This window comes from Hesperophylax consimilis, chromosome 3 (assembly GCF_061612785.1).
Source record: "Hesperophylax consimilis isolate HC1 chromosome 3, BYU_Hcon_1.0, whole genome shotgun sequence".
Lineage (NCBI taxonomy): Eukaryota > Metazoa > Arthropoda > Insecta > Trichoptera > Limnephilidae > Hesperophylax > Hesperophylax consimilis.
The window spans coordinates 33,332,366-33,620,723 of NC_142838.1; the positions used below are offsets into that span (position 1 = coordinate 33,332,366).

A 288,358-nucleotide genomic window follows, 5' to 3' on the forward strand; every position below is an offset into this window, starting at 1 on the left:
AATCTATGGTGAGGGAAATTGCCTGGCAGCCATCTTGTATGACAAACTTTTGAAATGATTTGTATGAAAAGTGATGCATATTGAACTATTGTAATTTAATTTTTGTGTTATTAATGCAGTTATAAAGTCTTATGATTTTTTGGGTATTTGAAGAGACAATGAATGTATGTCATTAAAAAAATTAAGCAGCTACGTGTACCCCACAGCTTCAAATTGTTCTCGAATAGCTTCGTCCAGGTCTTTTTAGGTTCATGGTTTAGTACCTATAACTGGTTTGGGCATGTAGAGCGAATGAGCGAAGAAAGGAGTGTAAGGAGAATATATAACGCAAATGTGATTGGTAGCAGAAGTCGGGGACGCCCGAGGAAGAGAGCGAGGAATCAGATACTTGGGGGGGCTTATCAAGAGTCAGAATAATAGAAGAGTATTTATGAGACGATGTATGAATGTGAATGAGGGAAGGAGTGTGTGGTGTGACCGAGTTGTTTTCGAATGTTCTGGACTGTTCTAGAAATTTCTAGTGGGTGAAATTTCCATCCCTTTGTATCTTCAGGTAAAAACGGGAACCTTCTTCATGAATGGGGGATAGGGGGCTACCACACCATGGAACTTCCTTGATCGTACCGGGACTCGTTTCTGAGTTTTAGCGGCATGCACATTGTACTCTTACTTTTATAATATATACATATATTGATTATTATTGATCATGATGATTACGAATTTATTTTAGACCTATGTACTTTTATATTATGTTTTGAAGTATTGAGTTTCACTATTGGAAAAATCCAATTAAAATAAAATTTAAAATCCTGTTTGATTTTAAGTGAATGCTGGATAGTAAAAACATATTCGATGATTTTATGATATAGGTACATACATATATTATTTATGATAAAGGTAGGTAATTACTTACTTTTTTTAAGTGTGAAAACCACATAAGAGGCCAACTGCTCGGTTCCAGTGGAACTATAACACTGGGGCAGCCCTAAAATAGGGAATATTTTGAGTTGAAGAACGTTAATTTTCAGATCTAGGCACAAAACGAAGTGATGGTTATTTACGACTTTTTCTTTGTGACTCCCAAATTGGACAAGTGATCAATTGTAACGTTTTTTAATGTGAAACCGCAACAAGAATCCTAACCGTCTAGATCCAGTGAGAATATGGCATCCCTAATTGGGATATGTTGTAGGGTGAAGGTAGTGGGGAAGGGGAGGATTTTATTGCAAGTAAATATAAATAATATTCTTTCATCAGATCCAAAGATATTAGAAGAACGAGATATGCTATGTTAGCCGCCGGACCGTAGGCGGAGTACTACCTAATTAGGGTACTTTGAATACTATCGGGACGTGTACGCACAGAAATCTGTTCTATGTATTAGTGCGGATATCTTAGCGTAAGCGAAGGTGTGCAGTAGTATTGGTGAACAAAACCCGCGACACTGGGCAAAACAATTCTGCACAGTATGAACTGCTCATAGCACATTTCGTTCTTCTAATATCTTTGATCAGATCTGTCAAAAATGCATTGGGGCGAGGGTGTTGGAAAATACATTAGAAAGTTTTTTGGGATCCATACTTATTTGATTTTAACACTTGGAAAACCTAATAGGAGAGTTCCACTATATACAATTTTTGTTTTTTGTGAATACATCAAAAGAGTCCCACAAGTCAGAAAACATTGGGACTATGCTATCCCCAATTGGGTATTTTGTGAGGCTGAGGGGGTGGTGAAGGGGAAGGAGAAAGGAAAAGAGAAGTTTGGGAAGTACCTGGCTATTCACATCTGGTCTCCAAACACGGCCAAAGTCTTCCACTATCTTCCACTTATAAATCCAATTTATGGGGACTAAAATAAATAATTCACAAATTAATCAGTGTAGGATGTGGATGCCAGGGATCTGGCAAGGCCAAATTGATGACTTACAAAAAATATCGGATCCAAAGGCTTCTGTGGTACATTTTATATCGATTTCCTGAACACGGTTGAGCTTGTTAGATGTGTCGATAGCCAAGCCGATATTTATTTATTAACGCCGATTATAGCGGCTTTTACAGAATATACATAGATAAAAAAAATATAAATACAAAATACATAAAAGAGAACAATAGACATGGTTATTATAAATACAATGCAACAATGTGTATATATAAATATATAAACAATTAATTTACAATAAATCCCGGATAAACTAATACTTTAAAACTGTATTTGGTTATATTCAATCAGAGAAGCGCTGACATACAGTTTTAATTAAGTGGTGTTTGTATGAGGATAAACTAGCAATGTTTATAGATTCATCCAAAACATATTTATTACCAAGTACATGTAGGCGATTCATTATGGAATTGAGTTCAGCGTTAGATCCTGTATTGTTGCAGTGATAGGGTAATTTTAAACGAACTGATCGACTAGGTACACGGAAACATATTAGCGAAAGAAGTTCAGGGGAGTTCAACAGGTTGGTAACGATTTTAAATAAATAAAATAGGTCAAAACAAATTCTTCTTTCTTTTAATGTATCGAGTCCCAATAAATGTAACAGAGAGGGGTAATTAATGTTTTCGATGAGTATTCCCAATTTAAAATTAATATAACATAAGAATTTATGTTGGACGTGCTCAAGGGAATTCTCATGTACACTGTAGTAAGGACTCCAAATGGTGGTGTTAAATTCTAGTTGGCTTCTAACAAGTGAAGTGTAAAGTAATTTGACAGTTTTTAAATTTTTAAAATCCTTTGAAATCCGTAAGACAAATCCTAACATTTGCATTGCTTTACTGGTTATATTATTAATATGTTTAATGAATGTTAATTTAGTGTCAAAGGTTATACCAAGGTCTCTTATTTCATCAACAGATAATAAGGTGTGATTATTGAGAAAGTAGGTGAACAACAATGGGTTTTTTTTTCTGTGGAATCTCATAAGTTGACATTTTTTTACATTAAGTGTTAATTTGTTTTTAAGACACCAATCGTTAAAGCTATTAATATTAGATTGAAGTGTTAGACAGTCCTCTATATTGTCAATAATTCTATATATCTTCATATCATCAGCGAACATTAGAATGATATTGACAATGAAATAAATATGAAGTCGCCCTGCGATAGCAACACTGGCAAGTATTGTCAAGGGATCACCATTCCTAATAGTCAAATGAAATACACTCATTTTAATGCAGCCTAATACCCATAGTTGACGGATTTAGTCAAAAGTGCATCGTATTGGTAGAGGGTTTTATCGATCGACCATGCTTGACCCTTAGGCGCCTTGTTGAGATCCTCAAATCGGTTAGGAAAAGGGAAAAAAATGAACAAACAAACAAGCACATATTTTTAACTATTTATTTTCAACAGAGGGAATTCTTATTTTACAAAATATACAATTATTTAACAAACAGCGGTGGAGGTTGATAGTTGCAGATGAGGTATGAGTATTACAGCTTCTCAGTGAGTTCGGGAACAGCCTTGAACAGATCTGCTACCAGTCCAAAGTCAGCCACCTACAAAAGAATAATACCAAAAAACGGTTAAATTTTGATATATGACATAAAGGCAGAGAGAGTGGCTTGGCAATTTGGAATCCTCACGAGGCGGGGAACTCCCAAGTTAGAGAGTATTCAAAGTTAAGATTTCTTGTACCCACTACCCGTGGCTCCATCCATCCAACTTACTAATGGAATCCACTTCTTCAGACTGCTGTGGAGTTATTTTCTTGAGAACTCTGCTGTTTTGCAGAGCACAAGCGTCTATATTTCGGATATTTACCAAGGACAGCATCAACATAGCCTGCTTTATCTTCTTGCAGATAGGACCAACCTGCCAGTGGTTGTCAGTAGGGAGGGAATATTTTTGTTGAATAAAATTGTCTCTGATTATGTCAGTGGGAGATTCAAAATAAAATCTATTAATTCTTGAAAGAATCTGCCTGCAAAATTCTGTTACTTTTTAGCTAGTATCTGATTTGTAAAAAATAAAATGTAACTACTGTATTTATAAAAGTCACAAATCCACTAAGTTTCGCTTCACTAAACATGGCCGAAGCCAATTCAAACTAGGTTTGGGTTCTGAGTTCCAACCAAGGCGATATTAAAAATATCTTCATAAACCATTTAACCCATTGGCCTCCGAATTGTTTTGTACCGAAGTTTTAAATCTGCAGTGGTGTACTAAATCTTACATAACTTTTAAACTAAACATGCAAACGAAATAATTTTTTTAAATTTACTCGTTCATTGAATTAAGGTTTGCAAAAAACATATGCAGTTTTTTAAAAAATAATAATAATATGATTAAACGAGGATATAAAAATATTTTTTTTATAAAAACCATTTTTTTTTTCTTTTTTTTATAATAGGATTAAGAAAAGTTTTACATTAATCATACTTATGACCATAATATATTTTATTTCAATTTGGGCTGATGTTAGCCGCCCACCACGCATTTTACGAACAAGCTTGTCAATTCCCGAACCACACGCTATTTTAAAAAAAATTCAATGACGCTGAAATATAACAAAATTTGAATCGTAAATATCAGGAAAAAACTGTACCAACGGAGTCCTGCCAATTACTACGAAATGAATGCTTACTTATCTACAGAGCGATTGGCATTTAAAATTTTAAACACAGATGTCAATAATGTATCCCTTTTTCGTTTTTAAGCCGACGACACCAGACCCGCCGGGACGGCGTCGTTTGAGGCCAATGGGTTAAAATCAGTATGTGAAAAACATAGAAATATATTAATTTGCCTTGTTTTGAACCCACAGCTTTGAGCCCAAAGTCTTAGCACTTTACAGGTCTTCATAAATAAAAGTTAGCTCAATCAGTTTAAATAAATATAATTAGAACGAGCCTGGAAGATGGGAGCCTCGGGGTCCTTGTTGATGGCCACAATAGTCTTGGAGTCCTTCATACCCGCCAAGTGCTGGATGGCTCCGCTGATCCCCACAGCGATGTACAGGTCCTGGAAAAAATTACTCAATGTTTACTCACTAAACTTTTTGTGCTTACCACCCAGAAATTCCAAGAGATTTCTCTTCAGAGTGCGACTCCAGGAAAACTGAATAAAAACAACATGAAAATGTTACACAACCGTTTCTAACTGAAACATAACTAACCAACTAACCATCATGCTGTTTCTACAGGGGTAGGCAGAGAGAATGGACCGCCAAACAACTCGGTCTTGGCACACACTCCATGCTTCATTCACATTCACACGTCGTCTGATACATGCCCTTCTCTTATTTTGACTCTTGACATGGCCCGATTCAAAACAAAGTTTCTAATTTTTTCTTATTTAATAAATGAAAACCAAAATTCCCTATGAAATAGGTACTTAACCTCTCAGACAAAGACATTTATTTACTATGTGTTCCTTTGAGAACTGTCAAAACGTGATAATTTTTGTGTTATTTACGAGTTTTGCTAAAAGCTTCATAACTCACGTTTTGGGAAACGTAGCCTCATTCTAAAAAATGTTTTGGAAAGATTATGAAATCCACTATCGCATTGTTTTGTTATACGTAAATATTTGTGTTTCTAAATATACATTTTATGAAAACGTCAAAAATATGTAAGAATCGTTTACCATTATTTCAAAGCCGTGAAAAATGTACTTTTTTCTGAGTTTCATAAAGAAATAACACTTTATATATTGAAGAAATATAATTAAAAACTATTAGTCACCTCAAAATATTAACCGTCCAAACTAAAATATTTTTAATAAATTATTTAGAAACGCAATAAATTATGAACGAACAAGATGACAGATTCAATCGGCTTAGATAATGCACTTCTACGTTCCATAGATATTCTTGAATACAGACCGCGTAGCGTTATTCATTATCGATACTCTGTTTTTTAAATCATGGCAATCCGTATACTAGTGATGGAAATAAATCGATTTTTGTAAAATCTCGCGTGTTTACGTGAAAAGACGTTCTAATGTCTTGACCGCTATTATCATATTTACGTCTTTTGACGTTCTAATGTTCTGAGTGGTTATATGCCTACTCACTTAACATTAACCTGTTGAAGGCCGGAGCATAAAACAGAAAAATATTAGTGGAACCTAAAGTTTTATTAGCCCAAACAACGCTGATTGTGTATTTCATACATTTTTCGAAGCATGAAAGTCAAAATTGCATTGCAAATTATTGTAAAAAGGACAATATTAGAATGCTCGCCTGTTTTCCAAAGACCCATCGGCTTTTCACTGGTTAAACCATATATTTTATGTAACATTGTTTTACTTCAAATGGAATTATACAATTTATCTAATGAAATGTCACTATCTTAATGACAATTCTTTTTTACTTGAAAAATTCGAATAAGAAAGTCCAAATAAACACGATGATTTCACATTCGGAAAAAAGATCTTTACTGAACTATTAAAACAGCCACCATCTAGAAACGGAAAGTACAAACAAATTTAAAGACAGAAGAATGTAAAACGATGAGTTAAAACAGAAGTTCGCTACACTCAGTCAACAAACATATTGCAAGAAATTCATTTTTTGTACCATCTTGAAATCCGCCGTAACACAGTGACATCCCTAGAATTGCAGTCTAAAAACAAAGAAAAAAATTCCAATAATAATTTCTTCAAAAAGTTTCTTTAAAAGTAAAACTTGAAACTATTGGTTCATAGGTATGATTTTTACAACAAAGTATGAAATTATTTCTGTCCACCAAATTTTTCAAAACCTTCTTATTGCCATCGCTGCCTCCTTAAAGTCGACATTGCTCTTTTAGGGAATCACCACAATATATCTATGGTATAATAAAGCAAAACACTATCCATATTATTTAATAGATTCTTATGTGTCGGTTAGTGGTTAAGCCGGCCGTAAGTCAAGGCCGTTTTACGCGTGGTAATAATGCAATTATAAAATACTTACAGGAGCGACAATCTTTCCTGTTTGTCCGATCTGCATGTCGTTGGGGCAGAAACCGGCATCCACAGCAGCGCGGGAAGCTCCCACGGCGGCGTTCAGCTTATCGGCTAGGTCAAACAACAGCTTGAAGTTATCTGCTGACTTGATGCCACGACCTACAACACAAATAAAATGTTTCAAAGAGATGTACGAGAGGGAACCCAAAAGTAACTAGAAATCCCTTCTGGAGGGCAAGCCCTTTATGAGAGTTCTATGAACCCTTCTGCTTCAGCATGCCAGTAGACATTGTGAGAGGTCGCATCTGGAGTATAGCATCAGTAATTTAAAAAAATTATTTTTTAGTTTTTAGCGATTTTTTAATGGCTGATTCTCACTAGAATTTTTCAATGCAGTATAAAGGGATTGTTATGATGGTGACCAGATAACTCATTACAATGACAATCAACACACATTTAATCAGTGGAATGCCGATAGGTCTCTGGAGAACACGCAAGCATTGTAATATTTTCCTTTTAGAATAATTTGCGATGTTATTTTGACTTCAATGCGTCGAAAAATGAAAGAAAAAGAAAATCGGCTAATAAAACTTTAGATTCCAATTATGAGTTTTTATAGATTTTTCTCTCTGAAGGGTTAAAAAATATTTTTTTTGTTTTATGCTCTGGCCTTCAACATGTTAAAAAGTGATATAAGTATAAGTCATGAATAGTGAAATAAAAAAAGATAGATTATGAAGGTTAGTTTGGTTTTCATCGCTTTCAACAACTTTATATCACTTTTTAAAGGTGTGTTGAATTGTCATTGTGTTGAGTTAACATGGAACCTGTAATGATGTAGACAACTTACAAAAGGCTTGAAAAGGCCGAGTAAAACCCGAGTTTTTAGTTTGAATGAGGCGGAATGTTGATTAACAATCAACCTCATTCTGGATGTTTTTGAACCCGTCTAAGTTAACCGCGCGAGTGAAAAAAAAACGATTCATAAAAATCACCTACCTACATTATAAATTTGGATAGCTATCGCTAATGGGCATGAGCGGTGAAATCTAAATCTAGGTAGCTATCGCTCGGGTGGTTAAAAATCTGGGGCAAAAATACATCAACAAAAAGGCACAATAGAAATTAGACAAGTTATTAATTAGCTTGTAAGAAACCCACCTCCAGAAACAATGTTCTTTGCGCTGGTTAGCTCCGGCCTGTCGGACTTGCTAAGCTCCTGGGACACCCACTGTGTGAGGTCAGACTTGTAGTCCCCAGGGGCTGCGGCCTCCACCACCGTGGTGCCTCCCTCCAGCGGAGCAGGCTCAAAGGAGGTGCCCCGCACGGTCACTACCTTCACGGCATCCAGGGACTGAACTGTCTGGATTGCGTTACCTGGTGAGAAGAAGTAAGACTATTAACCTTTTGAACGCGTTAATTTGCTGTTTTATCTATACCCATACGCGGTACATATTTTCAAATACCTATGCACGCAATTAAATGTCAAATTATAGCATTCTGGCATGATTTATTGGACTATATAGACAGAACAGATTATTCTCCACAATATGAAAACAAATCCTCGTGTGTCAACACTCTTAGATATTTATAAAAACAAAAACATAAAATCTCATACAAAGACGTACCGTATCTTTTGAATGTGGTCCCGCCATTCACTCGGCATGTGTGTACTTAGGCCACTGCGTTGATAGACACAAGTGGGACACCATGATCACTTATCATTTTTAGTTATGAAAAGTTATGAATGACATACAATGTAGTACTAACGCCATCCGTTGACAAAAATGTAAACTAAAGGACTAAAAGGCGCGAAGAGGCGCACTTGATTATCGATCTTTTTTTATGAAATACAATTTTATTTTTGAGAAATTCTTGTAGATGTCAGCATCGTGATAGTTCTACGAATGTCCAAGTGAGCAAGAAATACATTTATGACGAAAGAGCGCTGGAATATCGGCCGTCAAAGTTTCCGTATCAACTGTTGATACAGCCGCGTGAGTATAGACTTTTTGCCGTAACAACAGTTGATGAATAATTTAATAATTTGTTAGTTCTGTTTCCACTAACATCACAATGTGGACTATGAAAATTTTATAATATGAATGAATTCCATTATTTTTTCTTCATGGCGAGTACCATACAAGAGTCACACTATTACCAACCGTCTGGAGCCAGTGGAACTATGGCGTACCCAAGGTAGTGGAGAAGGTAAGGAGCTGTGAAACAGGAATGTGGGAAAGTATCTGGCGCGCCCAACATATCATCACTTTAGTTTGACAAGGTTGTAATTGAACATTACCTTATTCTGAGTTATGGAGTTCCAAACATTATAATGTCAATTTCTCGTAACGTCTATGGCAATTGCTAAATTTATGGTTTTATCTTATATATTATAGTATTTTAGTTCTTCATTATAAAAGAAAATTTTTAATCGGATGTATATTTTTGATTCTAGAATATACCTACTTGTGAAGTTATAACCTTGTTCGACCAGCAAGGACACAATATTTCATTCTAACGTTCCTTTGAATCTTGTTCAACTTAAGTTCGTTCCTAACTGACAGTTAGAAACAAAATTTGTTTGGATTCAAACAGTCTGTGAAGAGTTTTAAAAAATATAACATAATTTTGTTAATTATCATTAAAAACTATATCCTAATCACAGCACCTGCATAAATGGCTCTGACGAAAGTATTGGCATCTTGAACACCGATGATATCCGACACGGGAGACACGTCCAGCTTGGCGGCCACGCGGGGCAGCAGGGCCTTGCCGAAAGCAGAAGCCCCAGCCACGATGTGCGTGAAGCTAAACTGTTTCTGTGTAGCCAGTACCAACGGAGTCAGAGACTCTGCGGTGAAGCCCTTGAAGGCCGCATCCTCGGCCACCAGCACGCGTGACAGACCCGACGCCTTCGCCACCTGCTCGGCTACCTGAAATATGCATTAGCAACTCTTATTTATGTATTTAACTTAAAATAGTACATGCAATATGTACAGTGGTTATATATATGAGAATATAAAAAATCACATAATATTTTATAGCATATAAGTTACAAACTAAGTACAGTAGGTATTTGCATAGTGTCTAACATGATTGCCCGCAGATTTTTCAAATGCAGCAATACCGTTAAAAAAATACTGTTCAACGCATTCTGTACTGGCCTGTATACGTGTGAGACATGGTGTCACTACCGAACTTGCTCGATGGAACGACTCCGAATTCAATATAATGACGCCTGTAGAATCATATTTGGATACCGAAGATACAGCAGCGCATCGACAATGTTCACGGAACTAGGACTGAATGGATTTGCCGGCCTGATGAGACACCGGGTCACTGGAGCCAGGATGCGGCTAATGGGCTCCGCCAATACGTGGGTGACCGCAGCCTACCAGCACCAAGCGCCACTCCTGAGTGAGCGCTGGGCCCAAGCTCACTCAAGACCACACCCTGCATAGTTGTTAATTAATTTGTTATTAATTTATTCTGTCATATATTTTTTCAATTTCACATACCTACTGTACAAAAAATATGTATACATATATGGGACGTGTGGGATTGCACTAACCTCCCCACATCCTGGAATAAAAATTATTATTATTATTATTATTTGAAATAACAAATTACAAAAATTAAAAATTACACTTCTTTTTAAAATTTTAACCTCTGTATGAATGTGAATGAGGCAAGGAGTGTGTGCCAAGACCGAGTTGTTTGATGGTCCGTCCTCTCTGCCTACCCCTGCGGAGAAACGGCGTGATGGTTAGTTAGTTAGTTAGTTAACATTTAACTTTTCTTTTATTTTGATCGGTATTTCTTGGAACGCTCTATATTTATTTATTTACTAACGGGCATGTTCAATTTCAACACATTACATATTACACAAACTTAATACAAGGAGAAATGTTACAATACAGGATAATTAAAAAATTATTGCTATGACAAAAATAGGGCAATGGGTATGTGGTAATGGGTTCTGTGATTTAGGCCCGGTATCTCAGTCAATCCGTATCCTCGCTATGTACAACATTCCTCGCTCAAATTTAAGCAGGCTAAATCGGCCTTTTAAGTCTTGGTAAGCCGCAGCATAGTTTTTTTTCTAGACGCCGAGGCGCTAGCAGTCAAAACGTTGACGTTTACTTAAATGATAATATTGCATATTTCCATCTCACTAAAATTTATAATTATCATTTATTTCAGCAAACAATGAGGAATTTCGATGTTATTAATTATTGATAATCAATTTAAAATAATCTGGTAAGGAATTTGAAAAGTTACAACGTCAGGAAAGTTTGTGTTCAGCGGTTTTTTTGTCACAATTTCATGAATAGTGCACGACTCTTGCAAAACAAAAACTATTTTCAAATTATTATTCTGGCATATAGCACAATGCTGATTGAGGTGGGGAACTTTGGCAAAAATGGACATTTTAATGGACTTAGAATTCAACACTAGCAACAAATTATGAGTGATCGTAAAAAAACAATTAGTAATTTTCAGTGTTAGTTAAAATTGGATTAATTTAAATGAGTTTCTTAACTCTTGGGAATGTAATGCATGCAGCTTTGTTTTATATACGAGGCGTATCCAGAAAGTAAGTGTACTGAATTTTTGTAGGTTACAAATCTTTTTATTGAAACAAAAAAATTACATGGTTACCGTAGTACATATGTAAGCTATTTTTAGACATAGTCGCCATTCCTCTCAATGCAGGTGGTGAAGCGGGGTATCAATTTTTGATGGCTTCTTCGAAGAAGTTTCCCGCCAACCCCTTCGTCCACTTCTCCGCCTCCTCCTTTACCTCCTCGTCGGTAAAAAAACCTTTTTCCACCCATGTACAGCTTCAGGGAGGTAAAGAGATAATAATCTGAAGGTGCTAGGTTAAGGGAATGCGCGGGGTGGTTCAGGATATCCCATTTAAACGAAGCAAGCAGTTCCTTCGTGGCGTTGGCCGTGTGTGGTCTGGCATTGTCGTGCAGCAGACTCCCTTTGTCAGCATGCCTCTCCTCTTGTTATGAATCGCCTTCCGCAATTTTTTTAGGGTCTCACAGTATCTTGCAGAGTTGATGGTCTCCACTTGAGGCAGATATTCAATCAAAATTATGCCTTGACAGTCCCAAAACACGGATGCCACGATTTTCTTGGCTGAAATTGTGGTTTTGAACTTTTTGGTGGAGGGTGAAGAGGTGAGAACCGTTTTTAAACTCGCGATACCACTTGTACACACTCGTACAATTCATAGCTTTATCACCATATGCAGTTTTAACCTCATTATAAACCTCAAATGGAGGTTTTTCCTTCCAAACGAGATAACGGATGACGCCGCGTATTTCGCATTTGGCGGGAGATTGGATTGACATTTTTCACGAAACGTGTTGTCGCGTTGACACTTCTCAACGTACTGACCTTGAACAGGTCTCGTTGCGGAGGGGAAGAGTCAGGCTACACGTAAGTGTAGCCAACATATCGAAAATAAAATTCATTCGGTCGTGAGAGCCTCAGTACACTTACTTTCTGGATATGCCTCGTACTTTTAAAAATAAAATTTTAAATTAAAAAAAAATTAGGTGAACAGGTCCGAGTCCTGGTATGGGTTCTGGTCTGAGTCTGGAACTGAGTTCGAGGCCGGAACGGTGCGTCCCAGCACCTGCCACAACACCTGGTACCCGGTTCGTACCCAAAAACTCGGAACCCACTCCTAGAACTCGAGTTCTTTTGAAAGGAAGTAATCCTCGGAGGCCTCCAGCAATACGCAGAACTTACTCATTTCTAGTAGAGAGCGTAGATATATCACTCACGTAAACAGTGTTGACCGGATAAATCATCACATCTTTAAAAAGTAATATAAAGTCATGGAAAGTGATGAAACAAAAACTTTATTAACTGGGTTAAGTAGGTTAGGTTAGGTAAAAAAAAAAATTCATCATTTCTAATGACTTTATACCACTTTTTAAAAGTGTGTTGAATTGTCACTGTGTTGTGGAACCGTAAACAGTAGTTTGGTTTTACAAAGAAAAAATAAACACATTCCTCTATTAAAATCACAGACAATACATTTAATATTGGTAATATCTAGGCTTACAACATATATAAAGATTATGTTCCAAGCCGCGCTAAGCTCGACATTCCAACCAAGCCGTTAAATCAGGCTTTATTTTGCAAAACTGTTAGTCTTCTAAACTCCTCCTCTTTTTGCAAGAACAAAATATTGCAACAATTAATAATTAATATCAGGAACAATGTTGGCAATACAGTTTTGAAAAATTAACCTAAAAACTTTTGCATCAATAACAATGGCCTATTGATTTTAATTTTAATGAAAAAACTATTAAAATGTATTATTTTCCATTTCCAGAAACTGAAATACTTACTTCTCATTATTATCTAACTGATATAAAGTGTTTTAAGCATAGAGCTATACAATTAGAGGCGCTACTGCATACTAATATTTCTTCAAAACGTGTTCCGCTATTAGAACGCGATAAGCGGTGCACGTAGACCGGTTTCGGTAGTTTTAGTCATATCCCCTCTAAATACAACACATCAATGGTATTAAGTGTGTCCCTATGCTCTGTACATTTACTTTGATTTCGTATGAACATGTAGTTCTTTTTTTAATATTGAAACTTACCGATCCACATTTGGTTCCAGCTACAAGCACAGTAATGTCTCCACCAATTTTCTTAGCTGCCGAAATGGCATTTTGAGTTATGGGAAGGAGTTTCTCATTGTTGTGCTCTGCTATGATAAGAGTACTCTGGAATCGCTTGAGCTAAAATTAATGCAAACATTTACGTAATTAAACTGTTATCAGCGATGTTATCGTAAAATTATTTTGATATTCATATTTTAACGTGATATTTACAAGGTGAGCAAAGTTACTGAAAATTTTAAAAAATTACATAAGTGTAGTAGTAAAACTTTGATCGCTAAAATTAAACTTTGAGGAATATTAATTAATTGTTTTGACAGATTCAACATGATTAGATGTATTTTAATAATATTGTTTCATTATATTATATTATTTACCTGCGCTTTCGAACAAAGGCGGCGTTGAACTGTTGAAAACATAATAAAAAATAATTAGTCCTTTTTAGCCGTAATAATAGTGTATGTTCAAACCAGCAAAATGAATACTTTTTGCCCAAAGAAATCGGCAAGCCAAGTACGAGAAAAGTTGAAAGGTCCAAAAGTCAATCTGATCAAAATCTGATTGTGTACGTCAGATGCAGAAACCATAGACAATTAGAGAATCGAATCAAGCAGCAAAATTCGTACATAAGTATTACACACACGGTTGCGGAGAACGCGAAGTCATCCAGAAACTGACAAACTCCAAATGAAATTATGCATTTTATGTATTGTAATTCTTTCTAAAATCTAACCTAAACTCTTATTTTTTTTTCCTTATTTGTGCGCTTGAACTTTGTCGTCTTATATTTTCTTTAGTCATTTACTTTGTCATACAAGTTTAGTATCGTCGTGAGTGGTATGGTTTAGTTAAAACTTTACCATAGAGAATCAATGTTGTGATAATAATTTGTCAATTCTTTTGATTTGACTTTGACGTGTGCAGGCAGTAAATTGAGTAAATAAAGTGAGGTTATATCGCATTAGGTGAGAACTACTTGAATTTTCTTTCCGTGTTTTGATTTTGAATGTTTTGTTAGTGTTTCGGGTTTAATAATATTTTTGAAAGATGGATTTCTCTAAAAGAAAAATCGATAGTGGTGATTCAAATGATATAGAAAGAGAGCTCACTAATAAATTCTTAAACGGGGAATTATCGTTCGCCGAGTATTCCGAACAGTGGGGCGAAAGTAACTACGCGGAAGATGAGGAGAACAACGAAAGTGAGGAGGAAGAAGACGAAAGCGATATTAGCAGAGTTGTTTCCGAACAGAATAAAGCAAGTAGCTCAAGAGGCAGAAAGAAAGCGCGTATAGAGGGGGAAGGTGGAAGGAACCGCAACCGCAGGTTCCGGCGCCAGCTGCCGCCCGCCCTGATGGGGCTCATGGGGGAAGCGAATCTGCGCTACGCTCGGGGTGAAAAGGACCTCGCCGAAAAGATGTGCTACGAGATCATCCGCCAAGTTCCCACTGCCTCTGAACCGTTCCACACCTTGGCACAAATTAATGAAAAGGATGCGGAGAAATCATTGCAGTTTTCATTGATAGCTGCACACTTGAGCCCTACGGATTCAGAGCAGTGGATGAGGCTCGCAGCCATTTCTAAAGAAAGAGGAGATCCCAAGCAAGAAGTCATCTGCTACACCCGAGCCATTAATGGAAACCCTAAACACTTGCCATACCACATGAAGAGGATCGAAGCCATGAAGGAGTTGGAAGCCAAGGGCCATGTTTCCTCCTCCTTCAATTTATCTTCTCAGCAATGTTACATGAGGCTCTTGGGAATACTTCCCTTGAGCGATGGCCCCACCATCCTAAGCATTGCCAAAACGGTGGCGCGTCAATATCACAGTGAAAATAAAATATTCAAAGCTCTGCAGGCCATGAATATTGCTTATGATAAGTGTCCCAATTTATTTTCTTTCGAAGATTTGAATTTGTATTTGGAGCTGCTGATTGCGTTTAAAAAATATGACAAATGCTTAGAAATTTTTGTGGAAAAAGGGGGAGTAGATATTGAAGCTGACGTGCAAACGGTGTGTGAAGAAGGAGTCTTAGAAGATATCACAAATGTACTGTCTTGCGACATCCCCCCCTCCCTGCCAATCGACTTACGCAGTAAACTGACTATTTGTCTCATACACATGAAAGCATACCAAGTGATTGACTCTCTAATTGATGCTTTGTTGGAAAATGAAGATGTTGAAACATCGGGGGACATATATCTGGATGTAGAGGAAGCCCTGACAAGTGAAGGGAGACACGAGGGGGCCCTGCGACTGCTGAGACCACTGGTAGCCAGTTCTCGCTTCAGTTTACCCGCCGTGTGGCTCAAGTACGCACAGAGCCTCACAGCGTTGGGACGCAACCAAGAAGCCATCGAGCCATTCAAGACCGTTATTAGACTCGCTCCTCAACATTTGGAAGCTCGCATGAAGTTGTCCAATATTTTGAAGGATATGAACCGACTGGATGAAGCCACTCTCGCTTTGGAACAGAATCCTCAGACTGATGTGCTGGACACTGCTTTATTATATGAAAGATGTCAAATATATAAATCTATTGGTGATCTCGATTCTTACTTAAAAGTAGGTCAAATCTTGCTCAGTCGTCACTTTTTTAAGATAAGAAATAGAGATGAAGTATCAACATTTAGATCCAGAGATTGCCCCGATCTCTTGAAAGCCATGCGCGAAGCCAAAGGAGAGGAAATGGAAGAAGCTGATGATTACACATTTGATGAAAGCTCTAACCAACTGTCCCTCCAGACAGAATGGGAGCTTCTCAAAGAGCTGCTAAAGATAGCCCAAGACTTTGGTTATTACAGCGTCATGGAGCGCCTCGCATTTTCAGCCGTATCAAGTAAAAAGTTTGCCCAGTATAGAAGCACATTAGAGTTTATCTGTCTAATCGCTTGTATCTGTAATGAAGATTATTATTTTGCCTACAATGTGGTGAGAGACTTTGTTCAGAAGGCACCCGAGAAGCCTAAGGTCTGGAACATGCTGAACCTGGTAATCCAGAGGGTGGACGATACTCGTCACAATCGATTCCTAATGAGACTTCTGGTGCGACTGGGGAATTCTGACAAGTTCCTCCACGTGCTGCATGGCAACAACTGTCTGATGGCGGGATCCTACAAGTATGCGCTTAAAGAATTCATGACCATTTACGAGGAACATAAATCACCGCTGGTTGCACTCCTCGCTGGAATCACAATGACCCACATGGCTTGCCAGAAGTTTTCAACCAACAAACACAAGCTGGTCATCCAAAGTATAGCATTTCTCAGCTATTACGAAAAGCTGCGTGGACCTGACGGCCGCCAAGAAGTCTACTATAACATCGGCCGGGCCTACCACCAAATTGGCATTATTCAAAAAGCAGCAGAATACTACAAAAAGGCATTAGAAGTCAATATAGATTTAATTAATGAAAATCCCGACATTCTTGATTTGACTAAGGAGATAGCGTTCAACCTGCACTTAATTTATAAAAATGATTCTCCTGAAGTCGCTCAAATGTATCTTGAAAAATATATTATTATATAAATATTTGCTTGTTTTCTTTTCTTGAATTGTATTTTTGTTTTCAGGTATTATTTGACACATTTTCTAAAAGGAAACCTTCACTATGAGTCTTCAAGAAACTTCACCACCTGCGGAGAAGCACATTGCCAGCCAAATATTGTTTCAAGAGTTCTGTGATTTATGTGAGAAAATTAAAAATGCCAAAATTAAAAAAGATGATATACTTCACAGATATATCGATGATTTTCGCAAAAGAGATTCAAAGGGAATGGTAAGGACATTCACTAATTTAACACAAGCATAAAAGATGGTACTTATTAATAACTGATGATGATTAAAATGATGCAGCGACCTCCTTGGAGGGAGATCCTTTAGTAAAAAAAATGTATATAGTTATAATTATTATTTTTTTTTTTTTTATAATATAATTTTTCTCTTTAAATGTAATAATTGTTTACATCTTATACATAAATAAGGCAAACTGGGATTGCACTATTCTCCCAGTCCTGCTGGATTAAAAATTTAAATAATTAAAAATAACAAGTCGCAATTACATATTTCATAAATATTATTTATTATTCATTATCGCCCTATCGGGCTTTTACAGGGTAAATTTACAGTTTATGTATGTAAGTGTAACATGGATAATAGCATAACTAATTATAAAAATCAAATGCTAATACTATCGTAAAATCCAAATAAAATAACATTGTAAATAAAGAAAACATTCAAGTATAAAGTAATTGTATACATTGTACATTCATGTATTGTAAAGAACAGGCACAGCTACCCAACTTATCAAAGAATAAAATACCTACCCATAGACATGCCGATAAGGGCGAGGTGGCGAAGGTGTAGCATATGCAATAAATGAATCCGACAATTTACAGGCAACTCGCATTGTTCTATCACTTTTAAGACTTCGAAAATAAAATCTGCTTACGAATTACTAGTGCTTTTTACACTTGTGCGCGAATTTCTAGTTTCTTTATGTTAATTATTTCACACATAAATAATTAATTTAAAATATTACATAGCAGGTGCATTATTATTTGCGCCTGGTTGTAGTAGATACTCGCAGTATTGCCCTGGTTGAAATGGCTTTAATTGTGTTTAGTGACCAGATATGCTTAACCTTATCCCCACCACCTCCAGTCACACAACATTGCTGTGAGAAGGGGTGACGTAGATAATATAATTATTTCACGCATAATTTAAATAATACATAAAAATCCAAGTGCTTAGCTATAATATTATACAAGACTAAATTGTTATGTATTTTTTATTGGACTTGAAGAAAGTTGTATTTCTTTAAGAGTACAATATTTTTACTGTGAATAAATAAATAAATATTGAAATTAAGCAACATAAAGTTCACATGTCACATCGCTGATTGTCTGGGAATATTTTTGTATCGCTATGCAACCCAATTTGATAGTATTAGTAGGATTGGTTAAAAACTTACATCCATATTCTACGCAGAAAAGTCCCACAATGGACTGCGCTGCAAACCCAACCACCCATTCAAGTATTCAGAAATTGTGTTGATAAAATTATTTGCATGGTATATCAGTGAATCGAGCTCGTTATAACAGCCATCAATTATATGAAGATAAGCCTGAACTAAAGTATTCTTTTGTAATTGCTCATTATAGCTGTGAACTCGCTATTGTCGTGATCGTTATAACCAAGTTCGACTGTATCTATCATCTAAGCATAAATATTACAAGTCAGAAACAACAACTTTTCGGGAGAATGATTTCAAATTTATAAACTGTGATTACTTTCATTGAGTGGGTTTTATTACAAACCATTCTTTTTATGGTGAATTGCTTTATTAAAAAAAAGTGACAGTTAAATATTTTTTATTTGAAATATACCTATTTATAATTTTTGTTTTGGTAACATGTGAATATATTGTCCCAGAGATTGAAAAAATTATATAATCCAAAATTTCATGTTATGTATTGGTTTATTCTTTATACCTAGTATGAATGGATATTATACAAATTTCAATCTCTGACCCTGTTTTGACTGCAATATAATATTTATGTATTATCGAAATAAATCGATGTTTACTTGAAAAAAACCCATTGCTTTTATAGAATAAGGATTTTTTTCCTATATTGAGAATGCTTTTGCCACAAAATGAGCGTGAAAGGGGTGCTTATGGGATAAAGGAGAATACATTAGCCAGAATGTATATTCGAGTCCTCAACCTCCCAAGCAAAGGACATGAAGCCTCCAAGCTTACTAACTACAAGGCCCCTTCTTCCTCTCAAGCCACGGCGGCTGACTTTGCAGATGTGGCCTACTACGTGCTAAAATCAAGATGCAACAATTCCGGAGAACTTACCATTCAAGATGTCAATGACAGTCTTGATAAAATCGCCTCGCTTCATGCAGACAGGACTCGAAGTATGTATTGTGTGGATAAACACAATATTGTTACAATCAATCATTAAAAAAAATTGTGCTATTGGGAGCACTGGTACATAATAATATTCTATCAACACATTGTCTAGTAAGATTAGTTACATATCGAGGGCACATGAAAACGCCTTGTTGGATACTGAGTTGTTAGCCCTGCAAACTGCTATCAATTTCTTGCACAGGAAGGCTGTTTACCTATCAACAATTATTCATTACCTATCTTGTTTTCATAGTTTTTTTCTGTATGTTTTACTGAATATTTATTATGTCAGTAAAACTAAAGTATTCGTTAATCTGCTTTGTCTAAATGAGATTTATTTCGCTAGCTGGGAGTGTGGATGAAGAACTTACCAAATTTGTATCTAACATGACCGCCTTGCAACAAAAATGGCTTATTAGAATAATTTTAAAAGACATAAGACTTGGCATAGGACATCAGAAAATCCTTAACTGCTTCCATGTCGATGCTTCGGATTTATATGACTCCTGCAATAGTTTATCTAAAGTAAGTACATACATAATATAACTTACGCATTCTACTTTCAAATAAGAGCATTTATGTTTTCCTACATTCTTATATATACATATAAATCCGTCCATCTTCAATTTTACTCGCAGGGCGAAAGCGAGTGGCGAGTTATATACCTGATTCACTAACCAAGTTTACAAATCAGGGAGTAGCATATAAACTATGTTTGACCCTTATAAATTATTATAAAACTAGCGCAGACCTATCAAAATTCACGGGACATTGTGTTAATTAATCTAGGTAGTAAATAAAGCTTTCTTGAAAATGATTGACCCTTGAAAAATCACAAAATTTTACTTAACTTGTCAAGATAAACCCTAAGAAATTTAAACGAAACAAGTACGGTCATTTCAAATTTAGAATTAAAATATTTTTTTGGTAAAAGATACCATATAGGTAGGTACTTTATCGCTTGTCTGAAATTGTGACACATAAATTCCAATTTTGAAAAGTAACAAATAAAATAATTTTAACATAGGTTGGTACTTTATCGCTTGTCTGAATTCTTGACACAATCAATTCCAATTTTGAAAATGGCACAAAAATAAATTCATCATTCAACTAGAGGTAATCATAGACCCACAACTGTAATTAGTACTTTTAATAATGGTTATTAAACTATTTTCAGGTTTGCTCAGTTCTTCACAGTCCTACCATAAGACTGCACGAAATAGAAATTGAACTGTTTGCACCTTTTCGTCCCATGTTATCGGAACGTTTGGACATTACCAAAATTAAATCTTCCATGAAAAGAGACGAGGAATACTTCATTGAGATGAAATTTGACGGAGAAAGATTTCAAATTCACATGAAAGATAATAAGTTCAAATACTTCTCCAGAAATGGTTTTGACTTTACCCCAAACTTTGGCGAGTCGTACAAAAGTGAAGGTTTGCTTACCAAATATCTGGAGGATGCACTGGATCCCAAGGTTCACAGCTTTATTGTTGATGGTGAAATGATGGGTTGGCACAAAACCAACAAAGTCTTCGGCTCAAAAGGTGACACTAGTTTTTATTCTGCTTTTGTGCATTTATTTTGTTCGGCTAGTGAGCTGGCTGTCATGCTAGCTGCCAATCTTGGTTTATTCCTATCCAAAGACAAAAATTTAATAAAAATAATTGTAATTAAAATGCTTCAATGTTGTATTGTTCCTCAAGAATGTCTGGACATAGGTTTCCAAGTAATGAAAAGTTAAAAAAGGTGGATTTTGCATTAAAACACACAAATATAACGTTGCTTCCACCGCAAAATTACCTAACTGCAAAAATGTACTTTTACAGGAAAGCGAAAAAACCTTCCCATTTTAAAATTAGAATGATTTTTTTATTTTAATAAAAGACGTATCTAATGAATATTTTTTTCATTATAAATATTTTATTTGGACAAAATATATTTTTTTTAAACAGTGTAGTGGCAGTGTTAGATAAGTAATTTTGCTTTGAAAAATTTTTTCACTTATGGAATTTTGCACGTAAAATTTACTACCTAGTAGTACTTCCAGAACAGAATATTTACATAATATTAGTTTTATAACACTAAAGTGACGAAAATAAAATAAATCAACAACAAGATGAACAAAAAATTAAGAAATTAGACGTCTTCGGTCTATCAAATAATAATGCTTTTTCATAAAATAATATAAAAAATAACACTGTTCTATGACACTTAAAATAATAATTAATGAAAAAGTTTATCATAAAACTCCCAACAGAATTTCGGAAGGACACTTTTCAAGTCCTGGAGGTGGTCGAATTTTTCAATTTTGTTTAATTTTTATCTGTCTCTTATATAGCTGTGCTGGTTGAGCGTAGTCGTTTAAGGTTGAAACTGGTGGCTTTAATAATGGCTTCCACGAATCAAAATAATTAAGTTTAAAGTTAAGTCTACCAGCCAAATATTGCAAGCATCTTAAATCTGCTACTGTTGGGTCACCTCTTCTATGTCCTGGACGAATTGAACTATAGACATTAACATCGTCATAATTCAAAAAATATTCGTAACTTAAATACTGAAGTGGGTTGAGAAATTCTAGCTTCTCTGCATACTCCCAGATAATTGGTTGGGAAGTAGATATAGTTATTTTTAAGTTTTCGTTCAATTAAACTATGGCAGCTATGTACTTCCATTTGGGTATGACCCTTTTCTAAATAGTTATGCTCTATTTCTATATTAATGTGAGTTAAACTTAATCTAAGTAGTGCGTTTGAAAGAGTTGTGTTTTTGTTTTGATAACCACAACCATCTGTGTACAAAACTATATTTTTGTTTGGGTGTTTGCTGCTATGTATGATTCTAAAACTTTCACAAGTACAGTGGTGCCTCACACAACGAACTTAATTCGTTCCAGGAGCAAGTTCGTTATGCGAAAAGTTCGTTATGTGAAACGCGTTTTCCCATAACAATACATGTTAAAAAAAATAATTCGTTCTGTAGCATAAAATATGGTAAGATGACATAAAAAAAAGATAAATTTTTTGTTATTATTTTTATTTAGATACATCTAAAAACACAATGAAAAAAACACACATTTTTTAATTTTAAGAAATAATCGAATCTTGCACATCTTCATCCATTTTCCGCCGATGGTGCAGTGAAAAACCTGTCCAAAGTCGTTTGTTTCTCTCTTTTCTTCAACATCTGCCGGAAATAACGGACAAGAGTATCGGAGTACAGGTCGTTGATCCTGTTTGCTTCAGCGGAATCCGGATAGTGGGCATTGGTAAACTCCTGAACTGCTTTCCATTTGACCAGGATGTTCTTGATGTTGATGATGATGAAGATCTATGTTTTTCATTAAATAGTTTTGATACTCCTTTGGCTACTTTGGCTGATTTTATTGCATCCTTGTTTTTCAAAATGGTGAAAATGGTGGTCTTGTTGAGGCCAAACTCTTTGACGAGGTCACACTGTTTTACCCCACATTCACTCCTTCTAATTATTTCCTGTTTCATTTCAAGAGAAATCACCTTCCTGCTCTTGTTAGAACCCATCATATAAAAAAAATGTTGAGTTTATCTTAAAAGGACGACTGCCGTGATACGTGTGCGATTTAATTCGTAATGAAGAACGATTGCTGCGATACGTGCGTAAGTTAAGCGTACTACGCAGTGACTAACGAGTCTAACGACTGCCTGCGCGGGAGGATGCAATTAATCGGCAGTGATCGTAGAAGATCGGGCGACTTCGTTGTGTGAAGCGAAGTTCGTTGTATGAATCGTGAAATGAACGAAAAGGAAGTTCGTTGTGTGCAGCATTCGCTGTGCGAGGCGTTCGTTGTGTGAGGCACCACTGTATTGTAGAAAATATATTGGCAATCAAACCCCCTTCACACTCATCCCATAGGTAGCAATAGGAATCCTTTGTTACCATGTTGTAAATCGTATAATTGTGGACACAAAGTTTTGTTTTATAATATAGTGCACTTGCTTTCAAAACAGGGGGCAAGTTTAACAGCTTGCATATCAATAGTGAACGTATGCCGTGCAATAATGTGACGGAAGCTTCGGTAGATTCTTTTTAAAAAATTATCATTACATTTCGCCCTTCTTCCGTAATTGTATTATTATTGCGTCTGCGTAGTGGGACTTTCGAATTGGATTTGTGTGTGTGCATACCACCTTTGAAGGCTGTAATCCAATTTGTGACAGTAGCTGGATCTAAATCAAAAATACTGTCAAATGTTTTCTTACAAACTTGCTTTTTTTCTTCACCATTTTTCAAGTAGTAAACGTGAGAATATTGCCTTCTTGACTCAGAAGGCCGCTTTGTAGGAATACTATCTGTTAAAGAGCTGATATATATTTTTTTCATATCCCGGCTCATATTTTACCAAAAATAAGTAAACATTTATTGCCTCTGAATATCATTAAATTCATGACAATGTTTGTTTTTAGAAGTCAGGCATTTCTTTGAAGAACAAATAGGTGCCTGGGATTCACTCAACAAGTATTTTCCATCATTTTGTTTTTTAAACCCATATAATCCTTTCCCTGCATTCTCCTTCTTTTGTTAGTTTCTCTTGTAGATATTGTTACTATGTTAGTATAATTTTCCAAACTAACATCTTTAATATTGTCGACACTCGCACTCGGAAGAAATTGTTTTCCTTGGGACATCGCCATCAGAATTTGAATCATCTGAGCTACTGCATTCTAATGCAGCCTTGTAATCAGAATTTAGGTTAACAGATACATCTTTCTCATTATTTTCAGAATTACATGAAATGTTGCATTCTGGTACAGCTTCGTTATCCGGATCTAGATTTTCAGACACTTTTTCCTCAGTGATAATCATTTCATTTGTATTTAATTCATTCCCAGGATCATCGTAAGGAAATGTATTAATATCTAATAAAATAAAGTACTTTTTTGTTTTAAAACCACGATATTTATTAATTTAAGAACCGACCGGTTTCAAATTTGTACCCTGATGATGCTTAAGTAAAGCGAAACCGGTCGGTTCTTAAATTAATAAATATCGTGGTTTTAAAACAAAAAAGTATTTTATTTTATTAAATATGTCAAACCACAAAGTGATTGCTTTCTACAATAATATTAAATGTAATAATATCATCCATCAGCAGAAGTTGCTCAATATCAACGGCAGACAAGTTATTCTCATTCATTATGTATGATGCAAAATTTGATACTGCTAAAAAAAATGGCGGTAACAAAAATATTCTATCTTGCAAAAATCTATAACAGACAAGTTCAATAAATTGTTATATTTAAACATAACGACTTGTTATAAGTGTATTTCATGTATAAAATGGATTTATAAATACCTTATATATTTGTCACAGTTCACTTTGCATGGTAAATTCTATTTAAAATTACAATTTCGGAGTTTGAATGCAGCGCAACACAATGCGTGAAATCTCTCAAGTTAAAATGGCAGTTAGATAATTTTGCAGGCACAAATGAGAAGCTGTCAGATAGGTAATTTAGTATTTGAATTTTGTTTTAAAAACCATATTTTTTTTAATTGTATAATTTTGTATGGACGTAAGGGTCATAATTGCAGACAAATTTGCATCATTAGTCCAAATAGTGAAAATTGTCAGTTAGGTAATTTTGCGGTGGAAGCAACGATAAATGAAAAAAATATATATACATTATTTATTTTTATATGAAACGAAAAAAAAGTGAGGTAGCAGTAATGCTTATAATAGATTTTTCTAATAAAATGTTAATGATATCTTGTTTTTTAGGCATGACATTTGATGTTAAAAAGATGACCGACGGTAGCAAATACCGCCCATGCTTCTGTGCCTTTGATATATTGCTATTAAATGATGACATATTAACTGGGGTACCACTGAACAAGAGACTTAGCATGCTTGATGGGATGTTTATCGAGAAGGAAGGTGTCATTATACACAGTAAAAGAGTTCAAACACAATCGTGGTTAGTCGATCAATCACAGATATTTTACAATTTATTCATTTTTTTTTAATGTATATTTTATGTATGTAGTTATAAAATTTTACGTCTTATACCTAATATACAGACATTCATACTAAAGATAGGTCTTTATCGGTTTTAAAAAAAGAAACACATCACAAGAGCCCCCATTCTGTACAGTGTAAAGACAGGAGAACTTATTTTATTTCTTACCTGTTTCCCAAATATATGTATTACATACATATTTGTTTTAATAACAAGGTAAGTTCATCTCAAAAGTCTTTTCTAGGTTTGTTTAGGTTTAATTTAAAATTTGTGAATATATTCCAGCGATGAAGTCCTCGCTGCACTGAACAAAGCAATCGATGATCAGGATGAAGGAATAGTTCTGAAAAACATTGCATCCCTCTACAAACCGAACAGTAGGAAAAAGGGATGGTTTAAAATAAAACCAGAGGTAAGTTTAACAATTCCCATTGTCCTGATTAATTTCTAATGTGGTTCGAGCGACTCGCGGCGAGGCCCGTATAACCGCATTCACGTACACACTAGTGCCTACTTACTGTGTTTTTTTTTTTTTTTTTTTTATAGTCGGAGGCGGTTTGCTTACGTTCCCCGCGAGCACTTAGGCCATAGGCCCATTGTACTATCTCCCATTTTACCTCATTCCCTTGCCAGTAACCCGGTCCCTTTTATGAAGTTCACCAGGGCTGTCATTGGATATGTGGCGATGTCTTCTGGTTCCACACTGTGTCTTCCCAGGTATCTGAGCCTTATTCCCAGCAGAGCGGGACATTGGCACCATAGGTGAATTGGAGTCTCTTCCTCCTCTTCACATTTCCTACAGATGTTGGTGTTTTCCACTCCCAACAGTTGCATGTGTCTCCTGAGATGGCAGTGTCCCGTTAATAGTCCTACCAGTTCCCTCAGTGAGTTTCTGTCCATATCGATTAGTTGCCTGGTTCGGTTAGGGTCCGGTCCGTTTATGACTACTTTAGATTGCCTCATTCCGGGTGCCTTCTTCCATTCCTTCCAGTGTTGGGATTTGACCCACCTCTTGATATGTAGTTTGGTGTGGCAAGCTGCTACTCCTACAGCCGGCTCAGATCCCACAAGTGGTGCTTTCGCCCCTTTCCTTGCTAGTTCGTCAGCCCGCTCGTTGCCCTCAATACCTTTATGTCCTGGTACCCAGAGCAGGGTTACTTTATTGATGGTCGCCAGTTCTATTAGGATAGTCCTGCATTCCATCACCAGTCTGGAGTCGCATCGGTTACTTTCCAGTGCCATTAAGGCCGCCTGGCTATCCGAACATATGTTTATGTTCTTATTTCTGTACCCGATACTCATATTCTCCTGTGCGCAGGCTAAGATGGCTTTCATCTCAGCTTGAAACACAGTGCAGTGCATTCCTAGAGGTATACTGAGTTCCCTCTTAGATCCCTGTAGACAGACCCCGGCCCCTGTTCCTTCCTCCATCTTGGACCCGTCTGTGAACCAGATTAGTTCCTGTTTGGAGTTTGGACCTGGGACCGTGTCCCATTCCTCCCTTGTGGGGTACGTCACTTTAAACAGCTGTCCGAAGAAGTATTCGGCTTGTTTGCCGTCCTGCTTCATCCCAGCCGTCGGACTAATTGCCCTCAGTCTTATTCCTATCTCCGTGTGACTGTTTCTGGGCAACTCTCCTCTCCATTGGCCATTGCAATGTAACCTGTAGGCTGCCGCCATCGCCGCCCCCTCTATTTCTATGTTTAGTGGGGGTAGGTTCAGCAGCACTCCCATGGCTAGTATTGGAGTGGTTCTCATGGCTCCTGTGATGCTTCTGCATGCAAGTCCCTGTATGTGATTGAGTGTGACCATCACTGTTTTCAGTGTTGTTCTCCTCCACCAGACCAGGGCTGCGTGCATGATCCTTGGTTTTACAACGGCTGTGTAAAGCCATTGCATCATTTTAGGTTTGAGACCCCACGTTCTGCCGCAGATTCGCCTAGTTGCCCACATCAGAGCACAGGCCTTTCTGCCTACAGTTTCCACCTGGTTTTTCCAGCTCAGTTTGGCATCTATGATGACTCCGAGGTACTTAACCGTGTCAGAGGGTTCTAATTCCTTTCCATAGAAGGTTGGATTGCTCCATCCTTCTAGTTTCCTTTTACGCGTAAAGATTACTAGTTCTGTCTTGTCTGGGTTGACTGACAGTCCTGTTTCTTCACACCATTCTTCCACTGTTGCCAGTGTTGACTGTATAAGGCCTCGGGTTGTGTCTGCATCCCAACACCTTATTATGGTTGCAATGTCATCCGCATACCCTTGCGTATATAGGCCCCTGTTGTTGAGTTTCCGGATGAGGTTGTCCACCACCAGGCTCCACAGCAAGGGTGATAAGACCCCTCCCTGTGGACACCCTCGTGTCACCAGCACTTTGATGCTTACCTCACCCCTTGTCACCGTAAGTATCCGGCCTGAGAGCATGTTCCTCAGCCACCTTCTGGTGGTTTTGTCGAGTCCATGTCTTTCTGCCGCTTCATCAATGGATTTAATAGTGGTGCAGTTAAATGCTCCCTCTATATCCAGGAATAGCCCTACCGCCAGTTCCCCAGTCACTTGTGCCTGCTCCAGTTTGTACACCAACCTGTGCAGTGCCGCGTCGACTGACTTACCTGCTTGGTAAGCAAACTGTAACTCGTGGAGGGGCTTCTCTTTCAGTGCCCCGTCCCTTATGTGCCTGTCCATTAGCCTCTCCATTGTCTTCAAAAGAAATGAGGTCAGGCTAATTGGGCGGAATGCACCTGGTTGGTCGTAGTCAGCTCTCCCCGGTTTGGGTATGAACACTACCCTTGTCTTCCGCCATGGTATGGGGATGTATCCGAGGGCACAGCATGCCCTCAGGATCTTCGTCACCGGAAGTAGGATTGTATCTAGGCCCCTCTGTAGAAGTGCCGGAAAGATTCCATCCTCTCCTGCGCTTTTAAAAGGGTCAAACCCTCTGATTGCCCATTTAACTCTGGAGGGAGTAACTATTTTAGCCGCAGTGTCCCAGTCCTTACCTTCCCGTGTAACTCGGGCTGGTGGTGGACCGGTATCATCTGCTTCTAACTTTTTGTAGCCGGGAAAATGTTTCCCCAGCAGTACCTCCAACTCCTCCTCCCAACTGTTGGTATATCCTCCATCAGCTTTTTTGAATGGGCCTTTTGCTGCCCCTGGGTCTTTTGCAAGAATTTGGGATGGTTTCCACCTCCCCACAGTATTTCTCCCAGGAGCATGTTTTGGCTTTCTGGATTGCCACCTTGTACTCTTTCTGGTATTGCTTGTGGGCATCCCAGTTTCCTGACTTTTTGGCCTTGTTGAAAGCTTGCCTTACTATTTTCCGTAGCTCCTGCAGTCTTCTGCTCCACCACGGTGTTTTGTCCCTGGTACTTGTCTTCAGAGGGCAGCTATTTTCGTATGCCCTTATCATTGAGTCCCTCAGTACTTCTACTGCGTCCTCAATTTCTTCGGGGCAGCCGTATTTAGCTGGGAATCTTGTCATTCCTATATTTAGTTCCTCCGAGTATCTAGTCCAGTCAGTTGCTTTTGGGTTCCTATATGTATCGGTCCCCGTTTTGCTTGTTTCTCCCTCTAGTTTAAATTCTATGTGTCGGTGGTCCGACAGGGATGGTTCGTCCGATACTCTCCATCCTGAGACTCTTAATGTTCCTAGGGTGAGGTCTATCACCTCCTGTCTGTTACTTATAACGAAGGTGGGTTCCCTACCTCTATTAAGAATCTCAAGGTTCACTGTCATCAGGTATTCCAGGAGGTCCTGTCCTCGTTTGTTGATGTCCGTACTCCCCCACACAGTGTGGTGCGAGTTAGCATCTGCTCCGAGTATCAGTTCCCTACCCTTCTCCCTGCAGTCCTGGACGAGTCTCGTTATTTCCCTTGAGGGTGGTGGTTCCACAGAGTCATAGGGCATGTATGCTGATGCCACAACTACTTCCCTGCTTCTTTGGTCCAGCGTGACCTGTAGCTTCACAGCCACTAAGTCCCTACTGCAGTGTTCGGGTAGCAGTGTGCCAGGTATCCCTCTGATGAGAATACAGGCCCTGGGTCTGTCCCCCGACTCGTTATAATAGATTAGACCTTGGTTCATGTTTAGTCCTCTGACCTTCCCCCTATAAGTCCAGGGTTCTTGGATCAGCGCGACGTCCACACTGTCCCGAGTGACTCTACTGCTAAGCACTGCAGTCGCTGCCGGACTACGGTGCAAGTTTATTTGAATGAACTGTAAGTTTTTAGCCATTACTGCCTAATCCTTAAGTCATTCCTCCTATTTACGCTCCTCGGTGTTAGGAGAGCGCACCGTGAAAGTGGCCTTCCTTATCCCGACATGCGCCGTCATCCCCATCTCCCTCAGCACCTTCACACTTTCCTCGTCCACACTCATGATCAGGCGATACATGTTCTTATCCCTGATCGAGTCGTGGACGATCCATTTTTTTGTGTGTAGCCGGGGAGTCTGGTTCTCCAGCAGTTGTAGCAACCTCTCGGTGCTTACTGCTCCATTTTCGGGGATTACTGCCATAACCTTTACGTACTTTGGCAGTTCCTGCAACCCCACCACCTCCAGGTCGCAGCCCTGCCATTTCCGTATGGTCGGCACCATCTCCCTCAGCCATGTCTCTGACTCCTTGTCGGAGCAGGTCATTTTCAGGACGCCCCTCTGAGTGAAGCATTCGTCGAATCTGGGTTTGAACTGTCCCTTTGGGATGCTCAAAATCAGATCCGCGGCCGCCTCACTCACGAGGGCCTCCTGCTCTTTTGTAAATTCTTCCTCTCTGTTTCTATGTACAACAGCCACTCGAATTTTATTTCCAGCGGCTTCCGCATAGGTAGCAGAGGTGAGAATTCCTCGGGGCTTTTTCCTGGCATTTCCCGGTGAAAGCCCCAAGGGTTTAGGTTCTGGTGAGGTTCTTCTCCTCTTCCCAGCCTTCTTTTCCCCGGACGTTCCAGGTTGCTCCCGGTTACCTTGTGCGGTCCCCGTTAGCTTCCGGTCTGTCCCTGGTTTGCCTTGCCTGGTTCCGGCCTTCGAGGTCCCTGGTTGTCCCCAGCGGACTTTTACAGTCCCTGGTTGTTCCTGGTTTCCTTCCTGCCGCCCCTGCTTCTCTCTTTTGAGTTTTCTCCACGCAGCCCCACTGAGTTTCTTACTGATGTGAATTTTTTCCACATCGTCTGACAGGGACTTTACCTTGTCTTCCTCAGCGGTGGTTGTTGGAGTAAGTCTCTTCTTTAAGTCCCCCCCTCTCCGCTGGTTCCCCGAGGGCCCCAGTTGGAGTCGGGGGTTCTTAAAGAAGTTATTTTCCAGGTCCCCTGATGGTCCCTGCATTTCCACGTCTGGATCCCCTGGGGGATCCCGCCGTGTTGCGTCCGTCGGAGGTCCTTCTTTATGGTTCCCAGAGGGCCCCTCAAGGGAAGAGTCCACCAGGGTGGTCCCATCTCTCCTCTCCACTTCCTCTTGGTTCCTCAAAGGCCCCAAGAGGGATGAGTCCACCGAGGCGGCCTCAACTCCTCCTTCCACTCCCTCTAGGTTCCTTAAAGGTCCCTCGTCAGTGTTGTTTTGGTTTTTGTTTTTACAGTCCATATTTGGTCCCACGAGTATCTAGGGAAATAAAAGGTCCACCCCAGCAGAGCCCCGAATGCTGGGGTAAGGTCTGTATACTCCGAGATGCGACCTTGTGTCTCGGAGGAACCGTTCGTGACACTGTTCCCCAGTGTCATTCAGCCCTGAGCACGGTATCTCACACCTTAGCTTGGGATGGCTATTGCAGGTCGTTTTTCCACTCCCTGAGCGATGGGTTCGCCACACTCCCTACGCTTCTTACTGTGTTTAAACGGTTACAGTTTGCTGATGAATACACGCCTTGAATGATGATTTACCGTTGACGATAATATATTACCATCATTCTTACATTCCATTCTTACAACACAATATCATTATTATTTGTTATTTTATAACTAGTTGAAACCGGGAAAATTCACGGGACGTAATGTTATGATTTGAAAATAACAAAGATATACAGTGTGGCGCAAAACTACCGATATGGTTTGAATGTGTAATAACTTTTTTTATTTAATGGTTAATTATTATTTTTTTTTTACAGAATATTAATGGGGAATATTTTTGGCTTAAGTGTGAAAAATTATATCCTGCAAGTGGTGGCCATTTTCGGGTTCGCACATTCGTGCTCTTTCCAGTACATTTTGCATAACTTTTCGATAAATTTCCAGTGTTATGGCTTGAATTTCATTGCGAATATTTTGTTTTAGCTGTGATATTGTCGCTGTCTTATTTACGTATACCCTTTCTTTCAAATAACCCCAAAGAAAACAGTCTGGCGCTGTTAAATCCGGTGAATGTGGGGGTGAACATATTCAGCACCAATATATGGACCAATAATCCTTTCAGACGATACACCGCACCAAATAGTACATTTAAGTGGGTGTAATTGTTGCTGATGAACTGTTCTTGGATTCTCCGTAGCCCATATCCTGCAATTTTGCTTGTTTATGAAACCAATCAATTAGAAATGGGCTTCATCGCTCATTATCGAATTGTTAATGAAACTGCGATTTTCTTCTGCTTTTTGTCAGAATGAAATGGCATAATCAAGGCGTTGTTGGTAGTATATCGGCTTCAATTCTTGCACAAGCTGAACCTTATGCGGGAACATGTGCAATGTGGCCAAAATCCTCTGAACGGACCTCCACAATAGCCCCAGTTGTGCCGAACGTCTTCTTGTTGATGTTTCTGGACTGTCCTGCACACTATCCACAACACGTTGGATATTTTCTTCTGTGTGGACCGTACGTGGTCTTCCGGTACATGGAAGGTGTCTTACTGTACCATGTTGTCGAAAATTTGCAACCAGGCGGTTTATTGTTGGTGCTGAAGGTCCAGTACGCACATTGAAAAAACGGCGATAAGCACGCTGCGTCCAAACAATTGACCGTTGATCTTCAAAGTAAAATTCAACAATTGTTTATCGCTGTTCTGTTGTGTTCCATTTCAAATTCCCCAAGTTTTCTTCACAAAATTCTGAAATTAAAATAAAAAATATAAATAAATTAAAAAAGTTAAATTTCATTCCAACTTACATTCAAACCATAACGGTAGTTTTGCGCCACCCTGTACAAGCATGGATCTCTTTTTACCCTTTTACCTAAACATTAGTTCCACTTTTAAAAATAGCCTGCAAAAGTAAGTAGTGTAAAATATATTGTAGGTAGGTACTATATTATTATTTTTACTATCTTGGTAGGTATTGACTTAGTTTAATTCTGTAGCTTGTCTAAATTTGAAAAGATTCTTTTTTAGTTTGATAATAATTTCCTCGAGACATCCATAGATTCCTATTTTTAAAAATTCACCCTCATATGTAAGAATGGATGTACTCACAAGAGAAATTATGTTGAACTTGCACAGATCCGGGAAAAATCATGCATAATCTGAATCGACAAATCAGTTCAATATTTGAAAATGGCAACTAACTACTTGAGCAATGTAACAATTATACTACATCAGTGAAGTCGTGTTTTCAAACGCTCTAAACAAATAAAATTAATATGGCTACGCGATCAAACCAAGCGTGGGAATCTATAAATCAAAACGTCGTGGAGCTGATCAGGAAAATCGACGTGCTCACAACAACGGTGTCCGATCTAAAGGCAATAATTGGTGAGCAAAAATCCGAATTATCCTACCAAAATAACACTATTGCCAAGTTGTGCGCTAAGGTAGCTTCACTCGAAGCAGCCGGGCGTAGTACGCCGCTACCGGGGCCCACAACCGTGGAGCCACGAACCGCGCCCACAGAAGGCCCGCGCATAACAAAAGACAAAAACAAGAAAAATAAGAAAACGGAGGCTAATTCTACAACTAAGCCTTCAAAATTAGATCCGCAGACATCGTCACAAGACGACGTCGAGGATATTGATAGTGGCTGGGTGTTTCAAACCCGGAAACCGCGTGTCCGTAAACCTGTTCCTATCGTCAAAGGGACAAAGGCCGACACGACCCTACGCGCAGTAGAGCGCAAGTTCTACATTCACGCTTGGCCATTCTGTCCCAACACAGAAGTTAACAACATTAAAGAATTCCTGGAAGGTGTCGCACAAGACACCGTCGAAGTCGTAAAGCTTCAAGCCCGCGGGAACTACAGCTCTTTTAAAATCGGGATTGCCGAACAAGATAAGGAAAAGTTTCTAAACCCCGAAGTCTGGCCCGCAGGTATTTCGGTAAACAAATTCAAATTCCCATTTTTGAAATCAAATCAGACAAAGACCCCTCAGCTTAATGGCGCGTCTAAAACTCCTTTATCAGAATGTTAGGGGTGTAAACTCCAAAATAAACGAATTTACAACAAATTTGCTATCTCAAAACAATGAAATAATTGGGTTGACAGAGACATGGTTGAGCACCTCTGTCTATGACAACGAACTGTTTGATAATAGATACGAAGTACATCGCCGTGATAGATGCGATAGTAATATTACTACTACAAGTACACTCGCTGCCAGCCGTAGCGGCAGTAGGAACGCCTCGCGCGGCGGTGGGGTATGCATTGCTGTACGCAAACCGATTATGTCACAAAGATTAACTGAACTTGAAACAGAGGGCGAAAACATCTGGATCAAAATTACAAAAACGAATTTCACTGCGCTGGTATGTGTGGCATATTTCTACTGTACAGACGACAGAGATATCCGCACGAAGTTTTATGAACATCTCAATAATAAGGCCAACCTATTATCCAACAAAAATGTTATTATTATGGGAGATTTCAATTTGCATAACAAACCTGAAGATGTCATACTTGATCACATATGTTTTATAAACTCCAATGGACTAACGCAACATAGTACAGTTGTAAACAAGTACAATAACATGCTTGATTTAGTGCTAAGTAATTTAAATATATGTGAGGTGACGTACAGCGATGAAGCATTGGTTAGAGAAGATCACCACCATCCTACACTGGCCATCTCGGCCACTCTGGCGAGGACACAATACAGTAGGCGTGGAATGCGTGCAAACCATCATCAAACGGGACGAAACTTATATTCGAACTTTAACAAATTTAATTTTAAACACGTTAATATTAATCTATGTCTAAAAATATTCTCACACTTCAACTGGATATATTTATACAACATGAAATCTGTCAACGAAGCTGTGGAATATTTTTACTCTGTATTATTTAGTATATTTGAATTATGTGTACCTTAATTATGTGTAAAAAATTATCGAAAGCAAATGTTAGCTACCCAGTTTGGTTCGATAAAAATATTATAGAAAAAATCAAATGTAAGGAATCTCTTCGCAGGAAGTACAAAGCTACTAATAATAAATCAGACTATTTATTATTTTCTGCAAAGAGATCCGATCTCAAAAAAGAGATGTCTCTAAAAAAGAACAAATATTTATCCGATATTGAAAATGGGATCAAAGAAGACCCCAAAAATTTCTGGCAATATATTAGATCACAAAAAGCAGGTAGGGGTACTCCTATTGGACTTATGAATGTCGATAAAATAATCCAATGTCCCCAACAAGTTTCAGAGAGATTCGCGGACTATTTCCAGTCGGTATACAACCATATGAGCCCTCACCTAGATGTAGAAAGTCTCCGGGCTGAGGTGCCTAGAAACACAGGTTCAATATCTCTGGAACAAATTAAGCCAGAGGAAGTCAAAGCGTGTATTCGGGAACAAAAGCCCAACAAGGCCACGGGGCCAGATGGAATCCCACCTCATATCATTATCATGTTGGAAGAACATTTGTTTAACCCGATATGCTTTATCTTCAACCTCAGCATTTCAACTTCCACTTTTCCTCAATCCTGGAAACTTACCAAGGTTAGCCCGATACATAAATCTGGAACAAAAACGGAAGTCCAGAACTATAGACCAGTAGCGGTTCTGTCAATACTCCCAAAAATATTTGAAACAATAATTTGCGAAAAGCTAAACAAACAAATTAAACCGTTTCTTTGGGGAAACCAACATGGATTTCTATCAAATAAGTCCACCGTCTCTAATTTTCTAGAACTCTCACAGAGAGTAGCAAGAGGATTAGATGCTCAACATCAAACTGATGTGATCTACACGGATTTTGCCAAGGCGTTCGACCGAGTAGATCATGACGTACTGCTACGAAAAATACATAGAATTGGTTTCGACAAACCCCTCCTAAATTTTTTTGTCACGTATTTAAGGAATAGGAAACAATATGTTTGCATCGACGGATACAGGTCTAGAGAATTTTCTGCATTCTCTGGAGTGCCACAGGGGTCAAACCTAGGGCCTCTACTATTTATAATCTTAATTGATGACATTCAAGAATGCATCAAACATTCCACTTGCCTGCTTTTTGATGACGATCTAAAATTACTTAAGAGAATTTGTGATGGTCAAGATTGTGTCAAATTGCAAACTGATTTAGATTCAATTTCATCATGGGCTGATGAAAATTACAAAAAAATGTGTCGCTATGTCGTATACACGTTCGAGAAACCCTATCAAATTCGATTATTGCATCAAAAATGATATATTGTCAAAAGTAAAATCCATCAAGGACCTTGGGGTAGTCTTTGATCCCAAACTTACGTTTTCGGACCATATATTGCAGTTGACGACATCATGCTACAAGCTTCTCGGATTTGTCATAAGACTCTGCAAACAATTTTCCAATCTCGAGGCAATGATGACTTTGTACAACTGCATTATAAGATCTAAAATTGAATACGCCTCCGCTGTATGGGCCCCATACCAACAAAAATACATTGAAAAATTAGAACAGATTCAAAAAAAGTTTTTGAGATACATGTATTTGAGAATGCACGGAGAGTACCCGCGATTCATGCATCACGAAAAATTGCTTGCCGAAACGCGCTACCAAAGTCTCCACTCGAGGAGGAGTGGGGCCCTTGCAGTAACGGCGTACAAAATTCTTAATAATTTAATAGATAGCCCATACCTTCTGGAATGCTATAAGTTATACGTACCGAACAACTACAGCCAGGGACGGCACCATGATCTGCTATGTATCCCACGTGGCATAACGGACGTACTGGCTCGGCATAGCATGACACGAGGTATGGCGCTGTTAAACAACGCCTCCAAGACTATCGATATTTTTAATAGTAGCCTTGAAGAATTCAAGAGGCATATGAATGTAAAAAATCACTATTTATAACTTGTTATTCCTATTCTTTTTCTTTTATTGTTTCGTATCATTTACTTATTATTCTTTACATTGTGTAGTTAATGTTACATGTGTATTGTAAATGGACACAAGTCTGTAATACACAAATTAAAAAAAAAAAAAAAAAAAAAAAAAAAATGGAGATTCGGGTTTTTGGTTTTCGATTCAGCCATTCGTTTTAATTAAATAGGAAATCCTCCAAACCAACATTCACTCAAATTTTTTCGCTGTGTTCGCGTCCCATTAAGAGTGGGTTATAGGGCAGAATGGTGATTTGCTGGAAAACGGCTCTCTAAAACGGCTTAATACTACCTTTCGTATGTCATTCTCAGACTTCATATTCTTTGTTACCAATTAATGGACTATTATTTTTCAGTCTGCCTATTTTTTTTTGTAGTTGCTGTAGGCATTCGACCGTAAAAAATAAAAACATTGATACACCATACAACCCACTTTTAAAACTTGGATGTATGATTATCGCGTTAATAACGGCTTCACACTATATTTTTAATTTAAAATATGTATATAATACACACATCTGTAGAAGTACGGCCTCTAATTATCGTTATGCTATCTGTGGATATTAACAATTAAATAAATACTTCATCTTGCACCAAATTTTCAACGCATTTCACAGTTTTTTTACTTATTCCGGGATGGAAGCCCCCGGTGATGGCGGTGAAGCTATAGGCTCCCTGTTTTACGGCGTATATATTTCGAAAATGCCATCAAGATGTTTCATTAATGGGTCTAAAAGTAGAATACCGACTCACTTAAAGAATTGCAATAATCTTATGAAGCTACAAAAACAGTAAATACTCACAAATTCTCTTTTTTCATGTAAATTTGACGTATTGTATTTTTTCAAGTGTCATATTTTTTAAAAGTTGTAAAATTCAACATTTAACATGCGTTCCTTTTCCTAACGGTTAGCACTAACGTCATGTTGTTTACTGGCGGCATCTTTATGCAAGTGTGTGTGAGAGAATTCATTGTCTTTACGCGCTCTGACTAAGTGGGAGAGTGAACGTTTTTTCATAGGGCACGTTTGGTAATTGAACCAAAAATTACCAATATTATTTTTCTCTTTGTAGATCAATATTATGATTTATCCATGGCAGCCGGAAAAAATACTCCAAACAAGGTATGCTTCAAGTAACGAATAAATGAAAAAAGATTATTGTTTAGTTGTACTAAATGACACAGAATAATTTAACAAATATATAAATAAAAAAATAAAATTTCTTTTATTTCTCGAGGTCAATTTATTAATGATGTTATTAATATGTATAGATATTCTATCAAATATAAAATTAAGAAATTTACCAAATAAATCCACCTTCGATTTTCTCGAAAACGAAAGCTCAAATAAAAAAAGTCATAACCCAAAATTGACAATAAATGAATAACTGCTTTGATAATTTTATAGAGAAACTGACCAGGACGCGATTTTCGTAAATTTACTCAACATGTGAGAACTTTGGGCGGTTGGTTCGATTCAAGACCTCTGTGCGTTACCTCAGAATGATTACAACCCAAGGGCTTATAACTTGTAAACATAAAGAAATATAAACCTTAATGTTGCAGGTTTCAAAACTATCCGTTTTTAGCTTATGACCTATAAAGGGTTTTACCGTTTATACCACGAGTTTCCGAACACCGTGTAAAACAAACTTTATGTATCGGAAATGTTCCTCAACACTAATGACAACAGCAAGTGAATGATGAAACATTTATAAAAAATGTCAAATTAAATGCTTTACCAAAATAGTAGGTTCTGCAAATAAGTCATACTTTTTTACTAAGTTGTTTGTTTTACTTAATATTTCACATTCATATTATACGTTCATTGCTTTGCGACAAACGCACATGTGATGTTATATTTTAACAAGTTCATTAATGTACAACTACCGCCCTCTAGTGACATAAAAATGAAGACATTTTGACAGTTTGCGAAATTTCGCTATCATATAACAAGCGCTTAACTTATCTGTACAAGACATTAAACACGCGAATGCGCAAATATGGACATTCATGGTTGGATAAAATTAAGTAATCAAGAATGTATCACAAAATAATAAATTACGTTTTTTAAATATGTAGGTTATGAATATTATAAAAGTGTGGTGACACCTTTCTTTTCTTCGAGGTGTGTGCGGAAGATGTAAACATGTGTGCGGCCAAATATAACTAATGTTTTGCCACACACGCTACACCCTAACATTGCTGTGAACTGCTTACTGTGGTTTAAAGCCAGTGAATCCACCTAGATTTATTGCCTATCCCATATTTTTAGGATTTATAAAAAAAATAATAATTGTAATTCATAAAACCACCTACCTAAAATTGAGTAGCCATCGAGTGGTTATTTTTTTTTTTTTTTTTTACAGTAATACCGCACAAGAGTCCCAACTGCTCCCGTCTGGAGCCAGTGAGACTATGGCATCCCCAATTGGGGTATGTTGTGAGGCTAAAGGTATTGGAGAGGGGAAGGAGATGGGAAAGAGGAAGATGGGGAAGTACCTGGCTATTCAGATCTGGTCACCAAACACGGCTAAAGCCATTTCAAGCAACGTTTCAATTCTGAATGGTGGTCTTACACCAGGGCGATACTGAGAGTATCTTCCACTCTGGAACGTGCCGCAAATATACTATATATTATTTTAAATTAATTAATTGTGAAATAACACAAATTAATTAAATAAAATTTATTTGCGCACGCCGGGTTCGAACCCGCGACCTTCGGATCTGTAGTCAAAAGCGTATACCACTAGACCACGCCGGCCGTCAAGTTATAAAATTTAACCCGAGTGTTATAAAATTTTCTGTTAAAAATATTATATTATAGGTAGGTACTTTATCGCTTGTCTGAATTCTCCAAACAATTTCAATTTTGAAAATGATACAAATTCAAATCAAATTAGAGTTTATTGAACCAATTTCACGTAGGATTAACGCACACACAACAGAAATTAGTATTTTTGATGAAATTATGTTTTATGAGTTTTCCTTTTTGTAATTTAGTATTTGTTTTTGGCAATATGTAGTACACAGTAGGTGCGATGAATGAACTGGACCTGCTGATAATTGGTGGATACTACACGGAGAATAAGAGACATGGCTTGGTGAAGAGTGTCCTCCTCGGAGTAGCAGTTCCTCCTGAAGTTGAAGGTTTGTGTTTGCTAATTCATCTTGCACCATTTCAAGCAAATAGTGAATAGTAGAACTTACGTCCAAATAAGTATGTTTCTAATTTTCTCTTATTTAATTTTAAATCAAAATCAAAATTTCTTCTGAAATCATAAGCTTTATAAGTAAGTACTTAATTATAAACCATAATATTTCTTGTGAATTTTTACTTATTTTATTTGAAATAAGAAATTATGTATACAATTTGTCCAAAGAAACGCGACTATCTCAGTGTCATTTTTTTTTTTTTAATTTTCTTCAACCAGGTAAGTACCATAATATTGATTGTTCCGATTTGACAGGGCGTAGTTAAATCCACACTCATGCAAACTCTGGCGGGATGAAAAGGTACTATCCAACACAGACACAGACGGTCACAAAAAGCATAAGACAGATAATTAATTCATCTGAATAATAATTCGTCTGAATGACGTTTAACATTCCCTAAGACGTTTTCTAACCAACAAACTCAAATAAATTTATTGTTGTAAAATTATTATTTATATTACAGGTGATCTTCCAACGCTGATTCACTCAGTCGGCCGTGTGATGCTCTCTCTCCGTGCTGAAGAGACAGAAGAGCTTTGCAGCAAACTGCAGCCGCACTGGAGGGTGCTGGAGAAGGGTGGCTCCCCTCCAGACTCCATCTGCTGGACCAAGGAAAAGCCTGATCTCTGGATTGAGCCCCGAAATTCAGTTATTCTGCAGGTCAGCGTCTTTTGTACACCTGTAGAAATGGTATCAATATCCTGGTAAATGGTTTGATTTCTAGACCTTCCACCACCTAACCTTTCTTCTTATACTACTTTCCACTTCAACCTATCCTAACTTACCTTTCTACTTGCACTACTTCCCACTTTAACTTAACCTTACAACATTATTTATTTTACTACTTCACACTTAACCTCCAATTAATTCCTAGACACTAATTCATTCTATATGTTTTTATTACTAAACTTTTTTGAACAAAGAGTTCTTCCGAAACCCGTCAATCTTCAAAACAACGTTGATATGTTTTCTCTGATATTGATATTATTGAGGAATATATTTTTCCCCTTATAATACCGCACTGAAGAACTTTTTCACCTCATTCCTTATGTACGGTAAAACCTGCCCACACATTCCTTTATAAAATATTTTCATGCAACAGGTTATTCTTTTTGGTCCCTTAAAAAACCTTATGAGGCATTCGTGGAATTCTTGCCGACAGCGAATCAGTTCATTTTGTCATCAAACGTACTAATTTCGGTTGTGGTTTAATGAACTCGGATTTAAAAAAAATATGAAGTGTCATTTTAAAAGTTTGAACTGATTGTTTCAAGAATTCAGACAAATGTAAATGTAAGACAAAGTACCTACCAATAATATAATATTTTAACTGAAAATTATTTTAATTGTCGTTTTCAAAATTGGTACTGATGTGGGGCTGTTCAAGTATTATGTAAGCACTATAGGGGGGCAGGGGGGTCTTTGCTTTGCTTATTTTTGATGACATGGGGGGGTGGGGGGGTGGGGGGGGGGTCGAGATAGTGATAACGCCAACACTGCTCAGCAGTAGTTATTTTTTTTTTACACATTGGCAACCCACACATTGTCTATGTTTGAAAACCGAATACATATTCGGGGATTCCCACAAATAATTAATACGTTTAGGTACTCGCTTAAAAAACAGAATACATTAACAGAAAAATGCATATAGGTACCAATTTTTACGTAAGCATGGGAGGGGGGGGGGGGGTAAGAGCTTTGCTTACTTTTGGTGACAAGGGGGAAGAGGGGGTAAATAATTGTAATAAATCTGCTTACGTAATACTTGAACGGCCCCTGTGTCAAAAAATTCAGATAAGCGATAAAGTACCTTCAAATAATAAAATATTTTTTTGACTAGAAACTTTTTAATTCCATATTTGAAATATGTATTTCTTTTGTTTAAATTTCTTAGGGTTAATCTTGATATGTAAAGTCAGATTTCGGATTTTTCAAGGGTTCATCTCGAGAAATGGGAAAAATCCCAGACTTTGGTTGGCACCGTAATCCCTGTGCTGCATTTGTCTTAATCCTGCATTTTTGCTGGTTGCACTACTTTGATTCAATCGTAGGAATATCTTTTTTTTATTGGCAGCATGTCGTTTATTGCACTATATTCTTGAGCTATATATATGACATACAGAAACAAGTAAATAAAACATGAATATACTTGATATTGCAATGTGAAATAAAGAAACAAGTAAATAAAACATGAATATACTTGATATTGTGATGTGACATACAGAAACAAGTAAATAAAACATGAATATACTTGATATTGCAATGTGACATACAGAAACAAGTAAATAAAACATGAATATACTTGATATTGCAATGTGAAATACAGAAACAAGTAAATAAAACATGAATATACTTGATATTGCGATGTGACATACAGAAACAAGTAAATAAAACATGAATATACTTGATATTGCGATGTGACATACAGAAACAAGTAAATAAAACATGAATATACTTGATATTGCGATGTGACATACAGAAACAAGTAAATAAAACATGAATATACTTGATATTGCAATGTGAAATACAGAAACAAGTAAATAAAACATGAATATACTTGATATTGTGATGTGACATACAGAAACAAGTAAATAAAACATGAATATACTTGATATTCCAATGTGAAATACAGAAACAAGTAAATAAAACATGAATATACTTGATATTGTGATGTGACATACAGAAACAAGTAAATAAAACATGAATATACTTGATATTGCAATGTGAAATACAGAAACAAGTAAATAAAACATGAATATACTTGATATTGCGATGTGACATACAGAAACAAGTAAATAAAACATGAATATACTTGATATTGCGATGTGACATACAGAAACAAGTAAATAAAACATGAATATACTTGATATTGCAATATGAAATACAGAAACAAGTAAATAAAACATGAATATTCTTGATATTGTGATGTGACATACAGAAACAAGTAAATAAAACATGAATATACTTGATATTGTGATGTGACATACAGAAACAAGTAAATAAAACATGAATATACTTGATATTGCAATGTGACATACAGAAACAAGTAAATAAAACATGAATATACTTGATATTGCAATGTGAAATACAGAAACAAGTAAATAAAACATGAATATACTTGATATTGTGATGTGACATACAGAAACAAGTAAATAAAACATGAATATACTTGATATTGTGATGTGACATACAGAAACAAGTAAATAAAACATGAATATACTTGATATTGCAATGTGACATACAGAAACAAGTAAATAAAACATAAATATACTTGATATTCCAATGTGACATACAGAAGCAAGTAAATAAAACATGAATATACTTGATATTGCGATTCGCATAGTATTAATTATAAAGGAGAAAAAATCTAAAGGTATATACAGTAGCTTGTAATTTGGATGCTAGATGGCACTGGAACTCGGTATTAATTACCTTACGGATATGCATGAATATCAAAAATGAATTAACAATCAGGTACTTTGTTAAATCCTTTTTTATATTAATACTATTACAGTATATTTTGGGAGGTCATTGACCAAGAAACGATCCGCCACTAGTCGCAATTTATGTTTCAAAATATGGAATGAGTTTTCTAATGTATTATGTATTATATTTTTGATTTTTGTTCATTTATGGAACTACTTTAATATTATTGGAATTTAGTTAGTAATCAATGTTACCTAATCTACGTATGATATCGGTAAAATAAAAATAAAACATTTCGTTACAACTCTTATTTTTTAAATAATTTGAGCATTTTATTTCCCGGTGCCATCCCGGGATTGAAAAATTCTAGCACCGTGATACCGGTTCTGAAAAAAATAAGAGCCCTAGTCTGCACATTTTAGCTAACATGCAACTATCAATCCCACAATTATAATATCCCGTGAGTCTGTGCCAGTTTTTACATACATAATTTGTTAAATAAAATGCTGTCTAAATTGTCTCTTTCCACTAACAACTTGATTCAAAAAATATAATAGACTACTTAAATATAATTATGGTAAATTTTTTATTTCCAGATTAAAGCATCGGAGTTGACTCGCACTAGCGCTTTCAAAACTGATTTTACTTTGAGGTTTCCAAGAATTGAAAAGGTCCGCTTCGACAAACCTTGGCACGGATGTATGACCACCATGGAGTTTGCTGAATTGACTAAGGTAGATCATCACCTTTTTTTAATTAATCTATATTTGACTGAAGTCCTGTTTTAATTCGATCGTTTGGCATTTCATCTGTCAGTAAATTTATTTGTACGTTCCGTTTCCGATTTCGAAAATCTGCTGCATCCACTTTATTATTCAAGTAAGCCTAAACCCATCGTCTCACTGTCTTGGTAAAGGTAAGGAATTGATAAAAAAAGTAAAGTTCACTACGGTTTCCAGCGCAGCAATTGTGGGAATTCTCTATGCAGGGTTTGTAAATCTGCTGCATCCACTATCCACTTTATTATTCAAGCAAGCCTTACTTTGCCTAGATAGCTAATTTTGACTTGAGTTTTTTAATATTATGGTCAGCCTGAAAAAAGTTTGAAAAAATAATTATTGTCTTTGAGATGGTGATGTTTCTTTGGACAAATTGTATAATTCCTATTACTTGGTTTATAATTAAGTAGGTCGGTACCTACTGACAAATCCTATGATTTCAGAGAAAATTTTGTTTTTTTAAATTTATTTAATTAGAAAAAAAAAAAAAAAAATTATATTAACTCCACACAGGAGGCCCTGAAGAAAATAATTTCCCTCAGGGCCTATGTCATCTTTGGGGATGCTGTGTGGAGGGTCTTTTTGTGGAGAGGAAGGAGTGAACATGGGTATTGAAGAGTCCCATGTTGAAAGAGGGAGGAAACACAGAGGCCGGCAGTTCGTTCCACAGCCGAGCTGTTGAACTTAAGAACGAATCGTAGAAGCGACCCGTTCTCATGTGACAAATGTCAACCGTGTACAAATGTTGGGCGCGCGTTTGGCGTGTATCCCGACTACGCACCGGTGCCGAAGGGATCAATGACGCTAGTTCCTCAGAGCATCTTCCATTGTAATACCGATAGAACAAGGACAGCATACCTACCTGACGCCTGTGCTCTAAAGATTGCAGTCCGTTTGTTAAGATTGGGGAATCTATCAAACGGACCGCCCGTTTTTGCACAGAGTCAAGGGTTTTTTTCAGGTATTTAGGGGCTCCGGACCAGAGATGGCTGCCAAATTCGACAGTAGGGCGCACTTGCGATTTGTACAGGGTCAGCAGTTGTGTAATAATATACTTTTTGGATGGGAGGTCTACTGTTCACAGAACTACTAGTATTTTATTATTGAAACCTCTTGTGCATATTTTTACAATAGCATTATGGATATACATTGAAACACACAAATTTTGTTACTAATTTCATATTTTTTCAATTGTCATTTTGTGGGTAAGTAGATCACTTCTTTGTCTTATGTATCTGTAATGTATTTCTACGATATATAATATGTTATTCTAATTTACAGGATTCATACATTGTGGAGAAGCTAACAGCCCGCCACATCGGAGAGAATGAGTTAGCGGAAGGTGCTGAAGTTTCCCCCAGAAAGCAAGCTAAGATGTTGGAAGTGGGATCCCAGTTTAAGGCAGCCGATGTAACGGGAGCTCAGGAGTGCTCCAGTCTGTACAGTGGGAAGGAGGTGTGTGTTATGACGGGAAACGACCAAGCATCCAAGGCAGATTTGGAAATCAAAGTTGTAGAGAATGGAGGAAAAATTGTTCAAAATCCAGGTACAAAATAGATTTTTTTATTGATGGAACTTCTATGTTATTATGTGATTTTAGATCAAAATATTATAAGATCAGAATTAAACTAAATAAATAGAAAAATAATTATTTTCACTGAATGTTGGTTGGACGAAACGAGAACGGGGCGGACGGCATTATTCAGTCCAAAAATTCATGACGATAACGGCATGAATGTCAAACACGATGCGGTAAATATTTCAAGTTAGCGTGAGCAGGATGAATTCCGAACAAAGGATTTATACACTGTAAGACAAATTTTTAACTGAACTCTTTATGTGAATCGAAGCCAGTGTTGGCAATCATATAGATGACGACCTGGGATAATTCGACAGTATTTGGTGGCACTACATATTAGACAAGCTGCTGTGTTGGACATCCCTTGCAGTTTGTTATATATATGGGGACTTGGTAGTGAGACAATGAAATATGATGTTGTGTGGTGTCACAGCGTTTATTGCGAGTCAGTATAATTGTGCGGTTGGAAGATGACTGAAACCGATGAGGATGACACCAGGTGTAGACGGCGGTAGGATGGTCGAGGCGCGGGTCAGTGGGTCGACACCTCGTTGATGGAGACCGGACTCGTGGGCGTGTTCAGCACAGGTGAAGGCGAGGAGTCTTCCAGGTACTTCAGCGTAAACGAGGTAGCCGAAGGTGAGATGGACCTGGTCGGCAGATGAGCGAGAGATGCAGGCCGGTATGGCCAGGAATAATGATGTACTTAGGTCCTCCACCGCTTATATAGCTGCTGATTCCTTTGTTATTGTCTGCCACGGGTTGGAGTAGCGTCTGGACGTCGAACTCGCAGAATCACTGACTCGGTTCATTGTATGAACATTTGCATCACCTGTATGCAAACATTCTCTTATCAGCAGTTTACGTATCGCGGTCCCGATATTTCAATTGAAGTTTCGTAAGTCTGATTGTTGACTCAGCTTTTTTACTCGTGCGGTCTAGTTATGATATGATGACCTTAGGAGCGGTGACGTAACCACTACATACATTAGACAAACCAGCTTACAGAATACAAACTATTGCAGTAGTCCATTCTGAAGACTACAAGCACTGGGATGATAAAAGTCAATAAAACTAGTCAATATTGGCTTCCTACAATTCAGTCTGAGTTCATTCAACAAATTGAAGCTAGGATTTCCATTTTGCAATACATGCTTCCTATATTTTGTTTACAATAAATTACTTTTAACCCGTGGAATCTTTTTGTGAGATATTTCTCCCAGCCTGATATGGACTCACAAAATTCGTGCTGTCCCATTTTGAATAGTGTTAGAAAGAAAGAACACCATGCTTTCAGTTTGCATACAAAAGTTTACCATAGACTCTCCCGAAAATTTTTAAATAATTCTATGAAGCTACATTTTGAAAAATATTTGTCAAGGTTTGCAAATTTTTTAATAATTTTTTTTTATATAAAACAAAAAAAGTGACAGTAAATTTTATATTACCTTTGTCTAATTAAATATGATGATAAAAACCACCAATAAGCGACTAAAATTTATGTATGTTTGCATTCAAATTTTTAATTGCATTTGTGAATTTGTAATAAAAAAATCTGAAAGTCTTTTTTCATCTGTCTTAAAAAACAATATTTTATTTTGAAATACGTTGGAAACTAAATTAATTCGAAAAAATATTTCTGTGCATTCAGCATTTTGACTGTTCGCTTGTGAGAAATAAATACATTGCAAAATATCAGAGGCTCTAGTATGGATGAAGGCCAACCTCCTAAATGAATCTTAAAATTGCCTTCGTAGTGAACATTAAATTAATAAAAACTAGCTTTTTGCCCATTGCAGGCAACTAATGGGTAAAAATTATTCGAATAAGTGGATGTAAAAAATAAAAAATTACATCTATTTTGGTGTTGAATGTGGATGAAGCAAAGAGTGTGTTTCGACACTTTTGCTTTTTGCCTGAAACTAATGGGTAAATATTTGGTTTAATGTTTGAATGTGAATAAAGCCAGGAGTGTGGGACTACAAAATTTACAAAAAGAAATGTATATTTGGAGAAAAAATGGTGCCAAGAAGCTGACTGATCATTTTTTCACCGAGCCGTTCGGGTTGTGTAGGTCGAGACGCGTAATTTGATACCCATATCGTATGTACGGTTTTTGTCACCGACATTCTTCAAAAGTCCCAGCGAGTTTTATTTTGGAAAAAAACATTGCTCTATAAACCCCCAAAATGTAAAAACTTTTATTGGAAAATATTTTATTAAAAAAAAAAACTTCAAACTTAATATATTAACCTTCCAGCGGGCGCGCTGTCGTAAAATTTACGACAAACGCGCCTTATCGCTTCCCCCACTCTTGCGACTTAGTTGTAAGCATCGAGCTTCGAGCTATGCTAGAGTCAAATCAAATGTCAAACATTTACCGCAAGATATAAATGCTTTTCTCAAAGTGAATTACGGTAGGGCAGTTGAACCGATAACAGAAGAATAAAACAGAAGCTTTCCAAAATGCGGTGTTTGTCGGTTATGTGCACTGGATAAGAAAAGATCCTCCGCATCAATGAAGTGTTGCCGTTGCCAGTCCTTTACATGCAAGAACCATTCTTCAGTTGAGGTGGTTTGTAACAATTGTAAGGATGAGAATATTGATTCTGACTAAATAGGTCGATAAAATATTTTGTTTTGAAATATTTAGAGTGTTGCTTCGTTTTTTTTAAGAAAGTCAAATATATTTTTTTAAAGTACTGCCTATTATGATTTTTCATATCCTTAAAGAAATTCCCTAACGTTTGTATAAAGAAAACACCACTTACATGGAAAAAACTTGATGACGTAAAATTTACGACAAGCGCCCGCTCAAGGGAAATTTCTCAACGCGCCCGGAAGGTTAAAAAAAAAAAAAATTACCAAAAAAATATTTTCATAACACAATCAGGTACCTACTCGTTAAAAAATAAAGAAATAAAAACTTTAAATATGAATGGCTCCCGGGGCGACGGTACCCATGCCCGCCTCTCAAATTTATTACAAACACTCAAACTGGAAAAACTTTTGATTAAAAAAATGTTTATTTTACAAAACAATTAACATCGCTTCACCCTATTAAGTTCTGCGCTCCTGGTACAAATTATAAATTTGTGTGACGCTATTGATGTTGTTTTTCACTACGGGGCGACGGCACCCGTGCCAAATTATTTTTACCAAACTAAATTTTATTTCGTTCAAAAGCATTATCGATTTTTCAAAAGATGAACTACCAAAGTAGGTACCTGCACAGATTTTATCGTTTTATTTTTATTTTAAATCTATACGTTATATTACAACACAACGGACCTAACCTAGAAAACGGGCTTAAACACGCTCTCAGTACCTGCCTACCTAGGACCTCTACCCGGTACCATCTGTGTAGGTACCTGCACCTACTTTTAAAAAAAATACCGAAAAAATATATACATAACGCAATTAGGTACCTACTCGTTAAAAAATAAAGAGATGAAAACTTTAAATATGAATGGCTCCCAGGCTAACCTTATCCAACTTCTGCGCTCCTGGTACAAATTATAAATTTGCGAGACGCTATTGATGTAGTTTTTCACTACGGGGCGACGGTACCCGTGCCAAATTATTTTTACCAAATTTTATTTTATTTCGTTCCAAAGCATTATCAATTTTCAAAAAATAAACTGCCAAAGTAAGTACCTACGCAGATTTTATCGTTTCTTTGAAGTAACATCCCTAAAATAAAAGCACATCACTTCGGTGCTAGTCTATGATTGGCTATTATTTCTGATTGGCCAAAAGCCTGACTAATTAAAAATGGCTTTTTTTGGTTCAAATTGCAAATGTCAAACTTTAGCCGGTTATCGTGAGACATTTTGAACCGAGCGCCATATGTAGGACGGCCGATTAACGTTCCTAAACCTTCGGACGATGATTTATTTCGAAAACTTTAACCGTAGCCTCCATTTTTTCGACGGAATTCAATCATCAGGATGACCGTGTAGATTTGATAAAAAAATCGTACCACGTGGTTTTTGCGTGACCACGTGACTATTTTTTTCCTATGATACCATTATGCAAAGAAAAACATTTCCACTTAAATTAAATCAATTAGCCTAAAAGTGAGGAAATTTCATAAAATTTTGGGTGAAATTAAAAAAAAAAAACAACGATACCTGATTAAATCAGACCCGACGCTCGATCAAAATCAATTGTGATTTTAATTTACGTTAGAGTTATGCGAAAAACGAAACATTTTCGAGCAAAAAGGCGCACGAAATTTTTTTTTAATGATTTCGCGTTCGGGGTGCGTTTGAAATTGAATAAAAATATAAACGGTGAAGGAAAAAAAGTTTTACAGATCGATGGTGATCGATGAAAACGAAACATTGAGAAAATGCACCAAAATTTGGCCGTTTCGAAACCGTGCGTTTGGCAACACTCGCGGGAAATCGTCGATTTGAAGCTGTGCCAATTCAACGCCCGCAAATCAACTTTTTGTGTGTTAGGCAATCCCAGCGGCCGGAGAGAGTACTGCTGCACTTTCGTATGGCGCGCCGCGAGCGCTTCAAGTTTCCGCTGCCAGAGGCTCCTCAAATTTTTGTCGACATCTTGGCCCGAACGAATATAATAGTAAACATTTCCATACAAACTTTTACTGACTCGTATTTTCGGTTTTTACAGACCGAATTGAACCTCGGCTTCTATACGGACGGGAAGGCATCTCGGTCGCTTTTCCCCTGAAGCCCGAAACAAATGAAAGGCAACTTTTTTCTCGCACGCCAAAACGAACCTCCAAAACGTATCGACTTGAGGGGGAGAGCGGTCGCTTTTCGCCTAAATGCCCCACGAAAAAAAAACAAAGAAACTGAGTATTAATATATGTATTTCTTTTCCTCACAGGTCGATCTACATTCTGCATAGTTGCTGGTAACATAAATGTGCGAGTCAACAATATTATCAAGTGTTCCTCTCATAACGTGGCAACAGTGGAATGGTTCCTAAGGTCTGTGGGTCCCGACATAGTCTCCCAGGGATCCCTACCTCCGTGGACTCCTCGGGATCTGATTGGAACCTCCAGCCAGATGGCCGAGGAGTTTGCTCTGAAGTACGATCAGTTCGGAGACAGCTACTCACAGCCTGCCACGTTAGAATCCCTCAAATATTCAATGAAGAGGGTCAGTGAAGTTGTAAGTATTTATCATTCTATTTACGATTTAGTCCATTTTTGGGCACTGCTGTGATGGTGTATATGTATATATTTTTGTTTTTGTTTTTTTTTCCGTACAAAAAGACACACATATTAAAAATCCTTAGTATGGGGTACAAACTTACCCGATAAATTTGCTGAGAACTTGCCCAAAGCGAGTGTGGCAACATTGCGTATTTGTGATTGGCCCATATCCATGGAAACCGCATGTAAACAATAATATGAGACTGATAGTTTGACATTTAAAATGTACAAAATCGAATGTTTTGAATCAAATTCAAAAAGAGAACTGCACTAAAATAACAAATTGTAGTTACACTTTTTATTTCCGGCAAGCAGCGCGTGCATTTCCATCATATAGCCCATAAACATAGTGAATGTCTGCCCGTTCTTCGTGGGTAAAGCCAGGCATTGTCACAGTAATTAAATAATAAAATTACTCACAAAAAAACAATTTTAACAGTTATGTAGAGCTACAACTTAAGGCGATGCACTACGTCGTGTAATATTTTAAATTGAGCCGCTATCAATAACAACCCTTACGTAGATGGCGATAAGGGTTAAATTCCCGCTTAACACCATCCGCCTGTTTTGATTTATGCAAGAAAAAAACATGGCCAAAAAGTGCCTTTTATTTTATTTTGTGGATGTTCAGGCATAAATATTTAATTTTTTTTTCGATCATTTTATAAATAACTTAATTTTCCACATTATACAATAAAATCATAACCAAAAATGGGTTCGTAAGTAAGAGATTTTGAACTTCAATGCAGTTTTCATAGGCCTTATACATTATTTTTTTCTGGGCTTATAAAAAGACTTATCTAAAAAATACTCGATTATTTCAAAGGCTAAGATGTATTCTACTCGCAGTATTTAATTAAAGCATCTGAAACATTTCTAGGCGACCAAATTTTCAAACCAAAAACACATGATTTTGAAATACTACGTATGGCATCGCCTTAATAAACAAAATGTTAAAAGTAAGTCTTAGGAGAAAATCACGCTGCATAAAGATGTTCTTTTAAGTAAGTCTTAGTAAATACACACTAGATAAAGGCACACTATATTAACAAAATTTGATTACAACAATAAATTCAATCACCGCTTAAATCGACTTCATTAAATTATCAGATATAACTTTGCAAATAAAATAAAAATTATTGAAACGACGCACTTCAAGTAAAGTCACATTCAAATTCAACACTGACTGACGCGGCACAGTAGATTTGGCAACAAAGCAAAATAATAATGCCGGCCGCACACGGCAGACCAATTTTACCTAAAAAGTACCCCCAAAGGTTGGAATTTCGACAAAAGTTATCAAACTTTTTTTACTTGAACGGACACCCTTTATATTTGTAAAAGATATTTTTTGTGAGTGGAAAAGTGAAAGCAAGTGGATATTTTAGGATATGTTTTGTTAATATTGTTTTTACATATTTTTTTAAATTCCAGATTGGAAGAGTTCATCTATTACCATTTGAGCTTTTGGAGCTGGATAAAGAACTCTTTGCCGGAGCTGTCAGTCCACACTCCTTCCTGAGGTGTTGCCACGTCCACATCATCACCGATCATACCGCCCTATTGCCAGCCGAAGCAGCAAAGTTCCAAAGAAATGTGCGTATTATGAAGTTTGAATTAGATTTCTTTGGGGGCTCATATTCTGAGGAACTCACCGCCGATGGTATTACTCACATCTTGGTGCCACACTCTTGTGGGATTAAAAAGATACAAGATGTGCAAGAGCAGGTGAAGAACACCTTTGATGTTAAACCTCTCTTTTTAAGTCTGGAGTGGCTAAAAGCTTCTCTTAAAAACATGAGACGTGTGAAAGAAGATAATTATCTTATGTGAGAGAAGATAATTATTATCTTATGAAAGGGAAGATAGGTAATTATTAACTTATGTGAGGGAAGATAGGTCATTATTATTGTGTGAGAGAAAATAGATAATCATTATCCTATGTAAAGGAAGATAGGTAATTATTGTCTTATGTAAAGGAAGATAGGTAATTATCATTTCCTTATCTGTGGTGTGTAATTACTACACATTGCTTCTAATAACTTTAATAATTCTATAAATATAATAAATTCTAGGTTCAGATTTTAGGTATTCCTCCGTTATACATTAATGTACTGAATTAAAAAATAATATTTTACATAGTTTTCAAATTCAATTAAAAATCAGAGATTTTTGTTAAAAAACGGGAACAAATACACTAATAAAATCAACCGTGTGATGCTGCTACGCGAAGAGTGTGCGAGGAAAGACACGCTATTGATGTCCTGCTTTAGTTCGCTATGCGGGAACATGAGAAATCCACCTGTCCGCAGTTATATTTTTATTTAGACCATCGATACCTACGACCGCATAGCTGTGTGTGTGTCAGCCGCCAGCCGAGTGGTTTATTTATGCGCCAGCCAGTCGGTCGCAGACCGTCATTAGATGTGTACTCCTCGCACGGTTTTTTAGCATCTGCCGATGGTTTTTTCATGTTTTCAGCAATTAAATTACAATTATTATCACTTTTGATATTATATATATATATATTAAACATAAGCGATTAGCTCTGAAGATTCATATTTTTCCGATATTAAATCGCTTATTTTGAGATGTGTATTGACTACACAGCACCGGAACGCGTGGATTTTTTTTAGCACAGTAAGGGAAAGGTTATTATCTTGTGTGAGGGAATATAGGTAGGTAGTTATTATCTTATGTGAATGAAGATAATTATTATGTTATGCAACATATTTTTGTTTTTGTTCATATGTAACTATAGTAAACAGAAGCATTTGTTATAAGTAATTAAAATATAAATACATTATATTTATATTTTTCTAATATTGTGTAAACGGCTATACATAAAGAACCAATAAAAGAACCTCTTTGAGGCCTTACATACTGGTAGGATATTTTAGAAAATTGATTGATTTATTGAATGAATTTTAATTTGTTCATTATTATTGGAGCCATTTTGTTTTTTGTGATTTACCTATAGCATGATGAATTATTTTAGATATTAGATGCAAATTGAATGTATTGTTCCTTTTTGTATTATAGTAGAGTGCAATAACTGATTGAAACCAAAAAGCCTTTGAACTTTGAATGTACAAACATTACTTTTGTAACACCAACTTATATTATAATATTTTTTGTTTTTGTTTATTTTATTGATAAACTTTTATTATGTTTAAAATATTATTTTGTAATACCAAATAAGCCTTTGATTATTAAACATTTTTCCTTAATTTGAGAAATCAGCTGATATATTATTTTAAGTATGTATATGCAAATTCAAAACTTTCTGTGAGATGTAAACATTTTTATCCATATACATGTATGTAGTCACATTAGTCACACCATTCATTTTAATATGAACCCAAATGGTCATTGCGTGTACATGGCTACAAATTATTATGTTTTCACAGTGCGTTTTAACATTTTGTATACGCATACCTTCATTCAGTAACAAAAAAATTATAACAGTTTTTGTGTGTGTTTTTTTTTTCTCAATATAATATTATGTACTACACTTAATGCTAACACCTTCACTTTAATGTTCTACATTATTTGGATAGTTGAATCTTGAGGATATACAACTCCCAGTTGCTGGCGGAGTGTGTCTTCTATTTTAGCCAGGATAAGACTTTCAGCATGGGTCATCTTGGGGCTTTCTAGTAAACCTGGAAAATAAATTTTAATTGAGAATGTTTAGTCAGTTCACTGCGGGTATTTACAGTAATGTCTGTGCCTTTTGTTTGAGGGACATTGAAGATTTTACTGTGATATTGGGATGGCAAAATAATAGTCAATAGACTGTCGTATATGTGATCCATCGGTTGCTATCCCCGTACGTGTGTAGCATATTTATGTGATTCGTGAAGTTTCATTGCAACGAATGCATTGTGTCAAAATGTGCTATACGGGGGACAGATTCATTGGAAAGGTTAACACAATATATTATCTCGAATGACAGACGATGACGAGGAGAGGCAGGATAACCTTGCACGCTCTTATATACCTGCATTGTTCCCCCTCTTTCAAGCTGTCACGAGAGACACTCGAGAGAGACACACTTGAGAGAGACTAATGAGAATACAAAATGTAAGTCGCAAATTCGTTTTATGTATTTACGTAATTTCGAACCACTATTTTATTAATTTACGTACCAGCATTTATGCATCTCCGGCACTCCTCAGCCTCGTAGTTCAGTCCAGCAGAGTTGTGGAAGTTGAAACGGTGCGCTCCTTGAGGGAGGTCCCACTCGGTTATGTCTGCTGCAGATGTTTGGAATACTGTCGGAGCCCAGAACTCCTTAAGCTAAATTAATAATAAAGATATCTGTTACGTATAAATAAGAATAACTCGTGATAATGATATTGATTAAGCTGGTTATTGTATTTCCATTGTAGGTTTACAAGTAGAAGTAACAGGAAGCGGTAAATATTACAAAGACCATAGTAACATAGACAATGTAGAGTAATAAACCCATAGACACTCTTTAACGAAAGTAACTTTTTTGGAAATTAGCAGTCTTTTTGAATGCTGAAGAAATTTTGAACATACGCTTGAAAATTGATTGTGCATAATTAAAATTAATCATGAACACGAGAATCTAATTGAATATGAAACCATTGTAAGATTCTAAAGGTCCCAAAAATGAAATGGGCAGGTCATTTAAATAAAATACCAGATTACTGGACACAGAAAATCTTGACTCCATTCACTTGACAACGATCCAAGAAGAAACTTTTTCCACATGAACGAACAATTTATCTACTACTAGCTGATGTGTAACCGGCTTTGCTTGGAGACTTTTCTCTACTATCTATAAATATAATATACATTTATTATTGTAATATACATTTATAATATACATTTATTATTATCTATCTATAAATATAATATACATTTATTATTTACAGTTGCGACAATACTGTTGTTGAGTGAAGACGTCTGCTCTGTGATATTCCACTATTTACTACTTTTAGTATTCACAACAATAAATTTGTACCTGCCATATTACACTTTGTTTACCAGTGAGCATTAAGTCTGTGGGGTGACCATCTTTAATTTGCCATTTGTGAGTCATATTATTATAATTATATACAATGCCTAGCAATCAGAATCTAGTGCAAACTAGATCAAAAGCATTGGATTCTCCATCTAATGAGGATCAATTTGGAAAAATTGTTAAATACATGGATAAAAAAATGGACGATTTTAAGCAACAAGTTTTTGCCAAAATTGAACTCGAATCGAGTACTTTGAAAAAAAATCTTGAATCGGAGATATCCGATATGAGAAAAAGTATTGAATTTATCAGTAAACAATATGATGAAATCACTATGAATATTGGAAACATGATGCAATTAAAAAAAATGTTGATTACTTAGAAAATGCAAATTCTATCAAAGATTTAAAAATTAAAAATTTAGAAATTCGTGTAGCTGAAATGGAGCAACAAAACATAAGCTATAATTGTGCTGAATTGTCTGGTGTAGAAACTTTGATGGGAGAAAATTCTGTGGAAACCGTTGTAAGATTTATAAAACAACTTGACATTCCGATTGAACCAGGTAGAATCAATAAAATTACTCAATATCCTGATAAATCTATCAATAAACCTGGAGCTCAGAGGATGATCATTCATTTCAAAGATGACAAGTCCCAATCTGAATTTCTTAACGCACGCAAAAAAATTAAGCAATTGAAGGACTGTAAAGTATTCATTGGTGAAGTTTTATCCTCTTATTCAAAAAACCTTCTTTGGAAAACGAAACAAAAAGCTAAAGAAGCTAAGTTTCAATTTGTATGGTTTCGTAACAATAAAATTTGTGTGAAAAAGAACCCGGAACAATCCTCAAGAGTTCTAATCATTAAACACGCGGATGACTTGAATCAATTGTCTTAATCATCACTCAGAGACTGTCATTTTTATCTAAAAAAATAAATTAAATGGATGATATTTACAACATAATTGATTTGGCTGACAATAATGAACCTAACATAACATTAGAAGATTCACATTCTTGCAAAAATTTTTTGAGGGATTCAAAATTTTCTTTATTGTGCATGAATATTAGAAGTTTAAGCAAAAATTTTGATGAAACTGTTACTATGCTTGATTGCATTAATCATCGTCTAGAAGTACTAGTCTTCACAGAAGCTTGGCTGGGCAGTTTGATAAATATGCCTATCATTCCTGAGTATGTAGTCTACAAAACAAAGATGAACAATTTGCAAAATGATGGAGTAGCTATCTATATAAAGCAAAACATTCAGGTAACTGTTGAGGAAATTTCTCTCCCCAACGCCAACTGCTTAAAAATGCAATTTTCCAATACAATATGTTTAATAGCTATATATCGGTCTCCATCTCAGACTAATATAGATAACTTTCTCGATTCATTGGATGAATTGCTTGACTCTGTATCATTGCAATATAAAGAGATTATATTATGTGGGGACTTAAATATTGATACTCTAGATTTGAAGAACATAAAAACACAAAAATATCTATCACTTCTAGCATTTCATGGTATTAAGCCCATAATAAACTCACCAACAAGAGTAACTCCTAACAAATCAAGTTGCATTGATCATATTATGGCGAAATCAAAATTAAAACCACAGGGAGCAGCTTTTACTACTGGCATAACGGACCATTTTGCAATTTTGATGAAGTTTATGAGCTTAACTCTTAAAAATATTTCAAATAGTAATGGAAAACCGAAACTTATTGTTGACAACAACCTTTTGAAGACCAAATTAAAGGAGGAATCCTGGGATACAGTACTATCAACGAAAGACGTCAATCTGGCAACAGATAATTTCATTAAATGTTTGAAAACTCATGTGCAAAGTTGTACGTCAGTACAAATTGAGAAACATTACAGAAAATATCTAAAACCATGGATAAATGTTGGAATAATCAAATGCCTCAGAACACGTGATAAATTGCACAATAAATGTAGAAGAGAAATCTATAACAAAGAACTGTTGGAATACTATAAAAGATATCGGAATTGGTGTACAAAGATAATACGAACAACAAAACAAGCATACTACAGAAGAAAATTGGATGAAGTCAATGGTAACATTAAACAACAGTGGAAGATTATAAAGGAGGCTATCAACCTACAAAAGGAACAAACTACCATAAAAAAATTGAAAATTAATAATATTATTACTTCAATGGAAGAGAGTCCAAATACAATTACTAATCATATAAATAACTTCTTCAGTGACATTGGTCCAAGCTTCGCTAATAATCTGTGCAGTGCTAATAAAACTAGTGAGATGTGTCTTGTGAATGATTTTAAATCTGAACATCACGTTACAGGGGACAATTTTTATTTTAAACCAACTAGCATTTCTGAAGTCACTAATGTGATAAATGATTTAAAAATGTCTTTCTCGTGCGGTATTGATTCTTTAAGTGTTATGGTGTATAAAATGCATGTATCCGAATTAGCTGGTCCCATATCTCACCTTGTAAATATTAGCTTCGAGAGTGGGTTGTTCCCTTCTCATTGTAAGAAAGCTAAAGTAATTCCCCTTTTTAAAGGTGGAGATCGTCTAGATGTCAATAATTACAGACCTATATCCTTACTCAATACTCTTTCAAAAGTAATAGAGAGATTGGCTAAGTCGAGATTGGTATCATTCTTAGAAACATATAATATACTCTCTAGCAATCAGTTTGGTTTCAGAGAGAATATAGGAACAAGTGATGCAGTGTTGAGGGTATTGTCCAAAGTCATTAGTGCGTTAGACTATGGAAACAAAGCTTTGGCTGTGTTCTTAGATCTATCAAAGGCATTTGATACGGTGTCCCATGGATTACTCCTCAAAAAATTATCTTCTCTTGGCATTCATAGTACAGCACTAGGCTGGTTCACTTCCTATCTAAGTGATAGAACGCAACAAGTAGAGATAAATAATCATTTAAGCAATAGCAAACCAATCTCTTTTGGGGTTCCGCAAGGTAGTGTGCTTGGACCAATATTGTTTTTAATCTACATTAATGATTTGTGTAATTTAGATATTCCAGGTAACATTGTTAGTTTTGCAGACGATACTGCTTTAATATTTGAGGGTAAAACCTGGAGAGATGCTTTTAACAAATGTGACTTAGGATTAAGAGCAGTAAAGAGTTGGCTGAATAATAACATCTTAACTTTGAATACAATAAAAACTAAATATGTGACATTTAGTATATCATCAAAGAGTCAGCCTTCTGGCACTCATAATCTAATTATACATAATTGTCTGCTAAATTGTAATTGCCAACCCTTGGAAAGTGTAGATTGTATCATGTATCTAGGTGTAAAGATTGATAAATTTTTAAGATGGAATCACCATATCGATATGTTAACAAAAAATATCAGGAGACTTACATTTATTTTTAAAGAACTGCGACACATATTGGACAAAGAGAAATTAAAAACTGTCTATTTTGCCTTAGTCCAATCTCGACTTTCTTATAACATAGTATGCTGGGGATCATGTCTCAAGTCCAATGTTGAACCACTAAATATTACTCAAAAATTGATCCTTAAAGTAATGTACAAAAAAAAATTCTGTTATCCATCCAACCTACTTTATAAGGAATGTAATGTTATGTGTATAAAACAGCTATATATCACTCAAATACTTTGTCGATTTTTTATCAATATTAAATTTGCTGAAAGAACACAACAAATGCGGACAACTAGAATTAGCTCTACATTGAACTTTGTGGCTGTGCATACTAAAACTTCTTTTGGTCAAAGAAATTATTTACATCAGGCACCAATTATGTTTAATATTCTTCCAAATCATATTAAGTCTACCAATTCCTTAGTTAAATTTAAAAAATTAATTAAGATTTTTGTATTGACAGACAATTGTCTTAATATTTTTTCATCCTTGTCCTTTCTTAAATAATAAGATTTTATATAAGTCCCATTTACTAAAAACTGAATGTCACCCTATCTGTCTTTATTATCTACTTTGCTTCTTCTTTTGAATAATGATTAGTTATGGTTCAAATATTGTTACAATATACTGTCAAATTACCCATCTGGTAACACATCTAATACTTATTTTTTTCTTTAATTTTGAAATATTTTGTGTTTGTATGTAGAATTAATTTATGTTTGTGATTACTCTTTTGTTTGCTTCACTATAATGTAAATTATGAACCTCGATACAGGCCCAGTCCTAGTGAGGTTGATTTTTATGCGAAAAAAAAAAGTGTTTTATGGATAGTGAGATGCAATAAATAAATAAATAAATAAATTATATATATAAACCTTCCGGGAGAAATTCTCTAGATGATAATGAAAAACCTATCAAAATCCATTGTGTAATAAGAAGAACTATGCGCACAAACTGACAAATACAGATAGTGACTTTGTTTTATAATATTTAGAGAATACAATCCAAAAAAAAATATTTTGGAAAATCTGAAGAAAAATGGCAGCACACCGCTTCTTTATCTATAATTTTTTTAATTAATTAATTAGAAAATTTCCCACCTTGATGGTCCCCTTGGTGCCGACGACGGTGGCCTCGTTGGGCAGCAGGACCCGCGAGTGCGTGATGAGTGAGGCCGTGCGCCCCCCACTGTAAGTGAGCACGCACGACATGGCCTCATCGGCCCCGTTGGCATTCACGTGGCCCCCGCACACCACCTTGATGGGCTCCGACTTGAACACGAGTTGTGCAAGCTGGAGCACGTACACTCCCAGGTCGAGGATTGTACCACCGCCAAGTTCCATAAAGCTGAAATGTATTAATATATTTTTAGTCTTACCCTCCCCTACTACTTTACCGCTCTTTCACAAATTATGTAAAATAGGTACCGTGGTTTCAGAACACCTGACCGGACATCAGAAGATACGGGTTCAATTCCTGTTGGCGGCATTTATTTTTACTCAAGAGATATTTTCAATTTGTATTGATATTTCGGGTGATTAATTATTGCTTATACATAATTATCAATTCATCAAAACACAAGAGAGGCTTTTGGTACCGAAACGTATGACACAACCTTTGCTCAAAGACTCCATGTATATATAGTGCCTCACTCATACAACAAACTGCCACTACAGACCATAGCAACAACTAAAATGTATTTCTTCAACAAAAACGTCATTGAATGGCTAATGAGAAAAGATCACAAGGAAATTTAAAACCTCATGAAAGAGAACTTGTTATTTTTATACATTGCTAATAGTACTAACCTACATTTTCACTTTATTTAATGTCTTTTTAACCGTACATCTAAAAAAGTACTAGTTTTCTTCTTTTACACACTACCTACTTTATTAAATCTTCTCCTTGACATATTTAAATTGAACACTACCTAATCTGTCAATAATTTTGTATTAAAATATTTTTAATTATTGAAGACAATATTAAATATTACAATTTGAGATTTTACTCATTATTTTATTAAAAAAAAAATATATATTTTTATTATACATTCCTGTCACCTCTCACTGTCTCAGAACAGGTTAACACAATATTTATTTTTAAATAATTTTATATGGTATACTTACGAATTTCTTTCGTCCTGGCTCATGGGCACCCCAAACTGTGCATTCACCTGTAACACATCTCCCATAGAGCCTGATTGCACGTGTTTGTCTAAAGACTCGTAGGCGGGGAAGAACCGCGACCAAACTCCTTCCATGAAGAATAGCTTCTTTAGTTTTGCTATTTCTGTCAATTCCTTGGCCTCTTGGTAGTTCATACACATCGGCTTCTCACACAAAACATGTTTGTCGTGTTCCAACATCAGTTTGGCCACCTCAAAGTGCTGAGGAGTGATGACTCCAATATAAACAATATCTGTCAATAGAAATAAATTAATAAATTTTGTTCGATGCTACTTATTTTTATCACTTTTTACGAGTAATTAAATAGCCAATCATTTTCTTCTACCCTTAGAAGCAGGAAAACATAATGTTTTTCGATTGTTTACCAAAATAATTGACAATTGTTTTCTCACCTTGAACCTGGTTAGATTACTGAAGGTGGCAACACTCTGAAGTGTCGAATAAGTGAAATTCTACTGAACATGTAAATCTAATTAAGGATAAGACCACCGTAAGTTTCTGTAGGTCCCAAAGATTGCAATGGGCTGAGCATGTAGAAATAATACTAGATGATAGGACATTAAAAATAAAGACCAAGACTCTGACCCGGTGAAGTGACCCAGGCGATGAAGAGGTGGATTAACTGCGTGGAAGAGGATTGGAATAGGACGGAAAGGTCTGAGGACTGGAGATTAACGGTGAGGGACCAGAGTCTGTGGAAAGCATTATTTTTGAAAGCCATGGATATAACGATGTGATGATAACATCTTTACATGAAAAAAAGTCATTATAATTCAGAAGATAAAATTCTTATTCCTACCAACATCTGGATCTTTGGCTAGGCTTTCGTACCCCTCATAAGCATTCCTTATGTTGTGGAGAGAGATGAAATCCTTAGCCTTGTCCAGGTTCCTGGCTCCGACGGAAACCACCCGGTGCTCGGACGCTGGCAAAGTTGCCACCGCGGTCACAAAGTCATGGCTCATCATGCCCACACCCGCAATCCCCCACCTTATTAGCCCCATCTGAAAACCAAAACAAATTACAGATATTCAAAGGCTAAAATAATGTTGGCTGCTGATATTGAAACTTGTCTGTAGAGAATCACTATTGCAGATATTATGATTATGAAAAAGTTTAATAATTTTCAATTGGTTCCACTTTTGGCCACATGCACAGATGTTCTTAAAGACGTAGGTACCTACTTTCGACATCCAGAAGATAATATATATTTATGTATTTTTTTTATCACTGGTAACTCTAATGTACCTATCGTCCTAACCTAAAATATATTTGTAGGTAGAAACATAAATCAACTTGGTAGAAAATAGAAAACACTGAATGGAAAACAATGTATTTTATATATAAACAATGTATTTTGCACACACACATAAATTGTTGTGACACTTGAAAAAGGTGCTGTTATCATTGACTAAAAATACATCAATGGCTGTTATACAATAATATTATGTTATTACAATGGTGACAATACATCATAACTTGTGTGATATTAATTACAATGAATTGTGATATTGTTTATTACTTTTTTAAACCAAAATTAAAGCACAACAAATCCCTTGGCAACGTTTTTTTCTCGAGTTTCTGAACATATAATATTATATTAAAAACAAGTTGAATCACTTGCGGTAGGTAGTTTCAATATTTTGGTAATTGCCTAACAGTGTTTTTTTTTTTGGCTTTTTGCCAAAAAAAAATGACTTACTAGCTTCGAAAAACTCTCACACAATCCTAAAAATGTGTTGTTTTAAAATAATATTGCACTCTTTCACATTTCACATTCTCTGATTTTAAATGAATTCATTTTTAGAAATAGTGACAGCTAACAAACCTTCCTCATCGCAAAGATTTCAAACTGATTGCTTTAATCCATTTTTTTTATGCTCTTAGCTTATTATATAGGCGTAGGTACGTCTTATAATGCGTTCATAATTTTTACAACTGATAAAAAACAATGACTTATGATAAGAAACAAATATTGATAAGAGTAGTAACTACTTTATTTAAAATATTTATAAATTCTTTAATGCATCTTGCAACCAGATATAGTTGTTTTACTAGGTTAATGAAAAAACTCTATTTTTTAGTTAAATCTATTCATAAGATTATAAAATCAATATGTAATTAAATCTGTTAACGCTTAATGTATATTTTATTTAAATACTGAACATAGAATCCTTAAAGTGTCATGTATTTTTGATGACCTCCGTGGTTGAGGGATCATGTCGATTACAAATCCATAGGTTACGGGTTCGAATCCCAGCGTGTGCAAATAATCTAATTTTAATAGTATGTGATATTTCACATTAAATAAACATAAAATACTTCATAGAACCTATATCTTCTGCGCCAGATATGTAGATAGTCTCATTATTGCTGTGGTGAAGACCATCGTTCAGAATCGAAATGTTTCTTGAAATAAGTTTTATACGTGTTTGGTGATCAGATCTGAATAGCCAGGTACTTCCCAACCTTCACTCCATTTGGAGATGCCATAGTTACACTACTTCCGGACAATTCAGAGCAGTTGGAACTCTTGCCTGTTCAATGCTGGTTACTAGACATAGCTAAAGCTATTTCATACTAAATTCCGCTTTAAATGCTGGTCTCATGCATAGGCAAAACACACCAAAAACATTTATTTGATCTTCACATGATTTTGAACCCGCAACCTCTAAGCCCAAAATTATAATCTCTCTTATCACTCTACCATTAATCTCAACAAAATTCTTTGTTACTGAATATTTGCTGATAAAACCGCCTGGATATTAGTCATTGAAGAAATGGAAAGTACAGATTTTTTTTATCTTAACTTTTACAATATAAAAGTCCATCTTATATACACCAGTAGCAAAACAATCCCAATATGGGCTATGCATTACCAAAAGAAAAATAGTCTTTCAATTTTATTTACCTTTCTTATTAGTTAGTACCACACCTTGATAGTGACACAATTTTTCTTACATATTCTTAAAACATCAATAGTTTATAAAGTAATAATTCAATTAAATTTATTCTTCACTTCAATAATTTTATCCACTTTTAATCCTAGATATTTATCTTTACACACTTGAGAAGTTATCAGTAAAAACAGAGAATCACCCCGCAAACTCGAGTGGCTGAATGTAAAAATACTGTGAACCAAAGCAACACACTTATCACATTATTTAATTGTTTACCTTGTCCGTTATCACCCTATCACACATTCAGAGTATATGTACATGTAATTGGTGATGAGACAACTCCATACCAGTAGGTAGGTACTGCTTACTGTACTCAGTAATTGCAGATTTGTGAATTATACATGCTGTAACCTTACACAATAAATAATAATGCTTTTGACATATTATTTTGTTTATAATATTGAATTAACATGGTTATGTACCTAGATATCAATCGAAAAGCACAAAATTACAGGATTTATACTAATACTTAGACTCTATTGTACCTAGATTACATGCAGTTGCAGTTTGATGTCTTCCGTGGTTCACGTGTAAGGCTCTCGACTAGCAAGCTGGAGGTCGCGGAATTTCACAAATTGCTCATTTAAAATAATATGTAGTATATTTGCGGCACATTCCAGAGTGGATAATATTCTCAGTATCGCCCTGGTGTAAGACTACCATTCAGAATTGAAACATTGCTTGAAATGGTTTTGGCTGTATTTGGTGACCAGATCTGAATAGCCAGGTCCTTCCACATCTTCCTTTTCCCTATCGTCTTCCCCTCCTCACTATCTTCATCCTCACAACATACCCCAATTGGGGATGCCGTAGTCTCACTGTTCTTAGTCTGGGCAGTTGGGACTCCTGTGCAGGGAATTAAGTTATAGGATGGCTAAAATAAACATACATCATGTTTTATTTCATAATTTCTTTAACAAATTATAGAAGTATCTTTAGTAATGTTCCGCTAAATTATTATGCACATATCATATGTTTGTAAAAGCCCATATGATAAATAAATTTATATTGACCGAAGAACAAAGATATGATATGATTTTTATAGCACTACACCCTGTATAATCTGTAAAATAATATTGAAATGCGGGAACCCAACAATAGCAGATAGTGACAGTGCAATGAACATTATAACTTACACTTAGTAGTTGCAGTTTTATTGCTTCTGACGTCAGTAATTTTATGGAATTGTTCTGTGTTGTGTCTTTTTTATTTAAAGATAATTAAATATCTTTGTCTACTGCCTGTTGATATTAGTCTACTTGAGATGATGTGCAATCAACAAAAATATTTAAATATCTTTGTCTACTGCCCGTTGATATTAGTCTACTTGAGATGATGTGCAATCAACATAAAAAGTATTTTTATATGGCTTCTCCTCATATTTTTTGACACATATAACACAAAGATCCATGATGGAAATGATGCTAGTGGTAAACAGTTGTGTTGACCTAGAAATTTAATTTTGAAAAAGCTATATAAATTTTGTGATGACTTACCTCAGGATTTAGGATTAATTAAATTCACCTGCACAACAAGTTTTACGTTGTAACCATATTATTTACAGACTTGATAATAAGCATTGTCCAATCGATGTTACGACACTCGGTCCAAACTAAAAATCTGTTTATTTGAAAGTTTGAAACAGATTTATAAAATAACTAACTGACCTTTACCCAGCGTTGCTGGTAGTTAACCTTATAATATTTTTATGTAGGCATTTTAAGATATACAATTCCGTAGTACATTATGTTGATTTATCTCATAAGGTTTAGACAGCGTTTTCAATGTAAGCGCCATAAAGTAATTTTTTTACGACTTGTTTACAAAACATCGTCTTTTCTCTACTTTCTGTAAATATAATATGCGTGTATTATATATATAAACCTTACGGAAGAAATCCTCTAAATGATAGTGTAAACCCTATCAAAATCTGGTGCGTAGTTTAGAAGAACCAAGTGCACAAACAGACAGACGCGGAAAGGGACTTTATTTTATACTGTTTAGAGATTTTGTATACACCTTTGTATTAACTTGTATTGTAACTGTTCTGTAAAACACCCAATCGGGCGTAATAAAAGCTTGATCTATTACAAACATTATCAATTTGCAATAAACCTCTGCCATAGGACACCCCAAGTGGTTCACTATGTTGGTGATTTAGCAGGTGTGCCCGGTTCATCAGGGGAGATGTGTTCAGGATGCACCTGCCGACCACCTGTGTAACGTGCCAGATCGGGAGAGGCTGGTTTGGGGAGACTTCTCCAACTGGTTTCTCGACCCATCGCCGCAGTGGAGGGATATATGTATACAACACTCCTGGACACACTGATCCCGAGATTCCTACCCTCCCCTCATAACTTTTTACTTCCTAGAACTTCCTCTCCTTAAGAACACCCTCGAAGCAGCATCCCAAAGCGGGGTTAATGTAAAAAAAATAAGCATTTTCAACTACAACTTCAATAATGTCATACTTTTCAATCTCACCACTCTAGTTGACTAAAAAGTCGAGAACCGTCACTATTTACAACGCTGTAACAACTTACATAGTAACCTACTTACTTCTTTATTACTTACTCTTGATTTATACTTATTGAACTCCTTTGTAGAACTTTCTGTGATAGCGTATATATACTACATGCTTAAATTTTACCTACTTTTCTTTCTTTTTTTCTTGTTTTATTGTGTTATGTACTATGCTTCTTTATTTGTACAACTTACCTATAATAATTTATCTAGGGGAAAGTGGTCACCCTTCGTACACTTTTTAGATTTTATTTTTTTACTTTGTGATTAATTGTCGAATTTATCTAATTTATGTACCCAAGTGTAACAAATATATTATAGTTTGTTACAAAAAAGTCCGAAACTATTATGTCAAAAGGTTAAAGGGTTATAGCCATTTTTCTACGATAAGATATTTGTACAAACGTACCCCACGTACGGGGTACATTCGTACAGTAGGTGGGGTACTATCGTACGCCATGGGGTAGATTCATACAGGGTAATTAAAAAGCCAATTAAAGTCGTTAAATTTTTATTAATTATTATATAAATATTTATTTATCAAAGAACTAATTTAATAATATGTGACTTGACTCGTAGACGATAAATCTTTCTTTAGAAAAATAAAAAAATTCGTTCATCCTTAGTTTACTTTATTTTTATTTTATTTTATTTTTTTTAAATAAATTTTAAATAAATCAAATTTAATAATGTTATAATAATTATTAAGTTCTGCAAGTATTTCTGTTATTTTTACAGTAGTTTACTTATTGATAATTCTAAGCTTTACAATCAGTCTAAATGAAATAAATCAGCCCGTTCGTGGTTGAGGATCAGGGAGGATCATGGCGACATCGCTGATATACAGAGTGTGTATGTCTTCTATATCAGGGAAAACAAATGACCATGATAATCCCGGTTGCTTCCGAAGATAAGATATTTTCATCTCTGTACCCGAATAATGACAGAACTTTTTCGACGTAATAAACAACAGAGGTCTTTTTTTTAAACTTTACCAAAACATTACAATTATCTTTGATTTTCGCTGGTGTTACATTTAAATTATTATTGATACCACGATCATCAGTCTCTTCGTCCATTTCTAAATCAACTGGAGATGTTGAACTCTCCCGCAAGCTAAATTGTGATCCTTCAGATTTCTCTGAATCTTCATCGCTTTCTATTTTCTTTTGTCTTGAATTAAGTTCCTTCAAACTACGTTTCACTGCTTTGGCTCTGGCTTTCCTTTCCTGTTCTATTTTTCAATTCTTTCCGTCTATGTCTCTCTTTTAGTTCAGTTTTTTAAGGTGTGTCTGAATATATACGGAATTTACCTGGTTTTCTTCCTTTATTGGTTTTTCTATTTCTAACGGCTGTAGGATAAGGTCTTATGACTGCTGGTGTTATGGGAAGATAAGAACTCGGTTCAGATTGTGCCTCAGCCGCAGAGGTGGAAGGTTCGCCAGTTCCGGTAACAATGTCTTGAGGATTTTGGAGCAAAGAAGGCTGAAGAAGGCACGAATATCTGCATCATTCATATCAGTCGATGACACGCTGGTGGAAGGTTGTAGTTCTAGAGCGACAGTAATTGTTTCTAGATTATGTGACACATTTACCGAATTATTTGAAGCGTACACGTCAATGGGAGCGAAATCTTCATTGCTGAAGGCCATTTCATTGAACGGCTATATACCTGGCTTTTCAAATACACTTGTAATATTTTTTGCAGTAAAAGGTTCGAAATATGGAAGTTTTGTTTAACGCGGCTTTCCTATACGACAACCGTCCTTGTATTACATCATTAATTGCTAAATTCATGGACTCTTCATCCACTTCTTGAGTACGCGTACCATTTTTTATATTTTCGCACCATAATTCTGCAATAAAATATTAATTATAAAGTTGACTTAATAAAAATATTTCATTTTGTTAGAAGTAAAATACGTCATAAGAGGAAAAATATGTTATTGTGCTGTCTGCACAATAATTTTAAAAGGTAATACTATATTTTTTTATTTCATAAAAATTGAATTTCGATATACTGGTGGTTAATAAAATGTAAAGGGGAGCATTCGTACGCGTACGAATGTGCCCCCTTTCTGGGTGTCCGAATGCACCCCATGCCTTTGCACTAAATTAAAATACAACTTAATACAAATTCTAATTTAGTTTGAGAAATTTAACAATTAAAGCTCAAAATAAACAATGTTAACATTAATCAATCATCACCATTTTGTCAAAAACATAACAATCCTACTTACAATTACGAACTAAACTTAGGTAAAAAAAGTACTCGCGGCGGGCAAAAACACATTACGTCTTGTCAGCTGATACACCGTAGTACGACTGACGCGACACTCCGCTAGCAACATGGCGGCCGGTATGTCTATGTACACAAGCAAAGGCGTGTTTGTGTGCCGTTTAGTTTTTCTGTTATACTAACTGTACGAATGTGCCCCGCGTACGAATGGTGACCACTTTCCCCTAAATTCAAAAGTCAAGGCGTGAATAAATAAATAAATTTATGGTCATGAGTAAATTACGATGCAGTGGTAGATACTGTAGTTTTTACCAGACCCATTGATAAATAGTATTTTTCAGTGCAGCATAATATAAGCATCTTTTATAATTTATTTTTAATGAATTGTTACATTGTGTTGTCTTTCAACAATTTATACAGGAAATTAGGTAGGTAGGTATTTAAAATATTAAAAAAACTTTATGGAGGAAGTAATAAAAAAAAGTTAATTTGAAAGTAGTCACCCTGTAGTATTTTATACCAGGGCCGAATTAAGACTTATAGAGGGCATTATGAAGAATAATAAATTCTTCCTTATTCTATGGGCTTAACCCTTCAGTACATTTATCACATTTGTTCAGTTTGCAATGTTTTCTGTGTATTTCAAATGCTCTAAATATATCTTATTTTTTTTATTTTTCGTTAAAACAAATACTGTTTTAGAAACTAAATAAAATTATCTTTCCGGTGTATGCATTTAAAATAAACATTACTATTTTTAAATAATAAAATTTTATTATCAAACATGAAAAATGTTGCCAAAAACGCTAACCACATTTTTTACTCAAATCATAGAAAAAATGAGTGAACACTTTATTTTGAAAACTCATTCGTTTTTTGGGGAATCTGTAATAAAACTGTTACTTCACTTTCATATAATCAAAAATAATTAAATAATAATAATAATTTTTAAAGTTAAACCGATTGTTATGATAGAGGCGCGAAATATGAATTATTCATTTTTGCTATTTTTAGGATTTTATAATTGGATTCCAGTATTTTGAGGCAAACTGGAAAGAATTATTATTTCTCTTTCTAACGTCAAAAAATATGTATTTTCGCATGATAGAAAAAATGATTCAAATATTTTTATAAGATATGGATGTGACACAGGGCATGGGCTTGAGTGAGCTTGGGCCCAGGGCTAACTCAGGAATGGCGCTTGGTCCTGGTAGGCTGCGGTCACCACCGTGTTAGCGGAGGCCATTAGCTGCATCCTGGCTCCAGTGACCCGGTGTCTCATCAGGCCGGCGAATCCATTTAGTCCTCGTTCCGATGGGATGGTCCGATGCTTTGTAGGGAACCCGCTTGCACAGCGCGGGTGTAAACTGTGCACCCTAAATTTTAAGTTTAGACTTACGGAATTCAATACTTCATTCCTAGTTCCGTAAACATTGTCGATGCGCTGCTGTATCTTCTGTATCCAAATATGATTCTACAGGCGTCATTTTATTGCAGTTGGAGTCGTTCCATTGAGCAAGTTCGGTAGTGACAATATAGTGTTAATATTCTTGTAGCGATGCTACGAGAATTTTCTAGAACTTTCCACCTACAGTTTTGAAAGTTATAAGTATAGATGGCAAAATTTCGTTTTAACTAAAAACGCGAAAAAATATTTATGTTTCGAAAATAGGGCATTTATAAGTTTTCTTTGCGTTTCAAGGCATTTGAAAGTGTTTCCAGTGATTTCTATTTCGCGAATTAACGCGAAAAACGTGATTTTGGCCGTATTTCAGCTAAATTATTCTATTTAGCGAAATAGGCGCGACCGAAAATACCGGGTATTAAAATAATATGTGAGAATTTAAAAAAATCGATATTTACATTACGATTTTTTATAATTTTGTGACTATTTTATGTGTAAATATTTAATATTTTTGTACTGTAGGCTAAAATTGCTTTTTGACATTACACAAATTGTGCGAAATAAATTACGCCTTTTTGATGTTAATCGCAATCTGCATTTGTTGTGTTTGTGTTCGACCCGTACTTAGAGTTTCCTTCCTTATTAATTTATTATTAAAATTAATGATTTATAATTTTTCACATGGAAATACTTGCAAATGAAGGTTAAACATATATTTTACCAAAAATACTTAAAATATGCACTAAAAAAATTCAGGAAATACATTTTTTTTCTATTTTGCTACAAAACGCTAAATTATGCCTCAAAATGCTATAAAACGCCAAATTTCCAATTGTTAATGCTAAAAAATCTGAAAATTAATGCTAAATTTTGCCATCTCTAGTTATAGGGCACCCGGTTGCCTATATAATGAGGCGCGCCGCGATATACTAAGCCAGTCATTAATTAGCATTTTACGAGTGACCAACTAGTGAGCGCTGCGACTGCTTGCTGCGTACTGAAGCGGCCGACCACCGACCGCCGGTTCCCCCGCGTCGCGTCCCGCTCTTTCTTCACCTCGCCTCTGCAGGACCTGCTCACCTATACCCGGCTCTGCACGGACTACAATTAATTATGTGGGATATCCCTCTTTGGGATCACCTCAACGCCCTGGCCCCGGTCATCGTTCCTGGTCAGCGCTGACCTCACGCGCTTAGACCCTGCGACCACTTCGCCGGTCTGCGCCTCGGCCCCGCGGCATAGTCGTCGGCCTGCATTTTCCGCTCATCTGCCGACACCTTCGGCTACCACGTTTACACTGGAGTACCCAAAAGACTCCACGTCTTCACCACTTATGAACACATCCACGAGTCCGGTCTCCACCAACGCGGCATCGACTCACTGACCCGCGCCTCGACCACGTCATCGCCGTCTACACCTGGTGTCATCCGCATCGGTTCAGCGTCATCTCCCAACTGCGCAATTCACAAACGCTTGACAAACTGACTCTAACAAACGCTTTGACACAACACAACATGCATCTTTCATTGTCTCGTTACCAGTTCCCAAACACTTTTGTTCTATTTTAAAATATTTCCATTACTAGAGTGAGTTTTCTATTTAATTCTAACACATTTAATATACTGTATACAAATGCTTCTGCAAACATTATAAACCGTAAGTAAATGAACAAATAAAAAAATTATTTGGGTCTCCTGATGCCCTAAGCACTTGCTTATTTTTCTTACTGCTTAATCCAGTCCTGTCTTTTACCTATGTAATTACTGTAATAATAGTTGAAAACAATAATCATAATAATTAGAGACAAGTCATAATAATGACACTAGGTACATGGAATAATTATTACTCTACCATAACATTTTTTTCTCATTAAAAGTTTGATTGAAGCTTGTAGCTTGAAGTATGGATCATAAAAGTCGCACATGGCTACCGGCTACCTACAATAGATGTTATCAACACGTATTATTGTTTTATCTAAGACTGTAAAATCTTATTCAGCCGGTGAAGATTATTGCAATGTTTACCAACGTCTGGTTTTTTTCTCTACCAACTGCCATATTAGATAGATAGATAAAGCAAATGAAACCTGTGCCAGAGCAATATGTTCCTTGATTATGAAAACACAGAATCAAATCTCGTCAAGGGAAGGGAAAATACATATTTCTTTTAACCTTTCCTCATCTGTGATGTGTATTTACTACACATTGCTTCTAATAACTTTAATAACTCTATAAATATAATTAATTCTGGGTTCAGATTTTAGGTATTCCTCCGCTATACATTTATGCACTGAATCAAAAAATAATAAATTACATAGTTTTCAAATTCAATTAAAAATCAGAGTTTTTTTGTTAAAAATCGGGAACAAATACACCAATACAATCAACCGTATGATACTAAATACGTGAAGAGTGTGCGAGGAAATGACACGCTATTGATGTCCCGCTTTAATTCGCTATGCGGGAACATGAGACATCCACACTTCTGCAGTTGTAGTTTATGATTAAGACCATCGATACCTACGACCGCACAGCTGTGTTGGTGCCAGGCGCGCCGCTAGCCAGTTGGCCGCGAACCGTCGTTAGATATGGACCCCTCGCACGTTTCTTTAGCATCTGCCGATGGTTTTTTCATGTTTTCAGCAATTAAATTACAATTATTATCACTTTTGATATAAAATATAATAAACATAATCGATCAGCTATGAATATTCATATTTTTCCGATATTAAATCGCTTATTTTGAGATGTGTATTGACTACACAGCACCGTAACGCGTGTATTTTTTTAGCACAGTAAGGGAAAGGTTAAATAAATTCAAATGGAAATACTTAAAAATACATAAAAATTCCAAGCTGGAGGTTGCAGATTAAAATCGTGGTGTGCGCAAGTAAATTTTATTTGATTAATTTGTGTTATTTCACTAATTACTCTATTAAAATAATATATACTATGTACCGGACGGTGTATAGGGTACCGCTCTCTGCAGCCCTCATTTCGGAATGGTCGGATATGCGAGCGGGATGTAGGTTTTGAAACTTACGTAAAGCTTCGATACCTCGAGTCCCGCTCGCCCCCGACCCGCTCCCCCGCACCATGGGTACCCGGGCCGGCCAAGGGATCGACCGGGACCAATCAGCGCGCCCCTAAGCAACGCCGTACTGTACAATATTTTGAATTTACGATGTATGGAAATGTTTAGATTAAGTTTGAGAGTTCGGCCGTGGATATTACAAATTAAAAACATAGATAACTGCCAGACTCTCCAAAGCATAATTAATGAAATAAGAAAATTAATTAAGATTTCCCCCCAAATATGCTGGGCCGGACACTGAATGAATACATGTAAAATTGGGTGACTGGATAAATCATCAAAATGATAATTCATCACATCTTTAAAAAGTTATATAAATTCATGGAAAGTGATGAAACAAAAACTTTATTAACTGGGTTAAGTAGGTTAGGTTAGGTTAGGTTAAAAACAAAAAATATTTTCATAGTTTTCAATAACTTTATATCACTTTTTAAAAGTGTGTTGAATAGTCACTGTGTTGAGTTAGCATGGAACCGTAAAATTGCTTGATAAATAAAAGTGCCAGAGAGGAGTGGTTAGGATCGATTAAAAGAGCATAAAGAGTAGAGTAGTTCTAAAGGTTGTGACCTCCGCTAAATAAATCATAGCGGACGTCACAGCCCGCGGATCACCAACGGCACGCGAATGAAGGCAGCGCGTTGACCCCGCCCTCCCCAAAGTCGGGAGAGGGGGATTGCGCAATAAATACGGCGCTCCAGCCTTCAGCAGGCACTCTCCACCTTGAACCGCCACCAGTTACTCTACTCTGGCTCTTCCCGATTGCTTCTCTCCGGATCTCAACCTGGATCTTCTTTGACTTGGCTCCCCCTGAATTCCTGCCTCTGCCTGCCTCTTCCCGCACCGAGGATAAAGCAGATTCTTGCACCGACCTGAGCAAGGATAAAGCAGATTCCTGTACCAACCTGAGCAAGGATAAAGAAGATTCCTGTACCGACCTGAGCAAGGATAAAGCAGATTCCTGCCCCGACCTAAAGCAGATTTCTACCCCGGACCTAGCGGCTACCTACGGACTGACTGTCCCCCTATAATACAGTCTATGTAAAATACCTAGCTGGTCGATTACATACTATATTTGCGGCACGTTCCAGAGTGGAAGATACTCACAGTATCGCCCTGGTGTAAGACCACCATTCAGAATTGAAACATTGCTTGAAATGGCATTGGCTGTGTTTGGTGACCAGTTCTGAATATCCAGGTACTTCCTCACCTTCCTCTTTCCCATCTCCTTTCCCTCCCCACAACCTTCAGCCCCCACATCATACCCCAATTTGGGATGCCCTAGTCTAACTGGCTCCAGACGGTTGGGAGCAGTTGACTCTTATACAGTTTCACATATAAAAAAAGTAGAGTTTACACTTTCTATCAATACTCCGATTTACGGCCTGATTAGAAACATTATTTATAATCGAAGCATTGCTTAACTATTTTCAGGACCAGTCAGGTTCTTATCTCGTGATCCTCCCCTCTTCCTTCTTTTTCCCCTCCATCGCTTCGCTCAGCCTCTCGACATTTCCCAATTTAGCGATGTTGTCATTGCACTAGTTTGAGACTTGTTGAGAGATTTGTACAGTATAACATAAAAATAATTACCTATTTTAAAAGCTTAATTTGGTGTTTAAATCAATATGAATTGCTACAATATATAAATATTATACTTAAATATTTTTTTTATTGACACAGATTTGGGTCACATGTTTTTTTCTAAACACTACAAAATTTTACTGATATAAATATTTCAGTCATCCTCTGCAAACCTTACTCCAACTTGTGCTCTAATTGTGTCTTCCAGTTTAGCAATAGCGAGACTGTCATTCCAAGACATCACTGAAGACTCCAGAAGTCCTGAAAAAATAATATCATTTAGTGATGTATTCTCCAAGAATATCAATATCCATATATATATATATTTATTTTATGTAAATACTACACAAGCGTCCCAACTGCTATCAACCGTCTGGAGCAAGTGAGACTATGGCTTCCCCAATTGGGATATGTTGTGAGGCTAAATTAGTGAGAGGGGAAGGAGATGGGGTAGTACCTGCATATTCAGATCTGGTCAGCAAACATGGCCAAAGCTATTTTAAGAATTCTGATTGTGGTCCTACAACAGGGCAATATTGAAAGTATCTTCCACTTTTGAATGTCCCGCAAATTTTCTATATTGTACCTTATCAGGTCGAAATTATTGGTTCCTAACTAGGCAAATTGCCCGTTCCAAGAAACCAAAAAATATGTGAATGTAAGTGTGTGATTTGTCTATGTCTATAATATATCTCATTAATGTTTTAATTTGTGATGTTTAATCGTTACAATCTTATGATAGAGTCGAACTTGAGCTGTTGTGTATGCTTCAATTGTGTATGAGCAATAATTAGAATAATGGAAGATATATATAGTGTGTGATTAGTCTATGTCTATTTATTACGTGACGTTTTTAAACATTTTTTAAGATTCTCCTCTGCCCAGTCCAATCAACCATTTAGTTATTATTGGGCCAATGTATGAAATATTACAAGTTTTTATGTTTAATTCAGGGGGGATTTTACTGTACAATTTAGGTCCCAAGTATGTGTGTGTCATAATATATTATTTAATGAGTAAATTGTGAAATAACACAAATCAATCATATAAAATTTACTTGCGCACGCCGGGATTTGAACCCGCGACCTCAGGATTGCTATCCAAGATCCTTAGCCCTCGACCACAGAGACCCTACAACTGTCATTATTTGAAATTTTAGAATTTCTTCATCACTATTGAAGGGGAAAAAGATGGAGAGGAGAGAATCCCAGGTGTTAACAAAACGGATATTAATTTTACTTAGTTCTGCTTGTTGCATGTAATATCCTGAAAAATCTCACTAAAGCTTACTTCTTATTGAGTATGTACGAAAAACATCTACATACCTTCTTTAATGCATCTTCTGCACTCTTCAGCTTCGTAACGAAGACCACAGCTGTTGTCAAAGTTAAACTCATGAGCTGCGGGTGGCAGCGGCCATTCTTTCCAGGTGCCATCGGGCATCTCAATCTTGTCCGGACACCAGAACAAAGGCAACTAAGGAAAACCACAAGATATTATATTTTCAACATGGTTAGGTAACACAGTAATAATTTAACAAGGGCCAACTTTATGTTTGCTGATTTTTTGCTTGGAATTTCAGTTCAATACATCAAAATTTTTCCTGATTTTTAGTTGATTTTTGTTTGCTGCATAATATTAAAAACAATATTATGTATACATATACTCAGCTTTGCAAAAATTACACATCTTCGAAAATAAGTTTCAAGCTTAAGTTTCCCCGAGCCAATACATCTAACCCAAACAATATTAATATCAATTGAAAGTACATTTAACGACCTCTCATCAGACAATAGTTTCATTTCATAAACAATACAAATATTCCGAGTACGCGATATTAAAAAAATATTTCCCATATACTCTTTGCAGGTGCCACAACTTGTGTCATCTTCCTGCTCAAGTGGTGGCACTACTGCAATCAGGGATGCGACAGTGTCGTGTTGCTCGGCAACTAAACAAAAGCCGTTCAACAGGTTTTCCAACAGTTTCAAGAGGCTATGGCTTCATCCAGAGGCGTGGATCAGGGCGACGACGGTGCACACCGAAAGAGACGATCGCTTTTATTATCTCATAAGATTTTGCAACAGGTGCGATTTTTGTGGTGCCGAGTGTATATACAAGAAATTAATTAGTTAGGACATGCATTTTTTCAAACAAGATTCTAGGCAATCTCGTCAAGATAATAAGCGTAATTAACGTACGTATTCATTTGAAACAAAGAGGAGCACATTCACAACATTCAAAATTCAAATGCTTTTTTGAGGTAAATGTGTAATTTCTATAAATGTTCTCTCATTCATTTGACGTAATTGTGAAAAATCTTTCTTATACAAAAATGGTTCACCAAACCCAATAAACTGGTGAAACTAATTCATTTTCAGTATTTCAGTTAAAAAAACTAAAAATGGTTCTGGGAAATGTAATTTTTGCGCATCATATTTTGGCATGAGACCCCAGATATGTTATTTAATTACTAACCCTAGCCTTTCCTTTGGTTCCGACCACCACAGCCTCATTAGAAAGTCGGACTTTGGAGTGTGTTGAAAAAGCGGTGGTTCCTCCGTTGGGGTAGGTTAGCACAACGGACACGGAGGTGTCCACTCCATTCTCGTTCAGGTGTCCGGCCGCCACCACCTTGGTTGGGGCGCAGCCGAATATCATCTGAGAGAACTGCAGGGGGTAAATTCCCAGGTCCAATACAGTGCCACCACCCAACTCCTTGTTCCTAAGAAAAAAATAATTTATTAAATTAATTATATCAAATCCTCTTTTGAAGATATATCATATGTTTTCAGCAATGATAAATTAACATTGAATATAACACTGTAGTTTGACAAGGGTATGATTAGACATAAGAAAGCTTTATGGCTCATTGATAACATGAAAACTACATACATTAAGTTATCGACTGACGAAAACTGCAACAGCACTTTTTGAATTTTAGGAAAATAGCAAATAGTACCGAAGATATAAACCGTCAAAAATGTTTATATTTGCGGCTAATTGAAAAACTTGTGACATCCCAACAAATGCTCAGCGATACTGCAGCGTATACATTCGAATTATGAATTGTGTCTCGTGTGATGACACGAGACACAATTGCATACGTTTTACCCAAGTTCACTTTGAAGGCTCATGACTTAGACATTTTTGGAAATATCGAAAAACTAATTTTACATTCGTAATTTCTGGTTGTCTCCTAATTTACAAAAAAATTAGGAGACCTGCAGCAGCTGGTACAGTTCCTTCGCTACCTAGGACTCTTGCAGCAGAGTCTCCATCTTCTGTCTTCGTTGAGCGTCACAGCGGTGCTGCCAAGGTTTGTTGTCTATGTGAGGATGTTGTGTCAGCGCTCTTTATTGGCAGCAGATACATGTCAGCGCTATATTGGCGGCAGACACATGCCTGAACGGATGACGAACCTCATGCTGGCACAGTTGGTCTAAATAACAAATGTAGATCCTAGGAAATAAATTGTACAGCGCCCTTGAGGTGATTTTTCACAAAAACGGCGCTATACAAATTATCCAATTATTATTATTATTATTATTAACCATAGACATATGAATATTAGTAGACCTGCCCTAAGTGATTAAAAGCGTATTATTCCCCACTCCCCATACCGGTTCCATTGGAGCCGGCTGGGCTCGCGTATGGCTTCCCGTGAATCTTGAGAATGTGACGTCATAATTCTTGTTCGAACTAGCGTCGAGCTATGGTCGAGGCATTTTATGAAATAACACGGCAAAATAGTGGCTTGTGATATGAAAACTAGTAAAAATAGATGTGAAAAAGAGAATAAACCCAATTGTCGTATTACATTCCATATGTAAGCATCATTTTAAGCTTATTCACATCGTATAATATGAATCAGTTGTAGAAACATATACTACTCGTATCACATCGAGATACATCTGGTCGAATGTAGCGATTCTCAAGTGTGCGCATCGTTGTTACTGGGAAGTAAATTATGAACACTTATAAAAGTGTCTTAACTAAATACGTAAACAAAATATTCGACTCTGAAAATAGAAGAAATTTTTTTTGCCGAATTTGGACTTCGCAAATTTGTTCATAACGTGGCGAGTAATTTGCGCTCCCGTGTAAAAATGTCTATTCATTCAAAGGCAGATTTTACTTTTAAGAACTAAATGGTGATATTAAAATGCGAGATGCCTATATACTGTCAGATTGATTTATTGACGAATCACAGTCGGCTTTACCCCCTTCGTTCTTCAACAGTTGATTTTACCCCTCACCTTTAATTTCTAGTCTATATATTCTTATATCTGTGGAGACAACCTAATTTTATTTAACCTTATCTGGGTAGCTACTAAGGACTATTCAATATCTCAAATATGTATAACAGTAAATATTAATTTAATGATTTCGTTTGACAGTTGATAGAAGACATTAAAATACATACTTGATGCGTTCAACTTCGCCGATAAGTACTCCAAACTGAATGTTGACTTGGACGATCTCTCCTAAGGCTCCTGACTTGACGAGGTGTCTCATTTCCACATATGCCGGGAAAAAGCGAGCCCAAACAGCTTCCATCAGGAACAGTTTCTTGTCCCTGGCCATGTCCACCAAACTCTGCACTTGCTTCTCATTAATGCAGAGTGGTTTCTCACACAGGACATGCTTACCGTGATCCAACATTAGCTTTGTTACGTCGCAATGTTGGGTGATGAGATTTCCAATATAGACAATGTCTGTGAAATAAATAACAAAAGTTTAATATGTACTCTCATAAAAACCAACCAGGTAACCAACAATTCTAAAGTACATAATAACCATGGGTGTGCAGTTAGTATGTAGAGGCTGGAAAAGTGTACACGCCCAAAAAAAAGAAAAATAAATTTATGAAAACAAAGTGAACAACTTTTACTTCCTCTAAATGTTAAAATTCGGTCAAACTTTCCGACGCGTCGGATGCCCGTGAGAGATTCCACACACCAACTAGTAGTTCTGTGGAACAGTTGACCTTGTGTCCAAAATGAGTGCCCTGAGGAAAATAATTTCCCTCAGGGCCTAAGACATCTTTGGGGATGATGTGTGAAGGGTATTTTTGAGGAGTACATATTTGAATATTAAGCAAAGAATGGTCAGACTTTTGGATCACAAAACATGCCCACATTGCATTTCTTGTTTTCTTCGTTATGATAGGTAGGAATCTAATATAAATTTTAAGTAATATTTCAAGTACGTATTGCTCTTTCACGGTATGAGTAAAACACGGGATAATGGATGCTTACCAACATCAGGATGGGCGGCTAGGGCAGCATAGCCCAGGAGCGCCTCAGGGATCTTGTGGAGTTTGGCAAAGTCTTTGGACCTTTCCAAGTTCTGGGCAGCCACAGCTACAATCACATGCTCACTCTCCGGCAGGGTTCCCAAAGCCGTTGCGAAGTCATGGGAGATTTTCCCTGCACTCGCGATTCCCCAACGAAGAGCCATCTTTCCTTATTCTGGAAATATAATAAAATTAATTTCATGATTTTGGAGATTCCTCGGGGCATCAGGTCAAAGTCCCATTGCGCTAGTTCACATTGATCAACTTGTCAAAAACTCAGTCAATAAAGTTCGGTATTCTCAAATAACCATAAAAAAATTATCTTGAAACCGAACTTACAAAATCTTTTTTCATTTAAATAATAGGTACATTTTTTTATTCGTTAGTACAATACAAAAGAAAAAACGTTTTTGCTACAACTTGATTTTAATACCTGAGATCTTCCAGCTCCCACTACTGAGCTAACGCTGCCACCTTCGTACCTGCCGTGTTCCTCTAATATATAATAGGATTTTTTAATATCTATTATTTGTAATGTCTTGTGAGTTTTTCCAATAAGGAAGTTGAGTGAAAAATATTTTGACTTATAAAAAATATGTTCATGTAGATCAAAAAATATCGATTCTAAATATATAAATATATTTCTATATTATTATTCTTAGAATTAGTTAAACGTTCTTGAAAAAGCATTCAATAGCAATAGACTGTATACGCTCCACGATTGGTCGAAAGAATTCTGACGTCACATGTGTCGTGACTTGTACGTACAACGGATCACCTATGGTGCATCTCTTTCTATTATATAAGAGATGGTCGGTTTAGATGAGAGATGTGTATAGGCCAAACGTTAATTTGGGTTTGTCAAATATATGTACGTATTTGTTGTTATTATTATATGAAATGGATTTCTAAAGATACATATTCGTATAGTGCTTTATAATAATATGTTGTTTATTGCATAACTTAGAAGTTTTTATTATTATACATGTCACATAACATGTGATACACTTCAGGCCGCCGGCCGCCCAGAAAAGTCTCACAGTGAACTGGGCTGTAAACCGTTATTTTACTTTTGGTCTTTACTTTTCTGCGCGGTGGTCCTGAATTCGCGCAGGGCACGTCAACAAATAGCGAAAGCAATACCGTACCGGGCGGGAAAAGCAAATATTCTAACTTAAAATATTAATTTAAATATGAAATCTTAATCAATTTTCTTTTTTTTAATAACATCAATTCTAATAGACCGTTAACATTGGTAAAAAAATTACTGGAATTCTTTATTGAATTCTTTATTTTTTAAGCGACGTGGTTCTTACAGTTTGAATGACGTCACACCCACACCCCGCCTCTTACCGCTCGGATTCCGCTCGTTTTGGCGAGCTTAATAAAATTCAAACTTTGAGAATTAATTTAACTATGAAAACAAACTTTAAAAAAAAAAAAATACTCGTATTTAAGTTTGAATGCGAACATTGATAAAAAAAAATAAAAAAATGGACTCAACTTCCTTATTCAGCTTTAGTTTTTCAACAATTTTTTTTAAATGTATTTTTCAAGCAATTAAGTATAAATTATTCCTCAGACAATATTATTAGTTTTTTTAAATACCTATAAGTAGGTACATATTTTGTCCATTAAGGCCATGTTAGCAATTATATTGTGAAAAATGTGACATAGTACATTTTAATGTTCAAATAAATAAATTTATAAAGGTAGGTACTCAATGAAGTTAATTATGAATATTAGTACCTAGTTAAAAACATGTTTTCATCTTGATCAACGCTGATTATGAATATATAAATTTTGTTTGTAAATTATTATGTGTAGATTTAATAAATTGTCATTGAAAAATGATTAAAACTGTGAGAGACTTAAACGCCTTGTGATTGGTTGGGAGGTTCTGACAGATCTTACACCGTTACCTCATGGGTAAGCCGGCCACGTGCATTAGAATGCGGACAATTTTGTACAAAGTTGCGCTGTGTAAACCACCACTGTGGTTTACAAATTATTTCAATAGAATTCATGTTTTTTGGAAATCTTTAAATTGAGATTTGTTGATTTTATGTGTACTGATTTTGACCTTATTGTCGAACAATAAAACTGAGGTACATATTATGACATAACGCTTACCCCTCCAGATTTCGATCGTTTTGGCGGGCTTTGAAACATACAAAAAATGCATTATTTTATCCATGAAATCGACATTTATAAAAAAATATTAAAAATGCAGGTATTCAAATTGGAAGGTGAAAAACTCATTAAAATTAAAATTGACCAGAAATCCTTGTTATTGATAAGTATAGGTAAATATTATAAATAAAAATAAATTTGTAATTTTTTAAGCTCATTAATATTATGTAACATTTTATATATATAAAAAAAAATAGCAGTAACACCTTACTTACTCTATTCGGCAGTGAAGATAGAAAAAGACTAAGTTAATTTTTTTAGTCCGTTTACTCATATCACAAGATAAAAAGTATTATAGTGGCCTGATAAAATCATTAGTCATTGATTATTAGTAGTTATCAGACATATGTGATATACATTATCACGAAAAAGATCGAAATGATAAGGTATGTATTCAGACAGTGTATATTAGTCCCAGAAAGGGGTCGTACGTGATTTTGTCATTCTAGTATCTTCTGTCTTTTTTGTTTTCATAAAAGACATGTGAGAAGGAAGAGGATGATCGTCAATGACATACGTACAACCTCTCTTTGGGACTGCTATAGTATTTTGTTCATGCGGAAATCATTTTATCTATTGAAAGAATTATCTGATCGTATTTATGTGGTCTTATTAATATTATTGAGGTTTATTACATAAAACTTTGACCTTAGGTACTGTCAATTCTTTACTGTACAGTTTTTTTTTAACAATAACAATACATCGTTAATACTTGATACTACTTGTAATTATTACAACTTCCAACCTGGTTTTGCAAAATTGCGTTTGTTTACCTAAGTTTTAAAACTATTTTTTGTTTATTGAACAAATTTTAAAGAAACAATAGACACCTTGTCTTATTTTGTGACAGGTAAATGAGTATTTCAAAGCTCCATAGATCATATTCAACTACCTACATGTTAAAATTAAGTATTACAAAACTGCGCTGTATTGTCAACCAATCAGAACAAATAAATGAAATAAAAAAATTTCAAGAAAAACTTAAATTAAACATTACATCGAAAAAGCAATATTCTGCACAAAAATATTATTATAACATAAAACTTATGTAAGAATCGTGGCTCCCTTATCAGGCACAAGAACTCCTCTTTTCTGATAAGGTGTACATGACCAACCATGATCTAAAATGTAATATTGTTAAATATTATGCATCTATATTCCTTATATTACAACAATAATTTATTTTTTTAAAAGTACTTAGCTAACTTGAAATAGGCGTGAAATTGAATTTTCAGACAAAAAAATTGTGCAAAATTAATTCATTTTCAACTGTACCTTGAAAACATGAAATCAAAGTCGAGTATTGATGTAATTTCTCGAAATATATTTTTATTGTTTTCACTATTCTTATTGTTTATTTTTTCTTTTGTTTTGTTTACATTGTACTATGCACATCGACTAAATATCGATGAGTTACTGTGTATATATAAATATAGATAATTTAATGGAACTTAATTGGTTTATCATATATTCATTATTTGTATCATTCTTCCCAACGGAACGTAATATGTTCCCTTAACTCTTGGATCTACCAAAAGATTCCAATGAGTACTTTCTCTCTCTGGGTTAGCAGATCTCCGAAGCCGATGATTTACGAAGCATCGCTGGAGTAACTGAAGTTAGGTAACCTAACTTTCTAGATCAAAACATGACCTTCCATTCGTCATCACAGCTGTGACATCCATTCCGGGATCACATCTGTAATCCAGAGCGGCGTGGTGAAAAACTAACCAATAGCATTTCTCGCCCTAATGAGTAAGGGGTGTAGCGATGCAAGAATGAGAAAGTATTCGATATAAGAACAGATCAATGTACGCTCGCTCAATGTAACTAGATGGTATGATGTATGTACAATATTTTACTTTACAGTAATATAATATTCTTTTTACCTCACATCTGTGTTAGGTAAGAAAATTTACAAAATCCTGTAAATAAACGCTGATACCTATCGGCACTCAATTTGTAAAGAGAAAAAAGTGTCAACAAATCTATTATTTAACAGGAGTAAACTTTGAAATGTTCAGAGTAGCAATAATCCAACACCTCTGTCATAGGCCATCCCAAGTGGTTCGCTACGGTTTGGTGACTTATCAGGGGTGCCAGGGATCGTGGAGTGAGGTTTATCTAGGTCTTGGCGGCGGATGCATCTGCCCACCTTCTGCGTGGCGGGCCGGTTTCGGAGAAACTGGTTGTGAAAGACTTTTTTACCCCTCCAGCAGGACTTTCTCGACCCACTGCCTTGCAACGAAGAGGGAAGGATAGATTCATACATCCATTACTCCTGAATTCACTGAACCCCAGATTCCTACCCAGTATTCATACATATCGTATCCTTAAAAAAACCTTCACACTGCATCCCAAATGATGACATAGGCCCTCATGTCTCAGGTTATCCTGTGTGGAGCTAAAAATTTTATAATGTTTATAATACAGTTATTTTAAGTGATACAACAAAATATTCTCTCTCACTGTGTATAGTAGTGCCAGGAGAGTAGGTTTTAGTAAAGGTACTATTTTTACTATACAAACCTAGCTTAACTACACTTAACCCCCCAGGCTAATTTGTTCAGTTTTGCAAACAAACATCTATTACCCGTAGAGTCAATTTGTTTTGTTTTGGGAACAACTCAAATGGTCTCATAGTAATTGTTGCATCTCCTTAATTTCATGATGAGAAATATGAACTAAGCGGTGTTAGAAAGAGAAAATACTTTAAATTCAAATCCAGAAGAATTAAAATGTATACCTCTACTAAGGCAAAGGTTGCGACCGCAATTTGAGAAAAAAATATGAAATTATGTGAATTTTTTATTAATTATTTTTGTATAGAACAACAAAAAGTGAGGTGGCAATAATGTTTCTATTACATTTATCTAGTAAAATATGTGTTTTTTTTTCCTTATCAGTAATTTTAATTGTGTTTAGGCGAAAAAACTTAAGGTAAGCCATTTTTCAAAACATGTTTGTTTGATTTTGAAATTTTTAATTATAAAAAACTTAAGGTGTACCATTTTTAAAACTTTTTTTTGATTTCACAATTTTTACATTTAAAAAATTATAGGTTTATTTCTAATAATAAAATTTGAATTGCATATTTCATCACCTTTCAAAAACAATTTTTAGTTTTTGCATGTGTTCAGAAATATTCCATTCATTTGGATTTTATTACAAAGCAGAAATATATACAAATTGGCCAACTTTCTGACAGCCTCTTTAAGAAATGTAACGGTCAATATGCCTAAAGCCTGACAGGTTAACACTTCAAAAGCCTATCTAAATCATTTTTTTTATCATTATGTAAACAGGCAAACACAAATTTCATAAAATAATATTGACTTCTGTTATGGTAAAAAATTATTAATCATTTTTAACCAAATGACCCCAAACAGCTAAAATTGATAAGTTTGGTAAAACATTTATTAAGTTTTATTATTTTTTACACACCTACTTACCAACAATAAAATTATCTCCTAAACATATTTTCTAAGAATAGAACAAACAATAATAGTCGTTTATTATTCAGTATTTACAAATAATCGTCCTTCCAATTTTACGAGGATTCAATAAAAAAAACAATGTTTTAAAATGTTAAATCTTTATTGCCAATACATAATTATAATATCATAATAATTAGTAACTTTGGTGTGAGACATTATTCAAAATAAAATGCAACTTTGTAAGCACATCTTTTATAAGTAAAGCAAACTGGTTTCAGATACAAATGTGTATTTTTCAAGGAAAATATATAGAAATATCAAATATATTTTAGTTGCAGTTGTATCTGGTTCTGGAGGGCATTGACTAAAAACAGCTACTTTTAAAAGTATTTTTTAAATTTATTAAAGCTAAAAACATGAGTATCGGCAATAGATAATATTTTTATAAAAATATGATAAAATTAACAAACATTCAATTAAAAATATGTAATTACTTTATTTTTGTTTGATAAAACTTAAAGAGTAAAACCTCAAATTGAAATATTTAATCATTGAAGACAATATAAGCGACTCTCAAATGAAAATATGAATCTATCTAGGAATTGAATCCAGGACCTCAAATCTGCCGAGGCTTTCCTCCCGCAAAGGGTCCTGGGTTCAATTGCTGGAAGAGACTGAATCATTTTCTGATTTTCTCTTTCAAATTTTCATTTGAGAATCGCTAATATTATCTTCAATGATTAATAATAAATTTATTAATGACCGGTTTTAAAATGTTGTTATACATAATATTCATCATCCGGTAATGATTCTTCATCAAATTAAAATATTAAAAATTAAATGGTACATCATCCTGTGGGTACTTGACACCAAGTTGCCCCCTGATTGTGTCTTCCAATTTTGCCAAATCTAAACTATCATTTAGTGACATGATTGGCGATTCCTTGAGTCCTGGAAAACACCAAAATGAATTTAAATAAACTTAACTACATAGGTACATATTAGTGATGGGTCATAAGTAGAGATGGCAAAATTTCGTTTTAACTAAAAACGCGAAAAAATATTTGTTTCGAAAATAGGGCATTTATAAGTTTTCTTTGCGTTTCAAGGCATTTGAAAGTGTTTCCAGTGATTTCTATATCGCAAATTAACGCGAAAAACGTGATTTTGGCCGTATTTCAGCTAAATTATTCTATTTAGCGAAATAGGCGCGAATTTCCCGAAAATACCGGGTATTAAAATAATATGTGAGAATTTCAAAAAATCGATATTTACATTACGATTTTTTATAATTTTGTTACCATTTTATGTGTAATTATTTAATATTTTTGTACTGTAGGCTAAAATTGCTTTTTGACATTACACAAATTGTGCGAAATAAATTACGCCTATTGATGTTAATCGCAATCTGTATTTGTTGTGTTTGTGTTCGACCCGTACTTTTCGAGTTTCTTTCCTTATTAATTTAATATTAAAATTAATTATTTATAATCTTTCACGTGGAAATACTTGCAAATGAAGGTTTTTTTATTTTTTTTTATTGTTGATACATTTTTTTTTTACAATATTTCATATTTCAATTCAGTAATGTTGGCCTCACTGGGTTGTTTACCCGTGCTGAGGCCCCCATTTTATAATTTAAGAATTTATACATTTAAAAAAAAAAAAGAAAAACAACATCAAAATAAAGATAAATTTAAAATAAAAATAAAGATTAAAAATTAAAATATAATTAATAACACTAAAAGAAAAAAATTGGTTAAACATATATTTTACCAAAAATACTTAAAATATGCGCTAAAAACATTCAGAAAATACATTTTTTTCTATTTTGCTACAAAACGCTAAATTATGCCTCAAAATGCTATAAAACGCTAAATTTCCAATTGTTAATGCTAAAAAATCTGAAAATTAATGCAAAATTTTGCCATCTCTAGTCATAACTCATTTTATTAAGAGCGGGAGCGACGGTACCAACTCAATATTTTCGTACGGCTCAAAGAGTCGTTTCTGTTGAATGACGGCTCAATTGAACACGAGCCGTGAGCTGAGAGTGTATGAGCAATGACAATACCCAAGAGAAAAAAAATGGCAGCAATTTCACATGGGTATATTTTCTAAGGTTATGATATTTAAAGCTTCTGTCAAAATTTGATTGAAGATCAGCGCCATCATGAATTTTCGACATTTGAATATTCCCTTTTAAATGTATCATACATATAATTCAAATATATCAGATTATATTATAATTCAAGTACATCAGATATACATATATACTTAAGTCACTGTATTAATACGTATGCAATAATGACCTTTTTGAATGCATCTCCTACACTCCTCGGCTTCGTAACGCAGCCCGCAGCTGTTGGTGAAGTTGAACTGGTGGGCCGCTGCCGGCAGGGGCCATTCCTTCCAGGAGCCATCGGGCAGTTGCAGCTTATCCGGGCACCAGAACATTGGCAACTGGTGAACAAGAACAAATGGTTTCATGACAAACAGAATAAGAATAGTGACAAAATAGAACATTGAAGAAAAGTGAAGAAAAAGAATAAACAAACAACAAACCTAACCTGACCTAAGTTCTGTTTTGTCACTGTTCTATATTATCAGGTTACCGGAGCAAAATAATGAACTGTGACGGAAGGAATTACCATCACGTTTTGTGAAAATAACACTTCTCTGTGACAGAATAATATATTTGACCAAGTGTAGCAAAGTCCTGTTTTTAATTTGGACTACTCAACCAATTGTCATTTCGTCTATCTGATAATTTGTCAGTTGGGAGTAGTTGGGACTCTTGTGCGGTATTCAGATAATTAAATTTTTTTTAAATACTTTTTGGATCTCAGGTCTACAGTTCACAGAACTACTAGTCATACATACATACATTCAGTGGCGGATTAACCCTAAGGCAAAGTAGGCACGTGCCTAGGGGCGCCAGTTACAAAGGGGCGCCGGCGGGCGCCCCTAGAATTAAAAAAAAATATATATATAAACTTAATTTTGTAAGTAAGTATGCACCTGCTTACACAATATAAAAGATTATTTACTTCTGTAGAGATGCAGAGCTTCCAAAGCATACTCGCCTTCTTGATTATTCCTCCATGCCTCCATCGCATGATTTTTTAATAGAAGACCGCTCGCTCGTGGATTCGTTCGCGGGCGTTGCTAGATTGCAGGGCAAAGGGCGCAGCGGGGGCAGGGGCTAAGCGGCCGGCACCGGACTTCCGAACGGATGACGGGGTGACAGTCACACTCATCACTTTCAGCTTGGATGTCGCCGGTTACGCGCGCTTCTATTGATTACGTACTCGCAGCGGTATTTGTGTGAATTAATTAGTACATTGCGTTTTAGTTCATTACCCAAATAATGAGTGAATTGAAGAAGAAACCTAGTGGTGCAGCTTATAAAAGGAAGGCTAAGGAAAAAGAAGAAAAAAATCAAAATATTATAAAGCATACGAAACATATTGTGATGTTCTATCCTTCAGGATATACAGCCGTGGACTTCTTGCCACAGACTCCCAACACTCCTTGGATGGAAGATACCTCTTTCAGTAATAAATAGGTTACTTGTTATTAACTGGTTTATTTAGAATATCGCGTGTACAATATAACCGCGTTGGTCAACCTTTATCGGTACTAGCTAGATTCGGTCTGCCCTGGGATTCCAATGAAACCCTACCTCAAGCTGAGACGCCCTCTGTCGTCGGAGGCTAAAACTAAGAGCACTGCCATCTGTGTCTGAAAGCCCGAAGCTTTATACACAACACATATTGAGACATTTTTTTCTAAATTAAAAAGTGATGATTCGGAATTTTCTAACGCAATTCACAGTGCGTCTTCTACCGAGTCTATTCAATGTGAAATTCCTACTAGTTCTAAACAACACGATTTGTCCATGCTGCCTACTCCGTCAGCCGTAGAAGTTGTGAGGCAGTCGCAAAATAGACTGTTTATCGTGGGATGTGACCCAGTCAAGTGGGATATCAATAACGAAACACAAGAATACATTGCAATTAATGGATTTAATCAAAATCAAAATGCAGATTTTTCATTGAGTAAGAGAATAGATGAAGATAAAATCTCACGTTTTTTAACAAAAACAATGTTTGAAAGAAAGTTGTTAAATAGAGAAAAACTTCCATGGAAATGGCTTATTTACTCTCCAAGCACAGGTAAAGTTTATTGTGAACCTTGTTTATTATTCGGTGGTGGAACTAGTTTTGGAAAACAAGATGTTGGTTTTAATGATTGGAAGAACGCATCGAATAGATTAGAAAGCCACGAAAACTCATGTGAACATAAAACATGTCTTTTGAGCTTGCAACGTAGATCTAACATTGACGGTCGTGTCGATCATGAGCTCGCCGCTCAATTTCTAGAAGAGATGACTTATTGGCGTGAAGTTTTAAAACGAGTGGTTGCCACTGTAAAATCTTTAGCATCGCGTGGTTTACCTTTTAGAGGACATGACGAAAAACTTGGCTCTCTTCATAACGGAAATTACTTAATGACGCTGGAACTCATAGCGGAGTTTGATCCGTTTTTAAGTAAACATATTGCTCAATATGGCGGCAAGGGAAAGGGATATACCAATTACTTAAGTTCTACAACGTGTGACGAATTTATTGAATTGATGGCAAACAAAATATTAACACAAATAAAACATGAAATCAAGATATCAAAATATTATTCAATAATAGTGGATTCAACACCAGATATTTCCCACATTGACCAATTAACTTTCGTGATCCGATACATTCAAACCGACGGTACGCCCGTTGAACGTTTTCTTAAGTTTATCGCAAATGTCGGTCACAAATCACAAGACATAGCAAATGCTATTATTAAAACATTGGACATGATTGAAATTAATATATTAGACTGTAGAGGCCAGTCGTATGATAATGCCGCAAATATGTCATCGGGTGACTCGATTGAAGTTATGCAGTTCACACCGGTTTTTCCACCCAATGCTGCTAACACTGTAAATGTGAATCGTAACTTTTCCATTTTTCTTCACTAAAAATATCGTTTTATAAGACAAATAAAACAATGCGTTGCTCTGAAGTACAAAGAAACGACATTTAAAGTTTATTTGTCGTCCTTTTTTATATTAAAAAATTACATTATTTTTATTAGTCACTCAGTCAGCCACATAGCGAGTACACAATGCTGTTCATAAATAAATGCTGTTTAAGTGTAACCAAGACAACACATAAGTGACATTTGAAAAGTGCATAAAATAAAATTCGTAATTTAAACACAAAGGGATCCTAGGCATTTCTAGGTAGGTACTTATTAGTGAGTACTTATTCCTTTACATAAATAATTGATCATTTAAATTTTTTATGTTTTATTAATTATCCCTATTAATATTATAACTGCGAAAGTGTATATGTGTGTGTTTGTATAGGTATATGTTACTTCTTCATGCAAAAAACTACTGAACCGATTGTGATGAAACTTGGTATGTAAAAAAAAGATAGCTGGCAGTGTTGCCAACGAGGGCGATATATCGCCATTTATGCTACTCAGAACGAGAATCGGCGCTGAAAAAAAAAAAGGCGACTGGTCGGGCTACTTCAGAGTCAAGTTAAAAACATAATTTTCACGTAAAAACATCAATTTTAAACAATTCTCTAGCCACCCCCCCCCCCCCCCCCTCCCACGAAATTTTAAATTTATTAATTTTTATTTTCACGTAAAACCCACCTAACTACAAATTCGGCTACTTTAGATACTTGTTAAAATTTATAATATGTGGTCGCTAGAGGGGCGCCGATGAGGTGCTTGCCTAGGGCGCTCTCAACAGTTAATCCGCCTCTGCATACATTCACGTTTTATATATTATATTAGAAAATTATAACAACACATATTATTATCGACAACCAAAAATTAAAAAATATATATATAAACGGAAAGTTATGGTGTGATCACTTTTGAATACATGTCGAGAGTAATCTTAACCATCACTCTACTATTGTTAACTCATAATTTAATTTCTTTCATGATCTAGTCATTTACTGAGAAATATTAATTTACTGTTAACAGACAAGATGACACAACAAATTGTTAAGTTTTCAAGAGTGTCTAAACACTTGCAGAAAGTATATAGCAACAAAATGTAAAAATTAAGTATGTGCTGAGTAATAAACAAACCATAACAGTCCCTTTGGTGCCAGTGACTCTAGCTTCGCAGGAGAGAGTGACCTTGGAGTGGGTGGAGAGGGTGGCAGTGCCCCCGTGGGGGTAGGTCAGCACACAGGACATGGACATGTCCACTCCATCCTCGTTCAGGTGTCCGGCGGCCACCACCTTCAAGGGCTCGCAGCCATATATCATCTGGGAGAACTGCAGGCAGTAGATTCCTAAGTCCAAAACGGTGCCACCACCTAATTCCTTCGTGCTTTAAAAAATAAATTTCAACATTGAAAAACAATACCTAGATTGTAAATTCAGAAGCATAGACTGGGCCGGCCCTGAACCAAATGACCCATGGCGCTAGTAAAAACCTCAAGGGCACTTATTAAATGTTAAGTATTATCAGCGCCTGGCTCCTTGCCCCCCTTGGCAAGTCGGTTGTAATGTAATAATTACAATTTTTTTACCGACTTTATGTCCGGGTTAAATCTTCCACACAGGAAAAACTAAACCCTTCCACACAAATGATCATCTAGTCAATCCACATTATGCAAGTGCATTATACAGGGTGTATCGGCACGTACCCGACAAACTTTAACCAGCTATTCCTTAGCACATTTGGAGTAAAAAAAGGCACTTTGCTGTCCGGTAACATTTTTTTTTCAATTAAAAACAAAAAAATTTAAAAATTTCCACACTGTTCATCAGCTGTTATCAGCAAGTATGTCGAAAAGCGTCTTCGCTCTTTCGTACACACTAAATAATAATAGTTAAAAATGAGACGAATGGTGCCGTGCCATTTCGTTGTGATTGTAAAAGCGAGCCAATGTAGGTACATACGTACATCATTCAACGAAACAAGAATAAAATATTGCCAGATGGGTTTTCAAACTTTGACAAAGGATAAAACAGTGGTGACATGTGGTGAAAATATGAATAATAATTTTTTTATTAAAAAAAAACGTTACCAAACAGCAAAGTGGCCATAACATTTTTTACTCCATATATGCTCAGGAATCTCTGGTTAAAATTTGTCGGGTACGTGCCGATACACCCTGTATAAGCATAATAAATACAAAACAATAAAAGAACAACACGTCGACGTACCAGAGATCGAATGGGAAAATAATTCACCGACCCCAGATATTTTCATATCAGAGGGTTCGGCTCGGTAGAACTCCTAACTGGACCTAACCTAATCCTACTGATCCCTCAATAAAAATATTTAAAAAATCTTTCGTAATCCTACATAAATAATATTATTATTGATTATGATGGAGTGGAGAAAGTTTTGAAAAATTGTGTTAATCTGCACTCAGTAGTGTGGAGCAGATTGATGCATTTTTAAATATCAGAATGAAATAACTAAGAACATACTTAAGTCGTTTCACATCACTGATGGGCTGTCCAAAGAGCACATCAACTGAGAATATCTCCCCCAGAGCTCCAGTGGTTACAAGGTTCCTCAGATGCACGTAGGACGGGAAGAACCGGGACCAGACAGCTTCCATGAGGAACAGGTTCTTGCTGCGTGCTAGGTCTACCAGGCTCTTGGCCTGCTTGTAGTTCAGACACAGCGGCTTCTCGCAAAGCACATTCTTGCCATTCTTCAACATAAGTGTGGCAATCTCTAAATGTTGTGGGTTTAGACTTCCAATGTAGACGATGTCTAGAAAAGAGTAAATATATATTTATCTGATAGTATTATTGTCCTAGCGTCTGGACGATGTAGGCCCTCTGATTGGTCAAATTAAAATTGTCTGTTTCGGGTAAATTCAGCTAACTTGAAAATTAAGACACGATTTCATACTAAAATAGGATCGCCTCATAATAATACGAGATTTCTTCAAAAGCATCGTTTCTGCTCATATAATTTTTGGATAATATCGAAGAAAATATGTTTTAGAAAGTTCATAATCCATAGGATTAATTACATTACAGTGAAAATTATCCATAGTTACGTGATTATGTTTGACGTTTATAAAAAAATCACGCGTTCTTTCAATATGGCCGATACGCACGACTATAGATGGCCGACAGAGCGCACCTCTGGCGGTATAAAAACGAACCAAATGCCTGGCGCGAATATTTAAATATGCGGATCACAATACTTGACTACCTGACCATTAACAAGCGTTTAATAATAAGATTTCTTCTGGAAGCTTATCACTTTGTAATGGCATTTTTCATTATTATTTATATATTTTTTTGCTTATTAATTATATCTGATTTTATATTGACAAGTTTTCTAATTTCTAAAATTTCAAAATTATTTATTTGCGATGCTTTATATCCTGAGTGAAGTATTTAAAGACCTGAATTTTTATCGAAAGTGTGATCATTATTCAAAAGATGATTTGCAAACTCAGATTCACCATTAATTTCCATTTAGAGCGCTGAGATGTTGTTTAGTTTTGACTTCAAAGTTTCTATTGGTTCTATCTTTGTAAAAAAAATTACAATAATCCCAATTGAGTTTTTAAACTACTGATTTTTTGTTTGATTTTTGGTATCTTTATTATTAAGAATATGTTTCTTCATTGTTATTAGTGTAAAACGCCAGTTGAATAGTACCAGGATTGTTTTTATATATAATTTTAGAAGTATCGTTAGCCACAAACAGAATTCTACGCCATTGTTTATTTATATCTTTAGAAATACCGTTTGAAGAGAATATTTTTAATTTTTTTATTTAGTATTTCAACTATCAATTTATTAGAATAACCGTTATTAAATGCTATTTGTCTTATGAATATATTGTTTTATGGTTATATGCTATTTGTTTTTTTCAGGTCTTAAAATACTTTTAGAAATTAGGAAACATGTTAATATAAAAGCAGATATAATTAACAAGATTTTTTTTTTTAAACTCTCTTTTAAATATTTTCCCACTGGTCTTTCAAGTCTAACGATATTGTAATTCCTAATTCTTATAAACCCAGCCTACTCTTACCCCTCCCCCCTCCTTCCACTTCTTCTTTCCAATTGCAATCTATATTTAATTTTTGACTTCGGTTTATACACAATAAAATGTAAACATTATATTTATTTATTTATTGGACAATTTGCATAGCGCCGCTTTTGTGAGATATCACCTTAGGGGCGCTATGTTGTAATAATCTAACTTTATATATAGATTTTTAATCTCCTGATGAAGGTGTATATATAATCTAACTTTAAACTTTATTAGATGCAGTAACAGTTGTAGGTAAAGAATTACCACCAGTTGGAGTAAAATTAACACCTTTTAATTAAACCGACTGCTAATCTCATCGCACAATTACCCTCCTTTTATTCATAAACACGGATACAATTAATCACTATGTAATAATCTATTATTTCAGTCAACTTTGTTATAACTATCTTTAATTGTTATGACAAACTATACGATATTGATTCAACTTATAGACCGGTTGTAACACATATTTAAGCTCTGCAAGTCTCCTATGAGCAAATTATATTAGGTACGATAACAGTTAATATCAGTTGTAGACATGTAGTCAATAATAGTGTTTCATTTGAAATAATCCATCACAAATACGTAAAATTTAATTTATTCAAACAACCGTTATTCTTATTATGCGTAAATTTAGCATTTTATTATTCATTAACTCTTTCCTGTTCCGTGTTTTAACAATTTATACTCACCCTCTCTCTGTGAATGACCTAATATCTATCTATTAAATGTAACTGTTGTTAATATCACTTAAAATGGGCGAAGCCCAATTAAGTGCCGCCCGCAGGGCCGAGCAGAAAAAAACCCGCGGAGCGGGTTTTTAACAGCTAGTTTTATATTATTATTATAGGAAAAAATTTTTACATATATAATTATACAAAACAAAAGACAGTAACAAAAAAATCCCACAAAGGCGAAGCCTGTGTGTGGGCATTATAAGTTATTTATTCAAAACAGTGGTGGTTACATTATCTATGGTAAATGAAAAAAGAAATATGAATATAGAAAAAAATATATTTAGTACCTATAGTTAGATTAATATGATTTTACTGGAATTTTTGCGTATTTAATGAAAAAACAGTTGAAATTGAAGTTAAATAGAAGTTAATTTTTTTTAATGTAGACAGTAATGGCATATTTTAGGTATCATATTCGCAGTATAAATTATAGAAAAAAATTCACTCACTTCCAGATTTTTTCTTACCCAGCTTTTAACATTTATTTTATACGAGTTTAGGTTTTGGCACATCTTAATGGAACTCGGCACGGAATTAAACAATTTGGGCAAATATAGTTAATGTGTATTGCATGAATGTTTCTTATGCTAACTGTAAAGACATTTTAGTAAAGAAAATCAAACATAACAATCAACTTCACACCATTTAGACCTGGAAATGTGTAATATATTTTGTATACATTACACATATATACATTGCCGGGAAACTAACGCACAACCATCTGACTTAAAGTCATTTGCATAAACCTGATTTATCGATGCTATAGTAGATAATTGTATTCTTTAAAAAAAAATTATCTATGTATGTGATGGGTGTTTAAATAAATAAAATATAATAATTACAGTTTTTTTACATTAACTTCACACAACTCGCCCTGAGGAAAATAATAGAATAAATTCCCTTAGGACCTACATCATCTTTGGGGACGCTGTGTAATATACGCTGGGTCTCTTTGAGGAGAGGAAGGAGAAACTTAAGAACGAGTCGTAGAACATCCCATTCTCATGTGACACAAATTTCAACCGTGTACAAATGTTTGGCGTAAAAATAAATGTTATTTAATTGTGCAACAAAATTAACAATGAGGGGTTCTTGCTTCTTGTTTCGTAAAAAGCAGCCATTTAAAAATAATAACAAAGTTACTACTTCGTCATTCTTCAATTTAACGAGCAGTTTATGCATGTTTGCTCTGTGTTTTCTTTATTTTTATTCTAACAAATACTTATTTTTCTTTATGGAAAATTTTATAAAACTTCAAGAATATTTATGTATTAATTTCTTTAAAACTTTTTTTTATATAATATAAGAGAAAAAAAACACTTCTCTGAAAATCAGTAGCTATTCTGGGGAAACTACTTATCGTAAGATGATACAATTTACAAGAACATCAGTTTGAAAAAAAAAAACTTAAAAGTTATTACGAAAATAGGATCTGCTGGTGCAATGCAAGCCCCGCGATAATTTAACATCGGCAAACGACTTAGATATTAGGTCGCGGGAGCTTGGCTTTCCAAAGGTTATGACTCGTATGAAAAATCTTTAAATGTATGTACATAGTGAAATGAAAACACTTACCAACTTTGGGGTGCTTAGCGAGGGCTTCATATCCCAGGAGAGCATCGGGGATCTTATGGAGGGCTGCAAACTCCTTGGCCCTGGTCAGGTCCATGGCTGCCACGGCCATCACCTTGTGGTCCGAGGCCGGCAGTGTTGCCACTGCCGTCACAAAGTCATGGGAAATCTTCCCCGCGCTCGCAATACCCCAGTGGAGAGTCATTTTTTGTCAAAAATATTCTGAAGGTACCGATGTAAGAACTGGAACAATTTTTAATAGTAATGATCAATGAAACTAATCTAGTTCATCAAGGGATTGCTGGTTATATTATCGAATGAAAAAAAAAAAGTATTTTATGAGTAGTTAACATTTTCTCAGTGAAAATACTTGATAGTTTTGAAATTAATATGTATTTACCTGAAAAAAAATTGCGCCTATACTGCAGAGCGGTCTTAATGCTGTGAACAAATACTGTTATTGAATGCAACTCAACAATATTTATAGCATTTGCAGCATAATAAAAAACATTTAATATCTCTTTCCACGGTAAACAAGTCTCTTCAAATGATACAGTTTAAATAAACATGCATAGAATGCATTATTAATCTCTTAAGTACTTACTCCTCACAATAATATCAATTTTGCTTATCACTATTTTGACCTTCAGTTGTAATTTATTTTACTGGTTCATAGTTACTAGCCGGGTTTGACAGAGTTTCAAATTTTTACGTTTATTTTTCTGTATTAAACAAAAATTATTGAAAAATGTTGAATAAACGATACAAAATCGTATCATTTTACCTGGCATTTAAAAATTTCTCAGGTTGTGATAGAAATGATATTGCACGCCGGAAATAGTTGCATGGGTTAGAAATTCAAAATGGAAAAACACAGAGCTTGTTTTATGAATCTTAGCTAACCTGTGCAGAGCAAGCGTTCTAACAGATTTTCTAAATTTTATAAAATTGTATTTTTTAAATAAAATTAAGACCCTATAACGCTGTTATTATGCAGATCCATTCAAATTACATCCCATATATCCTACTACGTTTACAGCAAAAATTGTTTTAAAATCTCAATCACAGACGACAGTGCAAGGTACAAGGCCCGTGTATACGTAATACATAAAACGTGTTGTCTATTAATTGAAATATCCTATCCTACCTACCCTGCCTCTCAGGTGTGCGGGTTTTTGAAAACATGTGCGTGGCAAATTAAATTGTCCACAAACATGTTTTTATCTTCTGCATACATTTCAAATAAAGGAGAGTATTACAAGATTTTTATTTTGCGCAAGTAAATACACAAAAATTATAAATATTTTATGATAGGTTATCAGGGTTTGCACCATATGTTATGTATTTTGAACTAACGCTTTATGAATTATCCCTTGTTTGAAGGTCTTTTGTATTATTTTATGTATGTTTTAATTGTTTTTCTTATATAGAAGTACTAGCTGCTGTACCCCTACACGAGTTGCTGTGGCTTAGTTTGTTGGTGCATATAGAGAAACAATAGCGCGTGTTGATATTACGTCCAACAGATAACGGTGTTTTTCAAAAAAGCTTGTTTTTACCTTTAACAGGTGATATCTATATAATACTAGTGGTCACGGGTAGACATTGTTCTGCTACAGACCGCTTTCTATTTAGGGAAGTTAAAATTTGTGGTTGTATGTATTTTGAGTGGATGCCCGAAGGAGCGCTTTGACCAGCAGTCTAACCTGAGTCAAAAGGAAGGCCACAATCATAAACACAAGCCAAAATGTTTGACTTAAATAAATACAATTTATCATTAGTAAAATGAAGACATTTATAATAAATGAAATAATACTATAAAAATTGATTTAATGGATTAAACACAATAAAAAATTAAACATAAAACAATCTGCCTTTCTGAAAGGCAGATTCTTTACATAACTCGCAGAAGAGTTCTTCTTTATTCTATGTTATAACTGCTCACAGTTGAGCTAGATATGAACTAAAGACGACTGAGATAATGCAGGCATGAACCTAGTGTGGTAGTTGAGAAACTCACCAAAATTGTAATTTTTTAATATTTAAAAATAAAAAAAGTGGGTTTAGAGTATACAGGGGCAGGCAGAGAGGATGGACCGCCAAACAACTGGGTCTTGGCACACACTCCTTGCTTCATTCACATTCATACATCGTCTCAAAAATACCCTTCTGCTATTCTGACTCTTGAAATGTATTTGGTTCACTTGAACGTGCCGTATCTTCCTCAGGAGTCCCCGACTTATTCTACCATTTACATTTCTGTCGTAATATAATCTTCTTACACTCAATTCTTTGTTCTTTCACACTACATGTCCAAACCATCTAAGTGTCCCTATTTTAATATTACACATTACAATCATCGCACTTACATCCCTGAGAGTGGAAGATACTCTCAGTATCGCCCTGGTGTAAGGCCACCATTCAGAATTCAAATGTTGCTTGAAATGGCTTTGGCCATGTTTAGTGACCAGATCTAAATAGCCAGATACTTTCCCACCTTCATCTTACCCATCTCCTTCCCCTCCCACCTACCTTCAGCCTCACAACATACCCCAATTGGGAATGCACTCACTCCAGACGGTTGGGAGCAGTTGGGACTCTTGTGCGATTTTATATAAAAAGGGAGACAATTTAGAAAACTTCTAGGTAGCATTCAGCCTACTTTCATCCTTCCTCTGCCAGTTCCATACCTCACTGTCATGCACTAGATATTTATAATATTATTATCATAGTACCCACTCTACCTTTAGTGATCATATATTTTTTTAAATCTATTTATCTATATACCTATATAAGGGAGTGTCTGTGTTAATCTGAGATTGGAGAAATTTTGCATACTTGACCTTCAAAACAATAGGAAGGTCACTGTCAAGATTAGATTTTTTTTAAATGACCCCATCCCCTTTTCACACCCCTTGGATCAGAATAAAGACCGTGCACCGCCGGGGACTTCAAATAATATTTAAAAAAATTAACTTTTAGATCGTGCATAACTGAATGTTATAAGGAATTTGACAATGAGTGAGATTCTGCAATAATACTTTACATTATTCAACAACACTTAATTTACTTCTTCGATGGTAAAGAGCTTTAGAAACAAAAAATTACAATAGAAAAAAACAGCTGTCTTTATATGATAATATTAGAAAACGTGAAAACAAGCATTAAAATCAATAAATTTTAAAAAAAACCTACATCTAAGTTTGATAACGGTCTGGAACAACTTGAACTTGTGTTATTGTTATGTGTAGCAATTTTACACATTTATCAAGTTTTCGAAAATAGCACTAATTAAAAAAAGTTGTGGCTACAAGCTCACCAAGATTATACATGTCAAATCTTTATTTTGGCTACAAGCTAACCAAAAGATTTATTCAAAAGTGGGTTTTAGACGTTTTAATTTTAGTCGATCAACTTTTATAAAAGTAAAGATTTCTAACTAAAAACCTTCTCAACTTTATTGAAAGAAAGTTCAGACTTGTCGATATTTGTCCAAATGCTGTCAAGTGTTGAGTTGATTAACTAAAATTAAAATGTCCCAACCCGCTATAAACCAAATAATTTTGAACCGTCTACTAGTTACCAGTAATTAATGTTGCCAACTATTTTGTTTTTAATAGAGCGAGACCTTGCGGGACCTAAGTTGGGGGGAGGGTCCATGCAGAGGTTATTATTAAAAATATCTTTAAAAAAATCATACTATGTCCTTCAAATTAACTGTCAAAAACATAGTACTTTTGTAAAAACAGCAATAGACCACAAAAATTATTTAAAAACTGCAATGACATAACGTATGTATTGTAACGTCATTGGAAAATTGAAAATTATGGAAAACATTCCGCATTGTTTATTAGTTAGTTTTTTTACCGCTGCGTGGCGCTTTAATCATTTATCGTTTGACACCTGTGAATTGCTACTTTTCGTTCTAAATTCTCCATATTTTGAAAAAAACAACAAATGTCCACATCTTTTGTTAAAACAGCAAACGTCACGATGAATTTTTTATGAATATTTAATAATACATACTTAATTAATAGTATTTGCAAAACCTATTCAGTGCTTAAAAGCGGAACATATGATTTATTATTTTTTAAATAAATGAAAACACGTTAGTTCAATTCCATTCAATTTAAATACTTTTCTTAGAAATAATCCTGTGACCTTTGAGGTTTTTATCCCAAGGTTTTCCATTATTACCTACTGAACGTGGATATAGCTGCAAACAAATTTATTTGCGACAATATAGCTTACATTATTATAAAAGCAAAAGTCGTTTTGATTTGACCGGGCCGTGGTAAAAATCTTCATCTCAATTTGTACAACTTTCTTTTATCATTAAAATGGGAATTGTGATTAATTCCAAATTATTGTTATTATTTTTGTAAATAAGTTAAAATACGAAGTTTTGGCTGTATTTAAATTCTTGGCCTAAAATGGCTGGTTGTAGCTTTTAGCTTAATTCAATGTTTTTGTTAAAACGTTATATTTTGAACTACGTTATAAGATTTAAAACAATTATTTTGAACTGTTTATGAATATATTTTCTTTAAAATAAGATTCATTTTAAACTTAGATTTGTGTTGTATTTTTGTTTTATAAAAACAGAATCCTACTTTAAAAGTTATTCTAGATATTAAGTATTTCATAACTTTCCGTTCAGTCTTCGATGTGAAGTTTTAATTTTTAATGTTTTATGAATACCAATGAATACTACGATCTCACAAGCGAGCGCTAGGTGTGATGTAGCCGTTCGTGGTTAAAAATATTTTTAGTTAATATTTTTACAACCACGTGGCGCTAGTGTTTCTTCTTAATATGGAGTGTTTTGTGTTTGTCAGTGAGTTTGTGGTATAAAAAATTTGGAAAGCTGTCAATGTTAAATGGTAAGGACATAATAAAGTCATATGTCGGGACAAATCGAGTGCTTTAGTTCATTATTATGTTGGTTTCATGAATTTCTATTGCAATTTCATCGTTTTCGCGAACTTTACATTGATTTAGTTTCCGTTATGTTGACCGCCATCGCCCAGTCACAGATACGCCTTTTTATGCTTAATCTTATCAAACCCTATTCAAAATTACAAGTGTAGTGCGAGTTACCGTAATATGCCTTGTAGAGATATGTATTAGTTAAATCCCTCATTTATTTATATTTACAGTTTAGAGCTGGGTTTCAGCCTGAAAATAACCTCAAATTTCGGTAATTTGTAACCGCTTTCACGACTGAGATTGACAGACCGATTTACGTACATAAATTGACTTTTATTTTCCGTGCTATTGAATTGTATGCTGAAGTTTACTTATAATTATTGTGCAGTGACTACTAGTCTAACCACCGTCAGTGTCGATGAGTACGATTTTTAGTATTGCTTGTATTTGACATTTGCAATCAGCGTCTCGTATGAATCAAATATAAAATATGTGACATTATCATTTTAGTTTACCGGTATCGGTGTGAGGCGTCCAGTTTTTCAGAAAAAAGTGTTTTAATCATTTCAGAACAAAGCTGATTCCTAAGTTTTTTTCGTATTGCAGAATCGGCTCATTATTTATAATCATAATAATTTGTTTTTTTTAATACACAAATAGAATTCGCAAAAATTTTAACTTGTTCCGTCACCGTAATTATTGTGTATAAGTGTTCATTATTTGAGAATTTACCGTTTTTTTATGTTTCAAGTGTTTTTAGGGATACTCGATGAAATACAAAAAGTGAAAAAAGTGTCAGAAATTATCTAAAACGCGTAGGTACTTGTTTCCGCTTCTGTTTATGCCTAAACGATAAAGTAATCTTCTCGGTTTTATAAATTAACACTGTGCTCTAATCTTGCATTAGCAATTGCCTGTTAAGTTCCAAACCAAACTTCTCGATATTATTGGATTTCTCACAAATTTTGTAAGTATACTACACCTACCAATCTTTACATTGCATCACATGACCTAATTTTATTTTGTGCAATTCCTTAGGATTAGCAAACACCTGATACACCTACCAAGAAAATCTCATAAGATTTGGCCCATTATCTAATTGGATATCACAAGCAATCAATTAAAATATTGTTTGGGATAATATCATTGTTGCTAATTTAGTTTGAAACTCGCGTAAAAAGGCTTTTGAGTTGAAAAAATTTCGAAATATCTTCAACAAAGTATGTTATTTGTTATTAGATTTAAATGTAAGTATGTCGTGCACACGCGACTTTCACTGTAACCGGTCTTCGCGGTTATTCACCAAAAAGGAGTGAATTCGTGGAATGCTGTTAATTACTTAATTTGTCACGTCATGCCAAAAGATTATCGTGTTAAATTATTTAAGTTTCTAAACCCCCGAGCGAATTATTAGGATTTTCTGACAGGTTCTCATTCGAAGATATGAAAAGAGATTATCGCATACCTAATACCAACATCGAGAACGACTCGGTTCACCGAAAATAACATTCTTGTGATAAAAATGTCGCAGTTCTCCGTGGCTACATGTCAACGTTCTCCATCTTTATTTTTTGCCGCCAGTTTTTTATATACGAATTTCACCCTCACCTTTTTTGATAAAAAATACGCTTGGAGATACGTCGCCCAACTACTTATTCATTATTCATTGAATTTTTGAATTGCATAGTAGTACCTGCCTATGTTGGGAGTTTTAGGTGAAAACCAGAATAGTCCCATGTTCCTGTTCTCTGGTCCAAATTACATTCACTGTCCCGGAACTATTGTAGGTACTATATTCCCGGAACAAGTGGAAATTAGGAAACGAAATTAACAGTGGAAAGAGAGAAGGTCGGGAGAAATATGCTCTTCCGATCTGGTCACAAGGTAGCCAATGACCATTTCATGTATCGATTCGGATCTCAATGTTACTTTTCACCAGCGGCCCTGTCCTATCGGAAGTTGACTTTTATCAGGATAATCTTCACTCTGCAGGTTATAGCCCGACAATTCATTCTTTCATATCACGTCTTCCCCAATATTATCTTTCATCAATCTTCCCCTGGATTATCTGTTAAATAACCTTGTATTTGTTGCTCCCCATAACGTGAACAAGATTTTAGTTCAGGACAGTCTCAGTTTTCTTAATAATTTATTTGCAATTTGATGCTCGCACATTTTGGTTTTCATGAATCCCATGATGGAAATTTTAGTGTTTCATTGAATTCTTGCCGTGTCCCAGAATGGAGTTATATTAAGACTACCTTGTACCTGTCTAGTTGGTTTGCATGTGACTCAGTCCACTCACTACAAGATTGGCACGCTGCATAATATTATACAATATAGATAGGTACCCAATGTTTGTTTGGCCCGCGGTGATCGCCGACCTTTCACCAGATCTTCGTGCTACAGGGTGCCCCAATGCACACTACGCATATTATGTACTTTACCCACATGCTGAACGAAAAAAGCGTCACCGGTGCTGTTATACACACACGGCCAGTGTCCACTCCGTGATGTTGAATTCTCGTCTCGGTCAAATGTGATTTCCAGTTCTAAGAACCGATCCACACATTCCTGCGAGTCCGACTGCGTTCCGAATAGCGACATGCTCAGACGAATCTTTCGTACGATATTCACGTCGCGTTTCTGCTGGTGGTTAACTTGACACACCGAGTTGATGTCGACATAACACTATGAAGACTATTCCCAAAGCCCTTTTATATTTTACACTTGCTGGCTTCTATATTACCACCCAATTCTCATACCAATAGTCAATGTCATATATCATTCTGTTGGGACAGTTTCTGTGCTGATATTCAACACTTTCGGTACAGGTTTAAGCCGCATACCCAATTTCTACCGATTTATAATTAGTTTCTCGTTAACTCTTTAAATTTTTAAGTTCATAAAAAATATATGTTAATTTTGAACATAATATTTATACATTTGTTATGCCGAAACGTTAATTATATTAAATTCCCTTGCTAGAAAAAAATCGCAAAGTAAGCTCCGAAAATTATTAAAAACACGTATTTTTGTTGTTATTTCATATGTTATAGGCATGAAAAAATTCACAGTGTATCTTTAAATGCAACTAAAGCATTCGTGGAGAGATTTTTGCTTTATTTCAAACGAGTCGTGTTTTATTAAATATTTTCACAATTTTTGCTTAGTTATTGTCGTTTTATTAATATTAGCGCGCTCCCTCTAACATTCGTATTTACATACATCCCTTTCAAACCATCTTTGAACGCTTACTACGGGGTCTTAAAAAGTACAGTATCAACAGTGCGTCCCATGCTTAACTTTAATTTTTTGTTTTTTCAAACTTTTTTTAATCTCATGACTCCTTTTATTGCGTATAACTCACCTGCTTAGGCAAATATATTTCTACCACCCGGATTGCTCAGGCGGTTGGTGACAACTATGTTGTCACCCTCAATAAATGGTTGTAAATCGTGGTATGTTCCAAAAACAACCTATTCGAATAACTTTCAAAGTTAAAAAAAATGATTAATTGCCCGGGGATTTTGTCGGATAAAGGGTTATCTGTAAGGACCTAATGTAATGATAATATGTATAAATAAACGCCAATCGATCCATCAACCTATTTACGCTTTAAATTCCCGTATCATCCATTTATGTAGATTAAAATTAAATAATTGTTCATATTTAGTTCCACAGATGTTTGTGTTTATACAGTTGTTCCTCCGTCGCATATCATTCCCTCCTGTGAAGTCATATGTCGTGCCGACCGACACGCGATCGCCTTAAACATGTACTAATCACGCAATACAAATTTCCGCGAGTAAAAGTATTCTGATACAAGAGAATGTCCGATGAAACCGATTACGATTCAGTCACCCGGGTCTTAGTCTTTTATCTGTCTTCGTTAACCGCCGATAATCCCTTCAGCGTTTGTCCAAATGCTGGTGATCGTTATGCCTGAAGACTGACCAAACAACCCAACAGCAAGTGTAAGTTTCCGAGTCTATCTTGAACATCTTGCGTGAAAATATCCGCCAAGGTTTTATAGCCCTTCCAGTAGGCATTATCGCTCGAGATTCAACGCTTTGAAAAGAACAATATGACGTTTTGTCTTATTTTTTGGCCGTTAAATAAGTATTTCAAAGGTTCGTGGCTCACTGTGCTCATTTTGTTCCAGTTACAAAAAATCTGCAAATTTCAGAACGTATTTCTTAACGAACGTATTAACGTATTCTACGATACAGGAAAGATCACACCACAGATGCAATAGGAGGTTCATGTAAAATTGAAGACATCAAGGAGGAACGTATGGAGATAGAACCAATTAAGATCGAGATAGTAGATGACAGTGAAGAAGAACTAGATGACCCTTGCTCGTTTTTGATAGAACTTTTCAAACCGGAGCATCTTGTTTTTCTTCCACATTCCCATCATAGCCAGCAACAGTCATGACAATTTGCAGCCAATATTGAATGTTCAGAAAGTTTCATCTACCACTACTCCAAAGCAGTATAAAAGAAGAGTAGAATAATCTCCCACTAAAATGATTAAACAAGAGTTTCCGGAAATACACGATTTCCATTCATTTAATTCTGAACCCATAATAATTCTTCACCTAAAAAACAACATTATTGCAAGACCTTCAATATGTAATGTCATAACTATCAGAATTATAAAACAGAACTTCTGAAGAAAGAAAAACGGAAACAGGTCGAAACTTACAACTTATCAGACTTACAACCATTCTGAATAAAAATACAAGAATCACAAACTTTGCAATACGCACATGAAAACAATTCAAAATTTTCAGAAAACCGTTTGGTAATATCGTGAATCTAGTTCGATATTAATATGAGGAGACGCATGAACACGGCCCTTGCATGAATGCGACGACTGCCAGTACATCTGCCCGGACTACGAGAGCCTGGCGCGGCATCAGTTGAAGCACAAGAACCACAAGTTCCAGTGCGACAAGTGCATGTTCACATCGCTATTTCATCAATACTTCTGGAACGTGCACACTAGTTAGTGCACATGCTTACCCATCGCACCGACAGTATCAACAAATGCGACAAGTGCGACTACGTCTTAAATGCATCAGTAGGGTCCGGATTTTATTTTATTTTTTATTTTTTTTTAAATTTTTTTTTTTAAATTTTTTATTTTTTTTTATTGAAACATATAAACAAGGTTACAATTTTTTTTACAATATAAACACCAATATTTCAATCACTCTCCTAATAAAGCAGCTGCTTGTGTTTAGGAGAGGACAACAAAAATATTTTAACATTTGTTTAAATTAAACAAAAAATATTAGTAATAAAACAAAAAATAACAATAAAAGTAATAAAAATATAGGTTAGTTAATAAATGATTCAAAGAATTTAAAAGGCAAAAACATATTTCTAAACAATAAGTAAAGTTATGAGGTGGTACAAGTGTGAGTATTTTAATTTAATTTTTTTTTTATATTTTTCATAGTTTTCTTCCGATCGTATATCAAGGGGTAATTTATTAAATAATTTTACACCCTTGAATATATAGTGATGCTGTGCTATTGTGGTTCGTGCTAGTGGCACGGTTAGTCCTCCAACAGATATTATTCTTTTGCTAATATTCAATTGTGGTAAATTATTTTTACTAAAGAAATCTTTATGTATTTGTAGGACTGCAATTTTGTCATAAATTTTTGTAAGTGGGGGAACCGGGAAATCTTGAAAAACATTTATAGTTGGGTAGTAATATGGCTTTTTTAAGATGATTTTTAGTAAATGAACACAGAACTAGCGATAATCCATGTTGTAATAGTGTAAATCTTCGATTTTTTTGTTAGCTCCGATATACAAATCACTTCCCTGGAAAAATGTATTTTGCTACGCAGATCCTAACTCTATGTTTTACTCACATAATAAGTTATGTTACGAATGAATAATATCGGATTAGATCATTTCCACAATGAAGTTATGTTAGCAATGAGCGGAAAAACGCGGTGTTAACCCTTTCCATATTCATATTTAAAAAAAACAAACACCAAGGTTTTTGTCTTTTTTTCAATCGTATTGTATTTTGGTATTGTTGAGTATTTTGTATAAATTTAGCTACGAGCTTACCCAATAAGCTGAGCAATTTCATGTATAATGCAGGGAATCTCTCTCATATGGTTTTTTAAGGGGCCAAAAAAGACAACTTTCTAAGTGGGAAAGCGTCCTTGAGGTGATTTAAAAAAAAACGGTCCTGTTTAAATGAACCAATGATTATTATTATTGTCGGAATGAGATCATTTTATCGGTCAATATGACTACTAATTACTTACTCACTGGCCACGGTTGTCCTTTCTGGAATGTATCCATTGTAACGGAAAGTGGAGAACTTACTTACTGCCGGATGTGTGCCCACTGCTGTGCATTAGTCAGAGTTCAGAGTATGCACAGATTGCACGGCCAATAATTTGGTTCGCGAACCCGAGCAGTCGTTATTCTAGTACGAGTCGGCGGATTACGTCATTAAGTGTGTAGATAGTCATCAGTCATCCGTTATTAGACCAGTTTTGTGAACATACAGACGTAACGCTGACAATTCCGTTGTAATCTCGTCACCTTTATCATAAATGAGGGATCTAATGCTGCCTATACACAATCATGAGAAAGGAACGAACCATCCGCAAGCTGCGGTTCACGCCGTTTGCGATTGATTCGTTCCTTTCCCACGATTCGTGGTTCGGCTCGCAAATGTATACGCAGTATTGCAGACGTTGCAACGTAGCTTTCAGTGGCAGACCATAATTTTTCAAGTGAGTCCAAATGCTATGTCCAATTCCTAATTAAATCTTGGCGTATAGGATGTAATTTAATAATACACTGGGCGCAAGATACCCAAGAAAGAAGACCAAATTACCTTACCTCTAGTAAGACCAAATTTCGATGCGATATAATAAATTGTAAGTCAAGTCGGCGCTTGCTCTTGCATCCTGCTTACGTTATAGCAAATTAGACCGGTTGGACAGAAATTAACCCAATGACTAAATAAATCTCTATTCAATGGATTAACCGCACTCATTAGCAGAAAACTAAAGTTCGCGGTGCTCGGCCCACGAATAGAACAATGAAAATCTAGATATTTTTTATACAATATTCGAACTTTGCCGGTATGTCGTTGGTTCGCCATCCGTGTGTTATTTGCGAGCCGAGCCTCGAATTATAGGAAAGGAACGCAGCTACCGCAAGCGGCGTTACGCGCCATTTGTGTTTGCTTCGTTTCTTTCCTATAAGTTGAGGTTCAGCTCGGCAGTTTGACTTCGTATATATACGTAGCATTAGACCAACAGAGGGGCAATCGGTGTTGCAATCAGATCAGCTAGAAGCTGGCTGGACAAATATTACTTGCGCGTAGGTGAATGGTATCATTATCTTATTACTGCGCCACAGTCTTGTCAAGGATTTCCGAACCTTTTGATTTAGCGAAAATCATGTTTCCTCCTTTTTTTATTCTATTACGGTCGAAGTACGATATTAATGGCCATTGACCTCCAGCAGGTATTCTTTTCTTACTAACTTGTAAGCCGAGTCCACCGAAGCTCCAGCCTTTCTTATCACAGTTAGCTCGTACTCGCGTCCTCTTACCTTCTGCAAGAAGTCAAGCCATATACCCATATGTCCCACGTTAACACCTTTCCTCTGACAGTAGCCCAGTCTGTTTGATGAAGTTACCATGATTATCATTGGGTCTCCTGATTCCATAATGTGGCTCCCTAGATCTGAGTCTTCTTCCCGCCAATAAGGGACACTGGCACCATTGATGAATCGGTGTTTGTTCACCCTCTTCACATTTCTTTTACAGCTTCTGATATTTTCCACCCCACACAGCTGCACTTGTCTCCTGAGGTGACATCTTCCTAATAGCCCCTAATAATAATAATTTAGTATTTGGTTCGCTCGTTTGGGGTTTGGCCATTTTGACCACTTTTGCATTATATTCCCTTTTCTTTCTCCCAGTATATCGTGCCATACTATGTTATTTACAGCTTTCAATAAACAAGTAAAAGCGAATCATTTTTTAACCAAATTCATATAAAACTTCCCCGAAATGCCCCTGTCACAGATTTTAAATCCCAGCTTGTACAAAATTATAATGTAGGTCACCTTGCTCATGACTCATGATAATGATACATGTCACGGTATCCAGCTGATAATGCATTCGAGAGACAATCGTGTGTATGTTTTGCAGCCTCCCGACTTCCTGAAGCAAATCACTTTCCATCATGTTTTCATTGTTTTTATCAACAACAACTCTTGCATGATAATGTTATTAGTTTGCATCGTGTTATCAATATAAAATATTATCTGTTTTTTGTAATATTAAAGGTTTGAATTATAAAGTAAGAAATAATTATTTGCCTTAGGACATCGGCAATGATAAGTATCATCCTTCAATAATGCTCTAGGTCATTCGTGATTATTATAAAATCATCGTGTTTCCTGTTTTCTGTCTTGCACACAGTCACCTGAATGCAAAACTTATTATCTTGACTGCACTTGAGCAAATCTTAAAGGCCCAAGTTTATTTTTTATAGTGTAATAAGTATCATCATCAGGAAAACCTCAAATTGTAATATTTAATCATTGAAGACAATAACGACTCTGAAATAGAAAAGACCCACAGACATATGATCATATGTCTATGAAAAGACCGAAAAAGATTCAGTCGCATCTAGGAACTCTTCCTTCCTCTATACAACCCAGGAACTCTTCCTTGCCGGGGAAGTTTTCTGACCACTGAGCAATTCGACCATTTTAATCAAGTTTATTTTATTTGTAATGTACGTAACAAAAGATTAAAATATAAATAAATAAATACCAACCGCCCAGTGACAGTGTATAACAATATGTAAGAATGAAACAATAAGTAGGTATTTAAAACAAAAACAACATAAAAAAAGACACAATAAGGTTTGGGTCAAGCGAAAACAAGTGATTCGAGAAATTTAGTTCTGGGTGCGATCGGTAAGTATGTATGTCCGGAATCATCTCACTACCAGTGGCTGTTATATAATATAGTCGACACTTTCGCACAAGAGGTTGGGAGCTGTGGTTCTCTGGAAAGGAATATGGAAAGTTTTGGGGTTTCTGAGTAGACGGTGATTGATAACAATTTTGTTTATGGCCGAGAGGGAAGAATCTACATGGTTATGTATAGTGCAGATAGAAAACGCTGTTTAAATAAAAACATGTTTTTACCGCTCACATTTCATTTATGTACTACCTACAATTTGTTTTTTAAAATAGAATTTTTATTTGTCGGATATCAAGTGATTCTAAGGACGGGTTGTTTCGGAGAATTTGAACAATTCATCAAATTTCAACGTTCATTTTCGGGTTCTGTGAAAGACTTATTCAAGTTCTGTTTTTATATCATTGTAGGCTAGTTGCTTGACAAAACTGAAATAAAAACAGAACTTAAAAAATCTTTCACAGAACTTGAAAATGAACGTTGAAATTTGAACAATTCATCAAATTTCAACGTTCATTTTCGGGTTCTGTGAAAGTCCTATTCAAAGTTCTGTTATTATATCATTATAGGCTAGTTGCTTGACCGAACTAAAATAAAAACAGATCTTGAAATTTTTTTTCATAGAACTTTAAAATGAACGTTTAAATTTGATGAGTTGTTCAAATTCTCCGACACAACCCGTCCTAAGAACTGGTTGTTTCATAGAATTTGAACATTTCATCAAATTTCGACGTTAATTGGCGAGTTCTGTGAATGTCCTATTCAATTTCTGTTCTTATATCTGTATAGGCCAGTTACTTGACAGAACTGAAATAATCACAGAACTTAAAAACTAATTTTTAAATTTGAAGAATTGTTCAAATTCTCCAAAATTATCCGATTTGTATAGAACCTATCAGTTTGACAGATAGAAATTGGAATAATGTGGAAAAAAGTATAGTTAGTCGATCGGTTGAAAGGTGAATCGGGCGAACTTTTTCGTAACACGATAATTTCAAATACAACTAATTTATTTATTTATTTATTTATTTTTCATGTTCTCCGTAAAACGGTTATTCACCAATACATTATGGAGAAGATTACAAATTAGACAAAAAGTATAGCAAAACACATAAAAAGGTCAGTTTCACTACTTTGTGACATACGTCAAAAGATAATTGTTAAACTGCCTGTAGGTTACGTTAAAAATGTCGATGGTCAATGCAGACTCGTTGAGCAGTTCAGTCGCTCTGTTGACTGGGGCGTTCTGATAGGCAGAAGTCCTCGCTTTTGGAGCATAAAAAAGGGTATGGGACCTTCCACGAGTATACTTGTCTGGGGCATTTATAAATCTACAAGTCTCGTATTCCTTTTTTACAGTTAACTATAGTTCTGGTATATATAGTAATGGAAATTATGGTTCAAGCCGAAAAGGGTTCGTTTTCCAGTAAGTAGTAAGTTGTATAAAATTCATGATTCATGAGACATGTTCCAGACAGATTTTGAGCTTTCGAGTTCATGGTAGAAATATACTTATGAATTTAATATAATATTATGTATTGTCAGGAGAACCAACGTATGATCCGCTTTCACAAGACCGGAGTCTTTTTTACGAATGACAGATATTAACTTATTGACTGTCATAGATAAATATATTTTTTTAACCTCTTAGAAGACGACTATTTCTGACGTTGATGGATAACTTAGCAAAAGAAAAGACGACCTCCTTGGTTGAGTGGTTACGATCCTCGGTTACGCACCAGGAGATCGCGGGTTCAAATCCAGGCGTGCAAAAGTAAATTTTATTTGATTTTTATGTTTCTTCACAATTTATTAATTCAAATTAATATACATATACTATATTTGCGGCACTCAGTATCGCTTTGGTGAAGTACCACGATTCGGAATCAAAACGTTGCTTGAAATGGCTTTAGCCGCGTTTTGCGACCCGATCTGAATAGCCAGGTACTTCCCCTCCTTCCTCGCCCCATCTCCCTTCCCTCCCATTACTTCAGCCTCACAAGATACCCCAATTATTGGGGATACTATAGTGAGAACTGGGTCCAGATGATTGGGAGCAGTTGGAACTCCTGTGTGTTACTAAAAACACAATTATTGCTGACTTATTGAAAAGATTAACATCACGTTTAAACTTTTCGAGTGAGTAATAGAAATTGTCGAGTCTTTAATCATTTAAATTTATAGATTTAAAAAAAAAGTAAGACAAACATTCCCAGGTTACGAAAAACCTGACTATATTGACTATACCTGAAAATCTCCTACTACTATCACAGTAAGCGAAAAATATTGCGTATTATGTCGTAATGCAGGAATTGAACACACTACGCTTGGGTGGGACCCAGCGATGCCAACTCAGCCATTGACCGGTCGATTGATTGAATCTTTGATAGGTCTTCGCCTCCGATCCATTTTTATTTACAAGTCCAATGTTTTTCAAATCGATACTTATTTGGGTCGCAGATCGTATCAAATCAAGGCCTCATGTAATACGCATCCGTCTACTATTATTGATTTAACCTTTCTACGAATTATTTCTAATTTGTACACGCGTTCGACACGATGTACTAAATATTAGAACATCTTCTATCATTGGAAGATAGACACGATAGACTTTTGAGACTTAATAATATTTTGTATTGTTTCAATTTTTTAACCGTCAAAACTTATCATGGAAATGTCGTGGCGAGTGAAAATCATTACGTAGAACTAGAAATGCCACAATAAAGATATTAAGAACTAGTTTGGGATACTTGTCCGCAGTCCCCCCCATCCCGCAGTAGCCCCACGATACAGCTCATTACTATACAAGTAAGCATCTCTTTAAGGCGATGCCATACGTAGTAATGCAAAATCATGTGTTTTTGGTTTGAAAATTTGGTCGCCTAGAAATGTTTCAGATGCTTTAATTAAATACTGTGAGTAGAATACATATCCTGACCTTTGAAATAATCGAGTATTTTTTATATAAGTCATTTTATAAGCCCAGAAATAAATAATGTATAGGCCTATGAAAACTTCTTTAAAGTTAAAAATCTCCTACTTACGAACCCATTTTCAGTTATGATTTTATTGTATAATGTGGCAAATTAAGTTGTTTATAAAATTCTCGGAAAAAATTAAATTTTTATGCCTGAACATCCACAAAATAAAATAAAAGGCACTTTTTGGCCATGTTTTTTTATTGCATAAATCAAAACAGGCGGATGGTGTTAAGCGGGAATTTAAACCTTATCGCCATCTACGTAGGGGTTTTTATTGATAGCGGCTCAATTTAAAATATTACACGACTTAGTGCATCGCCTTAATCTCGTTTACCTGTACCCCATACTATTCTTTATCGATGGCCAAAGGTTTTCATACTGTACCACTATAAAAAACTCTAACACTATAAGCTTTGTTTATTTTATTTTATTTATGTGCGTTATAAAACAGTCTTTATACATACATACATGCTTGGCGGTTTTAAGAAGATTATGTTATTAAACAATAAAATACCGATTTTTAAAATTTGAAGAAAACTAAAATGATAATTACAATTTACAAAATGGTATTAATGTTTCTTCTCACTTCGTTACGAGCATTTATTATTAGGTGAACATTATCAAAGTGTACCCTTTATCAACGCTCAAAAGGTTATTTGAGTGTTCCCAGCATGTTCGGCGTTTAAGTTTTTTCCAATAAAAGATCCCCTACCCCGAAATGGCTGGGTCGCTACCCTCCGGTAGTATTAAACCAGTATATGCCCTGGTCTTCGATTTCTAGCAAACTCACCATAATTTTCCTCAGTCTAGCTACGTCTCACCACTTCTTACTTCACCCACCACCCCGTTAACTCCCCCTCCCTCAAGGGGGGTTCAGTCTGCCACTTTTTATTGGCTGCTAACAATTTAACATTTAAAAAGTCAGCCGATTGTAAAATATTTCCTCACATATTGATGAATTTTAAAGCAAAACTTTGTGGTGTTCTAAACATTTTTCTTGTAATCTATCATTTCGTGTTTTTTTTCGTGTGGTTTTGGGTGTGAAACATCTTACGGTGCGCTTAGGGGGGTAAAACCGATTTTTGCGTAGCAAGCATGGCAAGACGGGATGATGCTCTTGCACGGAACGACGCTTCATTCGGCCAGCAAAACTCTGTGCGACATATTGGTTCTACTCACTAAAATTGGCAACGGATCATACTAAATTATGATATTTTTTATTTCTAATGTTTGTGTCTACATATTTTGATAATTATTTTCAGAAATATAAAGATTTGTTTACTTCAATTTTGACTTCCTTTAATAAAAATCAATTTCAATATTTTATATCAGCCAGGTGTCCCTCGACGGCTATAATTTTTTTTTTGCATCGTTTCCGTAACCTGGGGTACTAAGATTTGCTCATCTGTTTTTTGTCTGAATCAACGCAAATATTTTAAACATTCAACGCCATTTCCATCGAAAGATATGGAGCTTTGAAATAAATATTTAGAATTTTCTATAAGACGATTCAGATAAGACGAGTATAATATGATTTAAGATTTTCACGGCCAAAAGTATTTTTGTTATTTGTTTTTGGGGTGTTATGCCGTGTTGCGCTAACTCCTTCTTTAGCCAACGTTTCGGACAGCATTGCAGTGTCCATCATCAGGGCAGATGTGTTATTTGGCATAACACCCCAAAAACAAATAACAAAAAAAAAAGACGAGTATAGTTTTTATTTTACTTTACTATTTACATTTATTTGATTGAATAAACCAGTGAAGTTTCAGCGTAAAATAGTTATATCAATAAGAAAATTGAATGTTAAATTCGAGCGACATCGAGTAGTATTAGGTAGATATCATAGACATATGAATATTAGTAGACCTGCCCTAAGTGATTAAAAGCGTATTATCCCCACTCCCCATACCGGTTCCATTGGAGCCGGCTGGGCTCGCGTATGGCCTCAAGTGAAATTTGAAAACGTGACGTCATCATTCTTGTGCGAACTATGGTCGAGGCATCATCGGTTCATTTTACGAAATAACACGGCAAAATGTTGACTTGTGATATGAAAACTTGTAAAAATAGATGTGAAAAAGAGAATAAACCCAATTGTCGTATTACATTCCATAAGTAAGCATTATTTTACTTTATTTTAAGCTTATTCACACCGTATTATATGGATCAGTTTTAGAAACATATACTATCACATCACAATGTAGCGATTCTCAAGTGTGCTCATCGTTGTTTACTGGGGTAAGTAAATTATGAAACATTTGTAAAAGTGTCTTAACTAAATACTCTGAAACTAACTACGACTCTGCAAACAGAAGAAATTTACTTTGCCGAATTTGGACTTCACAAATTAGTTCATAACGTGGCGAGTAATTTGCGCTCCCATGTAAAAATGTCTATTCATTCAAAAGCAGATTTTACTTTTAAGAACTAAATGGTGATATTATAATGCGAGATGCCTATTTACTGTCAGATTGATTTATTGACGAATCACAGTCAGCTTAACCCCCTTCGTTCTTCAACAGTTGATTTTACCCCTCGCCATTATCTTCTAGTCTATTAATTCCTATGTCTGTGGTAGATATATATTTTTTAAACATTTTGAATTGAAATTCAACAGTTATATTATCTCCTCTAACTAGCCAGACGGAAATGGTTTGAATGAGACTTAAATATGTGCACAAAGGTAAAACCAGAAACAGGTAAGACTGTAGAATGTTGGCAATACTATAAGTTGGGAAATGGGATATGCGATTGAAATCCTTGGCTTGAAAATGTTTGGGAGCTACTGGATAATCTAATCGATATGCCAGTCTTTGCTTCTTTGCTGTAATCTGTAGAATTTAGTCTTAAACTTTTATTTGATGGATGTCTTCACGAATAATCTTACAACACGACTTAATAAGCCAGATAATAGATGCATTTAATAATAAAACTAATGATTAGTAACATGGCGTGGATAACTAATCAATCATTTATTATTATGAAGACCCGGATATTAATGTGTTGTTGCATTGATTGAATGGATATTGTTTTATTACATAATATCAATTAAGTTAACCCTTTCAGACCCGACCTTTGAAACTGGCAGTGGTAGAACATATTTGACGATTGATAATAATAGGTAAACTTATTTAAAAAAATGTTGGTTTTTTGTTTTAAATTAACATTTATCTCGAACTTTATTTGAAAGAACGTCAATTCTCGGAGGGCGTTCGCGTAAAATGTCAAATAGTTACACTGTGTACAAAAATATCACATTTTATTCAAATAAAAAAAACGTTGAAAAATATCTTCACTTTTTCAAAATATAATAATTGCTACCGTCTAAACGGATAAATAACTCCATTAAAAATGGCTAGTTACACCAGGAATTAGAAATCGAAAACGGCTTATTTATATTCTCTCTAGAGAGGGAGGAAAAAATCTTAAATTAATGGTTTTTCAAAGGGTTAAAAACCACTTACAATAATTTATTATAATGGTGTTTATTCATGAACTTCGCAAGGAATAATATGCGGCGGAACTTGAACCCGGAACCTTTTTAATACCTTTTTACCCGGCTATGTACGTGTTTTGCACGTGCAACCTAATTATTTATTTAAGTTTTTAATCCAACAGGACTGGAAGGATTGTGCAATCCTACACTGTTTGCCATATATTACATGCGATATATACAATTACTACATTTATAGAGAAAATAACATTAATATAAAATAAATAATAATGAAATAACATAATAAGTAGGTACCCAATGATAACATAAAATATAAAAAAAAACATCATGTAAATAAGCAAAATTTATCTAACTGAATTTATAACCATGTTTATAGTGTATCTAATATAATAAAATATTATTTTTTGCAATTAAGAAGAAAATTAGTAACATCAAAAACCATATTGTTTTCTTATTGAATTGTGTTCAGTGTACATGTGACTGAAATTAAGTAATGTTTTTGTCAATTTTATGGATATTTTAAAGCCAAAAAAGCTCACGGTGGAAATGAATTGGCGTCCTGAAAATGGTTGCTGTGTCGTAGAAAAGTTGTGCAAATTTCATTACGGCATGCCATACTTTTTCCAAAGATTTTGATGCTTCGTACAAGAAAATTTCTACTTTGTAGTTAGGTATTTTTCACATGTTATGCCTAATCTGCTAATGCCTAGTTAATTAATTCCCTGTCTTTGTTTCTCATAATTGGTGAATTAATATTAATTCGTTTCACCTTCCACGGGAGATTTGGTGAACGAATGGTGTGATCAATACACCTGCCCCCCAAATAACGCGTGATTTTTTTGAGGTTAGGATTTTCATGCATTAGTATTTGACAGATCACGTGGGATTTCAGACATGGTGTCAAAGAGAAAGATGCTCAGTATGCTTTGACATTTCATCATGAATAGACTTACTAACGAGCAACGCTTGCAAATCATTGAATTTTATTACCAAAATCAGTGTTCGGTTCGAAATGTGTTTCGCGCTTTACGTCCGATTTATGGTCTACATAATCGACCAAGTGAGCAAACAATTAATGCGATTGTGACCAAGTTTCGCACTCAGTTTACTTTATTGGACATTAAACCAACCACACGAATGCGTACAGTGCGTACAGAAGAGAATATTGCGTCTGTTTCTGAGAGTGTTGCTGAAGACCGTGAAATGTCGATTCGTCGCCGTTCGCAGCAATTGGGTTTGTGTTATTCGACCACATGGAAGATTTTACGCAAAGATCTTGGTGTAAAACCGTATAAAATACAGCTCGTGCAAGAACTGAAGCCGAACGATCTGCCACAACGTCGAATTTTCAGTGAATGGGCCCTAGAAAAGTTGGCAGAAAATCCGCTTTTTTATCGACAAATTTTGTTCAGCGATGAGGCTCATTTCTGGTTGAATGGCTACGTAAATAAGCAAAATTGCCGCATTTGGAGTGAAGAGCAACCAGAAGCCGTTCAAGAACTGCCCATGCATCCCGAAAAATGCACTGTTTGGTGTGGTTTGTACGCTGGTGGAATCATTGGACCGTATTTTTTCAAAGATGCTGTTGGACGCAACGTTACGGTGAATGGCGATCGCTATCGTTCGATGCTAACAAACTTTTTGTTGCCAAAAATGGAAGAACTGAACTTGGTTGACATGTGGTTTCAACAAGATGGCGCTACATGCCACACAGCTCGCGATTCTATGGCCATTTTGAGGGAAAACTTCGGAGAACAATTCATCTCAAGAAATGGACCGGTAAGTTGGCCACCAAGATCATGCGATTTGACGCCTTTAGACTATTTTTTGTGGGGCTACGTCAAGTCTAAAGTCTACAGAAATAAGCCAGCAACTATTCCAGCTTTGGAAGACAACATTTCCGAAGAAATTCGGGCTATTCCGGCCGAAATGCTCGAAAAAGTTGCCCAAAATTGGACTTTCCGAATGGACCACCTAAGACGCAGCCGCGGTCAACATTTAAATGAAATTATCTTCAAAAAGTAAATGTCATGGACCAATCTAACGTTTCAAATAAAGAACCGATGAGATTTTGCAAATTTTATGCGTTTTTTAAAAAAAAAAAGTTATCAAGCTCTTAAAAAATCACCCTTTAATAAAACAACTTTGGAGTTTTTTAAGAAGATTTTAATCAGTTTTCACTTTAAAGGCCCCCTAAACTTTTTACGATGGTCCTATGATAATTTAATGGCTCTGCAAACAGTTTGCATTATCGATAAAATGACGACTATTAAGTGCAATTGTGTATCTATACGGCGATGTAATGCCATCTTGGTTATGCCGTCTTAATTTAATTTTTCTCTTGTATACGTATAACACTCCATCATATTATATTGTTTGTCTTGAGACTGTTGGATTCACTGAAGAGGCAAATCGATATATGTGTGTTGAAGGCGTTCCTGGTGCTCTCGAAGTAATTCATTGGTTGTTTTTTTGGACTAGTAGTCGAAATTTTGTACGTTAATTGGAAATCAGTTTTCTTTCAAATCGCTAGGTACAGGTCGCACTTCTAGGGATTTTCTGCTTAGTGGTTGGATGCTATTGTGTTCACATTTATTAGTACTTCGGTAGGAAAACAAACTTTAATGTTATTGATGTTATAAGAAACAAATAAGTGTGATTCGCGGTGGAGTGGGACAAAACGAAAGGCACGTGGGTTTGACATCACGGTAGATGTTAGATCCAAATATTTGCCGGGTAGGCAGGGGAACATCTGTACTATAAAAATAATAATAGTAAAAATATAACATCCTGCATGGAAGTTTTTTTTTACAATTTTACCAGAATTATTAGGTTTACTTTTTCCTTAACGGATGTAGCAAAAATAATTACCTGTTTGAAACGAAGGAAATAGCATTATGCAGGGTGTTAAAGGAAGTATCCGGCTAACATAACCACCATAAAATGAAAAATGTAAGAGAATTTTTGGTTTCGGATTACTTTTTAAATACACCCTCATGCGGTCGAGCTAAACTCGACAGATAGACTCGTTGTCGATGACAATGCATTCTATTCAACTTTTGGTGGCAATCACGTACACACACTCGGACATATACGCATTTCTCTGAAATCGGACAGTAGATAACATACGAAATAAATTCTTACCCGATCGGCCAATGGCGAGGTTGGTAGAGTTGTCGACTCCAGTGTAGAAAAATTCAATACTCAGTCAAACCAATTTATATATATATATATATATATATAAAACAAATTAATAGACATTTAAAATAGTTGGTAAAAAAAAATTGTTTTTAATGGTTGGTTTTTTGTCGATTTATAAAAAAGACATTATTTTGAATAGTAATTTTGATGTAACTAATATTTATGCGGTAATATGTTTCTAAAGTTTTTTTGATGCTGTGGCGATTGGATACCTGGGTGTCCTCACTAATTATTTCAAACTGAATATATATGTATATAGGGTTTCTCTGAATGATAGAGAAACCCCTATAAAAATCTTTTCCGTAGTTCAGAAGAACTAAGCGCACAAATAGACGTACAATTTACTTTATACTATTTAGAGACTACCTGAATTGTACCTGGCGTTGCTAGGAGTTAATCCTTAGGTTTGATAGACATGTACCGTCGCGGCCTTTTTTGTAGGCATTTTCAAGATATACAATTCCGTTGTACACATAGACATATGAATATTAGTAGACCTGCCCTAAGTGATTAAAAGCGTATTATCCCCACTCCCCATACCGGTTCCATTGGAGCCGGCTGTGCTCGCGTATGGCCTCAAGTGAAATTTGAAAACGTGACGTCATCATTCTTGTGCGAACTATGGTCGAGGCATCATCGGTTCATTTTACGAAATAACACGGCAAAATGTTGACTTGTGATATGAAAACTTGTAAAAATAGATGTGAAAAAGAGAATAAACCCAATTGTCGTATTACATTCCATAAGTAAGCATTATTTTTACTCTATTTTAAGCTTATTCACACCGTATTATATGGATCAGTTTTAGAAACATATACTATCACATCACAATGTAGCGATTCTCAAGTGTGCTCATCGTTGTTTACTGGGGTAAGTAAATTATGAAACATTTGTAAAAGTGTCTTAACTAAATACTCTGAAACTAACTACGACTCTGCAAACAGAAGAAATTTACTTTGCCGAATTTGGACTTCGCAAATTAGTTCATAACGTGGCGAGTAATTTGCGCTCCCATGTAAAAATGTCTATTCATTCAAAAGCAGATTTTACTTTTAAGAAGTAAATGGTGATATTATAATGCTAGATGCCTATTTACTGTCAGATCGATTTATTGACGAATCACAGTCAGCTTCACCCCCTTCGTTCTTCAACAGTTGATTTTACCCCTCGCCATTATCTTCTCGTCTATTAATTCCTATGTCTGTGGTTGTACATTATTTTGATGTATCTCATAAGGTTTAGCCAGCGTTAGCAATGTAAGCGCCCAAAAATATTTTTTACACGACCTGATTAAAAAAAATCAACTTTTCTTTACTTTGCATAAATGTAATATGCGTGTATTATATGTATAAACCTTCCGGAAGAAATTCTCTTAATGATAGTGAAACCCCTATCAAAATCCGAACTAAGTGCACAGTAGACGCGGAAAGCGACTTTATTTTATACTATTTAGAGATTACACTTCTCGTTCGTACCAATTCGAAGTAATCTTGGCCTTATGAAATGTTACCAGTTCTCATTCCCGTCCTTGAAAAATAGGGTAAAAAGTCAATCATAAACTTTAACCGCAAGTGTTATCATTGTGTAGGTACTCGTATATTCAGTAATATTCGGTTTTTGCGGCGTTCTGTGAATAGATTAGCAGCTATGAGCATTATGCCTGTTTTCTACAGAATGCTGTGACGTCATGGCGATCGAGAGAAATGATTGTGAACACTCATTCGTCACACCTCTTGAGGTTTACATTCATTGCGTCCATCTACAAGAGTTCTTTGTTGACCGTGACGGGGCGTTATTAAATTAGTATTGGTAATTATATTTTTAATATCCATTCTCTCAGGGTCTGTGAATGGAAACTGTCTAGCTAACATCAGGAACGGATTTACGGAAAAGGAGGGCATCTTACTAGACATTTTTTGAACTCGAAACAGTCCCTTCCTCACGATGAGTCAGTTTAATACTATAATAGCGCAGACACGTGGCAAATTCTCGACAATTCAATTAAATTATTTTTTTGATAAAAATATTATATTGTAGATTGGTCCTTAATCGTTTGTCTGAATTCTTCAAATAAACTCTTCTAATTTAGGAAATGACACTTAAATTCAAAGCATAAGTTATATTGTTCATTGAACCAGTTATAGAGTTTCAGGCAGTCGCAATGTAACGATTTGCCCGCCTTTGTGTTTCCTACCTCCTTCAACACGGGTCTCTTCAAGACTCCTTCCTCTCCTCAAAATGACCCTCCACACAGCATTTCCAAAGATGACATAGGCGATAAGTGGAATTTTTATTTTTAATTTCGTTCGTATTTTGCTTGTTTTATCTGCACCAATTTTCCTGTATCCCCTTTGGGTTAAAACAGTGTTTCTTGGAATTATTTAGATTTTGTTTTCTTTGTTAATTTTGGTTTTATAGAGAGAAGTCTCCGAAAAGAGGGGTTTCTAGCAATTGCAATTATATGAATCCACCACTGGCCTTAATATTATATTAATATTAATCTTAATATGACATAAAAATACAAGGTCTATACGGTATACAAGGTGTCCGGGGGAAAAGTGCACAAACTTCGGAAGGTGATTGATTGTTGAAGTAAAAAAGATAAATAAGTTTTTTGGAAATTCCATCAATACAAACATATTTTTCCATAGACAAGAATATTGTATGAATTTCGAAGACAATATTAGCGAATCTTAAACGAAAACTGGAACTGAAAAATGAGAAAAAGGTACGGTCGCATCTAGGAACTCAACCCAGGGGTTCCGATCTCAGATTTTTCAAATTTCCGTCGATTTTACTGTTTCAAATTTTCGTTTAATAATCGCTAATATTGTCTTCAATAATTAAATATTACAATTTGAGGTTTTACTCGTTGAATTAGTTATTACAAAAGTAAATAAAGAATATTATTTTCTCCTGCCAAAAAATCAAATTTTCAACCTGAAAACTACGTTGAAACGTTGAAATTTCGAAAAAAGTCACTTATCTTTTTTTACTTCTACCTTCATATAGAATCACCTCCTGAAGTTTTTGCACTTTACCCACGAACACCCTGTATTTATACTCGTCGAACAAAAAAACCGCTTATGAAAGGGATATTCATGCAGAAAATATTTATGTACGAATGAAGTAGCTATAAGAATTACATAGTTATGCAGAATGATTCCCTTGATATATATGTGGTTCTAAACTTTTATTATGGAAATTAATTTGAACCGACTAAATTGACATTGAATAATGCACGGAGCACTGTGCATTATCCAACATCAATGTTCTGATCATTTATCCTAATCTGTTATCTAATGCCTTCTCAAAATACATTAGTTAAATGCTTATATTCGTTAAAGTTAATTCACAGCTTACTCGATAACCCAATATTATCCTAATTTTTTTCCGTAAAAAGTAATTTGTTGCTAAGTAAATAGAATTGATGTGCTCATTCGTCGGCATACTCATAATCTTGTGATCTATTTTCGTAATAGTAAAGTATGTTGTCATTAGTGCTAAATCCATTAATTTGTTGAATCATGAAATAATAAATGTCACACGAGAAAGTCGACTTTTTATCTGCGGTTAGATCACTTTAATTGTAATATCATAAATAATGCTCATTTTTAAATTTTTTTTTTATTATTATAATTTTTTTTTTTAAGTACATGTGGTTTTTTGTGAAATTTCACACTCCATGCTAGGGATGACCCTGTGTTAGGGCGGGTGAATTTTACAGTTTGCGGGAATAGAATCTATACATTACTATAATATAAAAAAGAAAAATGATGTATGGCTAGTTGCAAGAAGAGGATGGAGAAGTTGAAAATTTTGAGAAATTTTTAGTGTACAGTAATTGATTTTTATTTATTTATTTCTATTTATTTATTTCTATACATACATTACAGTGTCTACCAAATATTTACATTTGTACATAATACATAAATTTAGAACTGTTCTTAATATGGTGTTTTTTTTTATGCTGGGTGTGAGGTAGGTTTGAGTAGGCGACACTGTGGTGGGTAATGTTATATGTTTCGTAAACACCTCATTGGGAGAACCTGTGCTGAGGTGTTTACGTGGTTATGATTAAATGGTACATGTATTTATGTGTATTGGTTAAATTTTGTTATAAAGTGTAAGTTGGGATTTTAATTTTTTTTAATGGTTTTTGTACATTGTTATTTAAAGAAAAAGGAAAAAAAATATTTATTTACATGTACATACAGTGGGTTGCCATATTAATAGGGACACCTATGGAAAATGTGATTTTTACACTTTGTGTTCATACAACACAGATGTTTATGATTTTAGGTGCGATTATTATTATTTATTTTCAAAGACATTGAATTTTGAAAAATTAAACACCATATTTGTCCTTAATCTACGATTATTTTATTTTTTTTTATTATTTTTAAACATTATCGAACAAAAAGTCAATATTTCGTAATTTCGCCTCTAGCCGCAATAACAGCTTGTACACGCCGTGGTATACTCTCAATGCACAATTTTGCAGTAATCTTTAGTTCAGGAGAATGATGCCACACCTGGATGAGGGTTTCGATGAGCTGCTGCTTTGTTGTGATCACCTCCTTGGCAATCTCCCTCGTGGTGAGCTACTACAGGTTTTTAATAGGGTTCATGTTAGGGGAAGTCCCCGGCCAAGGTAAAACCTGCACATTTTTTTCAGCCAGGAATGCAGTGACAGTCCTGCCTTCATGACAGGGTGCGGAGTTGTGCATAAAGACGTATTTCTGGCCACCAGGGAACCATTCTCCGACTTGAGGCAGTAATCGATTTTCCAGTATTTGTCTGTACTGATCCTGCCTCATAGTCCCTTGCACGATGTGGAGGCGCCCCATCCCTTTGGAAGAGATGAATGACCTCACCATGATACTGGTAGGGTGTTTGATCGTCTCTACAAGGCAGTCCGGATGAAATTTCTCTCCTGGGCGTCGTCGGACGAACGATGATTTGTCCAACAAAATTTGGAATATGGACTCGTCAGAGAAGCACACCTAAAAAAAGGCCATAATCAGACTAATGGAATTTTTTTAAAGCTTAAAAAGCACAAAAATGTTAATTACCATATTCCAGGTCTCTATAGTCATGTTTTGGTGTGCGTAGGCCCAATCCAGTAGTTTTTTCCTCATATCTACTGTGAGGCGAGGCTTTTTAGCTAGCCGACGACCAATGAAGTTCTCCTCAACCAATCTCCTCTGGACTCTCCTTTGGGAGACTTCGATATCTTCTTTGTTGATCATCAAGGTCCGACGAGCCACACTCTTTTTGCGGTTTTGGAGACAGAAGTCTTTGATTTTGCGGTCAGTATGAGGTGTAGTGATTCGTTTTCTGCCACATTTCCCATTGTGATCCAATTCAAGGGGCAGGTTTTGATTGATTTTCTAATTTATCCTGTTAACCACAGACTTTAAAATACCTGTATTGGCTGCTATTTCCCTTTGGGAATGTTGATTGTTTAACAATAGTGTCTTCACTTCCGGAAATTTTCTTGGGGACGTGTCTGAAGACCTAGCCGTACTGAAAAAACAGAACATTGGACTCAATATGGAAAAACTATTCACTGAAATAAGATATGAAAAAAAAAATACAGAAATTAATAGATAATTAATAGTTACTTACATATTTGTATAGCTAAACTGTTAAAACTCGTAAATATAATTATAATGTATATTTATTTACCAGAACTTCAATCACGCATTTTCACAAAAATGCTGGCCACGTGCAAAAAACCTTAAATTTTCGAGAGATGTGGCACTTTGCGAGTGTTGCCACTTCTTAAAAGTGTCAGTGGTGATACCAGCAACAAAAATAACGAAGGAATGGCCATCATATCCAAGTTATTTAGAAGTATAGATAACGTAAACATAAAAATCAGGAAATATTGGAACTGTCCCTATTAATATGGCAACCCACTGTATATACATATTCCCATGTATACACATACATACATAAATACACATATATGCATGCATACACACATATAAATTGCCTATAAATAGATTTTGTACATACTATACCGCTAAGTTAGGGAATAAGAATATAATATGTTTTGTCTGAAAGGTGATTAAATTGATATAGTGTAGAATGAATGGGTATTGTAGTTGTAATGTATTCCGTGTGTAAGGATCCATTTCGTCATTTGTTTTTTAAAGGAATGGGGTTGACTCACGGTTTTTAGGTTTTCAGGAATAAGGTTAAAGATTTTAGGAGCTAGGAAGAAAAATTGTCTTTGAGCTGACGTGGTATGTAGTGAAGGTACTTTGTAGTGACCGTTGGTTATTGTTCTGGTGGTGTAGTTGTGTTGTAAGAGAGTTTTGTTTTATATTTGAACAGGAAATGTATTAGCGAAAATTTTAGGTGGAGTTGTCGTATGTTTTAGACCTTATACTCTATGAGGAGTCGAGTGGAATTATGAAGTATGTTATCCTATCTCTCTGCAATGGAAGAAAATAATTTCGTTTACTAATATCTATCTTAATTTGTTCTGTCTGAAGGCAATATGGTGTTTATAATATAAAGTAGACTGATCGTGGACTAAATTTGAAAAAAGCCTCTATTTTCATTCGATTCACAAAATAACAATAATTTCATACCTTGTGAAAATGGATTCAGATTCGGTTTATTCGTAGAGCTGTTAAATGTTTGGTTACACTCTTCAGTTGAGAATTATGCTAACAAACGCTGGACTGTTGTTTATCTCATTGTTTTGGTTTTATCGTATAAATGTATTCCTTCTAGTGCTGGGTGCGGCAGCTTCAAGTCTTTTCGGTCATGGTTCACGTTTCGCGAGAGACTCTGGATACCTACTTGCTTGTGGATTCCGTTCCGCTTTATCGTTTTAACAGTTGAACCAAAATGCCACGAATGACTGATTGAAATTTTATTTTAGAGTGGTTTTACCTATATTCATTTGTCATGATAATTATTATTAAATCAGAAATCAATAGCTCTTTGTAACTACATCCCCTTTTCTGTTTGAGAAATTTGAGTTATTTTATTTTTAAACTGGCATATAATAGAACTTCCTCCGTTTTCTGGCGCTTGTAAAATTAGATTGTTAATGTCAATTTTAGTTATAAGTTTCTACATATGTAAATATGTATTTTATTAAGATAGTAGTTATAGGACTTAGGGGCCGTTCAAGTATTATGTAAGCACTATAGGGGGGCAGGGGGGTCTTTGCTTTGCTTATTTTTGATGACATGGGGGGTGGGGGGGGGGGGGGGGGGGGGGGGTCGAGATAGTGATTACGTCAACACTGCTCAGCAGTAGTTGTTTTTTTTTACACATTGTCAACCCACACATTGTCTATGTTTGAAAACCGAATACATATTCGGGGATTCCCAGAAATAATTAATACGTTTAGGTACTCGCTTAAAAAACAGAATACATTAACAGAAAAATGCGTATAGGTACCAATTTTTACGTAAGCATGTGAGGGGCGGGTAAAAGCTTTGCTTACCTTTGGTGACAAGGGGGAAGAGGGGGTAAATAATTGTAATAAATCTGCTTACGTAATACTTCAACAGCCCCTTAGTCGTAAGTCTCTAGATATAAGTCTCAGACGTAAGTCACTGGTTTTAAGTCTGTAGTTCTAGTGTTAACTATTTAATAAATATATTTGTACTGTGCTATATAAATTAGCCAAATATTATTATTATTTATATCACTTGGTCACCGATAAGATATGCAAACACACTAAACAGAAAATCGCTATATGTGTGATCTACACCGATTTGAAAGAAAACGCCTAGACTCCAGGCAAGTCTGTGTCCTTACTTTACTGGTATTTAAATGAAAGATGCTCTGAGGAACTAACGTCATTGATCCCTTCGGCACCTTTGCACGGTCGGGAAGCATGTCAAACGCGCGCTAAACATTTTAACACTGTTGACATTTGTCACATGAAACGGGTAGTTTCTACGACTCGTTCTTGAGTTAAATAATTGAACAGCTCGGCGGTGGAATGATTTACCGGCCTCTGTGTTCTCCCTTCTACAAATCTCAGGTTCAATCCTTCCTTTATTCAAAAGGACCACCAAAAAATTACGTAGGCCCAGACGAAAATTATTTTCCCCAGCGCCTCCTGTGTGTAGTTGTAGTGTTCAAGAAATGTTTTTGATATCTGTAAATGTATAATAAAATTATGCTTTATTCAAAGGCACACAGACACGTCCAGAACACTATATGTATCTATTCTGTGGGCAAATATAATATGATTGAGCTCTAGACATAACTGTCTGGCACCCAGTCAACTATGCTTTTATACATTTATATACCAATCGATAAATCTGCAAATGGCCGCCGATTCCTACTGTAAACTCATTTCTTCCAAACCCGGGTTCACGATTTTTGCATTGCAAATTGTAATCACTATTCTCTCTCTACACCCTTTCATAAGTGCCTAATCTGTTATTGTCTATATCTTTATTATTATGAGCAAACTACTTAGTCTTTTTTTACTTGGCAGTGAATTACTAGGCAGTGAATATAATCGAAATTATTATTATTCGGTAAAAGTCTGCTGCTATTACCTATTTCACTTACCGAGCAATTCAAACTGATGAATTTTCATTTCCTATCTACAAAGATAACCCTTGGAACAATAATTATTTCCTCATATTTTATTTGCACGCGCCAAGTAGTTACTTGGTGAAGCCAATTACTTTTTATTATATTTACTCACACAGTGCCTGCTTGCATCAATGGGTCCGAGTATTGACTTACGGAAACCAAAATAAATCCGGTCTTCTCCAGTGATGGGTGTTACGAAGCTATCGACATTTAGAAATTATCGATTGTTTTACATTATGTTTAAATATATTTCAACTCTTTTAAGGCACCATTCCGAATTTCTACCGATTTATGACATATTTCTCTTGAACACTTCCTAAATTTCCTAAAAAAATATATGTTGTTTTTGAAGATAATATCTACACATTTGTATAGCCGAAACTGTAATTTTGTTAAATTCCCTCGAAAACAAATCGCGAAGTGTTCTCCGAAAATTATTAAAAACACAGTTTAAAGGCATTTGTCGAGAGATTTTTTTTACTCTTATTTAAACGAGTCTTGTTTTATTGAATATTTTCACAATTTTCGATAAATTATTATCGCCTTTTTTAAATATTAGCCCGCACTCATTAACATTCGTGTTTACAAAATCCCTTTCAAACCAGCTTCTTCTTTTGAACGCTTACTACCAGAGCCTTATAGACCCTATCTTGAGCCTGTGACGGACCACGCTATATTTGCGTAACTTGGCCTATTTCAGCATATCGCTCACCATACATCCCCATAAGTAGTGTATGGCAAGCGATATGCTAAAATAGACCAAGCCATGATGCATATAGCGTAATGTGTCGCTTACCTTACTATTAGATTATACTATTTCATTCCTTTTTTAATGGTAGGTAGTCGAAATGTTTGTCGGTGACGATTTTCATTTTGAAAGCTTGAGTTAAATAATCATTAATTTATTTCATTGTGCCCAACAGTGTCTTCACAATTTTTATGTTATTGCATACTGTTGAGACGCGATTAATTTAATTTTAGTGATAGGTACCTACTCCGAGATAGAGAGCAATTTCCCAGTTTCGTTAACAGTTTTTTAACTGTCCTAATTAAAATTTGTACTGTTCGAACATTCTGATTTTCTTTCCTAAATTTTAGATCCTAACCGTGCTCTGACGAAAGGAAAAAATTACCCGATTTATTTCTGTAGCCAATGACAGCCATCATTTTAGTGGATGTTTGCGCTAAGTGGGCCATTTTTTGTCACGACAGTGTGCGCTCTCCTCCCCAGTTTACAATTTTTTTCCGTTCCTCCGGTCCCGATCCGCGGTGTCACTTTGTAAAATGGTGTGACATTTTGCCTGTTTGCTCATATTGACTATCACAATGTTAAGTTTGAATTTTTTGTCAATTTGATTGGAAAAATGCCAAACATGTTTTCTCTCTAATCTGAGTCTACTACTTAACGCCTCGTTTTTAGGATCAATAGTTTTTCTAGTCTTAATTCTTGACAAATAAATTTTGAAAACGACGCAATTAAAATAATTATAGGTAGGAATCTATCGCCTGTATGATTTCTTGACACAGTCACTTCCAATTTCAAAATGACATTTAAATTCAAAGTACATTTGAGTACATTGAACCTGAGTTACGCATGACGCATAGACAACCGAAATTGATTTTGGAGCGATCAATATGGTGATTTGTTTTGTTTTACACTGTTAAATGAATATAACTTGAGGTGTTTTTGCACAAAAGCGGCGCTATACAAGTCATCCAAGTATTATTATTATTATTATTATAACTGTATAAAAATGAATTTTTGTTTCCTCCCTATAGACTCTAAAACTACTGGACTGATTTCGCTGAAAAATTGAATGTTTGTTCTTATTAGTGTGTCGATTGTTTAGAGAGTGATTTGAATTGTTAAAAAGTCGGGGACGTCCGAGGAAAACTTAACGCATTATTTCTTGCAATGAAATGAGATACGGAGTAGAATAAAAGTCGATATGATGTAGTTTTTATTATTATTTTGGCACGCCCGAGGAAGACGTGGCAAGTTCAAGTGAATCAAAAATTTATAAAAAGTATACTATTCAATTCTTTAGTATAATATTATTTCCATTATATTTAGTATTTATATAAAATAAGCTCGTTGATTTATAAATACCATACAAACCAAGCTGCAGAAATTTTATGATGCCAGAGCTCACCGTTCAAGAGTTGTATACTTTAAAGTTGATAATTGTGTTGTGAGGGTTATGCGACTTTAGATAACCTCTATAAATCGAAATCCACACTTGGGGCAATGTTTAATCCCAAAAATTTTATTTTTGTAAAGCTGTAACTACTGTTAGCATGAAAGTAATTCGCCACTACGTTTATTCAGATGTTTGACTGAATGCAATGTAACAGATAAACAGCTGTTCAAGCGTTGGTAGTGGTGGGTGGTTAAAGTTGGTAAATATGTATACACCCGACACATTAAATAATACGGTATGTCGTTACTCGGGTGCCTGGTTCAATGCCAGGTGGGATCAGCGACCTGCCACCTTCCACCCGACCAACCTGTCCCTTCACTTGCCCTTCTCCGGTGACAAATCACTCCGCTGTCTGCTCCATCGTGACTGAAAATTCTCCCACCGTGCCTCGTTAATCTACTCCGTCCGTACGGCTATAAATATCGCGGCGATATAGCGTGGAAAATGTGCTCATTTTGTTAGATAACCTTGAAATAATAATAATCTGCTCTGTCTTACTTCCTTTTGTCAGGATATGCTGTTTTGTGGTAAATACGGTCGTGTCCACATTATTTAAACCTTGTAATTGTTCGTTCTGAAATTAAACGAGTTAAATTGGAATTAAGTTACCATTTATTTTATTCATATATCAGCAGTATTTTTTTCTTAAACCTTATTTGATGTTGTGAGCCTCACTTGGTGTTTTTACCCGTACTGATTCCCTCATTTCACAATTTTTTAAAGTGTATAAAACTTTATAATATGTGTAAAAATTAAATTAAATTAAGTTAAACATGTTTAAATTAAATAATAAGATCTAAATAAAGTAATAATAATAAATGCAGTACAAAAATTGGCAATATATATGCATTGGTAGGCTTGTGTATAATATATTTACACTGTTATCCCTTTCAAACTGAGTGTATGTTTGAAAATACATAGATTTCAGAACTTTTTCCCCGCTATCTAGAGCGAATAAAAAATAGCGGTTTTCGTTTTCCAATTGCTGGTATAACTGGCTATGCACGCTATTTTTTTCGTTGAATTTTGGCTACTTTTTCAGGCGGTGGCCATTTTTATATTTTAAAAGACGATTTTTGTGTTTAATCTTTACCGATTTTTTTGTGATGTAAGTTTTGATGGTAATATTTCAAAGTAAATATCTTATCTATTTTTTTATTGAACACATTGTTATATTTTTGATATACAGAGTAAAATTTGTCATTTTATGTGAAACACACCCTCTGAGACCTAATGTTCTTTCGAATGAATGTAGCAATAACTTGTATAATACAGGGTGTCCGGAAACTCGTAGTACAAGCGGGAAACTGGTGAATCTACATCACATTTGGAGTCGATTTTGTAGTATATTTTTTTTTTATTTGAGCTTTCGTTATCGAGTAAATCGAGTTTGAAGTTGTTTTTTTTTTTTTTTTTTTTTAATCAAATTCTTATAAATTATTACTGAAGATCAAAGTACCCAACTAATTAAAACTATTTGAAAGTAAAACAAATGAAGAAACTCGGATTTGAAGCATTATTTTGAAATCACCCTTCATTTAACCCGGTGTAATCATAAAATATTTCTGCAGGGTTAAAACATCTGTTATTCAACCCTAAACACCAGAAAAAATTTAAACCCTAAAATAGCCGAAAAATATTTTTTTTGGTTGTTTTTTTTTTTTTGAAAATGCTCAAATCAAAAAACTTTATGTTTTTTTGGGTTCCCCATGTGGTGTAGATTCTCCAGTTCCCCGCTTGTACTACGAGTTTCCGGACACCGTGTATAATAACACCAATTATCATCAAGCATCAAATAATGTCGGTTTTAATTCAGGTCTGAAAGGGTTATGAATGTTTTATACTTTTAAGATAATATTTTTTTATAATATTGCCTTTTTTGTTTTTTAATTCATAAATTAATTTTGTTTCTGAAACATTTACAAATTACAATGTTGAGTTTGTTATTTATTTTAGACCTGATTTTGACAAGTTAAATTCTTAGCTGTATTAAATAAGTTTTTTTGACTGCACGGTTATCGATTTTCATACTGTAACAAGTCATCTCTATACCTCATTAGATGATAATGAGAATAATAGTAAGATCTCAAAGAATTTTTGCTACTAGCAACATTTTTTATCATTGAAAGGTAGTTAGTTACTCCGTGACTTTAGAATGCACTTGTGTCCACAATATAATTGTGACTTTGTCATAATCATCGTTGATACGCCTATCTTTCCAGTCGATAGGGTAGATCTTATGGATGCAAAATTACTTAGTTCGTTCGTTGGTTGCTCCTTTGTGGCCACCTGGAAAGTTAACCATGTTAAGCCATAGGTACTCACGTTTGTGTGATTAGTGTGCAATCTAACTGAGCTTCTCAACCAGAGATACGTTTTTAACCAAATTAAAGTTCGCGGTAGAAAGCTAATACTATCTATCTAAATATACATGGGTAACATCTGGATAAACGTATCCGACAGGCTTTAAGAGGAAGCTACAAGCCAAAAATGTGTATATTCTTGGTATACCTTATATTGTAATAAGCATTAAAATCGCTTGACAATCGGAGTCTAGAAACGTTCGATTTCAAGCACAAAACTGGTTTTTATTTATTTTGTAAATAATTTCATAAGAAAGCAAAGAAGTTAGTTATTCAAGTGAAACTGTCACAGATAATCTTAGCTATAATACTGTATTTTTTAAAAGTTGTTTCCTTTATGCCTTCATACATTTCTATTGAAAAAATATTTTTTTAGTAGTTTACATTTTTTTTGAGTAATTCATTTTTTTATTTGTATTCTACTCAAGCGAAACGAAAGGAAAACCTTCAATTTATCTAAAGCATATTTTTTGGTATTCATAATGTAGGTACACCAATATGCTATAAAGATTAATCAAAATAGTGATTTAGCATTAAGCTTCGTCTTAACCAGCGGTTACACCCCGTATAAATTCTTATTAATACGAATAACTTGGTGAAGCAACAAGGTGAAGTACTACAACTGTCAAATAATGAAACATCTTCGTAAATCTGCCAAGGCAGCTGCTGGATGTATATATTTTTTTTTGTTAATTGTAGGTCGTGGGAAAATAATCTGTCTAAAGTAAGCTTGATGTCATAACTGTCAGTCTTTCTGTCACTGTCAGTTTAGTCTGTCGTAGTAGCAAGCAAGGAGCACCCTTCTCCCGGTCACCGCACCGTCGCGCAAGGGTCTGTCTACCAATCTCTTTGGATCAGTTAGAACCATTCACAATGTACACTAACCGTTTTTATACAAGCATTAAAAGTACTCGTTTTCCCATGGACCGAAACGGTTGTTCGGTGTATCTGGATACAACTGATACAGTATTTTGCGAGTGTGTGTAATAGAGCTTAAACATTTCCGTACCCTCCTCTGGGCATAGCGTGACAGGTGTCTTACTCCTGCTTCGTTCTGCTACCCGTGCGCCTCCCGACCAGGCATTCACCCGAATAATGGATACCTGAACCCTGATAGTAAAGTTATGAATTATGAAACTCCGGATGAATATAAATAAAGTGAGATTGACGTCACTGTGAATTGGTTTTATAGTAAAAGTTTGCTTAGAAGGTTAACTTATTACCAAGAATACTTGCTTTTACCGTTTTAATGTGACCATTTTAGAGTAGGTACGTCGACAGTTTTATGTTGTTTTTTAAAACTTAAAAAAATATTGAAATAATAATTTTCTTAGGACGGGTTGTTTCGGAGAATCTGAACAATTCATCAAATTTCAACGTTCATTTTCAAGTTCTGTGAAAGACTTTTTCAAGTTCTGTTTTTATTTCAGTTTTGTCAAGCAACTAGCCTACAATGATATAAAAACAGAACTTGAATAAATCTTTCACAGAACCCGAAAATGAACGTTGAAATTTGATGAATTGTTCAAATTTTCCGAAACAACCCGTCCTTAGTCATCGTCACTAGAGGGTCCTCTGTTAATAATAATAATAATAATATTGGACAATTTTTATAGCGCCGCTTTTGTGAGTTATCACCTCAGGGGCGTGTTGAGGCGGACAACAATATTTTTTATGCACCGTGTGATGTTTTTTTGTTATTTTCTCTTCTATGAGGTCATTATGCCAGACTTTAACGTGATTCTTGTGCTCATTCTCCTTTTTTGTTTAACACATTTAAAAAAATACTTTTTATTAAAAAAGTACTATTTGCAGATTGTTAGTAATGCCCAAATGTATGAGTCATATCGTCGAAGTACACCCATTTTTAATCCAATATATTTAATGCTGCCTGTTTTTGTTATACCAATGCAGAGGTTCTCAATCTTTTTGGGCCCATTGCCCGAATTTTAAGATAAAAATCGCACAATACAAACTAATAAATGCTGTTGAATCTTATAGTTCAGCAATTCAGATTCAAAGTAAATTTTTGATAAATAAAAAATTAAGTGCACAAAGTATGCTTATCACCCACCAAATCATATAAAGTTCTTGATTACTCCACAAGCTACGTAAATCGCCCACTAGTGGGCGATATTGCCCACGTCAGGAATCAGCAACCGTATAGTAAATATATGATTTTATTGCAATTTCTGGGCATTCTATGTAGCTGCACTATTATGGTATGTCCAATCTGCAGTCCGCATTATCACGTACTCACGATAATAACGACATACGTGCTTCTCTTGAAACATCAACGCCCTTTATGAACACACGACCAATGATTATTAGAGAATTGGATCACCTACGAAGGCGTAGGCTTAAATGCCAAGGTTTCCATTTCAATATTCAGTACATCCGATACGGTCATCGACAAAATACCAGAACCTACTTAAAAGCAACTCGAAAGTATAATTATTATTACAGACTTTCCATGTTTTTTTTGTTTGTTTAAATATCAAACTCATTGTAATGTAAACACATTGTTTCATTAATTTAAATAACTAGCTGATATGTACCCGGCGTAGCTCGGGGTTATGAATTGTTTGGATTAAAGTTTTGAGATTGTGAATTCTATTGTTCCTGAAAACTGTGTCTATAAAAAACTACATTATATCAACTTTTTTCGACTTCGTATTTCATTCCAGTGAAGAGATCGTCGAGCGTCCCCGACTCCTTCTACCATTCAAACCTCTCTCTAAACACGCCCGACACTAATAAGAACAAACTTTGAAATTTTGAGCTAAATCGGTCTAGTAGTTTTTGAATGCATAGGCAACAAACAAAGAAAAATTCATTAATACTATATTAAATAGATTTTGAAAGTAATTCGAAAAAAATAAACAAGTATAAATTATTTACTGATATAAAATAGCGTTCACTTTTTGAAAAATCTTGTGAAATCATTAATTTTCCTGTTAAAAACGGGACTGCACGTCTTAAACGAATTACTTGACAGGGTTCATAAGAAAGTATCGGAACACGTTTTCGTACAAATACTGATATTGATATTTACGTACTGATATTGTAGCATACCGTCAGGATATTTACTATGAAAATAACACGTGTTCTCGATATATTCTGAATGACTAAAATTTTATCAGGAAATTGGCATGTTATAATTTTTTTCAGTGTTTCTATCAATAGCTATTTTGAGTCTTTGAAGGTAAAATTTATAGGGAAGGTTGAGAATGGTTCTTCGTTGCGGACGTGTTTTAACCGCTCCGGTTTGTTTGATCCTTTCAGAAGGTTTCCCTTGCTAAGAGATCGCTGAAAATTGTTCAGCATCCGTTTTTTATATAGTGCTTACCTTCTTATTTCACGAAATGTGCGTAACTTCTACCGTTTAGCCGGAATTTGCAATTATTATAGCATTTTAAACCGATTAATTTTTAAAAGTGAAGCTAGAACGAAGATTTCTCAATGCAGTCGAAGATTTTATACCTGACTCAAGTGTCAAGTGGTGTTGGGATTTACGGGACCTTTTCAACCGAGGATGTCTGCATGGAGGACAGATAAGCCATATTTTGTTTAAAGTTTTTGTCTTTGTTTTTATTTTCTGTTTTTGTTTATGTATTTTGTTACAGATGACACTCATAAACTTCACTTTGACTTTGGTTCAAGATTTTGCTTATGATAGCCTGCGATAAGCGAGCCCTAAGGGTCTGAGACAGAGGTGTGAAATCGTCGGATCACGACAATAGAAAGAATGTATTGGAGCCAGGAAGGAGTCTGAAAGGGTCGAGAGGATGCACTAGGTGGCATGAAAGGCTGGGAGGTGACTGGAGAGACTAAGGTAAACTAGGATGAGGTGATTTTGCACAGCGGTGCTGCCAAGGTCTGTTATCTATGTGAGGATATTGTGTCGGCGCTCTTTATTGGCAGCAGACACATGTCAGCGCTATATTAGCGGCGGACACATGCCTGAACGGATGACGAGCCTCGTGCTGGCACAGTTGGTGGACGGGGTAGTCTCTCTCCCTGCAGCAGCTGGTACAGTTCCTTCGCTACCTAGGACTCTTGCAGCAGAGTCTCCATCTTCTGTCTTCGTCGAGCGTCACAGCGGTGCTGCCAAGGTTTGTTGTCTATGTGAGGATGTTGTGTCAGCGCTCTTTATTGGCAGCAGATACATGTCAGCGCTATATTGGCGGCAGACACATGCCTGAACGGATGACGAACCTCGTGCTGGCACAGTTGGTCTAAATAACAAATGTAGATCCTAGGAAATAAATTGTACAGCGCCCTTGAGGTGATTTTTCACAAAAACGGCGCTATACAAATTATCCAATTATTATTATTATTATTATTACTGTTGTAGGTGTGGCCCCGAAGGAATTTGTATGCTCGCACGTGTTGTTTGGCGTCAGTAGCGGTCGATGAGGATTCCCGCAATGTCCTTGACCATAGCGATTTCCATTGGCATCGTATCAACACGTGTTTTACTTCCTTATTTTTATTATTATCACCAAGCATAATTAATGACTTATTTTATATGCATATAATAATTTACGGTATGTCGAGGAATAATGCTGGTTCTCTTCTGCCCGTTTTTTTTTTAATTCATCCATAAATTATGTATCTTCTCTTCTGAAATAGGAGGGAAAACCTCGCGACCTCAAGCAATTTTGCTCTGATAAGTTTCGAAAAATAGTATTATAATCCATTAATTCTAATTTAAATTCAAAACGGACAAAGTCAACAAAGTGGTTTGTGGAAACACAGGCTGATTGCCGAGCTCTCATTACAGTGGAGCTTTTAGTCGCTCCTCGCAAAGGGTGGCGGAAAAAGGCCTTTGTGTTTGACCTCATTTTCAAACTTGAATACGTTTTTCTTTTCAGTGGGCAAGGTTCACACATTAGTTTTTAGTGAGGGCATGTTATAAATTATCCACACATAAGTACGTTCTTCACTGACCCCAAAAGTTCTCGACATGTATTTATGTAGGGAAGTGAATAACTCGAAAGTTCCGAGGATTTGCACACCGTATGTGAGGTCAGATTAAATATGAATTATGTTAGGGGTACTAAGTACCGTGTTGTCCTTCAATAACCCCCGGAAATTGCCTGCTTTCAGTTCCTGTGTGGGCGACATTCTATCTGTGGTTGTGAGGCGTCCCTTTTTGACTGCCTGATTATATTTATAAGCTCTCCCACGTATGGTACAGCATCGTATGTGTGTTGGATAGACTGGATCTAGTTACAGTCCCGAGGACAGGGTGGTTGGTTGCAGTAATTAGGCCGCCGAGGTTCTGTCCGCTTCACGCTCATTGGGCATCCCCGCCGCTTTTGCCGGCTAAAAATACCAACCTTGCACGGGCTTATGTTAAATGTTCCGAGGCGCTTGCCGAAACGGCCTTTTGCCTGCCATAACAAAGCCCAATAAGGAAATCAAAATGCCAACGAGGCCAAAGAGTATCTTATATATATCTTTCCATATAAATAAAAATGTAAATGTTCGTTTATTCAAAATGTTATATCTCCGAAAATTTTTCACCGATTGCTTTGAAATTTCGACACACCATTGCATTCGAATACGCGTATGTTTTTATACCTATGTTATGTATATTTTTATAACATGTTTTTAAAAAAAAGGGCCATCTGTTTGACGTAAAAGCAACACGCGCTATGGTTTCTGAAAGACTGAGCCACATCAACGCGTGGTGGGGTACGGCTAGTACTTTTAATAAAATCGCAGACCAATGAAAGGACGAGAAACTTAGAAATTCTGAGCTATCATATGTACCAAACGAAAAGCAAATTAACTGAAAGTAAAAAAAAGAGAAAGATATTTTTCTTTTTTCCGGGGTAATTACGAGAATAATACATAATGCAGAGCACGGTGCACTATGTATCCCTACAATGTATATACAATAGAGTGAGATGATATTGAGTTCTTTTTGGCTATTACCGAACGCCTTTGTAACATTGAAATATCACCTCTGCTCTATGAAAAGACTTGGCAACTTGTCATAATTTATGGGCATTACAGACGACTCAATTTGAATGAGCGGTAGTTATCAATCTGGCTAGGTTGAGCGTAAAGTTGAACCGTGTGGAGGTGCGTTTTATGCGATAAGGTTGAACTAACCAAATTGAGTGGTCTGTAAGGCCCATTATGGACGTTCATTTGTCTACGTCCCCTTACCACCCTTCTCCATCTCCGGTGATTATTAATGACCTCACAAATCCGGCGAATTCGCGTCTAATCTCGGATAAAAACATTGCCATCATAAAAAATTATATACGTGCTTATGGTATATTTATAAAAAAATAACTCTCTGAAGCTTTGCCATTATGGCAATAATGATATAAATGATTGAGATAATAGTAAAAAATGTATGTATGTATGGAATAGCTTCGAAAAAAGAAAAAGCTTTGGAAGCGACCGAGATTTGAATTCAAAACCTCTACCGATTTAGTGATCATTTCCATACTGTCGTTCGATTGATCTTTATAAAGAATTGGTTTACATTATGAATACCAAAAAATATGCTTTAGATAAATTGAAGCTTTTCCTTTCCTTTATCTTGAGTAATATATGTACAAATAAAATGTTTAATTATTCAATAAAAAAAATTTAACAACAATTTTTTTTTTTAAATAGAAATTTATGAAAGCATAGAAGAAACTACTTAAAAAATACAATACTAAAGCTTATCTTTGACAGTTTCCCTTGATTATTTTTTTTGCTTACTTATAAAATTGTTTACAAAATAGCGTTTCTAGACTTCGTTTGCCAAGCGATTTTGATGCCTATTACCTATATTCGTGACGATAAAAGGCATACCAAGAATATACACATTTTTGGCCTGTACCTTTCTCAATCATTTATTTATTGAAAATCAATTGAGGCGTGCATCTTTGTTAGCGCATATTCCAACCCAAACTTAAATCCAATCTTAGATGATCTCAATGTAAATCACTTTGTTTTGTTCATTTATAATCATTGTTTTTTTTTGTTTGTCCACAGATTGTTCCCTACGGATGCTGGGCGATTATTGATGCTAAGATAGACTGAATGCCGTGTTCGGCGGGAGAGATAGATCTTTGGGTAAGCTTATTTTATGTGCCTACTTTATTAGTTCTAGTATTTCTGCGATGTGCGGTAACTATCACGATCTCAACATTGAGATTCTCGGCTCGTCAGCGTTTGATCAAATATATAGTTCGGTAGTTATATAGCCGTCAGGCATATTCATTTAGGTAGACATCGATGAATTGAGTGATTGGATATAAATTATGCTGATTTGTTTTTTCTCATTTCATTAAGGCGTATGAAAAACAATTCAATTTATTTTTTACCATCACAACTGTCAACATGCGCGTGTCTCTGTCAAATAAAACCATTCAATGGCACATATAAAGAAGTTGATAGCGAATGATGTAATTTAATATTAAATGATTTACACAATGGTCGCGGGAATTTTCTCAATTTACGTGTTTTGAATAATAGTAATTCATTTATTCAATTACCTAGTATTCTTCAATGGAAATTTTTTCAAACTTTACACAGGAGCACATACAGGGTGCGGTAAAACAGACGTGCAGTTGTGAAGGGAATAATAAATAACGGCGCAACTTACAGAAATGAGAATTATCTTATTTTATTTGGTACATCATGCCGTTTTGTGCATCAAGTCTTAAAAATGACATTAAAAAGGCGATGGCCCCAGCAGCGAAACATCGATGTAGGAGGTTTCTGAAGTTTTCGGCCGCATTTTGTCACATCTCGACGGGTACAGTTGCGATTTCCCCCGAATTCGATCCTAGAGTTATTCCAAAGTGTGAGGCTGATGTTTGAAAACATTAAGTAACGACTGAAAACGGCACGATCCCCCCCCCGACACAGTGTGACCCCTCCCAGATTCCTACCCCACCAACTGTAATGTCTTTTGCTGCACCCTGTACAAGCCTGCTCGGAAATCAATATACTCCATTTACTCATTTAAAAAAATAAATCCGTTACTCTACTATCGGGCCTGTGTTATGATATTTTAATTTGGTTATCTCCATCAATTTCCATCGACTTTTGGTTGTAAGTACGATCTTACACTTCTCAGTCGTCCAAAATGATTAATTTTATTTGTTTTTTTACCACCTATCAAAGTTACCTTAAATTTTATTAAAAACTATTTGTTTGCCTTAAAAAAAACCTTTTGTACTGCTCCTACCTTAACCCGCATCTCAACGCTGCCCAACAGGGTGGCAATATAGTTTACCTACCTTTACATCGTTTAGGTGCTCTCGTGCGATGTGTCACATAAAAATAAAAATAAATCGTATCGCTTATACTGCGCAAAAATTACAGTTGCCTTAAAAATACTCCAGCTTCCATCCATTGCATTAAGATACTTAAGTTCACTGACACGAATCCGCGAAGTCGTACGTTGCACTGAAAGCGAAGACTAGAGATTTGTGTTCGCTGTGTTGGACAGTCAGCATAATGCACCTCTCTCAGAGCACTTGACCCGCGAGAGGCTGTAACTTGATCTGCCCGCCTCGCGGTGCACAGTGTTTGCTCTTCGGATATCGGGTTGCGACTCCTGCCATGCGAACTTGAACCTCTTCCTGTCCACTGGTCGCAGCTAACTAAATTGATGACATGCTTTGCTTTTTGATTTATGACGAGCTTAAATGTCTCGCCTTAATTCTTCATCTGAGTTGGAGATATACTCGTACCTGTCAGTCAACGTTGGTTAATCTTATAACGTCATTTTCACACAGGTTCATGGTTCAAATGCAATCATTTTCAGTCCCTTTGTTACCATTAAATTACATTTGATGGGTCCGCCCATGGGAGTGATTATCTTTTTCATTTCTTGAATCAAATCCAGTTTTGCATTTTATTGTTGTGCTTTTACCACATTCACTGCCAGCAGCTTTTGTTACCATTAAATTACATGTCATTGGTCCGCCTATGGGAGTGATTGGCACTGAACCGGTTAAGACCAGATCATCTATTTTTTACACTTAAAATAACAATGAAGCATTATGCAAAACAATTTTATTAATTACCACATTATATTGTAATTGAGTTATTTAGGAATATTCTCACAAAGATACATATTATCTACCCAAGTATGTGTGTCAGAGAATTATATTAATTTTGCAGATTTTTATAAATAACATTGTTTTAGGTAATTTATTTGTCTATGATAATATTCATGAATAAGTTTTAACATAAAATAATACATTCTTTTGTAATTGAGTCATTTAGGAATATTCTCACAAAGATTCATGTCTGTATAGTATGTAAGACAATTATATTATTTTTGCAGATTTGATAAATCACTTTGTAATAGGTAATTTATCTGTCTATGAAATGGCATTTTAGATATTCATATTTATAAATAAGTTATATCAAAAAATAAATAAATATTCTTTAAAATATCAACTATAAAGCGAAATAATTACTGAATCTCTTTCAAAATTATCAATTTTATTTTATTTTTTTATAACAGTCATTTCACAAAATTTAATAACGTTTATAAATTTAGTTGAATTTCACTGAAACGAAGAAAAACATTTACAGAGAACTCTTTAGAGTTTGTTTACTGATACTAAGAATCTCCTAAAAAAGGCTGGCATCCTCGCCATTTTGGTTTGTGAAAAATCGGTTCTCATTTCGTCGTAGGTAGCTACTTAAGTAATACTTCTAACATAATAGGCCTCCAATGTGGATGATACATTAAAATATTTTACGATATGAAATAAGTCATAAAAAAGTAGCTAAACATCGTTAAACGACCAAACTTCTTAACAACATTTACTTACTCGGTGTTTGTCTTGAATCACGAGAGATTGCGGAGTTTGTTATTGAGTTCATAGTTCAAAGGTCGAGCTCGTAATATTTATTAAAAGCGTGTAGGTTAAATTTGTGTGGCCCATATAAGAGTCTACAAGAGAGAATAATAACACCACGCGAAAGGAAATATAAAAATAGATACACTTTCCAGCAGCGCGTGTCAAGAAGGTCAAGTGGCCATAAATGCCACTGGAGAAATTAGAAAACAAAACTTGCCACCTATACTTTACGAGAAAAACGTGTTCATTTATTTTGAATGGAGATAGCGTCGATGACTTGGCGGTTTTGACAGATATTGGTTTCAGTTACAGAAGCTGTGCGTAATATAATTAAAAATGGCACTTTTATTTTGGAGAACCAACATTTACAATATGTTATAATGTATAGTAAAATATAAAAAATAAAGGGTTTTCACTGGTGTATCGTAATTTAGTGAATATGTGAATATATGAGAAAATAGTTATATGGGGTAGTTATATGAAAGCCTGTGTGGACGAGATGGTGGGAGGGAGGGGAAGGGGATGGCTCTTGTCTGTGTTGTGTAATATGTACTATTTGTTTGTATGTTTTTATTTAGTTATAAAAAAAACATTTTTATATCTAGTATTAACCTTTGAACAACTTATTTCTTTTACATTAAGGACACTTTACAATACTTCTTAAAATTATTATTTATAGTATTTAGACATAACCCACGAAAAGCAGCAAGGCTTTTAGCTTCTTTAACATCTGTCGGTAATTCATTAAAAATCTTAAATCCTTTAAAATAGAGATTATTTTGGGTTCCCGACAAAAATTTTTTTGGAAGTCTAAAATCTCCACAGTTTCTCGTGGAGTAGCCATGTATTCCGAAATTAAAATATACATTCTTAAACATGTATTTCGAGAATGTATTGTATTGTGCGAATGTTGTGTGAGGTGCTGTGCACAATAAGTCGAATTCACTGTAAAGTATTAAAAATGTACGAAGCGCGGCGAACGAATGTGTTTTGAGTTAGTATTGCATTTAGGGATGTTTAATGTGTGGTTTTGTCTGGTTTGTCTGACAGGCACTCTTGAATTCTTTGAAGTATTTCCGGGCATTCTATCATAGAGGTTTTGTAAAAATATTACATCTGTGGAAATTCTACGACTTTCCAGAGACGAAATCCTGAAAAACAGCTGACTCCTCGTAATCGTAAAAAACGATTTAGCGCTTTATCAATCTTTTCCATGTGTGATTTTTTGTTGTGACTTTCTATGTAATACCTGCGATTCCAGACTTGATAGGCGTACCTACTCCAAAGAACTTATCATTGTTAATGTGGTTATTTCATCATACGAACAGTTTTTTTGATAACAATGATATCAAGAGGCGTCTAGGAAGGCCTTTTAAAGTATTTCTTTTAGATATGCCGTAGATAGGCAATACACAAATTTGCTCTTAATTACAACATGTGTGAATAATGTTAATTCCGATGTATGAATAGTCTTGCTCTGGCTGTTGTGTTATTGTGTCAATATTCACATAATGGTGGTGTAATTGGGTTCTGGCAACATATTGAGTAATGCATTATATTTGGTTATAGGTACTAACGAAAATTTAATACAGAATACTGGTCAGAATTTTGTGTTTATGTTTTCGTCCCTGGTAAGACACGTTTATTTAATTGTTTTTTCTTCATATTCTCGGGTATCGTCAACCAATACTATGAAAATCAGCCTTTTCTAAACTGCTGACACATACAAAACTGTCAAAACGCAACAATCGCTTGCCGTCGATTTCAGAGTTCCGACGACTTTTTTCGCGCTATTTATCAAATTAAATGTATTTATGCCAATACCATATGAAAACCGTCTATTTTCATCCTAAGCGTCAACAAATAAATGATTTTGAAATGTTTTGTTTGTTTCTGTATTATTGGGGATGACATCTAGTGTACAATACATCATTCGATGTACCTACGGGTCATTACGATTTGTTTGCCAATTATTTTTACAAGCGACTCGATGTAAGATAATGGCACGACACTAAGCGGTTCTTAATTGACGCGAACACTGTTACCTCATTGTCGTGGGCATGTAATATTGTTATGTTGGCACTATTGGCGCATGTAAATTATTTATATCTCCCCGGTCCTCACTGAAAGAATCCGGGCCGTAAGTTAACGAAACCAATCAGCGACGCGCCGATCAGCTGAGACATTTTCCTCAGCATCAAAAGGAATAAATTATTGGTGCACGTGCCATTGATTTTCAGTAGAATTACTCATCATCTCTTGGTTGCATAACTCACAAGGAAGTCTTAATGAAATTAATATGGATTGTAAAAAAATACATTTGAAATGTGAAGAAACAATAAATATACATTTATTCGCGTAACTTTAATTTAAATGAGAAATTCTCGTACACGATTCTACCTACAGATGATCAGACGAGACATCTTCCTTAGCATTGATTTATTGATACATGTGTCATGAATTGTAGACAGAAATGCTCATCTCATTCTACCTGACCTGTTCTATGAGGTCAGTTGAGAATATCTTCATCAGCATAAAAAGTTCTATTATTGGTGCACGTGCCATTAAATTGTTATTAAATATTTTAAAGATGTTATAATCTTCTAACATCGATTCGCACAAGGCCGCTCGCTTCCGAGAGTTTGTTACAGTTGGATACAGAAATACATAGACATAACGATGTAGGCTGAATTGATGTTACCAATAGCTGAGCCAGTTTTCAGTTTACTGAAAGTCACAAATATGTTTACATTTCGAAGTCGATTTTAGACGTATTTCATCGTGGACCTAAAAAGCCCTGGACGGAGCATTGGTGCGATGTTGTATTAATGGCGTTAAAGCCAAATCTATGGTGAGGGGAAATTGTCTGGCAGCCATCTTGTATGACTAACTTTTGAACTGATTTGTATGCAAAGTGGTGCATAATGAACTATTATTATTTTATTTTTGTGTTGTTACTGAAGTTATAAAGCCTTATGATTTATTTATTTATTTGGGGTATTTAATGAGATAAGGAATGGGATAAGTCATTACAAAATTTAAGTTTGGCCTTTTTCACGCATCTTCCCCCTCACCCCGCAGCTTCAAATTAGTCTCGCTTTTAGGAATTTTTAGGTCCATGCATTTTATTAATATAGTTTATGTCATTATTACACATGAGATAAAACACTAAATGAATCGAGTTTATTCAGCTCTATGAAGCGATATATCGATTATATTAATTTGCAGAATCGTTTCATACCAACATTCTGTAAAAATACGAAGCTAAACTATCCAAATAGTGATAAGATGTACCTACTAACTTTGTACACAGACTAAAATAACATTTAATTCGTAGATCTTTCTGAAGCATTTTTTGAAAGATTTTTGATGTGGTATTTTTCTCTAAAAAAATCCAATATTTTAAAACGAAAAAAACGCAGTTCTCCATTGAAATGATCAGAATTATAAAAGCTGCATTATTATACATTAGCGAGTCAAAGAATTGAACAATCAATTCAAGCCTTGTTAATAGGATAATTTGTTTCACTATGCTGTAGGCAGACAGATGGAACCTAAGCGCAAACCAAATACATACTAAGATTGTTGATCGCGCTTTCAGAGTATCTGGGTCGAAGTCTTGGAATAAACTCCCTCCGGAACTAAGATCCTTAACAAGTCCAACAGAATTCAGGTCTAAACTAAAAACTTACCTTTTTAAGCTGTCATACCCTTAAATTATATATACCATTCCTGAGAGAAAGTCCAGTTATATCTGAATGATGTCCTAAATCCTGTATCAAAATTTCGCTAATAAAAAATTAGTTAATGTTAATTAAGTGTTAATCTCAAGTGACCTACCAGGTAGTATTGTACTGTATATTATCTCCATATATAGTTAGTAATAACATAGATCATTGTAGAAATGTATTATATATTTGTACAGCGCCCTTGAGGTGATTTTGCACAAAAAGCCATACAAATCATCCAAATATTATTAATATTGTTATAAGGTATGAATACAGGTATTTTCCAATAATGTTCAATTTAGAATTAACAGTTGACGTATCATAATTATGTCGTTACATATTTTCTTTTCCTATCATCATTATCTTCCCCAGTGATGACTTTTGATCCCTCGTTGATAGCGTCCGATACGAATCTGTCTTTTGCCGCATCATTTATCTTTGACACACATTTACCAACCAACACTATCATAACCCTTTCGTTCGCGGTGCTTTGGTGTATGGGTGTGTAGTGTTACGTTCGCAGTGAAGTGAAGGTTTTTCATTCATACAACAACCACAGAATGAAACGTAAGAAATTGTGTCAGAAATGTGGTACAGTCGTTGACCATTGAACTTTATCAGCTTATCTCATTTTTATGTACTTAGCTCCGATCTTTTTTTCTACACCGTTATTTACTGAATTTTCTACCTAGCGATCACACGAGGACAGTACAATACTGTTTTGTTCCAGCTCCGGACCCACTGTCCTAATGTGAACAGTAGTTGGGAAGACAGAACAATGAAACAAGACATTGTCCTAGAGATAGACGAGCAGCTATCTCCGCAGGATAATGTCTTATCCTCGCCTGGCCGCGTTCGCGTGTAAACGCGTTTTGACAAGACAATAGTACAATATCCAGTATCTCCGCACGTACGTATTTCGGCTTAAACATGTCGCGTAAATGAAACATTACAATACATCTCGGTACAAACGACCGATAGAAAGATAATATTTTTCGTGTACCATCCATTTTGACAGCGTTCCGCGTTTGAACTACGTAGAATTGTTGTATTGCCTCATTCTCCTGCCCTGTGCTGTCGAGGCTGTTCACGGAGAAGGACACTATTGTACTGTCTTCTGTATTGTCCTCGTGTGATCCCGGCATATATGTTTATTTAATTCTTATAACAAATTGAATATTGAAACATTTTTAACGAATTTAATACAATTGACTGAAAGTAGCTGTTTAAGTTAAAGTCCTGTTTTAACTCTTTTGATTTTGTCTGTCTGTAAATTTGTTTCGTGTGTTCCGTGTCCGGTCAATCCTGTCCGCTGCAGTTCCCACAAGCGTAACGAGCTGTCAAATTAAGTAATAAACATTAAGGCGATGCACTACGTCGTGTAATATTTTAAATTGAGCCGCTATCAATAACAACCCTTACGTAGATGGCGATAAGGTTTAAATTCCCGCTTAACACCATCCGCCTGTTTTGATTTATGCAAGAAAAAAAACATGGCCAAAAAGTGCCTTTTATTTTAATTTGTGGATGTTCAGGCATAAATATGTAATTTTTTCCGATCATTTTATAAATAACTTAATTTGCCACATTATACAATAAAATCATATCCGAAAATGGGTTCGTAAGTAGGAGATTTTGTACTTTAAAGCAGTTTTCATAGGACTTATACATTATTTTTTTCTGGGCTTATGAAAAGACTTATCTAAAAAATACTCGGTTATTTCAAAGGCCAAGGTGTATTCTACTCGCAGTATTTAATTAAAGCACCTGAAACATTTCTAGGCGACCAAATTTTCAAACCAAAAACACATGATTTTGCATTACTACGTATGGCATCGCCTTAATCGAAGTCTATTGTTCTCTAAGATCTCTAAATATCTGCAACATTTTTACGGGTAATATACAGTAAAAGATTTTAATATGGGTAATGTTAAAATAAATTCAATTAAAATACTTGGTTTTAGGTCACTTTATTGATAAATTTTACTGTGTACAGGTTTCGGTACCTCCGTACCACCATCAGGACAGTTATAAAAAATTATGCTATTCAATACAGAAGTACACATACATATATATTATCAAAAAAGAAAGAGTATACTAGAGTGCAGAGATGTGCTTTATTTCAAATAAATCCATTTTAAATGCTTTTCTAAAAACCATTTTGCATTTTAAATGCTTTTCTTAATGCATTTTCCATTTTAAATGCTTTTTTGCAACATTCTTCCTACTATCTCCACTCATCTTTTTTTCATAAGCCCCAAATATCAGTCGGTCCTCAATCTCGCTATGAGAGATAATTTACATTTGTCAAGTTGCTCCCTGGTAGGAGCCCTGGCAATTGAGTGATACCATTACAAAAAATACTGATTCAAATACTGAACATGGGGCCATGACGCTGTAATATTAAATGTTAGATAGCAGTTTCTATGTTTTTACGTTGGCAACATTAGTCCCGCGCAAATTTTTTGTTGTTTCATAATCTCTAGTCGTGGTGTTTTTGGATTTACCATCATGTAATATGTTTGTTCTACATTGATGTCCATTATTAAATGACAAAATTGTTTAAAATTTCTATAATTATTTTGATTGTTTGACCTGAGAAACCATTTTGCATTTTCAATGCATTTTGAAAATAGGTATTTTGCATTTTGCATTTGAAATGCTTTTCTAAAAACCATTTTGCATTTTGCATTTTCAAATGGAAAAGTTTTGACCCATTTCCATTTTGCATTTCAAATGGTTTTGGGTACCCATTTTGTACATCTCTGCTAGAGTGGAACAGTGCGTCAGTTGTAGGAGAGAGGTGGGAGAGGGGAACTTGGGATAACTTGGGATTTTTATTACTTTTATTGTTATTTTTTGTTAAATTACAAATATTTTTAGTTTAATTTAAACAAATGTAAAAATATTTTGTTGTCCTCTCCTAAACACAAGCAGCTGCTTTATTAGGAGAGTGATTGAAATATTGGTGTTTATATTGTCAAAAATTGTAACCTTGTTTATATGTTTCAATAAAAAAAAAAGTAAAGTAATGGGGAACATACTAAGAATTGGGCTGACAGTTAAATTTAATTGGTTAACAGTTAATTTAAATGAAAATAAATTCATTATATATCATTTTATCGAGAAATAGCCAGTTCTTCTAGTTGATATGCAGTTTTAAGTAAATGTACATAATTTTTTTTTACTTCTTAAGTCATGTAGAATCACCCCCCCCCCGACATTAGCGCACTTTACCCCCGGACACCGTGTATGTCATGACGAAATACGAAAATATTCGGAATTTCGTGAAAACTGGTTTCAACATTGTGATTAAATAATCGTAATTTACTAAAAGCTTTTTAGGAAATCGTTTAATTCATTCGTAATTCATGCAATCTCGTTTTTTCATGATTACCAATAATTTGAAGATATTCTCACTAAATTAGATATACTCATTTTTCTCCGTGCATTGACAACTGCTTTTATGAACATTTTTAAATTCTTAATCTTTTTTTCAAACTAATTCCAAGTTGAGTGTGATAAAGATAACGCTATTTTTTATTGTGCGAGTTTAAAGAAATAATATAAAAGTAAATTCCACACAACTGCTACCTGCTAACCGGAGCCAGTAAGACTATGGCATCCATAATTGGGGCATGTTGCAAGGCTTAAGGTCATGGTAATGGTGGGGGAGTGCCTGGCTATTCAGATCTGGTCACCAAACATGGGCATAAACACAAGGTCAGCTTAATTATGGGGTACATCTTATATATAATATTATGTAAAATGATTATACAGAACCCATACAGAAGAATAGTATTACGTTAAACTTAATTGTTATTACAGCCTTCTTGTAACTATATTCTGTGCAGTTGCACACATCTACAATTTCTGAGAAAACATTGCCAACTGCATGCAATATAGGTACAACGAGTATCTAAATGACTCAGTCCTGATATTTTTATTGCAAAGAGTTCTGGATCGACTAGTACTTATAGGTATATGGAAGGGAATTAGAATATATCAGGGCTGTCTATAATACCATTAACAATTTTATAAATAAAAATCGGAAACAAGTATTCTATCTGAGAGTTTAATAAGTTTAGTTCTTTCATCAAGTGATTGTAGTTTATTGTTTCAATGGTAGACCGAGTTTATATGCAATCTTCTATTTTTATTTAATAATTTGATCTTTTCAACGCTCCCCAGCTCATGATGAAAATGACTTTCCGAGCTGAAAAGTTGCATTTATCTAGAAATTCAAGCAAAAAAACTGCAAATTTCTTGACATCACACCTCAGCACTGGCAAGTTTGGGCTGCTGTCGTCGGGTCGTCATTCTCGAAGCATCAAAGAAAGCGTCATTGACCAGCAAGAGTATTACCCTTCTACAACACTGAGGTAGGCTGTCTTCGAATCGGTCGTTGGCCTCCGGATGATGTTGATCGTTGAAGTGAAACCGCTGATGACTATATGTATATTGAAGTCGCCGGCAGCGCTACTGAAGTTATTCTGCTACAGGGTGGCCAGCTAATTGGAAAACCCGGAAACATGAGATGATTTAATTGACCCGGAAATAATCATAGTGAATAAAAAATAAAATTCCGCCTTGATTCTCTTTAAAGAAATTCAAATATGTATTTAAGGCTCAATAGCTCTTGATAGTACTGACTTAAAATAGAACGCTGTTCAAATTGCTAGATATTACCAAACCTTCGAGAATTTTAACAATCTGCTTTCGAGTTTATAATACAGGGTTTTCCAATAAGAGGTGTTATTTTGAATAGCCCGCTATTTCGGTAGATGTTACTTTTGAAGCTGTCATTTTTTTAACATTTGGCAAGTAGAAACTACGCCATTAATAAAAATGGAACGATACACGCTTCAACAACGCATCGAAATTATTAAAATTCACTTGAGTGAATCAAATGCAAATCATCTTGAGTGATGAGGCCCATTGCCAATTTGTCGCATCTGGGGCTCGGAAAACCCAAGAGTTATTGTTGAAAAGCCTCTCTATTCTCAACGTGTGACTGTTTGGTGCGGTTTATGGTCCGGCGGAGTCATTGGACCTTACTTTTTAGAAAATGAGACTGGAGCAACAGTTACGGTGAATGGATCGCTATCGAGAGATGATTAATGATTTTTTATGGCCGGAATGGATGGTATTGATCTGGACAACGTTTACTTTCAACAAGACGGCGCTACGTGCCACACAACCAACGAAACCATTGATCTTTTACGATTGAATATCAAAATAACACCTCTTTTTGGAAAACCCTGTATTATCGAAATTGTTTTAATTATTTTTTATTCTTACTATTTTTTAAATCGAGAAACTCACGTTTATTGGAATCAATCAAAAATTATAATCAGTAGGAAAGGTTAAAGGTGTCCTTATTCGATGATGGTCAGTTTAAAAAAACTGGATTTTTCAAAACTGTACTATGGCCATCCTGCTTTAATAGTTAGTAGGTACCTATATAAGCCATTTGTTGATCCAACTTCAATGCAGTCGGCAATATAACGTTTAATTAATAGGTCGAGCCAACCAAATGGACATTTATGACGCTCAATCAAGGAATACACGACCCGTTTCGTATTATTGTACTAGTCATGAAAATATTCGCTTTTATTTTTACTTTTTCAATCTGACCACGAACTTGTACTTACAAAAACGTCCATTCAACATTACATCATCACTTTTTTTTCCTTAATGTTATTCAATGTTCCGTTTTTCTTTTCCATTGAAATTGTGTACAAAATTCAAAAGATTTTTTTTGTTTCACCATATGCAAGTGGCAACCTTTTGAGACTCCAAAGTTTATTTCGGTTTTACTTAAGGCGAAGCTTAATGCTAAATCACTATTTTGATTAATATTTACAACGAATTGGTGTACATTATGAATACCAAAATATATGATTTAGATAAATTGAAGGTTTTCCTATCGTTTCGCTTGAGTAGAATACAAATAAAAAATAAACTAATAAAAAAAAAAAAATTAACTACTAAAAATATTTTTTCAATAGAAATGTATGAACGCATAAAGGAAACAACTTAAAAAATACAGTATTATAGCCAAGATTATCTGTGACAGTTTCACTTGTTTAACTTTTTTGCTTTCTTATAAAATTATTTACAAAATAATTAAAAAAAAACAGTTTTGTGCTTGAAATCGAACGCTTCTAGACTCCGTTTGTCAAGCAATTTTGGTTTGTAGCTTTCTCTTAAGGATAAGGAATTGTCCCTAACCTTAAAATTAACGAATTCAGGGTCAATTCTGGTTCTGCCTAAGAATAAGTAATTATCATCATTACTCTGTAGTTTACTTCAGTTTCTAGATTTTGACACATCCTTTTCAAATTGGGAGTTGGAAAGTTTTCGTCATATTTGCTAACTTTAAGGTCTAAATTAGTCTGACGACGTACTGAATTATTCAAATGGAGTAACGCTTATCGGTAATCTGTGTAATATTGACTTCAAATAATGCAGTAATATTTTTTTTATATATTGTGATGATCAGAAAATATACAATGAAATACCGCCCGTCACGATTTGGGAGTCTTCCCATTAGTCATTCAAGCTCCTAATTATCTTGAACTCCACGTTGTCTCCTCCCAACGCACTCTCCATTCATCTATAGGTACCACTACGATCTCCCGTCCCACGTGACACTCCACGTGCGTACAATAATTACTCTCCCCAGCCGCAACCTGTGACTAATGATTCGGCCCCGGCCTCTCCAGGGTCCACTAATGCGTGAGTGTGCACGGTATTATATTGCTACGTACAGGGTGTAACCGGCAATTCCTGAGCTTATTAGAGGTAACAAATCGACCCCGTGGAATACCAAGGTCCCAGGTAACAAGGCAATGTTAAACGATAATGATCTCTGAGGTAGCTTTCTCTAGAGCCCATTTTCGCATGACATTTCTGTCAGATGGAACCTTGTTCCATAAATAAAAAAATAAAAAAAACTTTATCACAGCCCACTAAACGGGACGGTGCGTACCCACGTAGTACAAGTGGGCTAGCTTCGATTTGCAAAACCTTGTAACGTCATTTCTATGTGAACTATGCAGTATATTTAATTTATTTTTTAACTATGCAGTCCGTGTATTTCCATCCTAAAAGATCTTGCCACTGTGAAAGAAATATATGTTTTTTTTTACTTTCCCGTATTTTACTAGGAAATCAATAATGGCATAGTTAATGAAAATAAAATCAATTGATTTTTTTTTATTTTAGTGTATGGAAATAATATTTATAAATATATCGTCTGTAGGAGGCTTCACCACAATTTGAAAATATCTTAAGAAAGGGAAACAGCGGTCACGCGTCTCCACAATTAATAATAGGTACACAACATAACTTGTTTATAAATAAACTGTGTTTTGTAAATTGAATAATAATATTATTGAATATATACAAAAAACACCAAATTTAAATGGAGTTCTACAAATAATTAAACTTTATAACAATTAATTTTTATTTGTTTTTAATACACCCTGTATACCCAGACTACCCACAACCCACAGGACGCCGGACGTAGCGGTGAACGAAATAACTGCAATCTCCTCCGTACTTACTTTGGAATGTTTGGTGGGAATTAAACTAATGGACACGGATGATAATGGATATACGCTTGCTTGGCTTGCACAGAAATAGTGGATTACGTTTTGAGAATGGAGCAGTGACGTAACCTGATGTAGGACGTGCCTGATGGTCTTGCCACTATTATACGAGGTTATACTTGCCACTGATAGCTCCGTTGTTCAGTTTCCCTATTTCTCTTGAACGATGCATGTTATGCTACGTATACATACGCGAGCCGAACGGCCGAACTGAACCTCAACTTATGGGAAAGGAACGAAGCAGCTGCAAATGGCGCCAAACGCCGTTTGCAGTTGCTATGTTCCTCTCCCGCTATTCGTGGCTCGGTTTGCGCTCCGGTTCGCAAATGTATACGTACCATAACAGAAATAGGGATTGCAACAATGAGGTTAGGATAACTAAAAGCTCTGTTGTAACCTCTCTTCCTGTTGTTTATGATAAAAAGGGAGATGCTATCAAACATTGGTACTTTGCATTTATAATCAAGGTTAGCCAATGGCCATTACTGTTGAACCAGTCTATCCGTGGCGGTAAGCGGGTAAGCCAAGCTAGTCTGGTACTACTGCAGAGAGCTTTGTCGTAAAGCGTATTTCTGATCACGTTGATTAATTTAGTATTTAATAAACGCTCGGATTATTATTGCTTAGAGTAAGGTTGATTGAAATGGCAAATGTTTTGGCGTTATTAGTACGAATTAAACGTTCATTATTAATAACAGCTGTAGTCGCAATTAATTTGGAGTAATTGGTAATTAACAAACCACGAAGGTTTTCTTATAACTTACTCACTAACTAATCAACACGCAGGTTTAGGTGGAGAGGATATACCCTTACACAACTCTGTCTCATACATACTTTTATTTTGACTCTTGATATAACCAGTATTTGATTCACGTAATCGTCCTATGTCTTCTTCGGGCATCCCCAACTTCTTCTATCATACAAAAGCTTGACATAAGAATTATTCGGTTCGCAGGAAACTAACGATCACGCTTTTGATTTGATTTCTCCTTCCGACATATTCGCATGGAGTTTTTCAAAAACTTAGCTACTTTGTAATCAAAACCCGCGCAGAGGAAACTAAAAATCAAGATAAAAATAACTTCTTTATCATCCACCTTTCTATGCTTCTTGTAACTTCTGAAATTAACTAAAGTAATACTAAAGATATACGAAGCAAATTAAAAGTTTCAAAGTTCGGCCGGACTGGTCTTAAAATTGTAGGGAGCGGGAGAGAGAAATGACCCCTCACCTTTAATTATTATAAAACTTGAGTGACTAGTCTCACGTATCTCCTCCCAACTCCCCCTGAATCTGGACAACAGTGCCGAGAGGTAGAGGGAATTAACTAATGAAACAGGTGTATTAATACCCCAGCGCGTCGACTCAATAATTTCTTCCACATAGCAAAATAATCTGCGAAGTAGTAATTAATTAAGATTTTAATTATTCCACATTTCCGCATAGCGCTATCCTCCCGTCTTGAAATCTGCAAGGCATGTTGTCGAACAGGTTATGTTCCAATAATTTCCATAGATAGAACCTTTTAATGTCACTTAAAAAATGTGAAATACACAAGTATTACTAATTTATTTAGTTGGACATGAATGTTTGAATATATGAGATGGTATATCTTAGTCATCAGTGATCTATCAACCTTAAGATTAATTACGCAAACCAACTATCGGAAGTTTCCTTTACCTTATTTTTTCGTTATTCATTGGTTTCTACGGTAAAACACCCTTACTTGCTATCATCGATCACTTTTTTGTTGGTAAAGTTTCGCTTGACGTCGATTATATTCAACACGCCAAATACTTTGGAAACTGTTGACGATTTAAAAAGGGTAATTAATGTTTTTACATTCATCACAATAAGCAAACATATTAAGTAATTTTTTATTTTACTGCCAAGAGAAAACTATGCCGGAGAAATGATGAACTATAAGATATACTAGCTGACATGTACCCGGGATTAGCTACGACTCCTCCTAAACTACCCAAAAAAAAATTTGGTAGTGTTTTCTCTATCGTTTAGAGAATGTCTTTATATTTTATACTATTTAGGGATTTGTTATTTTTTTAGAAGGTCCGCCAATTTTTAAAACGAAATTTATTTCTGATGGGACCAGAACCCTCTCATTGTTTTGTTTCTAGTTTGTGCATTCAAGAGTTATTCGTCTGTTCTTGATTTCGCTTAATCGGAGAATCAAGCATGTGGTAGCCAATTACATTGAGCGGTATAATGAATTGCGACAGTGGTATGCGGTAATGGCCCCATCGCACAGGGAAGACGCTAGATGTCTTGGTCCACGTTTCTCCGGAAGCTGTCGTGCTCTCTGCTTATCAAAACACTTCCGCGTGCTTGGCCCCGAGCGGGAAACCGTCCGTTGAATGTCCCATTCATATTACTCGACAGTGGTAATAAAACAAATAACCGTTACTCTAGTATTCATTACTCACACATGCGCGAAAGATAATTTTTTTAAATTGGATTCTGAGCAATTACAACATTTAAAAACTGTAATATCATTGATTATCCTACGTGGGATTGCCCCATGCGTAAAGGCAATTATCCGAATGTGCAGTTGAGTGAGTGTAGGTACACTAAACTTCTGACTCATATCGCTTGTCACTTACTAGGTAATTCTGATAACGACGTTTAGAATAATGCCTCGGTGTGTTGTACAAAGTTGACATTTGCCACATGAGAACGGGTCTTTTCTATGATTCGTTCTTGCGTTCAACAGCTCGGCTGTGAAACTATTATCCGGCCTCTGTTTCATCTCTTCTACAACATGGGACTCTTCCAAGACCCATGTTTACTCCCCAAAAAGTCCCACCACACAGCATCCTCAAAGATGCCGCAGGCCTTAAGAGATACCCTTTTCTTAGGGCCTCCTGTGTGGAGTTGATGCAAAGAATATATTGTTCATCAAAATCGGAATTCGACAACGAGCCGATTATAAAAAAAAATGTAGGTTATATGGAAAGAGAAACTAGGAAACCTTAAGAGTCATGTACCATGCGTGCCGTATGCCCTGGCACGACTTCCGGAGGTCGTGCACAGATGAGATGAAGACATGAAGAGAACTGCTGGCTAACGTGTAAGAAAGAATCCAAGAATCGGCAAGAGTAGAGAAACTGAACACCAGAAAGCTCTTAAAGCAGATGAAAATTATTGGAAAGTAATTTATTTGTCTCATCTCATTAATTATTTATATAATAAATAAATTAAGTACTACAGAAAATCTGTAACACCTAATGATTTCTTTGATTTGATTATTCAATTGGTTTCGTTTGTCGCCGTTGCTCATCTCATTAAAATTACCAAAGTTTTAATTTTTAATTTCCAAAGTAAACTGGTGATTTCCGGCCATCGATATTCGTCCACGGTTGGACGCCTATTTTCGTCTTCCGGCTCTATCACCCACCCTTCTTTTTTCTTCCCCTCCTTCGTTAAGAAACTTTAAAGAGAGATGGTTCCTTCATGAACTGTTGACGTGAAAAGTGACACTCAACGATTACACGTCATTCGCGGATTCCTATTACTCGACAACTGACTGTGTTTTGGTGTTTGTAGTGATAAGATAGTACACAGACAGTCATTTTGACGATATTTTGGTAGTTTCGCACGTTCTACTGGTCTAATCATTTGATTTGAGTCGAAAAGTCGCGGGTTCGATTCCCGTAAGTACTTGCAAACGCTGCGTAATTTTACTATAGCTAGCTTTACTACCCGGCTTAACCGGAGTTTACAACACTTTTTCTTATTGAATAGTTGAGAAATTTGGATTTAACAATCTGGCTTCTTGTCATAGTTTTTGTCATGTAAATGTATATTTCAACGTTCACACTTCATACTTTAAGATTGAAGTTGTTATATGAAAATAGTTGGTCTAAAACATAAAATGCAACGCTCGGTTATCGTTGACTATTATGTTTTATTTCTTGTAGTTAAATCAGTACAACCATTTACATCAATATAGTAACCTTAACCCCTTTCGCATTTCTTCTGTTTCCATTTACCTTGATAGCTTTAACGATAAGGCCTGCTTTCTGTACCACAGTGGAAGCTGACATCATGTTTACAATAGCAGCTTATTATTGATATTCCATAACGTGTGTTGTAAACACGGCGCGGATTGATTCCGGATCTCCTGTTCCATGTGCTCGGGTATAAATAGCAATGACCGACTCGCCGGTCTACCGGAATTCCGTGAAGGTAGATCGGGAAATTGAGAAATCTCACTATTTGTGGACTCTGATGGATTCATATTATTTTTCTTTTAAGGCCGGCTCCACACGAGGGGGGTACGAATTGCTATTACCAAGCGGTAGCTGTATTTTTTTGTCCGATTCTTAAGATACTTAGTTTTTAAGACTTCGCAGTCAAAAATATACATTTTCAAATTATACCATAATCAGCACAGACCCGTGAAAAATCACGGTTTATCAACTGAAAACAGTAAAACATAAATAAAAAAAGTATAAAATACAATTGTAACTACTAAATTAAACTATCTGAATAACCCTTGTACCACAGTGGAAGCTGACATCATGTTTACAATAGCAGCTTATTATTGATATTCCATAACGTGTGTTGTAAACACGGCGCGGATTGATTCCGGATCTCCTGTTCCATGTGCTCGGGTATAAATAGCAATGACCGACTCGCCGGTCTACCGGAATTCCGTGAAGGTAGATCGGGAAATTGAGAAATCTCACTATTTGTGGACTCTGATGGATTCATATTATTTTTCTTTTAAGGCCGGCTCCACACGAGGGGGGTACGAATTGCTATTACCAAGCGGTAGCTGTATTTTTTTGTCCGATTCTTAAGATACTTAGTTTTTAAGACTTCGCAGTCAAAAATATACATTTTCAAATTATACCATAATCAGCACAGACCCGTGAAAAATCACGGTTTATCAACTGAAAACAGTAAAACATAAATAAAAAAAGTATAAAATACAATTGTAACTACTAAATTAAACTATCTGAATAACCCTTGTACCACAGTGGAAGCTGACATCATGTTTACAATAGCAGCTTATTATTGATATTCCATAACGTGTGTTGTAAACACGGCGCGGATTGATTCCGGATCTCCTGTTCCATGTGCTCGGGTATAAATAGCAATGACCGACTCGCCGGTCTACCGGAATTCCGTGAAGGTAGATCGGGAAATTGAGAAATCTCACTATTTGTGGACTCTGATGGATTCATATTATTTTTCTTTTAAGGCCGGCTCCACACGAGGGGGGTACGAATTGCTATTACCAAGCGGTAGCTGTATTTTTTTGTCCGATTCTTAAGATACTTAGTTTTTAAGACTTCGCAGTCAAAAATATACATTTTCAAATTATACCATAATCAGCACAGACCCGTGAAAAATCACGGTTTATCAACTGAAAACAGTAAAACATAAATAAAAAAAGTATAAAATACAATTGTAACTACTAAATTAAACTATCTGAATAACCCTTGAAATCAGTTCCCGACACCACCAATCAGTTCCAATTATAAAAATGGAAATAAAAATTATTTTCTGTTCAAAATATTATATTATATGTAGGTAGGTATTTTATACCGCTTCTCTGAATTCTCCAAACAAACACTTCCAATGAAACGAAGTCAAAGACAGAAGGAATCACAACCGAAATGGTACTTTTAATTAGTGGAATTATTTATTCCCCATCGAATTATAATACGATACAAAACAACGTGTAAATCAATAATTTCAATAAAGCGGAATAATTTATCAACATAATATGAATTTCCCATTCAAGTTTTGTAAGAAGTCAATAATTACATTGCTTTTGTATATTCGTTTTCACAGGAAATGCTCAAGTTTTCAATATTTCTAGTCATCCAATTAATACACTCATAATAATAAGAACCAACGCTGAGCAGAGTTTATCCCGATCTTATACAGTCACCCAATTAATCCACACATAATAATAAGAACCAACGCTGAGCAGAGTTTATCCCGATCTTATACAGTCACCCAATTAATCCATACATAATAATGAGAACCAACGCTGAGGAGAGTTTATTCTGATCTTATTCAGTCACCCAATTAATCCACACATAATAATAAGAACCAACGCTGAGCGGAGTTTATCCCGATCTTAAACAGTCACCCAATTAATCCACACATAATAATGAGAACCAACGCTGAGGAGAGTTTATCCTGATCTTATTCAGTCACCCAATTAATCCACACATAATAATGAGAACCAACGCTGAGGAGAGTTTATCCCAATCTTATTCAGTCACCCAATTAATCCACACATAATAATAAGAACCAACGCTGAGCAGAGTTTATCCCGATCCTGGATGAAAAGTTATCTCCTATTGAGCCATTCACATATCTTTTATTGATTTTCCATAATGTTTACCGTCGTCTTCGAATCGCGGTTACTAGTGATAAGGGCAGGATATTTGGCATACCTATTTATAATTATTTCAGTCTTCACTACATATATAAAGGAAAAAACGGCCTCTCCCGCGTGTAACCAACCATCCGCGAACTCGTGAACTTAGTCGGCTTGTGCTGAGCGCGGGTGCGCGTTGTATCATTTCGTTTGTCAACCAAGGAATGAGTGAAAAAAAACTGTTGTGTCCAATGAAAAAATTATATGCACACCCATTGGTAGGAAAGTTAGTGCAATCTTGATCAATATTTAAATATGAGTCAACGTAACCATGTATGTTCATGTACCATCAACACCATTATTGATTCAATCAGTCACGCCATATAGATAATTTTTTACACTATCTATTGCTTCATGTTAGCCACATATTGCAATGAGGAAGGAAATGCTTGATTTTCATGTTTACCACAGCTGTAAGGCTATTTTTTAATATGCATTGTTAACTTATTCGAGCCTCACAATATTCAACATATCGCTCATATAGTGAAATATGTTCCTGAATATTTATTTGCATCGTGGAACTCATTGACCAGAACACTGCCCTGTGGAGATGTCAGATGAGGCCGAATTCAAATAAGGAATCTTTTATCGCTAAAAATATTCGCCATCCTTCTTTTTGTATCGAATCTGCTACTAATAATGAACATTACTACGTACTACGTTGACACTCAAAAACTCACAAGACACTCAAAGACGTCGAATTCATGCGAGGGCAGTGTTCATGCGTTTCCTCATGTTAATATCGAACTACAGGATTTTCCAATAAAAGGTGTTATTTTGAATATTATTTAAGGAATTAATGATTTTTTATGGCCGGAATTGGATGATATTGATCTGGACAATGTTTACTTTAAACAAGACGGCGCTACGTGCCACACAAGCAACGAAACCATTAATCTTTTACGATTGAATATCAAAATAACACCTCTTATTGGAAAACCCTGTACTATATGTATGTACGAGTATATGAAGACTGGCATCTGTGGGTTTATTTTTTATACAAATGTATAGTTTTATTTTGAGATTGATGTAATTGTGGACACTTGACCTTAACCAAACTAGAGAAAGGTCACTATCGACACAATATTTGGAAAAACCGCCCCCGTTCCCGTTTCAATTACAATAATAATGTTCCTGCCCCTTAGAGCCCGGGCAATGCTGTGTACCTCAGCTAGTCTATATTTATATTATATCCACAGTCCTTTATTTGAGCCAATTCAGTTGATTTCGTTTCTAATTAGGCACCAAGTTCGCTCTTGTACAGTTTCACATTTACTTTAGATATTCGATCAGTTTATGATAAATGAGAAGAGTTCAATAATTGTGATCGTGATTTATTGTTTCAACGCTTCACGGTGACTATTCCTCCGGCCCAAGAATCGAATAAAGTCACTTTTTATTATTTTAAGTCCCGTTCTTTGCAAACAGAAATAAAACAGTTAGTTTCGTTTGTTTTCACACGGCTAACAAAAATACACAGCGTTTGTCAATTTTCAAGACCAAACATCCGTTAGGAACAATAATAAAAACGTTGTTAAATGTGCAGGTAAGAGTATTTAACAATTGCAATGCAATTGAACATGAATGAATTTATTATAATAGTATTCAGGCAGTATATTGCAAATTCATAGTAACGATTTAAATCCAAATCGAATTAATAACGAGGGATGATTATTAACTGTCTGGAATCAAAGTTGGTAGGCTACCTACCTCGTCTATATTTATAGGTAGTCAGTTTCACAGGGTTCATGGAAGTTCCCAACGATACAAATTCTGGTTATAATTATTTCTCCTTTTAGAAATGTACATAAATGTTTGAATCATAATAAATTGTGATTCATCGATTTATTGTGGTTCCACAACAGGAAAATCGAGTGTTAGAATGTAATCAATATTTTTTACTACCGATGATATTATCCCTATAATATTAAACACATTCATTTTCACATTCATTTTAACCTTCCAGCGGGCGCGCTGTCGTAAAATTTACGACAAACGCGCCTTATCGCTTCCCCCACTCTTTCGACTTAGTTGTAAGCATCGAGCTTCGAGCTATGCTAGAGTCAAATCAAATGTCAAACATTTACCGCAAGATATAAATGCTTTTCTCAAAGTGAATTACGGTAGGGCAGTTGAACCGATAACAGAAGAAGAAAACAGAAGCTTTCCAAAATGCGGTGTTTGTCGGTTATGTGCACTGGATAAGAAAAGATCCTCAGCATCAATGAAGTGTTGCCGTTGCCAGTCCTTTACATGCAAGAACCATTCTTCAGTTGAGGTGGTTTGTAAAAATTGTAAGGATGAGAATATTGATTCTGACTAAATAGGTGGATACAATATTTTGTTTTGAAATATTAACATGTTTAGAGTGTTGCTTCGTTTTTTTTAAGAAAGTCAAATATTTTTTTTTTAAGTACTGCCTATTATGATTTTTCATATCCTTAAAGAAATTCCCTAACGTTTGTATAAAGAAAACACCACTTACATGGAGAAAACTTGATGGCGTAAAATTTACGACAAGCGCCCGCTCAAGGGAAATTTCTCAACGCGCCCGCTGGAAGGTTAATATTAGGCACGTATCACGGCTAATTAAATTGTAAGCTTGCCTTATTTCTCCTTATATCAATTTGGGAGGCGGGTTTGGGTACCGCCGCCCCGGTAACATTTGTTGGATAACCAACACCTTTGTCATAGGTTCACCAGCTGCGTGGCGTGCCAGAACAGGAGGGGCTGGTTTGGGAAGACTTAACCTCTCCAACTGATCTCTCGACCCATTGCCTTGCGCCGCAGTGGGAGGGATATATTCATATATCTGTCACTCTTGGACACACTAATTTCAAGTTTTCTACCCAACCCTCATACCTTTTACCTTCCCATTATAGTTTTTTTTATATTAGCTCCACACAGGAGGTCCTAAGGAAAATAATGGCCCATGTCATCTTTGGAGATGCTGTGTAGAGGTTTTTACAAAGGATGTAAAGGAGAGGAAGTTCTGGAAGGAAACATGTAAAAGGGGTGGTAGGAATCTGGCGGTTAGTGTGGCCAGGACTGTCGGACGTATGAATCCATTTCTCCCACTGCGATGCAGGTCAAAGGGCCTCCCTCAACCTGTGTCTTCCAATCCGGCCCGCCACGCAGTAGGTGGCCAGACGCATCCGCCGCTAAGACATATACAAACCTCACCCTCATGAATCCGGGCCCCTGCTTAGTTACCAAACGTAGCGAATTGCGTCAAATACCCTTAATATATATACAGGGTGTCCGGAAACTCGTAGTACAAGCGGGAAACTGGTGAATCTACATCACATTTGGAGTCGATTTTGTAGTATATATATTTTTTTTTGAGCTTTCGTTATCGAGTAAATCGAGTTAGAAGTTGATTTTTTTTTTTTTTAATCATATTCTTATAAATTATTACTGAGATCAAAGTACCCAACTAATTAAAACTATTTGAAAGTAAAACAAATGAAGAAACTCGGATTTGAAGCATTATTTTGAAATCACCCTTCATTTAATCCGGTGTAATCATAAAATATTTCTGCTCTGCAAGGTTAAAACATCTGTTGTTCAACCCTAAACACCAGAAAAAACTTTAACCCTAAAATAGACGAAAAATATTTTTTTTTGGTTTTTTTTTTTGTGAAAATGCTTAAATCAAAAAACTTTATGTTTATTTGGGTTCCCCATGTGGTGTAGATTCTCCAGTTTCGCGCTTGTACTACGAGTTTCCGGACACCGTGTATATATACAATATCTAATACTAGTTTTTCTACCCGGCTTCGCACGATATACTCTGTTTTTTAGATTTTTTTTCTTAATCCACTAGGCACACCTCATAACATGTCAATGCCCTCTTCACTGCATCACTAATTAAAAAAGATATATATGAGGAATTAGCAAAAATATTACATACATTTTCGGTAAGAAGTCCATTGTTTCTTTCGGCTTTCGTGGGAAAACCACAAGAAGAACTAACTATGGGAGTAACGGACATTCCATCCCGAAATAATGAGCACGCGATGATACTTTGAGCATTAGACTGTACCTTTCCTTCTCGGTAGAAACGAGACTAGTTTTTACGTGCTTTACTACCCGGCTTCGCTCGAGCCTTGAAAATATATATTTTTTCTTATTGGACAAATGACAAATATCGATCCAACTATATTGGTCGGTGGTCCAACGACCAACGATTCGCTGCCTTCTTTATGTTTTATGGTTTAAATAATTTTCACGGCTTCCTAACTCATGGTGAAAATACAAATGATCAGAAGTGGAAGTGATGGATTCATACGAGCGTCACTCCTGGACACTCCGAACCCTAGATTCCTACCCATTCGTGCATTCCATGCTAATTTGTTTGGAAACAATTTTATTTAGCCCAATAGCCCATTGCTCTGTCTCTTATATACACTCGCCTGACATAGTAGTTCTCCATCCCATTTGAATTTCGTAAACACAGGTTTTTATTGGAAATTTAAGCCTTGATTGGGCAAATATTTGGATCAAAAAATATGCACACCTGGCATTTCTTGTCTTCTTCTTTGTTCTGTGGTTACAAACTACGATATCTACTCTTAACAAATTAAAACCTCACATATTTCGTGTCTTACTTTTAAAATTTTCCTCTTTTTTTATGTTGGTCGGTATTTCTTGCAATTGTATTTGTATTTCTTTATATACATGTGGTAAGCAATTGTATTTTCAGCACAGTCGCATTTTCTCCAATCTGCTTCAGTTTAAGAAATTAATTTCTCTCCAAAGGTTTGCTCATTCTAGCCTTCTCAGGAATATAATTTTGGAATAAACGGGCGGAATTTCTATTTCGGTTTTAATTCAAAGTTCGGGGTGGAAGATTCCATTTCTGGCTTTGCAGTTGTATTATATCTCCAATTCCGGAAACCCACCCCGTGAACTTAAGCGAGATTCCTACCCCACCCATACCCAGAGATTGTTATAAAATGCACAAGGTGGGCCTTCGCTGTTCTAAAGATAGCCCCTTTTCGATTATAATGGAATGCATGTCATCCAGATTACATCACTATCACTCGAGTATTGTTGACGACTGACCAGAAACTACCATCGATTATAATATAATGTAGATGTGTTAAAGCCATAATGGATATAAGTAGGTGCACACCGATAAAGTTATTACTGGAAATTCACATTATGTGATATAAGTAGGTACAAACTGATAAAGTTATTACTGGACACTCACCTTATGTAATAACACTGGTGTACTTATTTAAGGGACAACTGTAAAAACTATGAGGTGAAACGTGGAAAAATGGGCCTCACCAGAGGACGTACTTTGGTATGTGCATTTGTACACTGCTTGTCTTCTGTTTTCACGTAACTTACAATGTTATCTGTGCCCCCCAATCATCAATATACGAAAATCTTCTAGTACAAGACTCAAACGAGCAATCGCAAATGAGCCCATCGTGCATATTTTGATTTGCACGAAACCGTGACATGAGCGAGACAGATTTGCAGTGAAAATATATAAATAACCCATCTCGTACACTATCGACGCATGCGCGAAGCGCCCTGACGGCATGTGTATTTTGAAAATGCATCTTGAATTGATTTAGGAAAACAAATTTACAATGTTAGCGGTACAACATTCATTCATCGTGGTTAATTTTGACGGTTTCGCGAGATTATCAACGATTTTAAAATACGCTTTACTCTGACGAGATGGTTTTGCGAATGTTGACGGAGAAGTGTGATTTTACAATTATTTTACAAATATAACTTGGTGGAGTGAATGAATTGCAGTACCCCCCAACATGATACACATATTTACATACTAGCTATTTTTTTAAAGTGAAGTGCACTGCTGACAATTTCATTCACGGCCGCCTCTGGGATTCGTACAGGTACTATATTAGATTCAACATTATTCAGTCTTCCTTTACTTAGACCTCCGTTAGTTAGTTCAGCTGCTTTCATATTTTTATGCGTTTTTTCACCAACATCAGCCCTTCTGCCATAGAAGCATTGTTACCGTTGTTTTCACGAACATGTTTCGAACATATCACATTGCCTACCGGCGGAGGCTCATATCGTGCAATGTGCCTCAATGGCCACAGGTTACAGTTGGCCGACAGGGTAGAATAGGGCACAGGGCATAACAGCCCACAGCCGAGTGCAGCGACGTTGCTCCTGAACACTGGGACTGAATGAATTATAACTTCCCTTTCCGCATAGCTTTCAACCGCTTTTAGCCATTTCCACTTTTATTATTTTGTATACATTAAAGGCGAGACATAAACCTACACCTCTTTGTACTCGTATAATGCACATATATATTGTATAATACTCTACAAAAAACTTTCAATATACTGAATATCCTTTTTTTAGTTGTCGGTGCATTAGTGCGCGATTGGAAATTGTGTTCCTGTGTAATGTGTAAAATTAGTCAGGTTCAGTGAACTTTTAATTTTCAAAATTGGAACTTAACTTATAAATCTTATCTAACAAGCGATAAAGTAGGTTCCAACATTATTTGAAATTTGTATTTCTTTTGTTTAAATGATGCTTAGATGAATTAATAGAGTTAAGATGTGTGATACTGAAACGCGCATGATATTATTTAACTAGGTCCAGTGGATGTACTTTAGCGGGCCGTTCATATAACTATTTCAATCATACATACAATTTATTCTTTTAATGGCTATCCTTTTCTTCAGCGGTGCTACATTTTGTTGTTCGATTAGTATAAGTAGGTATAAGGTCTTGTATTTTTATAATGCCATTAGATAGAATTCGTAATTTTTCAAGTTTACTAACATTCGAAAGGTAAATTTCTTCTTTTGAATGGCAATAATCCCTAGCTATTATTTTTTTAATAAATACTTTCAGCATCACAGATTCTACGTTTATAACATCCAGTGTTTTAAGGGTCTGCGCTAGTTTTAAATTAACTACCGTGGATTTTGTGAGAATCTGTTGTTCGTGATTAAATTGAATTAAAATATTTCGCATGATTGAATATAATATATGTATCCTTCTACCTACCTACATTCGGCTTCGTCAATTGATTGAACAACTATCAAAGTATCTTGAAGCATCCGAACAAAGATCGTTTTGTTTGTCTATGAAACTTTGCCAATTTATGCTTGGGTAGTTTTGTAGAGTTGTTAGCATTTTGCTATCGATTTACTAACCCTTCTCATCAGAATTCCTCTCTGTGGGTGTAAATGTAGAACATTGTTTGATTTTGATGTAAACTGGATACTATGTTTGAATATGTTGTTGATATTTTATGTTTGTTTGATGAATGTTGAAATCAAATGGGTTGCTGTTGACTGAACGTAGTCAAGTCCTGATATAATTCGAGCGCTTTGCATTTTATCTGTCCGTAAATTTGTTTGTGTGTTCTTCTCCGGTCCATCTTGTCAAAATAGTTGCCGTGTTGGGTAGTACCTTTTTAATCCGCGTGAAACCTGTCCCAGACGACGCTGTACGCATCAAGCGTTTTTTGGACGTGGCCTATACAGATAATACCTTGGTAGTTTCACACGAAGCTATAATCTTCCTCTTTATCTTAGCATGTGCTAGAGGGGGAGTGGGAGAGCACGGAATGTCATTTATTTTTACGGGATCTTTTACCTTGACAGCCGAGTGACCACGGCAGCTCCCTAATTGATCTGAAGTCGCATCATTTTCAAATATCTCAGAGCTAGGAGATCACGGCACATCATCTAAGCCACGTCCACACTGATAACGTATCACCTGTCTCATGTGACATTTTTGTTTGGGATTGTATGGCGAATGATATCGTGAAATAGGCCACACCCAAACATATAGCCTCGTCTGACACAGGCATGATATATCAAATCGGAATAATCAACATTTCGCGAGGGGTTTATTGTTCACAAAACTACTAGTCATATAAACACAATATATCGGGATAAGTTTTTTTGTATATAATATTCAATTCACCCGCCATAACACAGGATAACCGCCATAACATGGAGGGTGAAATATCACAAAAAACCACATGTACTCTCTAAATCATGTATTAATAAAATAAATAAATATTGTAACCAATAAAATATACTTACAAAAAAAAATTCGTTGTACATTATTATGTAATAATAATATATAATATTTTAAACAGACCGTATTTTTTATTGTTATTTGGCATTTATAACTTTCGAACGGTTGTGCCAACACAAGGGAAAAGTTCTGTGACTGGATCTTTTGATAAACCACATCTCAGTAGATAATAATAACATACCCTAAAAACCTGCTAGCTCTGAAAAACGTATATGTGATTAGGTTTAAGAAGGGCGTATTATACGCATTATTATACGTTATTCCAAAATGCCAACCCCTTCCAATACCAGTGGACGGAATTTTACAAATAACATTATTAAAATACTTTTTTAACATCAATAACTCTTTACGGCTTTTAAGCTCTTTGACGGCCGGCGTGGTCTAGTGGTATACGCTTTCGACTACAGATCCGAAGGTCGCGGGTTCGAACCCGGCGTGCGCAAATAAATTTTATTTGATTAATTTGTGTTATTTCACAATTAATTCATTTAAAATAAAATAATATATAGTATATTTGCGGCACGTTCCAGAGTGGAAGATACTCTCAGTATCGCCCTGGTGTAAGACCACCATTCAGAATTGAAACGTTGCTTGAAATGGCTTTAGCCGTGTTTGGTGACCAGATCTGAATAGCCAGGTACTTCCCCACCTTCCTCTTCCCCATCTCCCTCCCCTCCCCAATACCCTCAGCCTCACAACATACCCCAATTGGGGATGCCATAGTCTCACTGGCTCCAGACGGGAGCAGTTGGGACTCTTGTGCGGTAATACTGTAAAAAAAAAAAAAAAAAAACCGAGACTTTTGGTCTAATTTGACATGAATTTTTTACACTTTATTGTCAGAAGTGTGGGCTACATCTCGGGGGCGTTTATTAGAATTACAGGGCCGTTGGAAGAAGGGTAGTGCGGAGGTAGGGATGATTCAACCTTTCAAAATCTATTTTTAAATTTTTCCACGAATTTTTGTTACCATTTGAATATAAATTTTATTTTATCATTTTTTTTTAATCTCAGACTTGCTGGGGTGGTGCTGGGGACAGTGCTGGGGTAATTATTCGTAAACATTTTGTTAGAATATTTATTTTCAATAATTATATTTCATAATTGACACGTATCGGGTATTCAAATTTTTCTGTCTTAAATTAACTTACTATTTATGCATTATTTTTTGTTCCGTGATTCCAATGTCCACGTTTCGCGATGGTTTTTTTTTTAATGATTCGTGATTCCAATGTCCACGTTTTGCGATGGTTTTTTTTAATGATTCGTGATTCCAATGTCCACGTTTCGCGATGGTTTTTTTTAATGATTCGTGATTCCAATGTCCACGTTTCGCGATGGTTTTTTTTAATGATTCGTGATTCCAATGTCCACGTTTCGCGATGGTTTTTTTTTTTAAATGTTCCGTGATTCCAATGTCCACGTTTCGCGATGGTTTTTTTTTTAATGTTCCGTGATTTCAATGTCCACGTTTCGCGATGGTCATTTTCATTCATTACAAGATGTTCACAACAGTTTCTTACGCCTATTAATTAAAATGTTTTTTGATAATGCCCAAACTGCTCGTGATACTAGAAGCAAAGGACATAATCTCTCAATAATCCCTTTCGCTAAAATAACTTTTGGCCAAAGAAATTTTAGATAATCATGCACTTTCACTAGCCGTTTTAGACAACCCAATTTATTTGAAATATAAATCCACGGCAAGTATTGGATCATCAGCTTTATTAAAATCGACTTTATTAAAACCCAATTTTAAGTGTGTCTTTCTATGACAAGATGCCGATTGTCGTATTATTTTAAATGTTATATTGTGTTTTTATTTTTGTTGCAAAATGCTTATGTTATAAACTGAGCCTGCTCTCAACTCACGAGTTCCTCCTACCGAGACAGGCACAGCACATCACCAATGGAAAGATGAATTTAATAAAAAATATTTTTTTTTTCTTTTTAAATCTTCTTATTTTTTATCGCTTAAAACTTAACCTGTTTCCTTACTAGGAATGGCCCAAACAGTTAAAATACATTTAATGAGCCAGCTAAGTGTTTGTTTAGTTTAATCTAAGGCATGCTGTTATAACTGCTGTTTATGAACATATAATCTTGTTGTCACACGCCACTGCGTAATGCAATAAAATGATGTCATAATTTTCCAGCCGAGTATAAGTATCAACTCTTGACGGTAATGACATCACTAATGTGCTTGATCGTCGTGGCTTTCAATTTGAAGTGGGCAATTCAGCAATGAGCATGTTTATATCTTGTATTATAATATGATACGACGACAGCTTGAGGTTCATCAGAGCTCTGAGCCAGGAAGAGTAGCGTGAAGTGCCCAGCCGCGCCGCCCAGTCTGGGGAGCTTGCCAATGCCAACATTGCCAACTACCGTTCTCTACCCTCGACTCCCACATTACCAATAGCTGAAATCGCTCTGTGGTCGTTGTCTATCTGCGAATAAGACACCACAAACTACAATTGTTCCAGCTTACAAAAAAACAGGGTTAATATCACTAGTAGTTCTGTGAACAGTAGACCTTTCGTCCAAAAAGTATGTTTCTAAATTTCTCTTATTTAATAAATCAAAAATTTCATCTGAAATCATAAGATTTATTAGGTACATAAATAACTACCTGCTTTATTAAAAACCATTTATATTTTATGCAACATTTTTTTAAATTTTCAAATAAGGCATTATATGATTTGTCCAAAAAACGTCATTACTCAGTGACAATTCTTTTTGCAAACATTCTTCCGGCAGGCAGGTACCATAATTTTGAAAAAAAATGCGAATAAATAAAGTCCAAATAAACACGACAATTTCACATTTGAAAAATATTCTTTACTGATCCATTAAAACGGCCACCACGTTGAAAAGGAAACAGAACGTTCAAACAAATTTACAGACCTACGGTCACTATGGGTAAAAGTTAAAAACATTGTTTATGTTTGACCGGTCTGCTTTCAGATTTTATGAGTATCATTAGACTGTGTTTCTTAAATACATTTATCATTTTTCTTATCCTACTATTAACCAACTGTTATATAAAGAAAAAAAAATAAGTAGGTACTTACAAATGTTTTTAAATACAAGTTCTTGGAATATTTAAATATTGAAGACAATATTAGTGATTTTTAAAACGAAAATCTGAAACAGAAAAATCAGAAAAGGAAACGGTCACATCTGGGACTCGAACCCAGGACCCTTGTCTTTCCGGGACAATGCTCTACCAACTGCGCTAATGGAACCCTATCCTCCTCGGTCACTTTTAACTGTATCATACTTCGAATAAGAACTACCAACATTGTCTTCATTTTTTCGCCGCACATTTTTATTGGCAACTATTTAAAGACAAGGGTCCTGGGTTCGAGTCCCAGATGTGACCGTTTCCTTTTCTGATTTTTCTGTTTCAGATTTTCGTTTTAAAAATCACTAATATTGTCTTCAATATTTAAATATTACAATTTGAGGTTTTACTCAATAAAAGTTATTCCGAAAAATAATAATTAATTTCTAGACTTGCAGAAAAGTCAATAGATGTCGCACATTAAAAATAAAAACAATAAGATAGGTTTATCTAAAAGACGCTGTCTAGGATTGCATTTAGTTCGGGTTGAATCTTGCGATCATACATAAAGATAGTTGCCAATAAAAATGTGCGGCGAAAAAATGAAGACAATGTTGGTAGTTCTTATTCGAAGTATGATACAGTTAAAAGTGACCGAGGAGGATAGGGTCCCATTAGCGCAGTTGGTAGAGCATTGTCCCGGAAAGACAAGGGTCCTGGGTTCGAGTCCCAGATGTGACCGTTGCCTTTTCTGATTTTTTCTGTTTCAGATTTTCGTTTTAAAAATCACTAATATTGTCTTCAATATTTAAATATTACAATTTGAGGTTTTACTCAATAAAAGTTATTCCGAAAAATAATAACAAGTTCTTGGATTTTTAAATTAATATTTATCATATACTAGTGTACCCTGCAATGCTGCGCTACTGCTAATGTCTTTCTTGGGTGTCTCCGACTTCTTCCATCATTCTCTAGTGTATACCACAATGTTACTGTTACAATTACATCTACAACTGCATTACATCGTCTTTAATTCGACTCCGTATGTCACTCTGGTGCAGAGATATTGCGTTAAGTATAACTCGGGCGTCCCCGACTTTTTCAACCATTCAAACTACTCTCTAAACACTCCTGGCACTAATAAGAACAAACTTTTGAATTTTCATCGAAATCTGTCGTTTACTTTTTAAGTTTTGCGAGCACAAACATACTCAGGCTGATCGATTTTCATATATGGATATATAGATTAGTCAGGCTTCTAGCTCACATATATGTATGTAGATGTGCTGTCATTTTAGCTTCATCCATTTTTAAACTTTTTTTCATAATACGTTTTATTAAAATTTGCAATGGGTAGTCCTTAAGGCGATGCACTACGTCGTGTAATATTTTAAATCGAGCCGCTATCGATAACACCCCTTAGGTAGATGGCGATAAGGTTGAAATTCCCGCTTAACACCATCCACCTGTTTTGATTTATGCAAGAAAAAAACATGGTCAAAAAGTTCCTTTTATTTTCTTTTGTGGATGTTGAGGCATAAATATTTTTTTTTCCGATCATTTTATAAATAACTTAATTTGTCACATTATACAATAAAATCATAACCGAAAATGGGTTCGTAAGTAGGAGATTTTGAAATTTAAAGCAGTTTTCATAGGCCTATACATTATTTTTTTCTGGGCTTATAAAAAGACTTATCTTAAAAATATTGGATTATTTCAAAGGCCAAGATGTATTCTACTCGCAGTATTTAATTAAAGCATCTGAAACATTTCTAGGCGACCAAATTTTCAAACCAAAAATACATGATTTTGCATTACTACGTAGTGCATCGCCTTAAAGTATTTGTAAGTATATTCACTTTCAATCATTTTCTGATTTAAATGATTAATTTAACGTTAATATAATTTTTTTGCCACTATGATGGATGCTAAACCAATGCTTGAAAAGTAGGCCACCATGAGAAGTTTTCGTTGTAAACGACCGAATTACAGTGTGGCGAAGCTATCAGTACCCGTGCACTGAATATATATGATATATAATAATAGCAGTTATATCTAATTGCCACTAAACGACACTGTGTCACTGTGCCCTTTTCGCATGACCCTGTTAGGGATGATTGTTGGTTGGCTAGATGGGTGTTTAATTGGGGTGACAAGCGATACATTCCTCCCCCTGTAACACAAGTGTCGGGAATACCCTCAAGTGCGGGGCTCGCGGTTCACTTCGTTGATGTATTTTTTCTACTCGGCTGATTATCGGGTCCGTATCGTACTTAACTGATATATCATTACATAGTTACACTTAACATAGAAGAGTTCGTTGTACTCATTAATATATTACGTACTGTATTAATAATTCTGGAATTAATTTCAGAAAATGTTTCTCGCTAGCCAGCCTACACATTACGTGGCGTATTGTTAATCTTAAATTTGACTTTTGAGGTACGTAGTAATGCAAAATCATGTGTTTTAGGTTTGTAAATTTGGTCGCCTAGAAATGTTTCAGATGCTTTAATTAAATACTGCGAGTAGAATATATCTTAGCCTTTGAAATAATCGAGTATTTTTTAGATAAATCTTTTTATAAGCCCAGAAAAAATAATTTATATGGCCCATGAAAACTGCTTTAAAGTTCAAAATCTCCTACTTACGAACCCATTTTCGGTTATGATTTTATTGTATAGTGTGGAAAATTATGTTATTTATAAAATGATCGAAAAAAAAAAATTATGTCTGAACATCCACAAAATAAAATAAAAGGCACTTTTTGGCCATGTTGTTTTCTTGCATAAATCAAAACAGGCGGATGGTGTTAAGCGGAAATTTAAACCTTATCGCCATCTACGTAAGGGTTGTTATTGATAGCGGCTCAATTTAAAATATTACTCGACGTAGTGCATCGAAGAAACTCACGACCGAGCCGAGTCACGCCGAGCCACTACGAGCCTCGAGCCTTCGAGTTAACAATACATAAAATAGGTTATTTTTTCACAAATGTTTAGGTTTTGTTAGGGTTTATTTAAAATTAAGTAGTAAGACATTATTTAGGTACATACATAAAATATGCATATCTTTTTCTATCATCCAGAACAAAATCACGTCTGAAGAGGCCGTACTTACGACTCGAGGTCTGAATTTCTACCGAACAGATTTTGGCTCAGCGATCGCACACACGGTAGAGCCGGTGTGGTCCCTGCGGCGCGAGGACACATACAGCCGAGCCACGGCTGGTTGGCTCGTTTTGGACTGAATCTTGGAATATCAAGCGGAGAGTGCCACGCAGAGCCACCTGAGTTTCTGATGATTTTTGGCTCGTCTCGGGACCATTTAGCTCGTCGGCTTTGCCGTGTATGTCCAGCTTTACCCTTTAATGTTAGATATACATAGCTCGTGCTTGTGAAAGATCATAAGAAATCTTATTCCATATAATTATTCAATCTGCGTATGTTTGTGTTCGCAAACTCGAAAAGTAGTCAACCGATATCGCTGAAAATTTTGTTCTTATTAGTGTCAAAAGTATTTAGAGAGTAGTTTGAATGGTCGAAGTGGTCTGGGACGCCTCAACGCAATATCTCTACAACGGAATGAGATACGGTCTCGAATTAAAGTCGATGTAATGTAGTTCTTTAACAGTAACATTGTGGTATACATTAGTAAATGGTGGAAGAGGTCGGAGACGCCCGAGAAAGACATTAGCAATAGCGAAGCGTTGGGGGTCCACTCGTTTAAAATATCATTATTCGGAATTTATTCTAATTTTTTTTTCTATTATTTTAAAAAGAAAGACAAACATTCCCGTGTTACGAATAACCTGAAAATATTTGAAAATCTCCTACTACCACCACCACAGTAAGCTGAAAATGTTGCTTGCGTTGTGTTGGAGGACTTAGCCAGCCGAGTAATTGAACACACTATGCCTGGGTGGGACCCAAACGCGATGTCAACTCGGCCACCGACCGGTCAAATAGATTTAAATTCATAATACATTTAAACCTAATTTGATAGGTTTATTTAATAGTTTTTGGCTTATCGGGTAGCTTTTATCCAACTCCCGCGGTAGATAGGTTAGCGGTAGTAGGTTCTACCTACTGACCGGCTTCATCCTAAAAAAGATAAATCAACTAAATATTTGGAGGAATAAATTAGTGATTCGCCATTTCACATTTCTGCGAATTATATCCATGGTTCGTTCTTGCACATGAATTAATTACGCATAAGATTACACAGTTAAAGAAAAATAATCAAACACACAAAAACACTTATATATCAGGTTATGCAACTTTATAATGATATTCCGTGTTGAAATTAGTCACATAAACGTCACTTTTACAGTTTATAAACATAAATAAGAAGATTTGTTAGCAATAAATATTATATTAGAGCACAAGATCTATTGATTTAAATAATGCTGAATGATTTCATGATTCTTTATTTTACGTTTTTTCTTCTAATTTACGTTACTTATATCCAAAGCGGATTACGGTGTAATGGAGAAAATGCGATTGATGAAATTACCTTTATTTTTTGGACTTCTTACACGGAGTAAAATGAGTAAATCCAATTAAGCCCCCGCATTCCCCATTTCTACCGATATAATTTCTAATTTTTTAAAAGAAAGTCAAACATTCCCGTGTTACGGATAACCTGATAATATTTGAAAATCTCCTACTACCACCATACTGAGCGGAAAATGTTGCTTGTGTTGTATTGTTGTATTAATTATAAAATATTTTTTTCAAGTTTTATGTTCCAAAAATATATGTATATGTTATTTTTGAAGATATTATCCATACATTTGTTATGCCAAAACGGTAATTATATGAAATTCTTCGATAGAAAGTAATTATTAAAAACAAGTTTTGTTCTGTTATTTAATATGTTATAGGTATAAAAAATTACAGTGTATCTTTAAAAGAAACTAAAGCATTTGTCGAGAGATTTTTTTCTCTATTTCAAACGAGTCGTGTTTTATGAAATCATTTCACCATTTTCGCTTAATTATTATCGTTTTTTTAGTATTTGCGCGCTCCCTCTAAAATTCGTTTTTACATATCTCCCTTTCAAACCATCTTTGTACGTCTTAAAAACGTGATTGCACGTCATTTAGCAACAAAATATCAGTAAATTTAGAATATATCGGAACACGTGTTTTTGCATCCTAATAAAATTACGATAAAATGCAAAAATATTATAATTTTTATGAACACGTGTTCCGACATCCTCATAATACATTCGTGTTTCTTAAAGGCCTGCAGTCGCGTTTTCAACAGGAATACGGATAATTTGACAATATTTTATATCGGTAAGTTTTCTCCGTGTAGTTTGACCATGTGTTTACAAGTCATAGCAGATGCTACTTTTTTATATACGTGTACAATATACATGAAATGGAAAAAAGTAACATTGACAGTAGAATCATTTTAAAGAAATTCTTCTTTGTGCAGAAGAGTACTTTATCGTAGGACCACTGCGGGGTAAGAGGGGACTGCGGAATTCCAACTATTTAGAACCAATTTGTTCCCAAATATATACAAACGTGCGCCCTGTAGAGTGATTTCCCTGTACCGAAAAAAAGTAGAGCAAATATTATAATTATTTTTGACCGGTCAGTGGTTGAGTGGGCATAGCGCTTGGGTCTCACCCGAGCGTCGCGTGTTCGATTCCTCGGCTGGCTAAGTCCTCCATCACAACACAAGCAACATTTTCGGCTTTCTGTGGTGGTAGTAGGAGATTTTCAAACATTGTTGGGTTATTCGTAACCTGGGAATGTTTGTCTTTCTTTTTAAAAAAAAAAAAAAAATTTAACTCCATACATTTTCCTTTTGTTTAGTGTCATATAAGTAGAGACCCCCATTCATAGCTTTAATTTTTAAGAAATGTATCATTTATTATTGAAAAAATAGCTTTTATAGTTTTAATTGCGTTTTCATAGCGTTTATAGCTAAATAGGATAACATCAAGGAATGGGAGTCGGCAAGAGGGAAAAAACAATTATTTTAGCAAAATCACTTGAAACATGTTTATAGTATTATTGATTGAAACTCAACATGGCATATGTTTCTACAGTAGCGTGTGTCATGATGGTTCTACGATCTGTCAATACAAGATTATAGCGACTAAAAAATCTTTTTTATTATCGCTAAAAACACCATTTATCGCATTAATTCGCGATAGATAAAACATCGTTAATGCCATGAGTGGGTGTCTCTACATATAAGTCATGCAAAATATTACAAAATCTGTGGTACATAGTATTATATTAGATCTTGTTTGGATATGGTGCATTATAAACAATGAAAGAGAATTGCTCTGCTACAAACATATATTATATTGTTGAGTTTTTGTGGTCTGTTGGAATCTGATTTGGGGCGAGTGTAGTGAATTATACAGATCGCAGATAGAAGAGTAGACAGAAAAGAGAGACCACGTTTGGTGCAAAAACATATAATATCCCAGATTTATTCACAAAAAACGTGGTATTCACATTACAATACTCGGCATGTTTGCCTGCTCAAATGAATTAAAAACCCACTCTGAAGTAGATATAAAGCCTGTGACAGACAACGCTATAAGCGCGCTATATTATGAGTCATGATTGAATCCATTGATGCGTATAACGTAATGTGTCGCCTACGTAATGTATTCGTAGATCAACGGTGTGCATAACGATCGCCCTTGGGTGATATATAATACCCACATTTCACTTCAAATGAGTACGGTTCTTATAATTAGTTAATATTTTCGGCCTTTACTCCTAAAATTCTCACCGCACTTCAAAAAACTCGAAAAAAATGTACTATTTAAACTAATAATTCTTACACACTATAGAAAAAAGTGTACTATTTAAACTAATAATTCTTACACACCATAGAAAAAAGTGTACTATTTAAACTAACAATTCTTACACACCATAGAAAAAAGTCTACTATTTAAACTAATAATTGTTACACACCATAGAAAAAAGTGTACTATTTAAACTAATAATTCTTACACACCATAGAAAAAAATGTACTATTTAAACTAATTATTCTTACACACCATAAAAAAAATTAAGATGCTTACCTAACTTATCTCCTAATTGTAAACATTAAAGTAATTTCCACAATGTTGTGAATTTAATGTTATGTAAAAATTAATTTCTCTAATGATTGAACTTGCTGTTATATATTTGTGTCACATTACCTCCTTCATATGAACTAAACCCATCAATTTGATTGTCCTGAAACGGGAAACTTTCCCAGTTGGACGGTCAAAGATTCATTATTCTGTAGTTGTCTTTTTAGTATCTAATAAGTAAATAAATAAAATAAAATTGACGCACATATCTGGGCAGGCGATTAAGATAAGTGTATGGCTTAGTAAATTCTATAGTTCCTATTTCAGTTTCAATGTTCATTTCCTTTGAAATACGAATTAAATTGATATGTGTAGTACAAACTCTTGGTTCTGATAACGTACAGATATAAGCAGGTGCTTGTGTAGGTGGCAATTAACGAGTTGTCAATTATATTAATAAAATTTATTCAAATAAATAAAATAATAATAAAATAGTTTTTAACATTAAAAAAAAACATAATTTGCACATCTTACAAGGGAAATCCTAGTGAGGTGATAACTATATTATATCTATCTTAATAATATTATTACGCACAGTTGACCTAATTTTGATTACAATCATTCTTTCACATTCTTAATGAAAATAGATTTTATACTATTATTTGTAGTATAAACTATTAACTAGTATTTTACAAGTTCTGTGAAAGTTATATTATTTGTACTTGAATAGAACTTCCACAGAACTTAAATATCAAATTGTATGAATTGTTTAAGTTCTGTGAAACAACTGGCCCGTATTGTTTTTGAACTTTCGAATTAAGCAAATAAACATCGAAAATAACAAAATTCAATTTGAATTTTCGCAAATTTCCCTAATGATTTATTGTTCCGTTTTACAAGTGAGATGATAATCTTCTGTCAGTTTTTATTATGTCTAAAACCGGGCTTCAGTGTCGGAACTGCGCTATGGAATAACACTCCATTCATGTGGCTGTTGTTAATATTACCATGGTGTTTCATTCACACCATTGATGCAGGTGGGGTCCCATTCATTGGAGTATTGACACAAAGTACGAGCTTTTACAATGGGTTGAGAACGCTTCCTTTCACACTGATGTAATCGACGCTTAACCCCCCGGGACCCGAATTAATAGCAACAACATTTTTTATACTCATTTTAACAAAATGCGAATTATGTGGGTTAATAAAAAAATGCGCTTTATATATTTTTTAGTTGTAAATCATTAACCTAAAAAGCCCTGGAGTGCGATTTTCTTTGAGTGGCATTGAAGTCAAATCTAAATCAGCGAGGGGAAATTGCCTGGCAGACATCTTGTATGACAAACTTTTGAAATGATTTGTATGCAAAGTATATTAGTCTGTCAAAGTATAGTAGTCTGGGGAGGATGCTCTAACACGATATTAGATCCATTAATTAAAGCTCAAAAATTTATAATGCGGACTATTTACAAAGTACACTATATTCACCCCACGAAGGACTTATTTAACGACTTCAAAGTACTCAACATAATTGTGTTTTGAAACAGCACAGGGTATTAAAGGTCTATGTGAAATGTACCTTTTAAGATTTTTTCCTTAGACGTGTGCAAATTGTATACACCGTGATCTATCTGTTCAGAGTTACAGAGTTCACCACAAGGGCAGTTTGAAAATGATTTGCGCTGGTATATATATATATTATAATATATAAACCATCAATCAATCATATCGCTTCCCGCTCATCTCGAGATATTGGAAGGAAAACCTGTGATAAAGCCTGATTTTCACTCATACTTTTTACCAGCCGATTGATTACCCGTGCAAGATATATTTATACACTTGCTGTACCCCGCCACGCGTGCCGTGGTTCAGTCTGTCTATGCAGATGGAGAAACAATAACACGTTTTGATTTTAAGTACAACAGATTGCGCTTTTTTAACAGATAAAACATGTTTTTATCTGTCACAGGTGACATCTATATAATAAAGGTAAGTATATAAAAACACACGCGTATTCGAATGGAACGTTGTTTCAAAATTTCAAAGCAATCTGTGAAGAGCTTTCGGAGATTTAAGATTTTGAACAAAAGAACGAAACAGTATTTTCTAATTAAAATATGCGTCTGAACTTCATTATAATCTCCGAATTGATAAATTATAATGTTCTCATCGTTTTTTACGTATTTAAAGAATATCTGCGTTTCTTCTGTTCTGCTTAATTTTGCTTTATTTCTCTTGTTTATAATCATTAATCTTCAGGAAATGTCCAAATCAGAATCATAAATTAACATTCAACTAAACTCAGATATACTGTTTTCTCTCAATTAACCCATAATGTCAAAGCTACTCTTTTGTTTTATTTTTATTACGCTTTTTTTAGTAATTGAACGCGTCCGAATGTTGTAGAACATATCATACCTACCCCAAATACATGACGCGCTGTAAATTTGTTTGTAGGTTCCGTTTGAAGATGGTTGCCGTTTTAATGGTTCAGTAAAGATTCTTTTTTCAAATTTGAAAGTGTCCTGTTTGTTTGGACTTCCTTATTCGCATTTTTTCAATAAATATTATTGAAAAAAGAATTGTCATTGAGATAGTGACGTTTTTTTGGACAATTTAAAATAAATGGTTTATAATTAAGTGACTATAAATCTTATGATTTTATAGGATATTTTGGTTTTGATTTAATTAAGAGAAAATTAGAAACAAATTTTTGGACGCCAGATCTGCTGTTACAGAAACTTTCAGTTTTATTAAATAAAGGTACGATTGCCTCGTCGGCATTTCAAAATAAAATGTGTCCCAGGTTGGACGTCCAACGTTTATTGAGTGTTTCCTAACGCCTTATTAAATTTTCCGCCCTGTTGGCACGTTCCATCTGCACCTATCGGTAGATCGGCGCTGAATATGTCTGGCTTTCGATTTTCGAACTTTCATATGAATAAAACGAAAAACACTACCAGGCTGCATAGCTCTTTCGTTAGGTACCTAAAATAGTCCCAGCGAGAGCTCGTACGGACGTCTCGACGTTCGTCTTCTTCTTTCTCATGTGTCTTGATTGAAAACGAAAAAGACAGAAGGTACTAGAACGATGACGTCACGTACGATCTATAGCTGGGACTAGTTTATCTGATGGTACAGCAATACGCTCCTGCCGCCTAGAGCTCTATCGCAATCTCTTACATGCATCGTTTGCGAGAAATGGGGATAAATTTCAACCATAGAATTAAGAATAACAAAAGAAGTACCTTGTGGGCGTGTTTTGTTATCTCAATATGAGCCCAATTTGGACCTATGTATCCATTAAAAAACTGTTTTTACGAAATTCAAATGGGATGGCGATATACAATTTCAGGCAAGTGAGACAGACCGCATACTAAATAGTCTAGAACAGTCTAGAACCAAAAGGTACTAAGTCAGTTGGAACATTTGTTTCCATTCAGATTTATATGGAAGGCACTTCTAGTTTTCTTCTTTATTTTTATTGTAACAACGAAACTGTCAACGGTAAGAAGTGATGCGGGCGTGGATTCGTGTTTCAAAAGTCTGACTATTGTTTGCTTAAATTTCTTGCACAGAACTGTGTATTATCATCATTACGATATTGGCATTTCTTTCGAATGGGACGGCGAAACACGATGTCAGACCACGATGTCAAATGGGACGGCGATACACGATATTAGACCACGATGTCAAATGGGACGGCGATACACGATGTCAGACCACGATGTCAAATGGGACGGCGATACACGATGTCAGACCACGATGTCAAATGGGACGGCGATACATGATATTAGACCACGATGTCAAATGGGACGGCGATACACGATGTCAGACCACGATGTCAAATGGGACGGCGATACACGATGTCAGACCACGATGTCAAATGGGACGGCGATACACGATGCCAGACCACGATGTCAAATGGGACGGCGATACACGATGCCAGACCACGATGTCAAATGGGACGGTGATAGACGATGTTAAAAACAAAAGTTACTTTACTAAAGGAACAAGTCGGTGGCGGCATTGATTTCCATTCAAATCTACGTGGAAGGCATTTCTAGTGCTTTTCTTTATTCTATGATATTTACGTATTCCGCTGCCGTCGCGTGTTCCGGCGGTTATTCGCGGAAATGGTGCGATTTCTATTCCGCTCCCAGGAAATGAGAATTATACGAGTCCTAACCCCACCTGCCGCTGACAGAGGCTGTAATCCTTGATTTGTTTGCGGATTTAGAGCCTCCTCCCACAGCCTCCAGTCTACTCGACTTCGCTTTTTTATCTTCGAGATTGATGGTCCTTCAAGCAATCCGAATTCGGTAGAGTTTTTTTTGCTGAAGTGTCCTTATGTGGATCGGCTGAGGATTCTGTGGATATTACATTTATTTTTAGAAAATTTGCTTTTGTATACCTACTCGTTTTGCAGGTTCGTATTAAGATGATAAGAAGAGAGTTTAAGAAAGATTCTTTCATCCCTTAATTATTGTCTCCCTGAAATAGATCATGACGCTTTTTATCGGACTGTAATACAGTTGTTTTTGTGACTGACTTTAAATAATTGAAATTTAAGGAGTGATTTTCTTTAAATGATATAAAAAATGACTAGCTATCTTCACTTATGATAGCAATAGCATATTTATTTTATTTTTATGTTGTTGAATAAATTAAAAATATAATAAAATAGTCAATTTCACTTTACAATTGATTGTAATTTTATTTTTATACTGTCGAATAAATTTTCGAGAAAGATTTAAAATATGTCGCCTTTGACTTGCCGCCAAACCTATAATAAATATTATGTTCGTGCGGAGAGCGTTTGTGACGTCACACCGGCCAACGTTTGTAGCGGCGCGGCAGTCCCGTGTCCCGGTGGCAGCTGTCTAAGCAGTCAGTAGCGTAATTGGGTCCCTAGGTCATGGCCAAATTCGAACTGTTTAAAATCAATAACTATGTATATTATTGAAAAAATAAATTTTACACGCAAGGCGTACGAAAACTCGTACTACAAGCGGGGGTAATCTTTCGCGATCACTCGCTTCAAATTCGCTTTCGTTGTATGAGATGACAGCCATTTACAATAATTTCTGTAAATGGGATGCGGGTTTGGGTACCGCTGCCCTGGGAACCATTTATTGGATAACCGATATCTCTGCTATATGTCACCCAAGTGATTCACTACCTTTGGTGACTTAGCAGGGGTTCATCGGGTGAGGTGTGTTCATCATGCGCCCACCCACCAGCTACTTGGCATGCCAGATCGGGAGAGGTTTGGTTTGGGGAGCCCCTTTGACCTCTCCAACTGATGTCTCGGAAGAATAGATCATACGTCCGTCACTCCCTAACACACTGATTCCTTTAAAACACTTAAAATTTCGAGACCCATCCGTCATACGTTTTTCCTTACCAGAACTTCCTCTTCTTCATTTTCTTAAAAAACCCTCCACACAATCCCCAAAGATGACATTGGCCCTAGAGAGAAATTATTTTTCTCAGGACCTCCTGTGTGGGGTTAATGTAAAAATATATGATACTATACGAGTGGCTAGAAGATACGTTATTACCATTTAATCTTACATAATCTTCAAATTCACTTTCACTTTGACTTCACTTCAAATTAATTAACAAAAAAATATGTTTTTCTTCTTTTACCATATCCTCTTAAAATATTATATCAGCATTCGAGCCACCAACAGATTATTGTCGCAATTTATTATGTACCTTCGCTTGCAATATTATCAGCTCTGTTTACTCCAAATGAATAAAATAACTCCATGTACTTATACCACCTACTACCTACTTATTAATCGAAATGTAATAATATTTTATTTTATTTTTATTCTTAAATTAATGTTCAATTTAAATTCTTATATTTATTTACATTTACTATGTATCTAATTTAGTAACATCTATTGTAGTCTATTTTCACCATCTATACTTTTGTTATCATGCTTTATACATTTTGTTTATTTCTTACTTTGTAAATAAAAACTTTCTTTCTTTTCTTTACCCAATATTGTAATGGCACTACTCTCCAAATCAAACACGAGAAACGTTTTTCTCTATTGAATTGGGTAGTTACGTTAAAAATAAAACATTTTTACTGTAATTTGTTTTTTTTTTAGTTTAACATATTTATGTTTTTGTATAATGGTGCTGCCACACGCAAAGCTCACATCAACAGATAATATAAAGCACAATAGCGCTCGCCATACAATCCCATACAGACCCGACACACGTAAAAAGATAACGCGCTATAAGTGTGGTTCTGAACTTCGCTAACCGAATTTATTTTACGTATCCGCTCCCGACGCGATATTTGAAAAGTTATGCGTCCCCCTCTCCGCCGTAAAAAGGAGAGGGGGTCATTTTAATTGCGGAGCTACCGACTAAGTTCCGTGTTCCCTTTGACAGCCATGACATAAGCAGCCTAATAATGCATTTCTTATTTATTATGTTAGCTCATATCGTCATGTGTGCTAGTAAATTTAGAAACATAAAAAAAAACTTTATTTGGCAAACATACTTAACATATATTTAAAATATAAATATAATCAATATTTGAATTTGAAGTAAACAAATTTTCGCCCTTTGACTTTGACTTGAGCTTATTTTACAATAATTTATTATATGTCGCTTTCGTCGATCGGCGTGCGAACTGCGAATTTCCTGATTCGACGGAGAGGTTATGTGAAAATGCGCTATTTACGCGCAGATTGTTTAAAATCTAAAAAGTTTATAAATAGCATTTATAATTATATAGTTGGCGGCATCATCATCTGAGGATGAGCTGTCCAACAGATCCAGCAATAGGCGACAAGTATCATCCATTTCGAAAACGTGCTCAAGCTGTCAGTAAGTAAAGTTGTCACTTTGACAGATGAAATTATGTTCCTCGGCCGCTCTCGAATTCAACTGACCCCCTCTCCTACCATAGGAAGAAATATTTGATAGCGTCGTGTGTCGGTAGAAAAGATGATGCGCTGTACATTAACTTTTGATGTGAGCTTTGCGTCTGGCAGCACCATAAAAGAAATATATTAGTAAATAAAAAAAAATATATGTAGGTTCCATTTTGGCGGAACTCTGGAAATGAAATAAATGTATTTTAGATTTTAAAAATAATAAGGTTGGGTTGGGTTATGTTATGTTATGTTATGTTATGTTATGTTATGTTATTTTATTTTATGTTATATTATGTTATATTATGTTATGTTATGTTATATTATGTTATATTATGTTATGTTATGTCATGTCATGTCATGTCATGTCATGTCATGTCATGTCATGTCATGTCATGTAACTAATAACTGATTTTTTCTAATTTCTCTTTTTGTTTTTTTCTGAAAAAAAAAACAGAAATGTATTTCACCAGTTTTCCGCTAGTACTATAAGTGTACTACAGTATCTCTCATTCGTAAAAAAATACTCATTATATCTTATATAAAATTACAACATATGTTTTGTTGTTGTTTGCAGTTGAGGCGGTGGGGGCTGAGCGGGGAACAAAATGGGGAAGCTGCTATCCAAGATCTTTGGGAACAAGGAGATGAGAATCCTGATGCTGGGTCTGGACGCGGCCGGCAAGACCACCATCCTGTACAAGCTGAAGCTGGGCCAGTCGGTGACCACCATCCCCACGGTGGGCTTCAACGTGGAGACTGTTACCTATAAGAATGTCAAATTTAATGTGTGGGACGTCGGGGGGCAGGATAAGATCCGGCCGCTGTGGAGGCACTACTACACGGGTTAGTACAGAATTACATATATCTTTCTTCTATCTATCTAATCATCACTACGTTTCCTAGCAGTCACACAACTCTGTCTTTACACACATTTGTTTCTTAATTCGCATTATCCCATCCATACTCTTCTGTTATTCAGACTCTTGGAATGACTCAATTCAAGTATTTGACTCACTTGGTCTTGGCATTTTTACTTTGAGCCTCACTGACTTCTTCTTCCATTCACTTTTGCATCTTATCTTCTCCTGGCACTCCTGTCTTCGTTTAACTGTTCGTTCCACATGTTCAAATAGTCCCTTTCTCAATCTTGTTCACTACACTTTCTGTAGGACTATTTTGTCCCTCTAACTAATAAATTTATTTTAAATTTTACACAACTGATTAACAACCATTTACCATACATTAATGTTTGTTTATCAGCCGTGTAAAATTAATCACCTTTAAATCTTCAAATCAGCTCAAGTTAGAATTTTTTAAATCTGAACAGTCCCCATTAAATGCCGATTCTTGACCCGTTTTAGATTTTGACCAAATTGTGATCAAGCATAAAAACATGACCATGATGCTTGACAGGTGATCACCGTTTTTGATCAAAAAATTAGCTTATACATTTTTTTTTTAAATTTAATAATTATGTTAATGGGCATTTAAATTTAAATTTTAAAAGGCAATTCGGCATTTAATGGTGAGCAATCAAAAAATATGATTGGCGATTATTGTCGAAACATCTTTTGGAACATCAAACGTCTGATTGCATCATTTGTGATGAAAAGAGAATTCTTATAATAATAATATTTGGATGATTTGTACAGCGCCGTTTTTGTGCAAAATCACCCTAGGAGCGCTGTACAAATATATAATACATTTCTATAATGACTTATTTTATTACTAACTATAATAATAAAATAATAATAATAATTGGATGACTTGTATAGCGCCGTTTTTGTGCAAAATTACCCCAAGGGCGCTATCTGCAGATTATATACAGTACCAAAATACAAAGATAATATAAAGTAATAAAATCCTCATGTGCTTGCTTAATGAATAGCACAAGAGTTCCTACTGCCCAGAGCCGCCAATAAGCCATGTTTAATTTTGTCATTCACTAGGGCGAGTCATACCTGGTATTACGTATACAATGGACGCCCGAAGTTTAAAACGTGTCTCGACCATGAAGGATCTTGGAATCATGTTTGATAGTAGGCTGACATTTCATGCTCATATTGAAACGGCGTGTAGAGAAGCACTTCACTGAGAATTCTGGGCTTTGTTCTACGCACTGCAAGGAATTTTACAGATACCCCGGGTTCTTATAGTTTTATTTAATTCCTTAGTAAGGAGATAGACTTGAAAGTGGGTCCGTAATTTGGAGTCCACACCAGGTAAAGTATTATCTCATGTTAGAGAGAGTTCAGAAGAAATTCTTGAGATTTCTCTACATTCACTATGGCTACTACCCGTCGCTCTATCCCACTGACTTTCTTTTGGGTATGCTCGGAATGAACTATCTACGGGTCAGAGGGATGTGCGCATTACTATACATTTCTTAAGACTGATTCGTGGATGGTTTGAAAACTCATCATGGAGAGCATTCATTTCTATGTTCACGATGGTTATCTCCGTCACCGACAACATAGACTATTCTACCTCCCGACCTGCAGGACTAACTTGCCAATGATCATGCCTGTGGGGAGAGCAATCTTGCTGTTGAACAGAATCAATTCGGATATCGACATATTTAGCATCAATGAAGCTTCCTTTAAAAGGCAAGCTCTATTATTACTGGTATAGTTGATATACCAACAGTTTATATTAATGTAAGAATTTTTATTACCAAATGTATTTTAAAAACGCATTAAAATTAACAATTTTGTAATGTTTTTAAAATGAATTGAATTGAATCCCAAACCTGACCATTTAGATATTGTCGCCAAAGATGACGCCATTTCAAGCAACATTTAGGACGGGTTGTTTAAAAGAATTTGAACAATTCTTCATATTTCAAAGTTAATTTTCAAGGTCTGTGAAGGATTTTTAGAAGTTCTGTTATTATTTCAGTTTTGTCAAGCAACTAGCCTATAATGATTGATAACAGAACTTGAATAGGACTTTCATAATGAATGTTTAAATTTGATCAAATGTTCAAATTCTGCGAAACAACCCATCCTTAAATTCAGAATGGTCGTCTATCACTAAGGCGATAGCAAGCACACGGAAAACCTTTGCAATTGTAATGTATCTCTAAAAGCCAACTTGTCACGAATCTAATATAAATCATAATTAATATCAATCAAAATCACTCCACAATCAATCAACAACTGACATTGCGCTCATCAATATTCCCACACGATACGTCTGCCGTTTTTGATGATTAGGCCTTGTAATGTCGGAGAAACTATCAATTCCTTTTTACTATTTTGCATCTTTAAAAATAATTATGAATTTATGAGCGCCCTAATTTTTACTGTACTCTGTTTAAGTATTAAAAATATATTTGTATATCAACTAGCAGTATCTAAATGTGTAAGGGACATTTTTCTTATTGTTCTCTTGATTCATTCTCTAATAAATAATAACTTATTCATTAATTATTGGCATCACCATGCATTCAAGAACAATGCAATCAATGGTTGATTCAATATGCTATAATGATAATTGTTCTATGGCGCCCTTTAGTATCGGCTTTACCTTAAGAGTTATTCATGTAATTTATTGTTGCATGTTTCCAATACACGTTTCTCTAGATTAATTATTACGTGTTCTAAGCCTCTTATTTTTTTTACCCTCAAATTACACTTATAGTGTTAAAATTTCACTAGAATCCCAAACCCCCGAATCAGTGGGACTGTGGCATCTCTAATTAGGGATATGTTGTGTGGCTGAAAGAAGTAAGGAGGTTAAGGAGTATGAAAAGAAGAAGATTGGAAAGTAAGTACCTGGCTTTTAAGATCTGGATTAAAAACGTAATTGATTTTAGAGAACCTAACCTAATATGGTGACAAGTGTGATCATTATGCCTATGCTTAATTTTTTTTTTTTTTCACAGAATACAAAGTAAAAATACAGGGTTGCCATCCGTCCTGATATATCGGGGCTGTCATTATTATTGAAACTTCTGTCCCTACAAAACCTAAAATGGTTCTCAGAAAACCTATAATTTCACGATTCAAACATTCACAATGCAGCAAAGCTGTTTATTGATTGACATTTTGCATGTGACATATTGTTTTTTTGTGAACACCTCGTCCCGTCAAGAGTATCCTATCCTATGGTAACCCTAAAATGGAAGACAGGTTCTAATTGTATTAAAATCACTGCAGGATGACAAAAAATAAAACACATTATTAATAATGTTGGTTGGGGCAGATCTGAATAGCCAGATACTTCCCCACCTTCCTTTGCCCCATCTGCTTCTCCATCTCCTTCTACATCTCCTTCTCCATCTCCCTCACCATCTCCCTCCCAACTACCATCAGCCTCACAACATACCCCAATTGTGGATGCCATAGTCTCACTGCCTCCAGACGGTTGGGAGCAGTTAGGACTCTTGTGCGTTTTCACATAAAAAAAAGACAAAAATGGTGTCCCATGGAGATGGGAAAAATCCTAGGATTCTAATAAGAATAGATATTAACCATTACGCTTTGTTGACCATGTTATTTAAAAATTTAGTAAAAGTGGAGTTGACTGTTCTTGAGTGTTTTTTTGTTAGTAATAAAACGTTGCATTCTGTTTCCAGGGACTCAGGGTCTGATCTTCGTAGTGGACTGTGCGGACAGAGACCGGATCGATGAGGCTCGCCAGGAACTCCATCGGATCATCAACGATCGAGAAATGAGAGATGCTATTATACTCATCTTCGCTAATAAACAGGACCTGCCTGACGGTAATTCATTTTTCTAATTAACCACGTACAGTTCCTGATGGGTGGATTCTAACATATCTAATAGCGAATAATTATTTCACTGGGTCGATTTGGTTCTTTTGAATATTTTTTTTTTTTAGATATTTTGATGGTCATGAAATAACTGGTGTATTTTGATCTGATTTGAATAGATGATTTATCCATCCATTCATTCATTACCTGTTAATTTTTATTATAAAAATGGCAACTAATTTAAAAATTTATTCAACCAATTAAACTAAAATATATGTTTGATAACACTGGCTTGCCATAATTAGATTATTTTTAGGAAATAGTTTGTGTAAAATCACTCTTTCTATTTCACCCATCAACCGTTTTTGGATCTTCGTCTCGATCAAAGTAACAATCACTTTAATTATTATTTTTTTATGGCAGGTATATATTATAATATAAAATTTATATAATGGATTACAAATAGTTAAATTATCCCAAATCTCAACCTAACCCCTCAGGCCTCTGGCATATTTTGAGGTCGTAGTATTTCTGCTTTGCAATAAAATCCAAATAAATAGAATATTTTTTAATGTATCTTGCTTTCAAATTTTATTATAAGAAATAAATATTATTTTGAATTTAAACATGATAATGGCTCACCTTACGTTTTTTGCAATCCAAATTGCTGATGATGAAAAAAATAAAAATAAAAATACACTCATTTTATTAGACAAATATTGTCACATAGTTTTTTTGTTGTCTCGTATAAAAATAATTATTAAAAATGCACAATTTTTATTTCAAATCGTGGTCAGAACCTTTGTTATCATAAAGGAGCACATTTTGTGTCTTCTGTGGTTAACTTTTAGATTTGAATATAAAGCGTGGTGTTCTTTCTCTCTAACACTGTTTAGATCATAATTCTCACCTTGACAGTAAGGGAGACATGACGATTTCTACGAGACCATATGAGTTGTTCCCGAAAGCGAACAAATTATCCTGAGGTGTTAATATACAAATACTTTATAAATATCCCATTCCATTTGCATGAACCTTTTATATGTGAAAATAATATAACCTGAAAATGTTTATTGGTTGTTGTTTCTAGCGATGAAGCCCCACGAGATCCAGGAGAAGTTGGGACTGACGCGCATCCGTGACCGCAACTGGTACGTGCAGCCTGCCTGCGCCACCTCGGGTGACGGGCTCTACGAGGGGCTCACCTGGCTCACCAGCAACCACAAGTTATGAGCCCCCCGGAGGTAATTCAGCAATCCGTACTCTACTCATCGTAATTTTTTTCTATTTTTATATCCAGTTCGACTGAACTGCAATAGAAATCATTTTAAAGAGATTCTTCCTTGAGAAGTGGGGTAAAGTTTGTAAATTGCGGGCGGGTGTTTCAAACTATTTCAAACCGAATTCAACGACTCTCAGTGTGCACCACTACGATTTAATAAACATGGTAGGAAGTATGAATTATATTAATTAACACAAATAATTGAAAATCCTCAATTTTTGTTGAAAGTAAAATGAAAATAAAAGAGATTTGTTTAGTATTTAAACAGTTTTGGATAATATCTACCATTTTTCCCATTATACAGGGTGTATCGGCACTAACCCGACAAACTTTAACCAGCTATTCCTTAGCACATTTGGAGTAAAAAATGTTATGGGCACTTTGCTGTCCGGAAGCATTTTTTTTGGGCTTATAAAAAAAATTATCAAAAAAATGCTCAATCGTGTTCTACTCGCAGCATCTATAATTTTCCACGCAATAAAATTTTCAAACAAAAATCATACGATTTTGCATTACTTTGCCTTAAATGCTTTTGCTAAATTCAATAATTTATGTTTCAGGTTGACCTGGTGCACACTGCCCCTGGGTCGAGGAGGGGAGACTAGTGTCAGCGGCAGGAGACAAGACAGTGTACAGAGTGTGTGAATCATAGCATATACATAGTGAACTGTTATTCCATTTTATGCTTACAACATACTACAAACAAACAAACATACAGTATGCACAACTACTAAATAGTGAACCCCTAGTGAACAGTGAATCAAACAGTACGATGCTGTGATCTATACAGCTATTAGTGGAGAATGTGTAATAAACAGAAAACCCCCAGATATTAATTATACCATGCCATTTATTTCTAGCGATAACTATTAAAAAGAAACATTTATTAATAATAATAATTAATGTAATGTTCATCTCTAATAATATGTATAAAAATGTATATTTTAAGTTGGAAAAGTATTTGATACTTTGATTGCGTCAATAGCTTGTCCGTTTTGATATAAAGGTAATATTATGTGTAGGACCCACCGGACAGGACATGATGGTCTAGCTAACTGGTTAATGGACTGGTTTGGTTAATTGGAACAGTCTAACAAGTTAAAGCTCTCTGGTTTATTGGGATGGATGTCTAGGAAATTGGTATGTTCTAGCGAATTAGAGCATTGTGGTTAATCGGGACATCTGGCAAACTGGGACGGTCTAACCGATCATAGCTATTTGGTTCATTGTAATTTCCTAGGAAATTGGGACGCTGTAGCAAACTAGACAAGTCTGGCATACTGGAACGTTTTTGGCTACTAGTGCAGTCTGGTAAACAGGAATGTTCTGACCTACTAGAGCAGTCTGGTTAGTTAGAACATTTTGATAAACTATCTCAGTCTGGTTAATTGCGTTGAACTAGGAAGTTGAGATGCTTCAGCAATCCGATTGATTGTGATGATCTAGGAAATTGGAACTGTCTAGTAAAACTAGATCAGTCTGGTTAACTGTGATGTCTAGGAAATTGAGACGGTAGAGCAAACTAGAACAATCAAGTTAACTGGGGCATTCAATAAACTAGCGCAGTTTGGTTGATTGCGATGTCCTAAGGTTGAAACTTCCGGTTAACTACTATGTAATTGGAACAGTCTAGCAAGTTTCAATAGTTTAGCGAACTGGGATGGTCTGGCTAACCGAGACAGTCTATTTAACTAGTGCAGTCTAGAACTAGTTCTAGACAGGACAGGTACAAGAGTCACTGGGTGCTCGGGAAGTTGTCTGTTAAATAAATTATATTTTCTTTTGCATTAGTTATAGGAGCTATTCATTTAAACTCTTAAGAATAGCTATCCCTTAGATTCTGGTATGTAACAGAATTTGCCAAATTATTGTTTATTTGTTAGTGATTTTATACTTTTATGTAATATAATAATAGTTAAATATATCTCCACGGGGATCCCGTGGACCCGTGTTCCGTGACCTGCCTTCTTCATGTCATTCATATTACATTATTATGGTCCTGCCGCTGAGAACTGTGCTGTAATCTCTCTTTCTGTTACACGTGTTATGGGAAAGAGGGAGAGGTTACAACAACTATCAGTGGTGCGCCTTTAGCTTTGTAACCAATCTATATCCTCCAAAGTGAAGCGTTATTATATTTTCTTATATTGTGTTTGCCAAACGCTGAGTTAATACAGCGAGGCTCTTTCAATGCTTCATTCGAAGGATATTTCCACTTAAATTATTGTAGGCACCAAAATCCTAAAATTGTTCCACTATAAATTATTATAACTTGCTCCTTGACTAACACTAGCCATTATTGCTGAAATGCTTCTGCTCTGCACAAAATGTAACTTTTGGTAGCAATAGAATATCCTATCATTACTAATTTCACCATCAATAAATAAACTTTTCTTTATGTACCTATTCATAAAAAAAAATATTTTTCCTTATTATTTTGTTATAAATATGTATTCTTTATTATTAATATCAATTCGGCACTAATGCGTGCGAGAAAAAATATTCTGTTGCTTATTTTATTAAAATCATTAAAAAATGTATATTTTTATAAAATCTTGATTCAAATTATTGTATGAATGCAGAACTATCCAAAGTCAGGCAAATCAGATAACAATAAATTTTCAAAACTTTATTGTCTCAGTGTGAAATAAGTTCAAATGCAGTTAGATAGTTGCTCTGCATTCAGGTGATATAATATTCTCAGTTTTTATATAATATTATTGACATTATTTCAAAAAAAAATTCTTTCTATTCTGCATAATATTGCTGTCCAATAATTTTCTGATTTTGTATAAAAAAATCACATCACAGTAACAACTAAGCCATTGATTTACGTGTATGCAATATATTGAGATTGAATTTATTATCAATTGTAACAATATAAATTGAGCAAAGTATAGCTTTATTATTATTTTTTTTAAAAACCTGTTGAGAAGAATACCTCACACTTGGTAGATAACCATTGTATTATATTAAGGTGACACTGGAGAACTTTAGCCTTATCGACGTAGGAATAGCGACCACCCAGTTACTTGCCGACAAGTCTTCAATCATTATTCTGTTATTTAATTGTTAATGTACTCGCAATTATTATTACAAAACTGATTTGTATGTTAGGAATTCTTTTTTCATAGATAAATAATTATGAAAAGTAATGCTGGAGGGAAGTTGCTAGGGAAGATTGAAGGTAGAGTTTCCTCGCTTGAAGGGAGAAGGTGAATGATGTATGGATTATATTGTCAGAGAATACTTTCGCTTGTCTGAGGATATTTTCTTATTCACCTTTGAATGTTCTCCGTGTTACGGAAGACGTTTAAAGTCACACATCACAGAATATTTCAGCATTAGTCTCATATTTTAAGCCTGCTATGGATATAAAATTAAAATGGTGAACGTTTGAAGTAGTTATGTAAAAATGACTGCCAACTTTGTACTTGACACACGGAGTGTTGTTTGTCATAGCTGACACGTTGCCGAGGAAAACGTTTTACTTGTGTATATAGGAGAGTTGTTACAGTGTGACTGGCTACTAGCAATGTTGTAGAATATTCCAATACCAGTCGCCTATGAGACAATATTATCGAGTAATGCACGTTTTCTAGTGAATTAAATTTTACATCAATTATTATATTTAAATGGATAAACTTTTATTTGATTAATTTATATTTATATTTTATGTTGAGTTGAATCGATACATTCCGAGAAAGAACTTTCATGCTGTCAATTCTGCAAGTTCAAGCATTAGTCTGGGTAGGTTCATTGGCCAACAATGCCAACTATTGCGACAATAATTTCTTCTGGAACAGCCTTCTCTTTTTGTACATTGAGCTGGCTTGCGGTTTTAATGTGTTAGCAAAATGATGAACCAACTGGACCAACGCAGAGCTGCGGCGATTGATACCCATGTATAATATTAGTTTCCTTGTAACACTTATCTTGACTAACCCACTTAATATGTATGTTACAAATGTTTTACTGGGGCAAGCTCGGCATGTAATGACCGCAAGTATTTATTTTAATATTTTTAAGGACACAATTATTTCTGTCGTTGGGCTTAGTTTGTCTTAGTAAATGATTTGCTAATTTGGCCAGCCTTGTGTACCGCATAAGAGTCCTCATCCATTGTAATTTAAATAAATATGGGATTATAATAAAAGTGATGAAAGTGCAACCCGACTATTCTTTATCTGTAAACTTGATGTCACTTTAAATTGTCTGATACCCTTTGCTTAGATCTTTTTACTTGTCTGCTTCACCTGTAGTCATGATTTTCAGATTTTAACATCCGTGCTGTTGGTGTTCCCACAAACAGTTCTCCAACTCGTCGTGGAAGGAGATTTTAAAGAATAAGTTCTTTGTGTTAATTCAATAGTCGACATAACTAGGAGCTGACCAAATGAGATCTGCAAACACCATGGTTGTCTGGAAGCAGCCTAACTGTCTCTAACGACTACTGACCACTAGCTGCCATCTTGCGGACTTCCAAGCAAGCTCTTTGCACTGCCCTCTATGAGAGCATCTGTGAAGCTCTTAGCTAACTCACTTCCCAACACGTACTATATAGTTATTGATTTCGACTTTAGTTTTTGGTAATGATGCCGAAGATGGTCATGGTTTAGTTTGTAGTATTTTTATTTTCACCATTTCAAAGTACGGTTTTCCAAAAACGCTAACATATAAAATGAAACACATTTTTCAAATTACAATTTATTCATTATCAAAAAACATCCATTAAAATTATATTTTTATAAGAGGAAAAAGATTACATCTAAAACGCAATTGAAATATTGTAAGTGATATTGGTAGGTTGCTTATCGTGATAAAATGTTGTTTGAATTGAACAAATTTCAATTTTGTAACAAAAAGACAATTAAAACTAAAAACGATATTGTGTCATTGACCAGTGTCAGATCTTCCTTGATTTATTATTTAGCTGGAAAGGTAAAGGATAGGAAATAGGTTAATCATTTTAGTCAGGTGGATAAGCATACGTTATTCATTTTGTTAAACAAAACTTGGATATATTCATGCCTGTACTGTTTGATGTTTGATAAACGCATGGAGGAAAGAAAGGAGAAGACATGGCACTAGGGCAACCGGGAACAACACGTCAAATAAACTAAACTGTGCTCAAATGAGCGTGGCTTACTAGGCCAGTATGATTTCACCGCTCGGCGGGAGCAGACTGTTCCTACATCAACCATAAAGAGCGTTTGTTACGTTAAAAATATGAAATGCAGTGTTAAATTTTGCAAAAAACTATACAGGAAGAAAGTTAAAAACTAGAGATACTTTTGAGTTACTTTTCACGTGAAATATTTTTATTTCTTTAGTGTCACAATTAGGTTTATTCAAAATTTGAGATTTTATTAAGGATGGTTGTTTCAGAGAATTTGAACAATTCATCAAATTTCAACGTTCATTTTCGGGTTCTGTGAAAGTCCTATTCAAGGTCTGTTATTATATCATTATAGGCTAGTTGTTTGACAAAACTGAAATAAAAACAGAACTTGAAAAAATCTTTCACAGAACTTGAAAATGAACTTTGAAATTTGATGAATTGTTCAAATTCTCCGAAACAACCCGTCCTTAATTAATCTTTAATTTCAGCAATCTATTTAAATGTCTATCCACCTATCTAATAGTTAGCTTAATGTTTCGCTGGTGTGCCGCTAGATTAATGGGCGTGTCAATTTTAAATCCCCCAAAGGCCCCCGCACTTCATACTTCGTCACCGCAAGCTGGCGACAAACATCATGTACGAAATGTTCATACGACCACCTCCTCTCCCTTCTTTCCTAGATGGATAGTATTTAAATATTTTATTGAAAACACCATTCAAATAAACATTTCAAAGTTCCATGATCAATTACAATGGACGCTTAAATTATTTATATTTCTCAGATTAAGTAGTAAATAATATTTTAGCAAACCATTGTATACAATAGGTATACTGATTACTAAATTACGGGAAATCGAGTGAGAAATACCCCAGCAATTAGGGTAGTAAATTCCGCCAATTACACTAAGGATGGGTTGTTTCAGAGAATTCGAACAATTCATCAAATTTCAAAGTTGATTTTTAAGTTCTGTGAAGGTTCTATACAAGTTCTGTTATTATTTCAGTTTTGTGAAACATCTGGCCAATAATGACATAATAACAGAACTTGTATATAACCTTCACAGAACTTAAAAATCAACTTTGAAATTTGATGAATTATTCAGATTCTCTGAAAAAATCACCTAATAAGGTCGGAAATTCCAATAATAAGTAATGGAAAATAATTGCAATGAAAAATAAACAATTATTGCGGTATGAGAATACATTGCAAATCAACAATGAAAGAAGTAGGATAAACATGCAGCCCGTCGCTAGGGGTTTTGAATCATACTATCAAAGTGAACAAAACATTTACACTTTAAAGATATAAATTTATAGATCTTAAGTATGTATTTATTTATTTTCCATGGGGAAACCTGCTAAAAACGAGAGGTTAACACTGATGACATTTTGTATAATATTACCCACATAAGATTAAATATAGTATGCAAGAAGTTTTGTATTACATATAAATTTTCTTAAATACCTCAAATAGCATTTGTAAATAAATGTATTATCATCCAGTTAGCAAAACATCACCACTGGTACAAGCTATACCTCATGGGTGATCGTGGAAAGTAGCGATGTATACAGGATGTCTGGAGGAAAAGTGCACTAACTTCAGGAGGCGATTCTACATGATATATGTTATAAATATAACAATTAAACTTTTGAAAGCTGAAGCTACCTTAAAAGGTTGTATTTTACAAAAAAGTATTCATCCTTTTAACTTGTACTTTTGGATGAAAAAATAAAATCAAACAAATATCTTGTAGAATCACATCCCAAAGTGAATGCACTTTAACCCAGAACCACTTATACACGGTGTCCGGAAACTCGTAGTACAAGCGGGAAACTGGAGAATCTACACCACATGGGGAACCCAAAAAAACATAAAGTTTTTTGATTTGAGCATTTTCAAAAAAAAAAAAAAACAAAAAAAAATATTTATTCGGCTATTTTAGGGTTAAAGTTTTTTCTGGTGTTTAGGGTTGAATAACAGATGTTTTAACCCTGCAGAGCAGAAATATTTTATGATTACACCGGGTTAAATGAAGGGTGATTTCAAAATAATGCTTCAAATCCGAGTTTCTTCATTTGTTTTACTTTCAAATAGTTTTAATTAGTTGGGTACTTTGATCTTCAGTAATAATTTATAAGAATTTGATTAAAAAAAAAAAAAATTAAAAAAAAAAAAATCAACTTCAAACTCGATTTACTCGATAACGAAAGCTCAAATAAAAAAAATATATACTACAAAATCGACTCCAAATGTGATGTAGATTCACCAGTTTCCCGCTTGTACTACGAGTTTCCAGACACCCTGTATAATGGTCAACTTTGTATAGCGCCATAGGAAAAATGCGATAAAACTATTATTACTTATGGTCATCTTGTGTGTCAACAACAACAGACCTCGTGTCCAAAAAAGTATGTTTCAATTTTTTTTTTTTAATAAACCAAAACCAAAATTTCTTCTGAAATCATAAGATTTGTAAGTATGTACTAAAATACTTAGCTACTAATATAAACCATATATTTTATGTAACTTTTTTTTAACTTCAAATAAGGAATTAGTCATTTGTCCATTATCGACTTTGTGGCAATACACCGATTATATTCAGAAAAAAATACCGAACAAATACAAAACATAATTATATTAGTCTTTCCATTACTAGAGGTTATAATCTATAATATTTCTTTCTTAGCTTGCACGGGCTTTGCCCCCGCCCCTTGGCTAGTTACCTCACTTCTCTCACCCTCGAAATATTATGTCCAATCTTCGTGAAGCTGGCTTTAAATTGCAGCATTTGGCGCCTTTTGGGGTTGCTTCGTTTCATTCCATAATTTGTGGTTCGGCTCGGGCTTTTCGTTTGTATAAGTAGCATAATAATTCATGTTTGTCTCTTTCGTCTCTGTTACTGTTTGGGAGTTCACTGCATATACGCTCCTTAGAGAAAACCGCCACTGCTTATAACCCTTGTGAACACTCGGTAAGGTTTTTTACAGTAACTAGATCCGTTGTCAAACACTGTTTAAATAACCAAGAGATTCCTTTTAAGATTGCAGCTTACCTTTATCTCGATCCTTCTGCAGGACCCGCAGTGCAAGGAGGGTGATCTTGTCGGCGGCGGCCTTCACCAGGTCTGTGGTGATGGAGATGTCACTGGCGCGTGTGTGGCAGACCATCATGGCCAGGCGACCGTTGTCTTCTGTCACTTTAGCTGGAATCACCCACTTATTCAGTTAGCAATATTTTTACAGAACTCTTAATACCTACCTATGTACCTCCAATAAGTTGAAATTATGTTTTTACAGTAGAAAAAGTGATTGAAACCATAGATGATTATAGATTTTCAAGATTTATTGGACTGACCTTTTCACCAAGCATAACTCGATCTCAAAAGCTGCGAGTATCTATCTAGTAATTTTATCTGCTCGATAGCTAATCGATTGTCGTATCTGGCTATTAACTGCGATTTTTCACGGGTCTGCGCTAGTAAATAATAATCTTGGATAGGCTTTCAAGTTGAGGTAAGGTTGCTAAGACAATTGTAAAATTAAGTTAAGTTAACAACAAACATTAAAATTATTAGACTTGCCCTAACATGAAATCTTGGCGTAGCGACGCTAAAATTGAATGAGGTGGATAAATTATATCACATTTTTATAAAACTAAATAGTGTAACAAGATATCAAATTTTGGAAACAAGCCCGAACTTTTGTTTACCCGATTTGGGATCTGCAATGAAGTTTTTTATGCAGCCAGCAATTTGCGTGCCATTGTAAAGAGGACTACTAATACGTAAGCAGATTTTATTTTCGGGGACCGAATGGTGATATTACGTTGCGAGTTGCCTGTATAGTGTCAGATTCATTTGTTGACAAATCACAGAAAGAGGGACGATCAGTTTGGTCTCCTTTCCTTGTTTGGCTGGTCTGTTAATTTGAATGTATATGGATTACATCATAGAATAAAGAATCACACTAGAATGCCTTCCATGTATATTTAAATGGAAACCATCGTCGCTACTGACATAATAACTTGATTATTGGTTTTGTCTCTCTTACACTTGTCTGACATTGTTTATCGCCATCCCATTTGAATTTCATAATGTTGATTTGTATTGGTAATTTAAGCAAAGACTTGTCTGACTTGGTTCACGAAACATGCCCATGTCATGCCCATGCCCATGTCATTTCTTGTGACCAGTGTTGCCAACGGATCTTGGCCTAATGTCGCCGTTTTTCAAACATTTAGTAGCCTAATGTAGCCGAATTTCAGTTGCAGTAATTCTAATGAACTCGCATGAATTCTGCCCACATATTCCCTACAAATATTGTACGTGAGCTTGATTCCCCCTTTTATTATTCGAAATCCATGGGAGGGGGGGATGTTAGAGAATTTCTGTAAAACATAAGTCCCCACAAAAATGAGTACTCCCCACAAAATATTTCAAATCCATGGGGGGGGGGTTGTTACAGAACTTCGCTGAAAAAAATTCCGCACAGCTAAAAACATTATGTGATTCCCCACAACAATTTTGCAATCCGTGGGGGGGGGGGGGGTGACTATGGAATTCTATTTCGAAAAATTCCTCACATTTTTCCATTGAAATTAAGAATTTGTCTCTGTCTCTGAGGTAGCCTAATCAGCGACCAGTTGCCTTTTCGATTTTTTCGTCGCCGATCCTCGTTCTGAGTAGCCTAAATGGCGATAAATCGCCTTCGTTGGCAACACTGCTTGTGACAGTTCTTTATTCTATGGTTTACGTAAATTGTTGGCATCCATGTCAAAAAACAAAAGTATCTCACACTCAGGCTGGATTTAATCGTAACCTAACAAACATCAACATCAATTTATGCACAGTTGGTACTGGTGCAAGATGATAAGGTTTGATGGATACAGACATAAATGAACGATACAGATGTCGACATGGATGTCGAGGTGTTACATGGTGCAGGCATGAGGAGTTTTTATATTTTCTAGGATAACTGTAAAAATGTTTGATTTTGTTCTCACTGGGCTCTCTGCCGATTCGGGGTAGTGTGCTGATGGTGACAGTCTCCGGATCCAGGCCGCGGCGCACATGCTCCGACACCACCTGCGTCATGACCCTTCTAGTCTTCGCCAGTGACTTCTCCAACAGAGAGGCCGACTCCCGCTCCTCGCGGATGTCCTCCTCCAGGTCACGCTGGGATGCACTCTGGTGCACATCACCCTGGAATGTGACATCACCAAAACTGATTTAATCACAAGTGAATGGTAGAAGAAATTGCGGACACCCAAGGAAGACATGGCACGATCGGGTGGATCAAATACTTGAGTCGGGCAATGTCAAGAGTCAGAATAACAAAAGAGTGTGTATGAAAGTTAATGAAGCAAGGAAAATGTATAAAGACAAGCTGTGTGGTGATTCATCCACTCTGCCTACCCCTATGGGAAATTACGTGATTGTTAGTGGTTAACTAATGTCTACCAAAGAACTAATGCATTTAAGATGGGATAAATTCTTTGGCAAAGGAGAAAAAAGATTGCATTATCACCTGTTTTGTTTGCTTCTTTTTGCCTCTACCAGCAACTGGAGCTCTGAAAATGTTAAAATAATAAATGTACCTTCATATTTTTATGGCATCTACATTTTTAACTTATATTAAAAAAAAATAATTTAACAAAAATTCATATGCAACACAAAATGTAAAGTGATTTGGCGCACCCTTCCTTGGATGACTTGGCTGCCGCCATGAGGAAGTTCTTCATGATAACGAGTGCCCGGGAGTACACTGTCAGCAGTAACTGCGCCGTCAGCTTCTTGGTGTCGCTGAGCACAGCGCGAGCCATCATGGCGTTAACGGCAGATCTCACGGGTATGGGCTGCAATCATGGGAAAGGTTTTGTTATATGTATTACATTTAATTACCATAATTATTTTAAATATAGTTAATGAGATGGATTATGGATCTATCATAGGTGTAGATGGTATGTGTAACAAGAGTGGAGAACCATACATGGTGCTATCCGTAGCAATCTTTTCTTATGTGATACCAGACAAGAGTCCCAATTATATCTACGATTTAAAAAAATTAAATCCTGGTCGTAGGACAAAATTGTTTTGCCAGATTTGTGCTTATTAGCAGGTAAATGGTCCAAGTTGTGAAGAACTAAAAAAAGTATCTAACAACAAAAATTCTTCCAAAACTCCTGTTAGAAGTCGATACCCATGAAAACTAAGGTTTTCCCTAATTACCAGCTCCCACCTCAAAATGGTTCAACCTCAAACCAAAAATCTATATTTTACAATATTATAAACATTCAGAAATTAGCACACAGAAGCTCACAGGCTGGTAGGTAGTGTCTTGTTCACCAAAAAAATTAGCACACAGAAGCTCACAGGCTGATAGGTAGTGTCTTGTTCACCAAAAAAATTAGCACACAGAAGCTCACAGGCTGATAGGTAGTGTCTTGTTCACCAAAAAAAATTAGCACACAGAAGCTCACAGGCTGATAGGTAGTGTCTTGTTCATCAAAAAAATTAGCACGCAGAAGCTTACACGCTGGTAGGTAGTGTCTTGTTCACATACGAAATTAACACAGAGAAAAGCTCACAGGCTGGTAGGTAGTGTCTTGTTCACCCACGAAATTAGGATTGCTGAGAGATGATGAAACAAAAACAGAGCTTGCACTGCGTCATTTGGGCATGGGCAAGCGGGGCCCAGGGCCCTACGGAACTCATGACCATAGATCCTAGGAAAACAAGCTGTATAGTGGGTGCGAGGTGCGACCATTGGGAGCCACTCCAAGTACTTCCCGATTTCGGACTCAAAAATCCTGTATAAAATGCCTCTCCTAAATGCTGTTAATGTTTTTGCATTGTCTTGCACGAACCCTTTAAATATTATAGAAACGTTCCCTTCTTAATTATTGATGACGTAAATTTGAAACAGAAAAATCAGTAAAAGATACGGTCGCCTCTATGAAGATCTAGCAAGATGCGACCGTATCTTTATCAGTTTCAAATTTTCCTTTAAAAATTGCTAATATTGTCTTCAATAATATATATATATATATACCTATTGGCATTTGTTTTTTTCGATGGGTGTTTAGGCGAAAAACGACCACTCTTCTCCTCAATTCTTATCGACTCGAGAATTCATTTTCGCATACACTGTACGCTTTTTTTTTAGGAATCAAAATTAAGGCAAAAAATGACCGCACTGCCCCTCAATTTATATCGAATATATAAGGTTCTTTTTCGTTTTAAATTTTGAGCTGTCTATTTCGTATGGAAAACCGTATACAAAAAGTAAGCACGAAATCGTATGAAAAAAAATTCAGACCATTTGTGAACTCGGGCAGATTTCATACGGAAAGTTAGAGACAAATTTACCGAAAACTCTGGCGGCAGAACCTAGAACTACTCACGGCACGCCGAACGAATGTGACGGTAGTCGTTTAAAATTAACATTATCTATTTTTAGAAAAAAAAAAAAAAAAAACTTGCTGGTTTGCCCGTTGCAGGCAACTAATAGGTAAAAATTACTTTATTAAACTAAAGTGTAAAAAAAAGGAATGTTTGATTTGGTGTTGAATGTGGATGAGGCAAGGAGTGTGTGCCTACAAATATATTAAAAAGTGTATGTTTGCATGTGGATGAAGCAAGGAGTGTGTGCCAACACTTTGCTTTTTGCCCGTTGCAGGCAACTAATAGGTAAATAATATTTGAGTAAACTGATGTTTAAAAAAAAAAAGTGTTTTGGTGTTGAATGTGGATGAGGCAAGGAGTGTGTGACAATAAATATTAAAAATAAAATTACAGTACCTACCTACAGTACCTACCTATAGTACCTACCTACAATACTTACATGCATTACCTATACTACACACGCTCTTGGGATTGTGTGTATTGATGCATATAATGATAGGTTCATGGTCATGAAATAGTAATGTGTCAATCGGTATAGATCACATTTCTACGGATTTTCGAATCAACGGGTAGCGAAATGCTTGGGGCTCTTGCAGAGGTGTTGGACATCCAATAAATGGGTCCCTGGGGGGCGGTACTTTTATAGTACATACAGATAATTCAAAAAAATATTTGTATATTCCACCATATTATTTCATTAAATGTATTTTTATAATAATTTCACCTCGTCAAAGATTTGTGTTCCTGGTATATTGTAAAGACCCCTTGAGGTGATCTTTCGCCAAAATGGCTCAGTACAAATTATCGTAATTGGAAAAATATATTAATGGATTTAATTTCATTTTTAAAAAATGTTCAAAACACAGTTCCTGTAATGTTTTTGTAAATTTTTAATTTTTTGGAAATAGTAAATTTTTAATTTTTATTGAAAATTGTTTTTTTTTAATTTTTTCAAAATTTGAAGTTTTTTTTTCGAAATTTGAAGTTTTTTTCGAAATTTTAAACAAACATCAAATCGCTTAGCACTTTTACCAATTAGTTGCTTACCAACGGGCAAAAGCTAGGTAAATATTAAAATTTGAGGTTTTACTCTATTAAAATAAACATTCTTCAGTGGTTTTGTTGTTTTCCTGCAGGTTTTTGAAAAGGTTCCTTAAAATCAGTGTGTTGTAGATACTCACAACATGCTCCCACTTCTCCAGCAGCTGGCCAGCCCGGTCCAGGGTGGCCATGGAGGGGCTGCGCCCGCTCACGGCGCTCTGGGCCGCCTCGCGGAGCAGTTCCCGCTGTGGGTATGGCTTCTTCTCCTTCCTGAGTGCCGGCTGCACTTGCTGTATTCAACCATAAGCATATCATGTTAGATTATTCTGTTAAGTCTTTGTTCAAAGCATTTAAGTGATGTAAGAATAATGACTTCGGACTGAAAGTGAAAGTTGAAGACACACTACGCAATGGAGGCTATAACCCAGAGGTTCCCAAAGTGGTCTATATGGACCCCCAGGGGTCGATATCGGCATGCTGGGGGTCTATGTCAGCGAGAAAAAAATTTGGGGGTCCACGAGATTCAAATGGGGGTACATACGAGCGGACCCCCATTTACCTCAAGTCAACATTTAGGAGTTCCGTAAATGACACAATAGACCTAACACAAATATAATCTGATATTTGTATTTTTATATTTCGTAAAGTTGTTAATTGAGGTATATAAATAGAGTCTACGTTCCTTGTCTCGTAAGAATTAATATATTCAAGCAAAACATTGCACATTGGAAGCCGCGAATTTTCCTAGTTCCCCAACTTGTTTTTGAAAAACGTCCAGGGTAATAATGACATTCAACATTTAAATGCACTTCACACAGACTTCAAAACTAAGTTTGAGGACATTTTGACTATGGAAATGGAACGTTGAAGAATCGGATATCATGTGACAAGTAGAACTGAACGGAATAAGCACTGACAAAGAACTTAAGGCGCAGTTCTGTAGGGCAAGCTACAGAAAGAAATTCCCGTTGCTTATCCTGCTCCATTTTCATTTGGTGTAATACCTCACAAGGGTGCCCCTGTCTGCACAGTGTAAAGACAGAGCAACTATACCGCCACCCGGTTGTTGGGCAGGCAGGGGAAGGGAATCTTTTTACTAAAAAAATAAATGAGTATCACACGGGAAGTTAATAGTTTTGGGAACATTCAATATTCGGCAGGCAGGCAGGGGGTCTTCCGAAAAAAATATTTGGCAAGTGGTCTACGCGGCAAAAAAGTTTGGGAACCTCTGCTATAACCGAACAGGAGACGGTACCTACAGGGCCTCTCCTATGTACATTTGCAAGCGAGCTTTTAAAATTATTACACAGGAGGCTGCTTGCTTTATCAATTTATTGTTTTACATGTATTCTAATTATACATATCCGTCAGTATGCGCTCGTGAGGTGATTTTTCACAAAAACGGCGGCTTACAAATTATCCATTTCCCAAGGCAAATCTTGTCAAAAATGTGATGAGTTTTTGTCCAATTGATGATGGCCTTGCGATCGTTTAAATTTAAAACGTTTTAAATTGTAACACCGAGATGGCTCGTAACACAATGAACGTTAGTTTAAAAAAGCAAAATTTTCCCAGTTCACATTTTTGATTATCAAACGGTATTCAGAAATTAGTGGTACCTACTTTCAAAGTGCAGAAATTTGAATGTGAATAACAGATTTGAAAGAGCTTGGTTTTGCCATAGTATTGACATTTTTTAGTACCAATTGAATAAATTTCTGGACTATTATATCAAGATGTAATTACTACTTACAAAGTGTTCTTCAAACTGAATTAAAAATGTGTAATAGTAGTTCGAATGAAGTGAAAAATGGCGTAAATTATTTTTATTATAATAGCAATATTCAGTCGCCATTCGGCTCAAGGCCAGAGTTGACCTGACCTCCATTCTGCCTTTCATTTCAGTTCTAAAGGTCTACCCACACAACGGTCATCAAAAACATGAAATCCTTTAAATGTTCACATGTTGTCTTTCTGGTTACCTTATCCCTCCAGTTGCTGGCCATCTTGTGCCGCAGCTCTCGGGCATAGTCCTTCTCCTTGTCCGCGCGCGGCTGCTTCATGTTGGTCCTTTGGATGACGCTGAGCACGCGGTCCCTCTGCGCCAGGGTGTGCGCGTGCTCTTTGAGGTCGGCGGCCACGGTGGCGTGTAGGGTCTCTGTGTAGGCGCGCAGCATCTCCGAGCGCTGGCGGAGACGTTCTTGCTGGGAACGCCACAAGTCATTCCAGCGTCGCAGATCCTGAAAGAGATCAAAATCAGAACAACCAGCAATCGAACAATCAGAAACTTCATCCAAACTCATTGAATAGATTCTCCATCTTAACAAACGGATTGCAATCTTTAGAGAACGGGTATTTCAATCGATGATGCACCGAGGAACTTGCATCATTGATCCCTTTGGCACCGGTGCATGGTATCCTATGTGGAATTAAAGTTGGAACGTAAAACAAATCACCAAAGGCGGATCACTTGTTTACAGTTGTTTACAGGTGTCGGCATCATGAAAACTGTTTTTACGTAATGGAACATGGAACCAGCTAACGTCATCGTAACATCCGTTATTCCTTATTCATTTAATCAGGGCCTCTTCAAGTCCAGAATGAAAAAATCACTTTCTACATTTTTTCTTAATCCGCCTCACAGGGAGGCTTTTATTGAGACCATAAAAAGGAGATTGTTATGATGTATATACTATTATTACATAAAATAGCCACCTCCGTGATAGATTGCCCGGAATTACTTGAAAGAATTCAATTAAGGGTGCCCATCAGACAAACCAGACAAAACAACATATTAAATCTCCCTCATTGTAATACTAACTCAAAACAAAATACATTCATTACACTGGGCTTCCCATACTTTCAACAATTTGTACAACACATTTGACTTATTTAACACAACACCTCGCATTTTTAAATCTAAAATAAAAAAAAATAACATTTACATTAGAATGTTCATCATCACATAGACTAGATCCATCCCATACCCCTCCATTCCTACATCACATCCCATCCCCATAGGTCAATGTAACTTTTTTCTCTTTTATATTCACTAAATAATTAAGATACATCAGTGGAAACCTATTATTGGTTGTATTTTACATTACTTATATCGCTATACATTATAAAATATTAAAACTGTTGGTTTTCCATAAAAAACAAAATAAAATATGTATCTTTATACATTTCCCACACTTCCAGGAGTGTCTTTTTAAACGTATTTTATAGAAAATTTTTAAACTGTGTGAAACGCATAGATGTCTAAAATTATATCATAACCCTTTATTTTCCATAACCAGGTCCAACGTCGATTACCAGCAAAATTTTCTTCTTAAAAATGGTAGGTATTGGGAAATGCGCGAAAATCAAATGCTGAAATTGAACCTACCAGGACAATATGATGGCCATTGAGGAATAATAATGAGGTTTATGATTATTTATTGATAGTATTAGTCATAAATGGTAATTTTGGCTAAGAAATCAGCATTGCTAAAGAAAGCGCGGCATAGTGATTGGAAAATGAAATTAATTCTGGCCTTTTATAAACATTGTTTTATGGAGAAGTTATAGTGCCTACCTAGATGATAATCGTAACTACCAAAAGAAACCTCTTGTTTTGATGTTTAAAAAAGCACTTAAACATCAAAGCAAGAGCATAATGGTAGTCGGGAGAACTACCCTAATAAATTGTGATATATAAAAAAGTTCAATAAAAAAAATAATAATTCTATTAATTCTCACCTCTTCCTCCCTCTTTCTGATCCTGTCATCTTTGGCCTGCTGGAGACTCTTTCTCATTTTAATGTCGTCCAGTCTCATCATCTTGAGGGTCCTGACTTTCTTCATCATGGCTATTTCCTTGCTGGCTTCAACCCTCTTCCTGATGGTCTCCTGTCTGACGTGTGCCTTTCTGGCCACCTCCTGTTTCCTTTCCTCTTTCATCTCCTGAACTCTAATAATCCTCATTTCCATATTTTTCTGACGTTCGTACAGTCTGGAATAAAAAACGGGTCGAAATGTTAAATATTGACGGGTTCACGAGCCTCACTCGTGACGTTTTTCTCTCATGTTTTTCACTCATCTAGCCAGTGGCTCACTGGTGAGTAGGCGCGGGTGATTCTTCGTCCCTTCGCATCCGCATACCTCACGTATGTGAATTGCCTGTGTGTGTGTGTGTGTGTGTGTGTGTGTGTGTGTGTGTGTGTGAGGGTGGGTGTGTGTGTGTGTGAGGGTGTGTTTGTGTGTGTAGCCCAAACATTCATCTGCAAGTTTCGATAGCGCGGATCATGAAAAGAGCTCGCGATTTCAGTATAAACAGTTTGAAACTCGAACACGAGTGGTACCCGTGATCAGCGTTTTCTACGAAAAAAACGTCACGAGTCACAAGTGAGGCTCGTGAACGGCTGTCAAAGTGCTGCAGTCATTAAAGGCGGCTTTTTAAGTGATAATTTTATCATTGGAAGACAGGCGTAAAATAAACGACTTAACTTTTTTATTCAAGAATATTTTAATACATCATTTTAAAAACAGAAAATCTCCTAATGAAACTCGGATACATGATACAAGAGCCTCAAAAAGGGATATACGAGATGTTCCAAAATTCAAGACAAGTTTTGTCCAAAGAAACCACATATATCTATCTGGCAACCAAAATTTACAACATCCTTCCTCCAAGTTTGAAAAAGATAGAAAAGATAAATAAGCTTAAGGAAAAAATCAAAACATGGGTGAAAGAAATTAATACAGACATACTAGAAAATGTATTAAAAACATCATAGAAACTAAATAACAGAAAATCAAAGAAATCTACCAGTCCGCCTCAGCACAGGACTACCTAGTGAGGAGGACTAAGAACAAACATTATAGATTATCATAATAATATATTGTAACTCTCATCAAACCTGTAATTAAATAGACACTAATAAAAATAAAAAAAATTAAAAACAAGATTCTAAACTCTAAATTCGACTGTTGCAAACTTCTGTAACTTATGTAATTTTATTTTTATTATTTCTTTCTTATGTTTCAAAACTGTCATTAGAATTGTACCACCTACATGTAAAAGCCCTCTGGGCGCTAAATAAATAAATAAATTATTCACTGGTCCATGGGCTAAGGTTTAAATTATTTTTATTCTGTAACTTCTTACTCTCTTTCCTTTGCCTTTCGTTCGTCCTCTTGTTCTTCCATGACTCTCCGCATGTTTTCCCTGGCCTTCTCATCCCTAAAAAAACGCACTCTCCTCTTTTCTCTTTCTTCCTCTACCTTTTGAAGCAGCAAGGCGTCCCTTCCCAATTCATCCTGTTGAAATAGATTGTGCAATACATGATTTTCATTCGCTAGTTACTATTTTACAATGTATGTATAATACATAATACGTAATACGATGTCGACGGTCTAACAACATCAAAACATTTTTGTCAAAAACACGTTTTGCAAAAACCGCAACACACTCAGGTTGGGGTCGCCAGGAGTCAGCAGTTACCAGTGGCGGTTTGTGCAATTATGCAGAGTAGGCTGTGTCACCCCTGAAAAATGGAGGAGAACAGGGGAAAAAAGGTACATGTATCCATACAAAACATAGTATAAGCCTTAAAGTAACTCCAATTTAAATATTGCCCATTCGTAAATAATAAAAAAGCCTTTGAAGTTTATTTCAATTTTAATATTTGACTAGGAATGGTCGTCTTTATAATATTATATAAGTCATCATATCGGCTGGATACACGTACGTGGATTTCCGCTTGCCGAGCTGTAGAACGCAGTACAAATGTATGACGTACATTTGTACTGCGAAGTGAGCAGATGTAGTGCCCTAGTAACTACTAGTTACATAGGGGTGCGGCTGTCATTCTTACCCTGCGAATCATTTCCATCTTGATTTCCTTGGCGCGGATGTAGTGCAGGCGGCGGCGATGCTCGTTATAGACGGCCAGCGAGCAGGGTGGCTCTGCGGGCAGCACCAGGGCCCGGCACGAGCGCAGGAACACGCGCAGGTTGGGATCGTGCAGTGGGTCGTACTCAGGTACCGTACCGGGCCAGCAGTCGAACTCGGAGCCCGGGGGCTGCGCGTACAGCTGTATACACATACAAACGATAATCACAACTCAAAACTCGATAATCACAACCCTTTCCCTTCCATTTGTACATATTTAAAAAATAAATGACTTTATTTGGTACATGATAGTGACTCATTGATAATTAAAAAAAGTGTTTTTCATTTTCTGATGACATCTGAACTATTATAGAAATCAAACACAGCTGCTGGGAGATTCCCCCTCGGAAACGCGTTATTTTGACAATGCATGGAATTTTTTAAAAATATTTCGTACAATATTATTATTTGTGCGTGTTCACCAATTGACGGAAACACGTAATATTTTCTTCAGATCTTTGATTACATATTTCACAAAAATATTTGATCAAGGTTTTGTGATACCCGTGGAAGAATTCCAATTATTTTACAATACATGAATAAATTAATATTATTTCATTTTGTGTTTGAATTCGAACTCATATTTGAATTTGAATTTATACTTCAATTTGAATAGTATTAAAAGGAAAAAAAGAGTTTTTTTAAATTATTGAGGTAAATCTAAGCGTTGCGATGGTTGGCTAAAATCGTGGACCACGGGACAGAAACTGGGTTAACGGGATTAGTGCGGGCATTCATTCATTAATGCAACGCAAAAGCTCGAGCTTTTGTCATTTTATTGTTTTAGCCCACTATACACTCACACATTATACACACCTACATTCTACCTTCCAACTGCTGCAGGCTCTACCGTAAGTATATGTTACCCCATTCTTTATTCCTGCTAATCCTGCGGGATGGAGTGAGATTCCACACCGCGGATCATCCCTCTTGTCTACCAACGCGATTCGAAAATATCTCATGGAATCCATTCGTATAATATGTATATCAACTATTATTTCAGCAAGTTTTATTTTGAGATATCACGTACATAAATATTGTTAATAACAGTGTTTTTTTCTATTATTTACGTACTTTTGTAAATCTTACAATTGATATTCATGTCTTTGTGTGCTTATCATTCCGTTGTTTAAACATTTAATTATTATTTCTATAAATAGTATGAAGTCGGTATCCGCGTCTGTATGTTTGTGCGGTTAGTTCTTCTAAACTACGCAACGGATTTCGAAAGGGATTTCACTTTCATTTAGAGAAATTTTTCCGGAAGGTTTATGTATATAAAAAATTCATATTAAATTTATAGAAAGTACAGAAAAGTCGATGTTTTGTAATCAAGTAGTAAATAAAATAAAATATTTTCGGGCGCTTACATTGTTAACGCTAAACCTTATGAGATACTCCAACATAATGTACTACGCTATTGTATATCTTAAAAAGGTCTGCAGAAAAATGAGCAATGGCATATGTCTATCTCCTAACAATAACCCCTAGCAACCCCGGGCACACGTCAGCTAGTTTTTTTTTATATTTTGTTAATACTGTAAGTACAGATTTTCTCCTTAAAACACAAGTACAGCCTTTATTCTAAAATGAAATATTAATGGACAAAATTGTACACTACGAAAACATATAATATGTACGTGTAAACAAACGTAAACATCTAATATGTTCGTGCAAACAAACAAAAACATCTAACATGTACTATTAAACATACAAAAACATTTAATATGTAAATGTAAAAAAACAAACAATACTAACTAATAATAAAGAAAAGAAACTAAAAAGTGTTTTGGATTTAGATAATTTATTGATATAAATATATGTTTAATATCTTCAAAGCAAACTATTTTCCAACAATTAAGGATGTTGGGAGGTTTTCAAAACCTTGTTATTTATTTTATGTATTTGATCGTTTATGATTTAGATTTTCTTGGGTGTGAAATTTCTATCATAATTTGCCAGTTTTTTTTTTCTTTCAGATTGGATATTCTGGCAAACCTGGTGAACCCACCTAAAGCCAATATCAAAATAATCGAAGATGAATGTGCATCCTAATATTATATGTAACGGAAATGCATCTACTCGATGAAACTGCATCTAATTTAGCTGTGTTTAGGTGCACAATATGCATATGACCATCTATTGGCATTCGTTCAATAGCAAGTCTAGTAAAACTATTCGTATCCTCCATAGCACGTATATCTCACCTTTTTTGATCTCATTAAATACAATAATCTCACTATTTAACTTGTTTATACTTTGATACAATATTCTACTATTCTGTTTGCCATTTTTCCTTTTCTCTCGTGAATAATATGGTGTACGATTGTTTTATTTATACACAAATGTGTTTATAAATAAAACGTGTATGTACGAGTATATACACGGACAAAAATTAGTATGACTGATTTATTAAAATCCTGTTAAAAAGCGATGGAAAGCCATTTCCCATTAAAATATTATTCCATTCCATTCTGGAATAAACTATTATTATTCAGAATATATCAGAACACGTGTTCATGCAGCTGTGCTTTTAAATTACTAATGTATTAATGAGTCAAACATTAAATTCGAGTAGCTGGACTTACTTTCTCTAGATATTTGTTTATTCGCTTTATGACCCATTGAGAATTCAGATGAAAGTGTAAGTATATGATATGGGCTCACCTCTCAATTTATATATCGATGGGTTACACCATGTACCGTCGATGTTTGATACTGCTTCTGATGACAATCCCACTAATGATAATGATAACGATTGTAGAATCAAATTGCCGATTTCGCATTTGCGATATATCTTCAATATCGACGGGCAAAGCCATTACGCGCAATTTATTATCGCTGGAACGAACTCCATTTTTATTTTATTCGGAGCTTTTTGTCTTTCGTTAAGTGAGAATTCGGCCAAATATTTTCATAAAACCGCCAACATTCGAGTGGCTATCTAAAGCCAATCACCAGAGTAAAATTTAATAGAAAACAGTCACATGGAAGAACGTATGAAAAGTGTTAGTTATTTCGTGTTTCAACGTGATTGGGCGCCTGATTCATAATTACATATGCACTCGATATAACATACTTTTATGAATGATAATTTCGAAAAAAAAAATTCTATCACGAAAGAAAAATATCATAAATACCAACATTATATTTAAAACATTTTTAGTATCACTTTTCGCTTAGTGTCAAGAATATTTAGGTAATAACTAGGGTTAAGAGATAAATTGATGAACCAGTCAGGGTCGGTTCCAAGTAAAACAGTAAACTAGTAACTTGCCTCAGAACAGAAATCTTCTAGGGAGGCGGGTTATTTACTTGTTTGTATATGATAATTTTATTTCAATAAACGCCAGGGTTGCCGGCAATTAAAAAAAAAGTAACTGGTAAAGCCACAAGGGCGCTGTGCAAGGTGTTATATTATCAGCGCCTTGGCTCCGTGGAAAGTCGGCGCCCGGAGCGGAATGCTCCAATTGCGCCTGCACAGGATTGAACCAGGGAGGCAAAACAAACACCACATGACAACCCTGCTGAACTTTAAAGGAACTTGGATACTGTTAAAGGAAGTGGCGAAACATGGAAGATAGCATGTTGAGGCTATAGTCTGAGTGCCTTGAGAACAATTGATCTTGAGGTGATTTTTCACGAAAATGGCGCTACATAAATTAGCCAAATATTATTTTTGATAATTAACAACATGATAGGTGTCCTCTTCTGCTGATTACGATTTGTTCAAAAGCTGAAGCGGACTTAGAATCGGCATTTAACGGGGACCTTCCAAACATAAAAAAAAAAACAAAATGCATTCGTGACAATGTCACAATTGAATTTATGTGAAACAACCCGTCCTCAGAAGTTTAATTGATATCGGTGAATACCTACTGAAAGGTCTGCGGTTTATTTTGCATTACCACATAAAACTTTCCATCAGCGGGATTGAAGTATTAAAATGTAATTCAAAGGACGGATAAGTGATAAATTTATATTATGACATTTTTTTCTTATCGCAAGAAAATTTCAAATGTCAAATCCTTAACTAAGGTGACATTAAATAAAAATAAAAATCGTATAACGAATTGTGTTTAATTTCAAAGGATTTTGTTGTAGGTCAAGGTCCCGACCTTTTTGCTCACTTAAGATTCCCAGACTTGCCCTCTTTTCACGTTAAAATACCTAATTTGTTCTGTCTGTAAAACATGAAATATGAGCCGGTCTTTTATATTTTTTGTTCGAAGATTAAATCTTATCGTCGCTTAACTTAGCGATTAGTGATAAACTGTGAACCTGGGGGGAGATGGATATCCCATGAGTTCCTATCGGGTCCAATTTTTCAAAAAATATGTATACATTAGTCACACACGATGTTTTACGATAAGTCGCATCTGTGACTAGCTTAAATATGAAATATTTGATATATTTCTATGGTTGTTATGGCTATAAGACATATATTGCAGAGTTTAGTTATATTTAAGCCAGTATATATAATGTATATACAGGGTTTTCCAATAAGAGGTGTTATTTTGATATTCAATTTTAAATGATCAATGATTTGTTTGCTTGTGAGGCATTTAGCACCGTCTTGTTGAAAGTAAACGTTGTCCAGATCAATACCATCCAATTTCGGCCATAAAAAATCATTAATCATCTCTCGATGGCGCAATCCATTCACCGTAACTGTTGCTCCAGCCTCATTTTCGAAAAAGTAAGGTCCAATGACTCCGTCGGACCATAAACCGCACCAAACAGTCACACGCTGAGGATATAGAGGCTTTTCAACAATAACTCTTGGGTTTTCCGAGCCCCAGATGCGACAATTTTGCTTGTTGACGAAGCCACCGAGGTGGAAATGGGCCTCATCACTCAAAATGATTTGCATTTGATTCGCTCAAGTGAATAATTAATATGCGTTGATGTGTAATATAATTTCAATGCGTTGAAGCGTGTATCGTTCCATTTTTATTAATGGCGTAGTTTCTACGTGTCAAATGTTAAAAAATGACAGCTTCAAAAGTAACATCTACCGAAATAGCGGGCTATTCAAAATAATACCTCTTATTGGAAAACCCTGTATATTGCAGAGTTTAGTTTAGTTGTTTCGGTTGTAATAAATGCGGTATTCTCATTAGTAAATGAAACCCGTATCGTTGTGGAGTTTTCGGTTAGCGTGCGGAAGAGTGGTGATGATTAATCTCTATCTAAAAATTTCTCAAGACTGATGATGATTCGACTTATAATTTCTTTAAATGATTCCACCACTGACATTTTAGCAAAGCTGTCATGTATAATATACATGACTATATTATAGTCATGTATTGGTGCACATTCGACGAAGTCATCAATGTGCAATAAAAATAGCGTCAGTGACAGCACAGATCCTTGTGGCACGCCTGAAATAATATGGTGCGAAAAGAAAGAACAGCCGTCAACTACAGCCTGAATCGTTCTTCCTTGAAAGTGGTTTCTGAAAATGAATGAAGGATGTGCCTATGTATGAAGGAAGGAGCAAAGAAGTATTTGTTACCTTATTTCCCAGCTTGTTCTTGGCGTAGTATATTATCTCGTTGGGGATTCTGGTGAAGGGGATCTGCCGGTCCAGCGGTATGGTGCTCCACATGGGCAGCCCGCCCTTGGGCACGCTGTAGGCGGGCAGCGGGATAGAGTCCACGAGGCGGTTCATCTTGGTGGGCTTGCGGGTGGACAGCATCTTCATGTAATCGAGCTGTAATGAGGTATATAAAATATATTATTTCGGGGTTTCGGGGATTTGATGATTTTGAAAGCAGTCACGATAAATGTACTACATATTTCATTTCCTTATTTTTTAAACTTTTAAGTAATCACGGAATATCTCTGCAATTTTCATAGCTTAGAACACAGACACTTAGCGACAATAAGTTGATTTTTTACTATTTAAAAGAACCCATTTTGTGAATTTAAATACGGCATCTCTAAACCACAATTTTCATAAAATTAAATTGTTCATCAGGTTTAAATAAAATTATCAATTGTCAAATAGATGACAATTTACGTTTTCACATACAAATGGTACCCCATCGATATTTTAATATTGTTACAAAAATTTAAAAACGAAAACTGTCTAAATGCCCCAGTATGAGTTTAAAATGTACCAGTCCTGAGAATATAACTTTTTAAAACATGATAAAAGTCATAAGAAGTGATAAAACACAAAAAAACTAGGTGAATTAGGTGAGGTTAATAGGCTAGTTATTTTATCACTTTTAAATACTTTATTTCACTTTTCAAAAGTGTTCTGATTTGTCATGGAATCGAAAAGTAACCTGACCGTTATAAAACATATAATATCAATATTATTATTTTTTTAAATAGCAAAATTTGGTAATTGGGCCACAATTTGTACAATCCAGTATCGTCAGCCTAGCACTGGCCAAGTGTTCAATACAGAGGTGAAGAGAATTAATTGATTGACTATTTTAATAACGTTTTAAATGAAATCTAATTTACCTTTCTCTGCTTCTCTTTCTCCATTTTTGCCAGTCGTTTTTCTTCTTCAGTCGGCGGTGGTTTTTTATAAGAAAAAAAAAAGTTAAAATCTATGGGGATATTGATGTTAAAATCGCACTATTTATAAAATAACGTGCAAGAACAGAGTTTAGCAGATCTCGTCTAAATACAATTAATCGATGAGTAATCATAAAATGCTGGTACCAACACGCCATGGACTAAATACGGGAGATAAGATAACTTATCTACTACTTAACCAGTCTTAACTGCTGTACAGCATCACCTAAACATTGAATCATCAGAATAAATAATTCATAGCAGACAATTTTTACGAAAAAGTCGGCTTCGCAAGAGTTTTAATATTATTTTATAAATCTTCTTCCTTATTGAAACAAATTTAAAAAAAAAAATTCAACGAATAATACGGAAGATTCTAAACTTCATAGCTCACGATTTAGTTTTATATTATTAGATCTGATAATAGAAGAGTATGTATGAGACGATGTATGAATGTGAATGAGGCAAGGAGTGTGTCCCAAGACCGAGTTGTTTGGCGGTCCGTCCTCTCTGCCTACCCCTGCGGGGAAATGGCGTGATGGTTAGTTAGTTAGATCTGTATTTGGGTAAGGCGCACTGTAGGAATAATTTTAGTGTTATATTATTAGATCTGTATTTGGGTGGGGCGCACTGTAGGAATAATTTTAGTGTTATATTATTAGATCTGTATTTGGGTAAGGCGCACTGTAGGAATAATTTTAGTGATATATTATTAGATCTGTATTTGGGTAAGGCGCACTATAGAACTAATTTTAGTGTTATATTATTAGATCTCTTTTTGCGTAAGGCGCACTGTAGGACTAATTTTAGTGTTATATTATTATATCTGTATTTGGGTAAGGCGCACTGTAGGACTAATTTTAGTGTTATATTATTAGTTCTCTTTTTGGGTAAGGCGCACTGTAGGAATATTTTTAAGAACATGACCACTAATACTAAATTATTATTTATAAGTTTGTTGTAATAAAGTGCGCTTAAAGCGAAATTAAAATAAACTGTGCTTCGTTAATGCAATGTTATTATTATAGTAACGATAGAAGTAAGGCAGAGATTTAAAAATACTTGCGATGACCTAAAAATTTTTTACAGAAAATATGTAAAAATTTCAACAGCTCACCGTTCAAGAAATTAGTAGATATAAATTTCGAATTATTAAAGAAATTCCTATACTCAAATTCTACCTGTATGCATTCATGCACAAGAAAGCATCCGACATTTTTATGATCTAGCATTTTTGGTCATACTTACTGAGTACTTAATGCTTATTTTATATAAAAGTACATAGTATTTTCTTACTAATGCTTATTTTATATACAAATACAGAGTGCATAGTACAATCTTACTAAGTTACCTAATGTTTATTTTATATAAAAATACAGAGTGCATAGTACAATCTTACTAAGTTACCTAATGCTTATTTTATATAAACATACAGAGTGCATAGTACAATCTTACTAAGTTACCTAATGCTTATTTTATATAAACATACAGAGTGCATAGTACAATCTTACTAAGTTACCTAATGCTTATATTATATAAAATACAGAGTGCATAGTACAATCTTACTAAGTTACCTAATGCTTATTTTATATAAACATACAGAGTGCATAGTACAATCTTACTAAGTTACCTAATGCTTATTTTATATAAAAATACAGAGTGCATAGTACAATCTTACTAAGTTACCTAATGCTTATATTATATAAAATACAGAGTGCATAGTACAATCTTACTAAGTTACCTAATGCTTATTTTATATAAAAATACAAAGTACACAATACATACTTACTTAGTAGTCTTAGTATCTAATGCTTTCTTCATATAAAAGTACAAAGTACAATCTGACTAAGTACCTAATGCTTTCTTTATATAAAAGTACATAGTATATTCTTACTAAGTACCTAAGATTTTTTTAAATATAAAAGTACATGGTAAATTTCTACAATTAAACAATGTAAGATGAAATTATGATATGAACTAAATTTGTCAATTTGACTGGCCTAAAATAGGATCCATTCCTAGTTGGCTAGTCAAAGTTTCCGCATATATGTTTTACTGTATAATTTTTCGTGAAATAAATTATTAATATTACATTTTTACTAATTACCCGATGATTATTTTATATAAAAAATCAAGAGTACATAATAGAAATTTACTAAATATCTAATGCAATCTTTATATAAAAGTACATAGTACATTCTTACTAAGTTCCTACCTAATACTTATTTTATTTAAAAAGTACATTCTTACTAATTACCTCGTAAAATATACGAAAAAAGACTGAATAAAGTCTATGGATAAGGAAAGAAAGAAATATAATTCTTCTTACTAGGGATGAATAAATTAATGTCTTATGCTAGATTTTACTTTAGAAGAGCCGCTATCTAGTCTCTCTATCAACACATTAACTTGTAAGCTTTCGTTTAGTTTTACCTGTCCTTTATCATGGCATTTCATCAATATGGGGACCAAAGATAACGTCAGAAACTTTATAATGGTCAGCGAAAGTTTGCTGAAGATTTTAGAACAATTTCAGAAGTTGCAAGATTCTCAAATAAGAATGAAGAAACTATGGAACTGGTTGATAGAAGATGGTGATTTCGAACTTTTACTTTGTGATTGTATATAGTAATTTGAGGATGCTTTTCGTGTCAAATTGTGCTGAAGAGCCGTGGAGGAAAAGTGGGATTGTTCCGGATCACCCGGACGTCCGAAAGTTCGGGTCATAAATCTTCTAGTTGTCAAATAAAGCCCCTGTCAAGGAGGAGAGATAAGGTGTTCTTATAGTTACCATTGGTGTACCAGAACTAAACAATGGATGTCATCAGAAATACAACAAATGCAGTGTTATGGAGACGAAAATATCTAAAACGAAAAAAGGTTTTTGTGAAGTTTTTGATGTGTTGCGTGATATCACTAAAAATAATAATTAGTGGGTAATATATAAGGTATTGCATTTTTATGGAAAATCACCCATTTAGTAAAATATCCCTAAAAAAGGAAAGAAAGTGTAGGGAAAATTATAGAAGGTTTACATCTCCCGAAAATAATGACAACATTACTTTTAACCACATTTTTGTGAGGCTGGTATCGCTGTGAACCTGCGCGCGATACCTCGCTCGGCAAATAATTCATTCTATCTCCAGTGGTCTAGCCGCCAGTTTAGCCCTAAATCTCCTCTAACGTACGCGATCTGTTTTGTTCATAAAATTATTGTAACGTGAGTTTTGTTAAAATAAAAACTAAATTGAAGATATTCGAAGTCTCATTTTTGCACACCGAGAGTAATCACGCAACCTTGGATTCTGCGGATTGGAGAACCACAGAATCATTCAGCCAACAATCCATTTAAATTGGCGATAATCACAATCCTCCAAAAAAGCAAGGATGACGTAATGAAGAAAATTAAGAAAGCGATTATTATGTGGTTCGGAAACGGCGAGCAAGAATATTGGATGATAGAAGAAGTTGGGGACGCTTGAAGAAGACAGGGTACGATCGAGTGAATCAAATACTTTGATACGGGTAACGTCACCGAAGAGTATTCATGCGACGATGTATGAATGTGAATGAAGGAAGCGAAGGATGCATACCAAGACAGAGTTGCGTGGCCATACATCCTCACTGCCTACCCTTGGAGTACCTTAAACGACGTGATGGTTAGTAAGTTACTTAGTGATTATTTCGCCATCTTATTTATATCTTATCCATAGGATAACGTATTTTTCGGTTTACGATATATTTCCGATGTAAGTCCGAGTTTACTATTCAGCACTCGAACCTATTAATAGTGGCTAAGTTTCAAAAAAATTAGCTGAGTTTTCTGCCAATCGCGAAAATTTATTTGTTTTCATATTAATATACGTTATCCTATGGATACGCTCTCAAAAGCATGAAGAAATACCCCCTTAGTTTGTCTATAATCATAATCTTTATGTATATGTATTTAGTTATACTAATGATCAAGTTTGAGCACTTTGAAAAACTCGTTTGCTGTACTTGAACATTGGGTTAGCGACGTCAAACGAGCGACAACAAAACATGATTTAAGTATAATGAGTTTATCTTCGCACGTAAACGCTAAATTGCAGCACCGGGTGTTCCCCGTGTTGGCTTAACCCCCCCGCCGCGCCCTCATTGGTATGGACAGTGGACACCGGGCACCGCGCACCGGTCACCGGGCACCGGCTTCGGACGCATTCACCAGGGCACAATTACAAAAGTACCTACGTTGGTAATAAATGCACTAGATGACCCTAATAAAAATATTAAATATTAATATCAAGTGGAAGCGTCTACACCAGTTATAAGGGGCTGCACTGAGTAAAAAAACAAACTATTCAGATAAATTTACCAGTACACGGTTGCCATATCCAAAATAATTGAAAAAATGTGCAGTCTTTGACTGTAAAATATTTTAGTTTTTTAAACTATGATATAAAATGGATAAAACAGAATTAAAATGATCAAAGTAACTTGGTCCCAAAACCATGCGCTTGACATAATAGATTTGTTTCTATTGAGATTCACCCCAGAGACCCCAGTATACAATATTTTGAAAAAAAGTTTTAATAATGTATCCTAAAAAGTCCGGATCAGATCAACAATTACAAAACAATAACAGATACAATGATGAAAGAAGTGGTTACTGTTTTGCACAGTTTTGCATAGCATTGCCTATTGTACTTGGTTCCCTACTACAACTGCTCTCAGCACATAGAGGAGACAGTAAATGCCACTTTGAGAGTTAAAAAAAGTAAGCTTTTTTAAAGCTATCGTTGCCACTAGTGGTGGTTTTTCACAGTGGCAACTTGCCACAATTGTCCGTCTGGTTTTCATGCGAGACTGCTAAATATGGAACGAATTTGCGAATATAGGCCAGCCTTGTCTGTATTCCATACCAGGGAAGCAGGAGTGGCGGGGGGCTTAAGGGAGGAGGTTGCTTTAGCCAACGTAAAATGGAACAGTTTGCCATTCACTATACACACATCTACATCATCATTGGTTACTTGTTGACGCACACAATGCTGTTACGGAGATCGTGTACATGTATTTTACTCCTCCGGCATTGTATTATTCTGGTCCCCTGTCCCTTGTGTTTGCGCCTTTGCCGGGTGTCGCATGCAAACGTCACAGGTCACGAGTCCCGGTTCATTACAATCTGGCTGCATTTTAAAACCCTAGCAAAGGGCAAAGGGTTTTTAGATATTTTGGATCTGTTTTTATCAATGTCGGCCAGCGATTATTGTAACCGGCAATTCTTTCATCACCAAAGTCCCAAAATAGATTTGGACTTTGAACTAAACTGTAATATAAAAATTAACTAACCTTCTTAACATTAATTTAACAGCCAATTAATTATCTTCATCAATATTAAGAAGAAGAAAAAAATGTTCTTCAAATATTTAAAAATAAAAACTTTAAAATATTACATTCTCTTCTGATAATCCGACTCTATTAAGTATGTAAACCTATCTACCTTCTTCACTTTATCGTTCCATGTCGTTTTGGGGAGTCATCAAACACCGGCTTTCAATCTCTTTCTATTTTCGTCAATCCATCATTTTATCGATAAAAAAATATATATTTTCTCACGAAGCAAATAAATACTTTGCGATGTGACAATATAATTTAAAATGGTTCTTTTCGTGTTTTGTCAATTTCAGTATTTCTTTTTCTCAAGCTTCAGAACACAATATGAAAATGATTTTAAATAATATGAAGATTAAATCATTAATTAAGATAACCTAGAAAATTCCCACAGAATAGTTACGCAAATTTCGTGGGGCCAAAAGCCATCGTTTGTGAAATTCGCTACTCTATACAATCAGATTTCTCTTTAGTAAAAATGAGCTACAGTTCCATTATTTAATGCAAGAAATATTTTTGAATTCATTATGCAGAGTGGAAGATCTTTTCAGTAGAAATCGGGTGAACAACTGCGATTTAGAACTGCAACCCGTCGTTGCCTGGAATGGCTTTGGCTACTAGAATGTTCCGTCTAGATTTGAATAGCTACCAGCTCTTAACGTTACTTCATTTAATTTTCTTCAATTTATTCCTGATGCTGTGCGCTTTGCAAGGAAGATATATTTATTTCAGGTGGTGGATAGTCCGCTGGGTTCCCACGGCGGGCAACGACTTTTGTACTTCCTTTTCAGAAAAAGTAGTAAGCTGTTTCTTTATAATTCCGCGGTAAGGGTGTAATTCACAATTATTTCATTATATTTTGTACAGTACAGTCCTGGTGAAAAATTCGTACAGGAAAAAGTGTTGTTAGAAATATTACGATTAATAAACCATGTAAAATAGTACAACAGGTGCATTACACATCTGCCCTGATGATGGACACTGTAATGCTATCCTAAACATTGGCTAAAGAAGGAGGTAGCGCAACACCACGGTATAATACCCCAAAAATTATCAATATAAAGTAGTACAGTACAGGACTACTACAGGTGCTTGGTAATTATATGCAGATTTAATGCACAAAATAAATAACAAAATTCTTGCATTCATAAACTTTGTTAAATTGAATCGACTGAGACCACTCCCAATTCGATATTATCAATATTTCGTGAGATTAGATAGTTTTATAGTAAATTCATAATAAAATTACAAGGGTTATCCCCCATAGAGAGGTGTTCCATCACTTTATTTTGGGCGGACTCGACAGATTTTGATTTCTACTTTCCAAACATAGATTTTGCTGTCAGTTCTTACTTACAACTTACATTCGACCATTGGCCAAATTTATACTGATTCTGAAGTCTACTAAATCTTTTTTTTTTAAATACAGTTAAAATAAAATGTATTATTTATAAAAACAAACTATTCTATTGTATCTACATACAATACTATTTTGTTTAAAAAGTACCTACATTTATTTTTAAGAAAATAGAATAATTTGTATTCTATTTTCTTTGATTGTTTCTTTAATAGATTTAGTTGATCTGATAAATAGGTTTGAATCAAGAAAGAACTGTCTAAATGCCCCAGTATGAGTTTAAAATGTACCAGTCCTGAGAATATAACTTTTTAAAACATAGTGATAAAACACATAAGTGATAAAACACAAAAAAACTAGGTGAATTAGGTGAGGTTAATAGGCTAGTTATTTTATCACTTTTAAATACTTTATTTCACTTTTCAAAAGTGTTCTGATTTGTCATGGAATCGAAAAGTAACCTGACCGTTATAAAACATATAATATCAATATTATTATTTTTTTAAATAGCAAAATTTGGTAATTGGGCCACAATTTGTACAATCCAGTATCGTCAGCCTAGCACTGGCCAAGTGTTCAATACAGAGGTGAAGAGAATTAATTGATTGACTATTTTAATAACGTTTTAAATGAAATCTAATTTACCTTTCTCTGCTTCTCTTTCTCCATTTTTGCCAGTCGTTTTTCTTCTTCAGTCGGCGGTGGTTTTTTATAAGAAAAAAAAAAGTTAAAATCTATGGGGATATTGATGTTAAAATCGCACTATTTATAAAATAACGTGCAAGAACAGAGTTTAGCAGATCTCGTCTAAATACAATTAATCGATGAGTAATCATAAAATGCTGGTACCAACACGCCATGGACTAAATACGGGAGATAAGATAACTTATCTACTACTTAACCAGTCTTAACTGCTGTACAGCATCACCTAAACATTGAATCATCAGAATAAATAATTCATAGCAGACAATTTTTACGAAAAAGTCGGCTTCGCAAGAGTTTTAATATTATTTTATAAATCTTCTTCCTTATTGAAACAAATTTAAAAAAAAAAATTCAACGAATAATACGGAAGATTCTAAACTTCATAGCTCACGATTTAGTTTTATATTATTAGATCTGATAATAGAAGAGTATGTATGAGACGATGTATGAATGTGAATGAGGCAAGGAGTGTGTCCCAAGACCGAGTTGTTTGGCGGTCCGTCCTCTCTGCCTACCCCTGCGGGGAAATGGCGTGATGGTTAGTTAGTTAGATCTGTATTTGGGTAAGGCGCACTGTAGGAATAATTTTAGTGTTATATTATTAGATCTGTATTTGGGTGGGGCGCACTGTAGGAATAATTTTAGTGTTATATTATTAGATCTGTATTTGGGTAAGGCGCACTGTAGGAATAATTTTAGTGATATATTATTAGATCTGTATTTGGGTAAGGCGCACTATAGAACTAATTTTAGTGTTATATTATTAGATCTCTTTTTGCGTAAGGCGCACTGTAGGACTAATTTTAGTGTTATATTATTATATCTGTATTTGGGTAAGGCGCACTGTAGGACTAATTTTAGTGTTATATTATTAGTTCTCTTTTTGGGTAAGGCGCACTGTAGGAATATTTTTAAGAACATGACCACTAATACTAAATTATTATTTATAAGTTTGTTGTAATAAAGTGCGCTTAAAGCGAAATTAAAATAAACTGTGCTTCGTTAATGCAATGTTATTATTATAGTAACGATAGAAGTAAGGCAGAGATTTAAAAATACTTGCGATGACCTAAAAATTTTTTACAGAAAATATGTAAAAATTTCAACAGCTCACCGTTCAAGAAATTAGTAGATATAAATTTCGAATTATTAAAGAAATTCCTATACTCAAATTCTACCTGTATGCATTCATGCACAAGAAAGCATCCGACATTTTTATGATCTAGCATTTTTGGTCATACTTACTGAGTACTTAATGCTTATTTTATATAAAAGTACATAGTATTTTCTTACTAATGCTTATTTTATATACAAATACAGAGTGCATAGTACAATCTTACTAAGTTACCTAATGTTTATTTTATATAAAAATACAGAGTGCATAGTACAATCTTACTAAGTTACCTAATGCTTATTTTATATAAACATACAGAGTGCATAGTACAATCTTACTAAGTTACCTAATGCTTATTTTATATAAACATACAGAGTGCATAGTACAATCTTACTAAGTTACCTAATGCTTATATTATATAAAATACAGAGTGCATAGTACAATCTTACTAAGTTACCTAATGCTTATTTTATATAAACATACAGAGTGCATAGTACAATCTTACTAAGTTACCTAATGCTTATTTTATATAAAAATACAGAGTGCATAGTACAATCTTACTAAGTTACCTAATGCTTATATTATATAAAATACAGAGTGCATAGTACAATCTTACTAAGTTACCTAATGCTTATTTTATATAAAAATACAAAGTACACAATACATACTTACTTAGTAGTCTTAGTATCTAATGCTTTCTTCATATAAAAGTACAAAGTACAATCTGACTAAGTACCTAATGCTTTCTTTATATAAAAGTACATAGTATATTCTTACTAAGTACCTAAGATTTTTTTAAATATAAAAGTACATGGTAAATTTCTACAATTAAACAATGTAAGATGAAATTATGATATGAACTAAATTTGTCAATTTGACTGGCCTAAAATAGGATCCATTCCTAGTTGGCTAGTCAAAGTTTCCGCATATATGTTTTACTGTATAATTTTTCGTGAAATAAATTATTAATATTACATTTTTACTAATTACCCGATGATTATTTTATATAAAAAATCAAGAGTACATAATAGAAATTTACTAAATATCTAATGCAATCTTTATATAAAAGTACATAGTACATTCTTACTAAGTTCCTACCTAATACTTATTTTATTTAAAAAGTACATTCTTACTAATTACCTCGTAAAATATACGAAAAAAGACTGAATAAAGTCTATGGATAAGGAAAGAAAGAAATATAATTCTTCTTACTAGGGATGAATAAATTAATGTCTTATGCTAGATTTTACTTTAGAAGAGCCGCTATCTAGTCTCTCTATCAACACATTAACTTGTAAGCTTTCGTTTAGTTTTACCTGTCCTTTATCATGGCATTTCATCAATATGGGGACCAAAGATAACGTCAGAAACTTTATAATGGTCAGCGAAAGTTTGCTGAAGATTTTAGAACAATTTCAGAAGTTGCAAGATTCTCAAATAAGAATGAAGAAACTATGGAACTGGTTGATAGAAGATGGTGATTTCGAACTTTTACTTTGTGATTGTATATAGTAATTTGAGGATGCTTTTCGTGTCAAATTGTGCTGAAGAGCCGTGGAGGAAAAGTGGGATTGTTCCGGATCACCCGGACGTCCGAAAGTTCGGGTCATAAATCTTCTAGTTGTCAAATAAAGCCCCTGTCAAGGAGGAGAGATAAGGTGTTCTTATAGTTACCATTGGTGTACCAGAACTAAACAATGGATGTCATCAGAAATACAACAAATGCAGTGTTATGGAGACGAAAATATCTAAAACGAAAAAAGGTTTTTGTGAAGTTTTTGATGTGTTGCGTGATATCACTAAAAATAATAATTAGTGGGTAATATATAAGGTATTGCATTTTTATGGAAAATCACCCATTTAGTAAAATATCCCTAAAAAAGGAAAGAAAGTGTAGGGAAAATTATAGAAGGTTTACATCTCCCGAAAATAATGACAACATTACTTTTAACCACATTTTTGTGAGGCTGGTATCGCTGTGAACCTGCGCGCGATACCTCGCTCGGCAAATAATTCATTCTATCTCCAGTGGTCTAGCCGCCAGTTTAGCCCTAAATCTCCTCTAACGTACGCGATCTGTTTTGTTCATAAAATTATTGTAACGTGAGTTTTGTTAAAATAAAAACTAAATTGAAGATATTCGAAGTCTCATTTTTGCACACCGAGAGTAATCACGCAACCTTGGATTCTGCGGATTGGAGAACCACAGAATCATTCAGCCAACAATCCATTTAAATTGGCGATAATCACAATCCTCCAAAAAAGCAAGGATGACGTAATGAAGAAAATTAAGAAAGCGATTATTATGTGGTTCGGAAACGGCGAGCAAGAATATTGGATGATAGAAGAAGTTGGGGACGCTTGAAGAAGACAGGGTACGATCGAGTGAATCAAATACTTTGATACGGGTAACGTCACCGAAGAGTATTCATGCGACGATGTATGAATGTGAATGAAGGAAGCGAAGGATGCATACCAAGACAGAGTTGCGTGGCCATACATCCTCACTGCCTACCCTTGGAGTACCTTAAACGACGTGATGGTTAGTAAGTTACTTAGTGATTATTTCGCCATCTTATTTATATCTTATCCATAGGATAACGTATTTTTCGGTTTACGATATATTTCCGATGTAAGTCCGAGTTTACTATTCAGCACTCGAACCTATTAATAGTGGCTAAGTTTCAAAAAAATTAGCTGAGTTTTCTGCCAATCGCGAAAATTTATTTGTTTTCATATTAATATACGTTATCCTATGGATACGCTCTCAAAAGCATGAAGAAATACCCCCTTAGTTTGTCTATAATCATAATCTTTATGTATATGTATTTAGTTATACTAATGATCAAGTTTGAGCACTTTGAAAAACTCGTTTGCTGTACTTGAACATTGGGTTAGCGACGTCAAACGAGCGACAACAAAACATGATTTAAGTATAATGAGTTTATCTTCGCACGTAAACGCTAAATTGCAGCACCGGGTGTTCCCCGTGTTGGCTTAACCCCCCCGCCGCGCCCTCATTGGTATGGACAGTGGACACCGGGCACCGCGCACCGGTCACCGGGCACCGGCTTCGGACGCATTCACCAGGGCACAATTACAAAAGTACCTACGTTGGTAATAAATGCACTAGATGACCCTAATAAAAATATTAAATATTAATATCAAGTGGAAGCGTCTACACCAGTTATAAGGGGCTGCACTGAGTAAAAAAACAAACTATTCAGATAAATTTACCAGTACACGGTTGCCATATCCAAAATAATTGAAAAAATGTGCAGTCTTTGACTGTAAAATATTTTAGTTTTTTAAACTATGATATAAAATGGATAAAACAGAATTAAAATGATCAAAGTAACTTGGTCCCAAAACCATGCGCTTGACATAATAGATTTGTTTCTATTGAGATTCACCCCAGAGACCCCAGTATACAATATTTTGAAAAAAAGTTTTAATAATGTATCCTAAAAAGTCCGGATCAGATCAACAATTACAAAACAATAACAGATACAATGATGAAAGAAGTGGTTACTGTTTTGCACAGTTTTGCATAGCATTGCCTATTGTACTTGGTTCCCTACTACAACTGCTCTCAGCACATAGAGGAGACAGTAAATGCCACTTTGAGAGTTAAAAAAAGTAAGCTTTTTTAAAGCTATCGTTGCCACTAGTGGTGGTTTTTCACAGTGGCAACTTGCCACAATTGTCCGTCTGGTTTTCATGCGAGACTGCTAAATATGGAACGAATTTGCGAATATAGGCCAGCCTTGTCTGTATTCCATACCAGGGAAGCAGGAGTGGCGGGGGGCTTAAGGGAGGAGGTTGCTTTAGCCAACGTAAAATGGAACAGTTTGCCATTCACTATACACACATCTACATCATCATTGGTTACTTGTTGACGCACACAATGCTGTTACGGAGATCGTGTACATGTATTTTACTCCTCCGGCATTGTATTATTCTGGTCCCCTGTCCCTTGTGTTTGCGCCTTTGCCGGGTGTCGCATGCAAACGTCACAGGTCACGAGTCCCGGTTCATTACAATCTGGCTGCATTTTAAAACCCTAGCAAAGGGCAAAGGGTTTTTAGATATTTTGGATCTGTTTTTATCAATGTCGGCCAGCGATTATTGTAACCGGCAATTCTTTCATCACCAAAGTCCCAAAATAGATTTGGACTTTGAACTAAACTGTAATATAAAAATTAACTAACCTTCTTAACATTAATTTAACAGCCAATTAATTATCTTCATCAATATTAAGAAGAAGAAAAAAATGTTCTTCAAATATTTAAAAATAAAAACTTTAAAATATTACATTCTCTTCTGATAATCCGACTCTATTAAGTATGTAAACCTATCTACCTTCTTCACTTTATCGTTCCATGTCGTTTTGGGGAGTCATCAAACACCGGCTTTCAATCTCTTTCTATTTTCGTCAATCCATCATTTTATCGATAAAAAAATATATATTTTCTCACGAAGCAAATAAATACTTTGCGATGTGACAATATAATTTAAAATGGTTCTTTTCGTGTTTTGTCAATTTCAGTATTTCTTTTTCTCAAGCTTCAGAACACAATATGAAAATGATTTTAAATAATATGAAGATTAAATCATTAATTAAGATAACCTAGAAAATTCCCACAGAATAGTTACGCAAATTTCGTGGGGCCAAAAGCCATCGTTTGTGAAATTCGCTACTCTATACAATCAGATTTCTCTTTAGTAAAAATGAGCTACAGTTCCATTATTTAATGCAAGAAATATTTTTGAATTCATTATGCAGAGTGGAAGATCTTTTCAGTAGAAATCGGGTGAACAACTGCGATTTAGAACTGCAACCCGTCGTTGCCTGGAATGGCTTTGGCTACTAGAATGTTCCGTCTAGATTTGAATAGCTACCAGCTCTTAACGTTACTTCATTTAATTTTCTTCAATTTATTCCTGATGCTGTGCGCTTTGCAAGGAAGATATATTTATTTCAGGTGGTGGATAGTCCGCTGGGTTCCCACGGCGGGCAACGACTTTTGTACTTCCTTTTCAGAAAAAGTAGTAAGCTGTTTCTTTATAATTCCGCGGTAAGGGTGTAATTCACAATTATTTCATTATATTTTGTACAGTACAGTCCTGGTGAAAAATTCGTACAGGAAAAAGTGTTGTTAGAAATATTACGATTAATAAACCATGTAAAATAGTACAACAGGTGCATTACACATCTGCCCTGATGATGGACACTGTAATGCTATCCTAAACATTGGCTAAAGAAGGAGGTAGCGCAACACCACGGTATAATACCCCAAAAATTATCAATATAAAGTAGTACAGTACAGGACTACTACAGGTGCTTGGTAATTATATGCAGATTTAATGCACAAAATAAATAACAAAATTCTTGCATTCATAAACTTTGTTAAATTGAATCGACTGAGACCACTCCCAATTCGATATTATCAATATTTCGTGAGATTAGATAGTTTTATAGTAAATTCATAATAAAATTACAAGGGTTATCCCCCATAGAGAGGTGTTCCATCACTTTATTTTGGGCGGACTCGACAGATTTTGATTTCTACTTTCCAAACATAGATTTTGCTGTCAGTTCTTACTTACAACTTACATTCGACCATTGGCCAAATTTATACTGATTCTGAAGTCTACTAAATCTTTTTTTTTTAAATACAGTTAAAATAAAATGTATTATTTATAAAAACAAACTATTCTATTGTATCTACATACAATACTATTTTGTTTAAAAAGTACCTACATTTATTTTTAAGAAAATAGAATAATTTGTATTCTATTTTCTTTGATTGTTTCTTTAATAGATTTAGTTGATCTGATAAATAGGTTTGAATCAAGAAAGAACTAAGAATCAAAAATGCAATAATTATTCATAACACGAAAACCATTAAATGAAAAATAACATAAATCTTAATCATTTTTGGGAATACAACAGTTTGCATAAATTTCGCACTTTAATCAAGTTTTAGTCATCAAACCGGATATTCTTTTATCTTTTCCTTGCCTCTTTTCCGCTCTTTATAACCATTGCGAACACAATTATCCGTTGAAAATGAATATTCGATACTATTAACGACTCTTGACTGAAAACCCTTTAAAATCAAAGATTTTGAATATAATGTTTATAATAGTTGTTTGAAGACAAAACGTACTTATATATCATTTATATATTATTTAATATTTAATAGTAATTCATTATTTAGTATATGGCTCCTACGGTGCTTCCAAGTTAATAAAATTTTACATTAGAAAGAGATAAACTAACTAACTAACTAACTAACCATCACGCCGTTTCCCCGCAGGGGTAGGCAGAGAGGACAGACCGCCAAACAACTCGGTCTTGGCACACACTTCTTGCCTCATTCACATTCATACATCGTCTCATACATACTCTTCTATTATTCTGACTCTTGACATGGCCCGACTCTAGTATCTGATTCACTTGATCGTGCCATGTCTTCCTCGGGCGTCCCCGACTTCTGCTACCATTCGCATTTGCATCATATATCCTCCTTACACTCCTATCTTCGCTCATTCGCTCTACATGCCCAAACCATCTAAGCGTCCCTTTCTTAATCTTACTCATTACGCTTACATCAGCCTTGCACTCTTTGCGGATCTCCACATTCCTCACACGATCAAACATGGTTTTACCACACATACGCCTCAGGGATCTCATTTCAACAGCATTTAATCTACTTTCATCCTTTCTTTGCCAGTTCCATGCCTCACTTCCATACATCAAGGTAGGTACCAGCACTCCGTTGTGGACTGCTAACTTCGCTTCTTTGGACAGTTAGAAAGAGATACTCCAATGTTACAAAACCAATGGCAAACTTCAATGCTCTCTGGAGTCACTATCTGAGGAATTTTCATTAATCGTTTCAATAAATGTCCCAACATAGGTGTTATACCAAAAACCCAATAATATTAATAATTCCTACATTCAACTACTGACGTTTCACATGAATTCTGATGGCAACGTGCTACTCAAGTCCCTCCTAGCGGCATGAGAGGTGCGCCTGATTTTTAAACTTTAACTCTTAAGGTTTTTTAACTCTTGGTTAAACTGCAAACACAGAACCTTCAAAGCGTAAAACACCGCCAGTACTAAAAAAATCAATTAGTCGCCATTAAAAGGAGTGTCAATGGCAATACGCTACACTAGCACATCTAGCGGCCAGCGTTGTTGATACTGCTGATATTTTACTGGAGTTGGACGTGTTATTAATATTTTAGGGTATTTGGTTTTATTCCAACTGGTTCCAGGTCCACGTAGCTAGGACTCACGTTCAGCTTTAAAAAAAGTAAGTATTTCAAAATTTCACTTACTTTTACCCCCATTCTGAAGTGTGCGAGGGGAGAGCTCCGAAAAAAATAATAATAAACTTTCCGCAAGCCTCCTGATGTGGAATGAAAATACAATCAAAAGTTGATTGCGTTTGAATCGAGATAAACAATCTGAATCGGCACTATTTTTTTGGTATTTTTTCTGACCGAATTGACGCTAGTATTGATTGGTATGAATGTTGCCGTCGTTTTAGTACCTGTAAAATAAATAAAATATTTTAGTCTTCTTTAAAATAAATGTTTAGTTAAGAATTTTGGAAAATATGCAGAACATCGAAACACCTGTTTTGACGATAATATAATAACCAAATAAAATATGCAGAACATCGAAACACCTGTTTTGACGATAATATAATAACCAAATAAAATATGCAGAACATCTAAACGCCTGTTTTGACGATAATATAATAATCAAATAGAATATTCATAACATCGGAACACCTCTTTTGACGATAATATAATAACCAAATAAAATATGCAGAACATCTAAACGCCTGTTTTGACGATAATATAATAATCAAATAGAATATTCATAACATCGGAACACCTCTTTTGACGATAATATAATAACCAAATAAAATATGCAGAACATCTAAACGCCTGTTTTGACGATAATATAATAATCAAATAGAATATTCATAACATCGGAACACCCGTTTTGACGATAATATAAAACCAAATAAAATATGCAGATCATCGAAACACCTGTTTTGACGATAATATAATAACGAAATAAAATAACCGAAAACATCGTATTCTGAAGTAACATTGTACAGAAAGTGGGAGATTAAGACATATTTGAAAAAAAAAATTGATAATCAGAAGGGAACAAAAAATGGTAATTTATAATAACTTTAAAGAGATGTGAGAGTATTCATTTTACGATATTCAAGGTTTTAAAATTAATTGAAATAAATAAGGTTAGTGGCTTAATGTATACAGGGTGTATCCGCACGTACTCGACGTATTTTAACCAGCCATACTGAGCGTGTTTTGAGTAAAAAATGTAAATGTAGATAACAAAAAACGTGATGCCTTTAGTTGAATACAGTGGCGACGTGTGATGGAATTATCGTTGATGTTTTTAATTGAAAAAAAATTTCACCCGACAAAAAACAAAATTAAACATTTTTTACTCCGAACAACCACGAAACACCCTCTATAGTTTCTAAAACAGCGCATAACAACAGAAGAGAAAAGAAAAGCAAGAATCAAATATGTTAATCAAAGAAAAATATCGAGTTCCAAAAATGTACAATTCTAATTTTAATAGTAGGCACGATTTGCATTATAGCCTCTATAGACGACACACTTAAAGGTATGGTTAGGTTAGGTTATGGTGTGTAATGAAATAATTTAAAACCCATTCCTCAATCTAATTTAATTTAAAAGAAAACTTATTTCGAAATTTCGTTATTCTGTGTTACGGTCTTTAGCACATCAACCGTAATTTGTTACATCGAGAACTTAGTTTGTGAAATAATACTTAAATTTCATTTTATCATCAGAATTAACACGTTAAGTATCAGTCTTACAATGTTATTGAAAGCAGTTCTTAGGCGACGACTCTAAATCGGAGATAAATGGAAAACATTTCTGTTTTTGAGCATGGCACAATACTTAGAAGATACTTTTAAATAATAAACGGAAAATTTTCAGAGATGAATTTATATTTCCAGTTAGGAAACTGATTTAACCAACTAATAATGGATCGAGAGGGGCCCTCTCCAACGCGTAAACCGAATTACAAGAAGAACTTGTCACTGTGCTTTTGTTTCTCTTTCATTATTCAAAGTTTTTTTTAAATATTCCTTTTGTGGTAGGTACTCGAAGCTACTCGGTAGCGTTTGAATTTCCTCACTAAACTTAATTTTTGTGGCTTTAGGTTGAAAATTGTAATTTCTCATGAAAACCGTTTGTATAAATTGACACACCCACTTTGCAGTCAGCGGAATTTCCAAGGTAGATTTCGTTGAAACGAATAAATGCGGAAATTATTTATTGGGGTTCGTTTTTAATAACTTTATCGTCTGCAATGTTAAGAATCTCATGTTGTATTTACACTTAATTTACTACGCATTTGTATATAAGTTTCACCGATTTTTTCTAAATATTGTGAATTGGTATATTAATAAATAATTAATAGTCGCCTTAAATATTATTACAAATTGAAAATATCTCCCGAGTAAAAATAAATGCCGCCAACGGGAATTGAACCCGTGCCTTCTGATGTCCGGTCAGGTGCTCTGAAACCACTGATTGAGGTACTAGTACATATGAATCACTTGGCTGGTTGGAAATAAGCCGACACAGCTCAGTGGTTTCTAACTACTGAATTTTTTATAAATTATTATCATGGACAATTCCTTTCTTAGCCATCTGCACAAGATTTATTCAAAGTACCTGGCTAGGTACGGTTGTGAGAAATTCAAAATTGTTATTTTAATATATAATAACAATGGTCGTAGGCAGTATCGTATCGTAAACGCATGTTTACAAATTTTTTTGGAATAAAAAAGCTGTTGAAAAGCAATATTTGGCAGATCTAAAAACAGTCGGAAACCAATCGATTGCAGGAAATCAAATCAAACAGAGTGAAGAACAAATATTCTACGTTCAGGATTAAAATCAAAGAGAAATTTTCTTCTTTGAGAAGCCGTATCCGCTGATTTCATAATAATTGCGAAAGAAAATATGAAAAAGGTATATTATATCTAAAAGTAAATTTGTAGAAAATATGTAAATTGCATATTCAAAAATCTCACTGAAGCGAGCAGTCGTTACTCTTCGGTGTAAATTCCCTACAGATCCTTCACAATAAATTTTTTGAAACCACCGAAAAACTATATAAACGAAACAGCATTTTAAATATAAAGTTTTCCGGTAAATAGAACAATCCCTGGACTTTTACTGGTTTTGTCCGGAGGGAAATCCCATCGACGGTCACATGGCATTAATTTTCGGTTAGTTTTAATATTATTTTCCGCATATCTACGTACATATTTTCCAGCAGTAGTGCAATTTGGCTAGGGTTTTTACACAATAAAAAGGTTAAATTCAAAATCACTAAAATACAGTAACATGATTACTTTGGTTTGGACTTTTTTACTAGGTGGCTAGATTTCACAAATTCTGCGCGAGGGAGAGCGGTGTCCGGGCTGCAGCCCTAGTTCAGGTTTCAGTGAGCCCGCAGCCGCCGCCCGCAGCTGACGTGCAGCGCTTTTCGCTCCGCACTTCTCCTTTGCCGCGAAAAGTTCCCGCGCTGTCATCGGATTCCGTGAAAATCCGCTTTCCGGTCCGGTGTTGACAAACGTGTGGTAGTTAAACTGTCACCGCTCACGCCTTATTACGTCCTAATACTGTCTACAATGTTTGCCCCACGGGGCCGGGCCCGGGCACGGGGTGGCGACTAAGTCACATATACTTCTTACGGTTTTCAATGTAAATTTATGAAATATTCTCTACAAGAGTTGAGAATTAAGATATGCGGTTCTTAAATCTACCCACGGAGCGTTCTGTTGATGTTATCTGTTGCGTCTGGACCGTTTGTTTACTTTTACTTAGCTGTGTTCTTCTGAATTACTGCGAGCTCTCTTTACTGTCTACTAAACACAGGCATAACGTAAAATACAAAACAAAAAACCGATCACAACCAATGAAACACTTTTCAACAATTTTAATATATTTGTTATTTCATTGCGTTAATTCACATTATTAGAGTATATTATTTAAACGTTTTTGTATTTTGATTTGCACCAATAATTTCAAACTCTACCATTCAATCGAAGATTTGATTCACCTAAAAAAATTAACTCTCTTACCCAGACATAAATATGTATTGTTTTCCAATTTCTAATTATTATTCGTTAATTATCTTTAAATATATCACTATGATAGCTGTTTCTACGTTCAAAGCCATTATCAAAACAAAAATACTAGCAGAACATAATAACGGTGTTAAATTTTATTTATTTTAAATAAAAAATATATAGTTTTAAAATATAATAAAATTGAAATATTTAGGCGATTTGTAGCTTAATTTACATTGAATTATAGATTTTACAATTATTTTACGTGAATTTAGCCTAAATTTTAACATACAATCATTTTTAATAATTGCAGAAAATCATTTCACAATTTTTTAGATATTTAATAAAAAAGGAGAAAATTAAAAATTTGACACTAGTTGTTTACCCGTGAATAATCAGAAGAATTAACTTGACTTTCCAAGATAAAAACTGAGGAATTTTCTACAGGATAAAAAAAACACATTTCAAATAAAGAATATAAATAATCGTCTCATTAAATATATTAAGTACCTATAACTTTATCTCTTGTCTGGATTTAAAAAGATTATTCTAAAATCATTAGTTCCATTTTTGAAATATTCGAACTTATTTAATTAAATACGAAAAATGAGTAGGTACCCAAACATATTTGGGAGATCTTTCGATTGGGATTATTTTCAAATTAGGCAACACATTTGGCTTAAATTCTGTGCTCAGATTTGCGTGAATATTGCGTGCTGTCTTCATGAAATAATCCATTCACGATGTTTGATTCTTAAAAATATTCAAATGTATGTTTGCGTAGCATGGCACGGAGCCGAGTAATATTATTATTTAAATTTGAGAAACTTTAATTGAACAGCTCAGCGAGCCTGCATCGCTCTGTGATCGGTACGAGGTTAATTAAAAAATATTTTCCGTTCATTAAATTATTATGTATTTTTATTTGTGATATTGATTTGAAGGGTTAAATCATCCCATTTTAAATCAATATCAAATGTTTTAAATAAATTATTTTAGTTTGACCAAAACAGAATTTAAAGAAATATTGATTAATATGAACACAAAACAACATCGTTTTATGAAAAAGACAACAAAAATAAAAATCTAATATAAGTTACGAGCAGATTTTTTTTCTTCTTTATTTGTTTTCAAAGCTTAAACTCAATCTTAAATCACAGCTTTAATCTGTGTGAAACTGAATACGACTTTTCCATCAAGAGCTACTGAGCTTTGAAATATTAAAATCAGTTCATTTAAAAACACGTTTTTATTTTTAAATTCAAATCTTGGTCGTGTTTTTATGTTGATTTAAATACATATTTGTATATTTTTAAAATATTATTTTTCTCCTTTTTTGGTTGTGTCATAAAATCATCTTTATTAATTGGTTTTCAGTGTAATGTTTTACCAAACCATAGTCTATACCTACTTATGATATGTATAAAAAATGTTTTAAACTTGTTCGAGACCAGTTTCATTTTCAGAACGGATTTTATTCTCTCATTGATCCTACTTTGTTATTCTCGTTTAGATTTGATTTCAGCCGACATAGATAGAGACTAACCACGGAGTTGGGACCACACATTGAACAAATATTCTCCAGAAGCGTGTTGTGGGCGGTTCCGTGTGTCCGAAGAAAGCTCAATATTTTCTTAGTTTTGTTGAAAATGATCTAATACTGATATTTATTCTTTGCAAGATAATCAGTACCGTTGGCCGATCGAAGGTCCTAGGAGTCGAAAGGAATTAATAAAAACACATGTTTTTTTCAATTCTGTTTACAAAGCATTCTGAAAATCTTGTACAAGCGGTAAACTGGCGAATTTACATCACACAGGGAAACCAAAAAAATATTTTTCAAACATCATTTCCATTTTTTTTTAAATTTTAAATTTTTGTATTCAACAAGTTTAAAAGTCTTTCATCGGCTGATTCTAACCCCCTAGTGTTATAATTTGTTCTAAAAAATTTCAACTTCGGACTCGATTTACTCGAAAACGATTTGTCAAATAAAAAAAAGTTATACCATAATATTGCCTCCAAACGTGATGTAGGTTCACCAGTTTCACTATTCCATTACGAGTTTCCGGGCACCGTGTAAAGATGAAACTTAGCTTCTAGAGATTTTCTATTCAGTGAGCAAATAGTGGAAGGAATAGATAGAAGCGTAGATACTGGGTCCCCCAAAACAAACCGAATCGAGAAATAAGCAGCGACTGAACCACGAACGGCCGAGACCGCAGCTGAGTCATTCCGTCGCGCTTTATCGCTTCCCGACACTTATCGGCTCATTTCTGGAATGTTCTCGTAAACTCATAACCTCGTAAATAATGATCGTAGCTGCTGGCTCTGTTCTGGCTGCACTATGCCGATGCCAGACACTCTTCTCATAATATCATAACAAATGCCATTCATGAAACATGCTGCATTCTGAAAAACTAATATAAATATAGCAATATAATATCATTAATAAAATAAGGATAAAATAATATGTGTATCTAGTAATAATTATTACAAATAGGAAAGCGCGAATTTTGGCATTCGAGATTTTCGTATTTTAAAAAGAAAACGATATCATATATTCTAAATATTTCTTAGTCTACAGTTTTGACTTTTGACAAGCTTGATAAGAATAAAACGGAAAGCCGCTAATTTCGTATCGAAAACACGTTGAAGTATACTTCTTTTTCTTTTTCGATAATTAAAAAAAAATCACTCACTTTTTTGCTAAAAAGTACCAAAAAGGGAACATGACATAACTTTTGTTAAAAAATGACACCACTTTTCAGAAGAATGAAAAATTCGTAAAAGAAAACGCGAATTTCGCCAAACATGACAAAAATTATAGCGAAATTTGCAGGTCCGTGAACAACTACAACTTAATCAGCTAAAAGGTATAGTAGATAGTACATATTTCGTATGCCTACTATTGTCACTTGCGCCCTTTTAGTCTGGAACATTCGCTGTTTATTTATTTATCTTTATAAACATTCATAATTATACATAAAATACTTTTTATAATGGCTTCAAAACTGGGAGCTCACATGTCTTGTGGAAAAAATATATAATGTCTTTTGGAAACTCCTTCTCAAATCTAGATTGAAATACATTCAGTACAGCCCTGGTGAGGTTTGGACTACATAGTTTGGTAGAAATAATTTGTTGAGGTATGTTTATTTTGGTCAGTCCTAAAATCATTTTATCTTAATTCGTTTATCACTTTATTCCATTTTGTCGTGTTTGGCGTTCTCTTGTTTATATTCATAATTTGTTTTCTTGAAATATTTATGTAATGGAATCTTCCCGATATCCGATAGAGCTGAAACTCGGCAGATGGACTCGTTGTCGATGACTATGCATAATATCAACTATTTTGGTGATACTCACGCACACACACGCATTTCTCTAAAATTGATGAAATATAAAAATTTACAGCAGCACAGTACACAAAATTAATATCGGTACCATCCAATTAGGATTTGGCTTAAGTGATAGCGCAGTTCATTCATTTAAGTCAGTCACTGGGGAGGGAAGTTCAATCCTCAGATAATCTTTAAAAAATACTGCTATTAAGAAAAAAAATAAAAAACTTCGTTTTTTTACTGGCTGTCTGGCTGCGTTTAGTTGATACCCTTTTTAACCATTTTTTACCTAACTTCAGATTATCAATTTATTGCTTTCTTCAACAATTCCTTCAATTCTATGGTTTTTCGGTCAAACTACGATGGGCTCCAAAATTACATGTCTCAGGAGAACACATAGTTTTGCACATGTCATGTTTTGACACAGAGCCGCCGAATATATTACGCTATTGAAACCAACCAGTGAAATCATAAGAAATGGGAACAAATAAAAACAACATGCCATTATTTAATAAATGATTATGTTCTTTGAGCACAGCATTTGAGTTCTCTCGTGCATAACCCACTGGATTGATTCATTCACGGAATAAATAGCTCGTGCAGTTATATTCTGGTTCAAGGATGCAACGTAGTTACTTCACCCGTTGTAGTATTTTGGTCGTGGCGCCAATAACAGATTTATAAACTTGTCACTTTCAAGAAATGTTGCGTATTATTTCCGATGAAACGGTAATAAAACTCAATCCGTAAAAAACAAAGTTTTCTATTTTAAATTTTCTTTGAAAAGTTTTTTTTTTTTTGGTTTGTTCAAGGAGCCGAGCCACCGACTTTGCCAGATGCCGATCGTTTAGGACTGACATTTATTTCCTATGTTAACTGCTGTAATGTTCGTAATGATTCGTGTGTTTTGATAAAATGCATTGTCATCGACGACAAGTCTATCTCGGTAGATAGACTCGAGATAGACTCGGTAGATAGATAAACTCGGTAGTTTCGAATGTTATTTTAAATATCCAGGACAATTGAATGTTCCAAGTTCATATCTTGAAAATCGGGTGTTTTGAGTTATAGACCTACTATTGTTGAAAGTATTAAAAAATTCACATTTTAAACTAACACGGATACCTACTATACTGATCAACTTTAGCATTTTTGGAAGAAAAATTTCCTTTGATTTAATTTATTATTTATTTTGTAAGAAACAAACAGCTTTTATATAATATACAATGATAGATATAAATATACAAGTTAACTGAAGTCAAGCCACAGAAGTTTCTTATGTTAATGTTCATTGGAAAAGAAGTTTTAATATCTTAAAATTAATTTGGTGTTAAAGGAAGGGGAGAGGAAGAGGAAAATAGGAAGAGGATAGGAGATGCTCCCGATACATTCCATACTCTCATATTAATAATCGATCGTACGCATTACTTCATATCGATATTTCTTTAGGTTATTACCAAAAATGTCAATGCTGTAAAATTTTGTATTATATTGTGCACATAAACGAGGAATTGGGGAATTTTTTCGAATGTTTGTTCTACACGAGGGTAGAGAAAATAAATCAGATTGTCGGGTTGATCTAGACGGAATATGAAGATTTATTAAATTGGTAAGTTCTGGTGAGTTCAGACCATTATTTAGGATTTTAAACAATAAGATTTGATCAAAAATTAGACGTCGTATTTGGAGGGTGTTAAAATGATGAAATTTAATGGATTCGGTATAATTTGAGAAGTGTAAGTTTAGTTTATAATTTATGTGTTCAAAACATTTTTTTTTGGATTCTTACTATTCTTTCGATATGGGCTTGGTATAAAGGAGTCCAGATCGGTGTACATTGTTCCAGGTGCGGGCAAATATATGAGGTGTAAAGGGAATGTAGAGTGTTTATGTTGTGGAAGGGTTTTGCTATACGAATTATAAATCCCAGCATTTTATTGGCTTTGTTAATGATGTCATCAGTGTGTTGGATAAAGTTTAATTTAACATCCAGTGTTACCCCGAGGTCCCTGATATATTTTACTTCATTGATGTGTGTGCCGTTTAGTGCGTATACAAAGGATATTTTATTCTTATTATGTGTAAATGTTAATTTATTACATTTTGCGATGTTAATAACAAGTTTTTTAAATTTGCAATAGACAAAAAGACGATAGTAATATAATTGTACAAGTATGCCACCGTCGTCGTGCTTACGGCCTACACAATTATATAGAGCTCTATATAACACATAGTGAAGATATAGAATGTCCAAGTCTTTTATCTCACTTTGACATATCTTGACTTACGAAGTGTTGTCGCGAAAGTATGATATTTTGGCTATATGTTTTCCGTACGGTATGGAGATAGATATATATTACTCTCGTCATTCTAGCCTTCATCAGGCTAATGGCATCTTGTTAATCTCCCGCCGCCACTTTCAAGCGTTCTAATCTTTATTTTTTCTCCATCCCCATCTCCCCTTCTTCTTCCTTTCTATGTCTTCACCTCTCTCCGCCCCGGGCTAATGGAGACGGATCTCACATGGATTATCTGATAAGAATGCCATCAGAATTCAGTCACCTATCGCTATACAGATCAACTAAAAAGACGTCAGGACCTTAAAAATTCTGACACACATAGAATATAATTATAGATATTATTTTGTTTTAGTTTTAAAACATATTTTTTTTGATAAACACAACATTGGTAGTATAATGACATAAGTTGATTACTCTTATAAATTACATCAAGGCGCTGACGCACAGTTTTTCGATTGACGTTTTTGAATCGGGTCGAGATTTTTCGTGCAAATTCATGTAAAATAAAATTATTTTTTAACGTGAGATTAAAAGTCAGTTTACTTTTTCTTTATAGTCCGTATTCTTAGATGTCGATCAAAAACACACGTATTTTCATACATATTTGATACGTTCCATGATAACTCAACATAGTGACAATTCAACACACCTTCAAAAAGTGATATAAAGTCATTAGAAACCATGAAAAAAATATATTTAAACCTAACCTAACCTAACCTAACCTAACCTAACCTACTTAACACAGTTAATAAAGTTTTTGTTTCATTACTTTCCATGAATTTATATAACTTTTTAAAGATGTCATGAATTATCATTTTGATGATTTATCCGGTCACCATTTGATACATTCCTGCTTTTTTACAAAATGATTTGCTCAAATTATATTTAGAAGCATTATGTACTCGCAGATCTATAAGGGAACATTTTTATAAAGAGACAGACATTTTGAAAAAAATTATAGTAGCACTGAAAAATGTGTTTTTAATTAGACTACCGGCCTGTATTCAGAAACAGTATGGATCAACCTAAAATTCATCATGTGTGAATTTTATTCAACAGAATTTCATTTTATGAAATATCCAACGCCAAACCGTTTCGGCTTACAAACAACCAACGAGTTTCTCTTTACCGCAAATTCAATCTGCAATTATTTTACAATATTTTTCGCTTTTTTATACAACAGTAGAAAATTTAATAGTTTGGAATGCACGACTGCAAGTAATTATCACGAAGGTTTGCTGGGTTTTGCCCGGAGAAAACTTACTGATGTAAAATATTGCTAATTTATTAAGAATCTCTTCAAATTATTCGGAATCCGGTTAAAAACGGGATTTCAGAATTTTAACTAATGAATTGACATGTTTCCTAATAAACTTTCAGTATAGCATGAATGTGTTATCGCGACGTCGGAATACGTGTTCATAATTTTTTTAATATTTCGTCATTACATATTAACAGGACAAACGCAGGTGCATGAACACGTGTTCCGATATATTATGAATACATGAGAATCCAGTTTTTAACAGGATTTTGATAAATCAGGAATACTCATTTTTCTGCGTGTGGTAGTGAAGTTTAGAATTATAGGAAAATGCTCTTGTTTTCCGGATTATCTTTCAACATAAAATATATTGTATTGGGAAATAATTAAAGTTATCTTCTTAACTTGGTTTTGACCGCAGTGCGAACAATACAAATCCATAGTTAATTACACAACAGGAAAGATTCGATCGTCTCTCTTAAGGTCTAATTATAGACAATTTATTTATAATCACAATTTATTTTTGTAACAGATACATACAGAAATAATACCCGTCAAGCTTGCAACGTTCTTAAGGGTGGGACTTGGTTTTTCTAAACACCCTCTAAAGAACAGCGTAATTTATTTATTTTTTATAGACACAAACAGGATATATTTATGACAAATGATTGGACTGGATTTTTTTTAATAATGAATTTAAAGACACTTAAATTGAATGGGAGCCGTGAGCTCAGAGCGTATGAGCAATAAAAAGTACGGCTCCCCTTGTACGGCTCCCCCTGTATGGCTCTCCCTGTATGGCTCCACCTGTACGGCTCCCCCTGTACGGCTTCCCCTGTACGGCTCCCCTGATACGTCTCCCTCGATACGGCTCCCAGCTCTCTGCGTAAGCGAATGAATGATTGTACCACTCTTGCTACCGGTACGCCGCCTCATGCCACGAGGAAAATAAGATGCTAGATAGTTATTAGGTTTAAGTAAATACGTCAAAGTTCAGATGTCGGACTGTTACACGCCGTTTTTAATATATTAATTTTATTGTTCTGTTTTAATAACAATTAAGACTTGCATAATTTTAGTGATGCTATTTTTCTAAAAAATCTCCTGATAAAAAAAGAGTTCAATTGAGCCGTGGTACGGTTTGCTGAGAGTCGTACGAATAGAGTTCGTAAAAAAGAGCTAGATCAATTGTGCGGCTCGTTCATGAATGACTCATCGCTATATACAGTACGATGGGGCATTTTATGTTAATACAAAGATATTATGTGAGTGAAAAAAAGTAATTACAACCATGAGAAATACAGATTATGCTGCAGGAAACTAACTAATTAAAGGATAAATAATAACATGTTTACGATAGTGACAGCGTCAATGTTTAAAAACATATTTTTATCATTTTACTACAGCAATATTAACATAACACATTTTTTTTAAATGTACAGAGATATTAAATACCAACACATTCCTCCGGACGAGGAAATTGAACGGCATTGTTAGTTGTAGCTCGCAATAATAAGTTGTCAGTAAATAAAGAAGTGTGACGGATGATATTATTGTATGCTGAGTGAGATTGTTCTCAATAAAGACGTCCAAGAAAGAACCACTTCATTGTTGGGGTCAGATACATTAGTGGGCTAACCTCCCATCCCATCAATGTAGGCACATATTCATATTATTGGGTTGATCTCGTTGTAATGGAAAGGCGAGTCGATTATCAATAAAGCCAATATGGGAAGCTTGCAAAACGATGAATGGAAAATGCTATGGGCCAATTCCATTTTGGAGTTAGGGCTTTGAATTTTAAGCGTCATCAGTTATCATGATAATCTGAGCGGTTCCTTGTGGGTTTAAAAGGAAATGAAATTATAAGCATTTTTTTGCTACGGTACTTATAAGGAATTCAATTATCAATATTTATCTTTGAAGGACTGGTAACGACTAATCTGTCGAGGGTCATCGGCGATGAATTTGGTACATAATATAAATAACAAATATTCTTTAAACGAATTAAGGTATTTAAAATTATATTGCATGTTATACTTAAACAGCATTTGTCAATGTTTTCACCATCAATGAAACGATGGAATCAATCTTTTTTTTACAGTAACACATGATTGATTGTCTCTTGATATCTTGCAATGTTGTGGTATTTACTTCTCGGAAATTTAGATAATTAATATAGTGAGAGACAACGCCCGTGGTTTCACTGAACTAATAAACTAATTTAGCGGCCCGTTCATATAGCTCTTTCATTATTACACACATATACTCATACAATTGCTATCCTTCTCGTAAGCGATTCTACATTTTTTTGCTAGATTTAGATAATATCGTTGCTCGTAAATAACGCTTCTATTAATACAGGATGGAGCAAAAGTAATCACCCTATGTTCTTTTGCTGTAATTTTTTTTTATGATAAACTGGTACTGCTTGTGAAATTTTTTTTTTCCGGTAAACCGATTCATGTCTTGTCGATTTGTATTCTGCTTTTGTTTACTTCACAAATGTTAAAACCGAATTGACGTTTGGCGCCATTTGCAAAAGTTATAGCGTTTTCCAATAGGGTGCTTACTTTTGCCCTAACCTATACTATTAAATTATTTATTTCATCGAAAAACTGTATAAGCGATATGAGTATATACATTTTACACATCTACTCTGATAATGGATACTGTAGCGCAGTCCGAAACGTTTGTTATAGAGTGCAACAGGCTATAATACTCAAAAAAGAAAACACGATAATGACGTAACACTTTTCTGATATTATGACAAAAACTGACTGCATACGGTCTTTTTGGTTTGAACATAATTCCCCCTCCCTGGTAACACTATACGGCCTATCCCGTGCCTATACAAAAACAATGCTCCACAAGCGTGCCATAGACCTGCTAACGCAATGTAAATTCTTGTCGCAGACCATCAAATCTCCAATTCTACTTTTATGATGTTGCGTACAACTCTTATCATGTCGTTAAACTCGTAATGTATTCTACTAGAATAAAAAAGAATAATTGCCGTTTATATTAAAAAAAGTCCTTAATATCCTCCATTTTGCAAGATAATGCTCCATTATAACACTAGAACAACGAGAATCAAATGGGAAGGTTGTGGAACAATCTAATTCATGCTGTATCAGCTGGAGCTTGTGAAAAATATTTATTCAGCGTTCGTAATTATTCGTATCAATAGGTTGGTGGGAGATAACACATTTTTATCGTATCGGTAATCATGCTAAACGCGTGCAAAGCAGGTCAAACAATACATTTATTATATTAAACTGGTCGGTATGATTCATAAAACATTTGCATAAAAAACATCAATTAGTATACAATACACAATAAGCTATCGACCTTAATAAAAATTACGTAAATGAGGAATTCTAATAAATATGAGCTTTTGGGTGACAGTATAATTTATTTTTGTTTTGATTCAGTTTTTTCAATGACAATTTAAATAGTGTTTTAAAAACTTCAGTGACTTCGATTGGATACTTGAGTGAGTAAAGCATTGTATAATACCTCCTACGATTGGAGGAATGTGAACAATTCTGAAACTACTACAGTGAGTGTTTGAAGTGCATTCTCGATTCGTATGATAGGAAGCAACAACAGGTGTCTGTGACCAGAAAAACGGAAAGTTAAGTAAACTAGTAGTGTTGTGTGTTGTGTCGTGAATCGTTGGTTGAGATGTCGGAGAGGTTCAAGGTGACCAAGTCAGAGGAGATGAAGATGGCATCCTACAAGAACTACGGCGCTACCGGTGGCAGCAGCGGCGAGGGCGGCAGCGGGGCCGAGGACACATCGCTGGGGCGGCTGTTGCCAGGTCAGCCCGCCACCCCCCCGCCCAGCCCGCCCACCACCCCCCTGCCCCCGCCCCAGCCCTGTAGCGAGCCCCCGCCCATACCCTGGCCGCCAGAGCCGTACACCACGCATGGTATGCACGCTAGATGGCACACACTAGTTCTTTATTTATTTCTTCCTTCTTGGTTACTGTTCTGGTCGACATTGTTTCCGTTTTGTTTGCAATCGAACTGTTATTGTTCTATGAACGCAGAGTTGGTATTGCTTTCGTTTTGTTTACAATCATTCGACCTTATTGAAATGGGTGGCTTACCCAAAAGCTTCCTATATTAATTCCCAGTCGCAACGCCTCTAGTGCATAAGCATATTGTTCAATTTCATACAATCAATGGTAATCTTTTTAGTTTTATTTGAATTATTAGAGATTTTTGATATTATTCGCCAGACATGTAACTTGATATTTATGTAGAAAGGTTGTAGCTCACTTTCCGAAATTGAAAACTCAACGTTTAAATCCAAAGGAGGTACTCTTTCACAGAACAATAACCAAGAGATATTATTTTTCATCCATTTTCTTTCCTGATGTTTTCTTCGTAGGTACATACTTAGACGTATTTCCTGTATCCGAAGTATGATTGTATCCAAATGATTTTGAAAACTACTGATTTACATTTTTTACTTTTTAAACAATATCCACCATGAATGTCTTATATCCCAAATTCCGTATTATCGTATAGAAATAGAGAAGTAGAGAAAATCTATATTTATGAAATCTATGTCGTAGTTTCAGCATCCATTCATCCATTTGCATGAATTCAAATTTCAAAATGATGTGATGAAATTTGTTTTAATTTGAGTGTACGTAGGTATTACCTGTCAACTTTGTCTATGAGTAGAATATGAGTATGTAGCAACCGTCAATATTCCATATAGATTTAAATTAATATTGACTCCTACAATACACCAAGACACGTACGTTATCCAAAAACACATACATTGAAGACCAGTAAATGGTGAGTACTACTAATTGGTTAATACTACATAAATATTATCTCATCATCTGCAAAGCGTAAAGCTAAATGCCGCAGTGGTGAATCATGAATTGTTCTCGCAATTAAGGCTCCGTATTAAAAAAAAATACTTCAATCAAGTCTTAATTAAAATGCGTCCGAAGACCAAAAGTTTTAATTATCCAATTAAAAATGTCCACAAAAATGCATTTTATCTGCTGTCCGATGAAGATTATAAAGTGTGTCAGAAACTTTAAAATTTGAGAGTTTATAATCTAATAATATCTTTTCCAATACAACCTAAATATTTATAACTCCGAGCAAAAGCAAACCGATACAAGTTTTATCGACAATATCGGCTATTTGTTAACACTGATGTAATTGTCTTTTGTTCGTTGCCGACCTGTTGACGCAACATCTAAGTCGTCGATAAAACCTTTAGAAATGCATTCGTGCTAGGAGCTCTGCGTATCTAGCACAGGCGATCGTTAAAAGTTTTATCGATAATTTCCGCAACTTGTCATCGTTCCCGACCATGTCTGCAGATCACCAACGAACAAACAACAGTTCAAAACGACCAAGTGTTCTAAATTTATTCGACCTAAACAGTTGCTTGTAGGTTAGCGATCTGCAGTCGTGCTCGGGAACGACGACAAATTATCGACATTGTCGATAAATCCTTTATCAGTTGACCGTGCTAGACGCCCCAGCGCATATAAAGCGTGATACCTCTGATGGACTCAAGGTTGTGACTTATCCAATGGATGTTCATATTACATAATATTATTCATATTACGATTTTATTATTTTTTTATATACATTTTATTTTGCTTTAAGATTCTTACATTCAATATCCAGTGTACATCTATTCTAAAACTAAAATATTTATATTCTATTACCTACGAACTAAAATTTGAACTTTACAACATTGAGACATAACCACGAAAAACTGTAAGACACATTATCATGCTCATTTAGTATAGATACTCGCTTGTACCTAGATTACATACAGTTGGCAATACTTCCTCAGAAACAGTAGATGTATTCAATTGCACGTAATTTAGTTACAAGAGGGCTATAAAAACCTACCCCATAAATAATATTAATGTTAGCTTTTACTATTTTTTTCATTTGTTCCGTTTAATAATTTCTCTTTTTTAATAATTTTCTACTAAATTATTATAAATGTATGGGCGCATAATATTAACAAATAAACATAATGTCATATTTTCATTAGCATCTATTTTATCCCTACGAGAGAAAAACAATGGGATAACTTTGCGTGTCTAGCTCAAAGCAGGATTTTTATTATACCTCCCTTTATCACACATGATGGTGGTGTATTTGAAATAAAATACAACAGTAAAATACAATATAAAGCTCTTCAACGCCAGCGGTAGCGGATTGGAAATTGTTCTGAACTAGTTCCTTCTGACCTTTGGTAAATACACGAATACAATGGATGCTAAGTCTCTGAAAGTACTCACGACTTTAAGTTTTTATTTATTATTTATTTCTTTATTCATGCCCGTTTTAGGGGCTGTTTACGTATGAATATCAAAAATTATATATTAATACAGTAAATATTAATTATACATTATTTAACTGTCTCAGTAACAATCTTTTGTATTTGTTAAGTGATAAATTAAAGATATCCACAGACTCGGTATAATTATTTCCCTTCATAAGTTTTCTGGGAAATAAGGAATACATATGGTAGTTAGTACCAAAATTTCTTCACTGAATTAAATCTCGACTTCTAGATATTGACTTCTTAGTACGTAGTGGAATCCGAAAGCTTATCAATGCAAGCAATTATGGGCTATCATGCATTTAGAATCTTTTAGAATTAAGCAGAAATATTAAGTCAGTTAAAATCCTTCTTTCAGACAATTTAAGCATATTCATTTTATTTAAACGAGTGTTGTAGTTCCACGAAATTGCTGGAATACCCATTTTAAAAAATGTATGAATTTATTTCGATTTTTTTCAATAGCTTGTAAATATTGTAATGTGGGTTCCAGACGGGAGAATTGCATTCCAGTTGACTTTTAACAAAGCTAAAATTAATGTTTTGTAATAGTGGATAGTGAAACTATGGCTGGTTGCGTCGGGTTTTATCTAAAATTATCTTATTAATAAATAAAATTACCTCCAGAACCCTTTGATGGCAAATAATAATATAATACTTCTTCGTGAATTTTTGATTGTTCTGAAGGTGGTATGTTTCGCCTCGAGGCATCCGCGAACGCTCGGAGACGAACCATAAATAAACCACTCACAGACGAACTAACGAAAGGCGTAACCAATAATGTCAGAAACAAACTCACTTCTACAGAAATGCACAATCCATAGAAGTCATAGATAAAGACGTATTTCTAAGCTGTTTTGCAGAAAAATATTATCTATTTCATAAAATTTTAAGTGTCGGTAATCCTACTCACTAAAATTGTATTTTAAAACATTGTTGGTCAACACGTGTAAGCCCAACGTGTTTTTTTTAATCATTAGAGAAAGATGACAGATTGCTTCAACATTATAAAATTATGTAAATAGCTAAACGCTACAGTACTGTCCACCAAAACTGAGATGTTTACTGATATTATTTTTGAAAATAAACTTTGTACAGTAGTAATATTAGTGCACATATCATGTAAATGTGGTCGGATCTTCAAGATTTACCTATCTTATCGACTAATATAAATATTCAAATATCTTAACAAAGTATTACAAAATATATATTTTTTGTTTTCAAGTTTAATTTGTAGAACTCTAATAGTATTATTCAATTTATAAAAAAATGTTTGTTTACAAAATTGATTAAATAAATAAAAAAGTCTTTTTTCGCACGATACAGAATTAACTAAATTAAATCTAAAAATAACTGAGTTTGACCGGTCAATTTAATTAAATGGTTTCGCAAGGTTGGCAGTCTGTACCTAGGCGCTTTTATGAGACAAATTCCAACCAATCACTTTCAATAACAGGTGCAGAATTTTCTATCAATAATTTTTAATGGTACTGACTGGAGTTATAACGGTATCAAATACTTAGTTTATAGTTACTCTGACTACTCAAGAAAACTATTTAAATCCTAAGCCAAGATTCACAATCTTTTCCCTCTAAATAATGTACCTGTAACAGTATCACCTCTCTCACTTGATTATATTGAAGTATACGAATATGGACTCTTCATTGATCAAGTGATTAGAAAACCCAACCATCCACTCTAAGCCACTCACATTTCAATCACTGTATCACACGTATGGAATGAACTGCCCACTCAAACACCACATACCAGACTAAATTAGAGGAAGGTACTTGTTACTTGAACTCTCCATCAGCCTAATCCTACACCTCCACTAAATTTAGCACCCTTCCCATCTTAATTCTTACCCCAACCCTTTCACATATAAAAACAAAATGTCTATTTTGCATGTAAGAGTAGGTTCATGTGAAAAAAATAGCTAGTTCCACTTATGTCATTATTTTAATTTGTGGAACAAAATCTTTAGGTTGTTATCAAAACTAAGTAAAATAAATATTATCATTCTAAATTTTTTAATAAAATAATAGTAATACTTCAGTGCTTGTTATTAATCGGTGTACACAAATATCGAATACAAATTTTCTATTTCGAGGTGTTCCCTTTATACCCAACTTGATAATACCAAAACAAATATTTAAAAGTGGCTTACAATTGGACAGACTTAACCCTTAAGTGACGTCGTGGGTCTATGGGACCCACATGGAAAATCCCCCCGTCGCCTCTCTCATCCTATTTTTTAATTAATATAATAATTTAAATAACATATTTACTTCACAGGTGACATTATCGAGCGTTGGCAAACACTAGAAGAACTGTGAAACGAAAAATAAATTGAAGATTCATTCCCAGATTGCACTAAATTCAAGCTGTGTTGCATTTAGTGCAAAAATACGCATAATTTTACTTATTGCCATTATTTTCGTGTTCAAAGTTTTTGCTGTTTTATGAGCACAAGTTTTAAAAGTTTGTCATTTATTATACGGAAATGTCACTTTTAGTAACAAGATGTCTCTATTTTTGTGAATTCGAATTATTGTTTAAGGATATGTTTTTGTGGAAAGAATTTTGCCGTCTTAAGTTCAACAGAAAAAAATACTACAGATTTTATAAAATTTTGCATTGTATCTCTGATTTGTTGGTAAGATTTTCGATTGATAATTCAAAATAAAAAAGTAATTATTACCTATGACTTTTACTTAACGATGTTTTGAAAGTGTGCGCCGTCTTTGTTTACCACCTCACTTAAGGGTTTAACGTGTATAAGTGCAAGTACACACCACGAATGAAAATCTTTTACTGGAGAGAAGTCACCACTACTTTGGTCAACAACATCCACAAACAAATTTACACATACCTCTTAAAAAAGCACATGTACAGAAAATAGAGTTGTTAGTAGATGTTGTGGGTATGTATGTATCGTAATTAGCTGCTTTTAATGTAGCAGTGCTTATAATTTGTTTACCATTTGCCCGCCATACGGGTACTTAGTTCCAAGTGCTATTATTGGAGTGGTTTGCATGAATCATTATTAAAGTAATTTGTGATATCTTTAGTTTTTTGCAGCGATTTCAAAATTCACATGTTTAATTTGAAAGAATAATAAATTTCTTACAGCCAAAATTAAACTAAATTTATTCGCACAGCGATTGATTCATTCGATTGGGCATTAGAGAAATGCGTGTGTGGTCTTCACGTGAAATCAGTTCCAACATTACAAATGGAATTTTCGTCCTATATACAGAACTCAATATTATAATTTGACTACCTTTGTAATGTGCTGTGCAGTAATTTACTACTTGTGTAATATATCTAATATCTGTGCGAATTCTAACCTAACCTACCCCCATCACAAATTTTCGGTAACCGCGTGGAATCATCGTAATCTAATTTAAATTGGATTAGAGTTTTGGGGGATTCTGCTCGCGACAAGACAGCTGAACACAAACAAGTATACAAGTAGTTTCTATCGGGTATACAAAAATGAACATACTTTATTTTCTTTTTAATCCTGAACATTGATTGTTGAATGTTTTCCACGTGTGGCACATATTTTAAGAGAATTTTGCAGAAACTTGTACAGAAAGTTTGATGATAAATTATTGAATGCTTCTGAATTTATGTATTCAATTCCATGCGATTCATTTACTTTTACGAGTATTACGCAAAACACAATAATATAATTTCGCATGATGAATGAAAATAGTGATAAGTTTCTCCACAATTGCTAGTTCCATTTGGTTTTGAAGTCATAACATAGTAGAACTAATGAGAGGTCCATCGATTGCGGATCGAATGTCGGGAAAATAATATCTAAAAATTACAGTACGCGAAGAAAATTTAATGATACAAAATATGCGTAATTAATTTATTAAATATCTCTTTAAATTATTCGCATCCCTGATAAAAACAGGACAGCAGCCCTTTAAAGAATAAATTTACAGTCTCCTGATTTTAATCAGTAAAACACGAATGTGTTGTGGCGATGTCCGAACACATAATCATAAAAATTCTAATATTTTTACATTTCGTCATTGTATAATAACGGGACAAACCTAACGACAAACGCGTTCCGATATATTATGAAAGTACTAATAGTTTATTATGAAATTGCTCACTATTACCTTTTTAACAGGATTTTAATAAATCAGCAGTACTAATTTTTCTCCGTGGAGGTAGGCATTTTAAATATCGAAAAGTTTTGTTTATCCCAATAACGTTCTTCAATTTCTATGGTAATTTGATTGGAAATATTCGACGGATTGGTATTTTCTGTCTTTTTCTTTCTGATGCAAGATGCGCGAGAAGAAAAATGAATTTATTATGAATATTACCATGCCAACGTTATAGGATAACGATATGATAATATTATGTCAAACTCAACTGATTCTGAATTCAGGATATCTATGTCACTGTTATATCTTCACGAATCTATCAAGAATTTGTAGGGTTAAAAAGATAAGTGGGTCGGAGAGGGGGTGGGTGGGTGGGCGGTGGGAGGAGGGGAGGTGATCACGTCACCACTCTAGAAGTTGACAGAAGATCAAAGAATAAGATGTTCATCGGGTCGTGAGTGGGTACGAACCAATTTATATATAACATCATTACAGCACGTTATGTTTTCAGTACGTATTCGGTGATATTTAATAAGCACATTACATTGAGGAGTTCAGAATAAGAAAATTACATTATTATATCTATATTTATTAATTACTTCCAAATTTAGAAAACAGAAATAATTGTAAGACAAAAAGGTTAATTCTGTCAAACATGAAGGTTCAAGGCATAATATTTATATGAAGAATAAATATAGATCGTTGATTTCTTATTTGGGTTTTCATTTTTTATTATTTTTTTTATGTGTGAAACCGCCCAAGAGTCCCAACTGCCCCCAACCGTCTAAAGCCAGTGAGGCTATGGCATCGAGGATGGTGATGATGTACCTGGATATTCAGATCTGGTCACCAAACACAGCCAAAGACATTCCAAGCAACGTTTCAATCATGAATGGTGGTTAACCGTCGTCGTTATCGTTATGGCATCCCAATCGGGGTATGTTGTGAGGCTGCAGATAGCGGGAAGGAGAAGGAGATGGGGATGAAAAAGGTGGGGAGTACCAAACACAAGGAACTCTTTAGTTCTGAATACGGGTCTTACACCAGGGCGATACTGAGAGTATCTTCACCCTGGAAGGTGCCGCAAATATACTTAATATTATTTTGAATGAGTAGTTTGTGAAATAACAAAAATTAATCAAATAAAATTTACTTGCGCACTCCGGGATTTGAACCCGCGACCTCTTGCCAGTCGAGTGCCTTACCTAATAAAATAAAACATCAACACGTGTAATCCTACATCCGCCAGGTTCCGTTAGTATCATTATTATTAATTGTGCAAAGGTTCTTAATAAGAACAGTGTAGGTCGCTAAATTATCTGATGAACACTTTATATCCTTAGTTACGGTACTGTTAAACCTTCAATTAATCTATAAGGACGGGTTGTTTCGGAGAATCTGAACAATTCATCAAATTTCAACGTTCATTTTCGGGTTCTGTGAAAGACTTATCCAAGTTCTGTTTTTATATCATTGTAGGCTAGTTGCTTGACAAAACTGAAATAAAAACAGAACTTGAAAAAATCTTTCACAGAACTTGAAAATGAACGTTGAAATTTGATGAATTGTTCAGATTCTCCGAAACAACCCGTCCTAAGAATATTGTTCATTGCTTTAAAAACATTATATTAATCGAAACGTTGATTGTTTTTCAAATTAACTAACAGAGTAATAATTTTTAAATTGATGCTAAATGAATAGAAGCCTGTATTTTAAGAGATTGATATCCACAATAATTAGTTGGTTGGCATCATAATGCCCGCCTGTATTTCATGAGTACATGAATTCCCTTCCTTTTAAACTTCTGAATATTCTTGATTTATGAAAATTTTATTTAATTTTAATGAATGGACGATTTTATCGAGAGACGCCGTCACCCGTGAAAAAAAAATTTACGAAAAATTTCTCAAAAATTCTTTTCCGACTTTGAAATTAATTTGGCTGCGCCAGGAAAGAAAAGATTCTTGGAAGAATAGATTAAAACTTTGGCGGCCAATCCAGCCGCTTACACGAATGCCTCTCAAACAAAAACTTAACGAGGTACGGACAATTAACACGTCCCGGGAGGATAAATGCCCTGGGGAAGGGTAAAAAAGAATAATATCGCTACTTGGCACTCCTTCGAGAAGCTGCATGGTCATGTGTCTGGGTACGGTGAAACTATAGTCTTCTTAGCTTCATTTTATCGCATATAATAGTGAAAATACCCACTGCAAGTAGTTTAAATTTTTTTTTTCGATATGCGGGTACAAAAATATTTCACTTGTAAATAACTTAAACCACAAAACTTAATCGAGGTGTAAATTTAACGCGGTGCGTAAGTCTGAACTGTGAACGTACACCAAGTTGTTACTACGACGTGCGGCGTTGTAATAGTTAAACTGGCCTTTAACTGGGCTTTTGACTGGCTTAACTATACTAAAGTTGAACCAGTGCATAAGAATCAATCATCATAATTAGCAAGTCAAGGTAAAAGGGACGAAGGTGCAATTGATTGTAGGTAGGTACTTTTTAAAACATGATTATTTCTTGTACTTTTTTTTTAAGCTGTAACAATAACAAAAACCAAAAAATACTTGCAGAACTTAATAATTATATTATTAAATTTGTTTTTAATTAAATGGAGTTCTACGAATTAAACACAAAAACAATAAATAAATTTCTTGTGCTGTATTTTTTTAAAATGGGTAAACGAAAAATATCAATGGAATAATAAAAAATTAAATTATTATTTTCTGGTTTTTATAATTTTTGTTATAAATAATACGAAATAGAGCCACAATGGAACATATTATATTGAGTATCTATATATTTGAAAAACGACCAGTTTAATGTCATACTTCTTTTTTTTTAAAGAAAGAATTTTTTTTTTAAACTAATTCTTTCATCATAATAAAGCAGAAAATAGGAGAGCAATTGAACCCACGACGGTTGGGTGGAAACCAGACGCAATTGTCAATTTATCCACGAGCCGGTCGAGTAGTAAGTCCCTATCTCTACATCCAATTAATTAACCTTCTGCAAATCGTTTTCACATTATTATAAGTTGGCTTTTTTTAATTCATTGGCTGAATTTAATTTAAAATATTCACTACAAATAAGCGCGCTTCTGGATTCAGCCCTTCATTAGATCCAGATTTGTAAAAAAATCTCCGAACTGTTCGACAGACCGCTCCGCGAAATGGGACGATAATTGAATCGGAAAACTTTTTGCGGACCCTCGGACCGGGCAGTTATTGCCCGTATTTTTATGAGGGTCATTTATTTCACCGAATTTATTTTATATTCAGGGCAGAACATATCACCCGAGAAATGAAATAAAAAGAAAACATTTATCTATTAAAATTTTATATATAGCTCGCTTGTCACTTTTTAAAAGTACCTAAATGAAAATATTATAAATAGCTCGCTTGCCATTTTTTAAAAGTACCTTAGTTAAAATATTATGCATAGCTAGCTTGCCACTTCTTAAAAGTACCCAAATTAAAATATTATATATAGCTCGCTTGCCACTTTTTAAAAGTACCTCAGTTAAAATATTATGTATAGCTAGCTTGCCACTTTTTAAAAGTACCTGAATTAAAATATTATATATAGCTGGCTTGCCACTTTTTAAAAGTACCTTAATTAAAATATTATGTATAGCTCGCTTGTCACTTTTTAACAAAATTTAATATCATATATAGCTCACTTGCCACTTTTTAAAAGTACCTATTTAAAAATACTATTATATAGCTCGCTTGCCACTTTTTAAAAATACCTAAATTTAATATTATATATAGTTTGCTTGCCACTTTTAAAAAGTATCTAAATTAAAAGAGGATCGGAAAGAAATCTATAGCCGACAAAAGCTTTTATTTTTACTATTATAGACAGATATAATCTTCATATACCCGATAGAATAGAGGCATATTAGCACAAATTTCTAATTATAGTTGGAGAACGTCATACGCAGGTAAACTAAATTGATCGAGACAACTATACGGACAGAGGACAGTCAAAATCGTATCGAACGAATCGATATCGAACGACAAAGGAGAAGCCTAAGCACAGTGTCTAATATTATTCCCGCGGATTTTGCAACTGCAGCAATACCGCGAAAAAAATACTGTTCAACGCATTCTGTACTGGCTTGTATACGTGTGAGATATGGTGTCACTACCGAACTTGCTCGATGGAACGACTCCGAATTCAATATAATGACGCCTGTAGAATCATATTTGGATACCGAAGATACAGCAGCGCATCGACAATGTTCACGGAATTAGGACTAAATGGGTTTGATGGCCTGATGAGACACCGGGTCACTGAAGCCAGGATGCGGCTATTGGCCTCCGCCAACACGTTGGTGACCGCAGCCTACCAGCACCAAACGCCACTCCCGAGTGAGCGCTGGGCCCGAGCTCACTCAAGACCACGCCCTGCATAATTGTTAATTTATTCTTCTTCATAATTTTTTTCATTTTTCACATAACTATGGTACAAAAAATATGTACGTATATATGGGGCGTTTGGGATTGCATTAACCTCCCCACATCCTGGGATTCATATTCATTCACATTCATATCCACAAAATTATTATTATTATTATTAAAAAATACAAAGAAATACAAAAAAAAAGGTTCGTGAAATATTTATGGTTTATTATTGAGTTCGTAGGTATCTTGCCGATTCCCAGATCATTTAAATACCGTATAATACAAGGACAACATTCCCAACTGATGCCTGTAATTTAAAGATCTTGTGATGAGGATAAGAAAATCACCGATTCGAGGGTTTCTTTCAAGTTTCTTAGTGCTCCAGACCAGAGATGGCTGCCGAATTCAATAATGGGGCGAACTTGCGATTCATCAGGTAGATTTGTAGAGGGTCAGCAGTTATAATAGTGTATTGTATTGTGGTAGTGTACAAATAAAGAACTCGTCTAGTATTTTTGATTTCAATGGTTACAAAGATTCAGGATTTAATTAGCGTAACGGGTTATTCAGCTGGTAACATGGCAACGCTTTATGCTATTGCTTACTACCTTATTTGCTTCAAATATTATGAGGGGAGCTTTTAACAAATGCCAATGTTTGAGTCATCCGTAGACTAAGAGGACTGCGTGGCTTTACGATGGAATTATACCCAGCTTTGTACAAACATTACATACACATTGACATATGAATTTCTACCTAGGGGAGACCAGGTTTAGGGCTTAATAAATTTTCTATGCTACGCAGTATTTTATATGAATAATTCTTTGGGGTTAACGGATCGATCTTTGTGAACAAACGCAAATTCTTTTAGGTTGTGTTCAAAATTGTCACAAAATGCAAAAGGTGGCGCAAATGTCATATCGTTGATACCTGGGTAGGTAAAAAAATGTGTATTTATTACTGAGGTTCTATGTGGAATTTTTCGGAAAAATTAATATTTTATAATTTTTACGCTTTCCATTCCGTTTATATTTTATATATAAGTTTCTCACAATACCAGATTATTAGAAGTCGGGTATTTTTAGTGCAGATATTAAATTTTTTTTTTTTTCATTTACAATTATAACAGTAAACATTATAAGAAACCAGTAAAAATCGAGGGACATGTTTTTTTATGATCTGTGTATACATAATGTAATTTATTGGCACATTTTATTAAATCATCAATTTGCTTGATTCCGTAATCAGTGACTTGTTTCATCTTTTCCACTTAATCTTATGCATTTTGCATTCCTAATCCTGTATCATTGTAAAATATCTTAATTACAGTTAATTTGAATTTTAAATTCTGACGTCATTAATAAATTGATAATTTTATGTCATTTAAATTACTATCTTCATTGGTTTAATTCTTAGTATTTGATATTTTAGCATTTTTCCTCAAGTCTAATTCTGGTTTTGTCATTAAAATAGATAAAAAATATTGTTCATGCTAAATATATTGAATAAATCTAATCAGTTTACCTTTCCGTTCTCCTTTTTATTCATTGTTTGTTATCGAAGATAAATAAACATTCCCTTAGATTTGGACCACTCACTTTGAATTGTATATATCATTTGTATGAATCATATAATTTAAGGTAGCTAAAATAAAATTTGACAAAATGAAAAAGAAGGGTATTAAAATACAAAATGCTGTCTGCGCTTAAATATAATTATACTCAAACTGACGGCCCTCAATAAAATCTCAGATTTAATACTGATGTTAGAGATTGCGCATATAAAGTAGCGATATATATAATTATTTGCGAGCGGATTAAGTTCTTCTTCCTTTTAAAAATCGTTGTATAAAATGAGCATTGCATTACAACTAACCCGTGTTAATGAATATAATAAGTACTTACCATACATTAATATTATGCACGAATAAAGGGTATCTATTATTTCTAACATGTAATTCAAGATTATTGCTAGAAATAGAAATAGAAATTGCTAGAACAGTTAGCGGGATGACAGAACTAATTGAAATATAAATATAGATCTAAAATTAGAAATAAGTAATTATTATTGTTAATTCGCATCTCTTTTCCACTATTTAACACTATAGAGCAGAAAACCTGATATTATTCGACTCGCAATGTTAATTCAACCAGGAGTTATCTCGAAAAATCTCGATAATTTTAAATAACTACATCAAAATGTTTTTTAAATCACAAAATTCGAAACTTGGGCGAAACCGGGTAAAAAGACCAAATTTATAAAATAAAAATGTTAATATTATTTAGTGAAGGTTTTTTTAAGGCAGCACTAAACCAAACAGCGGGAAAGTGTTTCCACATTACCAGAAAATTCTGCATTGTATAATAATGGCTAATAGTATGGTGAAATTTCCAAGAAGAAAATATTTCGCGTGACACACGACCGCAATGCAACATAATGTTATTGCAACCAAATCGCTGCCACACAAATACGGGGTTGGAAATTGCAGTGACTCATTCTAGACGTGTCGATCGCAACCCTTAACTTGACAAATCTAAAAAGTTGGAGGAATCAGAGCGGTAGATACTAACAGTATCGCCCAGGAGGTCTAAGAATAAGTGAGGAAGTACCTGGCTATTTAGATCTGTTCACCAAACACGGCTTAAGCCGTTTCAAGCAATGCTTAGATTCCGAAAGGTGGTATTCTCCAGGGAGTCTAGCACGATGAAATCGATAACTTTGCTATGTCGGATCGATAGGAGTAATTACCGATGATTTTATATCGATCGATAAAGCACTACGTCAATACGATATTGACTAATTTCGTGATCTATCGTCAGTAAACAACATTCCCTAGCACGGTCAACGATTGATGAAAAATTCCAACACAAAAAAGCCCGCTAAATCTCCTTGGCTGTCAGTTAAATTTGGGTGACTGTTCAAATACGCTACTTTTTTATTAATATCTATTTACGAGTATTTATTTATTAAAACGCTATATAATGGCTTTTACAATACAGTGATAATCGAATTACAAGCGCACAGTGATAAACAGGATAATAATAGCAATAAATTAAAGAACAATTAATATGTAAACAAAAACACTATTGCAAGTGATGCAGTTATTAATATAAGTGCTGTAAGATAATGCATAATTCAAAAGAAATTAAATTTACGGTTTGTACAAGACCTGTCATACGTCGAAGCATATACTATGAATAGTCAGTATATCGTTCTTTATGCAAAATTACTGGTTTATTAATGAACGAAGGTAGATTAACGAAGCTCGTAGGATTGAAAGACGTCATTTATGCGATCAATTAAATCCGTTCGAACTCAAAGAGACAAAATTCAGAAACTTGTTTAATAATCTCGTATTATGGCTAAATATCTCATTGACCAATTATCTCAGATGTGAATACAAACCTCATTAACTTCATTTTTAATGCCAAAAAGTAAATACGGGCTGCCAATGCATATTTAGGTTAGTATTTCAATTCGAAATTCCAATTTTATTAGTATTTTTACGTAACGTATGATGTTTTATGATTACTCTATTGTTGCCAGTATATATCAATAACTTTGCAATATCGGATCAATAGGCGGAACTTCCGACGATTTGGTAGCGATTTAGCTAGCATGGTCGCACTATTGATACGCCAACCGATACCAGAATGCAAATCGATATACGTTGTCAATACTGGCAGTTGGCAAATGAATTAATGTCAGACGGCTATGTAAAAGTAAAAAATATTAATGAATTGACAATGTCGAATTCAAATAATAACTTTAATATATGTATATTATGTTGGCAGTCCACATGTACTTTTTGAATCAAAAAAGAGAGTTAATTAGTTCCAAGAAGTCTTTAGTTATGAGTTATGACTAACAACTTTAGTTCCTCAATGTTGGAACCGAATCTATTGGTCGCGTTTCCATCTTCGTGGATCGTGTATATGATTTCTTTCATCTTAAGGACTTGGTTCCAGTTATTTTGAATAACGAATGACATTATCCAAAAAATCGTGCATATTGATAGTTTATCCGGCCTCGCTAAAAGCAGCGGCTTTTGTATACCGATTGTCGGAATCATATTTTGACCGTGCTAGACCCCCTGATGAATACCACCTTTCAGAATCTAAATATTGCTTGAAACGGCTTAAGCCGTGTTTGATGAACAGATCTGAATAGCCAGGTACTTCCCCACATTCTTCTTACCCATTTATTTTCTCTCCTAAATACCATTAGTATCACGAAACAACTAAATTAGGGATGCCATATTCTAAAATTTTTAAAAAATAAAACCTGTAACTTTAATCTGTTCATTTAAATATAAAATGTAGGCATTCAATCTTAATTAAATGTACCTACACATCGTGCTAACATGCAATGATATTCCCTCAAGTTACTACGCTTTCCCCAAACTTGACTAAACAATAAACCCATAACGTTAAACACGCAGCGCTTAACAGTAAGATGGTACTTAGGCCATAGGCTGATGGGCTACGTCGCTATGTGCCATGTAATATACATCTATGCGACATATTATACAATATATGCGATATCTCTGTGATATTGGTTATGTACTATCGAGTTTACGTGGCGCGTTTAGGAAGGCACCAACCACCGGCTTCGGGCAGATAGTTATTCGATTAATTATATAGTAAATCACGTTAATACGGCCGCGGTGAGACAAGCGGCTCTTTGCTAAGGGCGGGCCTTAATCAACACGGCAATTTAACTCGCGTAATTATCGCGGGTAAGTTATCTTCTTTACGGTAGTAAGTGTCTGGCGGCTAGCGACCTTCTCTCGCTATATGAACTCCTGGTAGGTACGTATATTGACAATTCGAGTTTAATTTACGATCAAACTGTCGCTGATATTATGATTAATAATAAAACTTGTTTTATGTTTTATCTTGGTAAGTAGTCGTATTTTTCAATTAGCAGTTTTGGCAAGCAATTGGGCGTTTTGAACGCACCTGGATGTTTTAGATAAATTTGTGGACACTTTTCACTTAATGTAAACTAGTATCTTTGTGTTTCTCACTTTATTTATACAAAGATGCCAACCGGTTTCAGGATAACAGCACCTTTGTCAAGGCAGTTATAGACTTCTATCTCCCCTCACTGTACCAAAACTGGTTGGTGTGATCGCATACATAATTTACAGTGTTTGATTTGATAATGTTCCACCACAAAAAATACGCCTTTTATTATGAATTCGGTTTGACTTAAAACAGCTTTCACTTTATCTATAAAGATTAACCAGTAAGTAGTAAGAAAAGCTAAAAAACTTACCTGCAAAAAAGTTATTAAAGAAAAAAACTTCTCTTTAATATTAGTAGAATGCAAAATAAATAATGAGTACAAGTAGATACATGGAAATTCACACTTTAAACTTTCTTATTTTTGTAGTGATCTCTCAGCTAACCGATCGTCTTCTCTTTAAGATTAAAAATACTGTGATATTATTAAAATAAACACAAATAAATATATTACAAATAAAAATATGTACATTTATCAAACGCGGTGAAGTTGTATCGTAGACGAAGTATTTTTCAATAAAAAGCCCACAAATTACAAAAGAAAATATTGACGAGTTTAGTGATAATATTGACATTGATGAAAGCCTTACTGCATAACAACAATTTTTTCTTTGAATGAAGAAAAATATTTGAGTTTAGCTCCAGGACAATAAAACATCCCACCAAGTTTAATCGTAGATGAGCCTTCCCCGCACAGAGTTTTGGCGGCCGGGCGGAAAGAACCGACGAGTCACAAGGCTGGCCAAACGAAGCGTCGTTTCGTGCAAGCCCATCTTGTCATGCTTGTTACTTAATAGTCAGTTTTACCCCCACAGGTGCGCCAGAAGGTTTTTCAAAACGTTTTTTCAACGTTAAAGACTGTTCACTGATGGATGATCAACACATCTGAGGTGTGTCCAGTGTCCAGTACTGTATAATAGGTATTACAATAGCTATGCTACCTAGGCACTGTCTAACAATACCATATAAATTTATTTGCTAATAGCATAGCCAGCAATTTTTGGTGTTCGTCCACTAGTAATCTTTTGGTTTATGCCAGCTAGTTCTGTTTTGTTGGTCACTTTTAAATATTAAATTCAGTGCGTACTTGTTCGAAATGTATAACTCGGTAGAAATCAGGATGTTCCATATAGTACTCGTATTATATTGAACATGCTGATTGCTAGCGAAATGTATAACTCGCTAGCAATCATACTTTAGGTACTTGAAATATAGTAATCGTTTTATATTACCCACACTCAGGCAGTCAGTGCCTTAGTGGGTTTTCATTTCTTTTGTAAACTATTTGGTATTATATATTATGTTATTTTATACTATCTATTAATATGTATAATATGTGTAAAGAAATGAAAATAAATAAAGTAAAAAAAAAAAAAAAAAATCAGAATGTTCAATACGAGGTTACGAGGAGTCGTATTATATTGAAAATGCTGATTGCTAGCGAAATGTATAACTCGCTAGCAATCAGGGTGTTCAATATAGTACTCGTATTATATTGAACATGCTGGTTGCTAGCGAAATGTATAACTCGCTAGCAATCAGGGTGTTCAATATAGTACTCGTATTATATTGAACATGCTGGTTGCTAGCGAAATGTATAACTCGCTAGCAATCAGAATGTTCAATACGAGGTTACGAGGAGTACGAGTTGTGTTCGGAATTAGATGGTTTGGATAAATATGGCTTCCGAACTCAGTTATTAACTTCGTTATTTGTTGTTAAAACTGTCTTGTTAATACTAAAATCGATTACCACTAAATCGTATTATTATGTGATGTATAATCTTTGTAATTAACAGAGTGGTAAATACTCCTGGTAAAAGACACTACTCGAAATCGAAACGTTACTTGAAATAGCTTAAGCCGTGCTTAGTGAAGAGGTCTGAATAGCCTAGCACGTCACAAACTTCCCTTCCCAATCCCATCAGCTTCGAAAAAAATCTTAGTTGGGGATGCCATAGATTAACTCACAGTTGGGACGTGGGTCACTTGAATTATTATTAAAAAAATAATAAAAATAAAACTACCCTATAAAAATCAATATTTTTTATTATCGGTATTTTTAGACTGTCTTTGTGAGAGTATTGTACCTAATTCTACGCGTTATACCATAATCCGCATAACATTTAGGAATAATACTCTCATAAATTAAATCTCATTCCAGGAAATTTCTATTTTGAATAACTTTGACAGAAAGATCATGTAAGTATTACCTAAAATTTATTTTAATTATATGTGTGTACCATGAATGAACTTGCCATTTACAATAAACCATTGATAATTACGCTACAAAACTCAATAATGATTACGTTAATGAGCCTGCAATATCTTTCTAGTGGATTGCTTACCCAGGGGAATGTGAAATGATGAAAAAATAAACCGTATCTAATTGGTAATAACCGAATTCGAAATAAATGTCAACATAATTGAAATTGAAATTAAAGGAGAAAATCGAAACCAGAATTTCACCATACAGATAAAAAGTTAGACAAGTTTTGTACAATACAATTAGAGAGATTACGAACGTTTAGTAGAAGACATTCCGTGTATCTATTTTTGTCACATTTCGACCTACGTGATGAGGGAACGTAACAGTAACAGTTTACAGATTATCAGTTATATCGGGGATTCTAAGGGATGAATTTTGGCCTCTATTTCTTTTCAGTTTTATATCATCAAATTAAATTTATTAATTTTCTCCTATTCCGCTTCACTCTTAATACGCAATAGTTTACTTTCAAATAAATGGATTTAGCTTTATTAATTCAAAACATGATTTATTATGTCGGGGGAGACGGAAATATACGCACTTTTAATTTTAATTTCGTTTATTAAGTCACTTACGCGATATGTGAATTAGTATGCGGCGCCTCCGACGGCGACTATATTCATATCAAGAGTTGAATTATATTCATAATATCGTAATTCATACCTACAAAATATTTCATAGACACTGCTGCCAACCAAAAAAAAATTAGTATTGCCATATAAAATAAATAATATCATCGTGTATAATTAATCCATATTAATATTTAAGTCAATGTATTATTTATAACAAATAATCAACATATAATTAAATTAAATAACCCGAATAACAAACAAATAGAATAAAATATGATTAAACGTATTCCGTTTAGGTAGTTTAGGTTAGGTTAGGTTAGAACATGGAAAATAGGTATTAGAACTAAATCACAAACCAGTCTATACAAACCTAGCGTAGCCCACATACTATTTGAAAACTGGGATGTAACTCTAAAGGGGACGCGAGCAGGCGTTATTAAAGGGGCATTTTTTTCTGTAGAAAATCACAGTTAGATTAGGTTAGGTTATATATATTAATTTAATATTTTCAAGTTTTTATTTTCTTTAACTGAATTAGTTCGTAGGTAGGTACTGTACCTAACCCGCGCACTGGCTAGGTAAATAACTAGTTGTGGTAATTCCGGCAAATGTCACATTATTTTGTTTCTTTGAAATCTCGTGTGACATATCGCGTAAGTGACTTAGGACGGGTTGTTTCGGAGAATCTGAATAATTCATCAAATTTCAACGTTCATTTTCGGGTTCTGTGAAAGATTTTTTCAAGTTCTGTTTTTATTTCAGTTTTGTTAAGTAACTAGCCTACAATAATATAAAAACAGAACTTGAATAAGTCTTTCACAGAACCCGAAAATGAACGTTGAAATTTGATGAATTGTTCAAATTCTCCGAAACAACCCGTCCTTAATAAACGAAATTAAAATTAAAAGTGCATATTTTTCCGTCTCTCCCGACATAATAAATCATGTTTTGATTAATTTTCTCCTATTCCGCTTCACTCTTAATACACAATATTTCACTTTCAAATAAATTTATTTAGCTTTATTAATTCAAAACATGATTTATTATGTCGGGGGAGACGGAAATATACGCACTTTTAATTTAAATTTCGTTTATTAAGTCACTTACGCGATATGTCAATTAGTATGCGGCGCCGCCGAAAGCGACTATGTTCATATCAAGAGTTGGATTATATTCATAATATCGTAATTCATACCTACAAAGTATTTCATAGACACTGCTGCCAACCAAAAAAAAATTAGTATTGCCATATAAAATAAATAATATCATCGTGTATAATTAATCCATATTAATAATGTAAGTTAATGTATTATTTATAACAAATAATCAACATATAATTAAATTAAATAACCCGAATAACAAACAAATAGAATAAAATGTGATTAAACGTATTCCGTTTAGGTAGTTTAGGTTAGGTTAGGTTAGAACATGGAAAATAGGTATTAGAATTAAATCACAAACAAGTCTATACAAACCTAGCGTAGCCCACATACTATTTGAAAACTGGGATATAACTCTAAAGGGGACGCGAGCAGGCGTTATTAAAGGGGCATTTTTTTGCTATAGAAAATCACAGTTAGATTAGGTTAGGTTATATATATTAATTTAATATTTTCAAGATTTTATTTTCTTTAACTGAATTAGTTCGTAGGTAGGTACTGTACCTAACCCTAACCCCTTAATTTTCTCCTATTCCGCTTCACTCTTAATACACAATATTTCACTTTCAAATAAATTTATTTAGCTTTATTAATTCAAAACATGATTTATTATGTCGGGGGAGACGGAAATATACGCACTTTTAATTTTAATTTCGTTTATTAAGTCACTTACGAGATATGTCAATTAGTATGCGGCGCCGCCGAAAGCGACTATGTTCATATCAAGAGTTGGATTATATTCATAATATCGTAATTCATACCTACAAAGTATTTCATAGACACTGCTGCCAACCAAAAAAAAATTAGTATTGCCATATAAAATAAATAATATCATCGTGTATAATTAATCCATATTAATAATCTAAGTCAATGTATTATTTATAACAAATAATCAACATATAATTAAATTAAATAACCCGAATAACATACAAATAGAATAAAATGTGATTAAACGTATTCCGTTTAGGTAGTTTAGGTTAGGTTAGGTTAGAACATGGAAAATAGGTATTAGAATTAAATCACAAACAAGTCTATACAAACCTAGCGTAGCCCACATACTATTTGAAAACTGGGATATAACTCTAAAGGGGACGCGAGCAGGCGTTATTAAAGGGGCATTTTTTTGCTATAGAAAATCACAGTTAGATTAGGTTAGGTTATATATATTAATTTAATATTTTCAAGATTTTATTTTCTTTAACTGAATTAGTTCGTAGGTAGGTACTGTACCTAACCCTAACCCCTTAATTTTCTCCTATTCCGCTTCACTCTTAATACACAATATTTCACTTTCAAATAAATTTATTTAGCTTTATTAATTCAAAACATGATTTATTATGTCGGGGGAGACGGAAATATACGCACTTTTAATTTTAATTTCGTTTATTAAGTCACTTACGAGATATGTCAATTAGTATGCGGCGCCGCCGAAAGCGACTATGTTCATATCAAGAGTTGGATTATATTCATAATATCGTAATTCATACCTACAAAGTATTTCATAGACACTGCTGCCAAACAAAAAAAATAGTATTGCCATATAAAATAAATAATATCATCGTGTATAATTAATCCATATTAATAATCTAAGTCAATGTATTATTTATAACAAATAATCAACATATAATTAAATTAAATAACCCGAATAACAAACAAATAGAATAAAATGTGATTAAACGTATTCCGTTTAGGTAGTTTAGGTTAGGTTAGGTTAGAACATGGAAAATAGGTATTAGAATTAAATCACAAACAAGTCTATACAAACCTAGCGTAGCCCACATACCTACTATTTGAAAACTGGGATATAACTCTAAAGGGGACGCGAGCAGGCGTTATTAAAGGGGCATTTTTTTGCTATAGAAAATCACAGTTAGATTAGGTTAGGTTATATATATTAATTTAATATTTTCAAGATTTTATTTTCTTTAACTGAATTAGTTCGTAGGTAGGTACTGTACCTAACCCGCGCACTGGCTAGGTAAATAACTAGTTGTGGTAATTCCGGCAAATGTCACATTATTTTATTTCTTTGAAATCTCGTGTGACATATCGCGTAAGTGACTTAATAAACGAAATTAAAATCAAAAGTGGATATTTTTCCGTCTCTCCCGACATAATAAATCATGTTTTGAATTAATAAAGCTAAATCCATTTATTTGAAAGTGAAATATTGCGTACTTACCGTGAAGCGGAATTCGTAACCTTTACCTTAAATTTAAAGGTATTGGCACACAATAGTATGTAATACTTAAAAGCGACAAATGAACAAGTCTTTCAGATATTTCTTAATTTAGAATTGTCAGAAGATAAGAAATGTCAAAATTCACGTTGGTTTGAAATTGGATCTCCGATTTAAATATAGAAGCGAATATCGAATTATTTCCCTTTCAGCACAGTACTTTCTTTGCGGAAAACACTGTACAGTACACGAAATGGTGGACATATTGAAAAATAAATAAAGAAAACAACGGAGACTCCTTATTCTTCCAAAGAAATTTTTTGATCAATTCAGTACTGAGATTTTTTCAAATAATTTTAACAAAATATTTTCTACCCTTGCCCTAGATACTGTGCTCACTTTTTTGGAAAACTATTTTTGAATTTTTGAATGAACAATAATGATGATTTTTAATGTTATGTGGTATGTTTTTCTACAAAACATTTCAACAACATAGGTACAAGACGCGATGCTTTGGGAACAGTCAAGTACCTAATATAATACCTGACATAAATATCAACATATTTCGCCAATTCGATAGGTACTACTTCTTCGTGCCATCGCCGCAAGGGATGTTATTTCTTGTCAAATTCACATGTCAATGTCCAAAGCATTTGAAAACCTTGACTAGTGAAAAATAGATTTCCAAAGAATAATCAGAAATTATTAATTTTTATTAACACAACCATATTAAACATCAAATCGAAATATCTGAAGGTGGAACATTTATGTACAAACATTATTATTTATATGAAGATAACTTCATGAATACAATTATATGTTAATTTATATATTCATTAGTCACGACAGCTATTAAACATTGTTTTTTAGACCAATCGAAGGCAATAATTAATTTAATTTAGATAGGAAAATATAAAGTAAAAAAACTTCTAAAACATAATGAAAAAAAAAAACATTATAGAAAATAGATCTACCGATATTCGATTGAAATATTTCCAGGTAGATAAGGAATAATTTTGCCTTTTAAAATTTAAGATAATTTCTTAGTCAACATAATTATTTTTAGCTTAAAATGTAGTTTATAAGAAATTTTATAGTATAAGAAAAAAAACTTCGTGTTCAATACTTTTCATATTTTTGTAAAGGTAGATTTAACTACAACACGAGTTTTTGAATAATTTGATTAGTTTGACTAAACGTGATAAAAACGTGATAAAAAATTTATCACGTTTTATCACGATTTAAAAAGTGATAAAAAAAAATTACGAAAAAATGTTAACGAACTTGTAAGGAAAACACCGAAAAAAACATACATTCAAACTACCTAGTTTTTAACACTACACGATGAAAAAAATATTTGGGAAAGAAAAAAATATCAGACATAGACACAGAGAGTTTTATGGTCAACAGTCTGCCAAATCTCAAAAATATTTCCAATTAAAACGATGTTATATGATATGATATTGTTAGAATTAACAATATTTTGAGATATGGCAGATCGAAATCGGGGAGAATCTGAATTGAATGACCAGTAGATCATTAGTTTCTGAAATAAATGACTTGTAGTTATTAAATACAAATGTGTACAAGCATTATTATACTAAAAGAAAACAATATATATTTCAACAAGGAGGTGCTATCCACAACTCACGCCTTTCTGTTTAAAATCAATAACTTTATGTGTAAATTTTAGTAGCCATCTGCTCTGTATAATAGACCCATACATTTACGAGTACGCAGTAGAAGCCGTATATTTTCTAAAAATTCTACGCTACGGCTATAAGTAAAATAAATAATTTAGAATTATTCGAAAAAGATGCGAAGAGTTTCTCACATCGAGTACTAGACTTAAAACCTTCTGTATAATGCCGTCGTTGAAAGTGACTTTCAAAAAGCGAGGGGTGTATTGGGGTGATAAAAACTAGCGATACATAAAGCGTACTCTGGGCTGGGGTAAGGGATGATTGTTCCTATCACACTTCTGCTACTCTGGGACCACGGGGATATTTTCAAGGCAGCGTGGTTAGAGGTTACTTTTATAGTGTCGCAAAAGGCTTATGAGAGATTATTGTTGTCAGAAGATAAAATATAATATAAACTACCCATTCTGAACTCTATTATTTGCTTTAATTATTACAATGTTAAGTAGAAGTAATTCTTGTTGGGAAACAACTTCCCGAGGCGGTTGGTCAACTTCTGTACTCTGTGGTCCGTAGAGTAAAGAGAAAATCGTGTTTTTAGCATTACGATTTGTGCGTATGACGTACTTTAATAATGAATGTTTTGTACATAATATTTCGTGAGTAGGTTTGATCGTTATTTTTTGAAGTTACCCACTTGATGAAAATGAAATGTTATGGGGTATGGAAGAGATCTTTATATAGATGGGAACCGTAGAATAACACATTTTTTAAAATATCTATCTAAATTTCGATTTTATTTACTCGATTGAATGAAAAAAATAATTAATGAATGAATAAATGAAATGGAATCTTGAAAGTGGAAATTAACCCACTTCCTAACATCAAGTCAGTCTACTATATACACGCGCAATGTACGCATTTCTCTGAAATTGTATAACTTTATGTTTGAAAATATACAGAGTTAACACGAAATACGAAAAAATCTCATTGCTCATTCCCTGGGTTAGTCAGTCAGTCAAGTTCAATCCTCACTCAAAGCATTTTTCATGACATTAGAGGCATTTTTTTGTGAGATGGTGAGTGATGAGTGGTAATTATTTAAAAAATATTTTAAATATAATGAAATATAAAATAAATAATTTTGTGTCGAAATTTGAAATTTATATGCGTTTGGTAGGGTGAAATAATTACCAGTATTACCAAATAATATTTTTATTATTCTTAAATCGAGAAAAATCGATTTCTTTAATGTTCTGTATTTTATAATTTAAAACACAAATAAATGTACTTGCATATATCCGTACTATACTACACTTTTTGATTGAAAAAATATTACAGGCTGACAAATTATTATAAGCAATAACTATTAGCCTGAAACACAAACATGTCGGCGAGAAAACCGAGGCGGCGGCATTTATTTTTTTCTCGGAAGATTTTTAAAATTTACGTTTGTGTTTCGTTGTTATAATAATTTGTTTTCCTTTGTGCTTTGCGTAAAAAAAAAAGTCTTGTTGAAATAAGTTTACCTTTAGTTAAAAAACCATGTCTTTTTGAAATAAGTTTATCTTTAGTAAAAAAACCATGTCTTGTTAAAATAACTAGTTCTTTAGTAAAAAAAATCAAAATAATATTATTTAGTTTGATCTTTGTTTTAAGTATTTTGGCCTCAAATCAAAATTTATGTTTTGTATGAAAAAGGCCGCCAAGCTGTCCCTCTTAACAATAAGTTAATGTCACGGAGATAATGAAAATGAACATAATTGGTATTAGGTACTTAACAAACTATTCATAAAATATTAACTATTACAGAGTTCTATATTTTCAATTCAATATTTCTTTGATTATCATCAAATCGTGACCTTGTATAAATGTGTAATATTTATGTATTGTACGTGGAATTCAGGGGCCAGTTATATTCTTGTATAATGTTTCCAAGGCTGATAGTGAATATTTATATTGTTAGTGTGAAGTTACGTGAAACTGTGCCAAAACTAAGTAAAGAACGATGAAACCGTCATAAAGACTTGTGTTAAGTATGTAAAACTCGTTAAAACAGTCTAGTCAATCATACATTATTTTTGACATCTCACTAATATATTATAACACGTGTTATTTTTTTATTGACGTACGAATAACCATAGATAAAAAATCAGTCAAAAAAATTAATGTAAATTTTGAACGCCTTGATCTATATTAAGAATATTATATATTTTGCCAATATACAAAAATGCACTACATACTATCTTTTAACGTTCTCTGTGGCAGCATTATATGTTTTTTTTTGGCTCCGGACGTGAGTTCGAAACGCGCCGAGGAAAAATAATTTTAAATTAAAACTTATGGGATAATCCACATGTTAATTTTTTATTCTATTTTTGCACCTCGTTCTAGATTTGAAAATTCTCTGAGAATCGCTCCACAAAAGGTCCACAACACATAATGAAAACGTTGCTTTAAGGTGAAATTACTATTTTCAATTGATCTTTACTTTTAATCGGTTTACACTATGAATGTAAAAACATATGATTTGGATAGATTGAAACATTTTCTATTGTTTTGCTTAAGTATAATCAACATAAATTTGTTTGTTAAATTCTAAAAAATATAAACTACAAAAAAGGGGTATTTTTTTATCAGAAATTTATAAACGTGAATAAAAAAAACTACAATTACAAATTCAATTTTATGTCTAAGACAGTTTTCCTTTATAACCTTTTTTCTTTCTTTAATAATCGTCTCTTACCGATAGGTACACAGTAGGTTTTTGCAGTAGGTAATTTCAGTTCTAGGCATCTAAATCTTTTTTGGAATAAGTTCTATTTTTGGTTTAAAACCAGTGTGTTGGAAAACTTTATTAATTTGTGTGTGATCACTTGGGAGTGAACCCGAAACATACAAGCTCATTACAAACGAATTAACCGATCTGAAACGGCCATGACTACTAGTAATACATGGGTTCTGATAAAAATAACCGAATTACAAAGTATCTGAGAAAAATGATACCCATCGCCATTAGGTTAGGAAAAACTATCGTTTGGCATTTCCATTTATTGAATCGTAGAAATACGCGAGTTATTTGATCGCAATATGTATAAAGGTATAACTTGAAAGCCCTTTGAAAGTCAATGGGACTATTTGAGAATATATTCGCACAGTAGTTCGTCCCAAGAATGTACAAATTGTACTTTTATTGGGCGGAAAATTCTTTCAAATGTAGATATTATTTGTATATATTGTCAAACGATAAAGGTATGTTGGTATTTCCGTACAATACAGCAGGTTCTACTAGCTTTTATTACAATATAGCAAGCTATATAGCCAGTATTAAGGTTTATGACCAAACATCAAACAGTTAATTTAGCATAAAATTCTAATTTCACAACCATTGTTTGTAACTACACTGAGCCAAATTGAATTAGAGCGTGTCAAATTTCGTAATTCAAATTTTATTAGTAACTTAATTATGCTAACTGTTAAATATTGAATAACTCGGTGATGCAATATACCATTATAATTAGTTGACATACCTTGTTAGAATGAAATAACAACATTGAAATGTCAAATAATAATAATATTTTGGGTCGAATTAAACCTGAGAGAAAAAATAAATTTAATGTTAAAATAATATCTAAAGACAAAGTGAACAGGACGCCGCCATCTTGATAAAAGATTTTTTATTCATTTTTATTTTTTCACAAACTATGAATACCGTTAGATATTAGGTTTAAAGTTGATTTTTCTGATTATGATTATCGTACTAAGATTTGTTATTTTTAATCAGAATTATTGATTTCGAAAACGATCTGAAACCGCACATTCGGTTCCGATTGGTTACAACTTCGTCATGACAAAAAACTTTCTAGTAAGTAGGTAAGTTGTCACCAACGTTGCCCAGCGTGACGTCAACGCTGCCATATTCACGAATAATAACGAACGTGTTGTTTTGGCGGCAAATCGAAAATGTCACAATTTAAATCTCTATAGAAAATTTATTCGTCAACCTAAAAGTAAAAATAAAATTCCTTCACTTATTTAATTTAAAAGAAAAAATATCTCCAGAAAAAGTGTGAAAATACCTTGGTCTAAAAATGATCATATGCTCTTCCTAGGTAAATAAATCTTTAAAACGTGCTTTACTATAGGAGTGGTACAAAATTATTGTCGTATCACTCGTTCCATCCTTTCTGACTGCCGACGAGTGTGCAGTGTATTACCAATAAAATGTTGGCTGGTTTCAGTGAGAGACATAAAAACCCCTGGATACAGTGATGCATATTTCACAGCGTGACATCATGCTCACTATATGATGGGAAAAGCAATGTCGTAGAATTGTGAAGCTTCATAGAGATTTGCTATTGGCATACTACAAGTAAATGAGTTTTTACTTACTTTTTGTAGTAATTGCTAGTAATAATAATTTATCTATAAATTCGTTTTTTACGTCCCGGTTCCGATTCAAGATGGTTACTTTATTAGATACTACCTTTTAAACCTGCCAGAGTTCGCATTTTGGTTCATCTCAACGAGATTCCTGCTAAGAGTTATCAAATCAGAATCAATATCATGGTACCTACCGGCCTGAAGAAAGTTTGGAAAAAGAATTTTTTTGAACATGCTGCATAATTCCATTTTTAAATAAAAATGATGTAACGTAAAATATTAACGGTTTATAATTAAGTGGGTACGTATTAAGATACCTACGTACATTACCTATTTAGGGTTTTGATTTATAAGAGAAACTTGTTATTACGTTATACCTACGTACAGAACTACTCGTTATACGTATGTATTCTGCAAGATATAATATTTTAAACATTAGTACATACATACTTTCACATTTATCTGTCATTTATAGTTAACATATCACAAAATTCTAAATATTTGTTTTGAAACCTAGAACCTAGATAGTGTCTTGGATAAACATGTCAATTTTTTATTAATATGGTATATCTATTGACTTTTTCTAAGAGTCTAAATGAATATCGAATTTTACATGATTATTAAACTATAATTAATCTATGATCTAGACACTATTTAGGTTTGAAAATCATATAGTTAATTATTATTGAAAGTCGAGCATCACATGACTCACTAGGCAAGCCTGTTTTCAGGCATTAATTTTAGCAATTTGATTGTGAGCCAAAAATGAATTATGTCTATGGTTGCTCCTTGTTTCAGTGTGGGGAATAATATTGTACCTATGCAGAATAGTTGCTATAAGTTTGGATTTGGATAAGGCATAGATATTTACATGTTCTGTGGTTGTATGTTAAAAGCATAGTGAAGTGAAAAATGAAGGAAATGGAAATTTCCAGTAATTTAATAGTTGAACCTTGATTAATTCCTTTTCATGGATATATTTCAAAGGCAGATGCGTTTTCGAGGGTAACGATAATAACGAAATGGTATTTAATTTGTGTTATTGTGAAATTTGTTTCCCCTTGTCGATGATCAGTCACACTGAAATTCGTCCTTACACGCACGAAAAACTACGATTTCGAAAAACATGATCTTTTTGAGAACGGATTATTAAAATGTTAAAAAAATATTTCGACCAAAAATCAAATTTTCATAATTACAAAAAATGTCGTTTATTAATAATTTATTTCATTTTATTTACCAATCCTCATATTAAGTCCTATTTCCGCACATTTAATAGTTTATTAAGTGTCGTGTATTTGCTGTAGATTAAGATAATCCGTTTAATAAAAGCATTTCTTTGAATGCTCAAGTTAACATTTCATGTGGCAAGGTTGCCTATATCTTGAACTTTGACTTTTTGCTAGCAAAACCTTTTTGTCTAAGTCAAGCTAACATATTTTTCCTCTGAGGTCGGTTATATGGGCTTAAAAAATTGCCTGACGGCCTTCACTTATGTATAGTGAAAAGTAGAATTTTCGGAACCCTTTTTCGTAATATGAAAGGCAAAAACAAAAGGCTATTTGTAAAGTTAATGAATTTATTTTGGTAAAATGCTCTGATCCCACCCACTTTTTTGAAAACAATTGTTCACTGAAGATAAATTTATTGAGACAGGTTGATTTTTTACAGCAAGTCTCGTTAGTTTTCAATGCTATGTGGAGGATCTTCTTAGGATGAAAAGTGAGATTTAGACATGAAGAAGTCTGTGTAACGTCTTATGTCTAATGTCTCATATAAATGAGGAAAAACAAATGCTAAATTATTCAACAAAACCAGTTACCATAAGAACTATTGTTCTTAAGTGGCAAATGTCAACAATGATGGGCTCATGCACATCATTATAATATAAAACCGTAATTTATTATATTTTCAGGTTTATTAACATTTTCCCATTACCGCCTTTACACGCTTTATATATATTATTTTATCTCATCTCAGTTTTATTTTATTTCAATTTATTATTTCATGTTTTCTCTTTATTCAATATTATGAAATTGTTAAATGGGGCTTAAGCAACCAGTGAGGCCCATGTTTATCAATTTATGTTTTAAATATAAAAAAGTTATTGCATCTAATAAAACAAAACTACTAATTATATGTTTCGGTGACTTGGCCGATATCTTCTAACCTCTCAGAAAAGGACTTTTATTTACTTTGTGTTCCTTTGCGAACTGTCAAAACGCGAAAATTTTTGTGTTATTCACTAGTTTTGTTAAAAGCTTCATAACTCACGTTTTGGGAAACGTAGCCTCATTCTAAAAAATGTTTTGGAAAGATTATGAAATTCACTATCGTATTGTTTTGTTATACGTAAATATTTGCGTTTCTAAATATACATTTTCTGAAAACGTCAAAAATATGTAAAAATCGCTGACCATTATTTCAAAGCTGTGAAAAATGTACTTTTTTTCTGAGTATCATAAAGAAATAACACTTTATATATTGAAGAAATATAATTAAAAACTATTAGTCACCTCAAAATATTAACCGTCCAAACTAAAATATTTTTAATAAATTATTTAAAAACGCAATAAATTATGAACGAACAAGATGACAGATTCAATCGACTCAGATAATGCACCTATACATTCCATAGATATTCTTGAATGCAAACGCGTAGCGTTATTCATTATCGATACTCTGTTTTTTAAATCATGGCAATCCGTATACTAGTGATGGAAATAAATCGATTTTTGTAAAATCTCGCGCGTTTACGTGAAAAGACGTACTAATGTCTTGACCGCTATTATCATATTTACGTCTTTTGACGTTCTAATGTTCCGAGTGGAACAGGGTATCGATTCTCCAATCCAGGCCGCTCGCAATCGCCGTCAAAAGTATATACTTTGCTCTACATTCTTATTACTGAGTTTCGTGGAAAGTACATACTTACATTCGCCAAACGTCAAAAGTCGTTCCACTCGAACAACGAGTGGGTCGAACTACTCGTTGTTCGAGTGAAATGACTTCGTCGAGAATCGAGGCCCTGGAGGGATGTGGAGTGCGATCATCGACGCGAAGAAAATGTTGTAAATGTTACGGTGATTGCCAGTTCCATCGTATGAAATAAAGCTTCCTAAACAATTTATTTTTTAAATATTGGTTGAATCTGCAGGTGACGTATATATCCGATCTCATATTGGATTCGCACAGAGAGATTCCTTCTCCCTTCCGTGCCCTATTCCTCGGTTGAATTTCTAATTTCCTCCCACTTAGATGGCTCTTTGAAGCCTTCTTAGTTTCTAGTTATGAGAAATGAGATTTTCCTTTCTAACCTGATCTTGAAGTTGTATTGAAAATGGTAAATCAAAAGAGTAAGCTAACTCCTTATAAAAAATCTACAAGGATGTGTTGTATTTTAAAGACATGAAGATATTATAACAAAAACATGTTGCAATATGAATAAAATAAAAGTAAGCTCTCAGTAAACTGTTTACTAGCGCTACTAGAAGAACAACATTGAGATTGAAAGGTTGTGAAATAGTCCCTTATTCTGCTGCGTAAAAAAGACGATATAATTTATATGTGGTAGTGCTTAAGGTTACTATTGTAATAAAGACATTTTTTTAAATGTTTGTGGATTATCGCTCTCTCTTATCGGCTTGTGATGTGGGATAGCGTTCTAAAACCGGGCCGTATTAACATGAAATGATTTGCTGTATTCAGTTGTATTATAAGTTCTTCATCTCGTTTCGTGGGGTAGAACGACTGGGAGGATATTTGTGAAATACAGAAATAGGAGTCAAGAACTGTATGTAGTGCTACAAAGTTATCTTTTTTTGTAGTCGGAAAATGTCCCGATCCCCAGCCTCTTAAAAGAGGTTCCCAATTAAATTGATCAAATTGACCTGGTTTCTTCTTTAGAAAGAAAAAATCGTGGTACGAAATATTTAACAAGATGGTAATTACATCTGACGGTAAAGAAATTAAAATTTTCAAAGGAAATTCGCTTGGTTAGCTTGATTTGGGATTTTATAATAGGTACGTATATACCTACCTAAAGTAAATTAGCGAAGCTACGTGCAAATGTCTATGTCAAAGTCGCGTCGGTTTGGACTTGACGTAGCCAACAAGATAAACTTGCGTAACTTATCTTGTGGTCTGAAGCTTAGAGTTTAACGCAATGTTGGATCCTGAGATACATCTTGGACCGAAATTACTTTTATTTTTAAGTAGTTTTATCATTCGTCTTCATCTGTGATTAAGTTTCTTGTATATATTCATTTCATTTTCTCTAGATAAGATTAATTTCCATGAAAAACTCCGGAAAAAAAGAAATATCAGAACCAACATATTTATTTAAAGATAACTTAGCTGAAATAGTGTTGGCCGAACTTTATTTTTCTTGGGTGTGAAAAAGAAACGGAACGGTTGAAATCCCTTGGAGACAATGACAATCTTCTTGTTTTGAAGGTCATGTGTAAAAATTTATTTCGAAATATAATTAGATCTTAAAAAACATTCTTTTTTATATTCAAGAGACGTAACTTCTTACTTAACCATTGCTCGCAGATATTTGGACTACAAAATGTTAATAATTCCATTTTTAAATTTTGTCACTTTTGTCGTTTTTTTCCAAAAACGAAAAAAAGAATTATTCTTTTACATTATCACTCTGCCGAGTAACCGCCCGGCCACCCATCCCTAATCCTAACAGTACAATACTGTTTTTAGTTTTTAGTTGAAAAAAAAATTATCACTGTAGATCAAAATGTTGTCCATATTTTATCATAACTTTTGGATGTACTAGTGCTAATATTAAAAAATGGCATTATTGATGTTGTCATAGCTCAAAAATTTTTTTTTGAATATTCGGCTAAACTGAAATTTCTTCATACCATCAGTCACGAGCCGACACTGATTTTTACCATAAATAACCTCAGGAATTACTGGTGAAAGAAAGTGAGGTATATGGATGTGATATTGTCAACTAAAAATAGTTTAATAGTTTAACAGATTATCTGCTTCACAGTAAAGATCATGGAAATGATTTGCCCCTAACCAAGGGTAGGAGAATGGAAAATAAGGAATTTTATTTTAATAACCAACCTTTGGGATTGGTTATCTGTGGTAGGGGGTATTACATTACGTGTTTTTTTACGGTGCTTAGCTTATAAGATACATAAGAAGAAATAAGACATATCTACATCCAAATTCCTAAAATCGATAACTTCTTCCAAATATTGTAGCCCTTACTCTTAAAAACGAATACAATATTCAATGATTATTGAATTTGTATCTCGACAAACTCAATTTTGAAAAACTGTTTTAATAACTTGATTCTGTTGGTATTTACTGTATTGGACTGCACATTATTCTGAAAATCTGTGAAGAGTATGCTGAAGAAACAAATATGTTGTATAACCCTGCTAAAACGGCTCTATTGGTCATAAGCAAGGCCATGGGCAAGGCCCGAAAAATATTCCTCCTGCTACCTTGAACGGTGTGAACTTGAAGGTGACCGAAGGAACTAAATACCTTGGACACATAATCACCAGTATTCTGATGGACGATGATGATATCGATAGACAAAGACGAGCTCTCAGCGTTAAAGCAAACATGCTCAGTAGAAGATTTCGCCTTTGCAGTACCGCAGTAAAAAGGACGCTCTTCCTTTCCTTCTGAGCAACGTTGTACACGTGCGAACTATGGGCAAACTACAAAAAGAGTAGTATAGAAAGACTACGGGTCCAATAAAACAACGCCGTACAATGTTTTGTCTCCCTAGATACTGCAGCGCTTTCCGTATGTTCACGGAGGGGTTCCGGATATGCAGCCCTTATTAGATCCAGGGTGGCAGGAATGAGGGAAAGGATAAGAAGCTCTGGAAATATCCTCACGATGGAAGCCCGCCTCACTCCATCCTCCACAATTGACGCACACTGGAGAAAAATACTAGCGCCTAATATAGTCACGGCTCCCTAAAGGCTTCAACTTTCTATTATTCTATTTATTTTATCATTTTATTCTATTTTATTCTCAATTTATTCTGTTTTTTTTTTCTTTGTTTTTCTGTTATATCTATGGACTATGGGACTGCACTAACCTCCCCACATACGGAAATAAACACTTATTATTATTATTAACACATTTTGCCATAGTCATAGACATATGAATATTAGTAGACCTGCCCTAAGTGATTAAAAGCGTATTATCCCCACTCCCCATACCGGTTCCATTGGAGCCGGCTATGCTCGCGTATGGCCTCAAGTGAAATTTGAAAACGTGACGTCATCATTCTCGTGCGAACTATGGTCGAGGCATCATCGGTTGATTTTACAAAATAACACGGCAAAATGTTGACTTGTACTATGAAAACTTGTAAAAATAGATGTGAAAAAGAGAATAAACCCAATTGTCGTATTACATTCCATATATAAGCATTATTTTACTTTATTTTAAGCATATTCACATCGTATAATATGAATCAGTTGTTACTATCACATCGAGAAACGTCTGGACGCGAAACACAAAGCTGGTTGGTTGCTGGGAAGTAAATTATGAACATTTATAAAAGCGTCTTAACTAAATACTTAAACGAAATATTCGACTCTGAAAATGAACCGAATTTTTTTGCCGAATTTGGACTTCGCAAATTTGTTCATAACGTGGCGAGTAATTGGCGCTCCCATGTAAAAATGTCTATTCATTCCAAAGCAGATTTTACTTTTAAGAAGTAAATGGTGATATTATAATGCGAGATGCCTATTTACTGTCAGATTGATTTATTGACGAATCACAGTCAGCTTCACTCCCTTCGTTCTTCAACAGTTGATTTTACCCCTGGCCATTATCTTCTCGTCTATTATTTCCTATGTCTGTGGCCATAGTGGTATTTTAAGGCGATTCCATACGTAGTAATGCAAACTCATGTGTTTTTGGTTTGAAAATTTGGTCACCTATAAATGTTTTAGATGCTTTAATTAAATACTGCGAGTAGAATACATCTTGGCATTTGAAATAATCGAGTATTTTTTAGATAAGTCTTTTTATAAGCCCAGAAAAAAATAATGTATAAGGCCTATGAAAACTGCTTTAAAGTTCAAAATCTCCTTCTTAGGAATATATGATTTTATTGTATAATGTGGAAGGTTAAGTTATTTTTTAAATATTGAAGACAGTATTAGTGATTTCTAAATGAAAATCTGGAACAGAAAAATCAGAAAAGGATATTTAAATATTACAATTTGAGGTTTTACTCAATAAAGTTATTCCGAAAAATAAAAATTAAGTTATTTATAAAATTATCGGAAAAAAATTAAATATTTATGCCTGAACATCCACAAAATAAAATAAAAGGCACTTTTTGGCCATGTTTTTTCTTGCATAAATCAAAACAGGCGGATGGGTATTAAGCGGGAATTTAAACCTTATCGTCATCTACGTAAGGGCTGTTATTGATAGCGGCTCAATTTAAAATATTACACGACGTAGTGCATCGCCTTAAGAAGCATTTCAACTAATGGTATAATTATTTTAAAATTCTCACCTTGCATCTCCGCGAAGTGAATAATTGTTTATATTTTGTAATCTTTGTTTACCTACAAAACATATATTCAAAAATAAAATAATATTCTAAATAAAGTTGCCCCATTTAAAAATAATAGAAATCTTAGACAAACGTCAATACTTCCTACTCCGAAATGTAAAAAAAACAATAGGACAGTTCAATCACAAATATCTCGGAGTTAAATTTTACAACTCATTACCAGAAAAAAATAGAAACATGAATTCAAATATAAAAAAAATATAAAAGCCACCTTGAAAAGTATTTTGAACACTTGAACTGAATCATATCAAATTTAAACCAAAATAATAACAGAGCCCATACAAACCAGCTTATTTATGGGGTAGGTACATCAAATACACATAAATAATAACCGTATTATATTTATTTGTAATTCGTGTATCTTTTTGTTATAATAAAAAAAATTCAAATACTTGTAATGTGAGGACTTGTAATTCTATAGCCCATTTCTAGCCCAAATAAAGTTGCGTGGAGCGGGGAGGGGGCATGACCGAATGAATAAATGATAATACATGCAACTTGCATTTTAATATCACTGTTTAGTCTGAGAAAAAAAATCTACTTACGAATAAACTGGTCCTTTTAACATATAAAAATTCCAAATCGTGTAAACAAAACTTCGGGCTTGTTTTCAAAATTGAATATTTTGTTGCACTTTACATACATGCGTAATAATTTACCCACCTCACTCATTTTTAGCATATTAAGCAATCCGATTTGAAAAAAACGAACGTTCAGATGTTTATCAATTTGGAAGTCCATGGTGAATCCCATATTTAGAATAATGAATGGTAAGGTTGGGTGATACGGATTCAATTTATTGCAGATCACCACAGCCATCTTAGCAAATCTGAAGAACATAAAAATCTTTGGCTCTCGTACATTCTTCACCCGAAGTTACCCGGACTTTACGCAGCGTTTTCGAAATCAGATGTAGACAGTAATATTCCCCTTATTTCATCAAATGTATCAGAATTCTATTTTAAGGGATGGGAAAAAAATGGGGTGGTTTTTAGAAATCTCATGTCGACAGTCACCTTCCTATTATTTTGAAGGTCAAATGTGCACAAAGTCACCAATGTCGTAATAAAACTGTAGTTTGTACAAAAACATAGTCACGCCACCTTAGAAATAATGTCTAATAATAAAAGATGGACAGAAAAAGAGCATACATGCAATCGGCGTTTTAGCTGAAAAAAAAAATCAAAGTAACCCTAGTTTTTATCTTACAAATGATTTATTATTTCTTGTTGTGAACCTGTTACACAATGATATAATTATTCAATCATTGAAGAGTATAATAGCGAGAACATTAGCTTCAACAAGCTATCCATAATAAAAATTAAAAAGTATTATTTATTTTATTTCCTAAATTATCAAAACTACGCAATACTAATGAACAAAAATGAAATCAAAATATCAGTTTATAATAATAGAATTGCTTCAATATTCTACAGAATCAATTACTTCTCAAGCTTTCATCCCCGACCCAAAAAATCTCAACAGTTGCGGTTTTATTTAGAGCGTGTGTGCAGTGAACTCTCAAACATCAACAAATACGAAAACATTAATTATAATATTACTACATTTTGTACTCATAAATTCAAACGGTGTGAAAATACGTTCATATGAGCGTGATCCGGAACGCACCTATTGAAAGATAATTCCTGTGAAATATTTCATACGAACAATATTCTGACTTGTAGGGTGAGAGGTACGTACCTCTCTATCTCCAGGGCCAAAACATTCATATTTTGTTAACGCACCGTCCACCATAAAATTGGCCAGAAGCCACTTTCGCATAATAATGTCATATCTGTGTGCGCCTCGGATAAAAGCGAAATAAAGTAACTAAGCCATAAGAAATTATTATTATAGGGTAAACAAAACATTTTTTTTGCATTATTGATGTTTTGTATAAAAATATTGTTGCAGTTTTTAACACTTTTCCTTCATTTTTATATCTACATATTTGATGCATTTTTTCGTGTGAACGGAAATTTCAATTGTTTTATTATTCTTTTTTAAACATTGATTGAACCCCCGATGAGAACGATCACGAACCGCCACTGGTCCTCAACATCCTAGCATAAATTCGCTAGTTTGTAGAAGCCCGTAATAGGATAAAACAGATCCGTTATAAATTAAATTGCTGGAACAATGTTATAAAGTTAATCAAAATACAAATTAGTTGCTTGCTTTATTATGAATAGTACCCAGTGCAGCCAATAACTCAGATGAGCAAATATTTACTGTTGCTGGAGCGATGAGCGGAATCATCTGTCTACTTACATTATATACCTTTATTACGTACCCCCTATTCTCATCCCCCATCCCGAGGTGGTGGGTGGTAGGAATGCTACGGGTGCATCGACTTCCTCTTGGGGCAACGTCTAGAGTACATATTGACGTCAAACAACGGAAGAGAAAACCGTTGCATAGCCATCGCTATTTCACTAAAATAACTATCATTAGTTCGTTGGATGACGGAGTTAAAAGCTATTAAATTACAAGTTTGTAAAGTAAACCATTAAGTTCGTAATTACCACTGAAAAGATATTTCCCAGAAGTTTTATCTATATTGGTTTGGATGGAAACTGATGTCAACACCTTTCGACTCCTAGGCCAGGGAAATTGATAATTTGTTCAAGAAAAAAATTAGGTATTTGAAAATGTATGATCGATTTCACTATCAGAAGTAAGGTAAAAATGACCTGACTTTAGACACACGGATCGCTAGCAGCGCACTTCTTTGTTTACCTTTTCTTAAGTAGTTCCGAATTTTTTTGAAACACTAAAATAAATTTATTTTGCAGTTTTTAATGATAGTAAATTACAATGGCTCGTTGTAAGAAAGTGCTGCAGAAGCCACAGATCAGTCTGTGAAATAAATGTGTAGCAAAAATGCTAAAATGCGATAGATATAAGATACAGAAATAATAGATAGAAATAAAATATATAACAGAAATTGCAAGA

General features: G+C 34.8%; 7 protein-coding genes and 1 long non-coding RNA gene across 14 annotated transcripts; 4 read left to right on the forward strand and 4 right to left on the reverse strand.

Annotated features, from left to right (window-relative positions):
- Positions 1-3,336: 3,336 nt before the first annotated feature.
- On the reverse strand, positions 3,337-14,129 carry wal (electron transfer flavoprotein subunit alpha wal). Its single transcript, XM_089650474.1, has 7 exons — positions 13,936-14,129; positions 13,538-13,678; positions 9,572-9,836; positions 8,062-8,277; positions 6,908-7,059; positions 4,861-4,971; positions 3,337-3,506 (listed from the first exon to the last, which is right to left on the reverse strand). The coding sequence occupies exons 1-7, from the start codon at positions 13,975-13,977 to the stop codon at positions 3,441-3,443; spliced, it is 993 nt and encodes a 330-aa protein (XP_089506600.1). The 5' UTR covers positions 13,978-14,129; the 3' UTR covers positions 3,337-3,440.
- Positions 14,130-14,473: 344 nt separating this feature from the next.
- Positions 14,474-17,086, forward strand: LOC149425314 (general transcription factor 3C polypeptide 3). The gene has a single exon (XM_089650468.1). The coding sequence runs from the start codon at positions 14,606-14,608 to the stop codon at positions 17,084-17,086; it is 2,481 nt and encodes an 826-aa protein (XP_089506594.1). The 5' UTR covers positions 14,474-14,605.
- DNAlig4 (DNA ligase 4) lies at positions 14,478-52,863 on the forward strand. Of its 3 annotated transcripts, XM_089650454.1 has the most exons (13): positions 14,478-14,523; positions 17,131-17,336; positions 19,171-19,483; positions 19,825-20,003; positions 20,656-21,028; positions 25,240-25,435; positions 25,763-25,889; positions 39,716-39,839; positions 40,369-40,565; positions 43,928-44,065; positions 45,392-45,656; positions 50,550-50,836; positions 52,315-52,863. In XM_089650454.1, exons 2-13 carry the CDS (start codon positions 17,169-17,171, stop codon positions 52,711-52,713), a joined length of 2,766 nt encoding a protein of 921 aa, XP_089506580.1. In that variant the 5' UTR covers positions 14,478-14,523; positions 17,131-17,168; the 3' UTR covers positions 52,714-52,863. The 3 variants fall into 3 exon arrangements, with proteins under 3 accessions (XP_089506580.1, XP_089506583.1, XP_089506587.1); XM_089650457.1 differs by lacking the exons at positions 19,825-20,003; positions 20,656-21,028; XM_089650461.1 differs by lacking the exons at positions 14,478-14,523; positions 17,131-17,336; positions 19,825-20,003 and having other exon boundaries at positions 19,296-19,483.
- Positions 52,864-54,045: 1,182 nt separating this feature from the next.
- LOC149425316 (trans-1,2-dihydrobenzene-1,2-diol dehydrogenase-like) lies at positions 54,046-64,744 on the reverse strand. Its single transcript, XM_089650473.1, has 6 exons — positions 64,384-64,744; positions 62,272-62,476; positions 61,413-61,704; positions 60,387-60,633; positions 55,032-55,182; positions 54,046-54,545 (listed from the first exon to the last, which is right to left on the reverse strand). The coding sequence occupies exons 2-6, from the start codon at positions 62,474-62,476 to the stop codon at positions 54,424-54,426; spliced, it is 1,017 nt and encodes a 338-aa protein (XP_089506599.1). The 5' UTR covers positions 64,384-64,744; the 3' UTR covers positions 54,046-54,423.
- A 10,630-nt stretch (positions 64,745-75,374) lies between these two features.
- On the reverse strand, positions 75,375-83,023 carry LOC149425317 (trans-1,2-dihydrobenzene-1,2-diol dehydrogenase-like). Its single transcript, XM_089651076.1, has 6 exons — positions 82,981-83,023; positions 80,535-80,747; positions 79,700-79,991; positions 77,752-77,998; positions 76,599-76,749; positions 75,375-75,534 (listed from the first exon to the last, which is right to left on the reverse strand). Exons 2-6 carry the CDS (start codon positions 80,734-80,736, stop codon positions 75,428-75,430), a joined length of 999 nt encoding a protein of 332 aa, XP_089507202.1. The 5' UTR covers positions 80,737-80,747; positions 82,981-83,023; the 3' UTR covers positions 75,375-75,427.
- Positions 83,024-86,370: 3,347 nt separating this feature from the next.
- On the reverse strand, positions 86,371-100,897 carry LOC149425318 (trans-1,2-dihydrobenzene-1,2-diol dehydrogenase-like). Of its 2 annotated transcripts, none has more exons than XM_089650488.1 (6): positions 100,810-100,897; positions 97,618-97,857; positions 93,727-94,018; positions 92,368-92,614; positions 88,515-88,665; positions 86,371-87,153 (listed from the first exon to the last, which is right to left on the reverse strand). In XM_089650488.1, exons 2-6 carry the CDS (start codon positions 97,817-97,819, stop codon positions 87,032-87,034), a joined length of 1,014 nt encoding a protein of 337 aa, XP_089506614.1. In that variant the 5' UTR covers positions 97,820-97,857; positions 100,810-100,897; the 3' UTR covers positions 86,371-87,031. The 2 variants fall into 2 exon arrangements, with proteins under 2 accessions (XP_089506614.1, XP_089506606.1); XM_089650480.1 differs by lacking the exon at positions 100,810-100,897 and adding an exon at positions 98,015-98,177.
- A 1,503-nt stretch (positions 100,898-102,400) lies between these two features.
- Positions 102,401-197,195, forward strand: Arf6 (ADP-ribosylation factor 6). Of its 4 annotated transcripts, none has more exons than XM_089650499.1 (7): positions 102,401-102,497; positions 103,295-103,510; positions 141,335-141,415; positions 187,600-187,868; positions 191,605-191,751; positions 192,833-192,986; positions 193,585-197,195. In XM_089650499.1, exons 4-6 carry the CDS (start codon positions 187,631-187,633, stop codon positions 192,973-192,975), a joined length of 528 nt encoding a protein of 175 aa, XP_089506625.1. In that variant the 5' UTR covers positions 102,401-102,497; positions 103,295-103,510; positions 141,335-141,415; positions 187,600-187,630; the 3' UTR covers positions 192,976-192,986; positions 193,585-197,195. The 4 variants fall into 4 exon arrangements, with proteins under 4 accessions (XP_089506625.1, XP_089506646.1, XP_089506632.1 ...); XM_089650506.1 differs by having other exon boundaries at positions 102,435-102,497; positions 103,304-103,510; XM_089650514.1 differs by having other exon boundaries at positions 102,488-102,555.
- A 41,032-nt stretch (positions 197,196-238,227) lies between these two features.
- On the forward strand, positions 238,228-254,371 carry LOC149425320 (uncharacterized). The gene is made up of 3 exons (XR_016305645.1): positions 238,228-238,296; positions 249,128-249,627; positions 254,331-254,371. It is a non-coding gene; the product is annotated as an uncharacterized LOC149425320 (long non-coding RNA).
- The last annotated feature ends 33,987 nt before the right edge of the window (positions 254,372-288,358 follow it).

Coding starts and splice junctions, on each gene's coding strand:
- LOC149425314 (XM_089650468.1), top strand. CDS start 14,606: ATGGATTTCTCTAAAAGAAAAATCGATAGTGGTGATTCAAATGATATA.
- wal (XM_089650474.1), bottom strand. CDS start 13,977: ATGTTTTCAACAGTTCAACGCCGCCTTTGTTCGAAAGCGCAG. Junction 8,278..9,571: donor CGTCAGAGCCATTTATGCAG/GTGCTGTGATTA, acceptor TCTTCTCACCAG/GTAACGCAATCCAGACAGTT. Junction 4,972..6,907: donor CAGGAAAGATTGTCGCTCCT/GTAAGTATTTTA, acceptor AATTTTTTCCAG/GACCTGTACATCGCTGTGGG.
- LOC149425316 (XM_089650473.1), bottom strand. CDS start 62,476: ATGGGGCTAATAAGGTGGGGGATTGCGGGTGTGGGCATGATGAGCCAT. Junction 61,705..62,271: donor AGCCAAAGATCCAGATGTTG/GTAGGAATAAGA, acceptor TTCTATTGACAG/ATATTGTTTATATTGGAGTC. Junction 55,183..60,386: donor GCACCAAGGGGACCATCAAG/GTGGGAAATTTT, acceptor TTATTAATTTAG/CTTAAGGAGTTCTGGGCTCC.
- LOC149425317 (XM_089651076.1), bottom strand. CDS start 80,736: ATGGCTCTTCGTTGGGGAATCGCGAGTGCAGGGAAAATCTCCCATGAC. Junction 79,992..80,534: donor AGCCGCCCATCCTGATGTTG/GTAAGCATCCAT, acceptor TTTATTTCACAG/ACATTGTCTATATTGGAAAT. Junction 76,750..77,751: donor GAACCAAAGGAAAGGCTAGG/GTTAGTAATTAA, acceptor GGTTTTCCTTAG/TTGCCTTTGTTCTGGTGTCC.
- DNAlig4 (XM_089650454.1), top strand. CDS start 17,169: ATGAGTCTTCAAGAAACTTCACCACCTGCGGAGAAGCACATTGCCAGC. Junction 25,890..39,715: donor GGTTTAAAATAAAACCAGAG/GTAAGTTTAACA, acceptor GGCAATATGTAG/TACACAGTAGGTGCGATGAA. Junction 50,837..52,314: donor TGAAGAGGGTCAGTGAAGTT/GTAAGTATTTAT, acceptor TTTAAATTCCAG/ATTGGAAGAGTTCATCTATT.
- LOC149425318 (XM_089650488.1), bottom strand. CDS start 97,819: ATGACTCTCCACTGGGGTATTGCGAGCGCGGGGAAGATTTCCCATGAC. Junction 94,019..97,617: donor CGCTAAGCACCCCAAAGTTG/GTAAGTGTTTTC, acceptor ACTCTTTTCTAG/ACATCGTCTACATTGGAAGT. Junction 92,615..93,726: donor AGTGATGTGAAACGACTTAA/GTATGTTCTTAG, acceptor TATTTTTTAAAG/CACGAAGGAATTAGGTGGTG.
- Arf6 (XM_089650499.1), top strand. CDS start 187,631: ATGGGGAAGCTGCTATCCAAGATCTTTGGGAACAAGGAGATGAGAATC. Junction 187,869..191,604: donor GTGGAGGCACTACTACACGG/GTTAGTACAGAA, acceptor TTCTGTTTCCAG/GGACTCAGGGTCTGATCTTC. Junction 191,752..192,832: donor TAAACAGGACCTGCCTGACG/GTAATTCATTTT, acceptor TGTTGTTTCTAG/CGATGAAGCCCCACGAGATC.